Raw genomic sequence first — 224,963 nt, forward strand, 5'->3', positions numbered from 1 at the left:
CTCCGGTGTGCCATGATTTCGTCCGGAAACAGGAGGCGGACTCAATTGCGGAGCACACCGGAGTTGGCGGGGTAAGACAGAAACCGTGGTCGGGGACAGGCGTGGGTCTTCTTACGGCAAACGTCGTTTAATGGGCAATCCAGAATCGTAGTCATAGAATTCAGGCGAGAGGTCAAAACACGAAAACACGGATCAAAATCACAGGAAGGAAGGGGTCCCGGGAGAGGGAGTCGGGCTGTGGGCTGTGGACTGAGGATGAGGATGAGGATGAGGATGAGAGCAAGGAGCAGGTTGACACAAGCACGGGCGTTGGTTGGGTCGGCGAATCAAGGTTCCGCATCCTTCTCGGTTAGTCTTTTCCTTTTATCTTGCTCCGTCCAGGTGCATCCGATTATCGCGATGGCATGGGCGTGGCACGGTGGGTCTGGGGTTCAAGTCCCGCTTGGGGTGCCCTCCCGCTCCGGCCTTATGCCCTGTGTTGACAGGTTAGGTTCCGTCTCCCCGTGACCCCGTCTGGGACAAGCGGTTCAGAAAATGTGTGTGTGTATTTCGGTTTATTGCGCTGAAGCTTCATTGCCTTCACATACGTAGAATTATGTCATTTATTTCAGTTATTGCATAATAATGTTTTTATTATGTTTTTCATTTTTATTTAGTGGGACGGTGCTGTTTTCAAAGCAAGGGTTCTGTGGACTCCAGGTTAGGAACCCCTGACATAAACATGGAGGTTATCAGGTCTCTCACACCCACGTACACAGAGCAGCAGCTCTAACGGATCTTTTCAATCTTACATCCACATGTCCGGCCTGAACAAAGTCGTAGGAACACGAGAGAGGTGGTAAGAGAGGAGAATATCCACCTGTGTTCATCCATGACTCCCTTGCGGGGAGGGAGGCGGAGTGGGGTTTGGCGTACCCCTCACGCACCCAGGCCCAGAGCAAGTTCTTATTAATTTAATAAACATCCTCCGAGACACACTCAGGCGACGCTGAGCTGCCTAACGAGAAAGGCACGCGTACTCATACACACACATGCACTTACGTGGGGCCCTGGAGAGGAACCCCTGCAAAGGCATTAACGCAAACATCGGGCGCCAAATGGTGACACGCGAGCCGCGAGGGGAGAGCGTATGGACGCACTGTCATGAGAACATCTCACGGGACAGGAGTATTAAAACAATAGCACAAAAACACCTCAGATATTGCTAGGGACGGACGCACGCACACACTCTGATGTGCACATCGAATGTCGACAGATGCTAAAGGGCATGGCTGGAACGCAGGCCATCAGACCGATGCACAGACTACAAGGGGTGTTCTTAGAGAGATTCCTCTTAAAAACCACAAGGGACAACACATACCGGCAGGTGAAAGAGCAGAAACACACTTGTAACCATCAGTAGCTCAACCATGCAGAGCAAACCCATTTAGCGATGGACTGTTATTATTGCAATTACTAAACTCAGTGCAATAGTTCACTTATTTACACAGCAGGGCGCTCCCACGCAATCAGTCAACAGACATACGTGGAGACGAAGCAGGCGATTTAGAATTAGGAACCCATGTGAATACAGGAAGAACAAACAAACTGCGCGCAGACCGGGTCCGAATCCATAGCCCGGGAGCTGCGCGGCACCAGCGCTACCCGCCGCGCCGCCCATCGTCTTTTATTTTCGTTCAGGAGTACATAGGTGACGGAAAGCTTCGCCCATGGAGTCGGGCGGGTTCGGGCGGAACGCTAACGTGTTCTAAGCCGTTGTCCCCACGACCGTACTGTGTTTGTCGGCAGCATATGAAAAATTCAGGTAGCGTTAGCCCACCAGAGGAACACGGTATTCACTGACAGCAAAAGCATGACGGTGTTGATGATCCGGTGCGGGGTGAAAAAAAATCATCCGCACTATGTTTGTCTTTGTCTCCATCCTGACAGTGTCATTCCTCACTAGGGGAAACGCACTACGCGGGTTCACCTGTTGGGAGTGCCGCGGAGCACGTCATTACACTCCTCTGGGCCGGCAGAGAGAGTTTGGCCCGCGCGCGGCGTGCGGCGAGCGGCTCCCGGCGATGTCGGCCGAGTTTCCGGCGACCCGGCCGCGCTCACAGGGTCTGCGCTGCGTCCTCGCCGCTCTTCGCCTCATCTTCTGCGGAGCGCGGTCTGCTGTAGCGTCCCGCAGGACCCCCCCCCCCCCCCGTCCTCCCTCCGTCTCCCGCTGTCTGTATATTCATGAATTCATGTTTGTGTGAAAACCTGCGCATCGAAACACGAGGGTAGGAAAGCAGAGGAGACAAGCGGGAGCGTTGAGAGAGGTCTGTCGGAGACGCCGGAGGAAGGCGGCCTCCAGGGAGCCACTGGCACCGTTTGTAGACCTCGAATCCCTTCCTACCCGTCTTTAAATCTGTCCTTCTCTCTTTCCTGCGTTGCCCCCCCCTCCACACTGCTTGCAGCCCCCTTTCTTTCTCTCCTCTCTGCCGCCACATCTCCATGGAAGCCCCCCCAATGCCGCCGCGTCCCGTCTGTCCCCCCCCCCCAGTAGTGTCAGCGCGAGTTACAGACAGGGTTGCTCACAGCCTTAAATAATTTACAAGCTGATTAATAGACTCACAGGGGTATAATTAGACAGGGAAGAGACACTGGCTAGTGTAACCAGTACAGTGCTTTGGGGAATTAGAGCGGGGGATTATTAAGGAAATAAAAACTACCGTTACTCTTAAAAAAATACTGAGGTGGAGGGGAGGCTGCTATTGCCGGGGCTGGGGGTGTGCAAGGAAGCCGTTCCATGGCTACGTGGCGTTTGAAGAAGCCTCTTCAGGAGCAGAAAGCTCAGGCCCGTTTGATGTGGAAATTGGACAGTTTGATTCCGTCGACTTTAATTTTTCACAAGCTACAGGCACCCCTTGGGTGTTGCTCACGTTTTTTTTTTTTTTTTTTTGTTGGAAAATAAATTCGGTTTTTCCCTTCACCCCCTTTCTTTACTTTTCCCTCTGTCTTTTTTCTCCATCTTCCCTACTTCTGTTTTTTTTTTTTTTTTTTTTTTTTTTTAACTTCCAACACCCCCCCCCCAAACACACACACACACACACACACACACACACGCATGCATGCACCCACCCCACCTACCAAAACATTACCTCTGTAAGGTTCCGCCATTTTGCCTGGTCTTTGCAATCCCGCAATCGGCATAACAATTCATCGACGCTGCCCTGCGATGCTGGAAGCTGCGCTTTTCACGTTTACACAAGGGCGTGCTTCTGCGCTTCGCGGCACCGGGTTACCTTCGACGAGACACATTTAAATTCCGATGACACCGTTTCAGTTAGGGGTGCCTTCTGCTCGCTCGCGGTGCCCGATTCGGAAAGAAAACCCTACCGGATGCATGCCGGGAAATGTGCGGGAAGCCTCGCCCGGTAGCCAGCTTTTTGTCTTACAAGGATTTCTAATGAACATATCGGTATCGCGAACATGCGCTTTCTTGCCCCCACCACACACGCTTGCTCTTTCTTTCTTGCTTCACAACCAATATCCGAAGCCTGGGGCTTCCAGCCCCTCTGCTGTATCTTCCAGGAGCGAAGAGGGGGGATCCCATCTCGGAACAAGCCCAATATGTCTATAGATCTGAGGGCGCTGTTGTGGCGCCTGTCTGCCTGTATGTCGGCCTGTCAGCTCTAATTTACCCCTTCTGTTCTTTCCATTTTCTCCCGTCTGTCTCCCCTGGATGTTACGTTCCGTGTCAAAATGGATCCTGGCGAAAAAAAAAAAGCAACACGTTTCTCTGTTTGTACAAGCTGATGCACTTTGAAATTCAATTTAGATGTGTTTTTTTTTTTTTTTTTTTTTTTTTCCCGTAGGTTGCGAGACCCGCGAAGAAAGAAAAGTCACTTCGCGGAGATCTTGTGACCTTGTTGTGACTGCAGAATTTCAGACCGTTTCGGGAACCTTATTTTGAGCAAATTAGCAGCTTTATTTTTTGGGATATAGAAAGCACAGGATTAGCCCTTATAAGACCTGTTTTCTACTTTTAAGCATGTGGATTTTGTCATAATGCATAACTTACCAGTGTGTGGACAGTCGGGGATCTATTTATAAAATATTCAGACACTGATTTCGTTGTTTTCAGCAATGAAACAATATTAGAGAAGTAACACTGTCTTTTCCGGCAAGCAGATGTTAGCGTGGAATGGAGCTTTGATTTATTAATCTCTGCTGTGTGTCATCTGGGCTGTGACAACCACAGGGCTGGGTTATCTGCCCTACAGGCAGAGCTCTTACCTCGCCGCTGCAACGGTGCGTCAGGGGCACCTTTTCAGGATTTCTTACATAAGAGCTTAAGAGGAGCAGTTTATTAACGTGCCCTGACTTCCATGAAGGGGGTCGCAGGCGCTGTCGGGAAACTTCAGTCAGGAAAACAAACTTTGTAGCACAACAATCGCGTGTTTTTAGTTCTGCGTGCTTGAGGATTAAAGTTCGTTGCCGCACCGAAACGCCGATGTACGCCGTGCAGCACGAAGACCCTTGAACGGGTGCACATGCAGAGAGCGCAGCGGTCGCCGTAGTGATGCGAGGTACCCGCCCTCTCATCCCCTCTGCCACAAAAGTCAGGGATGGGGAAGGAGGGCGTGGGGATTGGCTGAAGGTGGTGGTGGTGCTCAGCCATCGGCAGCTAGGGGCACGGAGGTTAATTACTCCATTACTGGGTGGCTCAGCCCGAAGCTGTTTAAACAGGATGGTGTCAGCCGGGGGATTAGGACTCATTACTCCAGCTCGAACAAGGCCTGCGACCCTCTCCTGCCGCCTTGTTTCGCAGTGAGTTTGCTCACCGTGCCAGGGAATATTCATGCCGTTGCCGGGGTGGAGCAACGACACGCCAAGAGGGGGAGAGCGTGCATAACTCTTCCGATCTGTCCCGCCTTCGCCCAGACTCAGCAGGGCTACAATTATCCCAAATGCCTGAGCGGAGGCGGACTCAGATCTCTGACTCAGATTACCCCTGCTGAACGGCGACAGCCTCCGGAGGATCTGATGGCACTCTCAGATTATCCAGCACATTGGTTGCAGGCAGGAAATGCAAATGGAGGTGCAGGAGGCAAGGGGGCAGAGGAACAGGCCTTATGGGGGCTGCAACATCACCAGCAGCCTCTGAGCAGCAGGGCTGAGAGCTCAAACCCTCTTCATTTTGTCCTTCGGGAGCACTGAGGTGCGAGGCATCTCCACACGCCCATGGTCACAATGGATCGAGCAACGCCTAGAGCGAACAAGCGCCCTAGATCTAGAGTAACAGGCCATTCTGACAGCATCCATTAAGTAATTACAATCGAGTGAAAAAAGCTCAACCGATTCTTTGGACCTTGCACTCCTGCTGTAATTGCTCCCTGTAAGACCGCTTTCTTTTAACCACCTTAATTAATTCAGATCGAAAAAGCCGCCGCAGTATTATTTCGATCGTTTGTTTCTATCGTTCCATCGCGCTGAATTCCATTCCGCAGCATCTCCTCACGAAGTTTCAGATGTAGACGAAGTTTCACAGCCGGCATACTACGCTCGGCATTTTCATGATAACAAAACTGTGTCTTCAAACTGCCCTTCATGTTTCTTTGTGGATTTTCGCGGAGTTGTTGACGTACCCAAAGGATTCGCCACGTCCCGCTGCGGATTCGCCGCCACACACTTACTTCGGCGTCTCCCGAATTCTTCTCGAGGCCGACACCGGTCGCGACTTTGGACCACGTCACCTTCCTTTCGTGCGGCGCCACGGAACGGACCGGCCGAGCCAGTTCAGCTTCTTTTCTTCCGTCTGATTTGCTGGTTTTATTTACATCTGGATTATAAAAGTTAGAAAGCACCTAACTGTTTTGACTGTATACCATACACCAAACCTTCAAAGTGGAGCTGAAGCCGGAAAGACATCTTTCTAGACTCTTAAGTTGCAGATGTAGGGGGGTTCGGGGTGGCTGCCGCCCCGTTGTGTAGCTCTGCGGTGACGGTTTCCAGCAGTGCCAGAGTGTATTACTCTTGCAGTGAGTGTGTGACCAGTAGTCTGTAAAGAAATGTGTCACCTTTGCAGAACGTGGTAAGATACACGCCTACGCAAGAACTTTGCTTTGCAGTGACGTGGACTGAGTGTAACCCAGAACGAGGAATATTTGGGAAATCTCTCTAAAACGAAATGGAGCGGTGTGTCGCGAACACGAAGCAAGTTGCAAGTTCCCAATGATTACATTTTGAGAGGTTATTTGTTAAAATTTTATTCCGGTAAGGGAACCGTCAGGAAGAATGGCCGTCACAGTTCAGTAGACATCATGTGGTTTTCTTTTTGGTTTTTTTTTTTTTGTGTTCCTTAATATTTCTTTCTGGAAAGGAAGAGATGCGTCCTCACACACACACACGCAAACCGTCTTTTTGTCATCTCCTCTCCCTGTCACCTCTAGAGGTCCTGCCAATCACCGTCAATAAGGATCCGGTTACATCTGAGGGAAACCGCTTGATTCTGAGAGATGTCGGCGATAAGGAGACCGCGAGTGCGCGTTGCGTGTGTTTTCTCGACTCTTGAGCTGAGCTTCCATTTTATAACCGAGGAGGAAAATCAATAAGAGCCGGTCGGACCCGGACGCGTTGCGCAGTCAGCAGCGAGCGCATCCGTATCGAAAGGGGGCGACTTTGATTGGTGCCTCATCGCAGGTAGCTGTTCGCTCGCCCTCCTGCAAACACACGAAGGGCTCTCGTTACATGATTTATTCATTAATTATTTTATTCATAATTATATTTTTTTCAAATGGAGCTTTTATCATTAAATCTCAGTTTAAGATGCCGACACAGGTTCCTGGCGTTTCAGACTAAAAAAAGACGATTATTTTAAACACAGCCTGAGGAGTGGGTGAGATATTCTGTGCTTCAGAGACTTAAGGATGCCTGGGGGAAAAAAAAAAGAGGAGACACGGTGGATATTTTTGTTCTATTTACGCTGGGAAGGAGGAACAGGGGAGCAGATTCGGAGGACTCCCCACCCAAGGAGCCGCCTTTGTTGTGCTCCCAAAAGTTGCTACAGGAAGAACAAAACGAGCAGAGGAGCCTTCGGCTACAAAGCTCCGAAACTGTGGAATGATTTGTCTCAGTTTGAACGGAAGACAGACGCTGTCTCGCTGTTCAAATCCAGACTAAAAACCTGCTTCTTTCACACCGACGGCTGGAGCGGACGGCGCTCGTAGTCGCCGGCGCCGTCTTTCGCTACCTCGCCCATGGGCGACCTCGACTTGTCCTCCGCCATCACGCCTCCACCCTTCCGCACCTTGGTAGCGTAGTGCTTAGAGCCGTTAGACTCTCATCCGCAGACCCGGGTTCGAGTCCCCGCTCCTGCTGTAGTGCCCTTGATCAAGGGACCGACCCTGTATTGGTACGGTGAAAACAACCCAGCTCTATAAATGGGTAAATCACTGTAAGTCGCTTAGTGCACAAACCTCACACTCTAAGCCACTTTGGGGGAAAAAAGCATCAATCGAATGACTGAGTAAATAATAGTAGCAACAATATGATGTTTTCTTGTTGTTAATGCTTCAGAGCGCATCACAAAAGTTTCAAAGCTATTTTTTACTAGAGGATGCTTTCATCCAACAGGGGTGCGGTAGCGCAGTGGGTTGGACTGGGTCCTGCTCTCCGGTGGGTCTGGGGTTCGAGTTCCGCTTGGGGTGCCTTGCGACGGACTGGCGTCCCGTCCTGGGTGTGTCCCCTCCCCCTCTGGCCTTACGCCCTGTGTTACCGAGTTAGGCTCCGTGACCCCGTATGGGACAAGTGGTTCTGATGGTGTGTGTGTGTGTACTTTCATCCAAGCCTTTACTCTTCTTCACTTGTAACATTTTGCCTATATTTAAAGTCGGTAGTGATCATCAAAGCATCCTCTAACGTATCGTAACTACTCAGCAGCTGTCATGTCGCAGCTGCACGTGCGTATTCATCCACTTTGTGGTCACATGCCTGTCAAAAAAAAAAAAAGCTTGACTATAGCTCAGCGTGAGTGTTTCCCACCCAGATGCTTCATCCACCCTCCGCTTCAAACGGTGGATGTTGGATGCGGGGGCACGTGTTGGGGTGTGTGGCGTCACCTCCTTCCCCCTGCTTTTAACAGCCACTTAAAACACGGTCTTAACCGGGCGCCGCCGCATCCTGATTGCCGAGCGGAATGGCCCGATTGCTCCGCTAACCGCCCCCAGCGAGGGAGCGAATGGCACGAGGCCTCATTTGCATAGCATTATCTTAATTGAGCCGGAGACCGGCGGACAAGCCTGGCGCGAAACAACGCGGCGATAATGTTACCAATGGGATGGCGATTGGTCGGCGTGGCAGCGATTTACCCGACAGCTTTATTAATTAACGGCTATCCGGTTACTCGGGCTTTAGGAAGGATTAATAAGTAAGACGGTCAGTGGCTCTAAAGGCGTGCCAGTACATTAGCTCTGAAAGGGGCACTTCTTGCAGTGGCGGGGTGGGGGCTGTGATGAGGCCCGCTCGCATGCCATCAGCTGACGTGATCCCCTCTATATCCGTTTCCTAAAAAGCCTATTGCATTATACCTAATGAGACGTCTTTCAGAACCTGCCCAAAAAAGCCATCGCTGTTACCGTAGTCGGTGAATCCTGGGAATGGAAACACCTGCGTGCCAGAGAGGTTCAGAGAGCTGGCGCTTCCTCGTTGGGGTTCTGGTCGCTGGCCTAGCGGTGAAGCCACATGTGGCATGCCGGGGAGGATGACCCTGTTCGTGGGGCAGAACCGGTCGCGGTAGGGTTTAGTTAAAACCGTGCTGCTAGGAGAAGTCGCTCTCTCGGCGGTGTCAGGCGATACAGCTTCCCTGGGACCGCTGGGCCTCCTTTGTTATGTTAAGACTGCCATTTGATCTTAGGAGGGGGAGAAAAAAAAACAAAATGAGAAAAAGAAGATGTCTCTTCCTCTCATCAGGTGCTGACAGCCCTGCTCACCACCACCATCCAACTGCCTTACACAACGAGCGGAGATGATGAGCTGAACGTGTTTGTTTTAATGGCAAATTTCTCCACATCTGTCCAGGTTTATGGGGTTATCAAGTTTCTAGATGTGCAAAACGAGACTTTGATCAGGTGTGTATCATCAGGAATAACAATTATTAACAAGGTGAGGCACTCCTGTGCAGCTTGACGGTGTTCTGGGCTGGGGGTTCGGACAAGGGTTCTAATCCAGCTCAGTATGTGTGAAGAGTCCTCCAGGTGCTCTGGTTTCCTCCCACACTCCAAAGACAGGTAATTCAGGTGAACCGGTGACTCTAAACTGCCCTTTGTGTGCGTGCGCGGTTCTTTCGTAGCGGACCGGTGCGCCTTCCGGATTGTACCCTGCCGCAAAGTCCCATTTCTTTCCGGATAGACTCTGGACCACGGCAGCCCTGCAGCGGACAAGCGGTTATTGACAATGGATGGAAGGGATAATTAATAAAGGAGTTCAAGTCTTATTTAAAAGGAATATGTAACATATCACATTGTACAAAAGTCAAAAACGTATTAGTGGATTGAGTGAAATTTGGCGACAGAGAATTATATCCTGCCTGTCCCATTTTTCATTTTTGTTATTTTGCTGTTGCCAGAACGCACAAACACCACAAATGGAGTCAGCTGCCAGTTGCGAAGCCTGCCGCCGTTCACCCGAAGCTCCAGGTCCGTTCCTGAGTTTCGCAACCTCTTAACCCTAATTTTTCTTCCTAACCTCGGACCACCGGCTCCCCGCCCCCCCCCCCTTTCTCCCCAGCTCCCTCTCCCACCCCTTGCTAATGCCAGTGTTTAACTACACTCCACTTTGGCCAGTCCACGGTCTGTTACAGCCTCAACATGAGTGCAAACAATCAAAGTCTTTGGGTCCAATGAAATATGCATGGCTGTCCGTGACAGGCAGATAAAGCAGGGCAATTAGCCACGTAATCCGAGAGAGCTACAGGCAGCCGTCAGGCTCCGTTGCCCCCCCATCCCCATCCGTCGCTCTCCCTCTCTCCCTTCCTCTCTCACTACTCTCTTGCTCTCTATTAGTTAAATGTATTTTGTGTATCCGCTCCCCATCAAATCAAGCAACACTTCCTCTAATTGGCTCATAAATAATACAACAGCGGCCGCATTATAATTTCATCAGTGGTAAACATTGCTGGGGCTGTCTGTAAAGAATCTACCCCTCATTAATTTCTTAATTCGGGAAGATCGGAGGAGAGGCCGGCGAGAGGGAGACGACGGTGGTGCTGGGGGTTGGGGGGGGGGTCGGGTGAACAGGGCGGCCCGTTCCACCCGGGGTGGTGAGGAAAGGGTGAAAAATTAAATATAACATAAAGTGGGCGATGAAGACACTGCTGGGCTGGTTAATGGGTGTCAGGAAACTGATTTGAGGATTTTTGTCGGTTCCGCGGTCTCTCAAGTCGACACGCAACTGCTGTGTCGCCGAGGCTCGAGCGCTCACACTCGCACCACCTTAGTTCCAGTCTCACTCTGTCTTCTTTTCTTTCACAAAGTTTATGAATTTTTAATAACGACGGAGGGGGTGGGGGGGGCATAAATATTTATTATAATTGCTTTGCGCAGCGGTTATTATCGGCGCCTCTTTTTTCAAGATAAATTTTCATTAAAAATTCTGCACACCCCCCAGACCCGAAACCGTCACACGCGTACACACCAACACGGCCTTACAAGAGTGTGGCGGCGCCGCACAGGCACAGGTAAGTACCCGTCCCTCGGGAAGGGCGGCGGCGCAGGGAAAACTTCTTCAGCTCTTTGGATTCCCTCACCTGATGTCTGGGTGACCTCTCTCTCTGTGTCCTTTTCCCGCCAGAGCAGCGAACCTCCCTGGATGTCACTGCACCCGGATGTAAGAAGGGCACCTTCGACTCAAGTGTGATGTGGAGCCACAGCAGGTAGCGCTGGTGCCTCATTGCACCTCCGCTGCGCCTTTGGAGAGGTGTTCGAATCTGGCTCGGTGGGTGAGGAGTATCCTCCGCGTTCACGCGGATTTCCTCTGGGTGCTCTGGTTTCCTCCTTCAGTTCGATGATGTGCTTTAGGTGAACTGGAGACTCTAAAGTGCTCTTGGTCAGTGTGTGTGTGTGTTTGCCCTGTGATGAACTGGCATCCCATGCAGGGCGTACCCTTCCTCACTCCGTATACTTCCAGGATAGGCCTCGGACCGCTGCAGTCCCGCACTGGACGAGCGGTTGCTGACAGCGGATGGACGTTCGAAGGAAAACGACGGTGAGAGAACTTTTCAAGGTCAAAAGTCAACGATATTATCAATGCAGCTGTTAGATACAAAGGCATGGAATCGCGCACGTTAAAATCATGGAATGAGGACGACATTCTTTGCCAAAAAAGACAATGAGGAGAGTCTGCAGCCCAGAGGTCTCACCTCCCCAGGGCTCTACGGGCAGCCTGTGTGTCTCCACGGGGTCCCGTTAGGGTCTGCGCAGGGCCAGGTTGACCTGGAGCTTTGGACACCACCTGCCTGGACCCCTTGGTGGCACCCTGCTGAACTCCTCTGATGATGTGAGCGCTAGCCCTGAGTCCCAACAGCAGGCAGCTCACTCTGACCGCCCCCTCCACCCGACGGGGGGTGAGCGCACGCTCCCTCAAGGCATCGCTCTCGCTACCCTTTCACTTCATTGCAGCTTGATACTTAGCCATTATTTTCAAATACATTCTCATTTCAGTTATTCTCTGAAAATTTAATCATTCCAGCCTGTGATCTTTGAAAGGCAGATATTAAAGTGACTTTCTCTCGCTCGCTCCCACTTTTTCTCCCCTCTCGATCTCTTTCCTTTTTTTACAGAACCTAATTATAAAGAGCACCCAAGTGCCTGAGCCTTCAAAAGCAAAGGTAAAGTCTCTTCTGTCTTTTTGATTTCGGAAACCCAAAGGCGATCCCTCACCGCCCTTACCCACCTGGCGCTTAATATCTTCACTATTAAAGGAAGCCGACACCTCAGAGACGCCTGCCGTATGATGTGTTGCGGGCCTATCGGAACGGGGCACCAGAGGGCTCGGGAAGCAGAGGCTGCGGCGGGACGGGGGGATGTCCCGCCCGCCGCAGCTATGGCCTGCAGGTATAATGTAACTGATTTAGAGGTCGGCTGCGGGCACCAGAAACGGCACCCGTGAACAAAAAAAAAAAAAGTTTTAGGTGCGAAAACAAGGAGGGAAAGTACTTGGCTTCCAGTGATTCAGGCAAGTCTGGAATAATTCACAAGGTGGAAACACTGGCAGAAGGGTAGAGCGCAAACTATTTGAGCCACTTTGGGTAAGTTGTAATGTGTTCCGTAATAACTCGAAGAAGCTATAATACCTAGAAGGACTATTAAAACTATAATAACTAGAAGAAAAAACAGTGGACCACACCTCTCAGTACACTCGTTTCATGAAGGGTCTTCTAAGGTTCCAACAGCAGTACAGTAGTTGTAGTTGCTTGGTAACGATTGTACACGTTGTCATGGAAAGTATTATTATTATTAGTAGTAGTAGTAGTAAATATAATAAAAATAATAATACTACTACTACTACTACTAATAATGATGATAATAATAATAATAATAATAATAATAGTAATAAATTCAGCTCCTCGTTTTGCAAACTCAGCTGAAATTGGAAGTCTGGAAGTTTAATAATACAAATGTCTCTCAAGTTTATTTAAGAGACTATTATTGTATTGTTTTTTTTCCCCCACCTGAAACAACATTAAGATTAAAACTGATTTAAAACAACCGAAAAAATACCCCCTCTCTGTAAACTCCTATTCAAAGCTGATTTTTGACCCTGACGTTGAAACTGAAATTTTTGAACTCGCAAGTGGAAAAAAAAACTGCAATTCAAAATGTATAAAATCACGATAACCTTCTAAAACGTGTTAAACATTCCTAATGGGGAGCCAGGGTAATTCATGTTTAGCTGACACCCCCGGCCAAGGCAATTTACAACACTACAGTAGTTATGTTTCTCTAAGCTACTTTACATTATCTTCTCATGCAGAGAACAGAGCAATTTAACACACACATATTAAAAGCAATTTAGAGACGCCTCTTCAAGGCACCTGGAGGAAACTCATGCCAACAAGTGGAGAACATGCAGATTCCACAGAGACTGAACCAGATTCAAACCTGCAGCCCAGGAGCTGTGGGGCACCAGCACTACCTGCTGTGCCACAGTACTCTACAAAGTGTCCAGGAGGAAGCCTGAAAAGTTGTTAGCATCCTAAAAGAAACATTTCCAGCATTCACCAGCAGACGGGACAATCCCGTCCCCGTAGGCGTCACGGTAACCCGGTGGCTGGTTACAAGGACCATCCGTTTAGTGGTCCCGAAGGTCAGTGCACAACAATGAGGCCGGCGCAGCCTTGTGCGTGTCATACTGACTCCCGGAATGCCTCCACATTAATAAACAAAAGCATTAAAAAAACACGCAAGATCCTCCAGCGCGGCCCTTACAACCCCACGAGCGCTGCCTTATCCCAGGGGACGAACAGGACCCTGGGTAATTGTACGCTTAATTAACATGCCAGTTAATTGCAGCCTGCATGGGCCCCGGTGCCGGGGGCATTAGTTCCGCCCCAGTAGACGTGTGCTCGGGAACAAGCCGCGCTCTGATTATTGACATCTCACGCCCCCCCCCGGTCCACAACCTGCCGCCCTCAGGCCACTAAGTGCAGAGGAGGAGGATGGGCATGTGTAATGGTTAGAAGGTCGTGTTAACAGCCTGATTTAAAAGTCCCTTCAGATCCGCCCCAGCGACAGGCCCCGGGCCCATTTCATTACCATCCACTCATTGGGGGGCTGAGGGTGACAGCGTGTCATCTTTGAATATTAACACATGAGGGACGCGTATTTGCGCAGGTGTGGCAGGTTCCTGTCGACCCAGGCCATTCAAAGTCGTTGCACGGGGTCCACGGCTGCAGAGGTTTTCATTGCCATCACGCTGATTATTTATTGATTGTACTGACCTCATCATTGTGGCACGCAGCACCGTGGGTTTGGGTGGGGCGAAGAAGGACGCCAGAGCCAGCGTTCATGACAAACGATTTATTCAAACACCAGCACAATGGAAATGATGCTCTTGGTCTAAGGATCCCCTTTCCTCTAAGAGCTTACAGCCAGCCTGCCTGCCTAGCACCCCCAGGCTCCCTCCAATACCCAGGGAGACACGGTCACCCCATCATTTTTCCCTTAAGTGCCCCCAGTGGTTACACACACGTATTTAACGTTATTTCCCATAATGCAACTATTTACATTGAACCAGTAACGCGGGTCGTTACATTATAAACTGATTTGTCAGTCTGAAACTGTTTCCTAAAGAGAAGTAAATACAGTCATGCGCCAGCTTAATGACTGACCGCATGTACGACAGTGGTCCCTACGCTGCATGATGTTTGCACAACGATGAAATTGCCTAACGGCGCAGTTCTCAAAACGTATCGCTGTCGTTAAGCGACATGTCTGTATTTACATTTGAGATGGCAGACACTTTCCTCCAAAGCGATTTAGAGTGATTAACTCATATTCAGCTGATACCTTAACCCCAAGGTGACTTACACTGCTAGATGCGCTTACACTGATTGACTCCCTGCAGTCATTCATTTATACACCAGAGTAGTGTAACAAACACAACTGGCGATTCAGTCATCGGTTCACCTGAAACATGTGTCTTTAGACTGTGGGAGGAAACCAGAGCACCTGGAGGAAACCCATGCAAACACGGGGAGGAAATGCAAATTCTTCACAGGCTGAGCCACATTTGAACCCACAACTGAAAGCACAGCTCAGCTGCTGTGAGGCACTATGGTACTAACCAGTGGTCCAAGCATAATTTAAAAATTTAGATCCAAATTATATGTACCAACTACTTACTGGGTCTGAGTCTAGAATCCCTTCTTTCTCTCCGAGGAAACCAATGCTCTTAATTTCTGTAGGTCTTACTTTGCTGCAAAGGAGATTAATGTTCGGCTACTTACATTGATTTACCCATTAATACTGTAGCAGCTCAGGGTAAGTAGCTTGATTAAGGATACTACAGTAGGGATTGAAAGTCAACTGCTAGGACTGCAAAGCAACCACTACGCTGCCAGTTAAAATGTTCAACTGTGAACAGTACAGTATTTTTCCCAGTTGAAGGTTGCAAAACCATGAGTTTCGGTCAACAGTTTCTCAATCTTGGTATTAGCAGACAGAAGCGTGTGCAGGTTTTCCTTCTCCATGACATCATGCCACCAGCAAAGCGATGCTATGTAACAGTTCCCACATTTTATCTAATGTCTTTGTTGGTATCCCAGGTATTGCCATTCCATCACAAAAACTCATAACAGGGCTACGTTTTGGAAAGCTGTTATTAGGAAGGTAACAGATCCATTCACTGCATTTAAAATGTGTCTTTTCCTTTTTCTAGCATATGCTCCTGTTGTTGACATGATGCGAGCACTCCTTTGTTGTTTGTTTATATCGCTTTATGTATGTGTGGTGAAAACGGACCCAAAATTAGTTTCTTCAAAACAGTTTATTTACAGAACAAAAAAGTAATAAAGCAAAAGTATGCCAAAAGTCATCTTGGTTACATGTGAGATGGACTGTGCGATTAGAAGGCTCTAATATTGCAGGGATGAGACTCATTCAGGTCACAGTCCAGAACAGCACTGAGAGGAGGAGGTGAAGGTCTTACCAGAGTACACAGCATTTTATGAAGCCACCATGTGAGCAGTGAGTAGGATCCCAACCAACACCAGCAGTTCCAGAAGGAGACACGCTTGAGAAACAAATACCCCTATATAAAGTGTAAACTGCTTTTACACAGTCTTAAAATGTATAATGTGTGAAAACACTTTTTGATCGATTACAATGCCCAACAAAGAGCTGGAGCAACTTATACAACCAAAAAACAAGCAGTGCTTAAAATTTTTTTTTAAAAAAAAGTTAATTTTTTCATCTTAGTGGCTCATTCCTGTAAAGTTAAAATCAACCACCTATAAGTGCAATAAATATAAACATCCCTATATGCTAAATTATACATGTAAATATAAGCTAAGGGAAAGGTAAATTATAAGCAAACATTTTTGGTGAGGAGTTTTATGGGAGAAGTGATTTAATATTACACCAACTGTTTATCATACATGCTGAAAGATTTGAGAGGACCACTGTGACAAACTGACATGTCTAAATCAGAGAACATTCACAATTTACAGGGTGATTCCTCATATGACAAGTCAGATGACTAATGAATAAATTAACCTTTGAACTGCAGCCTTTCTCACTATGTGGGTGAAGAGTGACAGAATCGCACCCATTCCTGAACTAGCCAACTTAAAAAGGTGAATGGCCTGTGCTGTCACAGAGAAACGTTTGCATAAAAAAAAAAAATAAAGAAAATTTAATGGAAAAAAAATCTGGATTGTGACTTGAGAGCAGCAATTCCAATATGAATAATGTTTAATAGCCAAGTATGGGAACATCTGGAATGAAAATAATAATGCAGAAAAATCACCGAAATGTAAATTATCTGGGCCTCATGAAAAGGACTAAGAGAAACGGAAGTCACTTCATTATGGCCATAATTCAACAAATCAAAAAATGGTTCACAGTGAAAGCCTTTTAGTTTTAAAATTTTGCTCAAACTCAGATGCCATGTGGAAAAAAAAAAATCTGTCCATGATTTCAATAATGTAAATTATTAGCAATTCTTCTCACAAAAAACAACATAACTGTAGTGTGGCACATGGAGTGGGGGACACCACCACATATTAACACCTTCACCTGTCACCATGCTCATTACCCATGCGTCCTCAAAACATGCCTCTAGTTAAACTAAACAAACATCTAGTTGTCATAGCTCCCAACTCTTACTGAAACCCCATTTTAGTAAGAAGAGAATAAGAAGGTGAGGCTCTGTGGCATGTCTGCTTTTCACTTAGCTCTTCCCAATCTAAATTCTAACAATGTTCTAGCACATAAAGCCTGATGTTGAGTCCTACAACCCAGGGGCCAAGCATGATCTTGTGAGAAGAACTAGGGAAGTGTCTCAATGGTGCTGAAAACCAGGATAAAGACCTGACCACCACAGACAAGCCTCTGATGCACCTCCAGAGAACTTTGGCACTATCGGGCAGTTGCACACTTGGATTGACGAAGGTCAATGAGATGCGACCTACCTCCTGCATTGCAGCTACAGAACATGTTGTGTGTGGATGACCCAGAGATTCTCCCGTACGTCTCTGAATACACCCTCCCCAGCCTGCCAACGGCCAAAAACAAGGGTGTGTTCTCTACCTAACCCCTTGCTCACCGTGGGAGCATTGATGGCAACAAGCCAGGTTGTACATCATACAACAGAGACACCGGGGTACTGAGGATCCCTCTCACCCTATTTTGTGGACGTAAGAGACCAATCATTCAAACAGCTTTGTAATGAAATTACTGAGAGACTTCCCTGATGCCTCGAACATGACAATGCTTAGACTCAGGTGTGTTGAACTCAATAACAGGCTTCATCTGCAAGAACACAGGGCCGGAATGCATTCCAGGGAAAAGGTAAAATAAAAGACCAGCACGTGGCGGAGACTCACAAGTTCAGAACTGTGGTCTCTGATTTCTTTCCCTCTCTCAAACAGCTGGCACCGTCTTGCTCCTAAATGGGGCTTTAAATAGCAAAACTGGGAGCTATGGCAACTAGATGATTATTTAATGTAACTAGATGCATGTTTTGGGGATAAGTAGCATGGTAATCAGGTGCAAGTGTCCTTCTCATGTCCATATTATTTTGGAAATAAATATCTCAGAGATCCTCCTCAGCTATATCAGACTTCCTCTGAACTCCACTGTCTCACCCCGAGCCAATCCAGTAAAGACCTAGTCCCCAACCCCCATTTTCTGAGAGGAGCTCCAGCGGCGATACAGAGGACACAACTGAGGGACTTCAGGAACCTTCCACCCTGACAGTGGGCAGCAAGAGAACAGGCACGAAAGCAGCGCCACGAGGGTCTCCCTTGGCCTCGCATTCCTCGTGAAACAAGGGTTCATGGCGCTTCTCAGCAATGTCGCCCAGTCCCCCATCATTAAAACAAGAAGCACATGTACCAGCAGGGGCCCGTCCCTCATTACTGAGGAATCGCATTAAGAACCGAGACCCCTGGGAGAGTGCTCCTCGCTTTGCTTCCCATAGCAGTTCAGCTCTGTCATCTTCTCCCTCTTCTCTCCACTCTTACACTGCAGGGTCTCAAGGACTGAAAGTCTTTTTTGCCCCCTTTCTTCCACTGTCTACCATCCCAGACAGTCATTTAAGATACACACACACACACACACACACACACACACACACATATACACACACACAATTATTTTTGAAAGTCTCATGAAGCTCCATGGTGGCACTAATAGAAAGAAAAAAAAAAAGGCTTAAAAGTCATATCCTTTTTTATACATCCATTTTTTCGCCATTTGTAAATGTAGAGATTGAGCACAGCTGGGTGACCTCTGACCGCAATCCAAGACCTACAGCGTGAAATGCAGGGGGTTCTCCTTTCTCAATCACATTCACGGTGACCCAGTGTCACAACACAGGAGGTCCGGACTTCTAACTTGGACACCTTCAATAAATAAAAAACGAGGGTCACCCTTTAGTTCACCGCATATCTTGGCCCGGGACCGAAAGCTGGAGTATAACAGCAGCCTCTACCGGACTCTGAACTGCACACGCTTTCACCTCGGACAGCACAGCTTAAACAGTGCAGTGGCTAGCAGAGCGGAAAGTCACAGAAGGTACATGGACCTTGCAGTATCCTCTTTATCCAGTCTGGATCTGAAACAGGAAGCACCGATGAAAAGAAATTACACATTTCATGATTATCGTTATTAACTAGGTAGTCGGTTTATGGAGGGAAATTTTCAGTTCCTGAGAAAACACATCGTGACGTTAGAGAGCTAAGTACCTACTCCTATCAGTACCTCCTTCCACCTTGTTCAAAGGTGTAAAAGTAGTGTTGTATTGGGCTGGCTAAAGAAAGTCATCTTGCAAACACACCGTAAGCATTCTGAAAATTCCCATCCATCCACCAACAACAACTTCCGATAAGTAACCCCTCGACTACAGTATTTCAGCAGATTGGGAGCGCAGCGGATGGCGGCCCCAAGTTCAACTGCCCCGTACGAGAGAGAGGGGGCCACAACGGCTTCATACCCCTCTGCGGGAGTAACTACGTGCCCTTGCATTTGCCTGCCAGACACTCGTACCTACAACTATTTGCAGGGCATTCAAGGCAGAAATCCAATAAGCGCTGAAAGCAGCATGGAGCAGCAAACAGCGGAACAATATCGGCTTCGGTGCGACAACAGTAAACAGGCACCAAGGCACAAGCTTTGTAATAAAGCATAGCTGAACCCTGTACAAAAAGTGAGAGAAAGGCATGTTCAAATATAATTCGACATCCCACCATAAGGGCGCTGAAGGCAAGACCGAGAGAGGAAAACGAGGCCCGGGTATTGCAGGAGGAGGCTTGGCAACGCAGGCGAGGGAGAGGAAGACGACGCTCACCTTCAGGCACTGCGTATCTGGCGATGCTATCCTGCAGGAGGCAGCGTCTGTACTTGAGGGACTGACACGCCTGGTACGTCAGCACACACCTGAAAATAGCGAGAGAGCTCACAACCAGGTCGGTAACCGCTATGCTCCCTGCTCACGGGGGACAAAAGCATCACACCTGTTGCAAAGAGACAAAACTGAGAGCGATCAGCACTGCTGAAAGCAAACGGAGAGGCGGCACCTGAGCCATATATGTCCATTGCTGCACACGGCCTGCTTGTGATCAGTGAAGGGCAGCACCTCTTTGCACAGGCTGCAGTACTCGGGAAACGTCTGCTTGTTCATCTTCTTAAAGATGTGGCCGATGAGGACCTGAGAGAGACGCACAGCACAGGAGGTAAACGGCCCCGGGATCAGATCGTTAACGTCGTAACGCAATTGTTACCGTCTCTTTTACCTTGGCGGCCCTGTCGTTGTAGGTAGTGTCGCTGCTGAGAAAGTCGCACACGCCCCGTGTTGGGATGCTGGTGTTCTCCGTGATCCAGGTATGAAGGTACACCTCCCCCAGCACCCGTTTCATGTGCTCCCTCGCCAGGTGCGACTCCATCTCCTCAATCCAGGCGACGATCTCGCTCGTCTGCTCCTCAAAAGCCCCACCATCTGGATCGCACGAATTTGCCGCGGTTCCCGTCGTCGCCGAGTCCTCGGCAGCAGGGGGCTCCTCGCTGTCTTCCTCCCCGGCCTCCTCGTCGACAATGAACACCTTGGTGTCCTCATGCGATAGCCACCACCGTGTCTCGGCAGAAGCCTTCTGCCGCGACTGGTAGAGCACGCGGTAGAGGAAGAGCTTCAGGCGCCACGGGTACGGCGTGCCGCAGGTGTGCAGCTTGTCATCGAGCTTCTCGTGGAGCTGCGCCGGGATGCGCTTGTCCCGCAGCACCTTCAAACGCACCAGATCCAGCAGGTCCGCCTGACGGAAGAGGTTCTGGACTGTGGAAGACAGCAGCTCTGCGGCAGCCTCCTCTGGCATCTTCAGCGTGATAAACTGGACCAGGTAGTTGCGATTCACCGGGTGCTGACCGTTGACCAAGCCATCGGCGGACACCAGAGCTAAGTAGGCACCGTTGGGGCTCAGGGCGATTCCATGCATCCTGCGGCCAGCTACGCCCTCCGGCAGGGCGACCTGCTCCTGCTTGAAGGTCACGGCCGCCTCGGTGAAGATGGGTTTGAGCTTCTTTACAGAGCCGTCCAGAGAGCAGGTGAAGATGGACCCCGCGTATCGGTTGGTGGCCATCGATATGATGGGTGTCGAGTGCAGGCCCGTGACGTGAGAATTGTGCACGTTGAGGCCAGCCTTCGTGATGAGGAGCAGGCACCAGAAGACGTACGGGCCGCGGGCAGCCACCACCAGGCTGCAGTTGCACTTCTGGTGCGGGTGAAACAGCGAGATGCACTTGATGTTGTGCACGGGGATCTGGTCCGTCTCCTGCCACAGCACCACGGGCTGCCGCAGCGTGAAGTAGCCCTTGATGGCCTTCAGGTTGACGGGCAAGATCTTGACGGGGCCCACAGAGCTGCCCACGATCAGGCCGGTCATCTTGCGCCCGCCGTGCTCGTACTCCCACCAGGCCAGAACGCTGGGAGCCGACACGCCCGATCGCATGGTGTTGCAGGACACCACCGAGTCCCGGCCCAAGAAGGGCAGCTGGAAGTGCCAAATGACCACGTCGCCGTTCTCCATCAGCACAGCCAGGAGCACCGTGCCCACGTCCTTACACTCGTTATTGGTCTGCACCTCCTGCGTCGTGCAGACGCCAGACCACTCCATGCGAACGGGGCTCTGCATGCGGTATCGCCGCCGCAACTCTGCCGGGTCGTCCAACGGCCCCACCGGCACCTCAGCGCCCGGCAGCGAGTACCCCTTCTCCTCCAGCATCTGCCCGTACATCTCCGTCAGGTCCACCAGGGGGCTCCAGTGCAGGCGCCGCAGGCTGCCGTGCAAGGCGAGGCGGCCGTCGAGCGTCAGCGAAGCCAGAAGGGAACGGCCATTGGTGTCGCAGCCCAGCGGTGACCAGCAGGCGTATTTCATACCGCGCAAAGGCGCGAGGCCTCCCGCGCTGGGGTTCATCACCCGGTCCAGCATGAAGGCCTGGCTCACGGCTGGGTCCTTGGAGCCGGCCAGCTTGTCTTTCACCTGCTGCACCTCCTTGACTGGACCCACCTACAGACCACCATTAAAACCATTTATAAAGTTAAGTTCTCTTTTTTTTTACGCAAAACACGAGTAACAGGCTCAACAAACGGCGGCACAGCAGGTACACGCTGGAGGGGATGTTTCCTGGTGCCTTACTTACAACAGCTCCTAGTCTCCGATTTCCTCCCGCGGAGCGAACGTGCGTTTCGGGCAGAGAGGCATCAGTAAACTGCTCTTCGTGTGCGTATGTTGTAAATTGTCCTGCGATGGACCGGCATCCTGTCCGCCCGGGGTGTACCCCCCGCCTTACAGGTTTCCAGGATATCGTCTCGACCACCGCGACTCTACACTGGACAAGCGATTACTGACAAGCACACGTGGCTAACGTGGCGATTCAGGCTGTTGCACTGCAGACTGAGGTTGTTGGTTCCAATCCCTGCTGTAAGGGAGTTTACCCCGAACTGTCTGTCTAATGCGTAGAGAATACCCTGATGTAGGGGCAAATCACTGTAATTTAAAGACTAAAAGGTTAACGATAAGAACACTAAGGAAGTGGCAACACTCTGATGCTGTCTCTCCCTACTGATGATGGTGGTGCTCATCATCATCATGATCATCATGATCATGTAACTAACTCAGTAACTGTGCTGCTTCCCCTTCCTTCACCTCCTCCACCCTCCCGCCCAGCTGTACCTTGAGCACGCAGGCTCTCTCCGGCAGGGGGATGGAGCTCCGCTGCACCAGCAGGTCCTGGGCGCCGCTGCGCGGGTCGCACAGCACCTCCATCACAGCCACGCTGCTCGAGCTCGCGGCCGACACCCGGTGGTCCTCGGACCAAGCCAGCGGCTCCAAGCCGCTCACCGGATTCAGGAGCTTCACGGCCGGCTCCCTCTTCACCACCGGACCGTCTCCGCTCCACGGGTCCGAGTCTCGCTCGGGGGCGGTGCCCGGTTCGCTCCCGGGTTCGGAACCGCGGCCGTTCGCGGCGCCCTCCGGACGCGGAGCCGCCATTTTCACGTACGAAAACAACAGCCGACGTCGCCAGGAAGTTGTGTTCTGTTGATGGGCGGGACTTCCGGCGGAGACCCGGCAGGGATTCGGGTTGCCAGATTGGCGCGAAAATGGACGATCCTATAGGGAGTAAAACAGTAACACGCCTTATTTACTCATTGACTGGTGGAAATAAGTAATTATTTTTATACTTAAACATGCAGCATTGGAAATACAGGGTGCACCAGGCAACATAAACGTAAAACATTACAGTTTCCGTTGTGGATGTACTCAGCCATTCACCATAGTGTCACTACATAAATGTTTTTTCCCAAAATTTTTTGACTGGGGGGGCTGTAATGGATAAAAGAACATAAAGCAGTTATGAATGAACTGTGTACCATATTTTCATGTACCCTGATGAAAAAGTAGTTCTTTTCAATGAGCTTAAATCCAACTAGGTATATTTTATGGAGCCATAATAGCACTGCATTATGATCCAACCAAAAATCAAAGGACTTAAGGATATTTAAAAAAACACTGAGATATATTTTTGCACATAGTCACCTACAGAAGATATATAAAGACTATACAAAGCTGGTTGCCCAGGTGCATCAGCAAAAGCTGAACAACAGAAAGTCATGCGCTGACACATGAAGTCAACACAACTTATAATAATCATTAATATTAATAACAGTAATAATCAACATTTTGTTCAGTTTTCTCAGAGTATGTCACGTCTACAAGGAACCCCTCACTGTTCTCCGCCAACATGGTCCTCCAGCTTGGGTGATTAATGGCACCAGTATTTCATGCCCACATTCCAATGCCGAGGCCGGGATTGAGGTTTTCGTTCGGCCAGACTTGGAATGTGGTCTGGAGGATCAAGTCTGTCGTCTTGCGTTTTCCACAAGTGAGTTTGGATGTCCAGGGGCTACATTTAGTAGTTCAGTCTCATCTCCAGATAGGAGTCACTAAAAAGCAGAACTTGAACTCTAGTTTCACTTTTGTTCTAGAAGGAGTCCTCTCCTGTCCAGTGGGGCAATTCAAGGCACAACCTCCACCTATCGTCAAAAACCACTTTTCCTAAGCACGATTGCACCCAGCAACACAGGGTGCAAGGGGACATACCCAGGATGGGATACCAATCCATTACAAGGCACTCCAAGCAGGGCTTGAACCCAAGACCCACCACACAGCAAGCACCAGCCAAACCCACCACACCACCACAAGGAACAGCCTTGTTTTCCTAAAATATTTCTTAAGACGTCTCCCATACAAGTGCCAACGGACCATTATCTTTAATACGAGTCATTTAGCAAGAGAAAGCTAAGTGAGTAACACCTCCATGTGAATGGAGTCCGAGGATCATCTCACTAAGAACTCACCACTTCCCCTAATGCATCTCAAAACGGTTTCCCAGGGAATCTGAGAGTGTAGTGTTTATGTTCTCTGTTTGGATGTAGAACATTGTGTGTGGTATAGGTCTGCTTTGGTGTGTTGCAGCCATAGACCGAGGTATCTCAGGGTTACTGGGTGATGCATACAGCATATATCCCGTCAGTCAAGATTTTCCCTTCAGGAAGTTAACGTTGGGTGCAGTTTGAGGAGTTCCAGGAGCTACTAAAGATTAGATTATAACTGCCACACTCTAGCAGAACTATTGTCCCGCTGCTGAAACATAAGCACAAGTATGTGTCCACTGTACAAGTTGACCTCAGCACTTTTGCATGGACAAATTGTACCATACTGTACCATACTCTTTTGGACACTCACTTTCAACAGTGATCACAATATATGCTCTTTTTTATAACAGATATTCATTCATTATTTTTGACTGAACTGTTTAAATACATTGTACAATCCAAATTTTAATATGTATTTGTGGGATTGCGAAGAATAGCCTCGCTGAAAAAGCCACAATGTGAGCAGTGTTATTTTTTAATTCTCTTTGTAAAAGAAAAAGAATAATAGACTTGTCAATTAAACAGTTGTTTGGTATGGGATTGAAATGCATTAGATTTAGCAGTGGTACATTTTGAGTTTCAGGAATGAAGAAATAAGTTAAATGTAATTAATTGGCCTAAATGCATCATTGACAGTTTTCTTAAGCCAACACAAATTTTGTTTTGCGTTGTCTGAATAAGCATATTAAATAGATCACAAACATTTTTGATTTAATGGCCTAGAACCTAAGTTGTGCCAAATTAAGTACAATTTCAGTTGGCACACAAATCAGCATAGACGGGGATTTTCCAGGAAAAGGACAGAGACCCTTGTGTTTATTGTGTATTATTGTTGGTGTGGTTACTACAGTTATTTTTTTTATGATTAATTTTCCTTTGTCCAAGGCATCTTACATAAAAATTATTTTCATAACTTTGTCATTTTTACTGTATCTATACAGGGAATTACAGCTGTAAACACTACACTTCCCCCTACCCCAATGTTTGCTTAAGTGTCCTAATTATTGAGTTTCCTAAAATATGGTATGGTACACCATAAATGTAGTATACAGAACAAGGCCACTTGTAATTTAACTACAATTGCTGTGTTCTTTTGCATTGTGCAGTTGCTTGTGTGCCTGTATGCTCCTTGCTTTTTTAGGACAATGCTAGCTGCTTGGGGGGCATGGTGGTACAGCGGGTTTGGCCTGTGCCTTCTTTCTGATGGGTCTCGGGTTTGAGTGCTACGTGGGGTGCCTTGTAACGGGCTGGTGTCCCATGGTGGGTGTGTCCCCTCTCCAGCCTTCCACCCTGTGTTGCCGGGTTAGGCTCCACCTCACCGCGACCCCACTTGGGAGAAGCAGTTCAGTCAATGTGTGTGTGTGTGTGTGTGTCTGTGTGTGTGTGTGTGTGTGTGTGTGTCTGTCTGTGTGTCTGTGTGTGTATAAATATCACACAGAAAGAGAATGCCATAGTCAGGCTAAATTCACACTGTAGAATAGGGAGGGAAATACAGAGGCTCTGCTCTGCAGCCCCGAACCCTGGCTTATGGCATTAGTGTACTTGTGGTACTACCACCTGCAGAGCAAGGCCAAGATTATGGACGGTAACCATAAATTCTTTACAGGTTTTTTCTTATTTTTATTAACGGGTGGTGTAACCTGCTCTTCCGCGCTGTATGGAACATCCTTTGTCCCTGATGTGTTTTAATTATCACAGCTGTTTTGCTGTGTAGTGCTTCTTTTCTGGAACAGGAAGACGTCATTTTCCATGTGGGGCATTCAGGGCTTGTGCCTCTCAGGCCGCAGGTCGCCGTGTCAATCACTCCGTCCTCCAGCGCGAGGTACAGGCCAGCAGGTTGATTAAATGAGCTGAGAGTATCAGCACGGCTCAGGTAATCGGAAACTGGTGGAGCGGCTCTCCGGACAGGAGACCCCGTAACGGATGCTTTTAAAGCGCCTGAATAATTCACCTGCCCCTGTCATTCCCCCGTTTTATAAATAGTTACGGTGCTCCGCTAAATAAAACTAACTACCCAGTGGGCTTGGGTTGCCGCACTCTGATAAAATAAGACGGAAGGAGAGGTCTGATGTCTCACTCTGGAGCTCGTCCAGTGGTGGATCTTCCCCCAAGGATAGTTTTTGCCACATGGTATACTTACGGATCCGTGGACATGGCACGGTCCATCTGAGTACCAGTGTGGTGATGACCGCTTGTTTTTGATGCCACCATAATGACCACAGGGTCCTAAACCCATTTCAACATCTTAACCGGTGCAGTAATCTCTCCTCATTTATAATCCTGTTCGTTTTTTAAATGGATTTGTTAATACATGGTGGTGGTTTTGCATTGTTGATGCTCTGTGGCTTCTACAGATTTTTTTCTTCCATGCCCCCCTCTCCCCAAATCCCCCACGATTACTACAATTTTTTAAATAGTTTTTCCTCTCCCGTGTATAGCACATCAAAGTTTCAGAGGTGTGCTGTGCATCCATGTGGGAATCTGACCAAGGCCTCCAGCTGCTCCTGCTCTGTAGCCTGGGGACAGACCACCTGCTGAAGCCATAGTCCCCACCATGGGGACCTGTGGTGCACTCATTCGCACTGTTTCCTTCCCCAGCTGTCCACTGCAGAAAGAGCAGAGACACAAGTCTGGCCTGTCTCTGGTGTCTGAAATATTATTCTGAGCGTCATCGTCGTGCTCATGCTTTGACGTACAATAGATATCTATATTATAATACGATTGCTCGCAAACTGTCTAACCATGAGTGCGGTCTAATATGCTCGTGTATCTGGGGATTGTTGGAGATTGTTTCTCTGGTGCATTTCTTTGCTTTGCTCTGTTGTCCTCCACCCTTTTAGTGTTGGTCTCGTCCCTCTGCCCGTTTCTCGTGTCCGCCGACCTTTGACCCTTCTCATGTGCTCCGGTAAACCACGGCCCCAAGTAGATCAGCCCTGAATAGGAGGTTGCAAACCCCACAGAGGTATTTTGTTCTTATTAAATGTGTTTTATAATTTCCCTAAGCGGAGCAGACAACTGCAGCGCATCACATCCACGTAACACTTGACATAACCATCCCGACCATAATGCAGTGCACTGCGAACGTGTTCCTTGGCTCCCATGGGACCAGCACGCCTGCAGTCTGCACCTGACAGAGCCTGCAGCTCCGGGGGGCCCCTGGAGGAGGCTGGCAGTGCCCCCACAGGCTGGTACGTCAGGGATCAGAAGTCGGCAGCGCCTGCAGAAAGCCCACGCGGGGCCAGCTGCTGAGTCGCACCTGACAGGTGACACTCGCGATCGCGTCTCCACAGGCTGCGTATCTCCGCAGCACGGGCAGAGGCCAGGGATGAGCTTTGAGCTTCTCCCCGCAGAACCCGACCCCCCCACCCTTGCAGTCAGCCGTCGGTTGCCTGGCGCCTGCGCAGGCTCCAAACTTACCCCCCGCCCCCCCAGCGGGAGGCCGATGATTGGCTATCAGTAGGACACAAAACGCTAGGGAGCTCTATTTTTAGAGAGCAGTAGAGAAGCGCTCTCAACAAAGAGCTTCCTTAAAGAGACAACAAAGTGAGACTAACACGCTCTTTTCAAATTTTTTATCAAATTTTTTCCTTTTTACTTGATGAGTCTTTGAAATTGTAATTTTTTTGTGTTTTCTTGAATGCAAGAGACCTTAAGGGGATAGGATTCTGTGTAGGTTAACCTGAAGTTCGATGTACTGCGTTTGTTTGTGGTACAGGGGTCACCTGGGCAGCCTCGTGGTTTCTAAGAACATGACCTACAGGATGTGGGTTTGGTGACATCCAGAGAGCCATTGTTATTAAACACCCATATGTCATCTAAAGTCCAAGATACTTTTATACATGGATGATTAAACCATTTTAGACATGAAACAAGTGTGGCAGTTGTACCTTCGTCTTATTATTTAATTTTTTCTAGAAATGAATACTTGGCTATGTACTAGGTATGGGATTAAAATGCTTTTTGTACACAGGAGCAAAACTAAAATCACTGATCAGAAATACAAGTTGGGACTCTAACCTGCCCGTGTATGTGTGTGTGTGTGTGTGTGTGTGTGTGTGTGTGTGTGATTGTCCTGCAATGGATTTTCATCCCATTCAGGATATACCTTGCTTCCGGCCTGTTTTCCAAGGCTCTGGACCATCACAGCCTTGCACTGCACTAGTGGTTATTGACAGCGGATGGATGGAAGGACAGGCAGGTTGGCAGTTTGTTTGTCAGCGTGCATATTTCTCCCAGAAATCTCAACTCATAATAAAGTGAAACTGGAATAGTAAAACATCCCAAGTTATATATATATGAGAAATCCTATATATTCAGTGATAATAGATTAATTATTCATTCTGGGTGTGATTAATTAAAAAAGGCCTCCGGTCCTGTGGCAGGTACTGTCAGCTACCCACCGCTGGTCCCTCTGCTAATGTTCGAATCCTTCTCTTTTTTCCCCTGTTCTTTCCCTCGCTTTCTCTCTTCATTCCTCATTGTTCAGCGTCACAGCTAGCTGCCCCACTTTAAGAGGGCTGGCAAAGAAGTTAGGTTCCCATGCAGTAGTGGGACGAAGAGCTATAGGGGAGAGTTGGAGGACGCTGCTGACCTCCATAGTGCCACCTGGATGAGGCCTTCCAGTTTTATTGCCAGCACAGCGGTGCGTGAGCTGGACTGATGGGCTTCGGCATTGGCCGCAGCCCCCTTAAACCTGCGGTGAGCCCACACTAAATGGCTGTCCCCTTCCATGGATGAAATCAGGCTTCAGCTTCTGCCAATTTAAAACGAGTCACAAGCCCACAGACGCGCTCAGTTTAGCACCTTTTATGGCGTCTCCTCCTCCGTATTGCTTGCGTTAGCCGCATCCGTGCTGAAATTTGTGTCTCCGTGCACTGTCGGTATTCCTGCAATGTCAATGTTAGCCTTGCGATTTCAGCGCCGGCCCTATGACTAACCCAGTGATGTTGTCGAATCGGCCCAGTGATGTCAAGAGTTACCCTGTAAGGTCGGTGTTGCCCTGTGATGTCAGTGTTAGCCTTGCAATTTCAGCGCTGGCCCTGTGACTAGCCAAGTGGTGTCACCGTTGGCCGCCTGATGTCAGTGTTATCCCTCTGATGTCAGAGTTAGCCCCGTGATGTTGGCATCAGTGCTTTGATGTCATTGTTAGCCCTATGATGTCAGCGCCGGCTGCGCAATGGCAACATAAGCCTTGCCATTTCAGCGATAACCCTTCGATGCTAGCGCTAGCCCTGCCACATTACTGCTAGTCCTTCAATGTCCCTTTCGCTGGTGGTGGTTTTCTCATTCCCAGAGTCCTGCCAGGTGGAGGTGGGCAGGCCGCGGCCTGCGGCGATGCCTGAGGAGGCCAGCCGGGGCCCCGGAGCCTGACACCGCAGCTCACCCCTGCTCCGAGGGCGCTAATGGAACTGTGTTGGGCTGCCCATATGGCGCTGCTGGGAGCTGGGGCTCGAGAGGCTAGTGAACAAACACCCCCCCATGTTCCCTCGTTTGATATTAAACAGGACGGGCCCCGGTCGGTGCTCAGCCTCTACGGAAAGGCCCGTGTTATGGATGGGTTTGGTAATGGGCCGGTCCTGTGGGTCCTCTTTAGTGGAAAGGTCTGGAGTCGAGGCGCAGCTGTTACAAGTTCAGTTCAGTAGAGATTGTTTCTGTCATCCGTCTTCCGCAAAGGAATCCTTCCTGCTTGGATACTCACCTTCCAGGGTTCAGTGGACCGTAATCCGCCGTTGTTTTTTTTTTTTTTTCCCCGTTGCTCTACATATTACTTTCAGTGCTGTGTCTTTGCCTGAAAAATCAGGATGATACATGCTAGGCTGCATACTGCGCTGGACTGTATTTCTGCAGCAATCATTTATGTTGTCTATGTGGCAGAATCTGTTTTCATTATTTCTCGGAGCATTTTAGAAAGATAGTAATTAGAAGCTCTGGGGTTTTCTCTTGTCCGTCACGTAAAATACACGTCGCAAAGACGGAGTAGCACAGCGAGGAACGATTTTCTCAACTGCAGCAGAGGAGTGTCATATCCTTTTCCTCTAGGTCATGTGTTGGTGACAATATTTTGTACATTATTTTTGGGAATGTGTGTTTGGCAGTTTAACAGCCTGTACGTGGGCTCTCTCACCGGGACACGCTCGAGCAGAATGGCGCTCTGCGGGTGCTTTGGACGGTGGGTCGGGGCTGGAGGGGGCTAACGGACAAGCCACACGAGTACCGCGCCTTGCTCCGCCATGGCGACCATTTGCTGCTGTTTAACAACATTAGCGCGGCCTGCGCACCTCGCTGCCTCCCTCGTTCCCACCGCACAGGCCGACGTAAATGGAACGGAAATTACCGCGTCACCGCGACACCTGCAATTTGTTTAGCAGCCCTAAAAAAGGGCAGGGGAGAATCTAATTACAGAAGTCAGCAAAAAAAAAAAATGCAGCTTTAAGGTGAACCTGCCCTGGTTTCTCAGCTTGATCTTTAAAAACCTTTGAAAATCTTTAAGAAAAAAGTGAAGGGGGGTGGAGGGAGCATACAGGTAAAACAGGTCACTGCTCTGCTCCTCGTCGGCTCCCCCACCCTGACACCCCCCAGCCTCCCTGGAACTGGAACAAAAGCGACGTCCCCACCCCCCCGCCATTCCATTTTATTGGTGACAGCTGCCAGGAAGCAAGCTCGCGGAGTGAGAGAAATAGTGTGTCAGTGGAAGGTCCTCCAGCTCGCGCCGCTAATCCGTCACACGCCGTCCGTTGTTTACCGGCCTCCGGCCCGCCGACGCCGCGCGCGCCACGTCAGCGACAGATGCTGACCTGCGGACGTGTGAAGCTTGCCGATTTCCCCCCGCTGCCAACCTGTAAATTACAGCTATCGGGAGTAATTAGAGCCGCCGAAACCCTTCCAAACTGCGGCCCCCTCCCCGCGGGCTGGCCTGGACTGGAGGAACTGGGATTTAAAAGGCGGAAGGTTGTTGGCGAGTGGCAGCATGGCCGTTAACCCCTCCCTGACAGGCGAATCGCCTTCCTTCCCTCCGGTCCGGTGGACCGAGTTGGAAGCGGGTCCAGAAAAGAGTGTTTTATTTCCTTGCACAAGCATTACATAATGCGTCCCCCCTCCCCCCCCCCCCCCCCCCCCCCGCTTGTTATAAAGTGAATAACCTGTATTTCAAAAGTACTTGCCTATTTAAAATGTGGTATTGGTTGTTAAAGTTTTAACTTCCCTCCAGGTTTTTCCTTCTCCTGTACAACATTTGAAACATTTCAGTCTAACGAAAAAGAGCAAGACAGCTTAGGGATGAGCATAAAGAGCTACAGTTCCATTTTTTCTTGCCCTACCATTTAAGGACGCGTATAAAGTATGTCCTCTAGTTTTTTCAGCCATCGTCATAAGACGCTAAGTGTTCCCCCATCTGTGGAATATACCATCGTAGACGTGTATGTTGCAAAGAAAGGTCTGCAGTGGCCAGTGTCAATTGCCCCTAAATATTGGGCTGCGGGTGACCGGGTCTGCCATTTCAGCCTGTAAATTGTTTAATTAGCGGCTCCCCGTTCGCTCACAACGCGCCGCTCAGGATGGAATTAAATGAAAACTTTCGCCCACCTGCCGGCTGCAAATTGCAAACCTCATAACATTAGGCAGCCTTTTCACTTTGTGGCAGGCTGCTGTCTGTAACTAGGAGGGCATTGACTTTGCTCCATTTTTTTTTTTTTGTTTTTTTTTTTTTTTTTACTGGCAGCGTCTGTTCGTTTTCACCAAGGACCGGTGTAAATAACCATAATAGGCCGCTTAGTTTCAGTACAGAACGTGAATGGTACGCATCAGATACTAGCACAGGAAGGGGTCCTGTGGGTTATGATTACAGTAGAGAAGCAGCAAGTGGGCCGGTGTTGAAGGATGTGATCCTGTAACGAAGCGGTTGCAGCTTCTGGTCCCAGGAGCGGTCCTCTGCCCTTATGTTGTTACTGCTCCATAAATGGATGAAGCGTGCGTGTGCCGATGACTTGTTTCAGGAGGTTCTTGCGTCGGACGGTTCCAGGCCCTGTGGCGGCTGTCCTGTTAGCAGGTTCCCTCTGACTGGGAGCAGAGCGGGATGTGCTGTGATCACCAGCATCTTCTCCACCTTGTCTCCTACCCCACTCCGTCTCACTGTCCCGCTCCGCTCGGTGGGGGGTGCCAGAGGTGCCAGGGGTCAGACTACACCCCTGCTTGTTCCCACAGCTGGCCAAAAGCAGCCCTTGCCACAGTGCATGCCACTGCTGGGCACGACCTCTGCAATCAGAGCCACGGGCTCTTTAAGTAATTCACCTGCTGCAAAAGGTCGCTCAGTCGGTTCTTGTCACCCCTCCCTCCTCCATCCTTCTCTCTTTCAATCCCTCGCTCCTCCTCCACCTCCGTCCCGCAGGCACCCACTTCCTGGCCACCTGAGCCAATTGCTGCCCGACCCACTCCTCCTCCGCCACCGATGCCAAGCTGCAATCTGTCACCCGGGCACTGGGGGGCGCCACCCTGCCGGCTGCCCATGGAAGACGGTTACGGGAAAAGGGAAGCATTGCAGGGGTAGTGGGGAGGTGGTGAATTTGGAGCCCAATCCAAAGTCTCCCCTCCACATTTTCCCCCATTTCAAGTGCCCCCCCCTCCCCACACCTCACCCTCCCAACTTGGCCTGGTCGCTTTGCAAGATTCTTCAGCGAATAAATGAGTCGTTTTAATCCGACTGACAAGCTGGCATTGGCCAGGCCTGCCCTCCATCTGTACTGGCGGCCAGCGCAGCGGCAGACCCCCAGGCAGCCCGCGAGTGCCGGTCCAAGGCTCAGCATATTCTGGCTGCCGCTTCGGGGACAGAAGGGCTGGAGCTCCACGCAGCAGCTACTCCCTCCACCAGCGGCTATTTATATAAGAAAGGGGATTAGCCTCTCCAAACTTCGAGGGACTGTGGAGGAGAATTAATCTGTTCTCCTGGTTTGTTTGTTTGTGCCGCTCGCTTTTCTGAGTCGGCGACATCGCATCGCATGTGGTTCGTACTTTTGCACCAGAGAAGATGGGCAAAATTTAATTTACAAAAAATACAGCTGGAGTTAGAAAATCCATCCCACGATGCCTTGGCCTGTTTGCTATATTACATTCTTCTCAGAGCTATCCATTACTTGGACATTCTATACGGTACCTGGCCTCTTCACATGGCATTTCCATGACCCGATTTTTATTACCTTTACTATTATTAGCCACTATTTATTCGACGCCTTGTTCCGAGGCAACTTACAATAACACTTTTAAGGTGATTCACCCGTTTGTATAACTGGGTAATTTTTACTGCGTCAACTGAGGATAAGAACCTTGACCAAGGCTACTACAGCAGGAGTTGTGATTTGAACCAGGGACCTTTGAATGCACTGTGCTACCCGCTAGCCATAACGCACACACATCAATCAGTTCAGAGCCTTTGGATCCATGGCTTACCTTTGCTCCATGGGAGGTGTACCTGTACATTTCTCAAATGTTCCCCAGTTTGCTGCCAAAAGGCTGTTCTCCATTCTATGGTGAAATGTTCAGAGCAGTAGTGTAGCAGGCACCGTAGTGGTCAGAGCTGCAGTGATACTTACTATCCATGACATTCCAGTAAGAATAACCCAGGTGTATGAATGGGTAAATAGAATAGTTGCTTCACAGTGTAAGTCACTTTGAGTAAAAGCGTCAGATAAATGGATAAATGATAGAGCAGGAACACGTGTTCACTCAGTACTCATACAATTTCGGCGGACTGGTTTAGTCTGGACACATCAGCATCCTGCCATCCTTCAGAATGCTTTCGGATTCTTTGGGGCAACAAACCGAATCAAGTGTGGGGCTTGGATTTTTTTACAAGTCTGCTTCAGTGAGAGCGATCCCGTGTCCATGTGCTCACGTCTGGTCAACATCCCAGCTCCTCCGAAAGAAGGGTGATGAATTCAGGTCATGTAGACCCGTGCCTGTTCTTGTAAACCTCCGAAACGGTAGGAAAAGGTTAATCGGAGAGGCACGTCTTTCACTAGGTCATGACGCGTTCTCTTGATAATGAGCTCTGGAACGTAGTGAACACAAACAAACTAAATACAAAGTGACTTGAAGTGTTAATTTACTTTGAATAATCTACTTGTTTATGTCACTGGGGAATTTTTACTAGAGTATGTCAATTCAGGCTAAGTACCTTGCTCATGAGTACTGCAGCAGGAGGTGGGATACGAACCTGGGTCCTCTGAGTGCAGCTCTAACCCCTACGCCACCTGCTGCCTTTACTTACCTTCGGTCTTAGACCTTTTACTTGGGTTTTTTTGTTTTTCCAAAATATATCATCTCTATTTTTAATGCAAGCCCCACCCCTGTGCGGTCATCTGCTTTTTATAATTCACATTAGTCTCATTTATAATCTGCTTATTTTCACTGGAGGTCAAGCTTTGAAATAGTTGCGGTAAATACCCAGCTCCGAATAGTATGTTTAATGACAAGCGGTGAGGTTTTTAATATCGCTCAGCTGGTTGCTCTCGATGGAGGCTCGTCGGGGGACACATTGCCCAGTGATGAAGGTGAATGAGACCTGATCGTCGGGGAACAGTTAATGCCATACTGTTGGCTCCCTCTGAGCCTCCCTTGAGTGCGGTGTCGCAGTGTCCTGAAACCCAACAGTCCGGTTGTCAGCTAATGGGGTCGCAGAGCTCGCGGTCCACCACCACCCCCTCCCTTCCTCCCTTTCATTTCCTGTTTGCTGTGCTGGCCCCTTCGTGCTTTGGACCGTGTCACCTCTAAATATCAGGACAGGCCGTGTCGTTGGGGTGCCCCATGCGGAGCCTAATTAAGCGTGAATGCGGTGGTTTACGTAACCCCCTCCACTCCCCCTGCCCCAGCCCTGGTCGCCTTTGCTCACCACGGCCTTGGATGCCATCATAGATGGGAGAAGTGCCACGGAAAGTGTACACACACACACACACACAAACACACAAATCTTGCCACACTCCGTTCCAAGCACGAAAGCCCTTTTTTTTTCCTCTTTCACTTCAATGCATGCTTTTCGGTCTAAACATCCCCCGTGGATCCAATTGCAGCTTATCCCCGGAACAGGAGGTTATGACTGTTTCATCCGACCGCGCCAGAGCCACGCGAGTTACTGTGCGCATCGGTTATTTGATACCATGTATCCACACGAGACCTGGGACCGCGACGGAGGGCAGTCTGTGTTGGTAGGCGTGCGATGAAAGACCCGTCGTGGCGCTGGCACAGCACACAGCCCTGAAAATGCATATAAACATACTGTTGAGGAAGCCTTAATAGATCACTACCAGGATTAAATGGCCGGCACTCCTTTTAAAACCCTGATTTAATTTTAACCATTGAGGCCCGTTTGATGTGTAAAAGCAGTGTTTTTTCCGTCAGAGCGTCTTCCAACCAAATCCCTGCGAGCGATAGGACAGCGCTTGATTATTTAGGCTACGGCGCAACCATGACAGCTGGACGACCGTCATAGGCCAAAGCAGCCTCCGACTGAAATAATTCATCGACTTATTCAATAAGTAGGTTAATATCTCAAAATTGTCATTTAATGTATAATTTATCGGTCTGTGCAGGGGCAGCGTAAAGGGACGGCCAGCGTACCCAGAGCCAATTGTTTAGGCGATAGAAGAGAACGAGGGGAGAGGCCCTGGTCACATAGACTCTGTCTGAGCTAAGGACTTTGAGTATTATATTTGTCCCAGGAGCCATTTCCTACAAAGCAAGTGCTTTGTAACTGTGCCGTCATTATTATTCATCAGCAATAAATACTTATGTGCAAGTAGCATAATATGGCCATTTGACACAAACCCAGTTTTTTTACCCCGGTATGGCAGCCTGAAATATGTCGGTTTCAGCGCTCCAGTGATCAGTGGGCTGTGTGACTCAGCCGTGTGAGACAAGTGATTTTGCTTTTGGTCGTGAGCACATTCTGCCATTTCTTCCCAACTCGGCTCCATCGTCACGGTGTGACGGTGTCCGGGACAAGGACGCCACTGCGGTGCTACAGGTTGTAGTCCCTGGAGAACAGATGCGCTCATAAGACAACTGCTTTACTTGGTGTGGAAAATATGTAGCTGTTACAAATTCACAAGTCACTTTAGATGGTAGAGCAAGCTCATCTAAGAATCTTTGGCATGATTAATGACAAGATTAGATGCGCGGTGGGTGTGGTTGGGTTTAGGCCATTAAGGCTGCGTTGACCCTTTGGTGTTTGGGGTGGAGGCCACGTTGTAGCTGCACAGGCCCGGAGCAAAGAGCGTTGAACCTCAAAGTTCTCCGTGGTTGTCTTTGGAAGGAGACCCAGCTCCGCGCTCACCCCCTTCCCCCACTCCTAGAGGCTCGGTATGCTAGCGAGCGGTCGAAAGCACGGCTGATGAATTGCCGAGCATATGCGGATGAGCAGCCGGTGAGGGCCGTCAGCGAACCCCGGTGCGCAGCTTCGTCCAAATGCCTCCAGGAAGAGGGTACAGGGAGGGAATCTGGAAAGACAGCTCTGGATGCGCCTTCACATGAGCGGTCCCGTTGACCGTGGAAGGAGACAGAAGTGAAACGCTCTGGGGATGGGCAAGCACACTTCCCAGCATGCTCTTTACCTTCTTTGTTCCAGCCCCGAGGGGTTCGGCAGGGGTCGGCGGAACTTGAGCGACTTTTTACAAGATTCAGATCAGACGACAGCGGGAACGACGAAACGAAAACAAATAACTCTCTTTAGCGCCCGAGTGGAATTATAAGAGCCCCCGCGCTCCGTGGCGGGTGCACGAGACACATTGCTGAGCGACCGCCGTCTAACAGCTGCCTCGATTCGCTCTCGCGGAGAGGAGGCTGGTCGGAAACACTGACTACACGCATGAATAAATTACACCCGGCGTGACTTTTCCGCTGTCCTCACGTTCGTGGTTTCCTCTCTCATATGCAGTGTGGAGCACTTTTGGAGGGTAATTTTCTTTGAAAATGACATCCTCAAGGTCACAATGAAGCATTCTGTAAAGCATCGCTTTGTGCTTACATCCCTGGATGTGGCTGGATGATATGCTGTCTCCTGGTTGTTTAGTTCCTTGAATAATTGCTCATTATTACTCTAAAACCAGGTTATTTCCTTGGTTTCCTTTTGCAAACGACTGTCCGTATCATGGAGGGGGGGCAGCAGGTAGTGTCGTGGTTAGCGCTTCGGCGTCTGAGGTTGCAGGTTCAAATCAGGTATCCAGCGTTAGTTGCTCCACTGAAAATTAAAAAACCCAGATGTATGAATGAGTGAATAACTGTAGGTGGCTTCAAACTCCAAGTTGCTCTGGAGAACAGTGTCAGCTAAATGAATAAATGTAAATTAATTATAACGCTATGAATGCAAAGTCACTTGCTCAAGGGCCCAACAGTAGGGTCTCTCTTTCAGAATTCTGGCTGCTGGTCCACGCTGTCCCTTAGAAGCCAGTGGAGAACGTCTGATGGCTGCTCCAGGCCTGGTTTGGTCTGCTCTTGCTGCCTCGGCAAGCTGGTTGCTCAAGCTCTTCGAAGGCAGGCAGAAGATGTGCGTGTACTTGAACAAACTGTAAAGGTAAGACAGGAAATGCGAGACAAAAAAAAAAAAAATCACATCCAAAACATTGGTTTTAGGCATAGAACCGCATTATGGGTCCGTGTGGTGCGTTTCATTCTGGTGCCCTTGTGCACCATGCTCCTGAGCACCAAAAATATCAGTTCAGAGGTCGGACCGCTCGAGTAGCTGATCGTCGTACGTGGACAAGCTGGTGTACAATAACCTGCCATTGCTGGAGAGCTGATTAAGCACTATTACACTTGTGTGATGTTTACATCTTTGAGAGAACGGCATGAACCAGATGTCGGTTGGCAGCTGCGAACTCCACATCGCCCCCTTCTGGTGCACAGCTCCACACTGGAATGACCTGGATCCCTTAGATGACTGGAGGGCCAGGTTCTCAGCAGGTCTGAAAAAGACCCCTGTCAGGGATGGGCTTGGAATACTAACACATGGCTCACACCTCTCCATTTTTCAGTTCACTCCCCCTCCCAAATCCCCTCTACCCGCCTCCTCTCCAGGGCCTTGAGAGCGAAGAGCTACAACAATGGTTTAACAAGAGAGAGAGAACCGGACACAGACGATCTCGACAAACCGGCGGCCAGACTTTAATCCTCTTTTAATTTCCTTCCCGTAACCCTCAGCAGGGCTCTCTCTGCAAAGCCAGCCGGCGGTGATACTGTAGCCCGGGTGACGGTGGGGGGTGGGGGGTCATTCCGCATCGGGATCTGGGTGAAAAGTATACAATAATCCAGTAGGACGGCACAGACTGCGTTGTGTTTGTCTAACACTCAACGGGGATTTGTGTCACATGTACACACTGTGAGAGAAGAAAAACACACACGCATACTGTGACCGCTCTTTATACGGATATTTATGTCTTAATTAATGGGGGTGTGGCATGTTTTGGCCACGCCCCATGCTGCCATCCCACCCCATTCTGCTCAGCACTGATACTTCCTAATATTTTTTGGTTCTTTCCTCCTTTACGGTTGTCTAGTAGTGATGGTTTCATTATTGAAACTGGCGCTTGCTGTGCGCACACGGGGTGGCAAGGCGGAGGACGGCCGGCGTGTGAGGCTCATTCCGCATTCATTGCGGGCAACGGTGGAAATCGATATGGCGAGACCAGCCTGCTGAAGAAGCTCCCTCCTCTGTATCGCCTCCGACACGCTGTGAATGCGCACCGCTTTATGAAGGGATGTGTTAAACCCGTTTTCAAAAGGTGGTCGACAACTTTTCTTCCATTTATTTTTCTTTTTCAGTTTGGTATCAGTACTGTAGACAGGATGACCTATTCCTTAATTAATCTCAAAGACTGGCATCTGCAAAAAATAAAACGGGAGGTCAAAGGGCACGTTCCACCTTTTCTTTGCGCCGCCTTTTTTTAAACTTTCATTTTCCATCACCTCCTTCCCGTTTATCTTTGTTTTTCTAAAGCCATTAACGGCGGCCTCCTCCATTTAATTTAAACGGTCATTCGCACCGGATGATGTACAGTGGACCTTTCGCTAAGCGCCGCGAGCTGGACGGGCTTCTGCCCCACGGCGTCGCACTTCCCCGTCGGGGGTTCCGTCACCACATTTCCTGTTGCTATTTGTTCGATATAGCGTTTGTTAAAACAGAAACCTTTACACACGCAGAGACACAGACACATCTACGCATATATAACTATATATCTATACATATAGATATAGATAAGCTTCTACAGATTCCGGTCAGATCGTTCTATTCTTCGGATTCCTCTCTTTCTCGCTCATCCTCCTCCTCCGCTCTCTCTCTCTTTTCTCACTCTGATTTTATCCTCTGTATTTTCAGTAATATTGAGGGGATTAGCCCAGCTGGCCCCTGGGTGGTTACTGTTTCATTTTATTCTTATTAAAATCTTAAGAACCTGCTTTATTATTCCCGTTTGAGACAACTTCAATAATTCAGCTGAGCGTGTGTACGCATGAGCGTGTGCGTGCAGCGGTTTTGTCCGCGTGTCGCTGCTGCTAGTTGCATCTTTGCATGCCTTTTTTGCTTGTTTTTCGTGTGTTTTAACCGTGCCCATTTGGAAGCGTGCGCGAGGCCTTCAAGTGCGCAGATAAGCGAGGTTCTTTCAGCTGTCGTACGACGCAGTGATGTGTGTCGCCTGGCACTAGTTTAGCGCGCGTTCGTCAAATGTGGGGGATCGGCTCAATTTATCGGCAAAGGTCGTGCGATCTCCTTCAGGGTTAAACACCTCACGTGAAAAAAGTGGCCAAGGAGAAATTAGCAACGTTAGCGATGTTAGCCTAGCCACTTCTCCTGCCGTGTTGAATTAGGCCGTGACCGACCCGGCGCGATGCGACGGAAACGCTCCCGGATCAAGCTGCCGCGATTCCGTTCTGTCCAATTGTGTGTCCACGAAGCCTTGGCTTGTGGCCAGTAACACTGACGTCGAGACATGAAGGACGGGCGCAGACATTTGCCTCGTTTCAAAGGTTTGCCCGTCACACATTAATAAGCCCCGCAGTTTGAAACACTTCAGGCTGTTTGTGTTGCGTCACGTAATTGTATTAGATTTATATTTTTATTGAAGCGGTTCAAGGTGAACTCTTTGCCCGAGAGACTCTGGAACATTCGCTCGGAGTCCTTCAGTCTCAAGTCCGTTCCTTAACTTCCCGTCTGTCCTTTTGTTTTTCCTTCCCCCCCGCTCCTTTCACCTTAATGTACATCATCCTTATTGTTTTATTTTAATTTCTGCTAGATGTGAGCCCACACTCACTTGCTTCCCAGCAAACAAAGACATAACCTACCCACCCCCCACCACCACCACCACCACCCCCGCCACCCCCACGCCTATTCCTGCTACAACACCAAAATGACTCTTTTTTATTACAGTTCATAAACACGAGATTCCCTCCGCGCTCCTGGGGAAATTTCACATAAACTTTGATCAAACAGACATTAGCCTCCTAGTTTTAACCACCTCTCTCCACGCGTGAAAATAGCAGCGTTCAATCACAGGAGAAAACACATAGAAAAACAGTGCAAATAGCAAGTCAGTCACAGATATATCAACCCGTTATTGACCAGAACTCTGGGGGAATATATCTCATATAAAAACAATAAGTCAGTTTTTCCTCTTCTAAGTGGAATGTGCCTAGGCTATAAACTTTCTACCTCAAAGTTAATGACTTCAGAATGACAGGCTAACCAAACCTTTAGGCATAAATAAGTAAATAATTAAACAGCTGCTCTGGTACACAGGGAAACATGATTGATTTATGTCAGTGGAAGATGCATTTGTGTTTTGTGAGTTTTGTTTTGTTAAAGAGCAAGAAGTGACAAGGAATTCGGTACTCCAAGATATGTTTCGTACTTAATATCCATCCATTCATCTATGTATCCGTTTGCTCAGTTCAGGATCGCAGTGGTCCGGAGCCTATCCTGGAAGCATATGGAGTGAAGCAGAGTACACCCTGGATGGAACACGAGTCCATCGCAAGGCAAGCACACACACACAAACAAAGGGCAATTTAGAGTCACCAGTTCACCTGAAACATGTCTTTGGATTGTGGGAGGGAAAGAAACGCCTAGAGGAGATCAACCAACACAACCATGAGAACTTGCAAGCTGAACGCAGACTGACTCGGATTCCAACCAGCCCAGGAGTTGTGAGGCACCAGTGCTGCCAGCTGTGCCACCATGCCTTCGCTCAGTATTTAATATTCATACTGAAACAAACATGTATGTATTGAGATAACTGATAGTTAACTAGTTACATAAAATTAAAGTACTTTAAAAGTAATCCTAAATAACAACGATGGCTGTACTTTGAAAAGTAGTTCATCTTGATCAGATCCTAAAAAGGGTCCTTTTCTCTACAGTGATGGGTATTTAGCTAGAAATAATTTCAGATTGTAGAAAAACGTGAACTCTATGTTAGTGGCTTGAAGACTGGTGTCAGACAAATAAGCAGTATAATGCAACAGAAACTAAGTAATCTGAGTGACGGTTTGCAATATTGCCAGTTACACTTGATTCTTTTCCATCCCAAAGCTATAGAGCCACCTTTGACCCAGGATGTTGACCTAGGAGATGAACTGGACCTCCTGAGGACATAACAGCTCGTAGACCGCTGTGCTTTGCCGAGAAATGCCTTTGTTATGTCTTTTGTTTGATGTGTGTGTTTTCTTTCTCTTTTTTTTTTGGCTCAGTGGCACGTAAAATTTTCAGGTGAGGCAAGCGAGAGCGGCGGCTCGCAGATGTCTTCATCTGATCCACCAGCTTCCTCTCCGGCTTCGGAGGAAATCGTCTGCATTTAAGAAGTCGCCGAGAGGAGGCGTCACATCCAGTTAGCGCAACCCTGACAAGCTAAAGTGGTTAAACTGCGTCGGGGGCGACAAAGACGATTTTCACTGATGGCTGCTTGAAGCGCTCCTTTCACGCCTGTTCAAGCCTCTCCATCTTTATCCCCACTGCCATTCCTGACTCTTTTCAAAAAAGGAGGGAAAAGAGCAAGCGCGTTGTCTCCTTTCAGGTGCTGGGAGAGGGGAGCTGCGCTTTTCCTTCACGTTGCTTCAGTTATATAAATCCACTCTCTGATCTCCCTGCCAATATGTCTGGTGCTCAGCGTTCTCTTTCATGCAGGGAATTCTTATGTAAATATTTATGTGTCAGTCCTGTGATGATGAAATGCACATTATTACTCAGAGAGCCGAGGAGGGAGCTCCTGTTCCCCACGTTTTCTATATTAATTAAAGTCGCTCCCTTGCTTGTGGGAGCCCGCTGACTCGTGTTTTGCATTTTGCTGAACGTTCGTTCTACCGCGTTTTTTTTATGGCGGGAAAGCGAACGCCATGTTTTTCGCAGCCCAATTTGACTCTGCTTGCCTCCCTTTTTGACCGATGTTTTTTTCCCAGGTTTCTTTCTTTCTGCTATTCTTTCCATTTACTTTATGTGCCTACTTTCTCCTGCACATCATCATTCTCTTATTTTCTCCTTCTTTAGGGTTAGAGTAAGACTTCGGGTTATGGTTCACGCAGTAATTTCTGGTCATCCTGCTGCTATTCCTTCAAGGCACAATTATTTGCAATTCTTCAGACATGGTCACTTGTACTCTTGTCCCCCCATATAATTTTTCACCCACCATAACCTGCTGCATCTCTTCAGCCTGGTATAGCATGCATCAGCTGCCCCTTTGTGGCATTTGCACTTTTAAGGCAAAGCTGGTACAGAACCCTAAAGAAACGGCCTGTAGATGTAGCCCGGTAAGTGGAACAATAGACGCGTTTCTTAGGGTTTGTCAGAAATCACTAGTGGTAAACACTGGTCATGGGCCCTATTTGTGGTCCACACTTGGAACAGGAAAGGTCATCATGACCTTCACTGCAGACTAACTGTTGTGACCCAACAATATGAGACATTGCTCCAGATCGCATGTGCTGGACCTCTTCCCCGTTCCCTAAGCCTTAAATGCATAATTTTAGTGAATATATTTCTTCGGGTTTTCTGCTTTTTATTCTTTAAAATATGAGTATGGTATAAAAATATTTTAATAACTCAGTGTCAGAGTTTTAAGATTCTTACTGAGAAAAGGAAGGTGGCCTAAGTGATCTCTGTTCTTAGAGCACAGTCATTCCATGTGGTCTTGCATCTGAGTTCACGCACGCTTGCAGTGTCACCACCTCCGAGACACCTAAGGACTCGGCTGCCCAAATAAGAAGCCGTTAGTTCGCTCTCCTCTACCCTGAATTACACGGGGCTGAATAGCGCAGTTGAAAACGGTGCGGCGTGTCCTTTTCCAGCGCACATTCCATATTCCTGCCAGACTTCACACAGAAGAGCGTTAAAAATACATGCAAACCATACCTCATTGTTTATTTATATGATTTCCTCGCCTTTTGTTCTGAGCTGACCTTACTCCCTTGTGGGTCTCCATGGCGAACCCGGGCCCAGAGGGCTGTCTTTGAATGTGCCTCACTGTGTTTTCTTTTTTTTCCTTTTTTTTCTTTTTACTTTTTTCTGAATTCCATCCACAGCTCAGTTGCAGGAGAAACTGACCACAGCTTGTAAAGCACCTGAAGGATGTATTCAGCACATCGAAGTGTTGTAATAACTCCTTGCAAACGCATTACCTTATGAAGGAATGGGTCCATCAGTGACTCTGTCAAAGAGTCAGTGTTTTGTCTTACAAAATAACTTTCTAAATCAATTAACATTGTCTTCTGTTCTAAGGTGCAATGACAGACAGCTTTTATGTAATATTCATATGATTCAAAGGTGAACTGTAACAATTTCCCTTTTTCACAGCACGTCTTATCTGTGGACATTTAGTACAGTAAGAACATTAAGAATCATATAAGAATAATCAAAAAATTGCATTAAAAATTCTATCAAAATTCCATGTTAAACACATATAATGTGTGGTGCATGAATTATCAGTGCATGGAAGATTTTAAGCCTTCCTGTAAAAACTGTTTGAATTTTATGTGTTAACCGCAGGTTCGAAACCGGGTTTAGATCAAATGAGCAGCATTCTATAAAATGTAAAGAGAATAGGCATGGCTTGCTGAGGACCACATAGTGGGGACGGATATAAAAAGGACCCTGAGGTGTGTGAGGAGTTGAGGAGTCTGAATGAATTGAAGGACTTTAACTGTGGCAGAGTCTGGGCTGCTCCGTGTTTTCTCAGACCTCAGCGAGGCCGAAAGATTTATTCCCCATCGAGAAAGGTGACATGATAAATTACCGCTGTACTGGAAACTGACGGAGACATCCCCTCACTATGAAGCTCTTCAGTTGTCATCTTGCATCAGTCCCGTCTGGTGCAAATAATGACTGGCCAACAGGTGGCGCCTTCACGCAGCAGGGGGAGGTTTTACCTCACTCAGCACTTCCAGCCAGGGAGCTTCCCAGTATCAGGTCCTCGTGCAAAACACCATGTGTTCCAGGTGTCCTCTTGTGCGAATCAGTGTGCGCTCAGGGGCCTCTCCAGGGAGAGGTGGGAGGGTGGGGGTCTGGGTGTAGTCAAACCTACCGATGGACCCCCCCCCCCCACACACCCACCCTTCCTTACACCAGGAGTTATTGATTAGATAATCTCCTCACCTTCTTACTCACTCTGGTTTACATGGTCCCCTGCTGCGGTTGACATGCTCTTATCCCAGGCTGGGAGGGGAGGGGGGACGGGCTGCAGCGAAGGTCAGATCTGACCCAGAGTTGACCGTGATTCTCCCTCAGGCTCCCGCTTCCATCTCCTCGGCCCTTTTCTCGTCTCCACACCATCGCTGGAACACACCCTTCTCTTAGCACCGGTTCTTTGGCTGTGGTTCTGGTTACCAGGGTGCACTCCCCGCTGCAGAGTCTGTTATTTCTGCCTCGCACCTGTACACCACTATAGCTTTATATTTACAAAATATATCCGAAGGGACAGTCGGCAGTCTCCATCTTCACTTCTTTATTTATTTCTGTTCTGCTGTTTTTCTTTAGGAGCTAAGCACTCTCCTGGAAGCAATGTTTGAGTTACTGGCAGTAATACACCATCGTGCACCCGTATACAAATGGACACGGCGGTGGTGCTTGCGGGCGGAAGAAGAATTAGGGGGTCTTCAGTGGCGGGGGATGGGCACCAGGCGACTGAGAACTGTGAGGGTGGCGCGGAGGTCAGTCCCCATCACAGGTGCCTAGAGAGGCCTATAGCATCACAGTACTGTTCCATCACACTTGGGTTCGGCACTATGTACTATGTGCATAAATGCTTTCATAAAAAGCCTTTTCGTTCTTTTTTACGCAGAAGTGGAATTTGTCATCTGACTTTTCGACTTGGTTTTCAGTAGGACTTCAGCACAGGCCAAAAAGTGCTCGAGAGCTCCGGGTAATGCGTGCTACCGAACAGCGGATCAGCTGTCACACGAATTAACTTCTCGATGATCGTCGAAAAAGGATCAAATTTCCAAAAGCTCATGCGGTGCCAGTACAAAAGGAAAAGAAACATCGTGGGATTGTGTCTGTATATTAAAAGTTTAGAAAGTCCAAACTGTTGGGTGTGTGTGTAACCTATATGCACAGGATGTGGAGACTTGTTCCATAAAGACAGACATATACATCTGTGTGTGTATATACATATATATATATACATACACACACACATATATAATAAATCTCCTGTCCAGGATATATATATATATCCTTACACCCGATGCTTCTTCCAAGATAGGCTGTGGATCACTCCACCCTGCTCGGGGAAGCAGTGATTGCAATTGTATATAAATGTGTGTGTGTATAATGCCAATTGCTCCTGTAGAAAACTATGATTTAAATGTGTAATTGAAGCATTTGGTTCATCTTCATCTGCACCATATTTTCCACGTTTTGCTGAAATATGGGTTCTGTGTTCTGTGCCTCTATGGTATGGTACCAGCTTAGAAGCACTTATCATACACTTGTCAATGGCAGTCGGACCCGTTACTCGCTTTTCTCCGGGGCGCTTCAGTGTCAGCGGTGTTATGGGAACTGCCGTCACTTGTTTGACCTGCGCGTTCCTGCATATACAAGTGCACCCCTTCCATACTCCTATTTACACACGTTTTTACATCCGCTGCGCTGTGCGGTGGAATCACAGGTTGGTGTTGCACGGTGTCGGGAAGTCACAACACCGTGGGAGTGGGGGTGGGACAGAAAGCTCCAGTCTTGGCAGTAACATTGAGGTGCTTTACTGCACTTTGCATTATTGTAAAGAAGGGTGCAGAAGGCCTACATTTAAAGTTCACATCACACCTCTTGAAGGTGAATTCAGCTTCCCCTCTCTGCTGGGTGCCTAGCTATGCGTGTGTATGTCCGTGTGTGTGTGTGTTAGGCATTATAAAGAAGAACGCGCAGTGCAGTCACACACACAAGGTTATTGCGGGATTGACTGCCTGCGTAAAGCATAAAACCGCCTATGACGTTTCGTCTTATGAGCCTAATGGCCAGATTATAACACCGTGAACGTGGCACAGATAGAAGTGCATCGACAATAGTGCACATAATAATAAATGTTTTGATTAAAAATGCATTATAATCGTAATATGATCGTAGACGTAGAGTGAAATTCTGCCACCGGGTGAGGAGTTCCCGTGCGCGATCACTGGGTGGTGGCGCGCGCTGCGATCGCTCATACACACACGCGCGCGCGCTCGTGCGCGCGGAAGGCCACAGCTGACCACCTGGACCTGGGTCCGCATTTCGAGAAAACCGACAAGTCGTGAAGATCCGGTACCAACGAATATCACGAGCGACGCGATTTTCATGCGCGACCCACTGCGCTTCTTTCAAATTCAAGGCCCGGATCCGCTTAGAAAACAGCTCAAGTCATAAAGAGAAATACGAATATATTTTAAAAAAAAATATGCGCATTTCTGTTTAAATATAGATTTGCGTTGTTCCCGAAAACACAGGCTACTGTTAATCTTTCTAATTGAAACGCGAGATGAAAACGCGTCGTTTTCTTGTCCCTTTTCCAGTTTCCCGGCAGCCCCGCGCAACAATGCAAATTGCGCTTTGATTGACTCCTAATTTGATTTGAAGGCTGTTTTGTTTAGTTTTATTCTCAGTCAATGAGATTAATGAGAGTCACTGATCCTCTCGGCGCTGTGTTGTTGTTTGCCGGGAGCTCACAGAGACTCTATCCGCACTTCATTAACCCTAAGCCGGGGACAATCCGCGCGTAGAGCCGGGGGATTTAGCGCCGTCTTTTCTCATGCAAAAACGGCGCGGCTTTTCACGCCACCAGCTCAGCTGCGCACTTTGCAAGAATATCCCCTTTTCTCCCTTAATACCGGGGGGTCATCGCCTTCATTTGAACCGGACACTGGTCGCTATCACACCGCCTTCTAACTTCTAATCTCGCCTCTTTTCATTTCTTTATGCGTGCATGCGAGAAAGATGGTTTTGTAAAATTTAAATGAAACATTCCCCTTTATAATATATTTCCGCTGCAGAGGGCTCTTCCAGTTTCTGCCCTCCTTCAACGTGCGTTTTTTTTTTTTTTTTTTTAAATTTTACTTTATTTTTTTTTTTTTATTAAAGCACATCGCGCGCTTTGGGTTGTATTCATTTCGCGTTATTAAAATAAGATTATGCTATATATTTCAATATTAAAAGGGGATGTAGTGTAAATATTGCCGCCCGGTTTGGCTGTGTGTTTATTCGAAGTATTGCAGTCACTGTCGAGGAGTTGGCAGGGTGATGCTGCGTTGCCAGGAGCCGTGGCTCTGTACCCCAGAGATGCGCTTTGCGGGGTCCTGCGGGGGGTCGGAGGGGGGTCGGGGGGGGGGAATCATCGCCATTATCGACTTTCAATTAAAAGCTATTAAAGTCTTTTGTCTAATCGTTAGAATCCCTTTCTCCGGCACTATCTGAGTCCCCAAACTCCGTCTCGACTGGTTTAAAGTCAGGATGGGTGGGTGGGGGGGGGGGCTGTGTGTGTGGGGTTTGGGGGGGGGGGGGGGGTCCTGCTCCGAGCCGCTGACCAGCTGTCCTCCAGGCTCATCCAGCAGACACTGAGCTTTGCCCGGTCACCAGCTGTTGGAGCTGTTTGGCATCGACCTCACAACCAACACTGTCAAGGAAAAGAAGTGGAAACAAACAACAGTCGGTGGCGAAACAGAATAATGTGGGGCAACTTAAAGAAGGACAATGAAAAAAACTAATTAATACTGTGTTAAAAGAAACCTGGTGCTTGACCAACTGGACGTGCTGCGTGGTTCCAGGCCACTCGCTTTGTTTTAACTCATGATCACTAAGTGTTTTTTTTTTTTTTTTCCATTATGTGCTGGGTCATTTCCCAGAGCTCAAATCAAAGTAGCATTGTTTGTGCTCTTCTTTTTTTAAATTAATTTACTTCGTTTAATTAACCCAGTGCAAGGGCAAAGAAAATAACCCGTCAGGCAGGTTCCTCTCCAAACCCAAGATCTGACCCAACATGCCCTGTTCCCTATTGGATCAGCACTAGTTCCTTTTCACCAGATATTTTTTTTTTAACATCCCTGTTGTTGTTATTTACAAAAAACTCATCTATAAAATGACACTTTGAGCACAGTGACCAGGTACGAGGGGGAGGGGTCACTCAATGTCATATTGGTTAAGTGCGTTCAAATGTAGAGCCACACTATCTGCTGCGGTTCGCGGACGGACTTATTCTGAATATGATCAAGTCATATTTGAATAATAACTCACCTGAACGTAAAATGAAGTCGAGCTTCCCAACCTCCTCCGTGTCAAAAGGACTAAAAAGGGAACGAAAAGCGTCACGTCTGTCGAATTGCCCCGTCTCCTGGCCCCTTGCACACACCTGCGGGCCTCATTCTACGCCTTCGTGCAGAATCTCTTATTAACTTTTTTTTTTTGGTTTGACAAATTAAATCCACTCTCTAATCAAACATCGCTGCGACTAAGGAAGATGTTCAGCAGAGTCGTTCAAAATTACCCCAACATTTATTTTCGTCTGAAATTGATTCTTACGAGCCCTGGTCTGATTAATATGTTGGATACCACGAATGCATTTGCGTAATTACTTTCATAACACCAAGTGCTTCTTAATATTTGACTATATAATCCGCGTCGCCTTTCTAATTATACACGCACCTGTAGTGTATAGCAACCCAGTGCTGACAACAACAATCGTCTGGCGAAGGCTTGTATTTTCACATGACTCTGTTAAAAATGTTTTATACATCATAACAATAATTCCTGCGAGTTAAATTCCTCAAGTGCAAATATCTGAAGTGCCGCAGCATTTGACAGCAACATAATAATCTGCATATTACTTAAATTGGGATGTAAATCTGATAAATGAATAACTGTGTGACTGTTTATTATATATATTTTACCTTTAATTTTGCTTTAATGATCGTTTATTCCCTCTGCTTGAGCGACTTGGTTCAATAAGGAGGCTGATCGATTCCTGCCGTTATTTAACTCCTTTTTAGCCGTGATTTGGAGGACACGGACAGGACACTCGGTCCAGGTTAAAACAAACTCCACGGTGGCGGGCTGCGAAAAGCGGAGCCACCTGGGAACGGAGAGGTTTCCTCGCTTTTTGGCTCCTGCCTGAATCTAATTAGCCTCGTCCTGTTGGGGTTCATATCCCAAAATCACCACCTGTTCCATGGAGCCTTCATCTGAAAGTGTGATGTTCTCGTCACTAACTGCAGGAACCCACCTGAATGAATAGATGAAAACGGGAAAAATGTAGCTGGATTCTTAGGTGGGGGGGGAGGGAAATCTGACATTTCACTAAAAACCGAACGAAACACTTTACATTTTAGCTCAGTTCGCCGTGTGCTGAGGAAATAAGCATTTTTTGGAGGGGAAATGGGCGGGTGATTTTTTTTTTTTTTTTAATTAACATAGCATGACACGAAAGCAACTCTTATAATAAACTGCAAGCGTTCGAGGCGTTACAAACAGGTCATCATCCGCGGGATTTCAGTTCGCTCGGCAGAGGCGGAGGAGTTCGCTCTGGAACTCTGCGTTGAATCAACACCGAGAGTGTAAAATCAACCGAGAGGGAAGTTTTCGGTGCCAGTATAAACAGCAATGATTTCACACGCGCATCCCCACTGGGTGACTTTCCACGCAAAGAGTGAACAGTTATTCTTACAAAACAGAGGTCCGAGTGTCAGAATCGCTGTGTCACACTACGCTAGCATACAACACTGGCGAGTGTTGCTCCATGAACCCCTTGAGAACTCGGTTCGGGCTGCATTTAATGGAGCTGAACGTTAAATACAGATATTTGTCATGTAAGCAGATTGAAATCAAAACAAATACGAAAAATGCTGCAAACATGTGCGAGTTCTTGTTTTCGTGAAATAAATTGATTTCAATATTTTAGAGAAAGAAAATCAGTGTTTCGGTGTTAGCTATGTTCACAACGTGAAAGATGAGCTGAACTGACCCTTTCCGTGCTTCTAGTTTGTACCCCGTTGTCTGTTGATGGTATCAAATAATGCCGTTAATTCTTGCCTTTTTTCCCGCCAAATTTCACGCCTAACCATAAAAGCAGAAAATGTTTTTAGTAAGGTTTTCCCCGTTATGTGTACATTAAAATTAATTAAACTGAAGCCCAGTCTGTCATTTATTGTACGAACTTTATTTGTACATTAAAAAAAATGTATGAATTCTCACACCAAAACTCCCCCATATTTTCGGTCTCTGTTGAACACCCTGGAATAAAAAGGTTCATTTTGCCAACACTGCGGGGGGTGAGGGTGTGGGGTGGGGGGCATCACGAGAACCACTTCACAACAAGAGCCGCGCGACAAGGTCATATTGGCAATGTACACTTCCACCAAAGAGAGTTACAATGATCTTCCACGGATTTTCAATTTCCGATAAAAGAAAATAAAATCATCTTAGATCGATCTGCGCAGCGTTTCTGTAAATACATATTTTTTATCTTTCAAAAAAAAAACAAAATTATTTTTCAAAAAAGCACGGAAGTCCAAATGGGCCAAATGAACTGGCTCCTCACTCTGTTTGTCGATTGATCATCACAAGCGATCGATGATAATTCATTGATCATTCAGCCTTTTCTAGTATCTCATCAACACAATACAAAGTTTTTTTGGGATTAAACCTCGTTGTTCGCTTCTATAACTGCGACCTTCAGGATCAGGGGAATTAAATATAAATGTAGCACATAAAACAGGCATAACTGTGTTAAATTGAAAATAACATTAAGTATGTATCGTTATTGTTTAGTATCATCGTGTTATTAATAAGGATAAAACAGTAACAATAAAACTTTTAAATATGAAGACATGTCCTGAAAGATGTGCTACCTTAACTTTTATCCTAAAATTATTTTCCTTGTGTTCTATTTCGAAATGCTCCCATAATTTAGAGTATTTACGCACACTCGTGAATCGATCCTATTTTTTTTACATTATGTTATTTTTAATCCGTGGAGATGAATGTCAGGTCTTATATAAAAAAGTGACATACTGCAATGAAATGTGAATCGACGGCATTTTTTTTTCTGTAAGAAGTGTGTTTGAACGGAACTGCCATTTTTCCACTGCACAGTATTTTATGAGGGATGTGCAGATTTAAAAAAAAAATCAGTAAAACAAAAGTTAATTTTAATTTTGTAAAAATACTCTTATTTACACCTCAGCAAGTTTAGTCGTGTTTTGTAGGAAAAAAATGTCAACATTTATCAATACTGCTTTGAAAATAAAACGTGGACTATGGCGACAATTTCTAGAGCATAAATATGATAAATTGATCCGGGGGTCCGTGGTACTGACTGGTTTCTTTCATATTTCATATTATAGCCTGCAAAATAAAATCAATACCTTTGCGTTTCGTAATTAAACTTTAAATTTTGCGTGTTATTTGTGTAAATAAATTAAACGAACAATACATTTGTCATCTTTACTGATTATGGTTATTATTGTTGTTGTTATTATTCAATAATAATAATAATAATAATAATAATAATAATACTTTTGTTGTCAGCATCCCCGTCGTATGTTTTAGTTATGTTTTAATATGAGCCATTGTTTATAAGTAGCTTCGATAAAGATAATAAAGTGAATAAAGTGCTATTTTTGTCCTGTAAATCCCGCTGATCCTTTCAGAGTTTTTAATGTTTTCCAGTTTTTGCCGTCAGCAACATTCCTGTTGTCCCAATGAAACGAAGAGGAGAAGTGCCTGGTGGATACAGCGGGTTTCCTTGGTGGAGAAATAATAACCATAATAATAATAATCATAGTACTAATTCAATAAATAATTTTAAAAATAAATAATTAACATAAAACGCTAGAGCTGTGAGGTGAGACAGGTTCTCAGTCCTTTTTTCTCTTTCTCTCTCTCTCTCTCTCTCTCTCTCTTTCTGGTTCTGTCTGTTCTGCACAGTTCTGCGCAGTTCGGAGGTGCGGAGAGCTCCCGCTCTGCAGTCCCGTGGCTCCCGCTCACCGTGGCTGTGTCCCCCGTGGAATCACCGCGGGGATCGCGGGCAGGGGCGGCGGTGGCGGCGGAGGCTCGCTGCCCCCCTGCAGGCTGTGCAGGAGGATCCGCGGGACGAGGGGGCGCTGGAGGGCGGGTGGCGGAGCCGAGGGGCCCCGGTACAGGTAGAGCGCCGCACTGGGGTCCAGGTTCGACACCAGGCTTTGGGGGTAGAAGTAGGGCGACGGAAACATCCTCTGCAGGGCCGAATAGTTCCCAGCCTCGGCTAAGAGTTCGAGTCCCACCGCCGTCTGCCGCTTCCACTTGGTCCTGGGGGGTAGGAAACAGCGTGTCACAGTGGGGTATTCCTGAGCAAAAGGCCCTCACTCTGGGTACTGGTACTGCACTATTATTATTATTATTATTATTATTATTATTATTATTAATCATAATTGCCCGATGCCTTTGCTTTGTCCAAGGAGCCCTAACTTTGTTAGGTTACCGTCTTCACAGTGATTTACCCACGTATACAGCGGGATATTCTTACAGTTTTAGCCATTCCGGCTACGCGCCTCGATCAAGGCACCACGAGTTTTGTAGCGATTGAGTTTCGAACCCAGCACCTTCGAATTGCAAGACAGCATTTCCGACCACTCCAACACCTTACTGCCCCTGTGAAACTCCTTAAGGACACAAGCGACCAAAGGCTTTTAATTAATAAATGCGAAATTTGTGCGTCGAAATGCGCGTCACCGGATTGCGTTGTAATTTAAACGTCAATGTAAAACGTCGCGATTGTTCCAGCAAGACGAGCGCGTGCATCGTGAAATGTGTCGGAGGGGTCCTGGACTGGTTCGGGGAAGAGCAAAGACAAAAGGATCGTGGGGTGTGTTTACACACTCCTGCACACACACACCATCTACACCTTCAGCGCGCCATTATTTAGACGCGTAGTTTATTATTGGGTATATAATATTAAACAGTGCGAGATATTTACTGGCCGAACCCAAGGACAGAAAAGTAAGCCCTGGCTTGTCCAGCACAGACTGATGCAGGTGAGCAAACTGAGCGCGAAAAACACGGTAATCGTGACCAAAGAGGCTCTTGTGGCTTTTTTTTTTTTGTTTGTTTGTTTTTTTGCTGAAGAGCCTTTTGTTTCTCTGCTATCGTTGGAGCGCATGTTTATTTCATAAAAAGTATGCATTGCTCAGCGCTGTATTCATAACAAGTGTTACCCCACCGTGTCATATTGTCCCAGACAGCGAGGAAGCCATTCTTTAGGTAAATAATTTATATTTGTAATAATTGTGTAATTATAGGAAGGTGGCTGAATTATTCATATGGCATGCAATAATTTATTATTCATGGCGAAATGTGTAGTGCTTTTATATTTATTTCATGCCGTTTTGCTGAATGAATCTCTCCGCTCTCACACATAAACAAGTGATTTTGTAGCAGCCGAAATTGCAGTTTGTTCATCGGAAGCCGAATTTGATTTTTTTTTTTTTTTTTAATTTCCTTTATTTTGCTGAACGTTAAGATGTGTTCCGCGCGGTGACCCTCCGCGCGAGGGACACGTGGGTTCCCGCTCAACTTCGAACCTTTGCTCGAGTTTGATTTTGCACGTGGGTTTTGCATTTGTTTCTCGGTTTCACGCATGATTAATACATAATGTCAGGACCCCTCGGAGCTCCCCCCGCCCCCAGCCAGCACCGCGCCCCTGTCCATCTAGCAGCTGTTGACCGTGTGTGTGTGTGTGTGTGTGTGTGTGGGTGTGCGCGCGCGTTTTTCTCCATTATCCCCTCTCCATTTGCCATCACTCTTCCCCTTGTCTTGCTGAACCGATGCGTTTCTATCACCGCTGAGTGAGACGCGCAAAAGGGCACGAGCGACGCGCGCGAGTCGCCGCGGGACGGTTCGGACCGACACGCGCACTGCGCTCCCGCGGCGCGTACATTTCAGCAGCGACTATTAATTTGCAAACTTTGCGTTCGCGTTTGTCAGTGTGTCAGTTTTACAAGTGCATTTTTTTTCTGGGAATCTGTATTAGTTGGGCCTGTTTCGATACGTCTAACTGTTTGAAATATGAAGCAGCGATAATAATAATAATAATAATAATAATAATAATAAAGCTGTTTTCTCTGGAATTGTTGTTAAACTGTTATTTTTGTCCTTGATGGTTCAGTACTATTTAGCTTCTATTTAGTTATGTTTTATTAAATTTAGGCTCGTATTCAGCCTAAATAGGTGTAATCAAAAAAGGAAGCTGGTGTCACTTTTTTATGTCTTCACAAATTTGCATAACAGACTTTGACATGGCTTTAATGTCTCATTCAGGGTGGTTTCTGACAAACGCACAGAGCCAGCGTGGCCCCAAGTCAGGAAGAGAGAAACCGCTCTTGTCCTCACTGTCCACACGTCCTTAATGCTCTTTATTTAGCCTTTCTTCCTTCCTCTTTTTAATGGCGTGATTTGGAACGGAACGCGTTAACATTTACATTTACATCTTTTTATTTAGCACACACTTTTCTCCAAAGCGACTTCCAACGAACTCTATGTAGTGTTATAAGGTGAGCCCACACACCTTATTCACCACGGTGACTTACACTGCTACATACGCTACTTACACTGGGTCATCATCATTTTATATTTCACACTGAGAGAGTTGATATTTTAAAGTGTTCACTCTGAAAGAAATAAATGCTCTCGAATGGTGCGGGCTCTTCTGTGTAATCCCCCACCCCCCACCCCGTTACTGTCACTTCTTTGCGAAAAGAAAGTTCTTGACTGCAGATCGCAGGCTCGTGCGTCCACGAAACTGCGATTAAAGAACAATGAATGAGGCTAATATGACACGAGCATCGGCGCACCGGCGAGGACTGCAGAGCCACGCTCACGCAGAGACACGCACGCGGGTCGGCGCGCTCACCTCCTGTTCTGGTACCAGGTCTTGACCTGCGTGTCGCTCAGGTTCAGCGAGGCCGCGAGCTCCATGCGGTCCTGCACGCTCAGGTACTTCTGGCGCTCGAAGCTGCGCTCGAGCTGCGCGAGCTGGTGGTCCGTGAAGGCCGTGCGCGCCTTGCGGGGCTTCTTGAGCCGCACCTGGGGACTGTCCCTGCTGCTCGAGATCTCCCTGTCGCCTTCTTCCTTCACTGGAAGCGGACAGCCGAGTGAGGGAGGGACGCAGTGAGACAAAAAGGACCCCCACCTCCCGAGAAAGAAAGAAAAAACTGCACCTAAAGAATTATCGTCAAACCGGTTACATTTCCCGAAATTACCAGTTGAACCGCGCGTGTAAGAATTTGCAATTGTCTCAGGAAGACGATCAAGATTACATTTACGGGGCCATAAAGTGCTTTTTTTTTTTTTTAATCGCTTTCTCTTGACGGCTGTGATTAGTAAAGTAAAACAATTGTGAAAAATGGAAAAATACATTTTTTGCCTTTTGCGCGTTTCCTTTCTCTTTGATATAGCGGGAACATGTTGAGTAATATGCTGCTTGGATAATGTTTTTTGTTATATGTGATAACCCCCCCCCCCCCCCCCCACACACACACACACACACACACACCCTCTGTCTGTCTTTACTCTGTCCCCCAGAACACGGTGACTTGCCAGTTGAATAGTTGAGTCGTCTTTTCAAAGACCACAATAATCCTCTTAATTAAGCCACGAGGGATGAAAGCCCTTCCACGGGGGCTGGAGAAGCCCCACGCGCGGAGGAGCCCCACGGCCCCTCTGCGTTTCAAATCTGATCAGCGGAGGGACAAATTGCACAAATCCCGCAGTATTGAAAGGGAGAACAGGGTGAAATCAAAGAGGTGCTCGTACCTAACAAGGGGATTTGCAGCTGGACTGACATCTGGTGACACCTAACGCACCAAAAACCCCAGGATCATAAACTCCTACCTCTGCCTCTGTAAACACACACACTGGATATTCTCGCATTATTATGTCATTGTCCTTCTGAACATCGCAGTACAGATTCAGATGATATGAGGGCTTTAAACTGCGAGCCATCGAGCGGCATACAGTGCACGAGTGCAATATAAATGACATTATTTCTATTTCCCCAAAACAGGTTAAAATATGTGCAAACGGATAAGCGTATGTAAAATACATTAAGGAAATTTCTGCCTTTTCCCATAATTTATTGTTGTTATCAACATTTCTTGTGTTATGCAAATGTGCTGTAATTATTGTATGCGAATAATAATAGTGACAATTTTTCGCGTTTGCACATGTTATTGCACCTATACATTGAGCTGTGTTAGTCGCAAGTGCTCGGAGGTGTTTAACTTCCCCAGTTATCATTTTGAAATAATTTTTTTTTTTCCGCCTTATTTGTTCTCCGTTTAAATGTTTTCATAGTGAGAAGTGTTTCACTTTCCCCCCATTGAAGTGTCATGAAAAGTGACATGTCTGCGAGTTTTTTTTTTTTTTTTTTTTTTAACATTGCAGACAAGTCCTTGTGATATTTTCTTTCTCGTGGGGAGTATTTTTTTCTTTTTTCTTTTTTTTGTTTCTGGACAAGAAAATCAAACGAGCTACTGTCTTTACTACGTCACTGCAGAGAGCTGGTGTTGCAAATATAACAATAATAATAATAATAATCGATGTCCTTCACAATTGTGACAACGGCAAGATGAGATACGCGTGTACAAATAGGTCGTGTTAAAGGTATTATTATTATTAATTTAAATTATATGAATTTAATAAAAAAATAGACTATTATAATTTTAAATCCTGGTCTGTCTTTCGAATCAGAGAATTTCGAATACAGTTTGGTGCGAGAGGCAATAAATAATGGTCCTTAATAATTACAGATGCGTTTATCTTCGGAAATGGACTTCATATCTCACGAAAAATCGGTCTGGTCTAATAAACTATGCAGGCAAACCATCATCTTAAAGTCAAAAACATTTTATCCATTTTTTTAATGAGTTATTAATTTATAATATTTTCCGTTCAGTCGTATTAAAATCTTAATGATCCATGCTGAATACAAACAGCTTCTTATTTTTAGGACCCCCTTTTTCGGTTTAATTTGTAAGTCAATAATTAAAGAGCGCTCTGCAAAATCTTTACATTTTTGTTCATTATTCACATTTGAAAAAAAAAAAAAAACCCAATAATGTAAATGGAAACGAGTCAACTGCGAAGCATCTCCTCCAGTAAACTTTTCCTTTCTCAAACGGACACATAAAGTGTTACCTTTGTATTCACTGTCCGAGGACGAGTTGCTGTGGATTTTCTCCATGAAGTCCTCCGCTATTTTGGAGGCCAGCCGCCCTCCGTCCTGCGTGGGCTGCCCGTTGCTCGAGTAGGGAGCGCAGGCGGCCAGGGGCTTGCAGTCCGCCAGGATGTCCCTGATCAGGAAGGACGACGTTACGGTCCGTGGCTGCGACCCGCCGGACATGGGCCCGTGCTGTAGATGGGCCTGGAGCCCCAGGGCCGGACCTTGTCTCTGGGCCGCCTCTTCCACGCACTCCCGCCGCGGCGATGGGGGCGAGGAGCACGCGCTCTCCATGTCGGACCGGGGGCTGAACTCCAGTGGAGACCTGCATTCCGCCATCAGACTGTCCCCTTTCGAGGCGACTGGACTTCCGGGCCTGTGAGAAAGCAAGGAGTCGATCCCAAAGCTGGACCCGTTGGCGGAGGTCTCCATGGCGCGCGCACACGTTCCTGCTCGCCCTTCACCACACGCTCATCGGTCCTCGGCTCAACTTCTGCTGGGAGCGCGAGCGCCAAGGCGAAGCTCAATCTCAACTCTCCAGTTCGAGAAATCCAAGAGCAAGTAAGAAATTCATCCGCTTTCGCCAGACTCTTCTTTCTGATGATTCTTCCTCTTTAACTTACAAAAAAGAGAAACCTCCAAATCATTAAACTTACTCAATCCATGCAGAAGCACTTTTACAGTTTTTCTATTTATGAGTCAGTAGGGCTCTGAGACATATTCGCAAGTGGGGTTCGGCTGGTTAATTTTTAAAGCGTAAATACGATTCATTCCCACTCACAAATATTACATGGTAATGAAGAAAAAAAGAGAAGGGGCCCCGCGCGCAATCCGGCCAGCGGGTCACTTTCAGCACCACGGAGAGAGGCTCTGATCGATCCCCCGCGCGATCGCGAGGCTGCGAGGAGGGGAAGTCTCACTTGACGCGACGATCGATCGCATCAAAAGCAGTTTGCGGCGCCTCGGTGCTCACTGAAGGTGTGAGGAGATGCGAATGGTCTGAGAAGGTCTGTGAAGAGGAGGGCATCTCTGAGCTCCACCCGGGGACGCAGAGCCGGAGCGGCGAGCGCTGGGAGCCGAGATGAACGCGGCAGAGCGACGGCGGAACGGCGGGTTAAACACAGACATCAGCTAACTAACGATCATCTGTGGAGGAGGGGGGGGTGGGGGTGGGCGCGTATCGGTAAAAAATGAAGTTGTGCTACACTCAAGAGCTATGTTTTAAAGGTGCCCCGTCCACGTGCGTCCCCGGCGGCGCTCTTTCATTGGCTGACGGAGCTTTTTTGGGTGATGACTGGCTGGACACCCCCACCACCTCCTCCTCCTCCTCCTCCTTCCGCGGACCCTCCCCTTCTCCTCACTTTGATTAAAAGAGACACTGAATTCATTAGGAGACCCAGATCCAACTGTTTACAGGCAATTTTCACACTGTTTGCTTTCATTACATCATTGATGAAGCTTATAATGGGGTTATTATGTGAGGGGGGGGCGGGGCGGGGCGGGATCCTTCCTCCCAGGCGCCCTTAAGTCTCCACTTAGTTAAAACCCGACACATTTCTTATAGCGCTGCGATCTCCAGCCTTTGTTTGTGTGGTTCTGGCGGTAGTGTATCAAGTGTTGGGGAACACACTCCACGGCGCAGACGCTGAGCTCGAATCATCTGTGGATGGGGTATTTTATCTTTTTCTTTTCAGACACATTTTTTTTTTCCCCATAAATATTGAAGTGCCTGACTCGGACGTTTAAAAGATATTAAACGTATTTAAATGTTTCTTTTATCCCAACACGTCTCACGGAAAGCGTGATCTCGCTCCGAATTTCCAAATATGCACTTTAATAAAGCCGCGGTAGGATCTAGTTAGACCGGCTGCCGTCGCTCACCTTTCTAATTTTTTTTTTTTTTTTTTTACGCAATATGATGTACAGCTGTAATCCGAGGCTTTTGCGTTTAAGAGATTTTTTTTTTTTTTTCTCAACCAAATATGTGAATTGTAATTTCGTTTTGGGGATGAATGCGTGGCGAGGGAGCGCTGCGTGTTGCTCTCCGTCCTCGAGCCCCTAAGTATCTAATGACCATGTATTGAATGAGCAGTAATGGCAGAGAACCGTTTACTGAAATGATACCGGGACGCAAAACTGTTCCGTGTTCACAGCCCCATTGTCCCCATTCACGCGCTTTCTTAAACGGCTTTGGCCTCTACTCCCCCCCGCCCCCGCAGACACCAATAATCGGACCCCCCGCCCTGTGAGCAGCAGATTGAAGGCGCTTCCTTCGCAGACACCGGCAGGTTAGTGAAACGTCCCTGGGGGGTCTCGTGGGGGTCCCGTCACGACTGCAAGCTGTCACGAGAAGGCGGCTGCGGGGCCCGGGCGCGAGACACGCCCACCTTGCGGTTTTTCTTCATCCTCCTGCGTAACTTATACACCCTGGATGTATTTGTGCTTTTATTTATTTATTTTTTTTATTGGGCTCCAGACACTTTACTGCGTTTAAAAGGTCCTCGTTTGTTTCCCTACCTAACTGTAACCCTAACTCATATCCTAACTCGAACCCTTTTCTGCACCAACACCCTTGACCTGGTTCAGTCTATTGTGGAAGAGGTTTTGCTCTAACCGGGCACAAGAACACGTTCCTGTCGCGATTCTCTCCCGTTTCTGAACTTAAATTCCTGCAAATAAACTTCTCAAGAGAGCAAATTATATTACGCAGATTTTGTCCACAATTTAGGAATTTGTATTCCAACAGGTTTAGCAACCGAGAGCTTCTAGGGCAGTTGGGGTTGAGGTACGGTTATCAACTCTTTCCAGATTATACAGAGCAATAAAACAAAGTACAGAATCTTCTGAAAAGTTCTAATAGAAGGGCCCCTCAAGAGACTTGAACTAGCAACCATCAGGTGACAAACCCATGCACCCACCTTTCAAGTGACCTGCTATCCTGTCCTGCTGAGAAAAGTATTAAAATAGCTGTACATATATTTGGAAAATCATTTCTAGCTCTTATGATTGTGAACGCCTGTAGCTCCTGTAGGCATCTGTTAGTCTCAATGCATTGTGGCACCCCTTTGTACACCTACCTCTACCCTGCGTCGGTCATGCCTCTGGATTGTTGCAGTGGACCGCTGGAGTACTGCTGCACAGTGCCTAATTTGTGGTCGGCCTCACCCAGCGAGGATGGAGGCAGGCAGTTATGGGAATTTCGATGTCGCCGACTCACTAACCCAACCCTGTTTTGACAAGCGTCTGGGCGGGAGGGGGCAGTCTTGTTTAGCTAATGGGGTTTGAGTGTCAGCACGGTGGACGGAAAAGCCCCCCTTCGCTTTCTCGATGAATGAGTGGGAGACGGTGCCAAGGAGACACCCCAGGTGTTGATCCCCACACCCGACGGGAGGTGAGCTCATCCCCAGTGAAAGGTCCGGCACAGGCCTCGTTAAACGCGGCAGCGAGCCGGGCCTGTTCGCGGCAACACGTCCCCGCACCTTCCCCACACGCACGCTGAGCCAAATAGTCAAAGGCAGTTGAGTGACAGCAGATACTATTGCGTTTTAACATGGTGGAAATTCAGGTGAGACTTGGGCCGCCAATTCAAGTTGGAGAGAAGCAGCAGGAGGCTGGAACGTGAATTTAAGTCAGCCAGGATGGCTGTGTAAAGAACGACACAAAGAGAAAGCTTGTCCTTGAGCCGTAATTAGAAGTTGTCAGACTTCCTTCCAATGTGGCGTTTACACTTTTAACCGTCTCTTGTATACATCATACAAAAGACATGCTCAAAGTTTAGAGAGTGACAAAATCACACAGGGCCCTCCCAAAGGGAAATGAATGGCAAAAGCGTGGTGGATGTACTAAAAGGGTAACGAGTAACTAAATCACAAAGGACATGAAAAAAGAGCAAAACAGTGAGTGGAAAAACCACAAAGGACATAGTGGAAGAGCAACAATGGCAAAATCATGAAGGACATACGCAAAGAGTAACAAGTGGCAAAATCATTAAATACGGAGTCAGATTATGTGCTGCAAAATCATGAATTAAACGTTCAGAAAGTAACGAGTGGCAAAAGGACACTCTCAAAGAGTAGCAGATTGGAAAAATCACGAAAAACATCCCGAAAGAGTAACAACTGGTAAAATGAACAAATACATAAGCAAGTAATAAGTGGCAAAATCATTAAGCAAATACTCAAAGAGTAATGACTGGCAGAAGGACATACTCAAAGAGTAAAAGATTGGGAAAATCCTTAAATACCCACTCAGAATCATCCACGTGGTCAAGTAGCGAGTGGCAAAAATTTCAGAAGTACATACTCAAAGGGTAACAGATTGAATAAAATTCCTTAACCACGTTTTCAAAAAAATAACAGATGAAATAAAAGTCCCTACCTACATATTCAAAGAGTGAAAGACCGAATAAAAATCAGAGTAACAAGTGGCAAAATCATTCAATAAACGCTCAAGGAGTCAAGAGGAATAACAGGTGGCAAAATCAGGACGTGCTGAAAGTGTATCGCGTGAGAGAACGTGTTTCATTTTTTGTTTTCATTTTGGCAAAACACAATTTAAATACCGTAACTTGCTTCAAACCGACATATAAACAAGACTCGGTGGTTGCGCAGGTTCGGCTGCATCTCTCGCTGTGCTGCAGCGTGACGTTCAGTACATTCGCCACTCTGTCGCTCCCGTTGGTTTCCCTCTCTCTCCTTCTTCTGCCATTTAAATATATGTATAGGAAGGCAGGTTGTCAGAACAATCGTGAAGTTGTTATTTACAGCAAAACAAGGGTGTGATTGTGCATTATATATATTAAAGTCTCATCCCAGCGAGATCCTTGTCAGTCACTCGCTCCTGTGTGTCTTGCCCGACTTGCCTGGTAATATTTAACGTTGCAAAGTACTTGCAGGATGCTTCAAAGAGGAGGAAATAGCTCCTATCAGTTCACTGCTCCCTGTCTAGATGATACCAAAAAGAAAAAAAACCGACAATATTTTTGCATGTGTCTCATATTTTAATGTTATATTTACTTATAAATATATATTTATTTGTTGTTTGTATCGTTAAAAAACAAGCATGTTTCTTTTGGAGCATCGTTGGCACCTGAATGTGTTTTTGAAACTCCGATGGAAAACACACATTTCACCGGAAAGGGGGGAGATAATTTAAAAAAAAAAAAAAAAAAAAAAAAGATGACAACGCACCACAAAACAAAGGGAAAAAAAAAAAAAGAGAGAGAGCTGTATAAAAGAAATAAAAATAAATAAGGGAAAAAAAATAAATAAATGAACGATGCCTGGAAAGTTGGCGCGCCCTGGACAAGCCGGGGATGCAAATGACTAACCTGAAGCCGTCAGGAATGAATCTTGACAGAAAATAATGAGGAGTGCTAAATCTTTTATAAGGTTAACATTCGCCTTTCACAGTCAGCTGTCATACAAGAAAGAATTTAGCACATTCATGGCGCCGGAATAGACCTTCATCGTCTCATTAAAGCTGACGGGCCCGGACGCCGGGCCTAGCCGGCTGCGTGCCGCCCCGTTTTGTGTTGGTAATTTGCGGCGAAGGTACACACGCGCCCAGGAGGAGAAGCGGAGGGGAGAAAATATGGCACGAGCCGAACCAAGAGGGGAAGAAGGAGGCTTGCGGCGTGAGCGGTGGCGGCGGGGCGGAGGTGCAAGGGGATGTGTGGGTGAGGGGGCTGGGGGGGTCTTGGGGGAGGTTGGAAGGATCGCTAGCGCGCCAGGAGTCTGATTCGCCCCTAATTGGAAGCGTTGGGCATTGTCAGCGGAGGATTTTCGGCTGGCTTGCTGACAGGTAGAGCCGTCAGGATGATAGCCCACTTGTCAGCGCAAAAGACCAATAAAAACAAACCACTTTTGATTTAATTGGAGAACCGTGCTGGCTAGGGGGTGGGCAGGGGGACGAGGGTGCTGGAGGTGAGCGCGCGTGCGTGTGTGTGCGCGGAGGGGGTGTTTGAAGTTGTGTGTGTGTGCGTGTGGGTGTGTGTGGGTACATAGGTGTGTGCCATTCGCTGGCTTGGGGGCAAGTTCAACCAACAAAGGAAGTCATCCTTTCCACTGCAAATCCTTGCATTTCAGCTTACCCCCCTCCGTCTCCAAAAGCATAAGAGGCACCTGTGACAGGAGCAGTTCTAATCTCGCAGGTTGTTGGCAGTTAGAGCCTCTACGAGTGTGTTTTATGGGTTGTTTGGACAGGCTTGCTGAGACTCCCTCTGTATATTACAGACAGGAGTTCCAAATAACTAAAAGTTATGAAGTGTTAATCGTGTGTGTGTGTGTGTGTGTGTGTGTGTGTGTGTGTGTGTGAGTGTGTGTGCGAGATCATGTTTATCTATGTCTAACACCAGAGCTGGAGTCCAGTCCTGCAAAGTGCCACCACCAGGACCCCCCATTTCCACAAGCCCCATGTTAGCGTGTGTAAATACAGTGCAAGTGCACCAATTCCTCACATAAAGGGGTTCATTCATTCTGTGAAAATACCTTTAGAAAAATTCCCATTGGGGTCGAATTACACTTATTTCTTATTGAAGCTAATCACTTCCTGGGTGAACAATATGTCGCATATGATATACATTAAAGCACCAAAAATAAAAGGTATTTTTATGCATTACTATGGTAAGTCCAAAATTTGTAACTGCAATCAGTTTTTGTTTGACCAAATGTTATAGTGCCTTTCATTCCTTTTCAATAACTCCTTGAGCAGGGTTACAGTGGTCCAGAGTCGACCCTTCATGCGTAGGGTATGAGGCAGGGGACGCATTTTGATTATTTCTATCACAGACATTTGTGATATAAAACATAATGTAAATATAAACTATAGTTATACATACAGCTTACAAAATCACTGCCTATGTCTTTCACTCTGCAAAGCATGCAGGCACTATATTGTCATAGACACTGTATGCTGTTACCAACAAATGTCTGAGATAGATTACTTTGGTTTGATTGTGAGATTTGGGCTTTATTTGCACTATTCGTGTTGTTAAAGCTGTTTTAAATTAAAATCTGAAAGAGATTAATTAAATTAAATAAATTAACAACAATAATATTAAATCTGCTCTTTGTGGTATCAGATTTATGGACATCAACAGCGGTGAGCGGTTAAGATTGCCATGGTGACAGGATTTAGGAAGTAGTCTTCCTACGATCCCCTGTGCCAAGATTTACTAACTTTTTGTGCATAGTTAGATCTTTTTTGAATTCTGTAATTTTCTTCAATGCTCCTATGAGTATTTATTCCCTGTCTGTTTGGGTTAGGGTGAGGGTTTAGGATAAGGGTTATGGATAGGGTTAGGGTTAGTGTCATGGCTGGTTCCGGAAGGAAGTGGCGGACCCAAGTGCGGAGTGGAATTCGTGCTTTATTGACGGAAATCCGAGAGACTTTGTCACAGGACAGGCAAGAGGTCTTCGAGGTGCGAACGTCGTTACAGGGAAAATCCAAAAGGCAAAGTCGGTACACAGGCAAGAGGTCGATGATTATAAGTGGGTACAAGGACTAAGGACTAGGGTCATGGGACAGGGAAAGGACTAAGGGATCAGGGAGGAGTAGAGTATCGGTAAAGAGGTCGCAAGCTACAAGGCTGAACAAGGTTCCGCATCAGCTCCTGGTCTGACGTTGCCTTTCATGCATCAGTCTGTGCCGCGCCCCAGGTGTTCCGCGTTGGCTCGGCGGCATGGGCGTGGCAGTTAGGGTTAGGGTAAAGGTAATAGGGTTAAGATTAGGATTACGGGAAAGTCTAGGGTGAAGACTAGGGTAAGGGTAGGAGGCGGGGTAAGTGTTAGTGTTAGAGTATATGTTAGCGTTTAGGGTCCAAATTAGGATTAGCGTAAAGGTGAGGGTAAGAGTTTGGGTTAGGGTTAGAGTTTTGGGTTGTGTTCAGTGATCGCTCTGAACCAATACTTGGGGATGGATATACTGCTGTCAGAAATCACCTACGCAGGGTTTTTCTCATACATGTGTTCTTATACTGTGTGCTATGTAACGATTGCACAAAGGACATGTATGTAAGTCGAATGACGGTGTAATAGGGTTTGTAGGAAAGAAGGATGTGTACGTCTTTAGTAAGCCGCTGTTGCAGTTTTTCACTGTGCAGGAGCCTATTGCATTAAGGCTGAGTGCGCAGTATACGGCATCTACAAGTTGTGCGTTTGAGAGGGAATGCTAGGGTGTGGGGTTCTGTACCGGAGGACGGGTCACACGCATCCCCTCTTCCATCCACCTCCTCCTTCTCATCACTGCTTCTCCGGCCCTATTCAGAACTGGGTGTTTTATTACTCTTGACAGAGTTCACTGAAGACATCTGCTTGGCCGCTCAGCACTGGGAGTACGGGAGAGGGGGTGGGAGTCGGGGGAGCTTCAGCCATCCATCAAAAGAGGAGCGCACGAAGGCAGGGATGTGACACGGCAGTGGGCACCCCCATTACCGACGCATATTCCCCATTCAAGTGTGCAGCACTAAGAGTACACCTCCAGGTCATTTCTGACTGCTAGATGAGCAAGCTTCAACTTTGCGTGGTTTTCATAGAATATTCATCACGTTTTCAATTATTTGTCTGATACTTTTCTCCAAAGTGACTTGCAATACGAGGTTTCTTTATTAAGCTTTATACAACGACTTACCCATTCTTACAGCTGGGTAATTTATCCTCTGTAAGTTCGGGGTAAGAACCTTGATCGAGGGCAATGGAGCAGAGAGTTGGGATTCAAACCCAGGTCTTTTGACTGCAAGGTGACAGCTCTAACCATGTTAAAGTGAGTGTCCAGGTGGTGCTGTTTCAGTGATGTCCAACCGGTCATGGTTGTCACCGTGGACACCAGGTAGAGGAAATGTTAACAGGAGCGCGGTGGGCCTCGCAGCACTTTGGTAGGAGACTTGCGGAACACAGGTGTGGTTTGACCCAGCAGATCAAGCGGGATAGCGATCTGAAGAAGTACATCTTGCAGCGCAAGAGAGTTTCGCCTCAGATGAAAAGCGTTTAATAAGTAAGCGGTCCGATTGGAGTGGTCTGAGAGCGGTTCATTTGCATTTGAAAGGCACTGAGGTAAAGGGCAGCTCACGGCGCTCTCTGAGAACAACACGAACAAACAAAGAGAGGTTTAGCGCTCGACTGGGAGCCGTAATCGGCCGTCTGCCAGTCGATGCCTTTGCCGCACGCTTCCCAGATCGGCGCTCCACCTTGGAATCAAAGAAAAATTCTGCTCATGCGTTCCAGCTCTTTTCGCTCTGTGTCATTTGTTTTGCCGTTTCCCCGAAAACGTTCTGGATTGTTCCAAGGGTGTGTGTTGTAGAAGCGGCCCTGGCCTGGCGCCCTGCAGTACTTGCAGCAGAGGGCTGGCAGAGCGCATGAGAGAGAGAGCGAGCGGCGGGGGACGCGCGTCCACCTGGCCTCCACACTCATTACGGTTCCAAATGTCAACAGGAACCCGGGAACCGGGAACTTGGGAAGCTGGGAATCACGTGTTCCCCGGAGCCACCTCCCCGTGCAGACCTTTGCGCCTAAACGTGTCTCTTTTGCCTCCTTGACATTTTCTCACAATATTAGACTTGTGAGATTCCTTCGCACTGGGATTTTTCAGCTTTGTTTGGATGAGATGTGTCGTACAGTGGGCAAACGCCTGCGAGGGGGGTATCACCCCTGGCCAAACAAGACAGAGCAGAAAGTGTGTCGGTTGCATTCTGGGTGGTTCACCAGTTCAATGTTAATCATCTCGCTGACATTCTAGTGATGGAGGGTTGAGGGAAAGGGTTTGTCTTCTGGGGGGCTGGTCGCGTCCCCTCCAGCTGTTGGGCCTCCGTCTCCCACACTCTCAGACAAACCGTTTGTTTGGGGAAAGCTGATAAATCACCATGAACATTCCAGCAAGGTGCCTTGAGTCCAGAGCTGCAAGGTGGCACCTGGGCGGCAGTTTGAGAATCCAAACGGTTTGCACGGACATCGCACAGGTCCATCTTCCCGCCCGTCAACGTTGTCTTGGTCAAAGCACCGCTCCCACAACTTCCCAACACTTTGACTGGTCCACACACACGCGATAAAGCCACAGTGCGTTTGCAGTCTGTTTCCGAGAGAAGTGGGCGGGGCCTCCGTCTTCTCAGTGAGAGAGCACACTGATGTCCTTCGGAGGGATGTTTCGCCGGAGCTCTAACCGTGTGGGTTATACACAGTGTAAAAGTGCGCTTGTTCTCTTTCTTTTTCACAGCCGAGGGATCTCTGCAGCTTTCCCGTTACCCCTTCAGGTATCCACTTTATTTTAAACAGAGAAGGTACCTTTCCAGTGCACCCTCTTTGGGAGCTCATATATCACAAGTGGAGGGCCTGACAGGGAGGACAAAGACAGGATGTAGCCGAGACTGGGAATAGAGGCTGCTTTGGAGGAGGAGATGGTGGAGGGGGTGATGGGGAAAAGCCAGGATGCGTTGAACTTCATATTTTGGGGTCAAAGACAATATGGGGTGAACAGAGGTATAGAGGACAGCTGGAAAGGACGGAGGACAAGGAAATCATCACAGACAGAGTGGTACCATGAAGTACAATGGCTCAAGAGCAGCATGATAGACAGACAAAAAGGGTTAATGAATGCAGCATTAATAATTGAAGGGTAGTCTGGAAAACGACAAGGCGTGTGTTCTTTTTGGCTAAAAAAGGGCTTATTTTTAAAGACTGTCATGTCAGGGTTATGATTTCCAGGCCTGACCTCCATAGATGGGGACGAGTGACATCACAACATGGGGACTGTGGCATCATGAAGGACGAGTGACATCACAGCACAGGGATGACGGCGTCACAAAGGGTGAAAGGTCACAGCTTTTATCACTCCCTCTGGCCTATGGTCACTGCGTTGTGTGAGTAATTTGTGGGGCTGAACCGTCCCATTGACCGCGCGACCTGTCTGAATCCCCGTACCCCCCCACATCCCATCTCTGCGCTATAGAGCAGCCTCTCTCTGCCTCCACTCCTTCCTGCACAAGTTTTATGGCTTCATTAGCACATGACACATGGTGTGGCGGACGCTGGCTGCATGAGTGTGGCGTCTTAATGGCTTTGGACCAGACTGTCGGAAGGAGCAGAAGAAAACAGAACCAAAGCATGGCACTGAATGTGAATGTTACTGTGCTCTGCTCTATCACTGGATGAATGACAATAGGGAGTTGACTACAGTGTATCTGTCATCACCATGGGTAAAGCAGACACGCGCTGGCTGAAACTGCTTGTCCCAAGCAGGGTTGCTGCAAACCGGAGCCTAACCCGGTAGCACAGGGTGCAAGGCTGGAGGGGGAGGGGACACACCCAGGATGGGACGCCAGTCCATCACAACGCACTCCAAGCGGGACTCAAACCCCAAACCCGCTAAAGAGCGGGACCCGGCCAAACCCACAGCACCACTTTGAGTAAAGGTATTGGCTAAATACTAGTTAATTATTGTGGCATTGTATTTGGAGAAAAGCATGTGTTGAATGAATGAATGAACGAACGAACAAACGAACGAATGAATGAATTGACTCAAAAAAACTGAGAGCAGGTATTCCTTTCCGCACAGTGAAAGGACCCATAGCTTCAAGACCAGCTGAAATTAAACAGCTCAGGTTAAACACTATGCTGTCATAGCAACAGAAGCCCTCCTGGGGCTTGAACCTGCAACCCTGCTGTCACTGGTTCAGTGCAGTGACATCACACTTCCTGTCACCCTCCTGCTCTTCACCCAGACCCAATTCTGGAAGTTTCTACATCAGTGGCAGAGAGACCAGACCCAGAGAGTTTGTGGGCAGTGAGTATACATGTGTGTTTGAGCGTAACTGCGTGTCAGTGGACCCACATGGGTAACATAAAAACGTGTAATAAACTGGAACGCCTTCATCTGTGTGGCAGGTGGTTGCGCACGTGTATCATTTGAGTATGCCGGTCCAAAATAAATGTGTGCGTTTGGGTTAATGTGTGTGTAGTATGTGTGTCTGCCATGGAGAGAGGAGCTGCTGGGTACTGGGGGTGGGGTGCGCAGAGGATTGAGAATAAGACCCCAGCAAATGCTCATTAGAGCTGACCTTGGCACTGGGAAGCAGCGTTTGATGGATTGGGTACAGGGCCAAACAAGCCCCTAGGGAGCCATGATCTTATCTTTTATTGTACACTCACCTCCCTCCCCCTGACCCCGCCGACGGTCCGGTCCGCGCGCCTGCACTCCGCACACGTCAGGTTCGGAATAAATCCACACCTGACACGGAGAAGAGGCAGAGCAAGAAACACATGCGGAAAACACACAGTGGCCTGTGGCCCACCAGGGTGCTGTTAGCCTAATAACCCAGCTTTGCTTGTGCATGGCCAGCAGGAGCACCTGGGAAGGGCCGTGGAACCAGAAAGAGGACAGGAAGGGTAGGGAAGGGTAGGGAAGGGAAGAGTAGGGAAGGGTATGGTATGGTAGGGTAGGGTAGGGAAGGGAAGGGAAGGGAAGGGAAGGGTAGGGAAGGGTAGGGTAGGGTAGGGAAGGGAAGGGAAGGGAAGGGTAGGGTAGGGTAGGGTAGGGAAGGGAAGGGAAGGGAAGGGAAGGGTAGGGTAGGGAAGGGCAGGGCAGGGAAGGGTAGGGTAGGGTAGGGTAGGGTAGGGAAGGGTAGGGTAGGGAAGGGAAGGGAAGGGTAGAGTAGGGTCGGGTAGGGAAGGGAAGGGATGGGAAGGGAAGGGAAGGGAAAGGAAGGGTAGGGTAGGGTAGGGTAGGGAAGGGAAGTGCAGGGTAGGGTAGGGTAGGGTAGGGAAGGAAAGGGAATGGAACAGAGAGATTGCATGAACTTCTGTTTCTATCCTCAGAAGTAACACGTCTTCTGCGCAACCGCAATTCAAGCAAACGCGCTAGGCCGCAATAAAACGTGAAACCCCCCCCGGGCCCCCGGCACGAGGACAGGGCCTTGAAACAGTGCTGTAAAAAGCATAGCCATGACAAATTTCACCGCGTTAAGTGTTGGCATTAATTTTTACTGCGCCGTGTTAATAGCACTTTTTTTTCCCTGAATTAGCGTTTCAACAATTAGGCGGCGGTCCTCCCAGGCCTCCCTCCTCCTCCGTGAGCTGAGCAGGATAAATGGCAGCACTTATCGGCACAACTGTGATTTTATTATTAGTATAATAATAATAATAATAAAGACAGACTCTTTCCACCCCCTAATCCACCAGTGGTGCAATGGAGATTGGATGCGGTTGCCTCGTCTAATCAAAGAGTGTAAAGAACCTAGATGGGAGGTGTAGCGGTTAAGGAACTGAACTTCATACCACAAGGTTGAAAGTTCAAGCCCTCTGAAAGGAAGGGCTACCTTTATATTTATCAACCTGTAATCGTGACTCATCCAGTGCTGAAGTGCTTCTGTACCTCCCCATAGAACAGAAAGTGTACCATAGTGTATAAAAGTGTAATTTTTCTTCTTATCGTTATCGATTGTGATTCCGGTAACATACCACGCTCGAGATGTACGAAAGCAGGGATCCTTCTGGGAACGAGTAACCTTCCCGTTCGCACTCTTTGCCGGTGAACACCGCAGTTGCGGCCGTTGTGTAAGTCTCCTTGAAGAGGAGCATCCGCGTAGAGGATGATCACGGACGGATTTGAGGGATGAGGTGCGTAAAAAAGTAGCAAACGCTCGCTCCGCCCGTCTAAAACGAGGTTACTGGACAGAGTCTCTGCATTTACTGGTTAGAGAATATGTGCGGCTGCGGCGACGCGCAGCGTGGAGCTTTTAAATTTCCGAGGAGTTATTGACCTATAAGTTAGTCCTCTCTCCGAAGTTATTACGATCAAAACAGTTTCCTAATGCAAATGCAGAATCTCATGCTGAAATCTTTCGTCTTTAAGATGCTCGCTTGTTTGATGAGTTGAAACAAGGCCCAGGCAATCACTGCAACGGCAATTTGCATAATGAAATTTTGATTTGCGGTGAAACAGCGGTGTCTCTGAATATGATATATGTTCGTTGTAACTCCCGTCCCCACGGCAGGATCCCGGGGTGCCGGGGTATTTATTCCCGATGCTTCCCCGCTGTAATTGCTGGAGTCGCTCGTTAGTCCTGACACCGCCGCGAAAACTTCCCAGATCGGTGTGTTTGAAACTCTCCTTGGCCGCCGCTCGCATTTCTCCCTCGGCCCAATAAGAAATGACATTTTTAAGGGACGGAGGGATGACTGGGTGTTTAAACCGCTGACCCATTTGTCTCTTTCTGAACACGGCCCCTTCGGTCCCAGAGACACACATACAGGCAGGTTCTGAGAACTTCTGGGATAATCATCAGCACATCCAAGGGGGCTTCACTAAAATATATATATGGAAATGGGGGCAAAGAGAGCACAGAAGCCCAGGTTAGCGATGCAGAAAGTGCAGCTGAAAGCGGCGCTTCTGGAGAAAGGAAGTGACATCCTGACTGATGAAGAGACACACCCCCTGATTTCATCGCTTTTTTCCCCATCGCCATCCACACCCTCCGCTCACCTGAACGGTTAAAGACTTTTGCCACGTGGGCGTGCCACACACAAAGGACCCGATGGGACGCTGGGGAATCGGAGGTCCCCGCGGTGACTGACAGCCGTCCGTCCAGCTGAGCGTTTCCCGTCGACGCGCGAAGATGGAAGGGCGCTTCTCAGTAATATTGCTGCCACTTCATTTGCGCCCGTCTCTTTGCCGATGTTGTCTCGAAACGCTCGTTCCCCGCTCTCGGCTTCCACGCTGCCTGTCTTCCCTGCCTGTTTTTGTGATTCGCAAAAACCAGCTCTCAGGAAGCGCTCCGGCGTTGTTTTGACAGTTGCCGCCGAGCTGTGGCTATAATTGCATCTTGACGCATTACAAGAGATGCACAGTTCATTGTCACGGATGCCAAGGTGTCAGGATTTGGCAGAGCCGATCGCTTGTCGTTTCCTGAGTTCAGAATGAAGCTTTGGGGTGACTGGCGAATTTGAGGACACTCCGTACACGTATCTTGTCTGGGTATAAATAACAAGAAGTGCATTAAATCCACAAAAATTTGGAACAGGTCATGATTCTTTATTTATTTTTTTCCCCAAACCCCAATTTAAGAGCAAACATGATATTTCAATGTTTCTCTGGAAGCCATAAATATGTTGGATCGCTTCCGCGAGAGGCAGGGCGGCACAGCAGGCAGAGCTGGTGCCTCATAGCTCCCGGGCTCTGTGTTGGGACGCGGGTTCGACTCGGCCTGTGTGGAGTTTTCATCTTCTCCCCGAGTTCGTGTGGGTTTGCTCCAGCTGCTCTGGTTTCCTCCCACAGTCCAAACACATATCTTCCAGGTGAACTGGTGACTCTCAACTACGCCAGCATGTGTATGTACGATTGTCCTGTGACGGATTGACTTCCGGTCCAGGCTGTACCCTGCCTCACGTCCCATGCCTCTGGAATAGGAACTGGACCACCGTGACCCTGCACCTGACAAGCAGTTATGGATCAATGAATGACCTCTATTTTGTATGATCTGCTGCTGCAGCAGTTGGCTGAGAAGGTGTTTCCCTGACCCCTCTTCACTTGGGGTTCCTAGAGCTCTGTGTTGGCCTGGCAATTGCAGACCAGAGTAAAGTGCTCCTCAAACACGGCACCACGGCCTGCCGAGGAGCTCTGGAACCTTCTGCCCGCCAAGAATTGTCTTTTGTCTTTCTGAATAAGCCCGTCTGACCTCGGTAGGGCTGGAGGGCAGAAGGACAGAGGCGACCCTTGCGTGGAAGGAGATGTTTGCGTGAAGATGGTCCGCAGTACCAGACCAGGCCCTCCCAGGTCACGGGGTCGCTGGATCATCCACTGAGCCATGAAGGGAGCACAGAGAGGGAGACTTTATCATCGGCTGAATCACCGTCTCTCTGTCTCTTCTGCTTCTCTCCCCTTTCTTCCCTTTTCACTCCCTCGCTCTATTGTCCCATTAGGGCCTTATTTACTCTGTGGATTTTAAAGAGCTGTTTAGACTCATCCAACAGGACCCTGGCGCGCACTCACACACACACACACACACACACAAAATGTGTCAGCCTACTTCTGACCCTGCTTGATAATTCTCTTTTCATTCTTTAACAAAACATTTTTTATACAACGCTTACTTTAAAACAACATACTCTGGAGCAAAGTTAATTCGCAAGCGCACATAAAATAAAAGAAAATATTAAAATGCAATATGACTAAATTATGATGTCAAAAATGTAAGAACAGTAATATATATAGTCTGTGGCGCGAGGAAAATCGGTCAAGCCGGTTCTTTATTTTCTGCTCGCTGTGCATCGGTGTCGTGTCAAACCGTTCCGGAAAATGCAACATTAAAAGGCATAATTCCACGTTAAGTAGAGCAATATAATAAAATTAGAGAACGCGAAAGGGGACATTAGGGAGTGTGGTGGTTACAGCTCCTGCCTTTACATACAAAGGACCCAGGTTTGAATCCCACCTCCCGCTGTAGTACCCCTGAGCAAGGTACTTACCCTAAATCACTCCAGTAAAAGTGACCCAGCTGCATCAGCAGGTGAATAATTGTAAGTTTCTTTGGAGAAAAGCATCAGCCGGATGAATGAATGTAAATGTAGGGTCTGTGCCATGAATATTTCACACACGCGTGTTCCGCAAGGCTCCCGTTCAGTCCCGAGCTGCACTTCTTGGGGATCCAAAGCAACGTTTTCCACGCTGCCCTGACTGCTCCCCAGTGACAACGCGGGATACGTATTTACTTGCGCGCTGTATATATACGGCACGTACTGCTTTCGGACGGTTCCTGCGCTGATGGATAATATTATGCAAAACAGGGAGATGCTGAACAAAATGCTGATAATTAAGGAAAGATGTTTGGGGAAATGCGGTACTTAACGGTATACATGTGGGACTGAGCACATGGTAAGCCATATGGAGTTGAGATCCCTCCAGGAGATGCCTTCTACAAATGGTGTGTTTTTTCACAAGGCACACACGCTTTCAGAGTGTGCCGCCCCCCCCTCCCCCGGAGCGTCCACTGAGCTCGAGAACCGTCCAGGAATTATCCGGAGTGACTTGGGCAGCGGTGGTGATTCTGTTCCACTACAGAGGCCAAATGTCAGAGGTCAAAGCGCTACAATTTAAAAAAAAGGCTCACTGGAGACAACGTGACCCTATCTGTCCTGGTTACCTGTCGAGGCGTCCGGCACTGCGCCACCTGGTGGCTCCCGAATGAACAGCAGCGCTACCGGCGCTTCAAAACACATCCCTTTACATACTGGACACTTTTTTCACTTACAGTGATGGGCTTTGTATATTAATCTACTTGCAGTGATTTACCCATTTATAGAGCAAGGTCATTTTTACTGGAGCAATTTAGGGCAAACACCTTGATCAGGGCTACTAACAGCATGAGGTGGGATTTGAACCCATCCGTGCTCTCTTATTGCACAGTGAAGGATCTAACCGCTACACCCCTGCGGCATGTATCAGCATCAGCGTACACTCGTGTGTGCGTATGTGTGTGTGTGTGTGTGTGTCACCTCATTAGGGGGTGTGGCCTAGAGAGGGGAAGGGGCAACATCCTGTGTGGAGGATGATGGGATTTGATCCTATATCTCTGTGCTGTTTGGCTCCGCGCTGACCTTGTCCTGTTTAAAACACACTCCCGACCCAGAGAGGGACAAAGTGAGCTTTGCTCTCCCACGGCGCCCCGCGATCGCGGCGCGAATGGCCGGCCATTGTGCGCCGGGTTCCACCAGGGTGCCGCATTACCGCCCTTTGTGCGTCGTGTTTGCACACGTTTGCCTCCTGGTTGGAACGCCTCGGAAGCGCCGAGCCCCATCGCTGTAACCTTCAAAAATTCGCAGCAGCCCGAAACCCACACAATACACAGCAAATATTTGATATTGATTTATTCTAATTTAATTGAGCCGTTCGGGAGTAAAGCGCGCGGCGTCGCAACTTCGCTCCTTTCCCTGGTTTGATTCTGCGTTAGAAGGAATTAGAAGAATTTCAGCAAAGTGCATTGAATGAGCCTTAGGTTCCCACACTAATTAATCAGAGTAATTATTAGCAATTTACTAGTCACTAATACAACACTCTGTTTATGCTTTACTCATGTATCAGACACTTATTTCAATTATATATGTGTACAGTATGCAGCTTTAAAATGATTTACCCATCTACGGAGCTGGGTAATTTTTATGGCAAGTACCTTGATCGAGGGGGTGGCAACAAGAGCAATGGTTCGAACCCCGGTCCTCCAGCTGTTATACAGTCACCTGCACCCTTGTGCTGCCTGAACTGTGAAATTTATTCATACTGAAGAGTTGAGTGTTTTTCTCTTTTTAACAGTTTTTGTATTTTTGTCTTATTTTTTTTCCTTATCTGTAAACAAGGGAGTGTGATTGAAAGTGTGTGAAAGTGTGCTCTTACCTGAGCCTCTGCTCGTCCATCCGGGGAGTGGGGGGGGTTCGCTTCCCGTTGTCCAGCACACCTCGGAAGCATCAGAACTCCCCTCCACGTGCACTGGTTACAGACGCAGTGAGACACACACAGACCGCCCCCCCCCCCAGCCCCCACCCTAATTCGGGGCTGTTTATGCGATCCCCCTCATGGGCTTCTAATCCAAAGGCGTGGGGCCGCTTTGTGGGGCGCTGCCATTACGAACGCGGGCTAATTGGGAGCATGTGCCCCTTTAAGGCGCCTGGAGACGAGCCTCACGGAGGCAAGGGCCCGAGCTCCTCCAAAAGAAACGGGTTCGACAGACGTTCGTGTCCTGGATTCGCCTCCAGCTCTAAGAACTGTGGGCCGGAACTGTTTCTTACCCAGAGTGTGTGCGTGGCTGGACGTCCACCAAGCTCACGATAAGGACGGGTGACACAAACGTTGCCGTTGCCCCCTTCTCCAGAATGTGCCGTTGTTTTATTATATACCTGTTATTCCATGATCTATCCAAAGGAAGCCACCCAGGCTGAGGAGCCCAGAGTCCAGGTCACCCGTCGCCCGCCAGCAGGTAGTAGGATCCCTGCTGCGGTGTCAGCGCCTCGACGTTCCTTCACTGCCACGATGGGTGATGCCCGGCCGCCCTGTACCCAAAACCGCCCGCTCCCCACCAGCACCCCCAACAAACGCATCCTCCCCCGCTCATTTACATCCAGTCGTTTATTATGACTTTATGGTTATATATTGGGCTTTGTCTGCATGTACTTGTACCTGGGCCGGCCCCAGCTGGTCCTCATTAATAATAAGCCGTGCCGTTGCCGTGCCGACAGCAGGAAAGATAAAGGAGCTTGTTACTGTCACATGGGCGCTCCGGCGCCGGAGCGAGGGGGTGGAAGGTGCCTGCGGAAGGCAGAACTAGGAGAAGCTGCAGATTGGCCACGCGGGCCGGGCTCCGCTGTCGGGCCGGACCCGCCGCCTGTTACGAGCGCGAACCAGCGTAAGAACGAGAGGAACACGCTGCTCTAACAGACGCTTTCAGAAAGTTCCAGACTTTCGGAGGCCCGGCGGCTGCCGAAGGCTCTGCCGCCCGCATCACGCCGTCTGTGCACGACGAGGAGCCGACTGCGTCTCTCACTGCGTTCGCCTTTATTCTGGATTTTCCTTCACCAGCTGATCTGTTCCAGTTTAATTTCAGAGCAACTGCTCTGCATGGCATGCAGAACACACACACACACACAACCAGGTCAGCAATGTCTTTTCTCAGGGACTCTTCCTTAGATCGAGATCCAGGACAATTAACTAAGAAAAGTTTGCCTTATTAAATGTAAAATGAATAAATATATACCAATGAATGTTGCCCCGCGATAGACTGGCGTCCTGTCCAGCGTGCACTCGGTCTCACACCCTGCGTTCCTGGAATAGGCTCTGGATCGCCGTTACTCTGCACCAGACAAACGGTCACTCATGAAGGAAAAGGGGGAAAAATTTAAGTGTTTCGGGATGTGACGTCTTTTTTAGGATAATAAAACATATTTCAAAATTCACCTTATTCATTGCGTTTGTAGTTCTCGGTGCGATTTGAAGATTTACCAGCGTATGACAAATCACTGTTATTCATTCGTGATTTTTTTTTTTTTTTTTAAACTCAGCAGAGCGTATCGTGATCATCCGTTGTAATTTTTTCGTTTCATCAAGATGGGTTTTTTTAATTACTTTATTAGAATTTAACGAGTTTGGAAGGCAACTGATTTCGATAAGAGTGAGTGTATCTGTCGACTGGCCGTGTGTGTGTGCGTGTGCGTGCATGTCTGTGTGGGGAGCTGTGCGAATGCTGGACACGCCGGCCATGTGGTCGGCTGACAGCCGGCTAATGAGGAGGGCGGAGCGGCCGGTCCGGGGGCCCCATTGTGGCCAAGCAGCCCGAGAGCAGAGGCCCCAAATCTGCTCCCCTGATCTGTCGTTTAGGAGCTGAGAGGGAATAAACACGTCAGAATGGGATTTATTTAGCATGCCTCATCAAAAGGGAATTAGGAGAGTTTGGGTAAAGGGTGGGAGGGACAGGAGCAGGGTGGGATAAGCCCTGCTGGGGCTGGGGGTTGGGTTCTCTGTGGAATGGAGATGCCAGCCTGGCATTTCCAGCATTATTACAAATGAATGAAGGAGAGCGCGGCTCACCTGGGCCGAGTCGGCGCTTGTCGACCCTTCACTCCGCACCTAGCACAAGTACCTACAAGCGTGTATCGCCGGGTGTCTCTGGGCGTCAGCCGTTCCGAGAGAGAAAAAAAAAATTAACACGGCATTTATATTTTAGGGGAAAAAAAAAAAAATCACCGGAAATATTAAAGCAGGTTTTGGTCTTTCACACGTTTCCTTTGGTCCGCAAAGTGCTGCGATGGAAGCAAAAAAAGAAATCCCGGAAAGTGCGGGATGAGGGACTGCCTCACCGAGCTGTGACGACTGCCACCACAACACAGCATCCGTGTGTGTGCGTGCGCGCGCGTGTGTTTTGTTGTTGTTCTATCGCCATAATCCTCCCTTTCGATCTTTTTCTTCTTGACACAACAAAACCTTGTCAGGTGTAATAAGGAGCCAACTCACGACGCGCAACAAGCAACATGCAAACAAACACGAAACAAAAAAAACACCTCCCCGCATCTCTAAAACACCCGTCCTTGCATCCCCCACACACCCCTCACCCCCACCTCCCCCCCCAGCTGCCACCCCACGGCGGTGATGAAAGTTTGAGCAGGGAAACAAAGAGGCGCCAGGTGACGGCTGAGATCCCGCCACAAACAAGACGTTAGCGGGTTCGCCGCCCGTTCGTTCGCTAAGCCTCTGAGTGACTGAAGCCCCTCGTTGACTGGACCAATCAGGTGCTGGGGGCCAGGCTCTTCTGGACCAATCAGAAGTGCCCGTCTGGAGACTGACAACTTGTGTCCTCAGACACTGGGGAGTCCTAGCTTCTGTCCTACAGCAATGTGTGTGTGCCTGTGTGTGTGCTGTTTTCATCATGCTGTCCAGTGAAATAAATGAAATTCTTAGTGAAAAAATCGACAACGCAAATGAAACACAATCACTGCTGACCATTGAATCTGACAGATGTACTTAATGAAACCAACAACTTTCTAGCTTTTTTTTCTTCTCACACAAAAACCAAAAACAAGTACGTTGTCTGAAGCTGCTTGTCCCAAGTGGGGTCGCAGCGAGCCGGAGCCTAATCCGGCAACACAGGGCGCAAGGCTGGAGGGGGAGGGGACACACCCAGGACGGGACGCCAGTCTATTGCAAGGCACCCCAAGTAGAACTCGAACCCCAGACCCAGCAGAGAGGAGGCACAGGCCAAACCCGCTCTGCCACCACACCCCCGAGTAAAAGCCAAAAAGCATCTGAATAAATTAGTTTTACCTTAACTAAATGTGGTTGGGGGCCAATGTGTGTGGGTGTGTTAAGTAAATGCTTTTCTTTCGTACCTTTATGACCAGCAAAAAAAAAAGTTTTGGAAATGACTTGCCCTGGTGACAAGGAGGCAGCTGCCTATATATTTTTAAACTCTTTGCTGTACTGCAGATGCAAAGTTTAATTTTCCATCTGTTGTCGACTGTTATTGGCTTCCGCAAAGAAGTCAAAGCCACTCCGGACGACTTTATTCCACAGAAGTTTTATTTAGTACTCAGATTATATTAATCTGGAGTAAAGTCAAAGCAATAAAGTTACGTACATGTTATACAAGTACTTATGGGCAGCAGGGGGCGTACTGGTCAAAACCGTCACCGACACAGGTTTGAATCCCACCTCCTGACATAGTACCCTTTATCAAGGCACTTACCATGAATTGATACAGTAAAAATAACCCAGCTGTGTAAACGCATACATCACCGTAAGTATCTTAACACACTAAGTCTCTTAGGAGAAAATCATCAGATAAATAAGGGCCATCATTCACACACGGGAGACTTTGATTGATTAAAGTATTGGCTACTAATTGATCACACACACTTTCTGAACCGCTCGTCCCATACGGGGTCGCGGGGAGCCGGAGCCTAGCCCGGCAACTCAGGGCGTAAGGGATACACCCAGGACAGGACGCCAGTCCATCACAATGCACCCCAAGCGAGACTTGAACCCCACACCCACCGGAGAGCAAGACCCGGTCCAACCCACCGCACCACCGCACCCCCCTACTAATTGATCAGAGAAATGAAATTTAGACCAAATTGCAATGCTGTTCGCACATTTTGACGTTAAAGTTTATGAATGACCGTGAACTTTAGTGACTGTGAAGTGCACGCTGTGTTCAGCTACATCGTGGCAGAAGAAGCCGTATGAATAAATGAAGAGGGAGGATCAGGAGGTCAAGGGTCAAAGGGAGCCGATGACGAATGTCCTGGCTGTTAACCCGCGCTGTTCGTCAAACCCCCGTCGCGCGATGGGTGCCGGTGGCCTGGATTGCATCTGTGTTCCCCTCGCGAAATGTCGGATCACGTCTAAAAGAGTAGGCAGAGAGGTCCCTCTTCCAGTCCCCAGTCCTCTTCCAGGGTGTCGCGTCTCCACCTCCCTCCTCCGCCCTTCCTTGCACGGATGTACAAGGTGCCTGCCCCTTTGATAACCCTGCGCTGTCAGTTTATGGCCTCCCATAGCCACGCCCCCCCCCCCTCAATGCCATTTCCATCCATCTCCCCCATGTTCCGCAGCCCATCATCACCGCTGCGCATTACTTTGATTTATGGCCCCCCTCCCTCTCCACCAGTGGGGGGGTGGCGGGGAGGGTGGGTATCAAATCCAGGGGCCTGATGATGAAACAGCTGCACCGTGAGTCAGATGTTTTCTCTTTCTGGTCCCATCCATCTCTTTACCAACTTTTTCCTTTTATTTACCCCTTTCCTGTTACATTAATTCACCCCATCAGAGCCTCGGTTCACTGTATCTGCACGACACATTGCGACGCTGAGGACTGCATGGACGACTGACCGGAAAGGAATCTGCTATGATGGCGTTCTGCTCCAGGAGAATGACAGGCAACGGCACAGTGTGATGTAGTACAGTTACATGCACTTTTTTAGCCAACAGTTTTCTCCGAAGCAACTTACACCGTTAATCTACCGTTTCTACAGCTCAGTGATTTTTTTACAATACCGGTTGAGGGTAAGTACCTTCATCAGGGTTATTTCAGCAGGAAGTGGGATTCGAACCTGGGTCCTTCAAGTCTCGAACCACTGCACCACCCGGGCCCCCTGCTAGGGTCAGGGTTCGGAAGCCCTACCCCTGAGCGCCTCCTGGGTTCGGCGCAATGCTGCACCCCAGCTGCGGCAACACGTCAGCGACAGATATAGCTATAAAACATCCTCCCCGAAATCTCCGTGAGTGTTTGCCCCTGTTGCCTCGCCTTTTTGCCCAGAGGCCTCCCTGAAGACTTCTCAGCAGCTGCACACATAATCTCTGCTCGCGAAGTTGCCTGAGTTTCCGTTCGGGGGGCAACGAGTGGACCGGACCCCCTCCGACAGCGGCTCGCAGGTGCGCCCAACTCTTCGCCTCGATACACACGGAGTCAAAGTTAGCAGTTTACTTATTTGTTAATCTCACCTTTATCTCCAAAGAAAGTTACGCAGTCAAAGGTACTTACACTGATTTAATACAGCTTTGCCATTTTTACCATGCCGGTCCAGGGTAAGTACCTTGATCAAAGGTGCTACAGCAGGAGCTGGGATTCAAACCTGGGATTTTCTATTCCAAAGGGAGCAGCTCTGACCACTACGTCACCCGCTGCCCCCGAAGTGCTACTGCAGCCCACTCGTTTAGTTTTTAGGACATGTTCTCAAGCTCCGTGGCTCAGCGGCTTCCATATAGGACCCCCGGAGTCTTCTGGGCCGTTGGCACGCTTCCCCAGCAGCGTGCGTCTGCTTGCGTGTGTGCGTTTCCCCATGGAGACGGGGCCGGCGAGAAGGGGAAGGATGGAGAGAACCCTCCCGGGCGGCGCCCTACGGTGCCCGAGCAGGTCGAGCGCACGCCGCTAAACTGAAAACAAAGGGAGCGAAACAGAAGCGCGTCATTGTGAAGGGGCCTGGTGTCTATTACCATAGTGATTTAAATACACTAATCTCATTTTCCGCACCAGCCGAAGGGCCCTTGCAGAGACCCCGCGGTGAAAGGGGTGCGCGTCGTTTCCCGCCCGGGTCTCGCTCTCCCGGGGGCGGTGGAGGGGGTCAGAACCGGTGGGGGCGAGAGCGCGTCGGGGGGGTAGCCGCGTTAAAGCCGACAACGGAAAGAACATAAAAGCGAGACGCAAGTTGCCTCATTCCGGCGCCATTCCGGTCCGCTGGAAGAGTTGATGAAGTTTAAATGAAGCAGAATTAGGAGATCAAGAAGGCGGCGAGTATCAATGGCACGCGTGGACCCTCCTGGGGGGCCGGTGTCTGAGGCCAGCTGACCCGAATGAAAGTGTGGGAGGTGGGGGGGGTTTCAGGGCGATAAGGGGATTAAGGAGCTCTAAATGTGATCATCTGCAATCACGTCCAACATCAGCTCCGGCAAGACAGCTGCTAATGAGCTCAGCTGCCGAAGCGTGTCTTCTGCTCGCTCGCTCGCTCGCTCGCACCCTCTCCGCTCCTCCGCCCCGTCCCATTACCTCCATGTACCCACCTCCGCCCCCCGACACCACGACAATCCTGTTGTTGTTCTTTCTTTTAATCCCTCTCGCTTCGTTTGACCCGAGCCCGGATACAGGCGGTGGGGGTGGAGGGTGGGGTAGCCGGGACTCACCTTATCTAAATGCTAACGACGGGAAGGGCAAGATCCGGGTGAGAGAGCTGCGCCGGCACGCACGCTCATCTCATGATGAACTCAACCTGCGGGAGCGAATTTCGGGGACGGCGTGTGTCGGAAGGGGGTTAATGATAGTTAGTGTTTGTGCCAGCGAGGTCGGTGATGGAGAGAAGACAAGCTGTCGGGCCCGCGGTCCGGCTAGTGCGGAGGAGTCCTCTCCCCGACATCGCGGGCCACGGAGTCCACTTCTCTCAGATCTTCAAGCCTTCGCTTCGCACCATCATACACGTCGCGTGATTCCAAACGCGAAAAACCCGGATGCTGTTCGGTTGCGCCGAACGGAATGACTGCGAATCGAGGAACAGCTACAATCAAAGGTGCTCCTGAGTGTTTTCGCAGCCCCGTGAACGAAAAATAATGTTAATCGTTCGAAACGATCCGTGGCCTAAAGGAAAAGCGAAACGAAACGAAATGAAACACGCATTTTTTTTTTCCACGTACTCAAACGAAGAAGCGAAAGGAAAGTGCGGTGCTGAGGCCGAGCAACAAAAAAAGGGCACGTCCTCTAGAGATGGCGCAAAAAAAGAGGTTTTCGGATATATTTTTAGGATTCCTAGGAAGTTTTCCGAGCCCTGCCCGCAAACATTTGGTATCGTTTAGAAGCACAGAATTTCCTCTCTAAGATATATTAGGTCTCAATACTGTAGCATGTAAGGTCTGGGAAAAACACTCAAAAAACACATGTCCACTACAATGGACGAAAATGAGGCAACTGGTTCCCAGGAGGTTATTGACTGCAAGGTGTCATACGTTGGGCGCGTTGCGAGCGCGGGTACAGAAATGTGACCTTTCTAGCAGAAACCTCAAAACTTTGAGAAATGTTGAAAGTCTACGGAACCAGGTCAGTTTATATCAACAAGCCCCTCTCCCTGCTCCATAGCCGAGCTTCGATAGCACGATTACTCGCGCTTCAGGTTGCGGAGCTCAAGAGCTACGAGCAGACGCGACATGAACCGCCGCCCGCTTCTTGACAAGGCCGATCGGATCTTCGCCTTCGCCTTGCACGGCGACCCGCAGGACGGAGAAGTTGCGCGCCGCTGGGTTTTTCTGTTTCGCTCCCACATCCCTCTCTTGCGGCATTAACCCGCCGTACTGACGGCAGGCGACAGACCTCGGGGTCACCTCGAACGGGGTGTGGCGTCACCTGCCGTCCGGCTCCTGAGTCGTACGGGCGCCAGAGCTGAGCACATCGCGCAGCTCGGCCCCGCGGTTCTGCGCATCGGTTCCCATCCCACCCTTCGCACCATCGCTACCGCTCATGTGGGTTTGATTGCCTTACGGGGTGCGCATCTCCACACCGTCAACTTCCCTCTCATCCAGTTCATATTCAGAGTGAGATGGAGGAACGTATGGGTTATGGATAGCGTGTCATCATACTTTAGCAGCTCGGCCGTGCGTCCGGGCTCCGCACGCGCAGCTTCGTCGCCTTTGTTCCGAGCCTCTCTCTCGATTCGAACCGGCGACACAGCAGTAGGTGAGATGCAAGCGGGTTATTCGTCTTTGCGGCGGGACACGCGGGTATCTGCATTCGCACGGCCAGCCATACACCCCCCCGTCAGGGTAATACTCTGCAGAAGGAATTGATCCGGCGCCGGCCCTGCCGGGGAGCAGCGGGGGTCCCTCGCAGAGGACGTCGTCCCCGAGCTCCCCGCGTCTCTCATCCTTGCACTCCCCTTTGTGTCTGAGGAGAGCTGGCCCCCCGGAGGACAGCGGCTGAGCGGGGGGAGCGTGGGAGGAAATAAAGTGGGGCGAGGGGATCGCAGGAGGGGCCCGAATGTGGCGCAGGTAGTGGGGAAAAGACTCGCGGGCCGTCCTCATGGGGAAGAGAATGGAGTCCCAGCAGGTCCCGTAGGTCGGAGAAGTGGGACCGAGACAAAGAAGTTGATGTAATTCAACAGAAGGAGGAGGCTCGGGCGTCCCTGTGCCACTCGCATTATCTGGAGTGCTGCAGAAGACGCGCAGCTATAGAACTATACAAAGCGTACAATTTCTAGTGTCTTTTACTAAATTACGATGTTTACATAAATGATGAAAAATGTTATGCAACTGGGGGTGGCATGGTGAAGCAGCGGGTAGTGCTGGGGTCCCACATCTCCCCACTACAGGTTGACAGGTGGGTTTGATTTCAACTCCGTGTGTGTGGAGTTTGCACGTTCTCCCTGTGTAAGCGTGAGTTTCCTGCAGGTGCTCTGGTTTCCTCTCGCAGTCCAAAGGCACGTGTTTCAGGTGGACCGGTAAGTCTAAATTGCTTTTAATGTGTGTGTGTCTGCTTTCCCTAAGGTGGACTGATATCCTGTCCAGAGTGTACCCTGCCTTACACCCGCTGCTTCCAGGATAGGCTCCAGACCACTGCAACCCTGCAGTAGGCAAGCAATGAATGAATGTAAAGCCAGTATATGTAGGAAATGTTACACAGCTCTTATAACGTTATAAAACATGCAATAAGGGGTAATGTACTTGTAGAGGTGCCACCTTTTGAACCCCGTCTCCTGCTGTAGAGCACTCAAGGCCGTTACCCTGAATTGAAACAGTAAGAACTACCCAGCTGTATAAAAGGGTAAATCAGTGAATTCAGTCAAATATTTGCAAATCTGCAACACGCGTCGTGTTGCGATGGACTTTCGGTGCGTGTTCGGAGTTCCGCAGTCGCTTCAGCACGCCAGTAATTCAATGTGGAAAAGTACCGCAACACCGGTAGGCCTTAAAAGTTAGGACAGGACAATTTGGAGAAGTACAAGACAAATGTTGACACACTGGGATGTATGCATTTCAGAAGGGAGCTTGGTGTCCCCTGTGAGACGTCTACGTCTGAGCGAGACTGGTCCAGATTGCGCTCGGGTGCCTTGGATGGGTTTGACACGCTCACGTTTGCGCGGTTGATACGATCACGTCGCACCGCTACCCAGAAGCCCCGGCTCCGGGCCCCTGATGCCTTTCGTGAACTCGAGGCGCCTGCGGAGGGGGGGACGGAAGAGGGCACCCTGACTGTTGCAGCATCGCCGACATCCCAGCAGACCGCCGGTCGAACCCGCGTTTTGGACTCATCTGACATCTTCAAGTAGTGAGAATTGTCAGCCAGTTATAAAAACACACGTTTTCCAGGCGAGGCCCTGATTGGACGAGAAACTGCGGCATTCGTATTCTCTGATCATATTTTATTGCCAGAACAGGTCCAGATTTCATTTATTACCTGTATTATTTTCCCCCCTCCTGTATGTGAATTAATAATGAACCCCTGAGCCCTCGGCGCCCTACACAGGCTCGCTGCATGTAGTGTGTGTGGGTTCAGAGAACAATAGTGCCCCCTTCTGTTCATCAGGTGTATTGCAGTCATTGCCAATATTGTTAGCAGGATCATTTCCAATGGAATTTGTGAACAGGTTTGTGTGAAGGCACTGTTACCAAGGACATAGACAAGTGTTGTACTCCTTTAATAATGAAAAGGTAAATATTGAGGCGTGTGAACGTTTTAAAGGATAAGCTCTCATAAGTTCGGAATCGTCGATATTCTGATGAAGTTTCCTGCAGCCACTCGAGCGATGAACATTCATGGTTCATATGGTGGAAAGAACCTAACCGTGCTTAAGAATCACACATCGTCATCTATGTCTCTTTTTCCTGATGTAAAGCACACATTGTATTTTCTACGAGATGTACGCCGCTTCGGAGAAAAGCATCCGCTAAATGAATAAATGTAAGTTATTGCGAATATGCAGGTGAAGAAGTGATAATGGCAATAGCTGATTGGCAGTTTGTGCTGGTTTTGAGCAGTAGATTTGGACCATAGTTCTACCGTAGTACACACACGTGTGAAGACACACCACAATATCGCTCCTGTTCAGCTCATCTGTGCCAAGTGTTTCTAGGAAGTAACTCTGTGAGCATCAGCCAAATGAGAGTAGCGAGAAATTTCATTCCAATCTTTCTTGGCCAAGGGGGTGCGGTGGCGCAGTGGGTTGGACCGCAGTCCTGCTGTCCGGTGGGTCTGGGGTTCGAGTCCCGCTTGGGGTGCCTTGCGGCGGACTGGCGTCCCGTCCTGGGTGTGTCCCCTCCCCCTCTGGCCTTACGCCCTGTGTTGCCGGGTAGGCTCCGGTCCCCCGTGACCCCCTATGGGGACAAACGGTTCTGAAAATGTGTGTGTGTGTGTGTGTGTGTGTGTGTGTGTGTGTGTGTGTGTGTGTGTGTCTTTCTTGGCCACATATGTTTCAAATACCATACATGTTTCTGTTTTACCACTACCGTATATATACTGTATAAATGTTCACAAATGAATAGATAAATAAGCAAATAAGGTTTTTTTTTCATAAAGAGGTCCGTTCTTCATGATGTTATGGTACACAGTCTATCCACTTTGATATATTTGGTGAAGAGAAGTATTTCAATGCTGTGGTCGACACCAAGTTCCCATGTAAACGTGGAGATGACAGAAGTGTCTAATTCTCTCCCGCTTGAAAAACTGACATTTGATTTGCATAACAACTCTAATGAGTTCTGAAATACGTGGATGCCCTTCTGGAAGTCATTAGAAAGTGCTGCATGATCATAACTGCAATATATGGTATTGTTACCTCTTGACCCTGAGCCCTCGCCCTATGTTTGTGGACATACTTGCTTTTTCTCAATCTTCTGCCTGTCTGTATGCAGATTTTACCCTGTACTGTGCATAAAACCAACCAACTAAATACGCATCATCATCTGAAACCGCTTGTCCCATGCGGGGTCGGGGGGAGCCGGAGCCTAACCCGGCAGCACAGGGCCGAAGGCTGGAGAGGGAGGGGACGCACCCAGGATGGGACGCCAGTCTATCGCAAGGCACCCCAACCGGGACTCGAACCCCAGACCCACTGGAGAGCAGGACCCAGTAAAACCTACTGCACCACCGCGCCCCCACTACCAACTCAATAAATAAATAAATAAATAAATACTTATTTAAACAATTAAAAAATTCAAAATCTCATCCTCCTCAAACCTCCTGGCCTCCACCAAATGTTTTATATTATTTCTTCTGAAGCATATAGATACACATGAAATTGCACGATAGATAGATAGATAGATAGGCACAATAAGAGAGACGTGGAGGGCAAAAGCAACGGAGCGAAACAGAAAATGGGGCAAAGCGAAGGTTCTTCTAGGGGTGATTTATCCCTCAGAGCCGCTCCAGATGAAAGCACCTTTAGCATTAAAGTAAAGGTCAAATCGTAGGAAGCTCGAAGGAAGGAGATGCTTTTTTCGCGCGTGGCGAGGCAACGGGATCCCTAGCCGTCCAGCGGGGGCCAAGGCCGCACTCTCGTCCCGGCGTGGTGCTTTGTCAATGTACTGCGACTAATCCGGGAGTAGTCCGATATCCGCGCTCCTTAGCCTAATTAAAACAGGATTAGCCGGCATGGGGTCCGCGACCACTCCGACTCGCCCTGCCGCCGTCACCACCCCTCCTTCTTTCCCAGGATAATCGGGCCTCGAGGAATCGTGAGGAGTGGAGCGCAGCTTCTTCAGGACCCCAGGCCAAGAGGAGAAAGAAGGCGGGGCGGCCGGGGCCCGGGCCAGAGCGAGCGGTAAGCCTCGGTCACTTTGACAGCGCGCGGTGGTGGGCGGAGCTGACGAGCGCAAACCCTTCCTCCCTGGGGGTCGGAGAGCAACAGCAGGGTTCAACAACACCCATCCTGAGGACATCGATCCTGAGCGCTCTGATCCGGAGCACTTTTGCGCCAACCCGGTGCGCATCCTAAGGGATAGCAACTCTTCTTCGCAGTCGTCGATCAGAATAAATCCAGAACTCCATCATATTTTGCGGAAAACACATCTATGAAATATAACAGTGCTACCTGAAGGTATTTGAACCCCTTGCGTTCCTTAATTTTACCACGAAACGGTTATTTAATAATAGGTGCGTAATGACCGATTCCATATGTTGCTTTAGAGGAAACCGTGTGCGTGGCAGAAACACACAAGTGGTGCAGGTGCAAAAATAATCGAACCCCAAGTTGCACCAGTTACACCAAGTAGGTAAGCGTAGCTTTATTTTAAGACTGAGATTTTATATGTTTATTTTGATCAACCATCCCTGTAGGGTTCACATACTTTCGAGCAGATCTGTATAGCTTTTTGTCCATACCATGGATGCAGCCGCAGAGGTTTCTCTGCTCCCTGTGCTGCTCGAACCCTCAGCCTCTGAGATCAATACCGGTGTGAAAGATGGACGCTGGAAAAGGAGGACGGGAGATAGATGGACTCCGTCAAAGGAGGCTCATGGACAGTGAAGAAAACACACACGCTGGATCAAGACACCCCAGAAGGTTCATTATTTATTGCCCTGCGCTCCTGTTCTGTGTTGCACCACGGTCTCCGGGGAAACAACTTGAACTTGGAAACACGGATGACGTCATCATACCTCGGACACATCGTAATAAGACCGGATTCTCCGAAAAAGATGGCGATGCCTAGAAAAGCCGGAAGAAAAAGAACTGGTCCGTAACAAGTCACTTTACGGTGTCCTTCCTCAGGCTACGGACACCACCGCACGGCGTAGGGTGTTGTCAAGTCAGTGTCGACTCTTGACAACCGCACAGAGCCTCCGGAATATTCTACCTTGGGCCTGAAAGACGCTGATATGCAGTACACGTTTTAAATTGCCTATAAGTGGAAATAATTAACCACCGTGATGAGCAGTTACAGCAATCCGCCAGTCGCAAACCGGTGTTACTTGGGTTCTTAACGAGACCATTAGATTGGTTGAACCTCCCGCGATCGAACCGGCGAGCTGGCGTACCTACCGGCGCTGCGGTACAACGCGCATGAGAGTCTACAAAAGAGGACATATAAAGGAAGCTCTGCCATTCGTTTCTGCGATTTAATGCCCCCCGAAGAAAGACGCTGTCGGACAGCGGTAAAATATTGCCGTTCGGGCGCGGATGCATTATCCTAATGACACCGTATCTGATGCCTGTGTGTGTTATGAAGCGCCCGTGTTGGAGCGTGACATAAATCCCACACGACATTCATCTCAGCGGATTGCACGAATGCAAATATCCACCGACAAGCGGCAGGCCGGGCGGAACAGCGCTTGTCGCTTGGGCAAGGTGCGCGATGCGGAGAACCCAAATAAACTGTCAGTTATTTACCCAAGCAAGGTGGAGGTATTATAAGAAGAAAGATGGAGGAAAGTCATTTTGCACAGGGCAATTCTTTCTCGTGTAGATGATCGTTACGGGTCTTTGAAAGGAGTCAAGTAATTCCTCATATGCTAATTCTACAAATTCAAATTCTGTGAGACAGGTATAAAGAAGAAAACAAAATTTTATCATTTTGCTTTGCGTCGTTCGACAGAACACATGGTACAAGTGTGGCTGGCTGGACCTTGGCGATGCCCGACCCCCCGGAGTGACGGTCGCATCTGGAAAAGGCTTCTTAAGGCGAAATGAGCACTAGGTGCGGCCAATTAGTCCATTAAGACTTTCTATATACCGGCGTGGATGGAAGTCTTCTGCGAGGCTTAGAGGAGAAGGAGAGATGATGGTCTGATGCTATTAATTTCTATTTATTTCAAGTTTTTCCCCCCTCCATTCTAGGCTGATTTGCTCTGGCTTTACTTCAGGAGCTGAAGTAGCAGTTCTGTTTCTGTATTTATTGTTCCTCTTTACTAGAGGGAGGTTTTGAGTTTACAAATAAGATGAAATGAAACTTGAATGGCCATGGAGATGCAAGATCCAGTCTTGCTGTTCCTTGAAGTGACACGTTTGAAATGGTGCTGAAACCCATGTAGCGTCACCCCCTCGAAAGGCTGGGAACCAACCTGCTCCCTAGGAAGGGAAGTGGTGGGACATCTACCATCATACCAGTACTGGCTGTGGAACTACCCTCACTCACTGCTGGCATCTGAGTCTAGAATATTCAGAGATCATTTTGTAGTCCATCTGCCCTGCTTTCCTTTCAAAGAATTAAAATTAAAAAAAAAAATGCAGCTGGAATTTGTGCCACATGCTTTGAGTATGTTAGGTGAGGTTGGTTATGGGTTGGGGTGTGCTTCTTCTGCAGTGGGTGGTGAGGGTGTTGGGGCCACGGAAAAACCTTTAGAAGCTTAAGGTGCAAGAATGTGACATACGTGGTCTTGGTGCTTCGGACAAAAAAATCTTTGTATCTTGGCGTCTGACTCCAACGCACCAGTATATTGATGGGAAGGGGTCAGATCCCCTGCTCCCAGACTGGCTGACTGAGTTCCTGCTGTCCCCTTCCCAGAGAGACTTCCCTGCTTGCTTGTACTCTAAATTCTAGCAAGGAGCTTTGCTCTCTTCCTTTTAGGAAAAGATGCTGCTTGAGTGCTGCCCCTGCCCCCATTTGACCAGTTGGACTTTGGAAGCTGGTATGTTCATGGCTGTTTTCCTCGACCCCATTCTAGGTAGGTTTGTTGCTGTTGGCAGTTTGGATCTGGGAAGTTACTTTTTGCCCAGTGGGCATTTTTTGTGGTATTTAGTTCCCCCATATGGGAGAAGTGAAATCCACGCAGGGTAACTGAAACAGTTGGTCACGGCTCAGCCCTGATGCCCTGTCCCAAAAAATCTAAATCAAGACATATTTGAAGTTTACATGGCTGTTTGCAGACAATTGGTGTTTGTTTCTGCATTTCAGCCCCTTCACCTCCCACCTGTAGGATCTGGGTTTCATAGTCCACTGCATGTCTGACTGGATTTTGCGTGTCTCCTCCCACATTCCTAGGACATGCAATTTAGGTTAACGAAGTGGTGAGTCCATGTTTCCCGTGTGCGTGTGCGCACGCGCCCTGCCAGGGTTGGGCATCCCCTTTACTGTGTACCATAGTTTGTTCCCCAAGCCTCTTGTGAATGAATACATAGTCACATGGGTTTAGACATGCCACTTCCCTGCATGTTTTAGGGTTTTTTTTAATTGACTATTACTACCCAGTTAATAAGGGGGGCGTGGTAGCGCAGTGGATTGGACCGGGTCCTGCCCTCCGGTGGGTCTGAGGTTCGGGTCCCGCTTGGGGTGCCTTGCAGTGGACTGGCGTCCCGCCCTGGGTGTGTCCCCTCCCCCTCCAGCCTTACGCCCTGTGTTGCTGGGTTAGGCTCTGGCTCCCCACGACCCTGTATGAGACAAGCGGGTCAGAAAGTGTGTGTGTGTGTGTCCATTTAATAATGGTAAAGTACTGTGTGGGGGGAGGGCAAAGGATCCCAGTACTGGAACACTGGGCAAAGGTCTGCAGATGCTAACAGGAGCTACAGCAAGAGCCCCATAATAAAATAATTGCTACGGTGAACTGAGACCAGGATTGAAAAGTATCCAGACGTGTTCCAGTCTTTTGTTGGGGGTACATTGTGTTTGGTCAACGTTTAAAGGTACCTGCACTGAACAAAAAAGTGGAGATACGGTACAAATCCACCATGGGACTGAAAAGGTTTCAGCTGTATTTCCCATTTATCCAGTGTTCTACGAAAGTGAGGTAGAACACTGGAAAAGACATGTTTCATGAGCTTCCCTTCCCGCCACCTTTTATAAAAGGGACGGTGTTGAATGTGTAAAGAGGCACTCGATCAGTTCGACTTTGCCCCAAACGGGCTCTGTTCTTCTTCCAAGATACTGATGAAAGTAGGGGGTAACGGGTTTGAAGTGGGGCGGGCGGGCGGGTGGGGTTTGCCGGTGCCCGCTGTGTGACGGGTCTGGGGTTTGAGACCTGCTTGGGGTGCCTTGTGGAAGACTGGCGTCCCCTCCCCCTTCGGCCTTGCGCCCCGTGTTTCTAGGATAGGCTCCGGCTCACCCCGACCCTGCTCGGGACAAGCGGTTGTTACCGTTGGCTGGGTGTGAATGGATGTGCGGCGTGTCCGCCTCCAGCAAGTACATCAGTGCATCTCATTTCCATAATCGTTTCCCGTGGTAGGGTCGCGGTGGCCTGGAGCCTATCCTGGATGCGTTGCACACAAGGATGGCGAGGGGTGTCCCTCCTGGACAGAAGACCAATGAAAACACACTAATGTAAAATTAACCACAGTCTGAGAAGCACGTAGACGCTGCAACACACACCCCCTCGGATCTGGAAAACCGGACCTCGGACCTGGGCTGGCGGGGGGCGGGGCCGTAGCCTTCATAGCATTGGAACATATTTGTTGAGCAGCATGTGACCGCACAACCCCCTGGACCCCCACCGCGCCCGCCTTCGCTCATCCACGTGGTTTCCGGTGTTTGTTTACCAGGGGAACGCGCTCCTCGCGCGCACACAGCCGATCGTCGCACTCGCGCGGATCTCGCGTCCGGACACTCGTGGGTTCCAAGAGTCTCGCGTGGATCAGCCCGTGAACGCGCGCGCGACGATGAGCGAGAGCGAGTCGAAGCGCGAGCGGCAAACCGGTGAGGCACCGCCCCCCCCCGTATTATACCCTCAAAAAATATTTTTCTACTTTGTTCTAACTGCTTACCTAGTTTCTATATGTATGTATATATATATATATATATATATATATATATGGAGTTAGGAATAGTAAGGAGATATAATACTGCATTATAATGCGCGACATTTGCGGTTTGCGGGAAGTGGATCCTTTAAATCGAGTAAACACTTTCACTTGTCCGCGCCCTAAGTGTGACCCCCCCCCACGCCCACCCCCCGCGGCGCGGCCCCCCGCTGAAGCCCCTTTTTCATACGTGTCCGCTGTCCTTCTTGTTCTTGTTTTTATCTTAGTAGAGAAAAATCGTAAGCGCTTCCAGTGACATGATGATATTCATCATTGCAGTTCATCGTGTTCCTCCTTCTTCTTATTATTTATTATTATTGTTCTGATCACCCGTTATCAATAACCGCCCGTGGAGCGCAGGCAGGGTCGCCGTGGTCTGGAGCCCATCCCAGAAACAGGGCGTGATAATAAATATGCTCATTTTTGTATAAACATCCCGGGAACTCGCTGTACAAACAGGCTTTTTCGGGAGCTGAACTCGACCTCGTTTTTTTGCAAGGGGTCCGATTTTGATTTAATTTTCCCACGTCCTGCACTCCTTCCATTTCGAGCTTAATCATCATCATGTGTGGAGAAATGATCCGCAAACATGTTACATGCTCAACATTATATTTGTTTCACTGCCACTGGTGAACCTGCTTCCATTTACATTTATTCATTTAGCAGACGTTTTGTCCAAACTCAGTGACATGCATCTCAGCAAAAGTACAATTTATGCATTACATTAAGAGAAAGAGGCATAGCTGCAGACATGTGACTCTCAAGTAAACCTAGTTTGCTACCCTCAGCTTGCTGCACCGATGTTCATCGTTCAAGTAGGTGCACAAAACATAGGACAGACAAATCCTGACACATCCCCCACCAATTTTTTAAAAATTATAAGACAGACAAGCAATCATATACAATGGCGGAGTAGCGGCTGAATAAAGGCTTATCTGGGGATGCTCGTGAACTTACGGTGCGCGAACATTTACGCCGTACGTGAGCTGGAGAGATCTTGGGCGAAATGGGTCCGGAAAAGGGGAGTTTTCAGACCCTTCTTGAATGTAGACAAGAGTTTCAGCAGTTCTGAGTGACAGGGGAAGGTCATTCCACCACAACGGAGCCAGAACCGAGAACCTCCGTGCTTTACTTTTCGTGCGTTGGACCACCAATCGAACAGAAGTAGACGAGCAAAGGGGTCTGGTTTGGGTGTAGCGGTTGATCAAGTCTTCTGAATATCCGGGAGCAGTTCTGTTGATCCATTTCTAGATTATAACCAGGGTCTTGAATTTGATTCGGGCAGCTATAGGAAGCCAATGCAGAGAAATGAGAAGAGGAGATACCTGGGAACGCTTCGGCAACTCAAACGCAACTCGTGCAGCAGCATTTTGTAGAAGCTGCAGAGGTTTGATGGCAGTAGCAGGAAGGCCACACAGGAGAGAGTTGCAGTAGTCCAGATGGGAAGTCACCATGGCCTGGACAAGTAGTTGGGCAGAGTCAGTTGTGAGGTAGGGACGGATCCTACGAATATTATGCAGGATGTATCGGCAGGACCGGGTTGTGGCTTCGATGTGCCGAGAGAAAGAAAGACTCGAGTCAATCGTTACTCCCAGACTCTTGGTCGAGGAGGTAGGGGAAATGAGTGAGTTGTCCAGTTTCCAGCGTTTGTTCAAATTTGTAAGTTGTCCAGTTTCACCTTTTAAATAATATATACATCTACACAAGTTAAATATTTTTATGGTTAAAAAAAAAGGATAAATGTGATGTGTGTATTTCTGGGAAGTTCTGGAACATGTCACCGTATTTGCTGGAGGAGTCTGGTGTGTCATCATTGATCTGGAGACAATCAATGACATCTCTGATCGATCGGTGATCTAGGGGTGGAACACTGACGGTGTCTTCCGGGGGGGTGGTGGAGCTTTACACTAATTTCCCACAGAGTTAAGGCAAAAAGTGGTATTAAAAGGCAACCGTTCGCCCAAACGGGTAAATTCAGGGTAGGAGGACAGTAGAACTGTGAATATATGGGCCGTGAACCACGCCAGGGAGTGTTTTGATCCAGTCGGCATGTAAAGTACAGCAGCGGTCGGTGCCTGTCGAGCGGAAAGCTCTCACTTGTGTTCACATTTACACTCGTTCGTTTAGCTGACGCTTTTCTCCGAAGCGACTTACAACGTTAAGCTAAATATTTACCCATTTGTACAGCGGCGTCATTTTAATTCGCTCGGGGTAAGTACCCGGATCGAAGGTACCGTGGCTGGAGGTGGCATTTGAACCCGGGATCTTTGAGTGTGAGGTGACACTACGACACTAGCCACCAGGCCCTTATTAAATGCATGGAGTAATTAATAACGACTAATGATAACTAATAGTCAGTCTGTATACATGTGTTAATTTTTGTAATTGTCTGAAATATCGTCTCCATTTGTTCGAATTTGTAAATATTTGTATATATGAGAACTGGGGGCACGGTGGCACAGTGGGTTGGACTAGGTCCTGCTCTCTGGTGGGTCTGGGGTTCGAATCCCGCTTGGGGTGCCTTGCGACGGACTGGCGTCCCGTCCTGGGTGTGTCCCCTCCAGCCTTACGCCCTGGGTTGCTGGGCCGGGCTCCTGCGACCCCATATGGGACAAGCGGTGTCGGATGATGCGTGTGTGTGATGCGTGTGTATATGAAGGAGGGATTTGAGGTAACACAGATCACATGGTTTAGGGTAAAGAGACGCGGAGCTGGGTGCGATGTGTTCAGGCATGTTCTCAACATGCCATCTCTCATTGTCTGTGCAACACGTCGCTGTCTTGTGCTCTGTAGGTTCCCCCAGGTTCACACTCGGGGATCACGAACAAGGTAAATGCATGAGGCGCAACTGCATTGTGACCTGTGTGCTATGTAGTAAGTTCTCAGAATTGTGTGTGTGTGTGTGGGGTTGGATACATGATCTCCGCTGCAAAGGTCATCTACTTTTAATATCATAGTAACAGCTGAGTTTGGCGCACGGTGCAACTCCCAGCATCTCCCCCCACCCCGAGTCGCTCCCTCCAGGAATGCGCCCCCTGCCGACGTTCACGCACTGCTCTTCGTTGCAGTGACGGAGAGCCCGGAGAGTAACATCGGCGTGTGCGGATGCCTGCTGGTCTTCGTCTCTCTCCTGCTGATGCTCGTCACTCTGCCCATCTCCATATGGATGAGCATCAAGGTATCTGCCACCGTCGCCCGTGTTGCGGGGCGGGATTAAGTCCCGGTTCTCCCTTCCCACGATGCACGTCGGGGTTCTCCTTTGAACCCGTGTTGTTCTTGAAGGCGTCAAGATAGGCGTTAAGCGTGGCTGAGCGCATTCTGTCTGACGTCCGATCAGAGTTTGGTCCCGTCGCCATAGAAACGGCCCATTTCTCCAGGCGGGTTTTTTTTCCTCGTGCCCGCGTTGCGCCGAAACGGTTGCACGATGGGACGCAGAGTGACCCCGCGAGCGTGTTTGCTTTTCGCAGATCGTCAAGGAGTACGAGCGAGCCATCATCTTCCGTTTGGGCCGCATCCTCCGCGGCGGGGCCAAGGGACCAGGTGAGGCGCGTGAACCGGTCACCCCCCAACACCCAACCAAAAAAAACCCAGAACTTTCCACCCAGCGGCTTTCTGTAGAAGAAGTGCACTGCTCCGTGGGACCCTTCGCACCTCGATGTGGTGGATCGGCAGAGCGATAGACGTGTGGGCTTGTGGGTTTGTCACCAGAGCTGCTGAGAAAAAGAGGCGCGGCGGCTCTTGCTTGTTTTCGGCCGCGGTCCAGGAAGGCGGGGGGTGCAGAGTACATCGCCGCCACCGCACGCCACCCCGCTTCCCTCGCTCGCCGTTTTTTCAGTGCAACGCTGAGATCCCCACATTAACGACCGCTTTCTGATGTTAACTTGCTTTTTTTTTTCTCAAACTGACCTGTTTTCCAATATTTCTATGCGTAGCAGAGCGAACGTGAACTGCGTTTCGAGGAAGAAAAGAGCCCTCGGTCCGAATAGGAGCGTGGGACCGCTGTGGTTCAACTCAATCCCACAGTGTTTACCGCTCATGTCTGGTGTTCTTCGGTGCTGGTGATGGGTACGTTAAAAAAAAAAAATGATGGTGAGTTGGCCAGATATCGGCGCTGGCTGCGAGTTCGTGGTTCTTTTCGCAATCTTTAATTTTAATGTAGCTCAACGGAAAATATTGGAACAAGACTTGCAAAGTATTTCTGTTCATTATAGCTGCGTGCAAGACTTTCAAAGAGACTCCTGGAAATAAGTCAAGGCGTTTCTGTAATTATCCTTTCGCTCGGTGATGCAGCGGGTGAGTTGACGTTGGACCGTTCGTCCATCGGTCCAACGTCAACTCACCCGCTGCATCACCGAGCGAAAGGATAATTACAATCGCGGAAAGACTTCCGAAGCCCGTGGCGCGTATAAGCCGAAGGGCCTGTGCCATTCTCGGAACGGCCCTAACCCCCCCCCCCCCCACATCCGTCCCGTAAACATTTAGGAGTGAGAACCGTGTGGGTATTTATCAGCGACTGCTCGCCCTCTAAGCGTGGACGGTATTTGGGTGCAGCGGGGTGACCCGCGCTTAGACGGCCACTAAGCATCGCTGCTCCGTCTACGGCGACCGCGTGCGGAGAGCAGCTCTGCGGGTTCTGGCGACCCATGCCTTCCTCCAGGGGTCTGGCAGCCCTTTGAGCGCGGTGCGGTTTCGCTTTAATGTTCGCGGCAGATAGCGGCGCGCCAGGCCCCACGCCCCGTGGCGTACCCGTCCCGGACGAGGCGGGGGGGGACGTCGCTCCACGCGGGGCTGCGACGGCAGAACCATCTGTTCGCAGCGACCGGCGGCCCGTCTTTCGGGAATCGGACATCCTTCGCGCGGCCCTTTGGGAACTGGCGAAAAATTACTTTTTCACCGTTACTGATAAGCAGTTCGACGTTCTTCATGGAATCGCTGGATTTCCCAGAAATGGAGGAATTTCGGCCGATGCGGCGAACGCGCTCAAAGTGAGGATCGCCTCTCGGACGACGCGCGCGGCTAATAGGAAACGCCTGGAGCTCGAGCGCTACCCCATCAACGTATACACCATTATACCCTTAAAGCCGATAGCTGCACCGAAATGACAACGTTCCTCACACACACACTTTCTGAACCGCTTGTCCCATACGGGGTCGCGGGGAACCGGATCCTAACCCGGCAACTCAGGGCGTAAGGCCGGAGGGGGAGGGGACACACCCAGGACGGGACGCCAGTCCATCACAAGGCACCCCAAGCGGGACTCGAACCCCAGACCTACCGGAGAGCAGGACCCGGTCCAACCCACTGCGCCACCCCCCCCCCCTGCAACGTTCCTCAATTATGCCATATTTAATAAGCATATTAAGTAAAACCGTACTTCCAATGAACTTACGTGGGGATCATGTGGAGGCTGCGCATGCGGAAATGCGGTTAGGGACCAAGTGATGTAGTTAGGAAGCGGCTTGATGGCTTATTGCAGCGGAGGTTGCACGCACGCACGCTGCTGAATGGGGTCAAACGTTGAAAAGCGAGAGGAAACGGCCCGGGGTTTGGTGAGCGAGAACAACAACCGCAGTTCCTCCCATTTATCGGAATGTTACCGTGGGCTGTATTTTCTTTGGCGAGTCCCTTTTGTTGCGTGTCGCCGAGAGCTGTGGTTTATTGAATGTTGCGCTTTCCGCTCGGGCTGTGTTTACGCGAGTAACGTTACTCCGAGGAGGACGCTCTGCTTTCCCGCAGGTTTGTTCTTCATCATCCCGTGCACGGACAGCTTCATCAACGTGGACATGCGCACCATCACCTTCGACATCCCGCCGCAGGAGGTGAGAGCTTTCGGCACGTTTACATTTGCACCTAATCATCTGGCAGACGCTCCTTGGCGACGCGCAACTCGGAGTAAATGAAAGGTCGCCGAGCTTCAGGCAGACGCGGGATTATCGACCCGCGGCTTATGTATCTGATACCATCGTGTTGCTGGTTCGCATCCCTCAAGTAGCTGCCTGTAGAAGTGACATTCAGCTAGCAAATACATAGGTAATCACAGCAGATGGTGTTGGACTCATTGATGTAGCTGTCAAGCTAGTTTGAGGTCCTTCTCGAATGCTAGTAGGGATTCAGCAGCTCCGAGGGACGGAGGGAGTTTGTTCCACCGTATCAGATCCGAGAGGGCTTTCGGTTTTGGACCCTTTGTTTCAGTTCCCATCTACCCTTTTCTGACAAGCTACGTCTTTCCACATAGTCGCAATGAACCATACCCTTTCTAAGCGGTTATAGTCAGAACCTTTCCCAGAATGCACCTCGATAACGAAGAGCATTCGGATCACGCTTTTTCGCCATCATCAGTCATTTCTGTCGATTCTTTAATCGGTGAGGTTACTCTGAGTAGCGTGTAGCTCCTTGGCACACCGAGTAGCCGCCACAGTCCTCCCCACCGTTGTTATCCTGTTTGTGACCTTCATCTTTCCGTTCCTGTTATCATCGCCAGCTGGTGCCTGTTGGGCATCTGTTTGGCACCTGTTTATCGCCGTGTCTCCCTCTGCAGGTGCTGACCAAGGACTCGGTGACGATCAGCGTGGACGGGGTGGTTTACTACCGGGTGCAGAACGCCACCCTGGCCGTGGCCAACATCACCAACGCGGACGCAGCCACCCGCCTGCTGGCCCAGACCACCCTGCGCAACGTCCTGGGCACCAAGAACCTGGCGGAGATCCTGTCTGACCGGGAGGAGATTGCTCACAGCATGCAGGTGGGGCAGAGGTAGTGGGTGATGGGGCAAAGGCAAAGGGCGAGGGCAGTAAAGGAGAGAGCTGTGCTACCGTGTCCGTGCGTGTGTCTGTGCGATGTCCCATATCTGGTAATGTGAGTATGTTGCGTTCCATTCCGTGTGTGTGTTGTGTCCTGTATCCTGCATATGTGTGTGTGCTCCGTTTCCTCTTGTGCCACAGTTACAATTAAAGCGAATGACAAAACATCGCATACATGTCTGCCAAAGATAGTGGTTATACCTGCCATTCTTCACCTGGATGGCCCAGGTTCGAATCCCCGCCCCTGCGGTAGTCCCCTTTATCTACTGTCCCAGTAAAAATGACCCATCTGTATAAATAAATGGATTAGTAAATTACTGTTGTAGGTAGCTTAACGCGGTAAACTTGTCCTGGATACAGTGCTGCTTGGAAGTATGGTCATTGTTCTTCTATAAAATATTAAAACAAACATAAAATCCAAATGGGGGGGCGCAGTGGGTTGGACCGGGTCCTGTTCTCCGGTGGGTCTGGGGTTCGAGTCCCGCTTGGGGTGTCTTGTGATGGACTGGCGTCCCGTCCTGGGTGTGTCCCTTCCCCCTCCGGCCTTACGCCCTGAGTTGCCGGGTTAGGCTCTGGCTCCCCGCGACCCCGTATGGGACAAGCGGTTCAGATGATGTAAAATCCAAATACTAAATTTAAAATAAGGTTATGAAATGAATAGATGATTATGATTTACACACCTGATCATACTTACCTACTTGGTGTAAGCGGTGCAACTTGTGTGTTTCTACCACACACACGGTTTCCTCTAAAACAACATATGGAATCTGTCATTACGCACCTTTTATGTCACATGAGAAACACTGATTCTCATTAAATAACCGTTTCGTGGTAAAATTAAGGGACACAAGCGGTTCACATACTTGAAGCTGCACTGTATGAGGGCACAGCCATTCAGCCGGACGATGGAAATAAAATCGACACAAATCGATTTTTTTCCTTTTTTTTTTTTTTTAATCGAATACAAACGTACCGACACGTGTTAAAAATAATGTACTGTAAATATACTGGATGGTCGTTAAATGATAACATATTCAATAATACTACAGAAGGATGATAGGTTGCTATTATGACAGAGAAACAACGAAACATTCTGTATTTTCCAAATTAGACTAATTTGTTAGGCTGCACTTAAAAAGTAGTCTTAAAAAAATGTATTTTATATATAGTCATTGTTATATATATAGTGATTATTATAGTCATAAATAATGCACGAGGTTGGCTGCCTGGAAGCATTTACCTTACGAATTGCAAAATATTATTTTATCAACATTTTTTATGTTTTTTGAGATTTTGCCATTTTTGAATTAACATTTTTTTTTTTTTTCTCTCAGGTGTAAAGGAGTGATCATTTAATCATAATCATTTCGTGGTAAAAGTAAGGGATGCGGGGGGGGGGGTCACATATTTTCAAACAACACTGCATAAAAGCACAGGCTCTGAAATCCATCCTGGCCATTTCGGTCATTATTCTTTAGCCCAGTTTTAGCCACTGGTGTCCTGAACTGCTTTGGAATGTGGTCCTTTGTCTCTGCCCTGACTTCAGTTACCACATGCGGTTCGTTGGAATGCACCGTAGTCCAGGAACAACTGCTCACGCAATGTAGATAAGAGCCAAACCGGCAGCATTTACCTTTATTTACCTGGTTTTTTCCCTCAAAGCAGATTACACTGATTCACCCATTTTTATTCAGCTGGGTTTTTTTTTTTTTTTTTACTGTGTCGGTTCAGGGTAAGAACCGACTGGAGGTCTGCTGAAAGGCCCCGCTGTTTGAGAGGGGGATTGTGGGAAAGGAGAATCCGGCGAAAGGGGCGTCTGTCGGCCAGATTTAGTTCCGCTTCCCCCCCACTCTCTGCAGTCCTCCTTGGATGAAGCAACGGACGACTGGGGCATCAAGGTGGAGCGGGTGGAGATCAAGGATGTCAAGCTGCCCCAGCAGCTGCAGAGGGCCATGGCCGCGGAGGCGGAGGCTGCGAGAGAGGCCCGGGCCAAGGTGGGAGTCACGCCCTCGTACCGCGGTCAAGCGTGACCCGACCGCATGGAACGCCGTACCGGTAACGGTTCTCCTGAAGCGTGCGCGTGGACCCCAGCTCCGAGCGCCGTCCCCGGGGAGAGCCCTGCCGGACATAGCGGGCGAGATTTAATAGACCCAGTCCAGCGCACAGCACTGATCCCAGATCAGGTCTCAAGGAATGCCTCCCATTCTTGTGGCTCCAGAAATAGCCACTACGTGTCAACGGGCTGCAAGTGGTGCCTGACTGAACGCTCTGCTCATAAATAGCTGTGGGGGTGGTGGGGTGGAGTGGGGTGCGGTGCGGTGCGGTGGGTTGAGGCCCTCGCGGAAGGGCCGATCTGGAATCCTGGCTTCGGGAAACGCGTCCAAGCAAGAGCAGCAAAGCCCAGTTGAGGGTGCAGCTGGAACGAAGCGATGGTGAAGTTCTTTCCATGCCCACGAGATACCGTGGGATGCAGTACTGCACACATGCGGTCCTTAGAGGTGTCGGTGTGAGTGCAGAAAATAAATCTATAAGGCGCGAAACGCAGCGGGATGGTGATTACACGTACATCCCATAGTTCCTCTGCTCTGAATCGTGGGAAATCTCACTGGGTTTGGATCTGACGCCCACAGCGAGCAGTGCAGTCTGTGGAGCTAAATGTTATTTCATCAAGGTAGACGGAGCTTTTTTTGCCCAGTTTTCATTTGTGCAACTTAGTGACATATGCCTCAGTGTGTTTAAAAAAAAAAAAAAAAAAAAAAAGACGCAGTCCGTGACAAGTGCAGAGCTTTAGACAGACACGGAATTATCAAAGTTCAGTTTGTCTGATACCACCATGTTGCTGGTTCGCATCCCTCAATCACATATTAAATTCATAGATCATCACAGCAGATGATGTTGGACTCATCGATGGAGCTGTTAGGTGATCGGGACAGAAATGGGTCTGGAAGAGATGGCTTTGAGACCCTTCTTGAATGCTGGGGGGATTCAGCAGCTCCGAGGGACAGAGGGAGCTGGTACCACCACGCTGGTGACAAAACCGAGAACCCACTGGCTTTCACTTTTGGATCTGTTGTGAGCTCTTGCTGCAGTGAGGGGTGTGAGATATGAGGCATTACTTCTACATTTATTCGTTTATCTGATGCCTTTTCCAAGGACACTTGCAGTGTTAAGAACAACGATTCTTAACTTACATCAGATCTTACAACGATTACAGGGTTTTCTTACCGTGGTAATTCCGGGTAAATACCTTGATCGAGGTACTACGGTGACTAGGCAACAAACACTGAGGGTTGTGGATGTCTGCCTTGGACCAGGAGTGCTGAGCTGTAATAGCGTCCTCAGTATTAACTTAGTGTAAACAGGGAAGAGCGGACACTCTTGGAGATGAATAGTTTCCGGAAAGTTCCACGGAAAAGAGCGAACGTTGTTTCCCGCCTCAGCGGATTCCTAACATTGCTAACACGGAGAGCCCTGGCGTCTGCGTACGAGCGCTAGTTCTGCCAAGTGTCAAAGCCTGCCTGAGACAACACGCATTCTTCATGGAAACTCGACCCCTAGTAATTACCGTCGTGGTGGCGCCTCGCCATGGCGGCACTGATGCACACAGGCTGTCCCGAGGTTCCCGGATTCTTTGCGTATAGAGGGTTCAGTGCATGCACAGTTTGATTTGTGTGTGTGTGTGTGTGTGTGTGTGTGTGTGTGTGTGTGTGTGTGTGTGTCAGATTAACCCGTGACAATTTAAATTTAGGGTGTGTTTAATATTAATCGAGGCCCTGTCCCTTGGTAGTGCTGTGAGACACCGGCTCTGCATTCGCGCTTCCGCTTGTGCTCTTCATTTCCATCCCTTTTGTTCTCATCCCTCTTTCGGCTGACCCCCCCCATCCAACTAACGTGGCACCGCCCGTGTGAACTGGCGCCCCCTGCAGGTGATCGCCGCGGAGGGCGAGATGAACGCTTCGCGGGCGCTCAAGGAGGCCGCCACGGTGATCGCGGAGTCGCCCTCGGCCCTGCAGCTGCGCTACCTGCAGACGCTGAACACCATCGCCGCCGAGAAGAACTCCACCATCATCTTCCCCCTGCCCATCGACTTCATGCAGAGCTTTTTGAGGAAGCCGGGAGATGCTTCCGTTTGATCCGACCCCCTTAGAGGCGGTCCTTTTCATATGGGGGCGGAGTCACCAAAGTTGGGCTGGTGCTTACTGTCATATATCACACACACACACACACACACACACACACACACACACACACACACACATTTTCCGAACCGCTTGTCCCATACGGGGTCGCAGGGGACCGGAGCCTACCCGGCAACACAGGGCGTATATCTTGTTTTTCTATTTACCAAACAAATGAAACATCTGTCATTTATGAAAACTCAAGGCCTTAAGTCACTGTGGGCGAAGTATTTTATGATATATTTTTTTTAAAAAAACAATATGTATTACTGCTTTTCAGGGTGAAAACAATGTGCTTTTTAGATGTATTTTTAAATCCATATGACAGTCTATATAGCTATAAGGATTTTTATTATTATTACCCTTTATTCTGCTGATGCCTTTGTTCGAAATGAGTGTCACTGTTATATTTGCATTTCTATATGTACCCATTTGTTTTCTCTCCCATCCCTTGCTTTGCTGGAAGGCCCCTCCCACCAAAGATATGAATTTTCCAATAAATCACTTCGTCGAGTTTCAACGGTTGACTGAGTCACTGAAAGAATTTGGACGGCTGAATGTACGGTAGCCATTCAGTATACGGACCACTTTTTGTTAAAGCCATCGCTCCGGCTCGCATGTTACGATCAGTAAAGTTATGAATTTATGGACATGAAAATACACACACACACACATTTTCAGAACCGCTTGTCCCATTCGGGGTCACGGGGAACCGGAGCCTACCCGGCAACACAGGGCGTAAGGCCGGAGGGGGAAGGGGACACACCGACATGAAAATACACACACACACACATTTTCAGAACCGCTTGTCCCTTACGGGGTCACGGGGAACCGGAGCCTACCCGGCAACACAGGGCGTAAGGCCGGAGGGGGAAGGGGACACACCGACATGAAAATATTTTTGTTTAAATTTAATAGCTTTTTTTTTTCCCCCAATTTACCTCTTTCTAAATTTCGACCTCTGGAAAACACCACTTGTGTTGACCCTGCAAGCCAGTAGGTGCCAGTAAAGTGCACCCAAGCAAGCGGTGGGTGGAACCACCTTCGTTCAACTCAATTCCACAGTGTCGAAAGCTCGTGTCTGCCGGTAATCAATAAACCGAGACATTATTAAACTTGGGCAAAAGTGATTTCAGATGAATGAACAAATCAAATAAGAGGCAGACTTCAGGTCCCAGTCATGCGTCTAAAATGAGGAGCCAGTGTACGTAAAATATGGAGAGCATGATGCACATCTTTGTAAAACCTTTGATATCCGCAGAAAATTTTCAGCCTCTGCATACAAGTTGTTTATTCACTTGAGACTCAATTTTTTATTTTTGTTTATGTTTTGGTCTATTTTCTGCATCGCAGAAATTACTGAATTTTATAAATATTAATTTTTTTGCTTAGGTCACACTTGTATCCCCCGGTCCAACCAGACAGCAGGACCGGGACCTTCTGGTTGCAAGTAAATCTCTTTATATACATATATGTGTGTAGTTTGGAGCTGCTTTTTGAAAAGGTCTACAATATGTTCCCTTGTAGAGTGAAGGGTTGAGTGAGGGGGTGGCACGGCGGCACAGCGGCACAGCAAGTAGCGCTGCTGTCTCACAGAGCCTGGGTGGTGTGAGAGGATGTGGGTTCAATCCCCACTCAGTCTGTGTGGAGTTTGAATGTTCTCCCTGTCTGCATGGGTGTGCTCTGGTTTCTTCCCACAGTCCAAAGACATGCTGTTCAGGTTCCCCCATAGTGTGTGAGTGACAGAGGGAGTATGTTCCAGTGATGTATGGATGAGTGACTCAGTGTAAGTAGTGTATCTAGCAGTGTAAGTCACCGTGGTGAATAAGGTGTGTGGGCTGGTAACACTACATAGTATCCAGTGGAAGTTGCTTTGGAGAAAAGGGTCTAGTAAATGAAGGAGCGCTGCACACGTCCCAGGAACCCCCATGCTGCAGGATGGTGTAAGAAAGACAAAACTAAATGCTTTGTGACGCTTGGCAGTTTTATTCAAATGATTTCCCCAAGAAAGAGACAAAGGCAACTATGCAAGTAAGCGCCGGGCGTGCCATCGTACCTGACTGCATGGTGAAACAAGGGCAGTAGAGCGACCGGCTCTCATGAAGGGCAGAGGAAGACGACGAGGGAAGGTGGGTAGGCAGACACCTTCACGCTCTGTTTCACGAGCCCCTGTACTGCAGCAAGGGTCAACACGGGTCAGCCTCTCCTCATCCGCACCACGGATCTGAGCCGAGCGACGCCGCGATGGTCGGCGGATACATTTTAACCCGGAACACCAGGGTAAATCCATTCAGCTCGTCCATGGCATCGTTTCCTGTTAACTGACGCCCCGAAACATGGCCCCTCGTGTCAGTGGCCCGCGGACAGCCTAAGTACGAAAGGTACACGGACCAAGCGCTGTTTTATTTTTTTCCTATCTTTACGGTAAAAAATACAGTAAATATTGATGCATGGCACTATGATGCGATGGACAACAGGTTTAGCTGTTATATCAGTAAAATGGGACATAATTGGGAACATCCTCTTCGTGTATGGATGTGAAGCAGGCCCTAGTATGGAAAAGTTGAGCGGTATTACATTTTATGTGACACTCTGGTTATTATTTGCAAAAAGAAAAAAAAATATTTGATAGAATCATGCAATGGAGATGAAACTGGCTTCGCTTTCGGAAGGGGGAGGGGGAAGAGCTGAGTGTTGGAAGCACATGTGGGAGGGAGGAGCCCTTCTAGGTCGTAAAGCAGGGGTGCGCAGCACAACTCCTTTTACACGCACACTGGCTCGCAACTCAAACACCTGACTTATTGCATTAGAGGGAGGGAGGGACCTGGAGAGGAGGCTGGCGAAAGGGGGCGTGGCCAAGGCGGGGAGGCGGAGCTCGGGGAATCTCACAACCAAGGTCTGCGGCGTTTGCGGTTACGTTTCGCTGCGACTGGGATCTAAAGGTCGGTTTAAGCGTCTCGGCTGAAGGTTCCGCCCTGTGTTGTGCACTCCTGCTCGACGGGTTTCTCACAGCAGCTCGGGGTAGTTAAGGCAGAGGGTGGGAAAGGTTGGCGGGCAGCACGAGGGGTCAGAGTTCATATCTCCAGCTCAGCCATGGCGCGGTCCAGCGGGTCGGTGGTCCAGTAGTCGTGGTCCCAGCCCAGGAACCAGCCGGTGAAAGTGGGCGGCTCGAACCCTTGCTTAATCTGCACCACAGGCGTCCTGGGATCTCTCTTAGCGGGGTCCGTCTCGATGTAACGGGCAGCTGGAGGGGGGACACGGGCAGGGCACGGTGACCCCAAACGGTAATTAACGCAAAGTTCAAACGGACAACGTGGAACGCGGTCGTATTCCACATACGTGAAGGGACGTGAGCTCACCTGACGTCAAGGCCTCCGTTTTTTCTTCTTGCTGGGCTTCGTTACCGATCCAGACGAAGACCTTGAAGACCGAAAGTTAGATTATCCTCCCGCCTGAGACGCACGGTGGTGCTAAGACCGAAGCAGAGGAGCCACATTCGTTTCATTACAGTTTTTTTCTTCATTCGGTGATACAAGTTTACCTGGTCCCAGGTGTCCAGAATCATGACATCATCAGTGGCCAGGTCTTCCTGGGTCATCTCCCCTGGAACCTCTTCGATCTACACAGGGTGTGGACAGTGTAGGCAGTGTGTCAGCATACACTCACCGGTTACTGGAACCAGCAGTTGGCATGAGAGATATTTATATATTTATGTATACTCTTATAGTTATTATCCTACACATTTTTCCACTTTTTAACTTTATATGCTGAAACAGACGGGTAATTTTTACTGTATCCATTCAGGGCAAGTACCCTAGTGCTACAGCAGGGGGTGGGATTCAAACCCAGGTCTGTTGATTGTAAGATGTAGTTCTTGCATTAACTGTGCAAACTAAACGTGTTGTATATGAATGAAAACTCGGCGAGAGACGAGTGTTATGAAAGTAAGGGTGGACCCCGTCGAATGCGGAGCGCCCCCTTGTGGACAGGCGCCCGCAGTGCGAGGCCACCGGACTCACGATGAAGCGGCCCGTCTTGTTGGAGCACGCAAACAGCCTGGGCGGGTGGGTGTCCATCTTGTCCTTCAGCCTGGTGGACGTGCGGTACTCGGCCTTCCCTCCGAGGGCCCCCCAGAAGTCATCTGAGGTCACGAGAGAAGGTACAGCAATGGGATCAGACACCTTTACAGCGTGAAGTTTGTACACTCAGATGTTCACACGTCCAAAGTGGAAGAAAAGTTTGCATCCTCAAAAATTTGTTTCTCCGCCGTTTGTCACACTAGGATCCGGCTTAGGGGGAGGCCGCGCTGTTCGAGGAGTCGAGCTCCCTCACCTGCCTCTCTGCCCTCGGCCAGCTTGGACGGTGAGACGCCCAGGATGCCGCACAGCTGCAGGGCCCCCGTCTTCTCGGTGTCACTGGCGCCTTGGCCCATCCACAGGAAGGAGGAGGAGGGCGTGACCAGGACAAAGGCGTCATTCGAGTTGAGGTTGGAGGCCGCTGCGTCAACCTTGGAAAGACGGCGGGGGTCGAAGGTCACAGGCAAGAAACAGCGCAGAGTCCGTACGATCCATCGTCACCAGCCAGATGATTTCTGCAGATCCTATAATGTTCTGCGCTGAATTTGTACACCTGAGTACGAACTTAAAGCTAAATCTGCATTTTTCCAGTAAAGAATTCAGTTATACAGTATTTATATATATTTTTATATATAATGCAGCAATTTAGTAGTATTAATTATTTTTGTTGAATAAATAATAGATTGATTTTGGGAATATTTTATTATAATAATAATATTTCATTTATTATTATTATTATTATTAAGAATGCCTCATTTGTACAGCTGGAGCCACAGTTTCCGGTCACGCACAAAGCCTGATTCCTCGCAGTCACCTCTTGGTCACCTTGGACGGCCGTCACTCACCTCCACCGCACGCGTGCAGCCCGCCGAGTTGGAGCGCACCTGGAACAGGCGGGTGCCCGCGGGGGCCGTCTGGCCGCCCTCTCTGGACGTGCCCCCTTTGTACACCACCATGGGCTTCCCCCCGAACAGGCTCATGAGGTGCGCGGGCTCCTTGCCTTGGACCACCCGCACCTTACGGACACAGGAAAGTTAGCGTGGTCACCACCAACACTACCGTGGCCATCGAAGCTCTAACACGGAAAACAGGCCCATGCTGGGGTTCCACACGTGACATGTAATGTGAACTTGTGGAGAGAAAATAAAATATGTGCATAAGTGAGAACACACAAACATCTTGCTTAGGGATTCTAGCAATAAATACAATTTTAAGCAAGACAAGTCAAACACTATTAAAACTAAAGTCATGTAAAGGAAAACACACACACACACACACATTTTCTGAACCGCTTGTCCCATACGGGGTCACGGGGAACCGGAGCCTAACCCGGCAACTCAGGGCGCAAGGCTGGAGGGGGAGGGGACACACCCAGGACGGGACGCCAGTCCGTCGCAAGGCACCCCAAGCGGGACTCGAACCCCAGACCCACCGGAGAGCGGGACTGCGGTCCAACCCACTGCGCCACCGCACCCCCCACTAAAGGAAAACATTTCAGCGAATTTTCAGTAAAACTCCACTAGGTGGCAAGAGAGAGCATTTGCATTGCCGGGGCGCTTTTTCAACGAATGACCACTAGGTGGCAAGAGAGAGCATTTGCATTGTCGGGGCGTTTTTTCAACGAATGACCACTAGGTGGCAAGAGAGAGCATTCGCAGTGCCGGGGCGCTTTTTCAACGAATGACCACTAGGTGGCAAGAAAGAGCATTCGCATTGCCGGGGCGCTTTTTCAACGAATGACCACTAGGTGGCAAGAGAGAGCATTACAAAGCAGAGTCATTGCTCTTTGCGCCATGTTTTTCTCCCAGCATGCACTTTGGCATGCACTTGGACAGCTGGGTGGCTCTTTGCTGCTGGTAGGAATGCACACTAACATCCTCCCCTACCAAAAAAGGAATATGCTGCTTTCTTTCTTTCAGGATCACAGTGGAAAATACTTGAACGTAAATCAGTTTCTCTAGTCCCTCTTTTTTAAACAAGGGATTGACAGTTACAGTCAAAAAGCAAGCATATATCTCTGTCCATATGACAGCTAGACTTATGAATTTATGTTAATATGATGGAATATACAATATGACTCTAATGTGGTAAGCATACACTGCTGAAGGTGTGTGTTCAGTGTTGGAAAATATATCTTACGTGACACGATGATATTTTGCATTTCATCAAAGGTGCTCCTGGCTTGCCTCAGTTGCCTAGAGACCGGCCAGGAACCAATGAAACTTACTGGTCATGCAACCACACAAACGCGCGCACGCAAAGCCGTTACACGTGCGCTTGTGAGAGAACGGCTACGCAGACAGAAGATGATGAGGTGAGGAGCCGAGTGGCCGTGAGGGTCACACGCAGTCACATGGCAGCAGGTCTTTATACAGAGCCGCTGGGCCCTCTGTACTCTCAGTCCTTTCCTAATGTGTCCTACAGAAGGAAGTCCTTGCAAACCACACCCTCGGGTCCCGCTCGGCCCCGATGTCGGCCGATGTCCCGCTAATTTCCGACCTGCGGGCTGTTCCCACTCGTCCTTCATCAGCCAGCCAGACCGACCGGGGGCCACCTATTGATCCGTGAGAGTCGGAGAACGAGTGGCCGCTGGGTGTGTGTTGCTAAAGCCCCGCTTATGCTCATGTCCCTTGATGCCCCCTTTATGTCAGATGGTCCACTGCACTCATATGGAGTTAGTACGGAGTGCATACGGACCCGAGGCTGTGTATAAAGACACAAAGATCTGTGACGTGACCCAGGTGCAAAAATACCTGAGTGGTAACAGAAGCACCAGCAACCTGGGGGAGGGGGGGAGGCAGATATACAGGGAGCAGAGGAGGACAGAGAAGCGATGAGGGAATGAGGGGGGCATGAAATGAGCAGAGAAGAGACGACGGTCATACGGCGCTGTCAGTGATCTTCTTAAAGAGCCCGAACACAGGCTGACCAACGTGTGTCCCACATGTAGTCAATGAAATATAACTGATAGACCAATTTTGCTGGAGGAGCTGCACAAGCAAGGGTGACATGGGCCACATTACCTGGACCGGCCCCCCGCCGAGCTCATCGTCCAGCTGGGAGGCCAAGATGGCGGAGGCTCCGATTTCGTCCTGCGAAGAGTCCGTTCCCTGCCTGGGAAAGAAGCAGCCTTGCTTATTCTGGGGCCACTGTCCTCAGCGTTGCACTCGGCATCTAGTTGTTTACCGGAGCCCCAATTTACAGCGAAAACAGAGTACACAGAACTGGGTCACTCAGTAATTTGTGTGTGTGTTTATGCTCCAGCTGGCACCCTGCCATTGAAGGACCCAGATCTGGATCCCATCTCCTGCTGTAGTGCTTTTGATGAAGGTACTTACCCTGAACTGGGATAAATCACTGTGAGTACGTTAGCATTTTAAGTTTCGCTGGAAAAGAGCATTAGCTGAATTTCAAAACTGTGAAAACGTTAAGTTGTTCAAGGCTTATGATCTTCAAATCGTTGTCTCACAACTGTAAAGAACCCACAATCTTTGACTCATCACACAGCTGAGCATCACCTAAAGGTCCCCTGTCCTGCAACCCCTCCTCCTTTCCCAGTACGTGAGGGAATGTGGCCCCGGCCCTCACCATATGTAGATGATTTGCCCCTGGCGGCCTCCGTGTCGGTAGTCGTAGAGGATGATGTAGCTGTCTCCTCCATAGAACTGTCCGTAGGTGGAGGGATCCACGGGCACCTTGTCCGACCCCTCGATACGCCAGATCTGCAGACAGGTGAACAAATGAGACACTGCCAGTGCTAATTTTATGTGCTAAAAAAGGGCTTTTGACTGGCAACGTTGGGACGGATGTTTAAAATCTCTGCTTTCTCCTCCCCACGGGTGCAGTCCTCCTGTTGTGACTGCCCAAGGTCAAGAACAACGCTGATGTAAAAATTACATTATGGAGTGAAGGTATACTATGGCTCTACCGCTGAGAGATACCAAAGGCCCCTTCACTCACCTGCTTCTTGCCGCTGCCATCGTCCACCATGCCGTGTTGCGCCGCCATGGCGGGGGACTCGTGCAGGGTGGAGGCATCGAACGGCACCTTCTCGATCTTGGCGATGCTGTTCGGCACGTAGGCCACGCCCATCCCCACCGTCTGGTCCACGTCGCGCCAGTTCTTGAAGAACTGCTTGAACAGGGGCGTCTCGCCCATCTCGGGAAGGATCTGGATCTGCGTGTGCTTGGGGTAGCCCATCTTCTTGATGAACTCGTCGGCAGCTTTCATCGCCGCCTTCCGCTCCTCCATGTTGGCATCCTTGCCTGTGCGTGGAAGGCAGCAGTGATGACATTCATCGTCATCAGCGGAATCAAAACCATGATCGTACAGTAGAGCTACTGGAACGGAACAAAAACACTAAACTTGTTGCCCCCCATAGGACAGCAGGTCCCTAAGGGAATCATCAGCCATTAGTTACACGCATCTCAGAACACATGGACATGCTGCCATACAGACTCTAATCACACAGACATCCAGGTGCCTCTTGGGGAACCTTATGATCTGGCCTGAGCTGCAACATCATTGACTTGTCAGTAAGGTCCACGGAGGGAGTTTTTTTGAGTCCAAAGTGCTTTGAAGAATATGTTGTGGTCAATCCCTCCTATGCAATTTTGTTTAGGATCAATAATTTTCAACCCATCCATCCATCCATCCATGTATCATCAATAACGTTCACCATTTTTGTGCTTATTAAAACACAAATGTGCAGAAATTTGATTGATGAGGATACAAACTGATGTTTCTCTGCTCTGTATGAAAGTCTGTCCTCATTATGTCTAGTTAACAGCGATCATGCAGGCCATTACAGTGACCATATCGTGACCATAACGTGACCATGCAGGCCATTCTGGATACGCATTCTGTCTGCGACCGCACACTGACCTTTCCAAACAAAGATCTTGCCATCGGAGCCATGGTCGAGGATGAAGCAGTCGCTGGACTCCAGGACGCTCTGGGAGAAGGGGTTCTCTGACGCCACCATGGCGATGGCCATGTCCCCGCTGGCATTGGACACCTGGTGGGAAGAGGAAGAACGAGAAGGGAGAAGCTTGGGAAGCTGATCCATTCGGGCAACAGCAGGCCGGATGCTGACAGAAACCTTATTCAAAAACTTCCACGGAAATCGACCAAATGAAAAACTTGTGCTCTGTGTTCTGCTTGCGGCGGCTGAACTGACTCCAGTTACAGGCTACAAGACCGTCAAAAGATCGTAACCCTGGTACTCTAGAGGTCTGATTGCTCCCTGCACCCCAGAAAGAGCGCTACACTCCGTTTGGAGATTCCGTGCACAAGAGATCCACAATCATGATTCTGTGGGTTCTGGTTTTGGCACCAGTGTGATGGCATGAACTCCCTCCCTCCCTCACAGCTGCTGAATCCCTTGGAACATTCAGAAAGGGACTCAAGTAAGTCACTTTCGAACCCACCTTTCTCCTTATATCCTTTCTGCTCTATAAAATTACATCATATCACCTGTCACTTTTGTATTTCCTATCAATATTATGGACATCTGCTTATATAATGTGTGCCCGCAAAAACTGTGGAATCAATGATACTGACAATCATTGTGTGTAAGCATCTAAAACTCTTTGTTTGCTTTGAATTGCTCATTTTTCCTCCGAGATGTATGTAGCTCTGGAGAGAAGAGTCTGCTAAACGAACAACTGTGCGTAAATGAGTAACAGGACGAAATCCAGGACCTGCGAGTCTCAGCTGCTGCCCCCGCCCCTCGTACCTTATACAGTTTCGCCAGCTTCCTGTTAGACGCGTCTGCCTTGACGTCGTCGTCGGATCCTTGGGGAAGATCTGGTTTCGGTCCTAGAACCTGTGACCACACCAAACAAAAGCAATTTCACAAAAGCAATTTCCTAGTGACACTTCATATGTAGGTTTAAAACTCTTATTTGGGTGTTTAAAGTTCATGCTCTCCATCCGCATGTCCTTTATTTCCTTCGAAGAGGATCAGCTGACTCCCGCCCAGTGGACTCACCTCCAGGATCTTGTCCCTCTCCACGCCCTCATCGCACACGTACACCCGGGCCCTCCCGCTGCGTTCGTTGTCACGGACACCTTTGGCGACCTGCGTGGCCTTCAGCTTCTCAAAGCGGTTGCTCTGGGATCCACACCACTGGTAGATCTCCTGTTGTGGACGTTTAAGACCTTTAGTCCAACACAAAGACGAAAACAAATAGCACCTGCCAACAGCGAAAGGTTACGAAAGACCTCAACTCGCGCATCGGGGCGTCTGAAAAGTGCAGTCGGAGTCAGTATATTGATTTTTGCGGTTTTTCCGTGTGACATCTCATCTGGGAATGTACGCTTGTCTCCAGGCTGAGCTCCACACCACGCTGTCACTCACACTGCCCAGGTCCAGGATGAAGCAGTCTCCCCGGTTGAAGCTGTCCCAGCTGACGGGTACCTCCGTCGCCCGGACAACGCGACGACCTTTCACCTGCAGCAGGCGCTGTACGGTAACCTCGTTGGTGACGACGTGCTTGAATCCTGAGGCCACGCCCCCTTCCTGTGTCAATGCGGGGAGAAAAATGGGCTTGACGAACATCATGAAGCACAAAGACTAATTGTTTGACCACCTGATGGGATCCATCAGATCCACCAAAGGTCCAACACTACTTACCATGTACTTCAGTCCGGACTTAAAGTAGCCCGTGAAGGCTTTGGACTCATGGCCCTGGACTTCACGGTACTGTATGGGTTTGCCGCCCAGGTAGTCGTCCATCTGCACCGTGAAAATAGCCGCCGCCCCGCTCTCATCCTGCGTGCAGAAGTCACCTGGAGCAAGAGTTGCGCTTTCAGTCAAGGTTGCAATGTGGAGACTTTCTGATCTGTCCCATTTTTTTCTCCTCCTGTGTGTGAAGGAGCTTTTACGGGGAAAAAAGGTTTTCGAAAGTCAACTGACTGGTTAATCCTGCGACGGTAATGATGACAAACGAAGACTGACGCGGGTGCTGAGTCAGCAGACGTCAAGGCTCAAAATACTACCCAGAATGCCCTGAGGCTTACCCAGCCAGAAGTGCAAGTCGTACTGCAGGTTTCCAGAGCGCTGTTTGATGGTGTTGAGGACGACGTAGGCGTCTCCCGTGTAGAAACCCCCGTACAAGTTCTGGGGAACCGGCACGAGGTCCATCTTCTCAATCCTCCACACCTGGAGCCCTGGCTGCTTGCCGGCTCTCTCGAACTCAGGGTGGTACACCATGGTGCCTAGGGACAGGGGGGCGTAGTGTGTCAGACTGCAGCTCTACAGGCCAGAAGGACCGTGGCAGAAAAGAGCTGGAGCAGAAGTGTTAAAACCCATTTCGCTGCTGAGACGTCTGATCTTTAAACAGACACAGAAGTCACCACCAGCTTATGCCTCTTTGCGTCAATGATCAACAGCGAGAGATCTAGCAGTCCAGAGATACTCTGAAGACTTGCACTCAGCAGAGCTGCCGTGAGATGTCTGGAAAATGTCCTCGCATGTGCAAACGTGTCCATAAGAACAAAGATCGGGATTGTTCGAGCAATGACGTTTGCTATCAGAGCACCGTACGAATGAGAAAACGACTGAAAGACAAGAAAAGACGTGGACTGCTGTGAACTATGGAGAAGACCTTTAAGGACATCATGGGTAGCCATGACAATAAATGGATGGACATTGGATCGAATCAAATCAGAACTCTCGCTAGAAGCACAAATGACGAGACCGAGGCTTGGAGACATCGTGAGGACGTTGGATTCACTCAAAAAGACAGCGATTCTTGGAAAAGTCGAAGGAAACATCTCGGATGGACCCAATGTCAGCAACAACGGACACACCCCTTTCAACACTTAAGGAACAACTGGAGGACAGAAACTTCTGGAGAAACTCTATAAGATCACCAAGAGCCGCCATCAACTGTAGCGCGCTTAACGAACAGGAGACATATTTGGCAATTGTAGGCATCAAATTTCAGATATTAAACTTCATATATACGTTGCTAGGAAATGCAGTAACTCCGAAAGTGTAGCAATGGAGTAACAATGTTTACAAGATCCCTACAACCACAGACGAGCGGAGCGTCAATAGCAAGCAGATGGTCAAGAAGAGAAGTTCCACTTCGGTTTGCTGCGGAGATCAGGGTCCACGGGCCAAACCCTAAAACAGGAAGCAGGCATTTGAGGAAGCTGGCAGCGGCCATGGCGCGGGAAGCCTTCTCCCGTCACAGGAGGGGTGACACACTACGGGCCAACGTTGCCACACGTGCATCCGCTCGCATCCTCGGGGCTACCCCACCCGCCAACGCGCGCTCCGGTCTTACCAGACACTGCAAGGCCTCGCTGTATCACGAGGAGGCGGTTTCGCAAGAGAGGACTGCTGCCAATCATCTGCGGTACCTTGGCATTCGGAGCAATGAACACGCCGACTCTGCGCCGGCAATCTGTGTCATTAATCTGCCATTAACGCTGTTTTATAAACATCTCCTCTTTGAAAACAAGCCATGAATGAAAATATGTAATTAGCCACTTCTCTTGCCCCCAGTCCTCATTTTCACAGAAACCGCACTAAGTGGGGATGGACCAACACCCAGGGTATTTTCCAACATGCCATGCATTTAAAAAACACACCCAGAGGCTGAAGCCGCTCTCCTATACAGGGTCACGGGGAGCCGGAGCCTAGCCCGGCAACACAGGGTGTAGAGTTGGAGGGGATACACCCAGGACGGGACGCCAGTCTATCGCAAGGCGCCCCAAGCAGGGCTCGAACCCCAGGCTCCCCAGAGAGCAGAACCCGGTCCAACCCACCGCACCACCGTGCCACCACACCCCCCTTAAAACAGGTAGTGGTGTAGTTAAATATTTGCTCAGGTTTTTACCCAGTGGTGTGGCAGATATGACGAAATACCTTACCTTGGACATGTCTTAGCATATTAACCATTAAGAGCCAAAAATATCTGTCTGCAAAAGTTAACAAAAACTGGAAAGGATATGAAACTCAAATCTTGTAGAATTGCTTTATGTGTGATTTTTGTGATTTACTATGAATCTGCTGGCAAGTGGACACTGATTTAGGATTTCTGTATTCAATATTCTTTATTCTGGGACTCTTAGAGGTGTCACGGAGGAGGGAACCGGAACTGGTCCTTCTCTGTCTCTCACTCTTAAATGGGGGTTTAAATTGGCAAGTCATGGCAACTGGGTGTTTGTTAACAGTATGTGTTAGGATGGCATGGTTACCAGCATGGTAAGCAGGTCTAGGTGACCTTACTTTGTAAGTCTTGGGGCTGTACGCGGTGGTGCGGTGGCACAATGAGTAGCACTGCTGTCTCATGGGGCCTTGATGGTGTGAGAGGACATGGGTTTGATCCCCACTCAGTCTGTGTGGAGTCTGCATGTTCGCTGGGTGCTCTGGTTTCCTCCCACAGTCCAAAGACATGCTGTTCAGGTTCACCCATAGTGTGTGAGTGACAGAGAGAGAGAAAGAGAGAGAGAGAGTGTGTTCCACTGATGTATGGATGAGCGACCCAGTGTAAATCACCGCGGTGAATAAGGTGTGTGGGCTCATAACGCTACATAGAGTTCATCGGAAGTTGCTTCGGAGAAAAGTATCAAATAGTTCTTAGTGCAAGCTTGAGGTTTAATATACATCTTATTCTACGTATGTCTCAACATTATTGTATGTCGCTTTAGAGAACAGCATCCGCTACATATAAATATAAACATACGGTAAAGGTAGTGTGTTACGCTCCATTTTGTATGTCTGCGAGGGGGCTCTGTATAGTGTGTGCGTGTGTGTGTGTGTGCGCCGTTTTCCCACATGCCACAACATCGCTGCAGTGTTCTGAACAGGAAAACGTCTTCGGTTTGAGACTCGGGATTTACAAGCTTGGTTACCCCACCGTTTACCAGGTCAGTGCCACGTGTGAAAGATCGCGAGTTCACAATGAGCGTCCCGAGACGCTCTCTACGCTGTACTTATCCCACACTCTCCCCGGCCAACGCCATCCTGTGCCAAAGCAATGGCGCATTCCTGTGGAAATTTCCGGAGACTGCGCGCGTGTTTATGTTGACAGTCTGCGGTTAGGCATTCCATCCAGTCTTAAGTCCGGTTTGCGCCGTCGGCTCGCCCGCTCCGCTTGAGAGAACCCCCTTCGCGCGGCGTTTCTCGGAACGGCGCCTCCCCGTTCGATCCGACGCCGATCCCTCCGCCTCCCTCAAAACCGTTTTCGAATCGCCTATTGTTTCGCTAGCGACAGGCCCGGAAGCCGTCGTCGGCGGCCGATCCCAACGCGTACATGCTCGAGTTCCACAACCTCGCCACAAGGAATAATATTGTTTCATAACATAATGACATACGAGCCAAAAACCAAGGCTTGGATCACACTGATACAGTGGGATGGCATAAACAGCAAACGCGTTACTCTCTAATTAAGCCAACAAATAACCGAAAGGTTGTGTACGCCAGGTCCACGAGCGAAACTAATTTACCGGACGATCACAGGGCTCGAGAGTATTTTTATCACTGTTAAACAATTAAAATGAATCCTGAATGAATCCTGCTTTTTAAGAATATAATGCACCCTTTGTGTTCCAGCACTCGCTTTACCCTACAAGGTAAGTCATCCGTACTGTAAATTGCACGATCTGCTGCAGCAGACGAACTGCGGACTCAAACAAAAGCCGCATCATTTTCCATCCGAAGCGTGACTCTCGTTTGGGTTGAATGAGAAGCAAAGCGACCCCGCCCAGCTTCGACTGCTCCGGAACTCCTCATCCTCACCTGTCCCCGGAGGACCGGCACCATCGCCGCGCCTCGCACCCTCTGTCGTTTACTGTAAACCGCGCAGCGATTCAAAAACACATTTGAGGAAATGACTGGAAAGAAAGAAAGGCATTATTTTTACATTCACCTGCGACCTCCTTGTACCGGCAGAGCTCGTATCACAGAGCACTGCCCCCCCCCCCCAGCAGGATTTGCATACCAGGTGTTAGGTGTGTGCAGAGCGAACCCCCCAGGCCCAACAGACATCCAACACACGTCATAAAGATTCACAATTCAGAAGTCTCGTTGTCTGCCGCAGACCCCGAACCGTCGCTTAGAGCTTATTCCGCAGCGCAAAACGCAGGATCCCTCGGCAGAACCGCATACATGGATAACGCGAGAAGTTATTTTTTGGATTTCAAGAAATGATTCGGCGCTTACGCAATCATATTTATTCATTTAGCTGACAATTTTCTCCAAAGCAACTCATAATGTTAGAGCACTTCCACTTATTTTACCCATTTATACAGCTGGGTGATGTTACCGGAGCAACTTAGGGTAAGTACTGCGCTCAAGGGTACTGCAGCCGGAGATGGGGATCGAACCTGCAACCTCGGGATCCAAATTTAGGAGCTGACTAAAATGATGTGTTCGGCGGAAAGCAGAGCTGAAGTAGTTTTTGTTCAGGGCCCTGGCTGCAAACGGTGGCACAGTTTCAGAAGACCCATCCTGTGCGCCGGCCCACAACATGGGGGTATAAATAGGACCGAGGTCACATGACTACAGCAGATCACCCTCCTGGCAGACGGAAAAACAAGGCAGCGCTGCGGAACTCCGACTCAGCCAGCGGTGACTCAGCCTTGCCAGGCCTAGTGAAGCCACACCCTCCTTGCTGGACCCCCCCCCCCCCCCAAGGGCCCCCTGTCCCCGTCTCTCTCCCATTGGCTGGTCCTCGCTGGTGTGTCTGGTCCGGCCTGGTCTCACCCCGGGGCCTCATCACATCGCAGCAACCCCTTGTCGATTGAGGGCTGGTCACGCCCGGCCACCGGCTGAAACGAGCATCCTCGGTGACCCCCCTCGTCTGGTCCTTCAGTGCTCCTCAGAGGTTCCGGAAAGGCATTCTAAATCAAACTCACGCTGAGTCGATCTGCTATTTTGAGTCACATAAGCTCGTTGGATGCGAACACTTCTAAACTCCTTCTCTCCTTCTCTGAGGTTCATCGGGACAAACCTTTTTTCTAGACTTACGCCTTCGAGGCAAATATATGCAGGGCTGCTTTATTAGGACTCTAAAATCAAAACCCTCCAGATTGCCGGTTCTGACCTCACTGTAGTGGAACAAGCTCCCTCTGTCCCTCAGAGCTGCTGAATCCTTCTTAAAGGCGCAGCGCTCCGAGATGAGATGACGCCGCAGGGTGTGCCCACGTCCCGTGAGCTTCTCTTGTTTCCCAAAAACATGCGCACAGAGGGCACAGCTGGTACACCTCATCACAGTTACTCTGGAGGTTAGGATACAAACACTTAAGAGTCCAGGCAGCTGTATTTACAGCGTTGGTCGTTCTGTGTGGGCCTTCAACAAAGTACTGGGCTGAGTGCCGACCCCCTCGCATGGCTTTCAGGGTGAAGTATAGTACAGGAGCGGTATACATCTGCCTTCTTCACGACATGTCTCTGGATCTCCTATCTGTTCCATAAACTATCGTGTGATAAATAAACATCACTCATTTTTTATAACCATTTATCCTGTTCAGGGTCACAGTGGTCTATGCATTATTATGGAATGAATGAATGAATGAATGAATGGGTGTTTTTTTAAACTGCCTATAAATTCTATACACAGCTCTTCGTGTGACGTGTGTTGGAAAGAATGGCGGCACTGGACTAAGTGACTGTATTTAGCAAGTCGCGTGTCTGCATACGTACCTCCCTGGTGGTGAAGTGTACTTTTATTTACGGAGCCGTACTTCAGTTCGGAGAAAACCATCTGCCCAGTGAATGAACGGACTGCAAATATGCGGCGAACACGCGAACGTCGCACACCCTGAGCCGTACTCAGACCCGCACCCAAACAAACAGCTCCGGCACGGCGAGGCACCAGCGCTACCTGCTGTGCTGCCCGGCATGCCGCACCTAGCACTGTAGGTGACGCTTGTTAATACCCTCCCTTGTTTCTTCCCCTCCACGTTTCAGCGTCACATTAAACCGGCCCTGCCCCGAAAACGTCTGCAGTTTGGACGCCGGAGGCCGATCCTGGCCGTGTCGTAGGTCCCAGGGCTTGTGGGAATGACTCATTCTTTCCGCCACCGAGCTTCCCCTCCATCCTCCACTCACGAGCCTCTCCCGACATCGGAGCGTCAACCGCTCGCCCCCCCATCGCCACTCAAAGGGCGCCCGATAGCTCCTTAACCGTTTACCTCTCTGGGCGAGTTTCCACACCCACAGGGCTGTCTCTGTGAGCAGCTCATCGCCGTTGCGTGTTTCAATTTATGACTCCAGGGAGTACAAAGTGGAGGAACCAAAGGCCGGTGACGCAACACTCACACACAATCCATGTAACTTCCCTGGCAGTGACTGAATCGCCACGGTTACATTATACCACATTTTTACATTTAATTTTCTTCCACATCCTCGTCTTGGATGGAACTGATTCACACATCCAGTTACATTTTACGTCATGATCATTTTAGTAACTTAATATATTTAAAATTTTCTTATTTCCCATGTAGCAAGGTGCATAGGACTACATGTTGTAGACCCCCTGTCTACTTGTGATCAAGTGGAATTGGACTCATGGTGACCATGGTAAGGGAGGGTACGGAAGTGGTTTTACCATTGCACTCTTTCACGTCCGTCTCTGGACTGCGAACATGGGGAGGACGCGCAAACTCCCTGCGTCGAACGTGCACCTCCACCCAAACACACAGCTCGGGTACTGAGAGGCACCGGTGCTACCCGCTGTGCCGCCACGCCGCATGACATTTCTGCTGGCGCTTCGAGGAGATGTTCCTTAATGTGGAATGTGAACTTAATGTGGAAAATCATTTTAGTGCACCTCTGAGGCCTGTGTGGCCCCACCCGTGGCACAGAGACCGCCAAGAGAGCGTAGAGGGAGCGCAAAGAGCTGGCGCTCAGCTCCGGAATGTCCTAGAACAGTGCGGTGCCTTAACACACATCTCCAGTGATGAGCAGAGGGGCAACAGGTGGCACAGCAGTTAGCACCGTGCTGTCCAGCCATGAGAAACCCGGGTTCGAATAGCACCTCCTGCTGCAGTACACATGATCACGGTAACTCACCCTGAACTGATACAGTAAAAATTGCCCAGCTCTATAAACGGGTAAATCACTGCAGGTTCATCTAACCTTGTAAACTACTTTGGAAGAAAAGCTCAGCTAAATAATACTGAATAAATATTGATTTAAAAAGAGACCCTTAGGAGAGCGCAGCCCACTGAGCTCTTCTGTTGAACGGTTGCAAGTACTGACCGAGTAGAAAACACTTGAGCTCGGAGCCAGACTCCAAACGATCCATCCACGAGACGTGCAATCGCGTCGACACGCAGGCCGCTCATCCAGCTCTGACTCACTGTTCCGGAGTCTCCCTGAGCGCTCACGCACGGAAACTTTGACTTGTACAGAAATACAGAAACTGTCTGTTTTTTATGGCATTGCTGTACAACGCTTACGTGACACCTCCATACACACACACACACACACACACACACGCACGCCTGAACACGGCCAACTGACAGCGCGGGTATCGAGCAGAGCACACCGCGGTACGATGGTATCTGTTAGCTCCCGCACTCAGTCGCCACTCCTGCCCTGGTGGCTCTGTCGCTCCATCTCTCTCTCGACACGTCTCCGTCGCTCCTTCGGAAAGTCTCCTTCCATCGCAAACAGTGCTTTTTATAACTTTCCTTACACTGCTGCCCTTCCACTCATATTAACCCCCGATTCCACACAGCAACTGCGTGCACGACGTCTGTAAGCAAACCGTGTTCCCGAGGCCGCGAGTTCCGAAAGGGCCACCGGTCCTTTTTGTGGACGCTGGACATGGTGACAAAATGAAGTATGATCGTAGCAGAAGAAAAGACTGGCATCCCCTCTGTTGGACCACTCCTGGGTTCGAGCCCCACCTGCTGTAGTTCCCTTGATCGAGACACTCACCCTGATACAGTAAAAATTACCCTGCTGTATAAATGTGAACACAACGAGTGTGATCTTTGGAGAAGCGTCTGCTGAATTAATATCGACGAGTTATATGCGTGTGTGTGTGTGTGTGTTGCATTTCCCCTTTAGCGCACCACTGAGAGAAGAGCACTGTCCTCACAAGCAGCAGACCAATGTTTTTAAACCCCTGGGAGATGATCCTCAATTGTCCTAATGAATGAGTGATATATCCATTGTCATAATGTACAACTGCTGCCATGACAACCGTTCCAGATGAAAACATTGGAAAGGAGGTAATACAGATGCAGTGTGACAAAGAGAAGGCTTTGTCCCTTTTCTTACGCACAACAGCAGATGCAAATATTTGAACAACTTCCGTTCAGGTGTGTAATCTAAGAAGGCATCAAAAGGACGTTCACCGGCATCTGCGCTGAGCGCAACAGGATCCGAACGGCTTCCTCTCCGATGCCAGTCGCACTTCCTCTAAGATGTGTCATACATACATAGGCATATATAGAATGCAGCCGGTGTTTGGGGCTTCCTCTGTTTCCATGGTGATGATGAGTGCTCATACACAAACAGGCACTGTTCAGTTGTCAGATGGAGAATTCCCTCATGTCCATCTATGTTTTGCCCCAAGACAGTTACAAAACAAGTGCTTAGCAACCAAGTATGGTTAAAAAAAAGCAATCCGATGGTAATTCACTTTACAGTTGCTGCTGGGACGCAAGTCGGGGCTCGATCAACCCCGGCCGGGTCGCCTGATGTTGGAAGACCCAAAACACCTGATGACCCCAGGTCACATCACTGATGATGTGTCCCATCGCAGAACTGACAGAGGTAAGTATGCGGTACACATTTAACACTGTGCTATGTAAGCAGCAAAATAAATTTTAACTTTCACCGTGAACTCCTCAGATTATGAGCTTTAGTGACTGCAGTCAGGTTTTCACTTTAAGATAGAAAAGCTTCCGATCTGGTCTCAGTCCATTTAGCCTGTTGAGTTCATTTTAGTGGCAAAACCTCCTTATAATAACCTCTCTTATAATAACCAGAAATATGCGCATGTTATTTCTGGTTATTATAACCAACAATATAGAATTCTAAAATCGCCTTGTTTCATTTGTGCAAGACAGTCTTGGCAAACTAAGCCTTGTGAGCTGAAGTGCCCATGATGAAGATCCGCGACTCTCTTGGTCTTTACCTTCCAAAACTGTCCTTTGTCTTCCAGTCATAACCAGAGATCATCATAACCATAACCCCAGCTAGAGAATGCAGAAGTAATGCAAAAGGGCTTTATTTGAAGCAATGGTGGCTTTTCTGCTACCACGGGGCAAGCAGATCCAACTCAACAGTACCTGTGCTCACTGTTTTAATATTTTTAACATATATATATATGTATGTCTGGTTTCATAAGCTCCTAAGGCCTGTAGAAAAAAAGCACCACGCCCTTTCACATTTCACTCACTGATACCACCTTCTGCAGGATTAAAGCAAATATTAGAGTCGCAGCAATAACTCATAAGCATTACAGCTGCCCAAATATGTTTTGAGAAGCATTATTATTATCTACTAGATCACAGATGCGGAATACTGCACATCCAAAACCTGGCGTGGCCTTCCTGTTTGGATTTAAGTCCATATATGGCAGCGTTCGCAGGATCTGCGGAGAAATCCTCCGATCATCGTCGTGTCAGCCTCGTGTCACCATGAGAGGATCGCTCACCATGTTAACTTACAGTTACAGTACCGTGTTTTGTATCGTTCGGATCACGCACTGCACGGCGAGCGAGTGCGCCGCAACCTGCGCTCAACACACTCTGTACAAGTCAAGATCAGGGTGTGTTTTGCACAACAACGACGGGCATTTGGTTCAGGAAACACACACACACACATCCATCGCAGTGAGAACACGTTGTGGTGAACTACTAGCCAGGTATTATAATTATTATATATATATATATATATATATATATATATATTATTATTATTTTATATGTTATAATCATGTTAAAAATCCCCGTGTCGGCAGCAGTGGGCATTTCAACGAAACTAAAGTAAAGCAAACCCGAAAGTAACATTTTTACCACACCGTTGATACACTTTTGTTGCCAGAGGTCCGCGTGCGCGTCGCGTTTAGCTTCGACTGCGACGTTTTGATGGCCGCAGTTTTTGGTCGCTTCTTTTGCAGAAGAAAAGTAACGGGACAAAAGCGCGTGGAGTCGCGATCGGATCGAGCGCAGAACACACACACACACCGAGACGGGTGCGAAACGCCTGTGCGTGTGTGTTTTCTCTGTGCGTGCGTGTGTGTGCGTGCAGTTCTTACCTGCCTGCCTGGTGCTGGACTTTCGGGCGGTTCGTGGTCTTGCGGAGAAGGAGGTCTGATCGCTCCCACAAGGGGCACTTTGTCTCGCGCCCGCAGATTTATACACGGCGCGCGGGGCAACTCCCTCCTGTGTCACACACGCAGACACACGCACGCACTCACTCAGACAGACAGACAGACAGAGAGAGAGAGAGAGAGAGAGAGAATGTGAGTGTGAGAGAGAGAGTGAGAGAGTGTGTGTGTGTGTGTGTGTGAGAGAGAGAGAGAGTGAGAGAGAGAGAAAGAGTGTGTGAGAGAGAGTGAGAGAGAGAGTGTGTGTGTGAGAGAGAGAATGTGAGAGAGAATGTGAGAGAGTGTGAGAGAGAGAGTGAGAGAGAAAGAGTGTGTGAGAGAGAGTGAGAGAGAGAATGTGAGAGAGAGTGAGAGAGAGAGTGTGTGTGAGAGAGAGAATGTGAGAGAGAGAGAGAGAGAGAGAGAATGTGAGAGAGTATGAGAGAAAGAGTGTGTGAGAGAGAGGAGAGAGAGAGAGTGAGAGAGAGAGAAAGAGTGTGTGAGAGTGTGTGTGTGTGTGTGTGAGAGAGAGAGAGCTGCCCGGGGTACTTGCAGTGTGTGCCCCCCCCCGCTGTAGGGGGTCCGTCAAGGCCTTTTCTTTGTGCGCTTCGCTTTCCGAAAAAACACCAATTTCCACCGCAGGTCTATGAGACATATAGAGAAAGGTTTGTATGAACCAAAGCAATAAGAGGTGAGATCTGCGCCGTCCAGAGTTCGCTGTGCTGTTACTGAGCAGTGGAACCGGAAGCCGGTATTTCACACCCTTACACACATTTTTACACACAGTATTATATTTCAGACATATTTGGGCCCTTTTTATAAATCAATATTCTTCTGCTGACCAGTCTTAAAAAGTCTTTTTTAAACAGTTGAAGTCTGCAGTAGTAAGTTTACTCTTTCGAGTTCTTCCTCCCTTCCTTATAATCTAGGAAAATCCGAGTTAAACTAATAACAGTGATTTGCCTCCGGTAACAGTGGATGCTGCCTTGGCTGCACCCACTGATTTACCTGATGATTTACCTCTTTACCATCTGACTCACAAGGGGGAACAGTGAGTAACACATGGGTTGGAAACAAGTACACTTTGTGTGGAGCTTGCATGTTCGCTATCTGCTCTTTTGGGTTTCGTCTGGGTGCTCTGGTTTCTTCTCACAGTCCAGATGATGTGATTCCGGTAATCTGGTGACTCTGAATTGCCCCTAGTGTGTGTGTGAGAGGGTAAATGAATGTATGTGATGGCTTTAAAATGGAATGGTGTCCTGTCCTGGGTGTACCCTGTCTCATAGCCTATGCTTCCAGAATAGACTCTGGATCACCATCCCCCTGTATTGGACAAGCTGTAATTGATAATGGATGGACAGATGGTTGGATGGATGGATGGGTGAACTGATGGATGACTCACCAGCAACACAGCTGTATAACAGAGTATAAATTTACCTATGTACTGGTTATTTAAATTAACCATAAAAGTACCTATATTATCTCACACGCTGGGTAAAATGACTTAACCGTTATAGCTTTCAAACCTGTTTATGGTGTCCATCAAATAATATGTGGTTATTATAATACTGTGACTATTACATTAAGATATATGAAAAAAAAAGTCTGATGCAAAACATGTGAAAGGAATAAATAAATATATTTGTATTAAAAACAATGAAGAGGCCAAAATAATGAAAATGCTTGTTACATTTATTTAGCACATGTGTTTGTCCAAAGTGACTTACACTGTTAAGCCACTTATACTTATTTATACCTTTACACTGCTGGGTAATTTTACAGAGGCAGTTTGGGGTGGGTTCCTCACTCAAGGGAGCTACAGCTAGAAGGGGGAATTGAACCTGTGACCTTTGGGTCTCAAGACAGCAGTTTTAACCACTGCACTACCAGCTGTTCTCCTCCCCCCTTCCCCCTCCCCCTTGGGGCTTGTGTAATCTTTCTGCTCACACAGAACCTAACTAAATCCTACTAGTTTCAAAATGTAAAACACACAAATTACCATGTTACTTTTTCCTTTGGTGAAGCACAGAACACTTTGTCTGGGGACTGGCTCTCAGCACCACCTGGCAACCCTCCCAAGACCCACCCGCAGTAAAGGTAGTGAGGGGATGTGGTTAAGGAACTGAGATTCTGTGGACCAGGTACTGTGGAGAAGGGAGTCTGACAGGCTAATTATTCTAACAAAACCGTGCAATTTAAATTTTTAATGATTATCCTTGAATCATTTTATGCTGGGAATTGATATCTAAAAAGTACCATGCTGACATGATGACATGGGGGGCAGGGCCTTTCTGGTGCTGTTGGCTTCAGATCACGGTAACCAGGAAGGGACTTTCATTCATTCATTCATTCATTCATTCATTCATTCATTTATTTCGCACAGCCACACACATTATTTCACATAAAGAGGCGCACCATGGGGGGACTCAAGTCAATCTCAATGGACACACAGTAGTACAGAGTAAAACACAAACACCGGCAAACTCACACCCTAAAGACAATTCAGGGTCACTAAACTGCCTCTCTGTGGAGTGTGGGAGGAAACGGGAGCACCCAGAGGAATCCTAAGCAAACATACAAACAAAATAGAAAAACAAACACAACTAACGCGTTTATAGACCAAGGATTGTGATGTGTCGCCATCTACTGGCTAAACTAATTATGACTTAATAATAAATGTACTTGAGAAATGTGTCACTACAAACATGAGAGAAACGTCTGCGGCCAATACGAACAATACAGTTATAATAAGTGTAAATTTATATATTTTTCTCACGCTTTTCGATTTGCGTATGTATACAGCCGCTTTTTACTGTATCAGTCAGGGTAAGTACCTTCACTAAGGGTACTACAGCACAGCAGGAGGAGGTGGGGTTTGAAACTGGGTCCTCCGAGTAAAGCGCAGCGTCTCTAAGCACCACGCCACCTGCTGCCCCATATGATATAACATTGAACATTTCATATCTGGACGGAGGAAATACGAGTTTTACTCGCTGTTCATAAAAACATTTCTTCTTGAACCCTGGCTTGAAACGCTGGCAATGACGTCAGATAAATTACATTTTCCCTTGGGTGTATTAGTAGCTTTAGTTTTATAAATGAATAAAAGACGGGGGGGGGAATTAAGTGCGACTTCGCTACCTTATCGCCACCACGGTTTAATTTGCGATGATGCGCGTGCGCGCTGGCCAGCGCGTGCCCTTTGTCCCAGAAGCCCCCTCGGCACCGCGGCGGAAACCCCGTGTAGCGAGGGCCGCCATCTTGGAGAGGCGAAACGCGTCAAACCCGGGACGAGCTGCGGGTCGGAAGGAGAGCGTTTCATTGCACCGCGGACGAACACCTCCCGAGAAGCAAAACGGTGAGCGCGAGGCAACGCGCACAGAGACACGCGGCGCGAGGCGGCCCTCCCGGGACAGGCGTTTGTGTGCACGCGCGCGCTCAGCTTTTCCAGACGTTAGCTCGCTGTGTCTGTTAGCCGCCGCTAGCCTTAGCGTTAGCTTTTTAGCCGGGTTAGCTGGTGGAGTCCGTGGGACAAAAACAGGAAGGCGGGGGGTGGCTACACCCAGATCACACAGAGGCGTGCGACAGGCGCCCGAGGGCCGCTCATCGCCCGCACAGCCCCGGTACAACCTCCCCGTTGAGCCCCGCTGCCGCTCACGGTGTCTTCACCCATTTTTTTCCCCCACCGTATATATAGCGCGGCCCTACGTGCTCAGCCATGACCGCTCGCTCACCCCGCACCTCACAACGCCGGGCTCACCACCCTCACAGCCGGCTTTAATTCAATATTTGGCGGAAGATGTGAGAGAAAAGTGGACGTCGAGACACCGAAAAGTGCGTTTGGGGTGATGATAGTTGCCGTGACGATGTTGTTCTGGCGGTTCGTGCAGTGACTGTGTGTGTCATCGCCCCCGGCTCTCCACCTCAGCGCTCACCTCAGTCGCTCGACTCGTTACCCTGCGCTCCTCCCCGCCTTCAAATACCTCAGTGCTCGTTTTCCCACATGTGGCACATCTTCCCGAACTGGGGATCCCGTTGTCACCTCTAACCCTAAACATACGATCGCTCCACCGTGACGTCTCTCTAGTATTTCTATTGTTTTCCTGCTCTTGCACCCATGTACGTTTACCGCAGTATTAATAGTAGTTGAGGCTCCCGGTCTCTACCTGGATTGCTGGGTTCAGGAAGTAACCCTTGGTCGTGATTCATCATTGAGCTCTTGGAGGTATTTTTGAACAACGTTGCCTGGCAGTTTTAGCTAGTGTGTTAAATCACAGTAAATAGGGGCTCTTGGTGACAAGTTAGTCATCATTAAGGAGGCTGCTGGATCAGCCCACGTATGACACAGAGTGGCGAGGAATGGTGTGCATTGTACTGTCAATTTATCCTTCATCTGATTATATGTTTGGGTACATTGACATCCCCCCCCCCACAGCTTCTTCATCCACTTGTCCGCCTCGGGGTTACCGCGGTCCAGAACCCGGAAAGAGCAGAGTGCACCCTGTCCAGGGCCGCTGCAAGCAGCAATCGACATTGTTTTTCTGTAAATCTAATTTTACGTGACATTTCCATACCTCGGTCACAGTGCAGCGCTGTGATTCGCATACATTCGCTCTGTTTTCTGGTGAGATCCCAGGCTTCAGCTGTATGGCGTTGTGATGATCTGCGGTACTTAAACATCCATCGCGAGGGCTTTTAAACTGTGTACGCTTGCGTCTTGTTTATTTACGTAGTTTTACTTAGCTGACGCTTTTCTCCAAAGCGACTTAGTGTTGAGCAATTTAGGGTAAGTACCATGATCAAGGGTTTTACAACTAGAGGTGGGTTTTGAACCTGTGACCTTTGGGTTTAAAGGCAGCAGCATTAACCACTACCCTACCAGCTGCTGTTTATATGTCTTCCCATGTCATTTGTGCTTGAGAGAAGGCCACCGTGTCGCAGTACATACCTGCATGCCACTGGGAAGCGTTTCCAGCTGCTACTTTTCTTACTCCTTTAACTAGGAAATCCTTTAAAAAGGACAAGTTTTTTTTTTTTGGATGTGATTCTAGGATTCCACTCAATTATTTGTCATTTTGATCAGTTTCATCACGAAGCCGTACTCTTCGTGTATAGTGTTAGCCAGGTGCCTGTCAGTTTTGTTTACAACTGCTAATTGTTTCACAGTTGAGTATATGAGATGAAATGGCAGGTCTTTGGGAGTGTCTGATTCCGCGCTTCGGTGGTGTGTAGTCTGTGAACGTAGGTTTTATTGTCTGTCGGATTATTAGTTCCTCAGTTTTCAACCATTCGTTCAAATTGTACGTTTTGCGAGCGTTCTGCTGTTAATCTTGAAATCGAGCCGTTTTACTGCGTGTGTGAAAACATCTGCTTGGTCAGTTGTCACATGTCGAATCCAGGTGACTCTCTAACAACCACATGGAATTATTTTATGTAACCAGTAGTACAAGTACTTAACTTTTCAGGTGGATGGAGAGTCCCCTGGCAGGGAACTCTGTTCCGGCACGTGACGTAAGTCCCCGACTGTAGCCGCGCCTCTATTAGCCAAGCCATTCGCAAGCTTTCTTTGCTTTTCCCCGCCGTCGTTGCTTTATGTTGGAAGTGGTATTTAGTAATTGGATTCTCTGCTGTGCAGATGCCTTTATGAAGAGAAAACAGCAACACAAATTTACCGCAATCTGCAAGTCTAAATAGGGCTTTATTTTTGCACCCAGCTCAAAATACAGATGGCAGTTTCATGTGGCTTGGCCTTGCAGTTTTACACGGATTTGGCCGTGGATTAAAATCTGTCTGTAGGACTCGGGGAAATTGAAATCAGATTGCTTGCGAGCAAAGTTTAAAAGAAAACGACGAACAAAACGAAACCGAGGAGGGAGGTAGTTCCAGTTAGAAAGTGCTGTGGGAATTGTAACCGTGCGGTTGTAAATCGGCGTACGGGAGATGGGGAAGTACAGAACCACAGCCCACCTACCTGCTGCCTTTTTCTTTTATGGATCTGTGCCGCTTCCTTCAAAATGCAGGAAGTTTTTATACTTATTATTTTTAAAATCAACTTACAGGCAGTAGTAGGGTGTTGTAGGTGGGCATGCAGTTTCCTCACCTTTATCGTCACCAGGCTTGTCGGAAACGGCTCTGCTGTAGTCGTCACGGGCGTGTCACATGATGGCTGATCTTATGAAGGGCGTTGGAGACGAGCACCGCTATGGGAGGGATTTTGGAGACAGGGAGATGAATTCACATGATCTGTGAGAGGGGCAAACGGTGAATTTTTTTAAATGCTTTTATTATATAATTGCACCCTTCGCAGTGTGTTACCTCGAACTGGTGAACATATTGTGGTACAAAAATGCAGAGGAAAGCTAGAAGGCTACAGGGGAGAGAATATGACGATCCTAAGGCTGGTGGAGGGGAAATGGAAGCACAGAAAGTCCAAGGCCAGTTGGTTGCCCACCACTCTGAGGCATGCTAACATTGTACAGTTAGGGGAAATATTAGTATCTCATAAGCAGTTTTTGTAGCAGGTAGGTGCTTGTCCAGACCACTCCTTTGCAGTTAGCAGATGATCATCTTTGCTCCAGGAAATGGATGTGGAGAGTGCTCAAAATTTTCAGCTGTGCTGAAGTCTTGCCAGCTCTTTGGAGATGGTGTAAAGAAGGACGGACACTTGTGCACCAGGTGACAATTAGCAGCATGAGCCCAGTTAAAAAAAAAAAAAAATATATATATAATAATGCTGGAATCCCTAGCAGATCCTAGAAAAGTAATCTTGCAGTGTTTGTGCCAGCAGTAGATAACTCCTATCTACCTTATTTCCTCCAAGGAATAATGCTTCTGTTTTTTCAGTTTTAATTTGAACAGGTTTTTTGCCTTACGGCAGTGGTTTCATATGGCAGCATCTGTAGACGTTATCGCTTAAACAGATTTCTATGGGACTGAAAATGAGTGCATCTATAATTTTATGCATCTGCGGTGGTATCCTGTAAAGAGAGGGCAGGATTAGTCCAGTGTGGAGCGCCATGTTAAAGGGGATGATAGACTGATTATGGCCTACAGTCATTAGAAATCTGGGAAGTAGGTAGTGTTTAGAGATGCCAGGTTTTTGGTTCAGTGGTTGCAGATTTGAGTGCTCCCTAGTAAAAAAAAAAAAAAAAAATAATGGGCACATAATTGTATGTAGTTTAACTCTGTAAGTCACTTTGTGGAGAAGCGTCAGCTGATTGAATAAATACAATGTGAATCTAAGTCTGCACGTACTAAAAAAAGGTAGACAGCAGTGGTAAAAGTGATCAGTGGCAGCACCAACATCTAGAACTCGCGCACACACACACACACTCTGACTGAAACCGCTTGTCCCAAGTGGGGTCACGACGAGCCGGAGCCTAACCCGGCAACACAGGGTGTAGGGCTGGAGGGGGAGGGGACACACCCAGGATGGGACTCCAGTCCGTCGCAAGGCACCCCAAGTGGGACTTGAACCCCAGACCCACCGGAGAGCGGGACCCATCAAACCCGCTGCGCCTCTGGTTAATGTAGTGTGTCTCAGTGTGAGGAAATGACTTCCGAGGAATTAAGCATTAATAGTGGCAGCTTAGGGGTTTCTTTGTGTTTGTCACCATGCTGAAAAAGGAGATTTACACTATTGGACTGTAGACAGCACACATCTACAGCAGTTTAATGACTTTTCGCTGTCATCTTCTGACGAGTATCTTGGCCTGTCCTTTCTACTGAAATGTCATTGTACTCGCACTGAAGCAAGTGTCAATCTTGTCTTGTGCTTCTCGCTTAGCGCTGGCAGTACGGCATGCAGGAGTTTTTCCGCAAAGTGTTTTTACACTCTGATGGGTTGAGTCAAATGTTCAGTGTATGGTTGCCATGAGTGAGAGGTAAGGATTCGTGTTTGACCGAGCTGCACAAGAAAATTGCCTTGCAGTGCAGCAGAGACATGGCTCGTGGCTACAAGGCTTCAAATATTGGTTTGTGCTGGTGTGTCTGCTGTCAACGTGAGACACTTTGCAGTGCAGCTTCTTTTTAACACGCAGCTTTCCTTAACCACTGCTCACGTTGTACTTGTTCTGTAAGTACCCGGGATCTTTAGAAGCCGTTTATATTAAGAGTAACAGTTGCCTGCTGGAGTGATTAATAAGTTTATTGTGGTAGTGCTCTGCGGCACAGTGTATATCGAAATTGCCCGATTGTTAAACGGAGAGTCAAGTGACTCGCCAGTCAGTGACCCCACAATGGTCACCTTCCTCCTGCCTGCGCTGAATTGTTGTTTAATATTTTCCAAGGCAGCTGGGGCCGATGTATTACTGCAGCTGTTTGCTACCGTCTGCTCCCCTGCTTGGTTTGTGTCAAGTGTTGGAGAGACGCTAATGGGTACGATTGCTTCCTGAGTGCCACCCTATGCAATGTAAATTTTCCGCTTTTACATGAGCTCACCCCTCAATAGCATCCTTGGGGGATAAGTGTGTGTTCTGAAGCATCTGTGTAGATATTCAAGTTTTTCTTTAGCTACCATTCTCTGTGCTGCTGTTAGGTGCATTTGAACTGAACAATGTAAACGCACACAATGATTCAGCCTAATTTTGCACCTCTGTTACTGCATACAGGAGGGCGCTCAAAGTAGAGTAATGTCAATGCATAGGGCAGGTGGCAGTGGTGGTCATTGAGTAGAGCTGTGGTCATTGAGTAGAGCTGTCCTCTTGCAGTCAAGAGCCCTGGGTGCAATTTCCACATTCTGCTGCAATACCCTTGGATCAAGTTGCATACCCTTAATTGAAACAATTAAAAAAAAAAAATAAATAAAAAAAATTACCCAGCTATGCAAATGGATAAATCATTGTAAGTAGTTCAGTGTACAAAGTTCCTTTCTAGAAAAGTGTAGTTAAATCATTAAATTGTGTGTTTCATGTGGACCAGTAAGTAACGTACAGGTTAGAGATGGAAGGCTAAAGAATCCACTTGCTGTTACTTTTCTAGTACCGTTGAACAAGGTACATAACATGCGTGACACCGGTACAACTGCCCACCTGTATAAAAGTATTACGTTGCTAAGCAACAGATTAATAATATGTGTAGCTTGTTTCTATATTCCATGAGATTTAAATTATAGAGCACACAAGCTGTTCAGGCAATATTTGTCAATACATTTTTTTATTATATCTCCTGCTCCTGTATGCACTTATACAAATGCACTCCAGTTGAGACATGCCACCCATAGTTTGCACATTGGCGCATAAATACGCAGCTACTTTGTCGTAAGTGGGTTTTAGTTGGGTTTTGTTTCTCTGTGATAAAATGGAAATGTCTCAGCCTTCCTCAGCCCTCCCTTGTGAAATCTTATTTGCCTAATCTGCATGCCTCAGAGGAGGGCTGATGAGCTCTTAAAGGTTTGAATGAATGATTAGGGCAACTCGCATGCGCTGGGTGAGCCAAAAGTGGATTTCACATACCTAGCTGTGTTTTTTTTTTTTTTTTTTTTTGGCCTTATGGTACTACACTGAAGGTAAGCCGGCTGACTTATGTTGGGTGCACCACTTTTGTGATTAATCTCCTCTTAAAAGAGGTGGCTTTTTAGTGGCTTGCAGCCTATTTGGGCCCACAAATGCCTTTGTAGATTTAATCATCAAATTTCTGTTTTTATGATAGGTTACAGTATCGTAACATTTTGTAGCTATGTTTGAAACTGAGAAGTGCCTCTGCGAATCATAGATCACAGGTCACGGCAGAACAGTAATCGGTTTAGCCTGCGGAGGAGCGAGTGCGGTCACCCCTGGATATGCCCGCTATCACTAGTCTTGTGATCCTACTGGCACGGCGATGAACAAGAGTTTAGTTCCCGTCCTGCTGCCTGGACGAGACGCTGCTGTATCTTAGTGAACTAATGAAATGCTGAATACTCGCAGTTAGTCTTGGCCCTGTACTCTGACCCCATTACAGTAAGGTGGGTCTAGCGGCTCGAACGCAGGTTCTCGGCTTTAGCCTCCCTCTTCTTTGCGTATTATAGGCTGTAGGCGTCGTGGGGCAGCACAATACACTTGGAGGAAGCCACTCTCCTGAGTCCACCCACAGGCCTTTCGGGTTTTCGGCTGATTGTAGGCGTCAGGCCGTCTCACCCACCCAAGGGGGCACGGTCAGTTTGTTTCTCCAGGCCTCCTTCGGTCCCCACTGCAGATCTACCGGTCGTCTGATTGCCTTTAGCCCCAGCGTTCCACTTTGCGTTGAGCTGGATTTCCTCACCGAGGCCTCTCTTTGTGTCTGCCTCTTTCAGAGCCACGATGGCCACCGCTCCGTACAACTACTCCTACATCTTCAAATACATCATCATCGGTGAGTAACCGCTCGTGTGACACATTCCTCAGATGCTGATAAAGGCGCCCATTTCCTCACGATGCCTTAAATTATTGGCTGCCTTTGGCAGATATTCTTGCCCAATGTTGACACACTTTCTCAGTGGTGGAATTGCAGGGTGACATTGTGTTTGTATTCCAGCTGAGGCACAGCTGTAAAAATGAATAGTTTCTCAAAGCTTTTCTTTCCGTGTTAATACTGCGGGGACGCAGGGATTTGTTACGCTGAGCTACTGTCTGTGTGCTTCTACGCGGCGTTCTAGAACACTTTTCCCGGCTGCGGAGTTCCGTTTTAACGAAGGCGCACGTCATCACGGAGCATCGGCTTTGTTGGTTCTGAGAGCGCTTGCTGGTGACAGACTGAACCCCATCGCTTATTATTTCTGGATTTCACTTCTCCCTCTCTGCTCTCCTCTGGAGTTGGGCAGGGAAGCACTGCATTTGGGGTTCTGTTGAGTGCTTACTGTGCATGGAATCTGGTGCGGTTTGAAATGTACGATCTGTGTGTCCTATTTTAAATTTTTTCCCCTTCCTCTTGCAGGGGACATGGGGGTGGGGAAGTCATGTTTGCTTCACCAGTTCACGGAAAAGAAATGTAAGTAGTGACCACTAACCCAAGTGATTTACCCCCCGCAGTGTGTTTGTTTTTTTGTTGAACACGAGTCCCAATCCTGTAACTGAGCTTACTTGTTGCGTTGTCTTTGTCTACAGGGTGTGTGGGGTGATGGGTACTAAGTCATGGTGCTGTTTGAACACAAACACTGACATCACACTAAACAAAGCAGCATAGTACCGTACTCCAGATACTGCATATACACTGCTATTAGTACTATGTTGAACTCCTCACGGAGGTCCCACAAGCTGAATTTTTACCACTTCTGTTTACACCGAGTCCTTGTGCTACAAATGATCGTGTTACAAATTTTGGAATATGTGAATATTTTGGATTCCCCCCCCCCCCACTTGCCTATTCTGTAAACTTTGTTGTGACACAAAAGCAACTGTTGTACATTTATTAATTTAGCAGACAGTTTTCTCCAAAGCGGCTTTCGGTGTTACGATACAATTATTTACCTAGTTATACAGCTGGGAATTTTTACTGCAGCTGTTTAGGGTAAGTACCTTGCTCAACGGTACTACAGCTGGAGGTAGGAATCGAATCTGCCACCTCCGGACCAGCTGTTCCTGTAATGAAACTCGCACAGTGTTTACAGCTCACAGTGAATGACAGCAATCAGTAACAAAAAAGGAATGTTACACATCTGTGAGATGAATCAATCAGCAATAAGTACTAAATAGGAGTGTTTATTTTCAGTCCATTTTAATGTAGCTCAAAGTTGTCTTCCAAAGTGTTTATTACAGGTATGTCCAGTTTTAATAGAACTTGACCTGTCCATAAATTGAGTTTTCACAGTTGGGACGTAGTAGGGAAAGTCACATTGAAATTATAGAGTTAAAGAGATTTTCTGTCCCAACTGTATGTGTTTGGAGAGCAGCCAACACACTTTTGGCGCTTGAAAAGAAACTGGCCAACAGTAACGTTTTCCTCTTGAGCTTGGATGTGTTCTCACTCCTCGCCTCTTTGCCCCGCAGTCATGGCGGACTGTCCCCACACCATCGGGGTGGAGTTTGGCACACGGATAATAGAGGTCAGTGGCCAAAAGATCAAGCTGCAGATCTGGGACACAGCTGGGCAGGAACGCTTCCGGGCTGTGACGCGCAGCTACTACCGCGGTGCCGCCGGAGCCCTCATGGTCTATGACATCACCAGGTGAGGAGGTGTGGACAGAGTTACAGGAGGCTTTGTGGTCGGTCTGGCTCGTTACAACCGGTAGTGTTAACGCTGCGCTCGGCTGCCTCCGCTGGCCCGTGGTTTTCCTTTTTCTCGTTTGATACCCCCACGTGGGCAGGGTCACCGCGTGTCCCGCTCTGCTGCCGTGGCAACGGCTTCTCTCTGCGTGTCCTTACAGGAGAAGCACGTACAACCACCTGAGCAGCTGGCTGACTGACGCGAGGAACCTCACCAACCCCAACACTGTGAGTGAGACGCCACTCGGGCGGCTTGAGTTCCGAAGCCTGGCTTCAGACCATTTGTTTGAAGTTAACGTAGTTACGATGGTTTTATATGGAATTGCTTCCTTGGTGATTTCATCACAGCCCCTGATTAGATTTGCCTTTGCGTGAGGCGCACTGTGGAACAAGCCCTGTTGCTTTGTATACCGTGCAATGGCTGATGGGTGTTCAGGCTACACAAGTAGACCGAGTGTGTCCCAGCTGAAGGGCATGCAGAGGAACAACACCTGCTTCCCCTCCTCACCTGCACACACCCGGCCCACCTTTCCTCAGGTGATCATCCTCATAGGCAACAAGGCCGACCTGGAGGCGCAGAGGGACGTGACGTACGAGGAGGCCAAACAGTTTGCTGAGGAGAACGGTGAGGGTCTGAGAGCTGCGTAGAGTTTACGTTTGTTTTGGGATGACCTGTTAATCTAGTAAAACCAGCTGAGAAACACCTGGGAAGGTGATAAAGATGAACCACTGAGAAAGCTGATTTTGATAACCAATAACTTGATGCCTTTTTTTTTTAACAGGACTTTTGTTCCTTGAAGCTAGTGCAAAAACGTAAGTTTTGCGAGGAATTTCACAGTTGCATTTTTTCCGTGTTGCTGTAACGCGGCAACTCCATGTCCCATTGCTGACGCCGCCTGCTGTCTGTCCGCTCGCCTCACAGGGGAGAGAATGTGGAGGACGCCTTCCTGGAGGCGGCCAAGAAAATCTACCAGAACATTCAAGATGGCAGCCTGGACCTGAACGCGGCCGAGTCGGGGGTGCAGCACAAGCCCTCGGCCCCCCAGGGTGGCCGGCTAACCAGCGAACCACAGCCCCCACGGGAGGGCTGCGGGTGCTAATGACCAACTGCTCCCCATACCACCGTCCCTCCATCACATCCCCAGAAACCCCTGCCAGCATCTCCCTCCCTCCAGGAGCACCCCTGCTTGGCCAGGCGGTGTGAGTGAGGCCACGGAGGGAGACCCTGGGGGTGGGCTTCAGGCTCACGAGCATCTGCCCCCCCCCCCTCCCTTCCCTAGTTCACTGTCAGCCCTGCTCTCCCATCCTCTTGTGTCCTTCTGTTCCTCCACCGACCCGCCCCTCTCAGCACAACTCGCATCCCAGAGAAACCGAGACATGGGTGGTAACAACCTTCAGAAATGGAGAATTGAGATGCTTTTTTTATTTTTCATTTTATAGTTATTGTATGTATATAAATAAATGAGGTTTATTCATGGAATCTGGAAAGAGCAGAGCGATACAACTCGTCACCTAGGGTTCGTCTGTCACCCCCCGCACGGTTCGGTTCAGCGCTCTTCACATCACACGTGAGCGACTCCACTTCGCTGTTGCGTCACATTGCGCTCGCGAGTCGGGTGTGGTCAAAATGGTTACGCAGCCAGGCTCCCCGGCTGCTATCAGTCAGCCTCGGGCCACCAGAGGCAGGAGGAGGGTGTGGTCTGGCCACTTCGTGAGATGGGTGGAGCTCCAATGAGTGACCTGGTAACCATGACAACCCAGGAGGATGGACGCCCGAGGTACAGCAGCTGGCTGAACACATGCCCCAGCCCTCCTGTAGAGCGGAGAACGTGGTTGGGGGTTGGGGGTGGGGGATGGAAAGCAGGGCTGTCCCATCCTGTCCCGCTCATGGAGAGCTACACTCTTGCACATTTGGCCCCAGCTCTGTTGCAACCCACCTGAAATGCCGTAAGGGACAGGAGGAAGGCTCTCTGGGAGCTGGATCGGGGCCCCTGTGCGTGCGTCTCGCCAGTTTCCAGGAGTATAAGAGGGAGGGCGGTCCAGGTGCTCCTTGTCCTCCGTGCTCTCGAACCCCCGAACGTACTGATAGCGCCTTCTGTCCCTCTCCGCACGTTGTCATGTGTTGCCTTACTCGTTATGATTGATACGTCGTCTTTTCTTTGCTGCTTGCTCTTCATACACGTTTGACACCTTTGTCGAAGTTTTGTTAAATGTTTTGTTACATTATTTTTATCAAGGAATCTGACTGTGGAAATGGGAAGGGGGGCAGTGCAAATGTGGGTGGGGAAAGTGTCAGATTTGAACTGTAAGGCTGCTGTCCTATATATTGGCTTGTACATTAAACAGTGTATATTGTACCGGACAAACAGCACGCGTCTCACTGGCCATTATCACCTACCATGAAGAGATCTACACCGTTTGGCTGCCTGTATATATTGCTATCTGTAGTGATTGACACATGAATGATGACAGTTTTAGACTGTGGAAAAATTGTGCAGGTGATGTGTTAGTGGGATGCTTGTAACTGACACTGCAAATCTAACCAATAAATTTGTACGGTTGAAACCCTTCTCACCGGCGCCCCCCCCCAATGGGCACCGTTGGGTGTTTATTTCTCTATGCTGATGTTTCTCCCTTGCCCCTTAGTTGTAATTTGAAGGGTGGGTGGAGGGTCAGCCCTTTTCTACTCTTAATTCAGTCTGTTCTCTTTACCAGGAGCACCTGCACTGATGTCCTGTCTTAATCCTGAGGGGGTGGGGGGTTTGTAGTGAGAATAGGATCCTTCGCTGGCTGCATCCCACTTCCTGTTTAGGCGACCACGTCTGGCTCTCTACTCAAATTTAAGTAAATATGTATAAATTTTGAAGGACCTGCGCTAACAGTTAATTGCATTCTGTGTGTATATGATTTTAAACTTATTTGATTTTAATAATGACAATAAAAGATCTAGAAATACATTATACAGTACATTATGAAAGTTGTGGCCTCTTTTTCCTGTCAGAAGAAACCTTTCTGGCCTTGAACTGCTCTGTGACCGTTTCACACTAGAGCAGAAAAAAAAGGATTCTCGGCAAATACATTTTTTTTTTTGCCTTGATGTTACAGTGTGGTGGGGAGGATCCAAACTCCTAGAGTGTCCATTCTGTCTGCAGCACAAGGCCCCTGGCTTTCCCACACAAGTTTACTGCTTCACTTATGGTTGGGAGGATTCCTCTTTATTTGCTCACAGAAAGGAGCCCTGAAGCAGTGTTTCAGGAATCAGCTGCGCTGGGGGTACAGGAAGCAAGACTACGGTGGAGCATAGAATTCTAACAGTGTTCAATACGAACTGGAAACTCCCACAATATTGTATTACTACACTGATGAACTCAGTATTATGAAATACTATTTGTGCCTTATTAGACTTTAGGGTTAAATCTTAATGCAGAATTAATCTACACAAACAGTCCAGCTTGACAACACTTCCATAAAGTTGTGCAGCACTTTTTCTAAATGGCAACTTTGTAGCTGTTTTAAATTATAGACAGCTGTGGGTGTAAATATGGGCTAGTATATAAAAAGGTTCCTCACAAATCTACACTTTTATTTAAAGCTGTAATTTGATTACTTTTCTATCATAAATTACAGAAATTAGCTTTTTTTTTTAAATTTACTTAGTGTGTTGAGTAAGAGCAGTTCATGGAAATTTAATAGATGACATTTTTTGTACATAATGATTTCACAAAGTAAACATGTCCTGACAGTATGTATGGAGCAGCTTACGCTAGACTAAGGCTGTGGAGTCACATTTAAATATGCAAATTTAAGTAGAGTGCTTCTCAGTCTCGGTCACAGAGGCTTTTGGCGCAGTTTTCAAATGCCATCTCAGTTCATCATGCTAGACTGACATGACAATCAGCATCGAAAGAAGTGGTGGTAACTGCAGACTGGATATGGAGAGAACGAACGAACGAACGAACGAACGAACGAACGAACGAACGAACGAACAACGGGATGAGAGAACTTAGTGGTGTTTGGATCTAATCAGTGCTTTTAAAGGTTGTGGAAATGAGACGGAGGAGGCCTGGCGGATCCCAACTTCAGTCCCACAGTGCAAGGGCAGCATTTCGATACAGAAAATTAATATAAACACAGACATGTATTTCCTTTAACAAAACTGATGTCATGCACTGCCAAAATGCATCAGAAAAAGCTCAACTGTCCATAAATGCACAGACCTGCAGTGTAAGGAGAGCAGCTGGAAGAGGAAACATGTACACACCATGACTGGGAAAACGTAAAACTGGGGGGCTGCAAGAGTAAACTGTACAGCACTACAAGGCACAGGAAAGGCTCAGATGTTTTTCAAGTAAGACAACTGCTCTGTATTTATTTTTAAAAAATTGCACCAAGGTTATGGTCAGGAACAGGAATCGAAACATATTTACAAAGGCGAGCAATGTGACTATAAATGAGCGCCACTGGTTTCAGCCTCATCCCCCCCTTTGGCCTCCGCGCTGGGCTGCTTTCCCTACAGAGCTCAGTTTGTTTCAATGGTGTAGTGGTGGGGGGGGTATCCATTTTCATAAGGCTATAAAAATGAAAGAACTGGAGAATGTTATAGCCATGAAGTACCCATTTTCCAATCTAAATGCTCTAATAGGAATTTATCTTAAAGCCTAAAAAAAGATTACTTCCCTCCATTGAATACGTTCAGTGTTGGAAAACTGCGGCTGCAGGAAAAGCAGCTCGCGAGGGGCTCGTCCAGGAGGCGGCTCCAAAACCACTGCTCTGCGAAACGGGGATGCAGCTCAAATGAACAGAAAATAGTGGTATGAAGGTTTTTGAATAAAACACCAAAAATGAAAAGCATCAACAGGAACAGTACCGTGTTGAAGTGAAGGCAGCTGGCCATCTGTCCGTCCATCTGGTCATCCCAGGTAAAGGCAACGTGAGGACTAATAGCACAGGACCACAACTGGTATGTTACACTGTTTTTACAAATGACAGGGGCCAGATCCTGCAGGGTAAACACTGACGACTACAAAGTGACTGATCTCACAGTTATGTGTACATTATTAATAACACCTCCATCACATATTCTCCTTTACCCTCACCAAAAAGCCCTTGATGGAAGCTTTTTTGGTTCACAAATCCTGCAGTCAAAAAAAAAAAAAAAAACCCCCAAGAAAGTAAGTGACACTACGATGGCCAGTCCCCAAACGAGTAAAAGCAAACGAATCTGTGAGACCGTTACGGAGCTCCTGAGAGTTTTGTGACAAATTAAATAAATGGATGTAAACCGTTAAAAATAAAAATAAAAAAAAAAAAAAAAAAAGCCATGAATTAAACTTTTAAAATATGACGATATTTTGCAGCCAGCTTGTTTCCTAGTGTTTGAGTTAGACTGATCTCCACTGCTACAGACATTATTCTGATGTAGTGTAAAGGAAAGGGCACATTGCTCCACCTACCTTTGAGAGCCTCTCACTCTATTTGGCATTTCAAGGCACTTGAGCTGTAGTGTGGCCCTTCCCACCCCCCAGAGAACAAAACCATCGGAATGGGGCAGGGTAGCGCTCTCCGGAAAGCGTTACAGGAACAACTGTGGTACTGTCTAAAAAAGCCACTGTAAAATTCAACATTTGTGTGTGTTAAAAACACATATTCAAAAAAACTTAGTAGATTTTTCTCACTTAAATTTCAGTTTTCTTGTATGATCAAATGACTTTGGCCTCTTAAAATGCTGTCTAGATACAGCACTTTGCATATAAACAAAAGGAAAGTAAAAATCTCGCAATAATCCATGGATTCTGTGCATGGAAAACCTTCCTTGTGATTTGACCTCTGACCTCTGGCGACTACAGCAGCAGGGGGGGGGGGATTGGGGTGTCCTTTTTGTCCTCTGGCATCCCCCCACTGGCCCATCTTGGAGAACTGGGAACCGTCACACTGCTCGTCAGGCTTTAGCGGCAGGCCGGTGGCTCAGCTGCTACCTCTGGACAATGTCACTGATCTCCTTGACGGAGGACAGCAGTTTGGTGAAGTCCGGCAGCGCCGCAGCACCCCCGTTGGCCGCAGGGCAGATCTGCAGCTCCCGAAGGCTACTCTCCAGCTTGGTGATGGCCTCGCGGAAAGCAAACTTGTTCCTCATCTGCTGTATGGACTCCACGTAGCTGATGCAGTGCTTGGACAGATTTTTACCGGCCTCCAAGACGGCACTATGGCTACCCATCTGCTCCGAATTGCGGTCGACGGCGGCGCGGAGCTGCTCTGTGCCCTCTAGTACCATCTCCCGCGTGGCCATCGAGCTTGGCTGCCGATCGGGGGGCTGCCAGGCTTTGCGCAGGGACCGCCGGGTTGTCACGAGGGGGATGAAGGCTGTTGGAGAAGCTTGTTCGTTGCCAGAGGGCCCGGATCCCAAGGCTGGCGGCTGCGAGGCAGTCGGGGACCCCGCAGTGGAGGGTTTGGGCGACGCTAGTTTGGAACCGCAGCTCAGACTTGGTTTCTTGGTGGTCTCTGGTGGGGTCCTGCCCTGTTCAACTGGGTGCTCAGAACCTTGCGAGGAGGTTTTGGCTTTAGCGTCCGGAGAAAGCTCACGCATGGAATTCCAGGGAACCTTCCCAGACTTCACAGTCAAGGGAGGAGGTGGCGGCGGCGCTGGTTTGGGCTTCTGGAATTTTCCTTTGTCCTTGTGCTGCCGGCGTAGGCGGCATTCCTCCCCCGCCGCCCCCAGGGCAGGGAATACATTGGGCTTCAGCAGCTCAGCCTGGAGGGAGCTGGTCCTGCAGATGTCACCATGTGATGGTGGCCGGCGCCCCATCTTGGGTGTCAGAGTCGGCGGGCTGGAGCTTGGGCTGGACTCTGTGTCCTTGAAGACCTCGTCCAACACGTCGTCCGACTTTTTTGGCAGTCGCGGTGGAGGAGTGAGGGTCCCGAAGCGGGCGCTGCTTTCCAGTTTTTCATTAGCTCTCTTGCGCGGCAAGGCAGGCTTGTCGTGGCGGCCCCCAAAGGTGCCCGAGTCAAAGTGCCGCGCCTCCAGATTGCGAGGCAGCGTGACCGACTTCCTGTCCATACACTCTGAGCCGGGGGGCATGCTGGATGCCGAGGATGATCGCAGGAAGCGTTTGGAGTTGGACATCATCTCCTCCTCCCCTGTTGGGGTGGTTGCCATCCTTCCTCCAATGGCTGGAACCAAGGGAGGGGGCTTCTTCCGGGAGGTTGCTGGGAGAAGAGTAGAGGGTCCTGGGTGTCCAGGTGCCCCGTTGGCAACTCCTCCAACACCATTGTTATTGGCATTCTGTAACTTGCTGAGGTCAATGCCTTGATTAATATCATTGATCAAGGAGCCATGGTTGAGCTCGTCCCTGGGATCCCCCAGGACCAGAATCCCAGTCTTGCGCTCTGTGAGTAACTCTGCATCCCGGAAAGAGCTGCTCCGTTTGGGTGGTGTTGGAGCAGTCTTCTTCTTCTTCTTAATGAGGTTGAAGAGGCTGCTCCTGGAGCGGTCCTTGTCCTTGGGTAGCAGCCGGTCATCCTCATTCAGATTGCCATCCAGGAGTGACCTCTCCTTCCTGGGCAGCATGGGGGACATCGCCACCTCCACATCTGCAGCATCTGCTGCCCAAAAGAAGAAATTCTTAGCAAATGCCATGCAGACATAACATCGTGGAACTGATCTGTTCAACACCTGGCAATGTGAAGTCAATCATATACTGGAGGGCTGACAGAAGCACATGCATTCCATCTCACCTGGGCTGTCTCCATCTCGGTCCACATTTCGCCGCACGGTCCTGGTCTTGGTGGGCAGCTCAGGGGCCTGTTGCATGGAGGCCACGGGTGCCTTCTTCCCCCTTTTCCCAAGCTCTTTCTCCACCTCTGCAAGAGCAACAAGATGCATGAGCAACACAAGTGACAAGCAAGAGAGGTCTGAGGACTTAGATTCAACTCAGTCCTGAAGACCAACAGAGCAGACTTTGGACAGACCAGGGATTCCCCAGGACTAGGTGAGCAACCGATGCATATATGATGGGCTATGGTAGGGTCGATGGAGAAGGAGGTTAAGACACACCTTCTGATATGCTTGATTCCTGGAACATGGTTTCAAAGGCTTGGTGGGTCTCTGCAAAGGATGGTCTCTCAGAAGGGTTCCATCTCCAGCCTGGACAAAACAGCAAAGGCCTAATGTCAGCACATTTCACTATCCCCAAACACAATATCATAACACGATGGCATCCAACACACACAAAAAAAAAAAAAAAAAGAGCACCAATATCTCCTTTTCTGAAGGACACTAGGCTCAACCGTTGTAATATACAATCTTAAGTTAACTGCTGTTAATAAGGTACTAAAGTCAACTTGGTCAAGTAGCAAGTTGTGCAGTAAAAGGTTTCATCCGCATATGTTTGCTTCAAAGGAAAAATTAAAGTCCACAAAGATGTGAGCAGACATGACATTTACTTTTATTTATTTAGCTGATGCTTCTCTCCAAAGCGACTTATGTTAAGCTACTTACAATTATTTACCCATTCATACGGCTTGGCAATTTTACTGGAGGAATTTAAGGCCAGTACCTTGCTCAAGGGTACTACAGCAGTAGAGATTTGAACTGCAACCTTCAGATCCAAAGGCAGCGGTTTCAACCACTACATTATCAGCTGCCCCATGAACGTGAGGCATGAACAGAAGGCAGGAGAGACACTGTGAACTCACAAGCTCGCATGAGCTGGTAGACCTTTTCTGGACAGCCCTCAGGCCTCTCCATGCGGTAGTCCTTCTCCAGCAGCTCATACACTTGGGACAGGTCAATACCGGGGTAAGGGGACATGCCATATGTGGCAATTTCCCACAACAGTACTCCAAAGGCTGCAAGGTTAAGGCACAAGAGGGGAGGGACATGTTATTCATGAGAAAACAAAAGGCTGTGATTCAATATGAAAGCCTATCCATCATCAACATGCTCTTGTCCAATGCAGGGTCACAGTAGTCCGGAGAAATTCCAGAAGCATGGGGTATGAGGCAGGGTACACAATGGCTGGGATGCCAGTCCATCACAGGGTAATCGCTCATATTCATTCACTCATATACACACATACCAACGGCAATTCAGAGTCACAAATTCACCCAGACTCCTCACAAAACAAGGAAGATCAAAACCCTTGTGCCACCACTTCATTACGAAAGTGCAGTCTTTCTAAGCCCAAAGCAGGTGAGTGTAGACACATATGTAGAGTCTTTTTGGCATCTTGTGTCTTTCGTGATTAGTGCCACATGGGACACGGGACACATAAGTCAACTTCCACACATACATGATTTCTGGAGGCCCCTTGTGATTTGCCCCTCCCTTTGCCGGCAAATAGAAGAACAGGACTTGACAGTGCCTCCACAAACAGACGAGAACAAATAAACTGCTTAACCACGTGCCGATGAAAAATCATGTTTTTCAAAATTAGACAGAAGGAACAAAACTTTGTAAGTCAGTTAGCGATGCCTGTCTCAGTACTTGGGTGCCAGGACTTCTGTTCTCATCAGTACTAAAATCTTAATTTCGCAACCAATTAATTCGTTTAAAAAAAAAAAAAAAAAAACTTACATTTATTCATTTAACAGACACTTTTCTCCAAAGCGACTTCCAACAAACCACGTAGTGTTACCAGCCCACACCTTATTCACCAAGGTGACTTACACTGCTAGATACACTACTTACAATGGGTCACTCATCCATACATGAATGCAACACACTCTCTGTCACTCACACACTATAGCTGAACCTGAACAGCATGTCTTTGGACTGTGGGAGGAAACCGGAGCACCCAGAAGAAACCCACAGAGACACAGGGAAAACATGAATCTGAACCTGAACATGCAAACTCCACAGAGACTGAGCAGGGATTGCACCCACGTCCTCTTGCATCACCCAGGCACTGAGAGATAGCAGCGCGACTCACTGTGCCACCGTGCCGCCCACACTTTTTACTGAGATTGCAGGTCTACGAATTTCCGGAAAAAACCAAATGGATGGCGACACCCTTCCATTTACATCACGCCCAACATGGTGCCCTCACCCCAGACGTCCGACTTGATGGAGAACTTGTTGTATGCCAGGCTCTCTGGGGCCGTCCACTTTATAGGGAACTTGGCGCCGGCATGGGCCGTGTACGTGTCTCCCGTCATCAGCCGGCTCAGACCGAAATCTGCCACCTTTACCAGGTGGTTCTCCCCAACCAAGCAGTTTCTAGCAGCCAGGTCTCTGTGGAGCCAGTGAAGTTGCAATGAAGTTCTGGTTCACAAGATGTGTTTTATTGAACGAATTTAAAAAAAAATATGTGGATTTCACAAAACTAAAAAAAAAAAAAAAAAAAAAATTCTTAGATCATTGAAAATGAAAACTTTAATATCTGTCTGCTTTAATGGAGAATAACTGTTTAGCTGTATTCAAATTATACCAGGTAGATGTAGAAACTCACCTGTGGATGAAGTTTTTCTTCTCCAAGTACTCCATTGCAGAGGAGATCTGTGTGGCCATGTGGAGAAGCACCACAGCGTTCACCTCTTGGCGGTCGCACTCGCGTAGGTAGTCCAGTAGGTTTCCATGGGTCATGAACTCTGTGATGATGTAGAAAGGTGGCTCACGTGTGCACACCCCTGGAATATGTCACAAACACACACAGAAATACAATAACCAACACATAGCTCACATAGGATGCAGAAAGTGACCGAAATGGTGCGCAGTCTGAACTGAAGGTCTCACCCAGCAGCTGCACTAGGTTGGGGTGCTTGATCTCCTTCATGACTGCAGCCTCCTTGAGGAACTCCTCCACCTCCATGGTGTCCTCCTGGACAGGAAGAAAGTGTGAAAGATGTCACTTCATGTCCACAGCAAGCAGCAGAATTCAAGCCAAAGGTATACTGGTGATGTGAAGAGTCACCTTGGGTCAATATAAGGCCAAGGAATTTAGAGGATTCATAATGCACCAACTGTAATGCCAATTTGTGAACACTATGGGGCGATGCAGCCTAGACACACTGCAGTGTGCAGTTTCACTGCAGCTGACTTACTGAACCACTTTACAGATAAAATGGACAACTGCCAAGTAAAGTACTTGGACCTTGATTCTGGAGCAGTGTCAACGTGCGTGTGTGAGGTGTAAAACGTACACAAGTGTCTGCACAGACACGTGGCTCCTGTCGGAATGAAGACAGAATGCATGAACCATTTGCTTCGTGCTGTAACTACAACCTGCAAGTGCATGCAAGTTGCTTCACACTTGCTTAAGAGGTGGTGCTATGTTAGCCTGCAAAGAGGCCCACCTTGAGGGTCTTGACAGCCACGGTAAGGTTGTACTTCTTCCAGACCCCCTCATAGACCTCGCCGTACTGGCCACCACCCAGCTTGTGCTTCATGGTGATGTCAGTGCGCTCCATCTCCCATTTGTCGTAGTTAGGCGAGACGCCGTACACTGTGGGTTTGTTGCGCTTGGGTGCAGGGTAATGCAGCGTGGTGATCAGGCCGTCCGCCACTGTGGAGTGGTGATGTACCAGCTCAGCCAGCGTGTTGAAGCGGCTCTCTGATGACACGTAAAGCTGCCGGGTTTTTTTGTAGAGGAAGAGTTAGTTTGAAACATGTAGGACTTACCATGACTCTCAGCAAGAGTAAAGCAAAAATTCTAAAGGAAATACCAGACGTAAATGAATAAACAATAATGCCAGCAGACTGGCTTCAGAACTTACGAACACATTTTTGATTTGAAGTCTTGCAATTTGGTTTATCACCACAATGGGGGGGGGGAGACCCACACACAACAACTCATCCCACACTTAACAGGGTTCATTTATTCCTTGAAATCACCCCAAGAGGCAAATTCCCACTGTCTGGGGATAGAATTACCATTATTTCTTACAGGAAAAATATATTTGGTTTGCAGTCAAAACAGCTGCCAGCTAAAATATGACTAAAGAGCAAAATAAAGGGTATTTCATGCATGACAATAACACCAATGTATTTAATATCTAAAATCTATACATAAAACATTTACACGTTGTACTTTAATGAGTCCCCTCTTCACTCATGATCAATAAATGCTTGCAGGGGTCATGATGGTCCAGAGTCTACCTCGAAAGCACAACATATGAGACACTTAACACTGGACACAGACATGCGCAATTTAACACATGGATGTTTATAACAAGCCGTATCCAAGCTATTTCTCAAGATCGCTGCCTATGTCACTCTGCAAAGTACACAGACACTGTCGTTGGAGGTGCTGTGCAGGGTTAAATATTTAACATGAGAGGTTGTTCATTTGATCTCATGACTAAGGCTTTATTTATGCTGTTGTAAAGATATTCATGTTATGCTTTTTATATGACTGTGGCTCATGCACTTAGCCAATATGTGTGCAGCAATATACTTTCCTGGGCAGTAGTAGCATGACCCCGTCAAAGACAATCCAGCTGTTCCCTGTGTTAAAACCCCTCACTTATCCTTGAGCAGTCACAATTTCTATGAATACCAACACTAAAAGCATGGCCATTTCTTTAAAGACTGATAGGAACCAACTTCCCATCACTCTTCCTGCTGCGGTATGCTTGATCAAGGTACCCACCCTGAGCCAATATAGTAAAACTATCCTGCCACATAAATGGGTAAATCAATAAGCAATTTCATGTTGTAAGCTACTTGGGAGAAATCACCCATGTTCTGCATTTATTGTATAATAGTAATTATAAGCTGCTGTACTGAAGGTATTTACTATATGCCAGGCCCCATCACTAGCATTTATAAGGCTTGATTTGGTCAAAGTAATGCATGCAGAATGCAACTAAAACATTTACCATTATTTTCAATGCAGGGAAAAAAAAAATTAAATTGCAAAAAATTTAAAGCACACAGTGCCTCCAGAACGCAACTCTTGTGCAAACTGAAGACCCACTGTACATCACAAACTTACGTATGTTTTCATTATGCAGAACCGGACCTATTATGTGAGGGATGGGTGTAAATGTCCCTCATTTTATTTGCTGGTCATCTGAAATGTAGCTACAATAATTTCCAAAAAAGGCTCACCTTTTATAAGGAAATTTAAAATGCCCAAAAATACTTGGATCTCAGTGCCATTTGTTGACCAATTCACAGCATGAATGTTGATTGTTCAACTTGATTTTGATTATTTGTACTCACAAACAGACAAGAGCTGTAAACATTGTTAAAGTGAGTTGAATTAAGGTGGTCCCAGTCATATTGTTTGGATGCCATCTATTAACACCTATCGATTGGGCGCAGAATCACAGGTCAATTAGAAGTTAATACATTTTAAATAACTTGCATCCCATCCTCAGCGTGTCCCCTCCTCCCCCAGCCTTGCACCCTGTGTTGCTGGGTTAGGCTCCGGCTTGCCGCAACCCCACTTGGGACAAGCGGTTTCAGTCTGTGTGTGTGTGTGTGTGTGTGTGTGTGTGTGTGTGTGTGTGTGTGTGTGTACACTTTTTAAATAAAATACCAGGACATTCCTAACTCAAGGATTCATAATGCAAAGAGCCAATAAAGCGGTTCTACTGCCACTACTATAATCCTTAGTGACATTTCAGTGGAATGAAAACTTTACAGTGAATTTAAAGACATGTTAAATATCAATAGTGAGACCTGGTTCTGACAGTTTCATGACAAACACATTCAAAAAAAAAAAATGTGGGAGCTGAAGGAAAACCCATCAAAAGGGAACAAACAAAAGGCTGTTTATCCCTCTGCCTCACATCTTCAATCCATCTGTCTTCATCCTCCTGCTTATCCTCTAATCACCCTGTCCTTCAGAGCAGAAACCACAACAGCGGGGTCCTAGTGAGCAGTGCAGGAATGCGTTCTGCTGTTGAGTCACCCAATCCGCATTTCACATTGGCGTTCCATAGCGAAACAGCCCAACGCAAGCACAGTGGCACAGCAGGGACTCCGAAACTGGTGAGGAACAGATTTCTACACATTGCTGTCATACTCCCCATTCCAGGAGCTCACCTCAGGGCAATACCCTTGACTAGTCTCGTCCGCATGCACACGCACGCAGGAGATCCTTTCCCATAGTACAAATGTGGTCTCTGAGAGCCCCAGTGTTGTAATTACTCTGCAGTTCCATAATGAGCTTCTTCCACAGGAAGCAAGAAAGACAACAAAGACAAGCGTCCAGACAGGCGGATCAGCGCAGCCCACGTCATTGAAATGGGCTATAACCCGAGTCCTGAATTACAGAGGCCTTCAAAACTCCCACTCAAGAGTGTTAAAACAGCCCCGCCTTGCCAGTTACTAGCCAATGCAGAGCTGTAGGAGTCTGAATTGGAAGTTCACTTTAAACCAGAATCAGCAAACTAGGGGTGCTGCCTAGCAATCAAAGGACATGTGTTCAAATCCCACCTCCTGCTGCAGTACCTTGATCTAGGTACTTACCCCAATAAAAAAAAATTTCCCTGCTGTATGAATGGGTAAATCACTAAGCAGCTTAGTGTAGAAACCTATCGTTGCAAAACTGTTTGGCGTCATATTAACTGTCAAACAAGTCAGTATTCTAAGCTTGTTGACTCTTGCTGATGGTACAGCTTTAGGGATATCATTCAAGTACGGCATACTGTGAAGGCGTGCGTGCGCGCGTGTGCTCCCACCTTGCCATCGGAGGCCGTGTTGATGCGATAGTGGTAAACCCGTCCCTCGTAGCGCAGCGAGATGGACCTCTGGCCTGGGCTGCTCTCGCTTTCCCGCACCAGAAAGCTGCCGTTTATACCACTGCTGAGCAGGTACTCGGCTGTGTTGCGTGACACAGGCCCGTGATACCAGCTGTGCTTCTCCAGGCTGTTCACTGGCGTGATGTAGTTGCTGGGCACCCACCCCTGCCCGTTTTTGGTTTGCGCTTCGCACCACTCGCCATTGTGGTTGTAGCCCAGTACTCGGAGCTTCTCTCCTGGTGAAACACAGGTCACAGTGACAACCTTTCAGTCATACCAGGCTCCACACAAAGAAAAAAGTAAGAGCCCAATTTCCTTCTGCTACATTTTTTTTTTTTTTTCCGTCTTGTCCACCAATCCCTCATATAAGAGGGTACCGGATAATGAAAATTCACAACAGATAAGGAAAACGTATCCCTTTTTTTCCCCATATAACCTTTTTATACTGTACAGTAGAATTTTCTACCGTTACATGTTCACTTCCACAACTTCCAGGCATTTTATTTTGTACAACAGTCCATATCAGACATTTCAGGACAGAGATACACTGTTTTGGTTTCTCAGGGATGTCCACCTACATGAATCCATTGTATTAACCTCTACATTAGCTTGGAACTATGGCTGTTAGCATAAATAATTCCTTGCACTCAGTCATAATAATCATCTAACTTTAGTACTATGGGGGGATGGGGTGGCGCAGCATGTTTGGCCTCTGCTTGCTCTCTGGCGGGTCTGGGGTTCAAGTGCCACTTGGGGTGTCTTGCAACGGACTGGCGTCCCGTCCGGGGTGTATCCCCCCCCCAGCCCTATGTTGCCAGGTTAGGCTCTGGCTCGCTGTGACCCTACTTGGGACAAACAGCTTCAGTCAGTCAATGTGTGTGTGTGTAGTACTATGTTAGTAGTTAAAATGTTAGTATAACTAGTTAGTAACAGTGCAGGACATCTAACAGCACCATGCCCTCATGCTTGTCACATGACACCTTCACCGAAGGCGACTTACAATGGTACATGTACTACAGTAAACTACCGGCAATCACCCACAGATACACTAGAGCAGTAAAACACACACACACACACACACACACACACACACACACACACTACAGGCAATTTATAGTCACCAGTTCCCCTGAATCATCGCTGTACTGTGGGAGGAAACCTATGCGAACATGGGCAGAGCATGCATGCACACAGATCAAACACACATGGGAATCAAACCCACACCCTAGTGCACAGCCTGGGCAGTGTGAGGTCACGCTCACAACAGGAATGTGCCTAATGGACTGAGTTCACTGAACAAATAACCCTGTTATGGGAGGCTTTGGTGTATTTTCCCCCCTTTGAGTCCGTGTCACCTTCATCTGTGGCAAAAGCTGCCGCATGAACTATCTCTGGCTGGACTGGCTTGTTTTCTGAAGTACAGAACTCTGCCTGAGGCCAGTTTAGCTCAAACACCATCACCACATCCATCCAAGTTTAGATTTACCTGTTCAGTTCAATGGTTTTCTGGCTGCTATCTTCGTACGTTTTGTTTATGGGGTAAATAAAAAGGGAAAGATAAAAATGATGGAAACATGAGAAATTTCTAGCAAACAAAGAAAAGAAACACTAATTATGTACTGGGAACGGTTTCAGCGGCGCACCCTGCAGGCCGATGAGCCCTCCGTGAGTCAAGCCATTAGTGTGTGCACAAACACACAGACTCGCTCTGCGTCTGGTGTCATGTTTGTCCAGAGAGGACAGCAGGCCTCCATTGTTCCCGAGAGTGGCACAGCTGACCTCAGTGTCTGCACTCCAGCCAAACAAGCTCACGCTGTGTCACCGACACAAAACACAACAAATACGTAGCGGATGCGGATTGCGCCGCGTCCCATAGGGAAATCATAATGAGACATAAATCATAAAGAGTGCAGCACAACACGGGACTGACAGATTTACAGTCATTAGCAGCTGCCAGAAAAACATTAATCTTCCAGGGAATTGTCAGACATTTATAGTAATTTGTTTAGCCAAGACTCTTCTTCAAAGTGACTTACAGTGATGTGATTTTAACAATTTACATAGCTGGGAAATTTTTTTGCTGGAACCATTCAGGGTAAGTACTTTGCACCAGAGTATGTACATTATATTTGTATTGTTAACACCGTAGTGAGTCAACGCTCTTAACAGACTATGGCGCTTTATCATGTATTCATATTGGGAATTCACGAGACCGCAGAGCGAACCCAGCAAGAGCCCACAGCGATGTGTCCGTGGAGCAGAACATCATGAGGGAAACCACTGGTAGCATGTTGTTTTCAGGTCACATCCTTCTTCCGGGGGTGAGGGAGTCACCAACTCTGTTTTCCAGGCACCTCAGCAGAAAATTACGCGTTTCAAGTAAAATAGACACCAGACTTCGGAAGAAAGTCCTACAGAGATTGTGGGATGATTTCTGGTCTGCAGCATCGCTGTGATGATCAACAATGATAGTGTCACAGGAGCAGTTAAAGAGGCTTGTACCGAACCCACACCGCTGCAGTGATATCACACACACTTCACACCATTATTCATTGCTTTAAGCAGCTTTTAAACTGGTGGTTTGTTAGCAAGGCAACAGTTCAAACTTCAGTACCATTTGTGCTTGTTTTATACAGGTTCTGCATGCCAAATGAGACACAAAAACGCACCAGCATACCTTTAGTGATACTGAGAGTGTTGTCGCCACTTGCCACAAAGTCGTAGAGTGCGACAAAGAGGTTGGGGTCATTTTCGCTTGATCCTGCCAACAGGTTCTCCTTCGAGTTCCAGCGGGCGGCTTCTGTGAGACCATGTGGCTCAAAGTCAGGCCGCTGAAGAGCTTCTGCAGGCAAAAGGGAGAGGGAAGCAAACTTAGCAACCCGCACAAACACCCGTGCATTCTGTACTCGTGTGTACACGCGGCAGCAACCAAAATTTCATCCAGAAGTGGACACTTGCGTCACCGAGGCCAATACTCATATTGTATATGACACTAAAATAACTCCCACTGCAACAGAACACAAAGTACAAGGCAGGTGATGATTGTCTGGCACACCTCAGTTTGGGGGATGGTGACAGTGACATAACGTGCACAGCTTGCCAAACAGAAATAAACAGAGAATCAAGCATGGGGTTCCTGCAAGCACCTGGTTGCTCTCCTCAGCGCTTCTGTTTTATATCGAGGACAGAGTCGGATTCTGTATCTCCATGAGGCTCCAGTTCATCGGAAGCCGTACACCAGGTTCTCGATTGCTGGGGGTACAGCTGAGGCAAGAGCAGCGCTACCCTCCATTGGTCTGACTGCATAAGCTGTTTTTGTGTTTTTAAAACACAGGAACCCAGTAGGCCCCCATGGGTTTGTCTGAGCCCCAGTGACTTGGGTGAAGTGGGGCAATGCTCTGGAGTGCCAGATCATGCACTTTAATGGTAAGTCACTCCTTTAAGCTGTTGAACCCCCCCTCCATTGCTTCAAACATCATGATGGCTGACAGGGTCCAGAGTATATTACAAATATTTGAAGACAAACCATTTTAAAAAAAAAGATTGCCACAGAGCAAACATGACCTGTATGGACCTGGCCAGCTGACAGGTCAGTAAAACACAAACAAAACTGAAGTGTGGGACCACCTGTATTGAACTAACTTCCAGTGTCTACAGGGCGTATCTCCCCTTCCTGAGTGTTAGTGATCAAGAACAAACTGACGACCGTAGCACCTTTATGGGATAAATTTGTCAATAAGCAGCACCGTATATGAGTTTGTGGACACTATGTATGTATTCGTGTATATTCAGTCAACTTTAAATCTTTAATTTTATAAATTTCAGTGTAGCTCAAACTTAAAACAAAAAACCCGAAGTAGACAATAAATGGAGGGGAATCAGAATTTAAGCTTTGCTGATTGTGACCTATTGCTGAAAGTGATTAGATTTATGTACAAATGGAATTAGAAAAAGACTTCATGTCCCAGCTGTTTTTGTAAAGATCAAGACCCAGTGTACATGAGGTTCAGAGATTAACTGAGAACCACTCCAAAAAGTAAGAAGCAGTAAAATGAGAATTACCATTCTTTTCCGCCAAGTTCCCTTGAGGTCATACTCAAGAGCTCCTATGATCCATTTGCTTCTCCCACATCATCTTGCTACAGACACATCTAGCAGAGGCCTGGGAGAGGGGCAGGACTTCTTAGGATGACTAACCTGGTTAGGACTGGGGTTAGATTCCATCCACACCAACACTCAGGTCAGCATGCAGAGGCAGGAAGGAAGCAGGCAGTACTTAGAGAAACCCAATGATAACAGGGACAAGGAAACACCACATTAAATCAAGTCCAGTAAATGACCCGATTCCTTTTCCAGTATTTTTGTTTTCCCACTCAATGTCCACCATATTAACATGGCACTGGTTAATGTTGATACGGTTCTTGTCCCAGAACCATCATGACACTTTGGGATAGATCATCTTTTTCTAAGCAACCAGCTCATTTATTTTAAAAATATGCACTTTAACACATTTAACAGAATGCAACACTAAACCATAACCGTTTGTGCTTCACACATTCTGTACATATGAGAAGGGGAAGAAGCGCTAAAAATCAATAACTAAGATAAGAAAGGAGTAAAGAACCACACTGCTCAGGATGAGAACAGATGCAAAATTCATTACTGAAATACAACGGATGATTATTTACTCACTGTCAATGACCATTTGTCCAATGCAGGGTTACGTGGTCCAGAACCTATCCCAGGCACACATGGCATGAGGCACTGTTATTTATCCTTTTGACACTTCTCACCAAGGCAACTTACACAAGTAGATCTAGACACTAACTCAGCTTACAATGCTTTACCCATTTATACAACTGGGTAATTTATTGTACCAACTCACTGCCAGTGCCTTGACCAAGGGCACTACAGCAGGAGGAAGGACTCGTATCTGCATCCTTTGGCTGGCAATAGCTCTAACCACTATGCCACCTGCTGGCTCCACTGATATGCTGAGCAGATTCTTCAGTTCCTTACACAGTCACTCCATTCCTCTGGCTGTTCTCCAGCTTCCAGAGATACAGTCATTCAGTAATCAGTAAAAAGGTCAGTTTTGTCCCAAGTACCTCAACTCCAGGGGTTTTATTAATTTTTCCCTATTCCTGCCAAAAAGTGCTCAGTCCCATCTGCTGGCACATGTAACTCCAGCCATCAGTTCCAGGAGTGGGTGGGGGTGTATCACTCCCCCTCACTCCTCATGTACTCTGGATCCTCTCAACCGTCCTGATGTTTGACACAAGGTGGGGGGTCAAGGGCTTGAAGGAGTGCCGTACCATTAGAATGCATGATCTGGCACTCAAGAGCACCACCCCACTTCACCCAAACACCACCATGGGGAGGGGGAGGCTGTTGGGTGTTTTTAAAAAAAAAAAAAAAAAAAAAAAAAAAAAAAAAAAAAAAAAAAAAAAAAAGCCAGCTTTGTTTTTGCACTAAGCAGAGCAATGAAGGATAGTTTTGTTCTTCTGTTACCTCTTTCAGGTAAAGGAAAGAAAGAAAACACTGCAAAATGAGCCAAGTGTTCCTCCGCCACCTCCTTCTCCCTCTCACAAGGGATCCAAACAAGTATGCAAGCTCTTAGTTTTGCCACCAGTGTGGTGAAACAGACTCTTCCTATCCCTCTGAGTTGCTGACTCCCTCCCAGCAATTTCTCTGGGATCCATTTCTCTCAACTGGTGATAGCTACAAAAAATAAGCCCAATCCTATCTGCTGTGATTATCTAAGTATTTGCTATCTGAATGTCAGTTCAATAGCCAGCGACTTGAGGGATGTGAACCAGCAACATGGTGGTATTAGACAAACTAGCTGTGATTTGACACCCCTATGTCTGTGTCTAAAGCTTTTTGTTGTTGATGCACTTTCGTTTGAGATGGAGAAAAGCTTTTGCTAAATGAACAAGCATAACTGTAAGATTGCTGAAGTTACAGAATAATTAACCCCAACAGCTGGTGCAGATTTTGGTACGAGAGCCAAGCGCTCATCTTTGGCCTGCAGGGCTTTCTAGAAATGAGCAGAAAACAGAGAGAACTCAGGAATCTCTAAAGTAAAAGAAAGAAACATGATTCACACATACTACAGAGGGTGTGACCCCATAAACAGCAAAGGAATGACAACGGTCACAAGGTAAGTCACAAAAGTGCACCTGTTTGACATTTTGTCTCACTCACACACAAGACCACTTATTTACACCATCGTGGGTACTTGACGTGCATTCCCTAATGCAATGCACAATTCCAGAAAAACTCAAGATGGGGGGGGCTTCTTGGTGTTGAGGATTTCCACCTTGCAGCAACTCTTCTCAAATGCCATGACTCAACTCCAAACCCTCCCTTGACGGGCAGTCTTAGAGTGCTTAAGAAGAGCTTGAGAAAGATTCCAGATTGCTCAAGTGAAAAACTTCCTAGAAATGAACATGAACCCTGGGAATAAATAAAAAAGAAACCTAAACAAATTGAAGTGCTGGCAGCACTGCAGCTCCTCTCAGCTCCTCGCCTGGATGAGTCCAGTGGGGGAGGAGGAGAGGAAGCGGGAGCAGAGGAAGGTCCGCAACATCCCACGCTGCATTATCTGATCTTTCCATGTCCAAGCATTTGCCCGCCATGCCCCCAGTCCTACTTCAGCATGACGCCAGCCTAAGGCATGAGCATCACATGGGAATAGTCACGGGCATCATCATGGCAACACCAGCCAGAACAAGGGGGGGGGACCACTTAAAGGGATCATAAGTGAGGTGGGTGGTTGAAGTGTTTCCAGAAAGGCAGTGCAAGTGACTGCACTTTGGGTAGCAGCTGCAAAGGAAAAACTGAGCCCACATTTCAGAGCTCAGGCATGTCTGACTCCAGACACGGGGCATCTTAGTTCAGTCCCAGTAAGAGAAGACAGGGAAGTTCCCTCAGTGAGGGAAAGTTGCACTACTTTTAAAAGGCACAAACATGTAACATGAACAGTCACTGGATCAAGTCTTGGGGGGGACCTGTTATAATATTGAATCATAACAGAAGATCATTGTTTAGCAGTGGTTACAGCTGTTTTACATTGCAATCTGAGATTTCTGTTTCATTTGCTTTGGAGGAAAGCATCTGCTACATGAACATGAATAAATGGAAATCCAGTAAATTTTGCCCAGCCATAGAAGCAGGTAAATAACTAGGGAGTTAGTGTACAAACCTCAAATTAGAAGTTGCTATGAACAAATGCGTTAGCTAAATAACTATAAAAGGCCACAGATACCAGCTCCATAAATACATTTATTCATTAAGCAGACGCTGTTCTCCAGAGCAACTTACAATGTTATGCTATTCATGATTTATACATTTAATACAGCTGGGTAATTTTACAGGAGTTTACCCTAAATTCTCTTGCTCAGAGATACTACAGGTGGAGGTGGGATTCAAACCTGTGACCTTTGGGTCCAAAGGGTCCAGCTCAAACTGCTACACTACCAGGTGCCCCTGCATAAATAAATCAAGCTGATTATGATTACACACAGCAGCTAAATCAGTTACAACAGGACAAATGCTTGAACACTGAAAAGCCATGGAACAAAGTAAAAAACATTTCCGCCTCCTATGACGCAAAGCCCTAGCAACATCCATCCTGTTGAGGAAGTTGACCTGCATGACCACTTTGGCATGGAGTGTGTTTTGATTGCCATGAAGTGCATTCTCGTCGATAAACACAGAGCAAAAACATTTCGTCTGCTGTTTGTCATCTTGTCCAGGGGCCAACGGCTCCATCCCAGATTTAATCCACTTTTTATCCAAAGCCAGTCAATGGCCATTTACTGGATAGGTTCTTACGCAAGCCTTGGTACACGGTGAACTCAGCAAATCTACCATTACAAATCAATCACGCTGGAAATGACCAAAGCCCAAGCGTAGTCAGAGAATTCTAAGAAATATTTACACTACAACTATGAAGTCCGCCCCTCTTTCCATGAGCGAGAATTTATGGATGTTCGCAGAAATCAATTTTAAGGGGGTTCTCATTCTTTTTAATGACAGAGGAAGGCATGTGATACCCGCTGCGGTCGCCAGCCTGCACTCCCCATTCCCCCCTGTTATTACTCCACCCCCACAGCCCTCCTCCTTCAAATGAGCGTGTCTTTCCCCATCGCTCCCCCTTCCCTCTTCAGACCACTGACTTATGAGAACCTGCCGATGCCGAGTTCCTGGGAAGCCCCATGTCCCTCCATGCCGGCTGCAGACGCCTGCCTTTTGCAAGATAACTTATTGATGGGTGGTGGTGAATGACACCACCCCATGGTCCCCCTCCCCCCTCCATGCTCTATCAACCTACTCCTGACTCCCTGTGTGTGTGTGTGTGTGTGTGTGTGTGTGTGTGTGTCCTTCAACCCCTGTGACCACCACACTTCCTTACCTTCCAAGTAGCAGCTGGAGGATGAAGAGAGCCCCTTCTTAGATTTACACCCCACCAATTTCAGGCAAATCTCCAACATTTTCATTTGCTTTATCTCACTTCCACTTAGACATCCAGGATCTTTGATTTCTGCCTTGTCTTTTCACCCAGCTATTTGTCTGGAATCAGTTCTTGCAAAGTTTAACAAAAAAAAATTGTATCAACAAAGAAACTGGAAAACCCAGGTGGTGTGGAGAGTTGCTTACAAAGTTTGTCACTATTCTTGCCCCTCCACTTTCACTTCAGTCCTTTCACTCCAAACTTCCATGTGGCTCCATTTTCTCTCTCTGGTTTGGCTGTTTTTCCCTCTTGATGGAGGAGGAGAGGATCTGATGTTTCTCAGATACCCAGTCTGCATGCAGCTTGCTTGGTCGGAGGTCCAGCTGCTTCCATCGCCTATCCCTTTCTGCGTCCACGAAGAAGAGAGTTTGAGGATCCCACTCGTGCTGCCTTTTGCCAACAAAGAGCTGCTTTCAAGCCCTGCTCATTAGAAAGAATGACATCAACCAGCTGGATCCACCCACTCACCAACTCGCAAGCACTCACACGAGTGAGCAAGAAACAGAGCAGAGGTACAACGCAAGTTCAACCTGAGTGAGCACAACCCCAGGAAATCTCCAAACTCTGGGAGAAGGAACACAACAGGAGAGAGCTCAAACTCTTTGTTAGAGTCAGTTGCTCCTTCTGGAAAGCCCCTCCTCCTGTCCCATCCCCCACCCACATCTCCACCCCCCTTTGCCTTCCCCCTCTTAAAGGCTCTGATCCCTTCCCATGTCCGGGGGGGATTGGAACCACATTTCAGCAAGCCAAGTGGAGCAAATCAAAAGTAAAGTCTATGAAAGTGTATACATTATATTTTAGTAAAAAAAAAAAAAAAAAAAAAAACCAGCGATGCTTTCTGTTCACGTTCTGAGACAGATTGATAAAAATGTATAAATCTCACAGGAAACTCAAATGAGCCTATAGCAACATGTAACAAAGTACTGACAAAATACACTGGAATAAAGAATGGTCACTTAGGTCTAAGGCTGCAATAAAAATTGTGAAAATATGTGAATTGGCACTGCTTTGTGACACTCAGTTACTGAGGTCAACCCCCTGACAGCACGAGGCCTAATATGATGGACCTTAATGACTGCTGGCAGGAATGACATCTGGTGCTATCGAAGGTGCTCCTCTAACTACAGTGTTCAGGCATTGTACATGGCAGTAAGGACTTTATTTACAGTACTCCTCTATGCCACTCCCTCTACAGAGTGCAACCTAAATCCTCATTACTTTGTTCAGTCTGCTGGAATTCTGTAACAATGACATTGGCCTGGCATGCAACTGTACATGATCCAGCTACAGCAGCCTGGTAGAACATCTATATATATATAATATATATATATATATGACATACAGCACCCCCAGTTACATGTACAATCCTACCACCTGCACTTCATCAACTACCACTGGACTCCCCAAACCCTTGGAGCTCCTGAAGCCCAGCACCAAGTCTTTTGTTTAGTTTACACTTATGTAGTTTACTTTTATTTAGCAGATGCTTTTCCCCAAAGTGACTTCCAATGAACTCTCTCTAGTGTTATCAGCCCACACACCTTATTCACTGTGGTGACTTACACTACTTAAATGGGTCACTCATCCATACATCAGCAGAACACACTCTGTCACTCACACACTATGGATGAACCTGAACAGCATGTTTTTGGACTGTGGGAGGAAACCTAGGCAGACATGGGGAGAACATGCAAACTCCAGATAAGACTGAGTGGGGATCGAACCCACGTCCTCTCACACCACCCAGGCACTGAGAGACAGCAGCGCTATTTGCTGTGCCACTGTGCTTGGTTTGGTCTTTCCAATACTGAGCTACGGCTGGTTCTGTTTTCACTCACTCAGTCCTTCATTGAGCCTCTGCATTCATCATCCTACCCATCCCTGTCACACGCAACAGGTATTGCTGAGATATGAGAACTTCTGCAGATGGCCTTACTCCATGTTGTAAAGTCCAAGGTGTACGGGGTGAACAGGAAAGGAGCTAAGACTGCATCGCTTACACACGTCTAACACACTGGCCTGCAGCCTAACAAACCAGGTACTACAAAGACCAGAATACAATGGATGGGTCTACCCATTACACTGACCGAAGCTATTACCCCAACAGCCAAGAGTGTACAGCACTGAACACACTCACCCATGTGGGTGTAGGCTCTGTTCAACAGGTACACAGCAGCATTAACCACTCCAGTGCAGTCCTGGTAGGCAAAATGGAGAGGGTCTAGTACAGTCCCCCAATGAAACAACACAAAGACTGCTGGCAACCATCAAGTGGTCTTGCAACACACTCTAACAGCCTCCTTGAAAGAGCTCTGCTTTGTTTAATCTTTTCTCCCGCCGCAGTTATTGCTTAATCATCCCCAAAGTCCTAATAAAAATGTTATCAAAATAACATTCTTTTCCAGTTAACGCACTGTGTGATAGATCTGTTGTGTCTCTCCATTCATTCCCATTATTGCTGCATCTGTTTACACCGTTCTCTCTCTGGGGTCCTTTGGGGCTGGGAGGGGGTCTGTCACTTTGACCTCTCTGACTCATCCTACACAGCTTGGTGAAAAAACAGGCTCAAGGTCGGCAAAAAGCCACTTGCCTAAGAAAAAACGCCTGAGCTTTCAGACCCCCCCCCCACCACCACCACCACCACCACCACTCTGTCTCCAGTCCTTCTAGGCCCCAGTGTTGTCACGGTAACCAATGTGTAGCCCAACATCTCGAGGAGGCTGCATGCTGAGATCACTGCGGCATGCTCTCCCGCCTGGGGACTCCAGACTGGCTGGAACCCGGGACACTCTCAAGCCAGAGGCATGTCTGCCGGTCAGTGTGAACTCCATTGAAACTGCAGCCACAAGTGAGGGAAGAAAACACACGCACACAAACATCTTAAAACAAGCAGATGGATGTGCTTCTGTTCTCTTGCCACAATAAAAGGAGTAAAGGACAGGCATCAAATTCCAGGTCAACAGGTGGCAAGATTTCAGGAAATGGAAACAGCTACAAATGTGCATGTTTAAAAGACATTTAACACCACGGTACTTACCTAAGCTATTTAATTTGGGTAAATATAGAGCTACTTACACATGCAACGTGCAATACTTTAGGCTTTGACCATAGTGACATGTCTAGCAAGAAACCAAAATCTCAGCAAATGAGATATGACACCTTTCCCAAGAAAACAGGTGTGCCCGTGGCCAAAATAAGTAGACGATTTCCCTGTTTAGCTGTGTGCCCCCAATCGTCCCCTCCAAAAGTCACCATTATGGACATTAAAAAAAAGGTCCTTTCACTCTTTGGTTTGAATATTCCTCCTCAACAGCCTCACCTGTCACCAAAACACATTTCCCCTAAAACAGCAGGTTTCAAAATGTGACAAATTTCTGCTGTTTGCAAGCAGCAACACTGCTGCACCACATACAACGATGTTGGTCTTCCTTTAGGTCAGGTTTTGCACTTGAGGTGGGCTTCATACATTTGTGGATTCCAGTCCTCGTTCATTACTGAGGAGCATAATGAAAAAGTCATCTTCAGGTAACACTGGTTGTGCACTAATGGGTTTGATCAAAGTAATAGTGAAGACAAGCACCAAGAAACAAATGTCATTAATAACCATGATTAAAGAGGCAACACTAAGACTTTCCACTTGAGCACTTAAGATTTTCACATGAAGAAAGTTGGAAAATTACCATGACATTGCAGACCCAATTTCTTGCATGAAAATTACACTAAAAGAAAAAAAAACCTAAATGGCTATTGCATAAATAAGATTTAAAGGACTTTTAAAATAACACCTTTTGGCCCCCTACAGTGGTTAATGGTTAAACAAGAAACGAGTAATGCCGGAGTAGATTTGCACAGTAACTCCACTCCCCACTCGCATCCACCCCCACCGACTCGCATCTCAGCAGTTGTGGGCGGTGTTGATTATTTCCATTCCCCGCCTGCAACCCAACAACCCCAACCCCCTGGCTTGGCATGCCAAGAGACATGCCATCACCAAGGCTGGTATGCCAGCCATGGGAGCCTTGAAAAACAACTGCAATGCTTAATCAAAGGCAAATTAAACTTCCTCTATCCCTCGAACCCTGGCCACGAAAGTCAGAGAGGAAGGAGAGCAAAAGGAGGTAGGGGGGCCTTTGCAGATGGAGAAACATGAAGCACATTACTCTGCAATGAGCTCATAGGAGAATCACTCCATTGCGATTTATATAATCCCACTCTTGGTATGTTAACAGTTAGCTGACGTACTCAGGATGGGTTTACAGCTTTTTCCTTCCACCCCCCTTCTGCCCCAGCCTTCCATACAAAGCCTCTGGTACAGAGCAGGGGACTAAATAGCAAAACAGACATATGGTGAGAGAAGGCCAGTTTTATTTTTTAACAGGAACAAAAGAATACAAGGTGCTGGGGGGGGGGGGATTTAAATTTAAAAAAAACACACACCACCTCTGAAAAGGTTTGCAGTTGTGGAATGCAGACACCCATTCAGCTGTAACTGATACACCTGGTTACTAATGATCTCAGCAACGCACACCAGCCACCCCAGAACCAAGTCACACCTGCACCATCCAGCCCAAGAAAGGAAAATAATTGTCACTACACATTTACTCATATAGTAGACACTTTTGTTCAAAGTGAAATAAAACTCAGTAAACAAAAGTGCATTGACAACAGACAAAAAGCTTTAAATACAGATACAGCATCATTAAAGCACAGTTTCTTTGTCAAATATCACCATGTTGCTGGTTCACATCACTCAAGTAGCTGCCTACAGAATTGAGAGCGAGAAGACCAGGAAAGAAATGGTCTGTATGATGTTTTTAGAAACCCATTAAGTGCAGAAAGAGATTCAGCAGTTCTGAGGGATGGGGGATTTTGCAATATGCGACATCTGGAAATTTCTCCCCCCTGTGAGCACTGAGTGCCCATTTAGTTTCACAGCTCCCACCTCTTGCTGTCAGCTGCAGCACTGAGTGATACAGCTGAGACAGCCTGTTATCTTTCCCTTTTGCCACTGATATCACCTTCAGCTCTGAGCTACAAACCAATCCCACAAATGACTGATCTGCCACCTATAACAACCTAAAGATTGGCTACATAGTTTGGGGCCTCTATGGATTCTGTAGAATCATGGAGGAGTTACAGAAGTTCAGATCTATACGAGTTGCCTCAATGGTTATCGTGCAGAGCTGCAGTCCAGAAGATTTGCACCGAATTGTTTTGCAGCCTCCTCAGTTGGACCGGCCACCACTGTGACTACCAGCCCCACAGGGCCCGCTATCGCGCTGCCCACATGTGTGCCAGGAGATGAAACCAGACTCCCTCAAGCAATGTCAGAAGAATCAGTTAGCAGGAGCCTGGTGGTTGGGGGAACATGCGGCAGAGTGCCTGCATTCGAACCTAATTGGCCGGAAGCGGCAAGGAGGCCCAGCTGGGCTCTGTGGCAGCAATGTCGTCTCCCCCAGTCAAAACTGTCCCTAAAGACAGTCTTGCATCAGCCCTCAAACTCAGAGGGACCAGCAGAGCCATCTGACAGTGTTTACACAAGGACATTTCAAGAATGCCATCTGGTGTCTGTGGCACTTAGCGCCAGGCCTGGGGGACCATGAGATGGGTTTAAAATTGCACAGACCCTCTAAGCAGTTGAAGAGGTTAGATAACTAGCAGAGATTAGGTGGCGCTGACAAGATGGGGGATCAATCAAGTCCTGGGGGACAAAGCGTACCACACAATCCACCTTGGGTTTGACACACACCTACACTTAGCTGTTCACTTGCCCTGACCCTGGAAAACACACCAAACACCCTTTCAATACTGTCATGTTGCCCATTTGGTCTTCTGAAACGCTGCAGTAGCCATAGCATTGGCTGTCAATCCCAATCGGGACCAAGGGACATCCCAAGGAAGGCAGGAGTACCTGACCACATAATCATGCAGCAAACCTCTGGAAGGCTGCAGCTGCAGGAGAGTGGAATTCCCAACCTCATCCAGACCCCAGAACACAAAGGAGAGCACAGATACACAGAACGACACTAAAAGAAAATAAAGGCGTTGCCAGTCAAAGAACACAGATTCAAACACCACCTCCTACTGCAATACCCTTATTCAAGGTACTACTCTCATATATGCAGTAGGGTAATTTTTACTGCAAGTAGCTTAGCATACAAACCGAAAACTGTAGGTCACCTTGGAGAATAGTGTCAGATACAACATATTTGCCGAAGCAAGGAGATGAGCCACAGCAGGCCACATCTCGTACACTGGAAACCAGCAGAGAATGCTCAATTTACAAGGCAGCAGGAGGGGGGAGGAGGATGATGTAAAGCAACCCGGAGTGCCAAACCAAACTGATCCCAAGCAGCGTCACTTGTTTTCGAGCAGGATTAATTGCACTAGGAAGAAACTTGAGAAATGAAAAACAGGATCAAAATGGGGAAGGGGATCAGGGAGGGTCTGAGATATATGTCCCTTGGCAGGAAAGGGGAGGGAAAAACCTAAGAAAACCAAAACAGGGCTGTGCACAATTTTGGTTCAATGCAACAAACCGGAGGAACGGACTGCTTGTTCTGACCTTGTAAGAGAGATGAGTAAAGCTCATTTCCCAGTGTGATTTAAGGCCCTTCCAGAACCACATACGTATTAAAAAAAAAAAAAAAAAAAAAACCTATGATGTGCTATTCAGAGGGTTTGTATGAGGGCAAGTGCAATCCCATTCAACATCCAAAAAATTAAAGTAACTTATTAGCAGAAATTTCACAAATTTATGAAGCTAAAAAAACCTAACCTAAAGGAGGACTTTTGAACAAGGATAACCTCGTGGAGGCAAGATTCCTGAAGCGTGACATTCCATATAGAGGGGGTCCTGAGGCTGCAGTCCAAGACTGTGTGGAATTTCATAGCAGATAAAGGCTGGAGAAAAACAACAGCTGTGCTGCGTACAACACCGCCAGAGAAAAGGACCCCGCCACGAAACTCCTGCCCTAACCTAACACCCCCAGCCCACGAACTTGGACAGCTTTCACAACACTGTTGCTTTTATAGTCCCCTAAAGGGTCAGCAGCTTCACTGTGCTTATCTTCAAGACAATGGATGGAGCAAACTCAAATGATGTTCTTCCTCCTCCCATAGCACCTGGCCAACACCCCTACAGGGAAGACAAAAAAAATACACAGAGTACCAGGGCAACACAGAATATCCTTTCTCACCCTGGGCCACCTTGCAGAACATAATATGCATGAGCCACAAGACAACAAACAACGAAGAAAGCTTAATGCACCCAGCATTCAGTGATTATTCCTACTGCATTATCATGTGTTCATTTCTTTTATGCCTTTGTCCCAAGCAACTTAGTGTCACACTTGTACACAACTTGGAAAGCATTACTAAAAATGACTTTCCACCGCACTGTAGAATGAAGGGGGGGGGGGAGAGGAGGGGGGAAAAAAAAATTCACACTGTTTCTCCATTAAGTAACTTTTGAATGTGTGATAATCTCTTGAGGTGGCACAGTGGCTAGAGCCACTTCCTTAGTCACATGACCTGGGTTTGAGTAATATCCTTGATCAAAATTCTTACATTGAACTGACAGTAAAAATTAGAATTTTTTTTTAACCAAGTAGCGTAGGCTGTATTTCAGCTACTTTGTGTCGAAATTCAACAACTGAGCACACCTCTGCGTCTGCATCCTGAGTACTCATACGTAACTCATACAACAACTAAGAAGAGTAAACGTATGGACAAGGAATTGAGCGACTTATTTACACAAGAATACTAGGATGGGCATTTGAACTTCCTAATCTCTACAATGTTTTCATCTTCTTGCTAAGAATAGTAAATGAAACCCATTTAGAATATAGCTTGGACCGCATTCATGGTTGTAACCATTTACTACAGTGCGGATGTGTTTCGAACACAGGTCAACTTCAGCGTTCAGTGGCAAGACATGCAAAGAAATAACAGGTCAGGTCATGTGACACAATATGGAATAATGAAGATCACTGGCTCAAAAAGGGAGCAGTATTTTCTAACTTAAGTGCCGTGGAATGCCCCAGCATGCCCGTCACACTGCTTCACGCTGGGCCTTCTTGAGGGACACCATAATGCACCAGGGATGTTTCCAATTTCCACCCGAGCCTGGTGCTATGCATGCAGATGCATTTTAATATGTTACCCATGATCCTGTGCACCAGGGAATCTTTGGCATCTGGACTGTGTCCCTCATCGTGCCCTAGCGGGCTCTCAGCCTTCCCGCATGTGCTCCGCCCTCCACTCTCCCCCAAGATGGGGCAGGCTGCAGAGGAGCAGAACCTACAAAATCAGAGAGAAGCGATGCAACGTGACAGGCGACGACTGTGAAGGCGGGAACTTTTCAGAGGGCTGGCACAGGGTCTTCTCAGCTGCCACTCAGGGCAGCTGAGAGGCCAAAAGAGAGGGAGCGAGCGAGCGAGCGAGAGAGGGAGGGAGGGAGGGAGGGAATGTGAGCTATGCGAGAGTGGAATGAAGGAGAGGTCACATTCCTGACTCCACTGCTGCGGCTGTGCCTCCCAGCATCAGTGCGAGGAACGCCATGCAAGCAGCTTCTCCAGAACTTCCCTGGAGATTATAGGGCAATGAGATGAGAACTGTGGCCATGAAGAGGGAGCCAACTCATCTAAACACAACGGGCTATGACACATGGGTCACCAGTGTAGGCGTTGTTAGCAACAACAGTTAGAAGTGAATTTCCTTTCCCCACACTTAAAAAGAGTCTCTGTGGTTGAGGGAGAGATGAATAAACTAATCTTGGTGGTATGGTTAATCATGTTAACTAATGCAATGTTGTAATGTCTTTGCACTTTTGTATTTGTATTCAGCGTTGTACCCCCAGGCAATTTTTGCTGAGCAAAAATGGAAAAAGCTAAAATCAAAAATGTGAAAAAGTTAACCTTATCACCTTGTATTATTCCTGTATTTCTTATATAATACTGGGTGGGTGCACCCTTACAAAAGCTCCCCCAAACATCTTTCTTTCCTCTCCAAAAAGATTTGTCAGGATCTCTACCTTTCTGCCCCATTGACTAGTTCCTTTTACTTGTTCAGCAGTTTTGAAATGCTGGCAATTTTCCAGATAAATCATTTTCAAATATATTTTTCAGCCATTAAGGAATCTAGTTCCATTATGTTTTAAGAACTGACTTGTCTTCATGGGGGGGGGGGATTTTTTTTTTATGTATGTCACCAAAAACTTCATGTTCACTACTTCAGAACTACCCAATGACAATTCAATGTTCCCCATACAACATACCCACCTCTCTGGAATCGTGTTCATCCGTTACATTATTCAAGAAATCATTAAGAATATCTTACAGAACAGAGAAACACCTAATATGGTCTTACATTAACCTTTACTATTGTTCTATTATTGACAGAGTCCCATCACTTCCCTACAGTAATGTTATTTTCACTGTGGCCACCACAATTTGATTTTTTAACCATCTCATTTGTTTTTGGGAAGGTCAAATGATAAACCCATTGGATTTTTAACCTCCGTGGTACATTCAATGGTTCTTTCTTAAATTTTACCATTGGATTTTTTTTGTGCAAATAAACCAAACTAAAAAAAAAAAAAAAAAAAAGTCCAGGAGCACCCTTGAGCCAGCCAACTGACCAGTCACAGCATTCGGTTGAAACAGAAACAATACCAATTAAAAAGGACCAAAAGTAGGGAAGTAGGCAAGAGTTCAAAAGGTATAGTTCCTCACTGCCCCATTTGCCTTATTGTACTGCTACCTGGGAAGCCGGCAGGAGGGTACGTGTTAAAAGTTCCCTTTAAAGTTGTCACCTTCCAAAAATACAGAAGTTGTGCGACACTGGCAAACGGGCAAGAAAAACAAGCAAGTTTTGTGACAAACCCACACAAAACCTGCAGACCCAGAGATGTGTTAAAAAAAAAAAAAGAGTTAAGAATAAGACAACTCTGATTGCATTATGTGGCAGGCATGGTTTGATAGATGCCAGATACTATTGTAAATTGCCGGAAGTTATATAACCTGCCAAAGGAAGGAAGGAATGACAACAGCACATTCAAGCTCCAGCAGAAAATCAGCCCTGAACATTTGCCACAGGACATCAGCACTTAAACCAAGTCACACACCAAAGGGCAACCCAAAGAAGGGGGAGAGAAGAAAAAAAAAAAAAAAAAAAAAAAAAATTTTTTTTTTTTAACCACGTTGGTCCTCTGACCATATCCACTCATGCCTTTAATGTTCCCTGGATGGCATCAGCAAAATGAATAATAAACCCTTCAACAGGGTGCAACTCAAGCTGAATTGACAAACAGGTTAAAGCATTCACTACCAGGCTGTCACAACAAGGATGAGTATCTGCCAAAGGGTTTCAAATTCAAATGTCTCTACCAAACACTGGTTCCCTCCAGGGATCTGAATCAACTGATTCTGTACATCCTGTCGCACAACCATAAAAGCAGCTACATTATGATGCAAAATGCCCATCAGCAATACTCTGGTCAGTGAGCTTAACCTCGGGAAAGTAAACTGTTACCCGCTTCTGACGCAAGGACGGTCATGAGCTGACAGAGAGAAAGAAGGGAATAGTAAGAAACCAAGACAATCAGCAGCTGGATGAACAAGTGAAGTCCAGCAGGCAAGACTGTCCAGGAAGACGGCTGCATTACTACCACCAACAGTACAACCCCCCAGTCTAAAATAGAACAGTGTCTTTGGGTCCTGCTGAGATGGAGAATTTGGTGTCTAGACTACACAGATTCCAGAAGTTCTAGCCAAAAATGTCTACTATAGAGAAAACTCCCCCTCAGACCATACATGGGGCCTGCAGGCACTTGTCTGCTGGAAACTCAGATATGGCTGAAGTGCATTATTTTTCTCTCACCCTAAAACTATAAGTTCAGGTCTGTCATGTAACATTTGGTTTAGCAAACTTTCCAATCACCCTTCCATTACCATAAAACTCCCAGCAGGTATAAGCGTAAGTAAACCCTGCTTTATAACAAGGTGAAACAGCAGATGAGCGCACCTAAAGTTTAGTCCACCACAGTATCACAGCATGCTTGTGTGAAGCCTTTGGGCCCCAAAGACAACTTCCCTGAAGTAAAAGCCAAAAAAAAATATCAAAATCTAAGCAGTCAAAGCTGACCATTTGGTGGCATAATAAAAGAGATCACTGGCATGTGCAGAGCAAGCCACACCAAGTTAATATCCACAACCAGCCATGCAACCACAAGAACTAAGGGACAAAAAACACTGGCACTATCAGTTGAGGTTCTCAATCAGTGCACAAAATTTATACAAAATAAACAGGCTTTGCAACATTTTTTTACAGCATCCTTCAAAAAAAAGTTTACAAGTTATTAAAACATCTACATCCTCATCAGTAGGAGCGTATGTTAAAACAAGTAAGGTATGCAGAATAATGCCTACAATTATAAAGTGGTGCAATAATTTTAAAAAACCCTACATCCCTGCTAATTTCACAAGACTTAGTGTAGACCTGCTCAGTGTAACTGAGTTTTTGTATTTACACAAAGTGACCACTGGGGGCGCACAATTCATCAGTTTTTGCCACCTGTGCAGACTTCTTACAGAATGAAACAGAGGTGTCAGTTATATTTGTCTCAGGGATCTTTGATGTATTCATAGTGCTGAAATACATAACTTGAACAATGTGCCCAGAATTCCTTCAGTAAAAATCCAGCTATATAAGACAGCAGCGTAAATACTGATCCACGCTCATTGCTCACTGTACTTCCCAAATATACAAAGCATGCACACAAACAAAAACCATGCTCTACAAGGCATTCTGTGGAAACAATACTGCACTCAACTTCTCAAACCCCCTCTCACAAGTTACTTCTTTTCTAAAGCTTTATCTGCAGCATATAAAAAAAAAAAAAAAAAAAAAAAAAAAAAAAAAAAAAAAAAAAAACCTACAGATGGGAGAAACTAGCACACTTTGAACATGAATTATAGAGAAATCTAAACAAATGACAAAACAGACCCTGTCACAGTCATGTGTATAGGCGTAAAATTAAAATATTATTGCAGTCTCAAAAGTACTTTAAGGACTCTCGCCATTCCACTGGTTCGAGCTCACCATTAAAGACAGTCTTTCCTTGCTCCACCTAGTGTAGTTCTGTATGCTGTGAAAGTGGAGGGCAGTGGAGTACACAGAACCTTAGCATGCTATCTACACTGCAACATACCGGGTTTGTGAGTGAAGCTATGGGAGACAGCATCAAACAGCCAAACGCTGAGGAAGCCTGTAAAAGTCTGGGCACTTCCTTGTTCTTGTACTGATCACAACAGAGCACAGTGATCCCCTCGTCCTGTTACAGGGAAGTGCGACAAAAGACAAGGAAAATGGGAACACTTCCTCTGGAACTCTCTCCTTGATTCATCACCACAGAGCAGACTTGTTTCCCTTTTCAAAAAAAAAAAAAAAAAAAAAAAAAAAAAGGAGCAAACAATACCTCGCTACAAGTAATACTTTGAAAAAGAAAGGAAATATGCAGGATGATCCACAAGCCACAAAATTTGCACTGTATGGACTACATTACATATTTCAAGTTCAGTTTCATCAAAAGATTCTGGCTGCAAACAAAGCAGGACTCTCTCCTTCGCTCTCTTTGTGCCCCAGCAGCGAGACCCAGCATGCACTGGAAACAAGAGGAGCGCAGACAGGTCCTTGCTTGCCCTGCAGTGCCTCCTTTACTCTACTTTGCCGGTGCAGAGATGAGTTTTTATTAAAAAAAAAAAAAAAACCGCTGGGTGAGGAGCATTGGCCCAGCATGGCAAACTGCAGGGGACCTGGGAAGGGAGGTATGTGACAGGAATGAGAGTAACCCTTTCCCCTTCCCATCCGTATGACTCACTTCCCTTCATAAACGATCCCAGCTCTGCTCAAAAACAAAAAAACAAAAACCAACCAACTCTGGGTTCTCCGAGACCCTGTGCTTGCAGACGTTCGATGTATGGGCACAATTATTGTTGGATCATGAAATACAAGGGTTATGAAAGATAGTTGCTGGGATAAAACCACACTGAACACCTCCAACACTAGCCAATAGACTTCATGTCATATTTAGAAAACCGGTGGTTCACTGAACCAATATCAAACCAGCAGTTTGAAATCTGCAATACATAAGGTCCTAAAGTCAGCTTCAAGACAGGTGCCCACACTATGCTGGAACCAAAAAGTAAAAAGGGCACACACTCCAGAGACACTTCCCAAAGCTGGGTGGACTTCTTGCGCAGAAACAAATGTGGCGGGTAGGATGATCCCAACACTTACCATGAACCACGAAGACATTGCAAGGGGTGGTCCCATGCCGTGGAGCCTCGCGCTTCCCCCCCTTGATAAAAGGCAAAGTCGGCAGACTGGGCCTCCGCTGGTCCCCGACGACCTTCCCTGGCTGCTGCCCCATAAAAGCGGGAGGCTGGGACACCACCGGGGTACAGGTGGAGTGCTCGCTGAGGGTCTGCTCCTGAATGTGTCCTCTTGCAAGCACTGATCTCGCTCGGTCTTCACCTCCGGCTGGCAGGGGTGGACGTGGAGAAAGGGGTGCTCCACGTCTCCCGTCCAGGCCCGGATTTCACGCTGCCAGCGCCTTTTGCCAACAGCCCCCAGCTTCACATCACGGCTCATCCACCACACCGATGTGGTTCACACTGCGTGCAAGTGGAGCCAGGAGCTTTGATCTACAGTGAACTTTCCACTGGCCTTTACATGTCCCAATGCACAGAGCAGAATTATCTCCTTATACTTTGGCTGTTGTACTTTGCTTATGGATAAACAACCTAAGGGCACTTGATAAAGATGATCTTATTTGCATACGTGGATCCAATTGGTCGGCTCGATAATTGTTGATTAATAGGTAAAAATACAAGCAGCATAGTGTCTTGAAGTAACAAAAAAAAAAAACCCTACAAACTTGTGAAACTCAAAGGGAGAGGTTTTAAAAAAAGAAAAAAGACAGTAAGTAAGAAATGAGTAGGAAGATTCCTGCTGGTAATGTGAAACACAAACAGCATTTAAAAAAACATGGCAAGGAACTTCACAAGTTCATAAGTGAAATGGAAAGTTTCACAGCGCCGGCGGCTAGGCAGTAGTGTGACAAACATGATTAAATTTGCTACAGCGAGGCATCGAGGTTGTAATAAATAAGCGACGAATTTAGAGTGGAGGATTTCACAGAAGTGTTCACGTTCAAGGCAGCACCGCGACTGTGCACGGGATTAAAGAAAAGACACATGACATGGTGGCACAGAAACCACAACCACCATGCTGTTCCTCTGCCTCCCTTTAGTCTAAGACTGGGTGTCATCAAAAGATGGATGTCTGTTCACATTGGGATGGAAAAGCAGCTCTCAATTCTCAAAAGGTCCAACACTGAACGGCTCACTCGGACACCTATTGGGTAAGGAAACTGCATAGAAAGGCTGATCCGACCCGAAGGAAGGTCGGTCATTCACAGTAGTAAACGTTTAACCAGTCTGTACCTACTAGTACTGTGCTAGTTAATTCTTGGCAGCGCCTCAGGGCTCAGGTGTCGAGCAAAACCTTCGCCCAATGTCACATTTACGAAAAAAAAAAAAGTTCAGTTCTGACTAGGAAATAATTCATTTTAAAATCTCCATCGGTTTAAAGCTAGCTTTTCTGCTCTTTTCGGACAGTTTTCTTAAGAAAATAAAGAAGCAGTTTTGCGCGCGGCGGCTCGTGCTGGCCGGACTGGCGTCTGGTGCAGCGCGAGAGCGCGGCTGCAGGTCAAAAGTTACGCGCGTGCATATACGGTGCAGGAAATAAACGGTGCTGCAGAAGTTATAGGTTTGCATGCAACGTAGCACACTCACTCTTCTTCATCGTGATGATTTACATACAAGTTGAAGTTCTCTACGAGTTTTGGTAGTTACACTTGTTTGCGCCAGTCCAGTGCCCAGTCTAGTCACTCAGTCCGTCCGGCGTATCGCAGTGCCAGTCTTCTAAATGACAACAACAACACGACGAACCCGGCCCGGGTCCAGCGGCGCGCTCCTATTTCCGCGTGTGCGCTCCCTGCCACCCGCGACCGCGGTGGTTCCCTCTCCCGGGGGCAACAGAGGCTCAGAGCAAGTTGTTGAGGTACCCGCTCTTCTGCTCCAGCAGTCCTGTCACTCCGTCGCCGCTTATGCAGTCCGACCCCGACGACGTCCAAGTTCACAGCATGAGCGCTTCGCCTCTCACCGATATTCAGCACCAACTTATCAAAAAGTTACACCACTTTCTTCACGGCCAGATTCGAACCGAGGCCGCCATGTTTCCATAAGGGTGGTTTACTAACTCGTGGAGGCGGGAGGGGGCGTGTGACGTCATAGCGCGTCACTGCGCAAGTGCGCTGCTCGAAAACATCTTCCGGGATGAGTGAGCGCGAGTCGTTTCGATTCGGCTGCATAACCCGAGATTATTACCGAGGGATGGTGTGTTAATATTATAGTAATCACTTTGACTTGTTAATCTCACTTTTGCAGTGTTTATACCAAACGGATTTAGAAAGTGAAGCTAAATATTGCGCACGTACTACACATATAAAAACATTTATTAGTATTTTTAAGTTAGCAGATTGAGATTGCACTGCGATTGAGTTTTTTTCACCGGATCCGTAATAAATTCTATAATATTTCAGTTGTTAAATAATAGAATTTATGTGGACATTCTCGGAACTGCCCATGCAAATGTTAAACAATCTAAAGCAATTTATTTAAAAATCCACCTTAAACATTTGAACAGAAGACACTGCTAAATCTAGTGTTCCAGTTGATAAACTGCACTGATCTGTGATTTGGGCTTTATTGTTATTAAAACAAGCTGCTGATTTCTAGTTTATCACTGTCTGTATATAAAATTGTCATGCTTTACTTTTTTTTTTTTATTAACATGTAGCAGTCATCTGGACTGTGAGATAGTTCATGTAAAATTGCATATAATCTCCATTTCCTTCATCAGAAAAGATAATCAACATAGTTTATTACCAGGCAAACCTGCACTTCTTTACAAATCAACCCACACACACACACACACACACACACACACACAAAGTATAGAAATATGCTAACAGAACTGCCAAACAAGACCTTTCATTAGCAGTAGCGCCTCAAATATAATTAACTACCACACTTGTGTGCATTTTGTTGCAATGTGGCTTTTGACAGGTGTCCAACTGCTGTGAAGGCCGTTTTGGATGTAACTGTGCAAACAGGTACTATAACATCCTCTTTTTTCTTAAACCCAAACCTGGGGCAAGAGGTGTGCAAACATGAGATTTCCCCCACTGACTTCCCCTTCAGTCAGAAACCAGCTTTTATAAACTGACTACAAACATTTCACAATCACATTTGAGAATAAATGTAGACTGCCTAGACAGTTTTTAAAGTTTAATTGTTTATAACAAAAGTTAGTCAAAACAAAACAGTTGTTCCTTTAATCCTTACTTTAAAATGCGTAACGGTGAAATATTACTCATGTTGGCTCAAAAGAGTCAGTTTGCGCTCCACAGTGTGTACTTAATCTGGTTTAGGTCAATAGCAAGAGGATTTCCTCCCGGCAACTAACCACAAAGAGCTGTTCACCTTGCAAAGACAAGCAGGGTAAGAAGTGGAAAATCTGGGGAGCAGTGTGAGTCTGCAATGAAACCCTCGGCTGGGATTGCTTCCAGAAAGCAACGGCCTGAATGTCCAGAGTCATTAATGAGCAAGTCAGACTCACTACAGTCAGCAGGCTCTGGTAAGGGTTCAACACTATGTTCTCACAGTCCTCTCTACCCTACTTGTTCCAAAAGCCGTTGCCGCGTTTCCATCACAATTTCTTCCATCACTTCAGGTTTAAGAATATTCTTGATCTGCAAACAAATATGCATGTCAAGTTGGTTCTAGTATTGAGCCTTTCAGATGTTGAGGGTATTACAATGATATGTTAGCCATTTAAACGGTATGTAAAGATCCTCTTTCAGTATTCAGAGTGGAGAAAACGGTGTTACCTTGTGCGGCTTGGAGGACTCATAGCAGTACAGCACGCTTGTGTCATACAGCAACACCTTGTGGGCAGCCAGAGCAAGGATGCAATTCCTCAGCCTGGAGATCACTTCACGGTCAGCCAGAGAAATAGGCTGTTTGAAGACAAGGTTCCACCAGAGAAATGGATGTCAAAAATCAGCCCACAGAGAAGTGTAGACATATAGGCAGTGAGAAAGAAAGAAAAAATTTAAAAAAAAAAAAAAAACAGGGGATCTATACCCCTCCATAAAATTCAACCTATGTAATTCTGCAGGAAGAAAAGCCTATCGTTAGTTAACAGAAGAACATAATATTGAGTTTTTTTTTTTTTTTATAAAAAAAACAAACTGAACTGGAGGATATAGTAAAGTACATTTCTGTACTCAAAACACACACTCGCTCACTATCTCTAACCACTTGTCCAAGTCAGCATTCACAGGAAACGAGGACTCCACACAGACTATGCTGGATTTGAACCTACACTCAAAACACACCCAGGTGCTGTGAAGCAGCAGCGCTACCTGCTGCACCAGCACGGTGACCATATTTTCATAACTTTCTCTATTTCTCACATCAAAAACTGCGAGGACTTCTTGTGTTTTCACCTCCACTGTGTTAGATTTACGTATGTAGGCCAGTACCTCCAAGCTGGTGTAATATCCCCCTGCCTCCTCATCCTGCTGGCCAGGGGTGGGGTACAGCCATATGTAGCCGTTGTTGCCCAGGATAATTGAAGCACCACACATCAGGTTGTGGAAGTGCGTTTTCTGTCTCTTCACCAAGGAAGGAGACACCTGCACAAGGACTCCCTGCCCCAGCTTAAGAAAAAGCAAAGACCACATAGACTTAATCAATACATATGTACAAACATATATGCAGCAGGACATGAGAAGCACATAGCATAATGGTTCAGGTTGTCACCTTGCAAGATGAAGATCCCCTTCTGCTGTAGTACCCTTGACCAAGGTACTTACCCTAAATTAATACACTACAATACCCAGCTGTATAAACAGGTGCATAGCCTGTTGTACAAACTGGACACTGATACAGTACTCCTCGAAAGTATGTGAACCTTATAGGGACGGTCATTATTTTTGTATAAAATACTAAATCTTAAACATATAAAAGGAACAGATGATTATGATTTACATACCTGATTCCACTTACCTACTTGGTTTAACCAGTGCAATTTGGGTTTTGCTTATTTTTGCACCTGCACTACTTGAATTTTTCTACTACGCACATGATTTCCTCTAAAGCAACATACAGAATTGGTGATTACACACCTATTATGTCACATGAGAAAGACTGATTCTCATTCATAACCATTTTGTGGTAAAACTAAGGGACACAAGGAGTTCACATACTTTCAAGTAGCACTGAATGTTGTCTTGGACAAAGGCATCAGCTAAATAAAAGTTAATAATGACAATAATAATTGCAATGTTTGCTGTAATATTCATTGTTCATTTTAATTAATCCTCCTAATAGAGCCTTACGGGGCATTGTAAGCATAAGGTGATGCAATACACATGTTCAGAAAAAGCTTCGCAAATAGACAGCATGCAGAACGAGGCCTGTGAGAGCTCACCTTTCCATACTTCAGACTGCGGGTGTGGAGAGACAGAGCTCCATCTGAAAACACAGACTGAACCTCAGCCTGAGAAAGATGGAGTCAAAGGAAAAAAATGACCACCCACATAAGGCTATTTACAACCATCTGTGTGCAGGTTGGGAAACCTCTGCAAAATGCATCCTAAATGTAAACATTTGTTTGTTACAGTAGCAGTGTTCACAAGAACTGGAATTGTAACCAAAAGACAAAGATCTGGATTCCAAGACATTAAGGTCCTGTACCTAAAATGAACGAGCAAAGGTGTTTCCCTTTTTTTTTTTTTTTTTTTTTTAATTTAAACCATTTTCAAATTATCTGTGCAAAACTAAGTTTCCTATGCAAATAAATTGTATGTAGGCCAATCTAATCTAAATATGCAGTCCCAGACATTTCACAGTTAGTCTTTAGGACCAATCCTCATTTTTCTTTCCAAAGCAGCACTCCCAGTCATAAAGAGAGGATACGCTGATGAGGTCCCCTTCCTGGAGATAGTCTCTCATGGTCAGCTCGTCTTCTACTGACCTTCTCCTCTGAAAAACACAAAGAAAGAACATCACAGTCACTGCCATGTCTGCTGCACACTGCTTTAACGCAGGTGTGTAAAAAGATGATGATTCAAAGGCAGCCTCCTTGCAGAAGGACTTAGCAGAATAACCACGAATTGCCTCTGTATGAGTGAAATACCCAAATTCTCTCCAGCCAGGGACAAAACACATAGCACAAACAAGTTATGTAGCTACTAAATATGAAAAGAGAGCTTGTGATGATTAAGTCCCTTGAAAAATGTGTTCCCTTGTATTTACAGACAAGCACACAAGTCCCATCACGTAGTCCCTCCATGCAGAGACAGCACAGGCGGCAGCCATCGCCAGCCCTTAGCCGGAAACTCACCAGTTCTCCTCCGGGCAGGTTCACCGAGGACAGCAGCAGCACCGAGTCCAAGCGGGAATTGGTCTCCACCTTCCAGCGCTTCAGCTGCACCTGGATATGCAGAACACAAAGCAGCTGCTGCCATCCAAGCTTCAAAAATGCTTCCGCATCCAGCCATCTGAGACCTTCCCTACCTCTGTGATCCGTCCAACAACCACGTCTCCCACCTCACCATTGAACCTGGAAAGAAAAAGAACAAACACCTGACCTAAGCAACAGATTTATAGGAAAATCATTCTTTACAGAATGCACAAAGATATTACCAAGGGATCATTTTTCTTGATGAAAATTCAATGGGAAATTCAATACCCAGAATTTGTTTACCATATCCTTAATGACAGCATGCCAAGAGGGTAACCGACTGACCCAGGACCGACCTGGTCTTCAAGGGCTGCACACAGATGAGCTTGTTGACCCTCTCCACCTCTCCAGCCACAGAGGCGGTCAGCTTCTCCTCATCCATGTAGGTCCCATGACCCCTGCAAGGAAAGGGTGAAGGTATGATACCAATTGGCTGTGTGTCTTTTGCTCACATCATGATGATCATGATGATGCCTATGTCATTATTATATGGTTATTATTATTATAAAATGAGTCACTGTTAAGAAAAGCTGAAATAAATTTAAAAAAAAAAAAAAAGTGGTATTTCACATGTGAAATACCACTTTTTTTTTTTAAATTTATTTCAGCTTTTCTTAACAGTGACTCATTTTATAATAAACTCACACAACAAGTCTTGGTTTTAACTGTAAAAAGTATCGTTTTAATTTGAAACTCAAACTAATTAGTAATAAGAAACATTTAATGATTTATCCTAAATTCTGGAGTGTAATTTCTCAATCCAGAGCAGATGCGGGCGTAACTCAAATTTTTCAAAAAAAAATACAAAATCCTTTAAAAACTCTTCCGATCCTACCGCATGAAGCCGACATCAGTGGTGATGACATCTCCTGGAACAACGAGGTGTTTTTCTTGTGCCTCAGAAAACGAAGGTACTTGTTTGCGGACAGCGGGTAATCTCATATCCACCGCCATGCTGCTCGATAGAGCGACGCCGTGTGATGACGTATAACTTTGCGACACTCCGCATTCTTCTTCTCTTATCACTTCGTGCGGAGTTGATTTATTGGTTTATTGGCTGAGGATGATGCTGCCACCTACTGGATTGGAGAGTAATGTCATCCGCAGGGAAAGACGTTTCCGATTTTTCTGGGTGACTTTAAAAACGCGCTTCTGCCCTACCATGTCGGGAAGAAAGCCAGTTTTTTTTTTTTTTTTTTTTGGACGAGCACGTAAGTCGCTTAAAATTACTAAGGGCTGAGTTTAATCAACCACGTTCCAGTTTCTCACAATCACCAGGTATTCTAATATCTCATAAATCTGGAGTATTCGGCTAATGATTATCATGTCTGTTTATTACAAGAATTATTGTGTTTACCCCCCCCCCCCATATTGACATATCATGCAATTTGTCTTTTGTTATAGACATTTCGAAATTCTATGCAGTATACTTTAACTATTGTTTCCTCCTTTGTCGCCAGCGTGAAAGATTTCCAGCACAATATCCAGCTTTATACATGTTCCTTCTTCATATATTTGCATGTGCATACAGTGCTGTGAAAAAGTATTTGCCCCCAAAAGCTGTTTGGACAGCTTTTTCCCCTTAATAAATGAAATCATCATTTAAAAACTGCATTTTGTATTTACTCGGGTTATCTTTGTGTAATATTAAAATTTGTTTGATGATCTCAATCATTTAACTGTGACAAATATGCAAAAAAAAATTAAAAATCAGGAAGGGGCAAATACTTTTTCACGGCACTGTATGATACATATGATCACATGTGTCATCTATGAAACTGTCTTGCGTGTTTATTTCTTTTATTGAACTTCATAATGTGATTTCTCTTCAGATCTGTACTCTAAAATATCCTGATCACAGCTCATGGGATAATATTGTTTTCTGAGGGCAGCAGATGGCGTAGTAGTTAAGGGTATGCACTTGTAAGCTGAAGGTTGTTGGTTTAAGTTCCTGTAGTGTTGCTGAGCTGGGCTGTAACCCCAAATTTCTCCTGGTAAAACACTGAGCTGAGAAATGAACAAAACTCCTGTTTCAGTTGAAGCATTTACTTATTTAGCAGACACTTTTCTCCAAAATGACTTCCAATGAACTCTGTGTAGTGTTATCAGCCCACACACCTCATTCACCAAGGTGACTTACACTGCTAGATGCACTACTTACACTGGGTCACTCATCTATACATCAGTGGAACACACTCTCTCTCTCTCTCTCTGTCTGTCACTCACACACTGTGGGTGAATCTGAACAGCATGTCTTTGGACTGTGGGAGGAAACCAGAGCACCTAGAGGAAACCCACACAAACACAGGGAGAACAGGCAAACTCCACACAGACTGAGCGGGGATCAAACCCACATCCTCCTGCAGCCCCCAGGCACTTAGAAACAGCAGTGCTACTCACGGTGCCACTGTGCCACACACTGATGAAATATTGTTCCTAGTTTGGGCTAACTGTGGCAAACTCTTCCAGTAAAAACACATTTCAATGAAAATATTGCAGGAATGCCAAACAACACATGGGAGATTTGCACTCTTTTATTGGAAAGACAGGTGCTGTAAGTTACACTCATGTTCATTTGCATACTATGCAGGACACAAAAGGGATGCTTTCTAATTAACTGCGTTCATGTATTTACAGAGATAAAGTGACTGTTCAATATTTGCAAAATGTGAGCACAGCCGAAACAGTGATTTCCTCTTAAAAACCTTTTTCCTCCATTTTACAGCAAACTTTTACTTCTCCTGAGCAGGGCAGCATCTGGGGTTAAACTAGAGCAAAGCGGTCTAGGGTCAAATACACCACATGGCTCCTGCCATTGCTGTAACTGTGGTCGACGGACCTGGATGATCGTTTCAGTGTGACTCCCTAAATTAAAAATCGAACTTCTGTGTAAATAACACTCATTCTCAGTGCTTCGCCTGATTCTTATTTTTTCACCTTTTGGCGTCGCAGCCCAACTCGAGACCAGGATAGTGACTATCGTGCGTCTGTGAGCAAAAGAACACAGATCCCGAAACAGACACAACTAAATCACAGAGAAAATTAACTGGAAAAAAAAAAAACTAATAATCTAAATATGATATTTTCCATCCCGTCCATTCTCTCCAGATCAAGGCCTACTCATACAGGCCCAGTTTACTCTTTACTCAAACTACAACCTGTAAACAGCCTAGTAATTACACTCGCCTTACAAACGTTCGAGTTACGAATTTTCCAAGGCACGTGTGGAACCGACTTCATTCAACTCACTTCCACAGTGTTTACAGCTCAGTTCCGATTTCTTTGAATGCTGATTAGTAACAAGACGAAAAGCATCGCATATGTTCCTGGGGATGAATAGTCAACAACCGGCAGTGAACATGAGTTTGTAGAGAGAAGGTATTTCTGAGCTGTTTGAAGTTTGTTTTCATTTTGAAGTGGGTGGAAGTTGATGAAAATTTAACAATGAAAAGCCTTATTTTATGAATTACAGCTGTACGCAGGATGGTACATAACCTCATCCATAAATACATCAAACGACATCAGGCACACTAGTTGCGTAGATAGCAGAGAAAAGTGAAAGCGACGAGAAGGCATCGAACACTGGACTTGTTTATTGTATTGTAGGAGTCAACCGGAGTTGAGTAGGAGGCTGCATAGATGATGGTAGATCTTTTGTTTTCAATCATTTTAAATCAGTTCTAACCTAAGGTACTTTGATGTAAATAAAAAATAACGAGAAGTGTTACACTGTGATGGACCTGCACCCTATGTGTCCAGGGGAGACTCTGGACCACTGCAACCCTGCACTGGACAAGCAGTTACTGATAATGTTAACAGATACTGATAATGGAGGTATGGAAGTGTAAGGGTATTTTTATTAATTGTCTGAGGTTTTTACACAACCCAAGGCCTGAAAAAATGGTGAGACGTCTGTATTAGGCTGTTTTTATTGATTGTGACTTATTGGTGTGATTGACTGTGGAGTTCCAGACAAATGGGAGTATTGAACACACTTCCGGTCCCAGCTGCGTGTGTAAGTTGAGGAGCCAGTGTGTATGGCATTGGACATTTTGAGCAGTATAATAAACGTGATGAATCTCACGGAAGACTCGTCGTTCCGACCATGTTTTCACTCCTCGTTTCCGCTAGCGAAGCGCCCTCCATCAGCGCCGATGGCGTGAGGCCCTGCTGCTGTGGGCCTCCTAGCCGCAGGGGTAAAGTGCAGGGTTGTTGTACACGTATGACCGAGCGCGCGCGTCTCCACACAGCTGTCACGACGCCATGACGGGAACGCGTTGCCCCAGGGGCGCCAGGCGATCCGCAGGGGTCGAGCGCTTGGTTGTCGTGGGAACCGCCCCTTCCGGCCGGTGCCTGGCGCTCTTCTGGTGAGCGCGGAGCCCTGCCAGCTGCGAGTAGGCGCTCTGGCACACGTTGCAGCGGTAGGGGCGCTCGCCCGTGTGCAGCCGCACGTGGTTGCGCAGCGTGGACGACTGGCTGAAGCGGCGCTCGCAGAAGCGGCAGGCGAAAGGCTTGTCCAGCGTGTGGATGCGCATGTGTGAGCGCAGGTTGCTGCGCGAGTTAAAGCCCCGGTGGCAGATGACGCAGCGCATGCGGCTGGGGGTCGTCAAGGACGGGGAGCTGCAGGAGCTGCTGGGCGAGGCGTGTAACGCAGGGCTCTCGTTTACGTGTGTTTCCTCTGCGTGGGGCGAAGAAGACAGACTGATTTTAGTCGACGCCAGAATGAACCAAATTCCTTCCGTGACGACGCACTTCAATGTTCCACTGTTATTTGTTCAATTAACTGACACTGTTCTCCAAAGCAGTTCAGAGCATGAGGCTTCTACACTGAAAAACTTACCATGATTTACCCATTTATACAGCTGGGTGATTTTTACTGTGTCAATTCAGAGTAAATACCTTGATCAGGGGTACTACAGCAGGTGCTTCAGTTGCTACAGCTCTGACCATTACGCCACCTGCTGCCCCACACTGGAGTAAATGTCACTGATCCAGCTGATGCAGCTCATTTTCGTTTAATTATTCTAGTTTAACTGTGTAATTCACAGACATAAATGAAAATAAACCTGACGTCTCCCCTATTAGTGACTTCAAGACTCAGGTGCGAAGCTTCATTAGGCAGCACTGTGTCCATAAGATATCAGCTTCATTGTCAAAAGACTTAAGTTACACATGCCATCCTGTGATGGACTGGCGTCCCATCCGGTGCGCACCCTAACTCTCCAAGCACCCTGTGCTTCTAGGATAGGCTCCATACTGCTGTGACCCTGACTTAGACCAGCAGTTATTGTTAGTGAATGGAAGAGTAAATCTAGTACTTAAGCATATGGTAATCCTTAGATTAGGCATTTTTATTTATTTCATATTTATTAATTTATGCAGTGCTTTTCTCCAAGCTGTTATAGATTGTTATATATAATTTTCTGTTTTCAATGATTTACCTTTTTATACCACAAGGTGATTTTTACTGTGTCAGTTCTGGGTACCTTGTACGTTGATCCAGGCTTCTAGAGCAAGATTTGAACCCAAGCCACTGTCAATTTCATGACAATGGCTATAACACTACGCCACCTGTTGCCCTCTGAGGGTAATAGGAACAAGAAACCCTCTGCCCCTAAAAGTCTCTGTGGGAAACCCAGTCATGCCCAGAACCCTGCAGCCCAAGGCGATCAGAGAGCCTCACCACAGCTCTTGTTCTTCTTGTGGTGCTCATCCTCACCACTCGGGACCCCAGGGATGCCCAGGAAGGTGTTGTGTGAATTCCCGTACCAAACCAGCAGCTCCTGGTCCGGAGGGATGGTCTGCGCACACAACCAGGAGACCAGGTGTCACGGGGAAGGGAGAAGAGCAGATGGAAACACCCAATGAACATGCTAACCAGTGGAGAAGGCACAATGACAGTGATTAAGTGATACAATCTGTGGTCCAACAGGTGGATGCATACTGCTAAACCATCGCACTGGAGCTGGTCAGTGTATCTCACACTACCAGGGTGGTGACTTCTTAGTGGCCTCTCGATGTCTCGGCAGTACTGAGGCTCTGTGCTGTGTCACCTCACCTTGCACCACCTCACTTCACCCTCTCGTGTCAGTATGTCTGTCAGTATATTTACACATTAACTTATCTGCTTATCTGCTCTTTCCTCACTCTACAGATGTCTTTATGTGTAGGTGTGTATGTAGCATGTTGTCTGTTTCATGCTGCTGCAACCGAGTGGAACATCCTTCCTGGATTAAAAAAAGTTTCATTTATTTGTTCATTCTTTCTTTCATGGATTCGTTTGTTCATTCTTTCATTCATTCATAAAATCATTTCTTCGTTCGTTCATTCATTCGTTCATTCATTCATTCATTCATTCATTCAATTGTTCGTTCATTCTTTTGTTCATTCATTCATTAACTTGTTAATTTGTAACGCGACTGAATATGTTGAATAAAGGTAGCAAATCTAACTGACATCACTCCATGTGTCAAAGAGTGAGAGTTATAGGAAATGTGTACAGTGCACCCTTTCATACATACTGTAAAAACAGTGGAAATGGTTAGCCCTTACTTTAACCTTTAGTCATTTAGCTGACGGTTTTCTCCCAATTGTCTTAAAATGTTAAGCTATTTACAGTGATTTAGTCACTTATACAGTTAGGTAATCAGTTCAGGGTTAGCACTTTGATCAAGGGTACTACAGTGAGAGGTGGGATTCGAACACGGGTTCTTTAAGCGTAAAGCAGTGGATCACTATGCCCACTGCTGCCACTCTGCACTTCAAGCTATACAGTCAAGATCTGAACTCTGTACATGTGGTTCTGGTTTCTGTCCAGTGAGCTGCACACTTCTCTGTTTCTGATCTTCTCACTCGTATGGAAACGCAAAACGGCGATGGTCCTCGACCCTTGGAGGTGCTCCAGCCGAGCCACTCCAGGAAAAATACCGAATGGTACGAAATTAAACCATAGCAGGATATAACTAAGTGTACAGTAACAGTCAATCTGGAAAATTCTGGAAATCTGGATGTGGAGCTCATGGATGTTCCAGTGATCCTGCATGATGCTTCTATGGAGAAGGAGCTGCGGGTGTCCAAGCAACACCCTCTCACCTGCACGGCCCTGTAGAAAATGCTGCCGCTGACCTGCACCACCTCCAGGTTCTGCTCCTGCTCGTTTCGGGCGCACTTGATGTAGGTCATCCAGCCGCGATGGTCCTCTTGACTGGCATCGATGAAGCAGCGCACCGTGCCGTCCTCGTTGAAGACCTGTGTGGGTGCACAGCTGGCCAGGTTACAGTTCTGTCGAGCATGAGAAACTGCGCCCTTTCATGGTCAAGGATCCTGCCATCGGGTTTTTAGGGCTCACCTCCCACATGAGGTTATTGTTCTTATCAAGGTCCACATGCTCGGGGGCCACCACCTTGCCGGTGAAGGGGCCCATCTCTGTGCCAGCCTTGATCCAGGTCTTGGAGAACATCCCCAGGCCTTCCCCAGGGATGGAGCTCTGGGCGATGATGACCTCGCTGGGCAGCACCAGGCTGGACAGCTTCTGAACTTCTGCAGCAAGGAGGAAGCAGATGGGAGGAGTTTGCTGAAGATGTCTCATGAATCTGCCAGTCTCAGCCAACATTTTCTGACACTCAAATAAGTTAGTCCCCGGATTTATGAATGCATAGCCGACTACATGTGCATCCCTTACACTTTTTACAGAAAAATTCATGTTTAACATCAAACATGTTAAGAGTTCAAAAGCAATGGAATCCTGGACAGGTTCTTTCCAGTGAGATGATATTAGAGAATGAGATCCTTTCCACCTGTCCCAAGAAATGTATGTTTTTAATTAGTATATTTGCAATAATTTTTGAAGTGTGAATGAAACGGCAAAATTATTCGGTACCAGATGTTTAAAATTCATTATGTCTCGCTTTGGGGATTCCATGCCACACAATGGCCACTTTTGAGGGTTTGTGCTTTCCTGGGCACAGAGAGGCATTCGAGTTTAAGTGTTTCATTATAAGGAGAAATAAAAGGGAATCTTCAATCTCATTCAGGTTACGAAAACGAAATCTTTGCAGCATGTAAATTCGATTAAATGGATTAACTGCGATGGATTGTTCATGGGGATGGAGTCCTGGAATGCGTTTGACGCCTGCGCCCCTTTAATGTCAAAATCAAAGAAATTTTACTTGAGTGGGGGGGGGGGAGGTGGCTCTGGAGAACGGGTTAAATGGTCCTCTGTTACTCAGCGTCCAGAGATTTGTCATGCTTTTCGATGCGATATTCATTAAATTCAACAGGAAAAAAAACCACTAATTCCAAATTCATTATCCCTTTAAGAACTTTGTAGCAATAAATTTGGACTCAATGAAATAGGGAGTTGTGTAAAAGGCCCTGGATTTCTCTAACAAATAAAAATGGAAAGGGGATTAAACGGTTGACATGGCTTGAATGGAAATAGAATTAGTCTTCATGGCATATTATCTGAGGAACAGCAATCTTTCAAAGCCGAAAGAAAGACTTTAACGAAGGAGGCCCATATCTGCCAATAAAGGAAAAATAAAAAGACTGTCCCGGACTGATGAATGAGGGATAAATCGGGCCACATCTTAAAGAAAGGGAACTTTTTTCTTTCAGGTCAAGCACAAAGTTAACCAAATGAATTTAATACCCTTCTTTATTGAGTCACAAACAGTTACACGCCTATCAGGCGCCTAAATGTGGGGTTGAAACGCATTAAAAACGGGTTAATGCGCTAAATGGGTGGAAATAAATAGGGGAAGTGGGAAAATGAGACAAAGCGGCACTGGGAAAATGACGGCGCCTGTGGGAAGAGGGCCAGGGCTCTGACAATGTGCAAATGGACACTTTTTTAAGTCAGTTTCGTCTGGGAGACCTCAGCCGGCTCTGGAGAAAAATCCTACAACTAAGAGGGGAAGAAGAAAAAAAAAAAAAAAGCTAATTAACAGCTCTTCACTTACAACAAAAGCACTGCTATATATTAGGTAACTTACATGCATGGGTATTTATAGTTGACATATACAACACAAATATTTCACTAAAGTGTAGGAGATACGACACATAAAAATGGGGTGCATACAGAATTATAGCACATTTACTTTATGCCGCACAAATAGTTCACTTAATGTGTAGAAGGTATAGTACATGATAAAAGATGCCTTCTACATATTACGTGAAATATTTAAACATTCCTTGAAATGCACATAAATGAGAAAGCTGAAGCAGGAAAAAGCTGAATATACTGCATACATTTTTCAGGTCGGATGTAGTAAATGTTAATGTATATACTATATATATATATATATCATAGGTACAGTGTATAACCACCGCACTTGATTTAGCATTTACTTCACATAATAATTTACTTCAAATATATAAACAGATGAGGAAAAAAACACAGTTTGTAAAAGAAAACGTTTGTAAACAATCGTGCAGAGTGAGAGTGAGAGTGAAACTGCACCCGACGCCTGAAAACCCTTAGAAAATAAAGTGAAGGCGCTCCAATATTATCGTGACAGAAATAATGTTCCCCCACAGCGCTCACAAATATAATGACATGATAATTATAATGTATACACATTATTATTATTATTATTATTATTATTATTATTATTAATATTATTGTGGCGCGCACTGACTAACCTCCCGCGAAGGACTGCGCCAGGGCCTCGGCGGTGAACGCGGTGCGCGGGCTCAGCGCGAGCACTTTCCCGCCGTCGCCGAGCGCGCTCCTCCAGCGCCCGTACAGGAAGCTGTGCAGGAGGTCCCAGGTGATGAGCTCGGACAGCGACAGAGCGGGCGCGCGCAGCCGCGACTTGAGCGCGAGCGCTTCCGCGGGCAGCACGGAGCCCATGGCGGATGCTGTGCGGGGACCCCGAGGCGAGCGCGCGCGGGTTCTGTTCTCTCTGGCTCCTCCTGCTCTCCTCAGTACTACACGACGTGCGGACAGAGGGAGCGAACCGGTAGCAAAGTGTTTGTCTCCCTCTCTGTGGGCAGCGCGAGGATGCTGAGAGAAACAGCGCGTGAGCTGCACTTTTCCGCACGTGTGGCGTCCAGAAGCTTCTGCGAGGAGGAGCTCTTAGCGATTCTTCGCAGGGCTCGTCCGCGGGAGGACTCGCGCCGCCGGAAGAGTGCGCGTCCCTCTTCGCTGAGCATCCTTTTGTAGGGGCTCTCCCCGCGTGTGTGTGTGTGTGTGTGTGTGTGTGTGTGAGAGAGAGAGAGAGAGAGAGGGGGGGGGGGAGTTGAGAGAAAGATATATACTGTATATATCTTTATATATGTAGAGACAGTGAGGGGGAGAGAACCGGGGAGACACATATTCATATTTTCATACTGCGCTGCGAGTAATTCAACCCTGCAGGGATGGTCATTATTCTTAATTATGAATTCATCTAAATCTTAAATCTTAAATAAAGTTATGAAATGAATAGATGATTATGATTTACACACCTGATCATACTTACCTACTTGGTGTAAGCGGTGCAACTTGTGTGTTTCTACCACACACACGGTTTCCTCTAAAGCAACATATGGAATCTGTCATTACGCACCTTTTATGTCACATGAGAAACACTGATTCTCATTAAATAACCGTTTCGTGGTAAAATTAAGGGACACAAGCGGTTCACATACTTTGAAGCTGCACTGTATGAGGGCACAGCCATTCAGCCGGACGATGGAAATAAAATCGACACAAATCGATTTTTTTTCCTTTTTTTTTTTTTAATCGAATACAAACGTACCGACACGTGTTAAAAATAATGTACTGTAAATATACTGGATGGTCGTTAAATGATAACATATTCAATAATACTACAGAAGGATGATAGGTTGCTATTATGACAGAGAAACAACGAAACATTCTGTATTTTCCAAATTAGACTAATTTGTTAGGCTGCACTTAAAAGTAGTCTTAGTTAAAAAAATGTATTTTATATATAGTCATTGTTATATATATATATATATAGTGATTATTATAGTCATAAATAATGCACGAGGTTGGCTGCCTGGAAGCATTTACCTTACGAATTGCAAAATATTATTTTATCAAAATTTTTTATGTTTTTGAGATTTTGCCGTTTTTGAATTAACAACATATATATTTTTTTTAAGCTGTAAAGGAGTTATGTAAACGAAATTGTCAGTTAATACGGTATTCAAATATATAATGCATTTTCACATATTTCTAGTTGAAAAAACAAGTGGATGGATTTAACCTATTTAAAACTTTTAAAACGCATTCAATAACATTATTATTATTATTACTATTATTATTATTATTATTATTATTATTATTATTATTATTATACATTCGGTGAATACCAACAAGTACAAATTATGAGTGAGCATAAATAATTAAAACGTTACAAGTTTGGGTGGAATTGTGACGAAATATTTCTGATAAAGAATGTTAACATTTTCATTTAAAAGAATATGTATTAACATTATATAAAGTTACTGTTTTATAGTATTGTACCTGTTCAGGAACAGCAGCCCGCACTGAATCATAGATTCATTTAATTTTGCTCTGCTGAAATATGAAAGTGAGTAATATTTTTCCAATATCTGTTTCCATAACAGAAAGACAGACAGAAGTAATAACGGGGGAATAAACAAACATGACTTGGAGGAGTATAAAAGAATGCATATGAATGGATTGTAACATAGCTCATTCACCATACTCTGGAAAATATTAATATGCATTTATTAACTCTTTCACGGACAGCTGTGTGTTTCTCCAGGTCAAGAGAGTGAGTAAATCTGGACACGTTGCCATAAGACAGGGCAACTTCATTCTGTCTTCATTCCATCCTGACTTGAGCTTCACCCCAGTTTGATTCCACCTTCACTCCATCGTCACTCCTCCCAGCATCAGGCCCCTCCATGAGTCCAAAGAGAAGTGGATCAAATCGATGCGTCACGGTTTGAGGGTTAATCCGACATCCGTCCGCTCACTCACTCCTCCTTCCAGCGAGACACCACATGGAGAGGGTCCGGGAAAGGAGAGGAGAAGGAGACCTGCTGGAGAGGAGACGTGAGAAAAGAAGTCTGGATTGAAAAGGTTCCCCACAGGCTGCTCTATGAAGAACCCCGGCTTCCAGAAGGAAGACAGGGCCATGGAGGGAGGTCGCTGGAAAGTTCACCGTGAAGGTCACCGTCCAACAGTCCTGTGGATGTTGTCCTGGGCAGAGCTTCTGTGTCCCACCACCACCACCACCACATGAAACCCGGAGGGGGGGGGGTCCATTAATCAGTCCTGAAGAAAATCTGTCCATCTGACTCACACTGCAGTCGCATGTGTCATTTGTCATTTTTTTTTTCTTTGGAGAAAATTTAATTTCCACAGGTGAATAAGGTTTGTGAACATATCACTTACCATCTGAGCTAGTGATGAACCATCTCCGGGGTGACCCATGACAGAGACCCCCGAGACCCCCAGGCAGGAAACACTTGGTCACCCCTAGGATTTTGATCTCTAAATCAATAAACGCACACATACACACACACATGTCATTTTTTTTATTTTAGATATAGACGCAATAAAATGTGCGAAGGCCACGAAGAAAGGAAAACAAAATTCGATTGTTTTAAATTAATGTTAATTATTTATAGTAACAGGTACGGATGTAAACCGTCAGAGACAGCGCGTCACACCGGTACAGGCGGCAGATCTCCAGTTTTCTAATACTGTACATGTCTTTATTGTTAAGGAAGATTTGTGTTTTTTTTTTTTTTTTTCCCCAAGATTACTATTTATTCTTCGATGTCGATATAGCACTTTTCGGCACCCCAAACTCCGGCTCCGCCGGGCTTCGCGCTCCGCGTCTCTTTGTCGCCGTTCCCCTCGGAACTGCGCACTCACCTCTCGAGCTTTTCTCCCTTTCATTTCACGACTGATCGCCACGTATTTCGGTGAAAGAAACTCCTCCCGACACGTCCTTTTATTGTTCTCTGCACTACTATGGCATCACATCCCGCAAGGTGTTGAATCCGTTATACGCGCGCGGAGTTAATCCCTCAATAAACTGTACATTTTACGAGAATTGTTATAAAATAGTGAAGTGGATGAAAAGGATTTCGAAAACCAAATAAATATAATTAAATATATAATGATTTTTTTTTTTTACATATTTCTATTGGGAAAAACTGCTGGATGGATTTTGCCTATTTTACTTTTAAAACACATTGTTATAATAATACCGATAATATAACTGCGACTACTACTAGTAATAATAATAATCATTATTATGATGATAATAATATGATATAATTATAAGCATTATTATGATTATTATAATCATTATTATGGGGCTTCTCTTTTAGTGCGTTAAAATATAGAGATGCAGCTCTTTCGATGGGAGTCGTTTAATTAATTGCCCGCTTTCAGTTCAAACATGATCATAATTCATTTCAGATTAATTTTAGAAGGTACAGGGTGTCACCTTTGTGACCCGCACGCACGGGGGGGGGGGGGGGGGGAAAGCTGCGCCACAAAACCCTCATTGATGATGGGGATGAAGATGATGCAGAGACCAAAGACATGTCTTCTCAGAAAAACCATGTTTTTTTCTTTTTTCTTTTTTAATTCTTATTACCGGTGCAGAAATAAAGCTCGGGAAGAAGTGTCAAACTCCAGGGTTCGGCTTTATTATTACTATTATTATTATAGATATAAAGAACGATTATGAAAATAACGTTTTGTCTCTTTATCTACAGGGATCATGATTCAATCATCTACTCATTGGGGAAAAACACACTTTTCCGTTTGTACTAAGTATTTTTCTCATGTATCATCTGTTTATAAACTCATTACTGGTGTGTGTTTAGTAGAGCATTAATTTACTAAATCATGCATTTGCAAAACACTTTTTAAATACATATACACACTATATTACATAGACTATTTTTTATTATATATGTAGCATTATATTAGCATTGCTTTTTCCATACATTATTATGACCTGTGTCTTCGTCGCTGTGTTCAGTAACGAAATTAAACCTCACGGTTCAAACAGAGAACAGAAATTATGGAAAAATATTAGAAATGCATATTTTTCGTACGGCATCGCCGATGGACCCGTAGCCCCGTAATTACACGTGTTAAACTTCTGGCTACTTAGGCTAATAAGGTAAAACATCTTTGGACATATTCACATGTATAAGCGGATAAAAAAAAACTAATAAAACACTTTAAAATAATTTATCAAAATTTTTCCATCTTTGGTCCTCTTTTCAAAGGCCTGGATGGGGACGGCTGCGCGCTCCCGCGGACTGGTAGAAAGTGCGAGTGTGATGCGATGCGACGTTCACGCGAGCTCATCCTCCCACAAAAACCTTCCAGAACAATCATCAGCGCACAGCCAGCGAGATCCGTTCCTAGAGCAACTAAACCGGCTGCGAAACTGCAGTTGAGGAAGAAAACCGCTGCAAAGATGTGAGCTCTGGACCCATTTACATTATTTTACTTAGCTAACACGTTTCTGCAGAGCATCTTACAATTATTTACCCATTCATACAGTTGGGTAATGTTTGCTGGAGTAATTTAGGGTAAGTACATTGCTCAATGGAGGTGGGATTAAAACCTGCAACTGTTGGGTCCAAAGGGAGCAGCTCTAACTACTACATTACCAGCAGCCCCTATTAACTATTAAATCACAGAAAAATGCCATTGTCTTTTTAAGGACTGTACACATGAAATTAATGGACTAAAAATGTGAATGAATTCTGCAAAGTTACACAAGGGTGATCAAGCATTTCATGGAGATAAAAATATCTGTGCCATCTGCAAATAAAGATAGTTTGCAGCATTAATAAGCTAAACAAGACGAAACACCGGAATCTCAAAGTTCATGCAAATGTACTTGCAGATGGTGTGTAGGTAGCACTCATTTAAATGGGCATAATATACAATTGCAATTTGTTTCTAAAAGTAAATAAATGGGAAGAGACAGACCTGAAAATGCCCCCAGTGCCAAAAATAAAATTTACCGCACTTTACCAGACTTCTCTCTTAAGAATTTGGCCCAGGCTGCAATTCACAGCTGCTAATGTAGTGATTAGAGCTGTTTGTGCTTTTGGACCAAAAAGTTACAAGTTCAATTCCCACCAGCAAATGTAGTACCCTTAAACAAAATCTGTACCCTACATCGCTCCAGTAAAAATTACCCTGCTGTTTAAATGGGTAGATATGTTGCTTTGGAGAAAAGCACCAGCTAAATCAATAAATGTAATTTGACAGCTTCTAGAGCTTCAATGAGTACATTAAAGGTGACCCCAAACAGGCTGGGAGGTGTTCAGAGTTTCACCACAGACCTCACAAGTGTAAGCACTGTCACAAGCAAACATAAATGTTAAGCCCTCCCCTTATTTTTTTAAAATACAATTGCAGCAACCAGAAAGTCACTTCAGATAAAACAATCAGCTTCAAGGTAAACTTGCCCTAAACAAATTTTCAAAGTAGTGGCATAGTGGCGAGAGCCATCACTTTGGACCTGAAGGATCCAGGTGGAAGTACCACTCCTTCTGTACCCGTGAGCAAGGTACTTGCACTCAATTAATGGAGTAAAATTAACTCTGTTGTACACAAACGGGTGAATCATTTGCTCTGGAGAAAAAAAGTCATTAAATGAATAACTTCAGCACCATAATCTCTCAAAGCACAAGTATGACTCCAGCCAAGGAGAAAGTTCCTTGAATATGATAACGTCTTGTTGCATTTTCCATCTTCAATATTTAATCTACAAAAAAAGGGTACGCAGCCAAAAGTTATTTCATGGAAACAGCCCATCAGACTGGAAAAAGGTAACATTATCCATGCAGCATTGCAAAAATAGAGAACTCTGTTTTCCGCACAAGAGAAACTTGCAGACAGACTGAAGTGTAAACTAGAAAAAAAACTTTTGTATATAGGCCATCATACAAACATATCCTGCATACTGTATGTATATAAATATGCCTTTTTTCCTCCCGGTGTGAGGTGACATCATATAAGAACCCAGTGTAACCGGAATGTGCAAAGAATGAAATTAAATTAAACCAAAAAAATAAGTTTCACTTTTTAATACATAGTTACCTGTACAGGAGGAAGAGAAAAAAAAAAAAAAACCACTAAAATTAAACATTTTGAAATTATAATATCCCTTTTCATTAGGCAATGCAGTTAATACTAGATTCATTTTTCAAACTAAATCAATCATACATATATTAGATCACACATGACAGAAAGAAATATATTTAAAAAGTTAAACATTGAAAATTTAAGTCAACAGTGTGTACTGGTTTGGGAGCTGGAGGAACCTGGGTGGTACCAAATATGAGCTTTGATCTTAATACTTAACATATAAAAAACTAATTATTACACAGGTACAATTTCAGGGGCTTAGCAGTCTTGAAAGGTCAAAGATACATACATAAAAACCAATAATCTTTTTGTCCACAGAAAGATGCAACATCAAATTTCAAATTACACATTCACAATCTCAACATTTTTTCAGTATGAAAACAAAAACAGGGATAGTTCTTCTTAAGAAAACGACAATGAAAAAACTTGAATTATATATTATATATTTAAATAAAGTATTTAGTCAAGTATTGGAGTATACATACATTTCAACAAGATAGCGAAGGAAAAAACTCAATATGTAATACCCCCATCCCCATAATCAGATCATTGTAGTAAAAAAAATTATCCTTTACATTTTCAAAGACCTAAAAAAATAAATCTAAGAACTACAGTTAAACTTTCAGCAAAATAGAGAATCCATCTTTGTTTCAAAAATGAAATAAGACATTGCACCTTATTTAAACCAGAGTACAATAAAATGACACTGAATAACAGAGTACAAAGCACAAAAGGAATTAAATTAGAAATTGAGATTTTGACACCACAAACTGGTATTTTGTAACAAAAGTATACATTGTCTGTAACGAAATATCACAGTTTCATCTTGCTGAATTAAAATGCCTTATGTAAAAGAAAGAAAAGAAAACATTTTACACATTCTTAAAACATCTGCTCTTTCATGACAAAGAAATCTGCTCAAGACTGCTAAGCCCACAATTACGATTTTATTGCAACAGAACTAGAAAAAATAGAATATATTGCGTTTTGTTGAAATGTTACAACTCCGGGGTACTTTTTGGCATTTTAATCTGAATTAGAAAGAAAAATAGAAAAAAGTTCAAGTCCAAAAGGAATCCCGGATATTGTCCATTCAAAATAATGACGTACACAAGTATTTAGTAACAATTAAATGTTCCTGATTTAGAAATATTCTTTATTTAATAAGTCATTCTACAGCTAGTGTTTCGAAGAAAAAAGGTAAGTCTTCAAGGCGTTGCAAATCTAGAAACCTCTGTTATAAAAGGTTGTTTTCAATCCTCTGATATTTCCCAAAAAAAAAAAAAAAAAAAAAAAAAAAATCTTCAATTACCAGACAACCATTCTAAAGTTCCTGAAAGACAAAAGGGAAATTAGACAAAACAGTTCTACATTTATAAATTCAAACACATGAGGCTGGCCAATGTAACAAGAGATCAGTACTACAGTTAATTTTATATACAAAATCTGAGCTCCACATAGTATTGGTTTTACTATACACTTCACATTTTAACCTCACAAACTGCATTTGTTCTCAGACGACCTACACTGGTCCTCAAGTTATGAGCACAACTGGAAATTTGCAATTCCCTTCGTTAATCTCAATATTCAAGAAGGGTCTCAACTTTCACTTCTTTCACACTCTTCCCCTCACTCACACAATTGTTTAAAAAACAGTATTTCATATTTATTCATTCCATAAATATGTTCAATGTTTGTTTCCTGTTGACCACTAGGGTTCAAGGACACCAGACAAGCTGTAAACACTGTGGAGAGGAGTTTGTTTAATCTGGTCCCTCACTCCTAATGTGTGATGCAATTTACTGCAAACAGCTGAATGGGGAAATGCAGGCTGCGTTCATTCTGTAGCACACTGAAATTGACACTGAAAATATCAATATCTTTGGAAACATGACCAAAACATGCACGAGCTGAGGACCCAAAGTACAGGTGGTCCCCGATTTACGATGGTTAGGCTCCTCATTTTTTCGACTTTACGGTGACGAGCTGACAGCAGACATTCAATAGAAACCATACTTCAAATTTTAAATTTTGATCCCCCCCAGGCAAGCAATATACAAAGCAATACCCTCTCACGAGGCTGGGCAGCGGCAGCGATCCGCATCTCCCATTCTGTCACGCAGGGGTGTGGTGTATTAAATGCATTTTCTACTTGATATTTTTGACTTATGATGGGTTTCGGGGAACGTAACCCCATCGTAAATTGGGGACCACCTGTACATAAGTTATGAAACAGATTGAGCTTTGAAATTTTATAGAAAAGAATACATCAACTTGTCACAACTTTCAGAAGTCAAAAAAATTAGGGTTCAAGAGATGGAATGTAAATTTAAGAACTGCTGCATGCCATTTTAAGGCCTGAAAGTTGCCCAAATTTTACTTTTGCTGCTTCCCTTGAACTGCTGCTGTGCAGAGAGTTGTGAACCTAATGCCCCTAGCCACTGCTACGAGAGTATTTTACCAGCCATCATGTTCAATGACATGTCGATGGTTCTTACCTGAAGGCCCGGGGCCTGCCCCTGCTGTGCACCCTGCCCAAAGTATCCCCCCTGCTGCCTGTAGTACTCCACCCAAGCAGCGCTATAGTCAGGGGTGGAGCTTTGCTGGGATCCAGGGCCTGCAACCTGACCTAGTAAGAGACAAGCATTTTCATTCTGGTTTGCTTTCCTGTCTATTTTCAGTTCCTCTGTATTACATAGGAACCTCTTCACATGGGGTTATTCAGCCAGTCACGACTGATCAAGACCAGCAGGTTTTCATTACAGCAAAACACCTTTTTTCAACCCACTGAATTCCCTTCCCATATTTAGTAGCAGACAGCTGGTAACATACTGGTTAGAGCTACTGCCTTTGGATCCAAAAGGTCACAGGTTTGATCTTTACCTCCAGCTGTAGTATTCTTGAGCAAGGTACTTACCCTAAATTGCTCCAGTAAAATTAATCAGCTGTATAAATGGGTAAGTTAATAATTTTATGAAACTTAACACTAAGTCACCTTGAAAAGAAGCATAAGTTAAAAGAATAAGTGTAAATGTTGCGCAAGACTCAGAATATCCACTGGACAGGGCATCTCAGGGTCAAAAAGTTGAGTGCTGCTGATGTGAAATTTTTTTTTTTTTTTTAAAAATAAAAAAAATAAAAAAAAAAAGAAAGTGGAACCCTATCACTATCAACCTACTCTGCTTCTTGTAGTACTCCTCCCATGCCTTGCTGTAATCAGGGCCGGTGCTCTGGGCTTGGCTCTGCTGACCTAGACAGAGAGCAGGAGTCAGAACTGTGGTCTCCAGCCACACATAATGCAGTACTATTTTAAATATTTGGAGTGGTCACATTAATAAGCAGTGTGTGCTGGAACTGTTTCATGAGCCCTTAGGCTCCATTTCTGTATGATAAACTCAGTACCACTACTGCACTGAGTCAGACTCTTATTGAGCACAGGCCAACCCAAAATCCTTGAGCATTTCTCAGTTTTCCTTATAGGTTGCCAAAAGGAAGGGGAAGTAACCTAACGTTTCACCCATTTAATAGGGCTGATTATATAATTTTGAATTTAATATGCTCAAATATGACTCCATTTCATTCATTTAAAAGTTTTCCATTTGAAATGACCTATATGAAATAAGACACAGTAGCAGAATGGAGAGGGTCAAGGATCTATGTGGGGCAGGAGTCTGGACATGGAGACAAAACACTTGCCTAGCTTTTTATAATACTGCTCCCAAGCTTTGGAATAGTCCATCTGCCCAGCCTGCGATGCACCGTGACCTGCAACCAGATATGAGTTTCGCTGTATGGAAAAGTGGGGTCTGCATGACAATGTCTCCCTGCACATTTAAGTCTTCAACAAAAAATAAAATTTGACAGAGATGGGTGAGTTTCCACACAATAAAACATGAGCACCTTTAATATCTGATGAATGCAGACTGGTTACTTAGTGTACTAAAGACACAAAGAGCTCCAGGACACAAGTGCAGTAGGACAGGGGCCCAACTGCCAAACAAAACGATCCACGGGGCACCACTTACTGAGGTCTTGCTGGCCCTGAGGCTGCCATGTCTGGTAAGCCGCTCCCCAACCCCCAGTCATAAATGTCTGAGGGCCACTGAGGCAAAAACAGAGAGAGACAGTAAGAAAGAAGAGCCATCAATATTACTGGTCTAAGGTAAAGCGTCATTTGTGGAATTTAAGTAGTAAACAGGGTTGCTTACTTCTGGTGAGGACTAGCCTGGGTGAAAGGGCTCAGGCCAAAGCTGTTGCTTCCCCCAATTCCAGACCCCTACAGACCAGAATGGATATGATTAAAACTTAAATCGATTCATTCATATATCTAATATTACCACTGCCTTTTGCACAAAGTACAGTACCAGCGGAAAGTGAGTACACCTCGGTAACCCGAGCAACACCTGAATAGGAAGAACTTGACAGAAGAATGAAAGTATCCTACATCTTTGACAACTGCTGCTGAAGAGCTGAGATTTCATGTTACCCCATCTCCTCAAACTACTTTGCCCATCTTTTGACCAATACTGTGCAGCGACTCAGACAGACTGCAATATTAAGTATGGCTCAAGCCACAGGAACTGAACTTTAGGTGTCCAGTGTCTTTTATATCAGGGACCACAGACTGTAGTCAAGCTGACTTTTAAATATATATTTTAAAAAAAAAAAAAGGAGCAAGGAATTCTACAAGTTCTACAGTTTCCTATAAGCCCACACAGCTGTGTGACAATTGACGTGCTCACGTATTTCAAATTCAATTTTCTCCTTCCATTAAGCAGACCAGATTAAAACAGACCTGGCTAGTAACTCAGTTTAGATCCCTCAAAGTTAACTGACTCAAATCAGCTACATCTATGCTTCCTGCTGCACTATGTGACACACTGAACTATAGTACACCTCAGTACTACACAAACCCATGAAATGGTAGAAAATGTACAATTTAAGCTGAACCATCAGAAAATGTAGCATAGGGTATAGGACATTACCCCAATTTTCTCTTCAATCAGTTGCCGAGCCATCTCCATCTGCTGGGGGGTGCCCCGGATGGAAAAGATGCGGACATTTGGGTCAGTGTTGGGTGGTGGGTTTCTCTGCAGCTCTACGTGAGCCCCAGACTGAGAGTTAATGTTCTTAATGGTCTCCCCACCTGTCAAATTGGACAGAACATGCAGTTTAACACAAGGACAACAGTTACTTGGCTGAACTATGACACTGTATTTAAGATATCCTTAATCTGAAATCAGATAAAGCCAGATCTAACCAGAGCATCATCCCAAAGGAACTTACCTTTTCCAATCACTAGACCACACTTGTCAGCAGGTACTGTGTATGTTACTTCCTGCACCCCACAAGGGGCTGTCATGTTCCATTCTCCACGGCCTCTGCCCCTGCCTCTGGAACCCAGGGACCCACCAAAGCCATCGCGTTCCTGTCAAAACGACAATCTGCTGTAACTGGCACGAAAAGGGCTTGGCAGCACATTTCTAAAATATAACAACTTGTTCAGAGCCACAATTCTTTGACAAGACAGCAGTAACGGAAAGCTATATGACTAAAGTTTTCCCAAAAAACCACAACTCAACCACAGGAAGGTCCCAGTGCAACCACAGTGGGCAACTTTTACAACACAGAGCATCACCATGGTCAACGTGCAACCAAGTGACAAACACCCTGTAGTGGAGGACGGAGACAAGTAGCCCTGCAGTGCAAAAAGAGTGACTCTGAACCCCTCAGCTGTCTATTTTACCTGTTTTGGGGAGTCCCCCCTAGCCAACCACAGGGACAGACGGTCTGGGCTATGCAGGGGGGTCAGGCTCAGCCTATCCAGAGGAAACCCCAAAGGGGGCCGGACAGAGGAAGGCTGCACGAGCAACAGGCAGCAAGAGAGGCAGGACTTATGTGTAAGTCTGAACAACAATCATCAAGAAACAGTGCATACCCAGTTTCCTCTAAGAAGGCTTCAAGTCAAAAATTTTCTGTAGATACTAAAACCCCTGGCTGCTCCACTTATAATAGATCCAAAAATTAAAAGCCTACCACTTCTCAGTCTTGGCTCCAGAGTGGTGAACTTTAGCCCCCCCTGTCCCTCCAGCTATCATGAAGAGCCTCACAACTCAGACACATTTCTCTACTAACTACCCCCCCAATCATCTGTCACAATAATCTATTTGCTGTTTGAATGTCACTTATATAGATAGTTAATTAAATGTGTACTAGAAAAATGGTGGTACCAGACAAGGTCTGCTTTCAAATGTTTGTACCTCTTCATCTGCTGCTGGTGACTTGTTTATGTCATTTAGAGAAGAGTAGTAAGTAATGGATAAATAAACAAAAACAACTTAGCATCTGATATGATTCAGTATTAATGAAAACACCCATTGGTTCATTTTTCCTCCAAGAAAAATGGACCAATGGGGTGGATGGATACCTGCAATCTCACCACTAGCACCCATTGGCTATATATCTGCAAACAAGGCAGAGCTTACATGCAACATTGCTCCAAGCTGCCAAAAAGCTGTTAATCCCATTATTCTCTGTGTAATCTCTTTCCCAACGCCCAAAAACGCACCAGTGCAGACACAGAGCTAAACAAGAGCAAGCCCTCAAAAGGTGTTGCAGAGCCTCTCTGGCTTCCAGGCCCAATTCTGGAGGAAGGGAAAGAGGGGCTTTTGGATCTCCCTCCTTTTACCTGTGCTGTGTGGACAAGCTCATTGATGAGGTGGACTGCATGCTGGCACCTTTCAGGTTGGCCCATCACCTGAGCTATTCTGTCGGGGCTGATACCATCATCTGTGTGTGTTGAGAGTATAGCAGGGCATGGATTATCAACGTCAGAAATGTAGGGTGGCCATTTCAACACACAAAAGAACTTTATTACTGTCTTTATTTAATGATTATACAGAGGAGCATTTATCGGAAAAGATCAAGTTCAACAAATCTCTCCAATGAGGAACACCAGTGCAGCTATGAATCTAACAAGTGAGGTATCTAAATTGCAGGCTGCACTGCTGCCCATGTGGTTCCGGGCAACATACTTGAAATTCGATGTTTATGTACACATTACCACACCTGGTTTAAACTGGATCCTAACACCAGCATCGTTCTCTATCTTCTTGATCATCTCGCCGTTCCTGCCGATGACTATCCCCACGGCAAACCTTGGGACTGCTACCTGCGTACATCATGTGGACATAAAGGCAGGAGTGAAGAATCCAGCATACAAGATCTGCTACCCAGGAAAAGACACGTGATATTTCCCCCCCTTTTGCTGCAAAGTGCTTACATCTAAGCTGTTCCCTCCCAGTCGGGATCCAAAGTCACCCCTCCCAGAGCGGAAATCTCCTTGGTCTTTGTCACGGATGATCTCAATGACCAGCTCTCGTGCTTGCTGCAAACAACAGGGTCAGAGTGAAGACATCAGAACTCCATAACACTAAGAAGCAAGACCTCCTACAGCATTGTTAGCACACCTCCCTCAGGAACCTCTCATCTGGTTGAACCCTCAAAGTATTCTTTGCAGTCAAGTAACCATGAAACATATCCAGCAATTCTAAAGGTGGTATCACAGTAAACTTTCCGGTTGTAAAATCAGTCTCTTCAGATATGTATCTGAACACATCTAATTCTAAGTGGTGTCCTTCAAACTGGCAAACTGTGGAATTTCTCCTGATCCTAATCCCCTTCTGGACACCAGCTATACACTGTCAATTAACAAGATGGACCTCAGTTTTGAGAGTTAGTACAATGAGTGGTTTTCTGGAAGAATATTTTGTCTCATCTGCTACACCTATTCCAAAATCTACAGCTACTTGTCACGATAGACAGGATGACAATATGACTGAACAGTTACATTTCTCTGAAACCAATACCTTCATCTCTAGACTTAGAAAAATAAAAAGGCCCAAAGAAAAACCTGTCAAAACTTTACCAGCCAAAGAGATGGGCTTTTGTAGCATATATAAGAGTTTACCATTAAGCTGCACAAATTAAACAAATGACTGTTTCCAGGTTAGGCCAGACTCTCAGTGGGCTGTAATGAAGTCAACATTATATTGCAACCCTTTGACCTTTAGCCCTTGCTCTATGTACATGGGCGTATTTGCAGTTTCTTGGCATAGTCTTTGCCTGCATGTTTCTTTGACTGCCATTCATAAAACTAATAATTGCTTTGATGAATTTACAAACCTCATAAAAAAACTATAAAAATATTTTCAGAAACTACTGTAGCAGTTGTTCGCTGTAGGGAAGCTGGCATACGGTGTATGAGGGATAAAAGAATGAACTTAATGGTACTGCACTTATCTACCCTTAACCTAGAGTAAAGTCCAGTTTCCCCAACTACATGAATCTTAACTTGCCGATACATACAAATGGCAGAAACAGTTGGACGCGGTCCCCATTATTCACCTGCACTTTGTAGGGGTCCCCAGTGATTCTCAGAGGCTTGTCTGCACCCGTTGGTAACGGACCATCCTGGATCATGATCATTTTTACCCCTGTTCTCTCCTGCAAGACAAGGACACACACTGTGAAGTCTTAAGCGCAGCAGAAATACACGTGCATCCACAAAATCGGGCAAGATCAACAAGTTTATCTCTAAGATCAAGAACTGTCTGTTCTTAGTCCCTTCATGTCCCTGAACCTACCTGGAGCTGCTTGATAGTGTCTCCCCCTTTACCAATAACCAGGCCTACTTTGCTGGCAGGGATGAGAATCTCTTGAATGGAACTACTGCCATCCATCTCATTGTGGAAGCCTGGGCTACTCCGACACCGGTCCACAATTTGGCCCAGCAGCCGTTTTGCCTGCCTGGTTAACGGGGATAAGTGGAAGTGTCACCACTTTTTAGAACTGTACAGTTAGCACTGCTTTTTAAACACTGTAATGAAAAAAAAAGTTAAGCGAGTACCTTACAATTGACCACTTGCACTCAGCGCTTTACCACACTAAATGAGGGCATGACTAAGTTGATTACTGGCTTAGCCGATGCCTCTGTCTCATTTAGACAGGTTACGAGGGGGTGGGGCAGACTTACTCAATGTTCTCCGGGCTGCCAGTGAGAGTGCATGGCCGGTCCATCATGCCACCACTGTCTACCAGGATGGAAAAGGCAAAAGATTGTCTACAATATCTCTACAGATTAACATGTAAAGAGTTGTACACATTCAGGTGACAAATTTAGAACATGCACTAGCGACAGTGTTCAGTCATATGTCAGAGTAGAAGTATAAAACATCCTTATTTACTCTGGTAAGGGTTATCGCAGAAGTAGGAATTACAAGAAACAAGAACTCAAACCAGTTCACTGCAATAAAGTCTTTGCACAGTAAAAGCACTTCAAGTGCTGAGAAAAGCAACCAGGTGCACAGTCGCAGCCACAGCATGGTTAGACCTACCTGCTGCAATCTGGATCTTACAGCCAGATTCCAGCTGAATTCTTGTTATCTGTTCTCCTCCTCTGCCAATAACTGGAGAAACACCAATGGTCAATGATAAAAGTCAACAAGGGGAGAAAAAGTAAAATCCTTGCATTAAAAAAAAAAAAAAAAAAAAAAAAAAAAAAAAGTGAACATGGCTGTGAAAAGCAATTAATGTGCACATAAAAAGGGGGGGGGGGGGAGCCACAGGTGAGCCAAGTACACACCCCATAACCAGTGGAGCAGTTCCAGGTTATGCAATTGTTCCACAAGCCATGAAAACAAAGCACAGCCTCGAGCTCAGAGAGGGGTATGGCAAGAGTGATACAAATTGAGGGAGACTGAACACCAAGTCAACATGCTCTGCTTCTCTCATGGATTAAATTACAGACTCCCCAAACCCCCAGCTCAGGAGACAACATTCACCACTTCACAACCTGAAAGCATTCAAAATCCACCACATACTTACTGAATCCAACCATCTTATCAGGCACTTTGAAGTCTTCTGTCACAATAGCCCTAAAAGTGAACAAACACGTGACTACATATATTCAATCCACCAAGCAAGGAATAGAAAATGAGCTCAGATCTAAACACTCCTGCTTTGATGTATAACATACAGACTAATGAATGAGCACGTGTACTTTTCACAAAGTACATTGTCCGTATTCCCACTGGACAACTGAGAAAGCATCCTCCCCCCACCCGATGAACATAGCTGGAAAAATGACACCACTCCAATACTACCCCCTGCGCAGAAGTACCCTGAAAATGTATATACTTTTTGATTAAAACTTTTTCAGATGTGTTGAAGTCATGACTGAAAGATGACATGAGCTATAGGGGATCCTTACTGGCCATCTGTGAGCACAAAGCAAGAAAAAAAACAGAAGATTCAGGCAAGGCTCACCTTTGATGTACCATGGCACCGAGCTGGTTTCCAACTGTGCAAGTGGGAGGGTGACAAGAAGAAGGGGGGAGAGAATGTTAGCTAAAAATATGTACATGTACTCAAGAGAACAAGTAAGACACCACTAGTGACATTTCTTGCAGGCAAATTTTACATCAATGAATAGGTAGCACTAGTCCTTCGCAGCCCACAAATTTCAGGTGAATTGGCAATTCTAAATTTCCCTTAATGTGCGAGTTCGTGACTGCAATTGTGTGTACGATCTCTGTAGTGGAGTGGCATCCCATGCAGGCTGTACCCTGCCACAGTCCCTATGCTTGCAGGATAGGTGTGGAGACCACCGAAGACTGTTTATTAAGAATCGACGGAAGTTGTGCATCAAGCCAAAGTAGTGAACACACAACCTTAAATTAAGCAAAATAAATCGCATAAGAATTTCAAGATTTTTTGCAGTTGGGCAGATTAAATGCTGGACCACAAGTTTGCTCATGGAAGAAGAACACTATCAAGAATGCAAACAGTACCCTGCGGGTAGCACATTCACACCCTCTCATCAGTAACACTTGGGAGGTAGTATGCCACCTGTAATCAGCACAATCTAAACATCTTTAACAGCAAATATCTTTCTGTAAAGCATGCAGATACTATGCTTCTTCCATAAAAACTACATACTTCCTCTCACACTGACCATCCACCAATCACCCTCTGAAGCACCACACACACACACACACACACACACACACACACACATTTTCAGAACCGCTTGTCCCATACGGGGTCACGGGGAACCGGAGCCTACCCGGTAACACAGGGCGTAAGGCCAGAGGGGGAGGGGACACACCCAGGACGGGACACCAGTCCGTCGCAAGGCACCCCAAGCAGGACTCGAACCCCAGACCCACCAGACAGCAGGACCGTGGTCCAACCCACTGCGCCACCGCACCCCTCTCTGAAGCACCATTTGAGTACTATTATTCATGCATTTAGTTAATTGTAACATTGTCAGTCTTGCTGGACAAAAGTACTATTTACCCATTTAAACAGCAGGGTAAATTTATTGGAGTAATTCTATGTACTCCAGCAGGAGTTGTGACTAAACATTAACAATGCTACATAATGCATCTAACAGCATAGCAGCCCAGTGCTTACAGAGTGAATCACCAGCCACTGGTTAGTTAGTGCCGGTCCCAAGCCCAGCTAAATGTTCATGGTATTCTTCGGGAAGTGCACCCAATCATAAAATCTGTGCTCCAAGCACGCTTCCAAATGCTGTTGTAACTGGATGCAAAACGGCCAAACATTTATCTTTGAAGATGTGTCATAAAACTGAACAAAAAAAATCTTTCAGTGATGTTTTCAGTACACTGCAACAAAATGAACTGGAAATGAAGGAAGCAGAAATAACTCCTTGGGGGGAAAAAATGCCACATTCAGCACCACAGATGAGCTCAAAAAGAAAAACATTTCATTCATTTATAAGTCAACCAGGTACTTCAAAGTTATTAATATTGTATTACTAGCTCAAATTTTGATAATTTAAAATTCACTCCTAATCCATGGACACAAAACACTGCTATGGTAAGAATGGTACTGGAAGGCTAAAAGGTAATATGTGACCAGGTTCAGACACACTGGTGCACATTGACTCACGAAGGCAGCAGGTAGTAGAGCATTTGGAACCACCACCTTGGTCTAAATCCTACCTCCTGCTAGAGTACCCCTGATCAAGCACTCAAATGTTACCCCGCTATATTAATGGGTAAACAACTACAAGTATTAGTTTGACACCAATCACTTTGGAGAAAAGTGCCAGATAAATAATCTTAAAACAAAGAATGTTTCTGGATTAGTTGGCTAAATAAAAAGAAACAAAACTCTAAATATCTAATACTGTGGCAAGTGTGTTTGCAGCCTGCAACACAAAAATACTAATGCCACGGTGGGGGAGGGGGACATTCGGGTAGAAATGAATATCCTTCTGGTATTAATAGGTTTGGGTGTTGGAGACGACCCAGTCTGACACAGTGGCATAGTACAGCCAGTCTTTGCCTAGTTCAGTCTACACACCATGAACACTCGACAATGTCTCAGCGTGCAACGTGGCACCCCCGACTGACCGCCATCACCTGAGTGGACCACAGCGCCACTACATCAAGAGAGGCAAAGTTGGAGACGGCACCGTGGTGCTAGCTGTACGTCAACAATCTACAGAGGCAATGCGCTATATGTGGGGGTCTCCACCCCTTATCATACCTTGAACATGTCATGAGAAGACTAGATTCTCTCAAATATAGTAACAACTGCCACATAGTATAGATGGTAACAAGTTGAGGGGAGATCAGATGGATGGTCTCATTTACAACAAACTGAACACTCTGAAGGAACTATATGGTCAACAAAAGTCCACACTGTTTTGTTTTTAAGTACCTTGGAGTCATTCTAGACCACATGTAAGAAATACAAAATTCTAAGAAAGTAGCTAAGAGGTGGCATTTGAAGAGCAGCTTCCAAAACATGGGTCAGCCAACCAAAGCTCAAGAGGGTGGATCATGAGACAACACTACATGACCCTCAAAGCTTTTGACCTTTCTTTTGTGGGTAAAGAGCAATAGTGGGCAACAGATGGAAGACACAGAAGAGAAGTTATAGCAATATAGACGCACTAAAGGTAATCCACGCATCAGACATGCAAAAAAAGGCACGTGTAATTATTTTCAAACTATTCCAATAGCATAGAGTATCAAATCTTTTGCTTCCCCCCCCAGAAATGATTGTTCTTTCTGATCAGAGAGCATTTGCTTGAAACATTTTGTTTGTCGAAGCTAAAATAAACATTACCAGAACAAAAATCTCCATTGATGGACTTTGGAAGACCTGGTCAATTACCCAGCAATATTTGATGCTTAGGTCACTCTCTAGTTTTGGCCCTCAGGGCAAATAAATTTGGCATGTTAGTCACCACTCTGAAAGAAACTTCTCTGGAAAATGTTACATCACAGGTGTAACATACAATTCACGTGCCACCTGAACTCTTCACCGCTGCCATACACCTTTCTCAAAACAAAGAATAGCTGTGGGATTTAAAACAGGACAGTCCATAAACACCACCAAGAACTTCAGCAAACTTCCAGGTCACAAATTTTGTTACCAACATGTCACTGTTCTACAAAGGAGCTTTGGTCATAACGTATATGAAAATGGATGAGAGCAAGTGGTGGGGGAGACATGTGAAGGACTTCTGACTGGAATGTTTTGGAGTTCTTCATACAGGAAGTATGAGGGAACAATATTTCACAAAGCATAAAATTTGAAAATGTTGCAGAAAAGGGGAGGGGGGAAAATCTGATAGTAACCAAGGGCTGCCACAAAACTTTCATTTTCAAATGCAAGTCTTTAGCCAACTCACTGCTGTTTTAACAAAGGTGATAAAAATGATCTGCTATAAAGTCCCACTCCAGTTCAATTAAATATATATTTGAGGGGCCTCATTGGAGGTGACTTTCTCTTATAGGCAAGCCATCACCTTTCCACAAGTAAACAGCGTAAATGTGGAGAGATACACACACACACACACACACATTTTCAGAACCTCTTGTCCCATACGGGTCGAGATATTTGCATTTAAATACAAAGCATTGGTGCTGATAGACCCAGTTCTGATGCAAGTGGAGTAAAAGATTCTTCTTCACCTCCAACTCCACCACGGAGTTCTGTATAGCCCTTCATCATTCCATGTGCTTCATATTCTGTGAATTTTCCAAACCTATCACTTCCTTGGGGCACCACACATTGCTAATTGACACTTACGGAGAAAGAACCTCAAATAGCCTGCAACCAGGAGAAAGTTACCAGGAAGAAGGTGCAAAACAGAGGTATACAAGTGAAATAAGCTTATGAATTATGGAAAGCTTAAAAAAACCATTTCAGACAAAGCCGAAATTTATGGTAACGCTGGCATCAAGCCATTTATGACCGCTCCATTCATACGTTACTTCATTTACATTAGCATTTAGCAGATGCTTCTCTTCAGAGCAACTTTCAACAAACTCTACGCAGTGTTATCAGCCCACACACCTTATTCACCAAGGTAACTTACACTGCTAGATTCACTACTTACAATGGGTCACTCATTCATACATCAGTAAAACACACACTCTCTGTCAATGGGTGATAAAACTCTTTTCAAACAACTTGCCAACCAACAAATCTGTAAGAAAGCACAGTTTATGTCGATTCAGTCCAGGCACCGGAGATGGGAAGTAATGACACAGTTCCTTCATTTTTCTCCCCCATAACAATTAGGCATTTTGATCAGGCCTTAAAAATCTAACTTGCATCACACGCAGCATAAAGTATGAATCAAAATGTTTTGGGCCAGTTTTCAGCACAGGCCAAAATTAAGGAGTTATGCTGTGTACAAACAACACAGAGCTTAGAGCGAACACCTTCCAATCAGAAGGTCCTTGTTCAAGTATAACTCCTACAACAGAACCCCTGAAAAAAGTACTTATCTTGAATTGTTCCAGTGAAGATTATCCAGCTTTATAAATTGGTAAATCATTGTAAAAAGCTTTGTATGCACCCATAACATTGGAAGCTGCCTTAGACACCAGCTAAATTGAAGGGGGGGAGAGAAGGGGGGGAGAAAAAAAAAAAAAAAAAAAAAAAAAAAAAAGTGTTGTACATTTTCCTAGACTTTGCTGCCTACAAGACCAAAATTAAGAGTTCTGTGAAGTGCTGACATTACTTCCCAGAAGGATAATCTCTCTAAGTCAGTGATTTAATGACAACAGGTGTCCAGGTGACCCAAACTAACAAGATCCTGGGAAGCATGTCCTTGTTACTGTCCCAGTTCAGAAAACTGCCCCGAAGCAGCAGGTCAATATAGACTGTTGCTTGTCAGGCCCATGTCAAATAAGATAACATTAGCCAAAAACATTTGCTGTCCATTGAGAAATAAATAAAAGTAACTTTCAGTTACTGCTAATTGGAACTCGGTGACCTGCAGTTAATCCTGTGGAAGCTTAAGAAACCTGGGGAAAGGAACGCACATGGAAGAATCACCTGAAGTGGGTCTTAGGAACATGGAAGTAAATCTGTGTATAGGAAACCCACTGGGCTGGAGTTCTTACCCACACCACCATACCTCACTGAGCAAACAGTACCCAACACCTCAAAGTCCATTATAAAAACTAAATCTCACCTCCTTCCTCCAAGGACCGCTTCTGACCTCCATACCCATAGAGAGAGGGGTCCACAACTGGCGAGGAGTTGTTCAAATGGGACATCTGGTCACTTCCCATTTTAGCTGCAATCTAGAAAAGGAGAGCGCATGCATCTGAGCACAACATGTTATAAACCCAGGAAGTTCCCTCCACCACACACACACACACACACACACACACACACACACACACACTTCTCTAAATTCCAGTATGAAAACAGTCCTGCTGACAAGCAAAAACCAATGAACATTCTGTGACTCATTTAGTGTACCCTGAAAAAAATGCCATTCATCCTTCCATACAAGCCCTACCAGTAACTACTTGCCTAGTGCAGGGTCACAGTGACCCAGAGCCTATCCTGCAAGCATAGGGGGTGGGATAGGGTATACCCTGGACAGGACACAATGCAATCATTCTGTCACACACACAAAGCAATTTAGGTCAACAATTCACATAGAACATGTGTTTGCACTGTGGGAGGAAGTTGATGTGGACACAAGGAAAACATGTAAACTACCGTGGCATAACACACCAGTGCAAAACGTAATTATGTCGGGGTTAGTCAAGGAAGACGGCACAAGAACCGATTAAGCCACCTTCCGTGGGATTGTACAAGAGCCAAATCCAAGCAGTTACTTGCGGCTGAAGAAAGTCCACATTCCTATCAGACACCGCAGAATAAAAGGAAATCATTTTCACCCGAGACCTCCCTAACCTTTTACCCTTCCCGCTGAAGGATACAGTTTCACAAAAACTGCAGGCAATTGAAGGATCCCCTTACCTCAAAAAACTGATGTCATCATGGAATATTAAGATCGGAGTGCAACCAATCAGTAGCTTTCAGCACCTTAAGGCATCGTTATATCAACTTTAAGAATCCACAGTGTGCAGAAAAGGAGGCGACTCATGGCAAAGAGTGGAGCACAGTTCCTGCACACTGGGGAAAGGTGGGGCGCTAAGAGTACTGAGAGACGCTCTTTCCCTGGAGCAAGGCCTGCTTCCTTGGGAATGCACGCACGGAATGCCGGCAATGCAGGAGCACCGATAAATCAGGAGGCTGGGGGGTGGAGCTCACGGGGCAGTGAGACGCAGGCACTCAGCGGAATGCTCCAGAACAACTGGCTGCTTGTTGTAGGGGGGACAAGGGCCACACTTGAAAGCAGGCTCACCAACATGGTGGGAGTTACAAGCTCTAAGAGTTGATCTGACACTACAGTATTCCCATAGAATAACCAGGACAGCAGGACTGGTTTAGGTTCACACGTTCAAGGTTGTGTTTGCTCCAGCTGAACCTAGAAGTGCCACGGAATATTCAATAACAATGACCCCGTATAGGACAAGCGGTTCTGAAAATGTGTGTGTGTGTGTGTGAACACGAGGCTGAAAGTTTAAGAAACAACTACTATAGCTCCAACGTGCATGAATTTTAACGTGAACAAATTCCAGACTTTCGATATATTTTAAAGCTACTTTCAGCCTGACAATTTTCCACAAAATGTGAACTTAAGTATGAAGAAAGGAAGCACAAACAATGTAAAATGTGTACAGATTTGTTACGTCGCCTTTTCTAAAAGTAAGACCAGAACTCTTCCAAACTACAAACCCCAACAAAAACTCAATCACTACAAAAGGGACTACAGTCTAACCTCCAAGTGTAATCCTTACTAAATCAAAATTTAGCAAAGGCAGGGGAGATCTGGATTTGACAACAACACATGTACAGATTGGATACAGAAAAACAGATCACCCTTAGTTTTATTTCCTCCGACGAGCTGGCAAAAGTGACACACAACCCTTCGCCATCAGGAAGATTTGAGATTAAAAAAAGGCAGAGGGTCAGGGTCATATTTAAAAAGCCTAATTAAAGCATCAAAAAGCAAAAATGAAGTGGCCACTGTTTGCATGTCTAATTTAGTGGAAATTCAAATTAAACATTTTCCTCAGTTCAGCAGCACCAACAGCATTATTCTGCTTTAATTCACACTATGCAAATTACATAAATAGGGACTTCGACTGTTTCTCCAACAGAGAAATGAAAACTTGCAATAACCCGTAATTCATTCTGACAACAAACTGAAGAAGATTAAGAACAAAATAAAAAATAATCCTAGAAAGAGCAGCTGGTAGTATAGTGGTTAGAGCTGCTGCCTTCGAACCTAAAGGTCACAGGTCTGATCCCACCTCTAGCTGTAGTACTCTTCAGCAAGGGATTTACCCTGAAATTGCTCCAGTATAAATGGATAAATAACTAAGTTGCTTTGGAGAAAAGCATTATCTAAAATTAAAAAGTGTAAAATGTAAGCATAGCGCTAATAACATTGGTATGTTATTCTTCAATTGAAAATGACTATAACCCAGCGATTATGCATTCAAGCATCTCAATCAGTAGCAGGACATTAAAGACCCATCTACTCAAACTGTGTCTATCAAAAGTGATTTATAGCCATGTTCACAACATGCTGCATCAAACTCTACCTTTACCCATGTAAACCTCCTGTCACAAGAATTGTTACTTTCATACTCATAGGTTACACAGTTTCCTAAAACAAAGAATCTTCAAAGCACTGTACAAACAAAAAAACAAAAAAAAAAAACCAATCAAACTTCTTGGTCTTACAAATATCAAAAGCCAGGAATGACATGTATTACCATTGCACACTAGCCAAACCTTCACAATTTGTTCCTGTGAATGATAAGGTTAAAACCACTTTGATAAAATGGAGATCAAGGAGGGCAAACCTGTTATACTGGAAATGTCAGCATGATTTAAAGCCAACCCTTTAACAATGGCTTCATAATAACAAATGTGACAGACTGCAGGTTCATAACCACAGCTGCACCATACTGAATGCTGCAGGAGCAAAATAAACAGGACTCCTCAAAAGACTTTTGAGTATATTTGCACTAGCTAACATGCACAAGTCTTGCAAAGAATTAATAACCCTCAGTCAAATTTTAACCTAAGAAAATGGATCACTTGTGTTTTTCCACGTGTAGAAAAGTGATAAGGATACATCAAAGACCATCTCCCACACTGACCAACCTCAAAAAATAAGTGTGCAAATTTGATAAGTGAGATCAAGCCAATAAGACTGATTAACGGATTTCTGATGTAGCCTGGTGTAGGCCATCTCGTCTCCTGCTATGGTGGAAGGAGACCTCCAAAAGCTCCGACTCCACTTTGTCTGCAGGGATGGATCCGCATACCCTTAAAGAAGGAAATCAGGAAGTCTCACTTTTACACAACTTGATTCAAATTTAAGAATGGGACATGTGCAAGATCGCCAAGTCAAAAGAGGGGGGAGTGTAGAGTTCCAGCTTAAACAAAGCAGAGCAGGAGTTGGATGTGGAGTTGCAACTCTGAACGTTGCTGGTTCAAGCCCTGCTCCCAGTTACTGCTGCAGTAACAAGGCTGAGGTAGGATCAGTTCCATCAAGTCAGAGGACCTGTGGTGACCACCAGACTGGTGTCCCTCGTAAAGGAGGGCACGCAAGAGGTTTACCACTGCAAGTAGAAACCCACAAAAATGGGGGGAGAACATGCAAACCCCAAGGAGAATGAACCAGATTCAAACGGAGATCCAAAACCACTGCCCAGGAGCTGCAAGGCACCAATGCTGCTTCAGTGGAAGAGGTACTTGCACATATGTAGGTTAAAGATATACAAATGATATATATGTAAATTTATACTGGAGGAAAAGTTCTAGGACGGCGCAGAGTTACTTTTAAATGGGGAAGCCAGTTTGCACGCGAGATGATATGATCACAGAAAGCCTGAACATGCAAAGATATGGACTTCTGGACAACTCCTCCATATCTGTAAGGGTCCGAAGCAGCGGGGCTCTCTTTAGACACTCTTCACGTGTGAGTCGGGTAAAGTCACGCACCGACACTGTGCGACTTTACCCACTTTAGCACCAGTCACGAGTCAGAGCCCATGAACCACGTGTTCTCGGTGCGCAGATGGTGCGATCAACTAAAGTAACTAAACTGTAACCCCCCCCCCCGGAAAGCAGCTCTCGCGCGCGTCCATGCTGATGTGCACGCGGGAGGAATTATCAATGTATTCGATCGGTGGCGGTTTCAATCGGCTTCGCGGAGATGAGCTGATACAGGAGCACGTGCCCGGTTGCCCATGGAAACAGGGCAGCAAGGCAAGGGGGTCCGGCTGAACTGTTGCTGCACCACATTGGACAGCGTCGCAGTTAGAAACAATTAAGGTTTTAAAAACGTTTGGGGGGGAGGGAAAAAAAAAAAAAAGCAAAATGTCAGGGCGGCTGCACAGGGCAGGCGGGCTCAGACACAGTGGGAAGAACTTCAAGAAGAACTGACTCTGTTGTTGCTTGAGCAACAACTCAAGTTGTGACGCGGGTTTGTCCCGCTGGGGACACGCTGCAAACTGCAAAAAACGGAGCAGACAGAGGCAGCTGCAAGGCCGAAAAGGCGAGGTTTTTAGCCCGGGGACAAGCGGCCCCGACCCCCTGCGGCCCTCGCGCCGCCCGGTGGGGCTCTGGGCTCAACAGGTGGCGGCGCGGCGGGAGCCCGAGTTCGGCCGCTAGACTAGTAGTTCACGAGGCGGCGCTTCACAGACCCGCACATGATTTTATTATTTCCAGCGGCAGCGGGACTCCCCGCACCGCCGTAGAAAACAAACTTCCACCGAGGCGACACACACTGCGAGTGTTTCGACGAGGAGAAAGGAGGAGGAGAAAAGAGGGGGGGGGGCGTCGGTTAAAATAAGTCCCCCTCCCTTCCTTCCTTCCTCTTTCCTTCCTTCCTTCCTTCCTTCCACCCTCCTCCCTTCCGAAAGGCCCAGCTCCCCCGAACTCCCATCGGAATTCTCCCGCGGAGCTCCTCCCGCCGCTCGCCTCACCTGTCGGGCCCGGTGCAAGGCGTCGGCGAAGCCTTCCCCTTTGGTCCCGGCCTGAGGCGCCGAGGCCTGTCCCTGCGCCAGCTCCGCCATCATCATCATCGTCCCTCACGGCAGCTCACGGGCCGAGGGGGGAGGGAGGGTGGAAGAGGGGGGACACCTCTCAGGAGTCGCGAGCGGATCAAGGAGCAGCACGCGCCGACCTCCGGAAGCGGAAGCCATGGGGACGGGAATAAACCCGCGGAAGCATCGCGAGATCTCCGGAGATACGCTTGTGGGGATAGAACGTTTTCGAAACTGAGGGGATATAGACCGGAAACAGGAAGGAAATCGTGTTAAAGTAGTTAAGAGCCTAAGCTTGAACTTCTTCGGTATAGTTTTGAAAGTTACTGATGTTCTTACGGCACGATCCTGGACATCTGCAACAGGACTTTCCTTATGTTTCTTCCAAGCGCATTAAATTATGATGATCGTTTTCTAAGGGGGCTGGCCGGGTCTCGCTCACACCGGCGGCCGGGTTCGAGTCCCGCGTGGGTGCCTTGCGATGGACTGGCGTCCTGTCCTGGGTGTGTGCCCTCTCCCTCCAGCCTTGCGCCCTGTGTTGCCGAGTTAGGCTCGTGTGTGTGTGTGTCGTGATTTTCCATAGCCTGCGCGCTGGAATATACATGGGTTATGTTTTGCTATGGGAGCAGTCTTTTTATGTTCTAAAGAATGAATGATTTTGATTTTTGTTAAATGAAGTGGCTGGTGTTTTGGTTTGTTCTGTTTCATTTTTATTTTATTATTTGTTTATTGTTTTATTTAATTATTTTTACACTGGCAGTATGTGTTAAACTCAACCAGAAGACTGCTGTCGTTCACTGGAGTATATATACTTCTTCATAACAAGGGTGTAAATTGTGAAAGAAGGTAGTATTTGTACACCCTCTTTGCATTTATATGGAAATTGAATTCAGCCTTACTCAGTGGTACTGAAGCAGGGCAATAATAATAATAATAATAATAAAAAAATAACAATATCAAACAGGAATAGTGATGCATTCTACAAAAACCAAGCACAAACTGCCCTTTTTGTTTATCCAGTGAATTCTGTGTTTAAAAATACTACCTTTGTAGTTGCTCCTGTCTGTAGATCCTTTAATTTCTTTGTAAAGTCTGCAGCAGTGACTCTGCTGGCTCATTATTATTCTGTGAAGGTTAGATTACACACAGAAACACTGCAACACGTGCTGCAGTTTTGGGATGGTGCGGAGACACCCAAGGTGATTAAATATTAAGGTGTCTGAGTGTCAGGTTCCTCGAAACTGCACATGTGGAAACATCTATCCCACCAACATCTGGCAAAGTTATGTTATCTTGAGGACAGAACATTCAATAAGTTAAAAAAAAAAAAAAATCTACCAATTTTTAGTCAGCCTATGCAAAAGAGTTCCTGGGCCTAGAACCAAACCAAACCCAGTTTCATTACTGTGAGATACATTTCACATGTGCTTATTTCATATACAAAAATGACAGAAAATGCCAAAGTGTTTCATTCACTTAATAAAAATCTATAAACCCTCATGGAAGAAAAACTCTTTAATTCATCAAATTAAAACCATAACTTGTAGATGTGATGCATTGTAGTATTTAAAGCAAAGTAATCTCAGATATAATAAAAATGTGTGTGTGTGTGTGTGTGTGTGTGTGTGTGTGTGTGTGTGTGTGTGTGGTACACTGCACAATCCACTGCTATAGTATTTCTTAGGGCATCTACTGTTACATAATGGCAAAACCATTGCTCCTGTTAGAACACAATACTGAGAGGTAGGCAGTATCTAAGGACAGCAGGTAGCATGGAAGGATAGTAGTCCTGAAAGTGGGCAGTCTCTTGTTCTTTTGAGAAAACCACTGAGCTTGAACCGATCCAGTTCACCTCCAAGTTGTAAGATTTCAAAATGTCATTTTTTCTGCATGGCAACTGATCAACAAAGTAATGGCAGTTGAGGCCAACCATAATATTATTACTGGTTGATATTGTGCACATTTCACTCAGCAAGTGTATTTTATTTGCTGAGTGATGTGCATTAAGATGTGCCAGAAATGTGTTACCTTCAGTCTGTTAACAATGTACACTATAAGACAAACACAGGGTTATATGCCACAGTTTTTAAAATGAAATAAAAAATCAGATTATAAAATTCTGAAGTTTACGTAATTCTTTAATACCTAAAGAAGTGTATGTATTGATCAAATATTGAAAGTAATACGGAATTTCTCCTCCCCAGGACGTAAGAAAGTGACTAAACCGGTAGATGGCTCAGACTTTCCCGGAATCTGTTGCTGATGGGTTCACAGCCGTATCTAGTTTCACAGCCCAAGGCCTTTTATGGCTCCGTCCCCCACCCCAAAAAAAGAGGTTACCATTACCTTAGTCAGACTGACACCTCCTAATGCAGATCTGCAATGTAACATAATTGACACCTGATCTTAACATCTATTGCTACCATGTGCTCGGAAATGGATCAAGACTGAGTAACAGATGAGCAGCGAACTCAGATGTTCACCATCAAAGGCTGTGATGGACGTCAGGGGTGGGTGGGTATTATATATTCAGTTTCCCGTTCCCTCACCGATGCCCCAGTGGACTGAATGTATTTAAAGGAGGTGCAGTTGTCTGGACTCAGGCCAGCACATGGTGGGACCATTCTTGTGATCTGAAGCATGGAGAAGGGGGCTAAGATTGTTGCTGGTGGTGGTGAATTGGTAATTGAGGCTACACTGGGAGCATTTAGCATTCAGGTCCAGTCCAGTGTCATCCTACTCCCCTTCCTCTTGCTCCCGCTTTCTCTGAAGCCGGACTGGCTGTTGTGGAACCCGGGACCCGAACTTCAGTCTTCCATGTGAAAATAATTATTACAGTCCTTCACGGTGCCGAATGTGGATTTGATCGACTGTTTGTGTTGTATGAGCGTGTGTGGCAATAGCTGAGAACAGATTTCAAATAAAGACCTTTAGCGGAGGTCAAGTGGTGGAAAGCCTTTTGAAAAAGCCTACAGAGAGGAGGCCACTGATCGAATGTGGCAACAGTGATCCTGTGCACGTGGGCTGGTTGTATGCTTTTGCTTCCATTTATGTGTTTGGCTGAAAAAGTCTTTGGAAATGATAGCAAAGTCTACATTGTTTTTTTTTACGTAAGACTATGACTGTTTTCATTGTTTTCTCTTTTCCTCTTTCTGCTGGAACACCTCTCCAATGGACTCGGTTGTATCTAGAGTCATAATCAATAACACAGCCATAACCATAACCGCATCTTCGTTGAACTAGCTCCCAAAAAATATTTTTCCACGTCAAAAGTGCCTGCATTCTGGGTGGAACCATTCTTAATGACATTATTTACTTTGTGTTAAAAATGTAGGGACCACTTTTATACTGAAAATACTTTTGTATTCTTTCTTCTGAAATCCAATTTAACCCGTCACATAGTTGTCTATCCTCTGCATCAGCCGTTTTCCCCTGTCTTCTGGACTTTACCAGTCCCTCCCTCACAGCCATGATTGTCCTCACTGTCTCAGACTCTCTCTCGACACACACACCTTCTGAAACCACTTGTCCCAAGTGAGATCACCCTGACCTAGAGCCTAACCCGGCAACACAGGGCATAAGGCTGGGGGGAGGGGGACACACCCAGGATGGGACAGCAGTCCGTTACAAGGCGCCCCAATCAGGACTCGAACCCCAGACCCGCCAGAGAGTTGGACCCGGCCAAGCCTGCTGCATCACCGCGCCCCTCGAGACACACACCAGAACGAGTCATTTCCTCTTTTGGGGTAAATGTCAATTTGTGATCCTATCTATGACCAGAAGTGTATTTTACACCATTAGCGACATGTTCAGTGTGGCAGTTCTTTTTCAGATAAACAGAAGGAACAGCCACAAATTCAGAAAAACCCATCACAAGAGTGGGACATTCAGTATGTCCCAGAATGGAACTGGGTGTAGTGTTGTTTGGTATGTGAACTTTGGTTTAATACATCTTTTATACATCTCTAGCAGCCCTTAATAAATGAGTTTGAGACTGTTGAAGCATGCTGGTGGGCCTTTCTCCTGGTCTCCAGCAGCTCCTTCACCTCAGTGACATCAGTCAGGGTGGCCTGGGTTCAACTGGTCCTAATTCAGTACAGTGCTGAACCAAGACCTCAGCTGAAACATGGTACAGTTGGGTTAAGCCTGTTTGCTTGGCTTTCCCACTGAAGTTTAAACTGGTTTTATAACCTGTAACACTCTGTCATGGTTTTCGTCCCGGAAGGAAGGTGCAAACTCAAGTGCAGAGTGCACAGGGGTTTATTCAGATGCTAGACAGGAATCGTAGTCAGGTACAAGCAAGGGTCTTCGGACTGCAAACGAGGTACACCAGGAAATCCGGTATCGGAGTCGGGAAAACAGGCAGTGGGTCAGAACACTAGTGAGCGGATCGGGTTTCGGGACGGGAGCGGCCTCAGGAAATGGGTGAAGGGAAGAGGAGCGAAGGCAGCAGGTAGGCTGACTCAGAGCGAGTGAGTGATCGGCGAACAAGGTTCTGCGACACTCATCGTTCGCTTCCGCCTCTTAACCTATCGAGCCCCAGGTGTATCCGATTTTGCCGATAACGTGGGCGTGGCACACTCAATGTGATATTCTTCTCCCTCATTCTAAAATACCGGGCAAAAGTTTCACTACGGTTGCTCAGAACTTTTTTTTTTTTTTTAACATTTAAAGCTTTATTCCCACGTCATTAATCTTCACTTTCCTTCCTCTCCATATTTCTCCAGAGTTTGGAGGTGTGCTTTTGGTTGTCACCCTGCTGATAGCTCAAGTTCAAGTTCAAGTATGATAAAAGAAGGACTGTCCAACTAGCCATAACCTTTATGGAATATCTTCCCCTGAAGTGTGCCGTGATAGCTGTGCTGGTTCATATTGCCACGGACTTGGTAAAGATCACCATCTCTATCACCAGCAAAGCAGCCCCACATCATTATGCCGCCACCTTCATGCTGGACAGTGGGAACCACACCATCACAGCTCATGTGCTCATACTGTCTGCATCTTAAAAAACTTGGTAGTTGGACCCAAACATCTCACACTCACACACACACACACTCTGAAATCACTTGTCCTGAGCAGGGTCGCGGCAAACCGGAGCCTAACGACACAGGATGCAAGGCTGGAGGGGGAGGGGACGCACCCAGGACAGGGCACCAGACCACCGCAAGGCACCCCAAGCAGGACTCGAACCCCAGACCCGCCAGAAGTCTGGACCCGGCCAAGCCCGCTGCACCACCGCACCCCCTCCAAACATCTCAGAATGAGAAAATATTGAAAATGTGTCTCATACATTAGGTCCATAAGGATAACTTCCACTCCTCAAACAACTGTTGTCTGTGTTTTTTGGCCCAGGCGAAACTCATCTATAAAAAGCAAGAACAATAAATATTTGATGGACATCTTATAAGTGGGAGCAAAATCTGTCATCTGTCATATTTTGTCACCTATGCCTAACAGGAAAATTCTCTGAAGGACGCTCCTCCGATTTCTTCTCTGGACTCTGGGTAGCACGATGGGACCACCCTGGTAGATTCCCCTCCCTCGGCTTGGGGCATCTTTGGCTGGACATCACAGCTTGTGAAGATGACCACTAACTCACTGATTTCGTACTGAACTCCTTTCCCCCTCCCCCTGTCCTGTGTCAGTGCTCCTGAGAGGGGTGAGAGTTACCAACTGCACCCCATTGACCCCAAAGCTTTTTAGCTGTTTGCAAGCCATTACAAAAACAAATCGAAAAAAATAATTAGCATGCTTGCAAACTAACTGACAGGGCTCCTCCAGGGAGTAGAAGACAAAAGAGGAAAGAAGTCACAGCAGCAGAAATAAATATATTGACCGAGACGTGCAGGACCTACATTACTGATACCCCGGGGAAAAGAAAGGGTCACATTTTTGGGGTGGGTTTTAACCTTGAGACAGCTGGATGCAAGATTAGAATCCCCCCACCCCATCATACTTCCCGCACTGGATCGAGTGCAGGTGTTCAGTACCGTCATACAGATCCTGCATTTGAGGGAAGGGGATGGAGACCGAGAGCTTGCGAGGTGGAAGATTAATGGTTATCAGATAGTGTAAGGAAGAAAATCAGAGAGGAAGTTACGTGGAATGGAGGAGTGAAGAATAAAGAGTGTTGGTTTTGCACTTCCCTCATAGAGATCCAAAGTGCTTTCAGAAAATATTGGTCAGTCCCTATTTTGACTATTGCTCTGACAGCTGAAGGCAGGGTAATAAGGGTTTGGACTTGTAACCAATGTGTTGCTGGTTCCCAAAGTGGGCCCTGATGCAGGACCCTCAAGCAAGGTGTTCAAGACGAGTCGTTGCCAATGTCAGTGATGTCAGTCACTTCAGACATAGGCATGAGCTTCACAGCAAAATAAGATCAGCACCTTTGTTAACAGCTTTATGGAAAACACTGACAGCTATTTGTTAAAAAGTCAAAAGAGACCAAAGTCCATTTCATTCCGGGACATAATGACTCAATTCTTACATTCATTCATTTAGCTGATGCTTTTCTCCAAAGAAAATTACAATGTTAAGGTACTTACAACTATTTACTTAAGGTATTTACATTGATGGGTGAACTCAGGCAAGGGGTGTGGTGGCATGGTGGGTTGGACCAGGTCCTGCTCTCTAGTGGGTCTGGGGTTTGAGTCCTGCTTGGGGTGCCTTGTGATGGACTGGTGTCCCATCCTGGGTGTGTCCCCTCTAGCCTTACGCCCTGTGTTGCCGGGTAGGCGCTGGTTCCCTGTCCCTCTGTATGGGATAAGTGGTTCAGAAAGTGTGCATAAACTCAGGGACAGCTGGTAGTTTAGTAGTTAGAGCTACTACCTTTAGACCCCAAGGTTGCAGGTTTGATCCCCCCTTCTGGCTGTAGTATCCTTGAGCAAGATACTTACTCTCCATTGCTCCAGGCAAAAAATTACCCAGCTGTATAAAGGAGTAAATCCAAGTATAAATTGTGACCTTACCATTGTAAGTTGCTTTGGAGAAAAGTGTCAGCTAAATGACTCAATGTATGTAGCTGGCTGGTTTTTTCCTGGAGCAATTTTAGGGTAAGTAGCTTGCTCAATGGTGCTACAGCTGGAGGTGAGACTCAAACCTGCATCCTTTGGGTCCAAAGGCAGCAGTTCTAACCACTACACTAGCAGTCACCCCATAATGCTTCCTTTAATGAGTACGTTGTGGGCTTAAAAATTAATGTTACATGGTAATATTGTGTTCATGGTGGTCGAACTCCAGTGGAACATGTGTAAAATCTAAATGAAAAGTAAAAGGAGTGCAGTACCCCCCGTATGACACAGTTCCTTACACCTCTCCTGGCAATCATTTTTCGTTTGTTAAAAGTCAGCATAGAACAGTCACTGCTGTGCCCCGTACGATCTGGTTTGCTAACTAATTAAAAAAATACATGAAGATATTGATTGGTTTTGCGGTCCCGTGCCGTGGGCCTCCCTTGTATGTTTAGTATAGTTGCCTTGTTTGTAAATTGATGG

The 224,963-nt window shown here is 46.8% G+C and overlaps 9 protein-coding genes across 16 annotated transcripts; 2 read left to right on the top strand and 7 right to left on the bottom strand.

Moving 5' to 3' along the window:
- Positions 1-15,482: 15,482 nt before the first annotated feature.
- On the bottom strand, positions 15,483-22,743 carry LOC108922692 (general transcription factor 3C polypeptide 4-like). 2 transcript variants are annotated; one of them, XM_018732987.2, is made up of 5 exons: positions 22,412-22,743; positions 19,982-21,745; positions 19,766-19,896; positions 19,537-19,625; positions 15,483-18,804 (listed from the first exon to the last, which is right to left on the bottom strand). In XM_018732987.2, exons 1-5 carry the CDS (start codon positions 22,727-22,729, stop codon positions 18,740-18,742), a joined length of 2,367 nt encoding a protein of 788 aa, XP_018588503.2. In that variant the 5' UTR covers positions 22,730-22,743; the 3' UTR covers positions 15,483-18,739. The 2 variants fall into 2 exon arrangements, with proteins under 2 accessions (XP_018588503.2, XP_029108900.1); XM_029253067.1 differs by lacking the exon at positions 15,483-18,804 and having other exon boundaries at positions 18,817-19,625.
- A 27,887-nt stretch (positions 22,744-50,630) lies between these two features.
- Positions 50,631-59,020, bottom strand: LOC108922590 (barH-like 1 homeobox protein). Its single transcript, XM_029253224.1, has 3 exons — positions 57,827-59,020; positions 55,542-55,764; positions 50,631-52,942 (listed from the first exon to the last, which is right to left on the bottom strand). Exons 1-3 carry the CDS (start codon positions 58,278-58,280, stop codon positions 52,639-52,641), a joined length of 981 nt encoding a protein of 326 aa, XP_029109057.1. The 5' UTR covers positions 58,281-59,020; the 3' UTR covers positions 50,631-52,638.
- A 34,146-nt stretch (positions 59,021-93,166) lies between these two features.
- Positions 93,167-105,151, top strand: LOC108922685 (erythrocyte band 7 integral membrane protein-like). Of its 2 annotated transcripts, XM_018732973.2 has the most exons (8): positions 93,167-93,401; positions 96,299-96,334; positions 96,574-96,683; positions 96,973-97,045; positions 99,242-99,324; positions 100,044-100,247; positions 102,165-102,299; positions 104,232-105,151. In XM_018732973.2, the coding sequence occupies exons 1-8, from the start codon at positions 93,365-93,367 to the stop codon at positions 104,436-104,438; spliced, it is 885 nt and encodes a 294-aa protein (XP_018588489.2). In that variant the 5' UTR covers positions 93,167-93,364; the 3' UTR covers positions 104,439-105,151. The 2 variants fall into 2 exon arrangements, with proteins under 2 accessions (XP_018588489.2, XP_029108836.1); XM_029253003.1 differs by lacking the exon at positions 96,299-96,334 and having other exon boundaries at positions 93,169-93,401.
- Positions 105,152-106,449: 1,298 nt separating this feature from the next.
- LOC108922589 (gelsolin-like) lies at positions 106,450-125,993 on the bottom strand. The gene is made up of 16 exons (XM_029252757.1): positions 125,797-125,993; positions 115,583-115,780; positions 115,197-115,351; positions 114,921-115,082; positions 114,552-114,701; positions 114,297-114,386; positions 113,444-113,576; positions 112,520-112,824; positions 112,148-112,281; positions 111,583-111,673; positions 109,405-109,575; positions 108,816-108,990; positions 108,503-108,624; positions 108,025-108,102; positions 107,843-107,903; positions 106,450-107,727 (listed from the first exon to the last, which is right to left on the bottom strand). Exons 2-16 carry the CDS (start codon positions 115,773-115,775, stop codon positions 107,558-107,560), a joined length of 2,190 nt encoding a protein of 729 aa, XP_029108590.1. The 5' UTR covers positions 115,776-115,780; positions 125,797-125,993; the 3' UTR covers positions 106,450-107,557.
- A 3,086-nt stretch (positions 125,994-129,079) lies between these two features.
- Positions 129,080-141,485, top strand: LOC108922677 (ras-related protein Rab-14-like). Its single transcript, XM_018732958.2, has 8 exons — positions 129,080-129,205; positions 136,118-136,176; positions 136,738-136,791; positions 137,790-137,967; positions 138,167-138,233; positions 138,543-138,630; positions 138,788-138,818; positions 138,928-141,485. The coding sequence occupies exons 2-8, from the start codon at positions 136,125-136,127 to the stop codon at positions 139,103-139,105; spliced, it is 648 nt and encodes a 215-aa protein (XP_018588474.1). The 5' UTR covers positions 129,080-129,205; positions 136,118-136,124; the 3' UTR covers positions 139,106-141,485.
- Positions 141,486-141,970: 485 nt separating this feature from the next.
- Positions 141,971-176,188, bottom strand: LOC108922661 (tyrosine-protein kinase ABL1-like). Of its 4 annotated transcripts, none has more exons than XM_018732926.2 (11): positions 174,508-176,188; positions 155,368-155,532; positions 152,631-152,926; positions 149,295-149,567; positions 148,735-148,819; positions 148,451-148,628; positions 148,049-148,233; positions 146,697-146,849; positions 146,056-146,145; positions 145,737-145,862; positions 141,971-145,601 (listed from the first exon to the last, which is right to left on the bottom strand). In XM_018732926.2, the coding sequence occupies exons 1-11, from the start codon at positions 174,638-174,640 to the stop codon at positions 143,977-143,979; spliced, it is 3,309 nt and encodes a 1,102-aa protein (XP_018588442.1). In that variant the 5' UTR covers positions 174,641-176,188; the 3' UTR covers positions 141,971-143,976. The 4 variants fall into 4 exon arrangements, with proteins under 4 accessions (XP_018588442.1, XP_018588441.1, XP_029108550.1 ...); XM_018732925.2 differs by having other exon boundaries at positions 141,971-145,604; XM_029252717.1 differs by lacking the exon at positions 174,508-176,188 and adding an exon at positions 161,110-161,797.
- A 1,160-nt stretch (positions 176,189-177,348) lies between these two features.
- Positions 177,349-181,834, bottom strand: exosc2 (exosome component 2). The gene is made up of 9 exons (XM_018732853.2): positions 181,703-181,834; positions 181,164-181,265; positions 180,921-180,966; positions 180,748-180,837; positions 180,321-180,386; positions 179,833-179,901; positions 178,883-179,059; positions 178,226-178,354; positions 177,349-178,087 (listed from the first exon to the last, which is right to left on the bottom strand). The coding sequence occupies exons 1-9, from the start codon at positions 181,819-181,821 to the stop codon at positions 178,007-178,009; spliced, it is 879 nt and encodes a 292-aa protein (XP_018588369.1). The 5' UTR covers positions 181,822-181,834; the 3' UTR covers positions 177,349-178,006.
- A 1,568-nt stretch (positions 181,835-183,402) lies between these two features.
- On the bottom strand, positions 183,403-190,720 carry prdm12a (PR domain containing 12a). Its single transcript, XM_029253032.1, has 5 exons — positions 190,510-190,720; positions 188,216-188,406; positions 187,960-188,115; positions 186,551-186,668; positions 183,403-185,545 (listed from the first exon to the last, which is right to left on the bottom strand). Exons 1-5 carry the CDS (start codon positions 190,718-190,720, stop codon positions 185,121-185,123), a joined length of 1,101 nt encoding a protein of 366 aa, XP_029108865.1. The 3' UTR covers positions 183,403-185,120.
- A 6,292-nt stretch (positions 190,721-197,012) lies between these two features.
- fubp3 (far upstream element (FUSE) binding protein 3) lies at positions 197,013-217,626 on the bottom strand. Of its 3 annotated transcripts, XM_018732785.2 has the most exons (20): positions 217,411-217,626; positions 212,517-212,628; positions 207,314-207,347; positions 206,873-206,922; positions 206,383-206,454; positions 206,022-206,079; positions 205,633-205,795; positions 205,394-205,492; positions 204,270-204,374; positions 204,056-204,158; positions 203,676-203,776; positions 202,734-202,847; positions 202,274-202,415; positions 201,973-202,133; positions 201,196-201,263; positions 201,013-201,089; positions 200,684-200,752; positions 200,166-200,237; positions 199,486-199,616; positions 197,013-198,320 (listed from the first exon to the last, which is right to left on the bottom strand). In XM_018732785.2, the coding sequence occupies exons 1-20, from the start codon at positions 217,507-217,509 to the stop codon at positions 198,312-198,314; spliced, it is 1,839 nt and encodes a 612-aa protein (XP_018588301.1). In that variant the 5' UTR covers positions 217,510-217,626; the 3' UTR covers positions 197,013-198,311. The 3 variants fall into 3 exon arrangements, with proteins under 3 accessions (XP_018588301.1, XP_018588302.1, XP_018588303.1); XM_018732786.2 differs by lacking the exon at positions 202,734-202,847; XM_018732787.2 differs by lacking the exons at positions 200,166-200,237; positions 200,684-200,752; positions 202,734-202,847.
- Positions 217,627-224,963: the final 7,337 nt, after the last annotated feature.

The sequence above is a fragment of the Scleropages formosus genome, chromosome 6 (genome assembly GCF_900964775.1).
Source record: "Scleropages formosus chromosome 6, fSclFor1.1, whole genome shotgun sequence".
Taxonomy (NCBI): Eukaryota; Metazoa; Chordata; class Actinopteri; order Osteoglossiformes; family Osteoglossidae; genus Scleropages; species Scleropages formosus.

Bases quoted from the DNA above. Each gene is read 5' to 3' on its own strand.
- exosc2 (XM_018732853.2), bottom strand. From the start codon at position 181,821: ATGGCGGTGGATATGAGATTACCCGCTGTCCGCAAACAAGTACCTTCG. The intron at 181,266-181,702 runs GTAGGATCGGAA...CTTTCCTTGCAG, and splicing joins ACTGATGTCGGCTTCATGCG to GGGTCATGGGACCTACATGG. The intron at 178,088-178,225 runs GTAACACCGTTT...ATTTGTTTGCAG, and splicing joins AGTCCTCCAAGCCGCACAAG to ATCAAGAATATTCTTAAACC.
- LOC108922677 (XM_018732958.2), top strand. From the start codon at position 136,125: ATGGCCACCGCTCCGTACAACTACTCCTACATCTTCAAATACATCATC. The intron at 136,792-137,789 runs GTAAGTAGTGAC...TTTGCCCCGCAG, and splicing joins CCAGTTCACGGAAAAGAAAT to TCATGGCGGACTGTCCCCAC. The intron at 137,968-138,166 runs GTGAGGAGGTGT...GTGTCCTTACAG, and splicing joins ATGGTCTATGACATCACCAG to GAGAAGCACGTACAACCACC.
- LOC108922685 (XM_018732973.2), top strand. From the start codon at position 93,365: ATGAGCGAGAGCGAGTCGAAGCGCGAGCGGCAAACCG. The intron at 93,402-96,298 runs GTGAGGCACCGC...TGTGCTCTGTAG, and splicing joins GAAGCGCGAGCGGCAAACCG to GTTCCCCCAGGTTCACACTC. The intron at 96,335-96,573 runs GTAAATGCATGA...TCTTCGTTGCAG, and splicing joins ACTCGGGGATCACGAACAAG to TGACGGAGAGCCCGGAGAGT.
- LOC108922661 (XM_018732925.2), bottom strand. From the start codon at position 174,640: ATGGGGCAGCAGCCAGGGAAGGTCGTCGGGGACCAGCGGAGGCCCAGT. The intron at 152,927-155,367 runs GTATGCTGGTGC...GTGTTTCACCAG, and splicing joins CACTCTCAGTATCACTAAAG to GAGAGAAGCTCCGAGTACTG. The intron at 148,629-148,734 runs GTGAGACCTTCA...GACATATTCCAG, and splicing joins CAACCTAGTGCAGCTGCTGG to GGGTGTGCACACGTGAGCCA.
- LOC108922590 (XM_029253224.1), bottom strand. From the start codon at position 58,280: ATGGAGACCTCCGCCAACGGGTCCAGCTTTGGGATCGACTCCTTGCTT. The intron at 55,765-57,826 runs GTAACACTTTAT...GTCCGCTTCCAG, and splicing joins CTCGGACAGTGAATACAAAG to TGAAGGAAGAAGGCGACAGG. The intron at 52,943-55,541 runs GTGAGCGCGCCG...CCTACCCCCCAG, and splicing joins ACCTGGTACCAGAACAGGAG to GACCAAGTGGAAGCGGCAGA.
- LOC108922589 (XM_029252757.1), bottom strand. From the start codon at position 115,775: ATGGTGTACCACCCTGAGTTCGAGAGAGCCGGCAAGCAGCCAGGGCTC. The intron at 109,576-111,582 runs GTAATGTGGCCC...TGTGTCCGTAAG, and splicing joins TCGGCGGGGGGCCGGTCCAG to GTGCGGGTGGTCCAAGGCAA. The intron at 107,728-107,842 runs GTGAGCTCACGT...TCCCCCCTCCAG, and splicing joins AACGGAGGCCTTGACGTCAG to CTGCCCGTTACATCGAGACG.
- fubp3 (XM_018732785.2), bottom strand. From the start codon at position 217,509: ATGATGATGATGGCGGAGCTGGCGCAGGGACAGGCCTCGGCGCCTCAG. The intron at 206,923-207,313 runs GTGAGCCTTGCC...GTTCACTTTTAG, and splicing joins GGTGCCATGGTACATCAAAG to GGCTATTGTGACAGAAGACT. The intron at 205,796-206,021 runs GTAAGTCTGCCC...CCCGTTAACCAG, and splicing joins GGCAGCCCGGAGAACATTGA to GCAGGCAAAACGGCTGCTGG.
- LOC108922692 (XM_029253067.1), bottom strand. From the start codon at position 22,729: ATGGCGGCTCCGCGTCCGGAGGGCGCCGCGAACGGCCGCGGTTCCGAA. The intron at 21,746-22,411 runs GTACAGCTGGGC...GGTGGTCTGTAG, and splicing joins AGAGAGCCTGCGTGCTCAAG to GTGGGTCCAGTCAAGGAGGT. The intron at 19,626-19,765 runs GTGCCGCCTCTC...CGCTATTTTCAG, and splicing joins AATGGACATATATGGCTCAG to GTGTGTGCTGACGTACCAGG.
- prdm12a (XM_029253032.1), bottom strand. From the start codon at position 190,720: ATGGGCTCCGTGCTGCCCGCGGAAGCGCTCGCGCTCAAGTCGCGGCTG. The intron at 188,407-190,509 runs GTTAGTCAGTGC...TCCTTGCTGCAG, and splicing joins GGCGCAGTCCTTCGCGGGAG to AAGTTCAGAAGCTGTCCAGC. The intron at 185,546-186,550 runs GTGAGGCTCTCT...CGCCCCACGCAG, and splicing joins CAAGAAGAACAAGAGCTGTG to AGGAAACACACGTAAACGAG.